Here is a 288,358-nt window from a genome sequence, read left to right as displayed (position 1 = left end):
AGTTGTCATTGAAGTGTTTTGTCAATAATGGAGTAGGGGAGTTTGGGGTGTTTGCTCCCCTGGGTAGTGTGATCCTTTTACTTAGAATTCTCCTATTTAAAGAGTTGATGTATGTGTCCAGGTTCTGGTGGTGCTGCTGTGTCTAGAGAAAATAAAAAGGAGGATGGGAGAGAGAGAGACTCAGCTTGTTGAAGTCTTTGGTAATGAGGGAATGTGCTGATTATCCTTGTATAGATAGGTTTTAGATGTATAGTTCTTTTGCATGCTGACTATAGCTAGTAGCCTACAATGTTTAAAGTTCTATTTAAGGCTGTCTATAGCCCTTGATGTTATAGCTTTTATAAATAACTGTGTTGGTCAGCTTTGTTTTGTGCAGTGTTTAAAGCTGATAATGTGTACTGTGAATGTTTATATTCACCTGTTTGTGGCTCTTTTGCAAATAATATTTATAACTTTAAATGTTTATATATGATAAAGTATGTAGCGGTTAATGTTAATGCTGATGGTGAAGTTGAAATTGAGTTTGTTGTGGTTGATGCAGTTGGTGAAGGTGATGATGTATTTGTGGTCGTCATATATGTATGTCACTCACCGGACTGTGAGTGCTTCTTCCCGTATATTTAGGAACCGTGGTCGTCCTCCATCCTGAGGGTCTGCGCATGCGCAGCCCTTTCAAACCCTTCAGTACCTGTTCCTTTAACTTAATTGGCAGATCAGGCAACACTCCCTATATTAAGCACCTGTGGTCAATACCACGTTGCCTGATCTTGGAGTCTCATTCCCCATGAGCCTCTGAAGGTGTTCCTGTGTTTCCTCGTGTATTCAGCGCTGCTGATTCCTGTGGTTTCCAAACCACTTCTACCCCTGTGGTTTCCAGACCACTTCTACTTCTGTGGTTTCCTAACCACTTCAACCCTCCTGTGTATCATCGTGACTGTTAGCTGATTCCTATCCGCTGCCTCCGTGCACTACAGTCTTCAAGCCACTTCAACTCTGCTATGTATCATCGTGACTGTTAGCTGATTCCTATCCGCTGCCTCCGTGCACTACAGTCTTCAATCTACTTCAACTCACCTGTGTGCCATCATGACTGTTAGCTGATTCCTATCCGCTGCCTCCGTGCACTACAGTCTTCAATCTACTTCAACTCGCCTGTGTTTCATCGTGACTGTTTGGCTGATTCCTATCCGCTGCCTCCGTGCGCTTCAGTCTTCAGCTCATCTCATCTCTCCCGTGTTTCCGCGAGACTGCTACAGCTGATTCCTATCCACTACTCTCCGTGCTCAACAGTTCCAGCTCAGCTCTACTCTCCCGTGTTTCATCGTTGCTGCACCTGCTGGTTGCTATCCGCTACCTCCGTGTATCTGCAGAGTCCTGCTGCTGCTACTTCTCAGTTCTACTCGTCCTACAACAGCTGACCCGCTCTCCGTGCTTCTTCGTGTTCCCGCTGGTCTCTACTCGCCAGTCTGCATCGGATCTGCGCCTCACTGTTTTCATCTCATCTAGATCATCGCTACTCTTCAGGGTCCTCCAGGAGTCCAGTCCTACATACTACTGCTTCCTGAGTATTTGTTCCCCTGCTGGTCTACCTACCTGTGCGCTGCACCTACTTGATTACCGCTTCACCCCTCCAGGGACTTCGCATCCTGCCGGCCTCCAGCCGTTCAGGTATCTCTGCACTCCTGTCTGACAGCCTGCTTCTGAACCACGGTATGCATACTTCTCATTGACTGTGCTGGTGTATTGCATATCTTGCTGGACTGAGTTTGTTCTCCTCTGGAGTTTACTATCCGCTGAGACTATTGCCATCATTGACTGTGTTATCTTGTGCCGGATTACCTCAAGTGACTTTCTATTATTGCAGTGCTGTTCAGTCATTAATATATTGTGCATGTTATTGTGGATCAAGTTTAAGGTGCCCGTGTATCCCCTGTATTGCAGTCTCTCCCCATGCTCCTCCTCACATATATATTCAGTGGTACAACTTGCTAGAGGCAGACCACTGATCCCTGTTTCCTGTGTCACCTGTTCCAGTATCCTCTCACATAGCAGTGGTACAACTTGCTAACGCAGACCACTGACTCCCCGGATACCTCCACTTGGATTTCATTCCTTCACTCAGACAGCGGTGCAACTTGCTATCCGCAGACCGCTGACTCTCATCACCTCCTCGTTTCTGTTGGACATTCCTCCTCACTATAGCAGTGGTACAACTTGCTACCGCAGACCACTGACTACCCTCACGTGTCCTTTGTCCATACAGTTCCTCGTGTATTACTACATCCATATTACCAGTGCTGCTAGTCATAGACTTTCCTGAGCATCTCTATCATCTACTATTTCCTGTTCCGTGATCACCCTGCTACCAGAGTACCATATTACCATCTATACTGCTCTGGTAAGCCTATCACCTGGTGATCCCTGGGTAAAGACTCCTAGTGCCCGTGACAATGTATCTGTGCCAAAAATGAGGTTGGTGAGGTGGGGGTTGTTGTTCCATAGTTTGGTGCATATTTTAATCCCATTGCTGTTCCTTTTTCCTCTTTTTAGTATGCACCATTGAATCAGAAGTAGTTGTGATTGAGGATAATGATCATACCTTCTATGAGAAATTCTGTTTGGGTTGTGGGTATGGTGGAATCTTGAATGAGAAAATGTTTGTTGTGTGTGCAACCTTTCTCATGGTCGATAACCATGTATAGGGAGGTGACATCACAGGTGATGAGTAAGTATTCCTCTATTCCTCCTCCCACTTTAGATTGTGTAGAATATTGAAGTTACAGGAAATGGTTTATATATTCTTAGAGGTTTGCAGGTTAGGGAGCTTATTCCTGAGGCAGGTGGTCTTCCTGGTGGTTTGTTGAGGTCCTTGTGTATCTTTGGTATTCTTAGGAGGTAGGCGTGTTGTTTCTTTTGTTTAGGATTCCTTTTTGTATTCTTTCATTAAGTAGTCTGTTGAGGCCTACATGGTAACTGAAAGTCGGGTCACTTTTGAGTTTTTTGTAGGAAGTATTACCTTTAAGGAGTTTGTCTGCTTCTTCTTTTCTAGGTAGCCTTTTCTGTCCAGAATAATGATGTTTCCTTCTTTGTCTGCTGGTTTGAGAACAATCTCTGGGTTCTTCTTTAATTTATTGAGTGTCTGTCTTTCCTTTTTCTTACCTTTTTTTGTATGTGTTTTTGAATTTTTCTAGATCCTTTTCTACCAGAGTCCTTGAACGCTTTATGTATGATCCTTTGAAATGTTGTGGGAAGAAGCTAGATCTAGTTGTTATGTCTGTATGGATGTATTTTCTTCTGGGGTTCCTGTTTTTGTTGTGTGTTTTTTTGTTTTTCATGAAGTATTTCTTTAGATAGAGTTTTTCGGGTAAACTTGTGTAGGTCAATGTAGTTGTTGACTTTGTCAAGGTGGTTGGAAGCAAATTTTAGTTCCTTGTTGACCAGAGATATCATGGGTTTGGTGAGATGAAGAGTGTTGAGATTGAAGATACCTTCTCATTTTATTTCTTCTTTTGGGATGATCGTTTTGTCTTCTTCTTTTTCCTCCTCTTGTCCTTTGTTGGAGTCTAAGGGTGTCATTTTCCTTTTGATTCTTAGTGGGCTCTTTTTGTGTCTGGGGTGCATGTTTGGTTCTGGAGGTTCTGGTTGTTGTTGGAGAAATTCTAAAAAATATTTCAGGCATTGTTCTGTGTCATCCTGCCTGGTTGTGGTGTCATGTATGAAGATGGTGCTGGGGTCTAGTATTTACTTTTTTTTTGGTTCAAGGAGTTTTCTGTGATTTTTTTTCCTTTTCTGTGAATTTAGCTAGTTGTTGAGCCATGTGGTATTTTCATAGATTAAATTTCTTGAGTTTAGTGCTTTGTAAACTTTGTTTTGGTTGTAGAATTTGGGTCTGGTTGCAATATACAGTGGTCTCCTCTTTTTGTCTGTCTCTGCAAGTTTAGTAATGTTCGGGTTATGTTGGGAATGTTTCTGTTGAGTTATGTGTTCATATATCAGAGACTGGCAATATTGTACAATAGACATGGTATAACCTGCAAGTAACAGCACATGTCTTCCAAGAATTTGATTCTATGACATATGTATCTAGTAGGTAAAAGATCTGTACTACAAGAAAATGTCCATGCTCACAGATAATTATTTACAGGATGCGCTACAATAAAATATCCACCACTTTCCTATACTGTGAACACATGTGGGAGCAGTATTTTTTAATCTTATGGTCACATGCTCTGTGAGAAAACTTCTGCTTGCAGATCATGTGACCAGCATCAAAGAAAGCAGGGAGAAGAAATGGCATTGTATAGCACATACACCTGCTCTTAAATGCAAATATTTAATTGGCTAACCATATGGCAGCAACTAATTGCATCAAAGCAGGCAGACATGGTCAAGGGCTTCTGTTGTTGTTCAGACCAAACACCAGAATAGGGAAAAAATGTGATCTAAGTGACTTTGACTGTGGAATGATTGTAGATGCCAGACAGGGTAAATTGAGTATCTCATAAACTGCCGATCTCCTGGGATTTCCATACACAGAAGTCTCTAGAGTTCACAGAGAATGGTGCACAAAACAAAAACATCCAGTTTTATGGCAATTCTGTGGGAAAAAATGTCTAGTTAATTAGAGAGGTCAGAGGAGGATGACAGGAAGGCAGCAGTAACTCATATAACCATGTTTTACAACAGCAGTATACAGAAGAGCATCTCTTAATGCACACAATGTCAAACCTTGAAGTGGATGGGCTAGCATAGCAGAAGACTACACTAGGTTCCATTCCAGTCTGCAAACAGCAAGAAACTGAGGCTACAGTGGTCACAGGCTCACCAAAACTGGATACTTGAAGATCAAAAAACATAGCCTTGTCTGACATATCTTGATTTGCGCAGTAACATGCAGATGGTAGGGTAAAAATTTGGTGTAAACAACATGAATCCATGGATCCATCCTTCCTTTTTTCAGTTGCGCCGGCTGGTGGTGGTGTGGGAAATGTTTTCTTGGCACATATTAGAGCCTCTTAATACTAATTGAGCATAATTTAAAATCCAAACCTACCTGAGTATCGTTGCTGACCATGTGCATCCCTTTAGGGCCAGAGTCTACCCTACTTTTAATGGCTACTTCCAGAAGAATAACGCACCATATTGCAAAACACACGTCATCTCAAGGTGGTTCCATGAACGTGGCAATGGGTTCTGTATACTCCAGTGACCTCCACAGTCACCAGATATAGAGCACCTTTGGGATGTGGTGGAACAGGACATTTGCAGAATGAAATTGCAGATGACAAATCTGCAACTGTGTGATGCTATTATGTCAACTGGGACCAGAATATCTAAAGAATGTTTCTAACACCTTGTTGAATCCATGCCACAAAGAATTCAGGCTGTTCTGGGGAAAAAGGATGTCCTATCCAGTACTAGAAATGTGTACCTAATTAAGTGGCCTCTGAGTATATATATTTTTAAATAATATTTTTAGTTGGTGAAAATGGGGCAGCATAGTGGTGCAATAGTTAGCACCGCTGTCTCACAACACTATGATCATGGGGGAGGGATTGATGTAAATTCATAACCACTCTTTGTAAAGTGCTGCATAATAAGCAGACATTATATAAATAAATGCAACTAAAGAGAAGTAAACAAAAATAATATGTTTGCAAATAACAAAATAAATAACTGCTAAAACTACAAAAATTCTCTAAATCATACATATAACTATAAAAATATGAATATAATATATATTGCACATTTGTAATTGTCATCTTGAGTATTATACGATTTAAAGTTGACTGAATATAATTAAAATTGCATGAGTTTGAGTACAATATCAGAATGTATTAGCACAGGCAATGCATAATCCATATAGGCCAAATGTTGGGTCTTCACTATCTTTCACTATAATGAAACATAATATAAAATAACACTTTGAAATTCATTGGTTTTAAAATTAATTGTATTTATTACAATATTAATGTCAGTGGAATACACTACTTAGTAGCATCAAACAAGGCATGAGAGTGTTTAATGTGTTATAGGGCTGTCAAATTATACCTCACAGTCCTGCAACTGGCTTAATTGCCTGGAGTCTTGCTTGCAAAGTCATTAAAATTATTAAACAGCTCCCAGCACTTTAGTGGATAGCTCACAGCATGCTTAAAAGAAGGCTGCCCCTATTCCCCAGTAAAAGTGTCAGGAGCCTTTGTGCAGTGTCCATAGAGAAGAGAGCAAAGAGGGAGCTGAGCAGGGCCACAAAAAAGGAGGGGAGGGGTGTCGCCACCAGAGATCTGGGGTCTATCTTGTATTGCCACCAGAGATGTGGGGTTCTGCATTGTGTTGCTACCTGAGATTTGGAGGTCTGCATTGTGTTGCTACCTGAGATTTGGAGGTCTGCATTGCACTTGCACAGACACCAGAGATTTGAGGGGTATGCTTTGAATAACCACCTACCATCTAGGGGTTTACAATGCATAGTAACCAAGGATTTGGGGGCCTGCAATTCATAGCTACCAGAGTTTTGGAAGTCTGCAAAACATAGCCACCAGATATTTGGGATTGATCTATTGTATATTGTAAAGCATACTTGCGTACTTCTCATTCCTGTTTGAGTTATTGCAGAGCGGAGATATGAAATGAAGAGGTTGACACAAAATGTTGACGCCATATATATCATCAAGTGGGCAAGGCAAGAAATACGATGATACTAATTTCGTTATTAAGCTCCTGCTTGTGAAGAAGACAAAATTTGTGTGATCATGGCACATCCCTGCCCAACCTTCAGACAGGTAAGTGTCCTTACAGGAGAATTCCCTGTTCTCTTGGGAGTCCAGGAAGTTTCATCCTAATTTGGGATTTTCATAGTCATTTAGGCAGATTATCCATCTATTTTGTTCAGTGGTTACTAAAATGTTATCTGTATTGTATTTTGCTCCTATAATGTTTTTTTTAATGCATATTGGTCATTGGAATGCTCCCATTTATTGTACATTCACTAGAATGTTCTCTGGATTGGATCACTAGAACACTCTGTGTATTATAGATCTGTCAGGCGTCGTCCCCGCATTCATAGTAGGTGCCAGGGACAGCTGCCTTCCTTTCTCCCACGTCCCGTTGCAATGCTCCTTCCTGTTTTAAGCCCGGCAGTGCGAGCACATGTGCAGAACCATCGCATCTCCGTTGCCAAGCAATGGAGATGCCTGTTGCTCCTTCCTGTTGGCGGTCAGATGCTTCTGGCCGCCGATTCTACAGCACCCAATGAGGTTTCGCCTTTACCTATTTAAAGCTGGCTCTGACACTATAGTATTATATAAAGCTTGCTAAAATGGTCTGAATTAAAAAATTATCAGATGGTGGTATGTTATATTACATTGCAACTGTTTGAAATATACGTTTTTACATATTTCATTAGTTGTGTAAACATGCACTTTGTCTATGGTGAAAGAAACTTCATACACATAAAAGTGCTATATATACAAAAGGCAGTCATTATATCATCATCATCATCATCATCATATATATAGCGCCATTAATTAAGCAGCGCTGCACAGTTTAAGTGGCCCAGACCATATTTCAGGAGCCCACTAGTACCCATGCCTAGTATAAAACGTTTATAGAAAGGAACGTATGACAGGATAGCCATAGACTTTGCTGGGCCCTTGTTAAAGTCTGCTTAGGGCCATCAGTATTTTCTAGAAGTAATGGAGTATGCTACCTGCTATCCAGAAACAATTCCCTTGCTCAATATATCAACCACCATGATACCTAAAGAATTGGTGCATGTTTTCAGCCGGGTAGGAATACCTAAAAAAATTCTGACTGACCAAGGCACCCACTTCATTTCTAGGGGTAAATGTATCAAGTTGAGAGTTATCCAGCAGGTTTGAAAAACCAATCAGATTCTAGCTATCATTTATTTAGTTAGCATGTGGTTAGCATTGCTGTCTCACAGTACTGGGGACACATTTTTTATTCCAACCAGGCAATATCTTTGTGGAGTTTGTATGTTCTCCCAGTAATCTTGTGGGTTTCCTCTGGGTGTGCCAGTTTCCTCCCACACTCCAAAGTCATACTGGTATGTTATGGAACCACAAACTGGGTGTTTGTGGGTCTATGCGGTAGGGAATATGAAGTGCAAATAGCTAACAGGTGTAATTCCAGATAATGTTTGAATGGCAAATGTAATTCCACTATAGAAAAAAAGCAATAGAGATGAATGTGATAACCATAGACCTCTGCATCTCAAATTAATAGTACGGGTATTAGTGAATCACTTAAAAAAATAATTGTTGACTCTTTAGAGAAAATATATTACAAGATCCAAGGCAGCATGGTTATTCTTCTGTCAAATAAATCAGGCTGGATCAGTATAAATAGCTTATTTATATTTTAGTAAGACCTTTTATGCAACAGTAAATTAATTCAAAAATTGAAAATCCTTGGAATTGAATCTTTGATTCGACAATTTATAAAGACTACCTAAAGATACAATTCTTGAGGCCAAGCACTATATAGATTTGTTCATTAGTTATGACTTTCAAAATGATTTCACTCCTGTGGCTACAGCAACATTTCTGATTCAGTAATTTCTTATTTGCCCAAACCAAACCAAACCAAATCACAAACCAAAAGTACACTAACCAAAATGCATAACAATAGCAAAAAAAAAAAACATCCAGGTCAATCCAATTGTTTCGGCCATAGGGTCACTCTTACACCCAATTACTACATTTTTGGACTCCTATTTACAACTAATCACACAATGTGAATCTACCTACCTTAAGGACACCCTTTTGCATATTGGCCGCTATCAAAGTTACACTTGTCAAGAGCTTGAACACTTGTATGCCATATGAGATTTAGTGGTGAGACAGTCCGTATTAGCTGACCCATTATAAGAGGGACCAAATTTTTATGCTTTAAGAGCATTTAATTTGAATGTTAAAATTGATTTTATCTCCAATTAACCTGTACAGTTAAGGGGTCGAATGTGGCACTAATGTAGCTTAGCACCAGTATTCATATGTGTACTACTACCACAAGAGCTGCAACATGATTGTATACCTAGAAATTTAATTGAGGTTTAAATGTGTTTGTGAGATTGATACTGAATATATATTGTTTTTAGTGCTTTGTTTTGTGCTCTACATTTCTGCACTACTAGTTACTGTTTTTGTAACCATGCCCGAACTCAGAACTTGCTGCTGTAAGGGCAGTCTAGTCCACCATTACAACATGAATTATTAAGTGATGTCACGGATGAATAGAGCACCGGTTCAAAAACATAGTCGTAGCATATATCCGCCTCCTATTGTGATCCCATCCCAAACTGATCCTGATGGAAGCTCCGAAGACACCGACTGTGAGTGGATCTATTGTTACCCTATCATCATATAGGCCCAAGGACTACAAATATACCAGAAAAATGTGTGTAATGAGAACAAACAAGTTTTTTAATAATGCAAACTAGTATTTAATACCATACTGTAACAATATGTAGTAATAGCTTCTTCTATCTTTTCTCTTGCTGCAAGGTTTCAGTGTTTGAGCTCTGTGCTTGAGAACACTTGAATTAATCTTTTCACACTGAAAAATTTTCAAAACGTAAGATATATTAACTACTATACAAAAAATTAGTCACATTTTTAATTGATCATTGCAATTAAATTGCATTTTTAAATAGCAAAAATGTATATAGTGGTATATAGTTGCCTTTAGATTGCAATCAAGAATGAATATAATATAAGCCTACTTGAATAAAACACCATGAGGGTGGACACAGAGAACAGCTATAGCTATGCATATATACCTTTTTGCAAACCAACAGTACCCCCTGGTGGTTTAAAGAACTAGTGCTGGGTATATTTAAATGTTTGAATACTGATTTTACAATCACTGAAAATCTTTTTAACAGAAGCTAAAAATGACCAAACCTGAAAGTAATTCCATGTTTTTCTTAAATGATTTTGGGGTTTACATCTTCTTTAACTATATGATTGCATAACGCCATAATAATTTTCAACGTTCTTACCATATACAGCACAGTATATACCTGCCCCATTGGGAGAATCAAATTCTCTTCTGCCTTTAGTGAACTAAGCAGCAAGGTAGAGGTGAAAGAAGAAATAGCGCACACCATTATAGTTAAGAGAGCAACACAAGTTACTAACAGTCACTATGACTGGACTGGAGGTGGCGAGGACAGGCTTTTTCGAAGCATGCACTTAATGGTGATTTTTGGCAGACTAAAGAGTAGTACATGGCAATAATATAAGTAAAATAATGCAATACACCATATATTCATGGGTAACGACTAGAGATGCTCAGGCATGGTTCCCCGAGAACCGTACACATCCAAACTTATCAGATCCAAGTACCGAGCCGTGCCGCCTCGGCATTTTTGCTCGCCCTTGTAATTGAAAATGAGGTAAAACGTTGTTGTTACCAGGGGCGCACGCAGGGGGGGTTTCTTGTTCTCCAGAAACCCCTCCCCTCCGCGAAGATCGAGGGCTAAACAGTGCCCCTACATAGCGGCACTGTGCTGCACAGCAGCCGCGGACACTTCTTTGATAGCGCCGCGGCTGCTGTACAATACAGTGCCGCTGATATGGAGCTGCTGCTCTCACTCTCTTTTTTTAAAAAAAATCCTGCGTGCGCCCCTGGTTACATCGTCAGGTCTCGGATCTCGCGAGCTTTGGATTCTATAAGTATCACCCTCAATGGCGATCCAGCGCCATTTCACAGAGGGACACAAAAGTCTCTAGTGCAGTTGGGCAGCGTCATCGGTAGAAAAGAAAGAGGAGGGGTAGCAGTGTTCTCCAAAGTCTCCAGTGACATCCAGGAGAGCTCCATTGCTCCATTGCTTATTGTCATTGCTAAAATAAAAATAATAGGTTTGGCAGGCTTGGTCTTCTAAATCTGCAGTCACATTGTACTGCGTTATATAGTTAACATACAAAGAGGCGAGCTTCATTGTTCCATTGCTAATTGCACCACTTTTCTTTACTGACACTGCTTTGTGGCAATGTTTCCAAGATGTGCTAGGAACTGCCGTTTGTTTGAGTCATTGCTTTGTCGCTTAGCATCTAGCAAGGTGTCTGCAGTCTGTCACGGTAGCTGGGATACAGACCCCTGACCTGCCAATACTAACACTCACCAGAGGCGCGGAGTCTAACGCAGCGGCTGGCCTTCACCGAGAACCCCCGCAAGGTGGTATGGACTTCGCGGCAACCGCCACACAGGTCGCGGTCCTCTGGGAGTAGAGCAGGATCCATGGAGTTGATGAGTTAGATATCTGTGGGTTCCAGGAATGAACGCAGGAATAGCGGCACAGCGTGGATTAGTGAAGCCTGGAATGATCGGCGGATTGCAGGAGGACCGCAGGGATAACCGCAGGGATAACGGAGCAGCTGTGAAGCCTGGAGATCTGCTGATTGCAGGATAACCGCAGGGATTACCGCTGGGATAGCTGAGCAGCTGTGAAGCTTGGAGATCTGCGGATTGCAGGATGACCGCAGGGATGACCGCTGGGATAGCGGAGCAGCTGTGAAGCCTGGAGATCTGCAGATTGCAGGAAAGCTCAGACTGAAGGAGACATCCACAAACTGAACCTAAGAACAGGCTCAGAGGAGAGGAAGAGGCAGGTTTAAATAGTGGAGGGAGATCCTTCAACCAATAGGAGGCTGAGAAAGCCTTTAAAACAGAAATCGGGTCTGCGCATACGCAGACCCGTCCAAGATGGCGGCCGCCAGAGGTAATCGGTCGGAGCGCCGGAGAGGTAAGTGAGCGGGTCCCCGGTGTATGACAGTATCCCCCCCTTTAAGGGTGGACACCGGACACTTGGGGCCAGGTTTACTGGGAAACTTAGAATGGAATTTCTTTAGAAGGCCCGGAGTGATGATATCGGTCTCGCGGATCCAGGAGTGTTCTTCGGGTCCAAATACTTTCCAATGGACCAAATACCGAATGCCACCTTTGAAAGTTTTTGAGTCCAGAATGTGAGTTATCTCAAAATCCTAATCCTGTTGAAGTTGGACAGTTGAAGACGTAGAAGAAGGAGTGGAGAAACGGTTGATGATAAGAGGTTTCAACAGGATAGGCATGAAAGGAGTTGGAGATACGAAGACTCTGGGGTAACTGTAATTTAAAGCAGACTAGAATTAGGATTCGCAAGATCTTATAAGGACCTATATAACGGGGTGCAAACTACATGCACGGAATCGTGAGGCGTGTGTTCTTTGTAGAAAGCCAGACTCGAACCCCGACCTTGAAAGCCGGAATGGCCCGCCTCTGCTTGTCAGTGAAAAACTTGTATCTGGAAGATGTTCTCCTGAGAGCGGACCGAATTTGAGTCCAGATGGAAGAGAATCTTTGACGTATGGAATCCACAGCAGGAACCTGGGTGGGAGGGAGGAACGAAAGTTCAGGGAGGAGTGGATGAATTCCAAATACAGTGGAAAAAGGAGTAGAGGAAGTGGACTTATGGTATGCATTGTTATGCGCGAACTTTGCCCAAGGTAGAAGGTCCACCCAGTCATCCTGGTTAACTGAAGAAAAGATCCTCAAAAAGGTCTCGAGATCCTGGTTTACCCTCTCGGTCTGTCCATTAGATTGTGGATGGTAAGAAGAAGGACATCCATGAATCTGGAAAATCTCCTTGATAAAATGGTTGGCTAGAATAGGAGAGGATGGCAAGCCCACCAGAGGAACAAAATGGGCCATCTTGGAAAACCTATCTACGATGACCCAGATAGTGTTAAATCTCTTGCTGGGAGGGAGGTCCGTAATAAAGTCCATGCTAATGTGGGACCAAGGCCAGGAAGGAATAGGTATTGGCTGGAGAGGACCTGCCGGAGCCTGATGGGAGTGTTTGGATTGGGCGCATGTACCGCAGGCAGCTACAAAATCCTTTTTACATCGTTTCAAACAGTGGGCCACCAGTAGTGTCTGGATATGATCTCCAGGGTCTTCCAGGCTCCAACATGCCCAGAGAAGCGAGAAGCATGATACCAGGAGAGGATCCTCTTTCGGAGAGCAGGAGCAACAAAAGTCTTACCCACAGGTGGAGTACAGGGAGTTGAAGCAGACAACTGCACACTTATAGGGTCCAAGAGAGGGCGTTTAACAGGCTCTTCCGAGTCAGAGGTAGGAATGAAGGCCCGAGATAAGGCATCAGCTTTCTTGTTTTTAGTGGCAGGTTTGAAGGTGATAATGAACTCGAAGCAGCAGAAAGACAGTGACCAATGGGCCTGCCGAGAGTTCATACATTGAGCAGAGTCTAGATATGACAAATTCTTGTGGTCGGAGAAGATAGTTACTGGATACAAGGCTCCTTCCAGAAGGTATCGCCAATCCTCCAATGCCACCTTAATAGCCAATAGCTCCTTATCTCCGGTGGTATAATTTCTTTCGGCGGGCAGGAGGCTCCTAGATTAGAAGGCGCAGGGATGGAGTTTGTTTTGTACGGATTTCTGAGACAGGATGGCCCCTATACCGATGTTGGAAGCATCGACCTCGAGGAAGAAAGGGCGGGACGTGTCAGGTTGCTGGAGCACCAGAGCAGAGAAGAAAGAGTTCTTTAGAAACTGGAATGCCCGTAAGGCTTCGGGAGGCCAGGATTTGGTATTGGTCCCTTTGCAGGTGAGGGCAGTTATGGGAGCAACAATGGTGGAGAAACCTTGGATGAAGCGCAGATAATAATTGGCAAAGCCCAAAAAGCGCTGGATAGCTTTAAGGCTCGTGGGAAGTGGCCATTGTAAGACAGCTCGTACTTTCTCAGGGTCCATTTCGAGACCGGATCCAGAGACCAGGTAGCCTAAAAAGGGCATTTGTGAAAGTTCAAAGGAGCATTTCTCCAATTTACAGAATAGTTGATCCTGTCTGAATCTGAGAAGAACTTCGGCCACATGTCTCCGATGAGAATGGAGGTTTTGAGAAAATATCAAAATGTCGTCCAGATAGACGACCACACAAACATAGAGGAGGTCCCAGAAGATCTCGTTCACGAAGCTCTGGAAGATGGCCGGAGCGTTACACAATCGAAACGGCATAACGAGGTATTCGTAGTGACCATCCCGGGTGTTAAACGCCGACTTCCATTCATCTCCGGCTTTGATCCTGATGAGGTTGTAGGCCCCGCGGAGGTCAAACTTGGTAAAAATCTGTGCGCCCCTGAAGCGATCAAAGAATTCAGTGATAAGAGGTATAGGATAGCGGTTTTTGACTGTAATGGCGTTAAGACCTCCATAGTCGATTCACGGTCGTAAGGTACAGTCCTTCTTCTTGACGAAGAAGAAACCTGCTCCGGCCGGAGAGGTAGAGGGCCTGATGAATCCACGGTGGAGGTTCTCTTTGATGTAGACTGACATCACCTGGGTCTCGGGCAGAGAAAGTGGGTACACCCAACCCTTGGGTGGTATTCCCGGGTTGTAGAACCACCGGACAATCCGAAGGTCGATACGGAGGAAGGTGTTTAGAGCGAGCCTTATCAAAAACTTCAGCGTAGGCAGCATACTGAGGAGGTAGGCCTTGTGGGAGAGGGGTAACCACTTTGGCAGGAAGAATACGAGTAAGACATCTCTGATGGCATGTGGAACCCCAAGTGAGAATTTGTGGCGAGCACCAGTCTATTTGCGGGGAGTGAAGTTGAAGCCAGGGTAAGCCCAGGATGAATGGTTAGGACCAAGAAGGAGATTTGTTACCGATGTAGAACTCCTACTTGAACACTGAGCAGGGGAGTGTGTTCAGTAATAATCCCCCTAGGTATTCGTGAACCATCAATGGCCTTAACAACAATGGCCCTCTCCAGAGAAATAACGGGTAAGGTGCACCGAGTAACCAGGGACTGAGATATTAAGTTGCCTGCTGCCCCGGAATCCACTAATGCAGTAGTAGTGAATGAGTTCCCAGAGACCTGGATGGACACGGGAAAGGAACAGGTTTTAGAGCCAGAACAAATAGGAGAGGATTCGGAAGACCCCAGCCTGACCTCCCCAGAGCAGGTTAGGGTTTTGCGTTTCCCGGCCTCTTGGGGCATGAATTCAGCAGATCGCCCGGGTCAGCACAGTAGATGCAAAGCTCGTTTTTCAGTCTGCGCTCTCGTTCCTCCGGAGTTAGGTGAGAACGTCCCAATTCCATGGGCTCCACAGGAGATAACGGGCGTTGGAACCGAGGTGCCATTCTGGAGGAGGGACGGAAGGAAGATTCCTTTTCTGAAGATCTCTCCCGGAACCTCAGATCGACTCTGTTGCAAAGGGAAATTAGGGCGTCCAAGGTGGGAGGCAGCTCTTGGGAAGCCAGAAAGTCCTTGAATTTGTCAGAAAGACCTTGCCAGAAGGCGGCCACCAGGGCATCTTTATTCCACTGGAGTTCTGAGGATAAGGTCCGGAATTGGATTACATACTGTGCTACCGACTGAGTCCCCTGACGGAGCCGGAGGATACTGGAAGCCGCTGAGGAAACCCGACCGGGTTCATCAAATATTTTTCGAAAAGCTGCAAGGCAGCGCTATCGCTCAGAAGTGGGTCGTCTCTCTCCCACAGGGGGGAGGTCCAAGGAAAGACCTGTCCGGAGAGCAAGGATATGATATAAGCCACCTTGGAGCGATGAGTGGGAAAATTCTGAGGTTGAAGCTCGAAATGGATGGAGCATTGATTGAGGAAGCCCCGACAGGATTTCGGATCTCCCTCAAATTTAGTGGGAGTAGGCAAACGGAGGGTAGACGGGGCAGATACAGAAAGGCGCTCAGTAGGTTGAGCGGCAACAGGGGGAACCACAGCGGCAAGAGGAGCGGTGACTTGCAGAGAATCCACATGGGTGACCAAGGCTTGGAAGCACTGTAATAGCTGTTGCTGCATTGCATCCTGTTGTTCTACTCGGGAGAGCAAGTGCTGAAGCAGGTCCCTTGCTGAAGGTTCCGTGGAGGGATCCGTCATGGCCTGTTCTTACTGTCACGGTTAGCTGGGATACAGACCCCTGACCTGCCAATACTAACACTCACCAGAGGCGCGGAGTCTAACACAGCGGCTGGCCTTCAACAAGAACATCCGCAAGGTGGTATGGACTTCGCAGCAACCATCACGCAGGTTGCGGTTCTCTGGGAGTGGAGCAGGATCCACGGAGTTAATGAGTGAGAGATCTGTGGGTTCCAGGAATGACCGAAGGAATAGCAGGACAGAGTGGAGTAGTGAAGCCTGGAATGATCGGCGGATTGCAGAATGACCGCAGGGATGACCACTGGGATAACGGAGCAGCTGTGAAGCCTGGAGATCTGCGGATTGCAGAATGACCGCAGGAATGACCGCTGGGATAGCGGAGCAGTTGTGAAGCCTGGAGATCTGCGGATTGCAGGAAAGCTCAGACTGGAGGAGACATCCACTAGGAGAATCCAAACTAAATCTAAGAACAGGCTCAGAGGAGAGGAAGAGGCAGGTTTAAATAGTGGAGGGAAATCCTTCAACCAATAGGAGGCTGAGAAAGCCATTAAAACAGAAATCGGGTCTGCGCAAGATGGCGGCCGCCAGCGGTAATCGGTCGGATCGCTCATCTCTCTACCCAGATTTTAATGCATACCAATAAAGATTGATTACTTTTATTTATTCTTTTGGAGTGCCCCAATTACACACTTCTCTGTCTTGCCTGTCATAAGTGCAGATTATGTGTACATGGGCACCCACGTTTGCACTGAGGTGTAAAATCAAGATTTCATTTTACAGGATTTAATTCAGATAAAGGGGTGGAGAAGGCTCGCTTCCCCGGACGTTCCCTGCTTTGCTGTAGGTCACATAGCCTTTTTCCTTCCCACCAAAAGCCTTCCTCTCAGAGGTGCCAAAATTCATGTCTTGTCCCTAGCCACAATTTGAGCCATGTATTAAAATCATCAAATGCATAAGTGACATATATAATGATACATATAGGGTTTAATTCAAGTCCGAAAGCAACTTGCACATAAGTTGAATGTTTAAAAAGAGCACATAATGTCCACCCATATTCAAATACACATTTTATGAGATACGTTATAATGGGAAAATGTTAGTAAATAACTTATGTCACGTAATTAATCGTAGTTGCTCATATGAGCTTTTTTGTTTTTTTGTGTATTAAAACTAAATCAGAATGCATCTAGGTATAGTTCTTTAGTCATAAAGCACTGCTGTATCTTGACAACTAATTAATACTAACCCCATCACTGCATTTCCTAATTAACATTCACCATTCCACGCTAACAATTACACCTTTACCAGAGCCTTTACTATTAAATATGTGTCATTATTACACATTTACTTTTCATGAATAAAAACACACACTCAATTTTTAATTAGAACGTAGAAATTTTATATAATAAAACATCAAACAGTGAACACATGTGAAAACATACATAAAAAAAAATAAATATGGGCTTGATTCATTAAGGAAAGTAAAAAAAATTTTTTGTAAATTTGAACCTTGGAAAAACCATGTTGTACTGGAGAGGGAGGTAATTTAAAATGGGAGGACAAATTTATAATTGGGGTAGATCATGTCCTAAATCAACTTTTAATACAAGTGTAAGCTATCAAGTATTTGCGTCCTGCATGAAAAAACAGCCAGTATTTTCCTTATGTGATAGATAATAAACTAATTTGCACCCCTTGCATAAGTATGATGAAGTAGTTATTACCGTACTTGGTCTAAAATTATACTTTTACCACTGCCCTGAACTCTGCTGCCCCGGCCATCACTCTTATCCTTCGACAGTCGACACCATAACAGTGGAATTCCAAACTGACTTATTACCCACAAAAAAGATCAACAAATGCTGAGTACCACTGGAGGAGATCATGCATTCACACTGACTTCCTCCACTTTAAATTAATTTTCTCTTCTTGCAGTTCTTAGAGAACTTCTCTCTAAACAGCCCTACTTTAAATCTCCCATCTCTTCCTGTCCTCCATCCCCCATTACCTCATTGCCACATTCAACTCCCTCCTCTGTCCTCCTTCACTACTCTTCTACTTTTTACCTTTGAAATCACACCCACTTCACCTCCAAAATTAATTCCATAAAACAATAAATCACCTCCAATTAGGCCCCTCAGCCCCATCCTATCCCTCCAGCTCACCCGCCATGTGTTCTTTCCCCCCATCTCTGGGGACAAATTCCACACCCTCCTCTCATATTTTGCGTCTTCCACTTGCCCCCTTGATTCTATCCCATCATACCTTCTCAACTTCTTATCTCCCAGCGTCTGCTCTCATCTTGCACCTTTCCTCAACTTGTTCCTCTTTTCGGGTATCTTCCCCTTAAGCTTTAAACATGTCCGTGCCTTATCCATCCTACAAAAATCCTCCCTCTGTCTCACTCTCTCTCTCTCCCCTGATCTCTCTCCTGGTCTCTCTCTTTCTCTCTCTCTTCTGATCTCTCTCCTCCCATTCATTTCCAGGCTCCTCAATAAGCTTGTCTACAGCCACTTCACATGCTTCCTCTCTTCCCACTCCCTCCTCAACCAACTACAATCTGGCTTTAGTTCCCTCCACTCCACTGAAACTGCTTTTACCAAGGTCACAAATGATCTTCCCTCTACCAAATCTAGTGTTCATTTCCCCTTGCTCACTCTTTTTCTGGACCTCTTAGCTGCTTTCGACACCATAGACCACCCACTAATTCTGCAGCGCTAACAGAGAACTCACTCACATCAGTCCTTGCCCCATGGAAGCTTACAGTCTAAATTTCCTAACACACACAAACATTAGGGTCATTTTCTTTTATAGCAGTCAATTAACCTAATAGCCTGTTTTTGGAGTTTGGGAAGACACCCGAGCACCCATAGCAAACACGAGGAGAACATACAAACTCCACACAGATAAGGCCATGGTCAGGAATTGAACTTATGACCCCAATGTTGTGAGGCAGAAGTGCTAGCAACTAAGCCAAAGTGTGCGCTGTGGCTCCCAGGGGTGCCGCGGCGCTTCCACAGGGGTGCCGCGCCCAGGAAGAGAAAACAAAACAGAAAAACTTACCAGTCTGGCGGCTCCCAGGACCCAGCATCCTCCCTCCTCGCTTCTTACTGAATGTCAGGCGTGACATTATCACACCCGAAATTCAGTGACAAGCGGCAGGAGAGAGGAGGATGCTGGGTCCCGGGCACCGCCGTATTGGTAAGTTGTTTTTTCTTGTTTCTTTTTTCTTTTCCTGGCCCCCAGGATGCAGAGGGGGCAGAGTGAGGGGATGCAGAGGGGGCAATGTTAGGGGATGCAGAGGGGGCAGATTGAGGGGCTGCAGAGGCACAGAGTGTGTGGATTCAGGGGCGCAGAGTGTGTGGATGCAGGGGCACAGAGTGTGTGGATGCAGGGGCACAGAGTGTGTGGATGCAGGGGCACAGAGTGTGTGGATGCAGGGGCACAGAGTGTGTGGATGCAGGGGCACAGAGTGAGTGGATGCAGAGGGGGTAGAGTGAGGGGATGCAGAGGGGGCAGAGTGAGGGGATGAAGAGGGGGCAGAATGCTGAGATCTAGCTGAGAGAAGGGAGCTAGCTGATGCTGGTATGCTTGGTAAGATTTTGGGTAGAATGGCATGTTGGCAATTTTATGTTTTTCTACAGTAAACTTTCACCTTTATTAGAGATGTGTTTTTTTCCTGAAAAAGGTACAAGCTTTTTTTTACATTTTTGTTTCTCTGACTTAAAACCACTATGCACTTGAACCTAGGCTTTAGCACATGAGGTAGAGGGATTAGTGTCATCATGACTGAGAATGGAGAGTGACAAGAACAATGTGACTGAAGACTGGAGAGTGACAAGGACACTGCCACCCCTCCTGTTTCTGTATGAGCTATAGCACAGTAAAATGTGACTGGATACTTTTAATAACACTGCCAGCCATATAATTTGAATTTCTGTTTCAGCACTAAACACTGCCCACCTCTCCTATTTCTGGGTGAGCTATGACAGAGAACAATGTAACTGCAGATTTTGAAGAACACTGCCAACCCTATTATTTCTATTTCAGCAATGATAATTAGCAATGGAGCTGTCCTGTTGGAGTGTGAGCTATATAACACCGTACAATGTGACTGCAGATTTAGAACAAGACTGCAAGCCCTATTATATCTATTTCAGCAATGACAATTAGCAATGGAGCAATGGAGCTGTCCTGTTGGTGTGTTAGCTAGATAACACAGTACAATGTGATTGCACTGTTAGAACAAGACTGCCAGCCCTATTATTTCTATTTCAGCAATGACAATTAGCAATGTAGCAATGGAGCTCTTCTGAATGTCACTGGAGACTTTGAAGAACACTGTTACCCCTCCTCATTCTTTTCTAGCTCTGACGCTGCCCAACTGCACTAGAGACTGCAAAGAACTGTGCTACCCCTTCTGTGTCCCTCTGTGAAATGGCGCTGGATCACCATGGAGGGCGGTACTTATAGAATCCAAAACTTACGAGATCCGACGGTGTTACAATGACATTTTGCCTAGTTTTCAATTCCGAGGGCGCACAAAAGTATCGAGCCGGCTCGGCACTCGGATCTGCTAAGTTCGGGTGTGTTTGGTTCTCGGGCCTGAGCATCTCTAGTGATAAGGCAACAAGCAAAGGGTGATAAGGTAGCAAATAATTAGAAGAAAATGAACAGGAACAGTTTGGCAGGTTTGAGGACTGTAGTTAAGAAACACTGATTTAGAGGAACTGAGACAATGGGGCCAGGGGGTTAAAAAAGGACTCAGAGAGGAAATATTAGGACACACTGGGAAAAGTTCAGAACAAAAAGGGTGAATGCGTGCACAACATGTGCATGTATATATGGACTTATGTATGTTAATAGTGTGACTGTGTTTGTGTGTATAAATGTGTGGCAGTGCGTATTACCAGTCTATTTCCCTGAAATCATATTTTTCTTATTTTTTCACCTAAAATGTGGAAGCATATTGTAATCTGCAAAATACAGTATGTATATTAAACAATTACCATCAACAATTAAACTCAGACTTTACAGTACCAATGATCTCATATTGCACATTCTTAAGATTTTGAACAATACTTTCACCCCCCCAGCTGTTTGCCAAATTTGACACCATAAAAATTAGGTCCACTATAATTTTTTGTTATGGTTCCTCAAACCTGTTTGAATAAAGATAACCATTTATGATTATAATTTATGACAGGTTTACACACAGGGACATAACTAGAAACTTGGGGCAAAATTGTAATGGGGTCCCCAAGGCTCTTCAATCTCCTCACTTAGCAGGCCATCCAGCCATGTCTGTTCCACACTCCAGGCTTCACATTCCACACTCTCTCACATGACTCATTTACATGGCATTTTGGGTCTTCAAATGCATTGCTCATTAAGCTCCCTGCTGAACGTGCACACTGCGCTATTGTCTTCTGAACGAATGTTGTGGATTGATAGGACCCTATGATATGCACTGATTTACCTGCCCAGCAGCAAAGTATTGTCTTGCAGACATGACATAATTAAAAATTTCTTCTAAATTTGTTGTCGTCTATCACTGTACAATTACAAGGAAAAACGATGCACTTTTCTGTCGCCCACTGCAAAAAATGACCCTTTCCTTAATTGTTACAGTTAAATGGCATTGATCTATTTTGTACATGAAATACTGGAGCACTTTGTGGTGTTTTATATCACATTATTCAGCAGGATGACATAAAAAGATTCTTTGCAGCTTAGTTACTACAGACAGGAGTTTTCTGTCAGTCTCACCGAAGACGGATTATCACAGCTAAACACTCTGTTTGAAGATAAATTCAGGGCTGTGTGTGTTTATGGGTATATGTGATTTTCTCAACAGCCTCAGAAACTCAGTCATGGATGATACTCTGAGATAGTTAAAGATACGTTTTCAGCCTGACTTAATATTGACTTAATAACTACAGTGCTGCTTAGACTTATAACATAGAATTAGTGAAAGATTCAAAAAGGAAAGTTTAACACAATTCTTGCTAACTATTGAAAATTAAATGTTTACTATGCCTGTTCCTTAACCCGCTACTGCTACATCTATATTGTTGATAAATTCAAAGACAAAGTAGATATAATGCTTACGTAAATTGTATTACAGAATTCCATGATAACCTGCAGTCTCTGCAATTAAAGATTAAGTTGTCATATGTTATGTTACTCCGAGCAAAGTGGTGAACAAGGGCTTTGGGGTGTCTACTATTATTATTTATTATTTTAAAATGATGTGTGTGGGAATCCTTGTTTTTTCTGGGTTGTTTCAGTCTTTTCGTTTATTAGGCACTCTTGTCCATTATACTGTGACCTCTGGGGTCATATTCTTTCCACCACAGGGGTTCCAAACATGTTTATTACTCCAGCACCATTGGGTAGGGAGGTCAGGAAGAGCCCCTGTGCTTTTCAGTGCCTCTCTGAGTGGCACACTGTTCCCTGAGCCCCCATAGAGATATCAGCCCTGTGCAAACCAGCCTATAGCAGGTTTTCACTGTAGCAGGGTGTCCTATTTTATAGTGGAAACTAGCCCAGGCAGTCTAGTGCTGGGTTTGAGGATTTGGTGAGGGGTAAGCAGCCTTTGTTAATTATTTAATGTTTAGTGCAATTTAGTGCATTGTGCATGAGGGCTGTTTTATGTTATTTAAAGTATAGAATGAGACCCAACTCAACCAGCTCTGACAATTGAAGTCCTTTTGCAGAGTGGGAAGGGCAACTCACTGTAAATATGACCTTAACAATGTGCTCCCGTCACCTCTGGATCTCAATACAATAGTCTCGCCCTGCACTGCTTCATAACAGATCATTTGCTAGAAAGATCTTTGCTCTGCTCAGCTCCTCCCATCTGTCTGTGCAAACTTCTGCTCTTATGCAAATGTGATCATTTTGCTTTGTAAAGATATGCTCTAGGCAGTAATCTAGGGGCATTGGGGCCAAAGATGTATTGTGCTTTCTGTAAATTGCCACCAATATTTTCAATCAGAAACTATAGGTTGATTTTATTTCAACCAGATCTGAGAAGCATAATGGGTCAATAGTATATACAATTTGAAAACATATGCAATTAATAAAATTTGACAGTATGAAATAATACATTTAGATATCACGTTTTCCATTAGAGTTTGGTATTTTAAGGGCCATTTTGAAAAACTAACTCCTCTACTTGCTGTGCAAGATTATAACAGGAGGGCCCTTAGAATCAGCAAACAGTAATGTTTATGGACAAGTGTTGATGGTAATTTATGACATACTGAGACTAATTTTGTCTGCTTGGTGAAAAGCAGTTGTAGTACCAGAGGAGTAAATGTTAATCCTCCCAAACTTAATGAATGGTATAAAACTGCAGAACTTTGGAACAGAAATGTCTTCAAATTTACTTGTAGTCTTTTGACACTCTTCTATTAAGTCAGTAACCAATAGCAGTTGGAAGTGGCTAGTACAAATGCTGGATAAGCATCATAATCCTTGAATATACCTCTAAAAAGTTCCTTATACTGACTGACGGTTTGAGCTATCATCAGCATCATTATCTATATAGCGCCACTAATTCACATCAGTTCCTGCCCAATTGGAGCTTATAGTCTAAATTCCCTAATATACACACATAAACAGAGAGACTAGGGTCAATTTGGTAGCTGCCAACTAACCTACCAGTATGTATTTGGAGTGTGGGAGGAAGCCAGAGCACCCAGAGAAACCCACGCAAACACAAGGAGAACATACAAACTCCACACAGATAAGGCCATAGTTGGGAATCAAACTCTTGACCGCAGTGCTGTGAGGCAGAAATAAGCAAAATGTATGCAGCAAATAATGTTTCCATTTGTTGCATCATTTTGCACAACTATCTCTGGTTTCATTCTCAATATATCTTCGTGTTATATGATATGGGTTTTAACATGCTTACCTTATATTTAGTGCTATATAAATATATGATGATAATAATTACTATAAAAATAGAATTACTAAAATGCAGAGATCAATTTGAATAAAAGCAAAATAGAAAAATAGAAGTGGTTTGTCCACCTTTTAGGTACTATAGAATAACTTCTTAGTTAGTTTACTATCTAGAATTATTACTAATGCTCGAAATATACTGTTTGTCACATCCAGAATTTCATCCCCTTGCCTGTCATCAGAAGTCTTAGTTTTGTACGAATTCTGTAGAAAAGGCTTGTGTATATGAAAACACTTTAATAAGCTAACTCACGTTCATCTCCTTAATTGTCAAAAATGTTTCGTAAAAGCAGTAGATTAAAGCAAAAAGTGTAATACTCACAATATAGTCACATTACAGAGGCAAGTGATTCAATAACCATATTGTCACATTTGTATTTCTGTGCATCATAGGACACTTCTAGCCAGGTTATTCTCACACAAATGAGACAGAGCATGTTCAAGTAAATTATGTAATCAATGCTGCAGCTTTATATGAGCATGTACACTGTATTTCAGTTCCCACAATACAGGGGTACATGTTGTGAACGCAGAGTACTATGTTTTCTGAAATCACTAAACAAAACCCTTAGATTATATGTTCCATGTATAGGAGAAATTAAAATACAGTCAATTTGTAGTCAAAGATTACGAATACCATAATCTTCCGGCTAATTTTAAGGTCCAACATGTGTTTTTCCTTTACTGCTATCTCACATGTGTTTTTTCAATTGTTTCTTTAGCCCGTTGGGAGAGAACAGTGAAATGCCTGTTATCAAGCTGCTAAAATATTTAATCAGGACCCTGAGCAAGAATTGATATTCTGACTGCATCATACAGCAGTACAAGAAAGAATCAATACACATGCATTGATTAGCCTTCCATGTGAAGAGCTAAATATTTATTAATGCACATTGACTTTTCCTTAAATATTCTATTTGACGTTTCCTGCGCTGAAATGTTCTCACTGAGTGACCACTGTGTTCATTTCTAGTTTGGTAACTAATGCACCTGACAGTAAGTTAAGAAAACAATAAAGTAGTTGTTTAGGTAGTTTAGCCAGCTTCAGATGCTATTGTTGCAGCTTCAATCATCATCATCATCATCATCAACATTTATTTATATAGCGCCAGGAAATTCAGTAGCACTTTACAATTGGGAACAAACATTAATAAAACAATACTAGGTAATACATACAGACAGAGAAGTAAGAGAACCCTGCTCACAAGCTTACAATCTATGGGACAATGGGAGTTTGAAACACAAGGACATGTGCTACATCATATTGCACATTGGACCAGCTAGAATGCAAGGTAAAAGTATTGAGTGGGCTGTGTGTGTAGCAATGTTGGTCAGAGGGTTGTTGTCTTGTGTAAACTGTGTAAAGGGTGGTAATAGGGTAACCTAGGGAGATTGAGATGTGGTTGAGGAATATCATAAGCTTGTCTGAAGAGGTGGGTTTTCAGAGAACACTTGAAGGTTTGAAGACTAGAGGAAAGTTTTACTGTGCGAGGGAGGGAATTCCATAGAGTGGGTGCAACCCTAAAGAAGTCATGTAACCGAGAATGGGAGGATGTGATGAGAGTGGAAGAGAGACGCAGATCTTGTGCAGAACGGAGGTGTCAAGTTGGGAGATATTTTGAGACAAGTGAGGAAATGTATGTCGGTGCAATTTTGTTGATGGCCTTGTATGTTAGTAGAAGAATTTTATATTGGATTTGTTGAAATACAGGCAACCAATGTAGAGACTGACAGAGTGGCTCAGCAGAGGTAGAACGGTTTGCAAGGAAAATCAATCTAGCAGCTGCATGCAAAATATATTGTAGGGGTTCAAGTCTGACTTTGGGAAGACCAGTAAGGAGGGAATTGCAATAGTCGATGCGGGAGATGATGAGTGCATGACTTAAGGTTTTTGCAGTGTCTTATGTGAGATATGTGCGCATTCTGGTAATGTTATTTAGTAATTTATTTAAATTACTTAAATTAAATTTAAAATTATTTAATGTAACATGATTTAGATATAGAGTCGATGTGGGGAATAAATGACAGTTGTGAGTCAAGGATTACACCTAGGCAGCGAGCTTGCTGGGTGGGATTTATGGTCATGTTATCAACAGAAATAGAAATGCCAGACAGGAAGCTCCTGTTTTTGGGTGGGAATATTATTAATTCAGTTTTTGAAAGATTGAGTTTGAGTTGGCGAGAAGACATCCAAGATGAAATGACAGAAAGACAGTCAGTAACGCCAGACAACACAGATTGTGAAAGATCAGGACAGGATAGATGGATTTGGGTATCATCCGCATAGAGATGATACTGAAATCCAAAGGAGCTTATTAGTTTTCCAAGAGAAGTGGTGTAGATAGAGAATAGCAGAAGACCTAGGACTGAGCCTTGTGGTACTCCAACTGATAAAGGAAGCAGAGCAGAGCTGGATTCAGAGAAATTAACACTGAAAGAGCGATTAGATAGGTAGGATGAGAACCAGGATAGGACAGTGCCTTCAAGACCTAGGGATTGCAGCGTTTGTATGAGGAGAAAGTGGTCAACAGTGTCAAATGCAGCAGTGAGATCCAAGAGAATTAGAAAAGAGTAATGGTTTTTACTTTTTGCTGTGATCAAATCATTGACAACCTTGGTCAGCGCAGTCTCTGTGGAGTGTTGAGAGCGAAAGCCTGACTGAAGAGAATCCAATAGGTTGTTTGCTGTAAGAAAGTGTGTGAGGCGTGTGTAGGCAATTCTCTCGAGAAGCTTGAAGGGGCATAGGAGCTGAGAGATGGGGCGGTAATTTACGAGAGTTTGGGTCAGAAATTTGTTTTTTTAAAATAGGAGTAATCACTGCATGCTTGAATAGTGATGGAAAAATACCAGTAGAAAGAGATAGATTACAGATTTTAGTTAGAGGGGGGATGAGCACAAAAGACAGGGACTTACTAATTTGTGAGGGAATGGGATCAAGAGGACAGGAGGTAGAGTAGGAAGATGAGAAAAGAGTAGAAAATTCCTCTTCATTTGTGGGATCAAATGAAGAGAGACTGTCAGAGGGTAGACAACGATTATCCCCTAAGGGATCCCCCCTCCGCAACCTGGAATATCACCGAGATACGAGTACATTATTCTGTCCCCTCCTAGGTAGTTTCCATTATTGGAGCGAGACGGAGCTTGCCCAAGCTGGATCTGTGATCAGAGGAGTGCATATGACGCAAACACGTTCTTCCGTCAACACGTGTATAGGGATACACCCCTTGGTTGCCCAGAATCCGAAGTTTTGTTGAAAATGAACCAATTAGTTGCAGCGGAAGCTATAGTATGGAATAAATCACTCTCCTTTACCTCTCACTTCTTCACACAGCGCTGTGTTTAACGAGAATATGGAGAGGAATCTTGCTGACGCGTTTCGTCCTATATCCTAGGACTTTTTCAAAGCTATTGATCCCAAACCTTTGGTTCCTATTTAAGGGATAAGTGGGCGTAATCACCCTCACACATGTTAATGTCTTAAAGTGAACTATTCCATTATTTCTAAAAGGGAGCCAGGTGACATCAGCTAATAATTGTTTCAAATTGCAATGATGTATAGTTCCATATAAACGTTACTCAATCAGATGACTTTGGTTGTTTTCACGTATCAATCCATTCCTTTTTCAATGCGTATTTAATCCATCTATTACAATGATCAAATTTACTACTACACGCAACTACATGTAATATATTCACCTATAATAGATCCCGAAGCATAAAACAATATACATTGAAGGAAGGGGAAATGGACCCCAAATTAAATCTACCTCACAAGGGCTTAGCCCATAACTCCACTATTCTTGTGGTTCATATAACATTTACAGTACTATACATCACCCTTATCCGAATGCTACAATAGTATGTATAATACAATATATTTTCCTCTGGTAAGTATTTATTTATTTGTGCAGCTTTAGCTACTTTTATAACTCAATCTGATCCTTCTTATTTTGTATGTATAGAATTAGTCGAACACCACATACTAATTATTTCCATGAACCCATAGGCCTGGTGTTATTACAATTCTTATAACGCACCGGTCACAAGGTTGAACCTCATTATATTTCAAAAAATACAATATCAAATAGTCCCCTCTTATAGAGGGTGACCATTTTATTCGCAAAAGTCCAATGCTTCATTTAAACCTCTCGGAGATAGGGTCCCTAATTTAAAAATCCAAGAAGATTCGCATAGGCATAGTCTCCGGAATCTGTTCCCTTTTCTCACAGTAGGCAATATCTGTTCCAAACCCGTAATCCTAAAACACCCTGGATTTTTTCTATGTACTTCCAAATAATGTCTCGACACGCTGTGTGTCAAGAGACCATTAAGGATATTACACCTGTGTTCGTGGAATCTTACTTTAAGGGATCTCGTGGTTCGGCCCACATATTGAAGATGACACTCACATTCCAACATGTAAACAATATATGGAGTGTCGCAATTAATAAAATGTTCAATGGAAAATTCCTCCCCATAGGTATTTGACCGTACCTTCATAGTTCTATTCATAATGTGGTCACAAGTCAAACATCTTGATTTGCCACACTTATAGCATCCCTTAGGTTTATCGGGGAGCCATGTGACACTATTTGTACACTTCTCTTGTTTTAACATACTGGGAGCTAGTATTCTTTTTAGATCCATGTTTTTTCTAAAAATCACTTTCGATGTACTATCCAAAACATTTTTTAGTATATTGTCTTCCTTAAGAATATTAAAATTCCTCCTCACAGCATTGCCAATTTGTCTAGACTTGGCATTATATACAGAAATAAAAGCTGGATTACTGTTATTAAATTTATTCTTTTTTATTATTATTTTATCTTCATCTGAAGGTTCTAATAAAAGACTCCTATCTAAGGTAGAGGCATGGGTAGAGGCTTCCTTGAGTACATTCTCAGGATATCCCCTCTTGTTAAAGTTGTCCACCATTTTATCAGATTGGGTCTTAAAATCATAATCTTCTGAACAGTTTCTCCTTAGCCTACCTAATTGGCCTGAATGTCAGAGGGTGCTACAAAGAAATTGAGCTGATTGCTTGTCGAGGGAGATTATACCATTTCAAGTCTGATCTTATCTATTTTGTCCTTGAAATAGGAAGCAACATCCTGGGCACTGATGGTAGTTGGAGGATTTGGGGCGGGAGGATTCAGAAGAGATTTAAATGTGTTAAAAAAGCACTTGGGGTTAGAAGCCTGAGCATATATGAGAGAAGTATGTTTGTTTTGCAGTGTCCAGAGCATTTCTGTTAGATAACAGTATATGTGATGAAATCATTAGAGGTACAAGATTTACGCTAGTGACGTTCTGCTTTACAAGAAAGTTTTTGTAGGGTTAGTGTTACTTTATTGTGCCACGGTTGGCAACAAACTCTACGCTGAGTATGTAGTGTCGCTGGAGCCACTTGATCAAGGGCAGTTGCTAGGGTTTGCTGAAAATGGGGTACTGCCTGATCAATCCCCTGTAAAAATGTGATAAGTTTCTCTAACATTATTCACACTAGTTTTCTATAATGAAGGAAATCCTCTGCTGTCACATGGCCATGAAGCAGAGTCTTCACTGACTGGCTGTCACTGAGAGCTTCAGATTATTGAAGTGACAGCCATATCAACTATATTAAACTCTCCCCCAGAGATCAATTTTGCAAGAGAAGTCCGTTATAAAGAGGACCTACTGGAAAAATAATAACAGCTTCAGCTTCAAGCTAAAGAGATACAAATGTTATTGTTAAAAAATAAAGTTTGAGTGTAACACTTTCAACTCTTTAAATACCAGCAACACTTGTTAATGGTTATGCATATCCACGTGCAGCCCCAGGGGTCATGATAAGCTTATTTTTGATTGGCTGTTGGAATAAATAATTTCCCGGCTGTCTCATTTGCAAAGACTTTTGAGAGAAAATACAGTCAAGGAACTGCCATTTTGCTCCTCTGGATGGGCCCAACAACAGGGAAGGAGGTGGAGTGAGTGCCTTGTTGGAGAAGAGACTAGGCCAGTCACGGACAGCAGTATCATTCAGCACTAACATGAACCAAGAGCCAAGCGAGCCAAGTGTCAACAGAACAGATACCTCTGATGAAATCACAATCATGAAAAAACGTGTTTGACTCGAAACTCTTCATTGATCAAGACTTTGATTTTTGCTCTTAGTGGATTTTGTGGATATCCATTTGGAGCAATAAGAAATATGTGATATTTCAGTTACTGCATGAGTCTTTAATCACTCTGGTGAGGACTAGTGAGCTACTTGTAGCACACATTTATTCACTACCTTCGCTATTTATCTGGATAATGTGTAGGATATTTATGCTCACCAACCGTGGAATTAAACTTCTCTAACTGCTCCTGCTTATCTCTCCATAACTAGGATTCTGGTTCCTAAAGAGATTATCTTTTGAATAATATATTGTGAAGTCAAAACTATACTTACAATGATCTGAGCTAATAGTTCCAAAATCTGAACTAATACTTTGTCTTATTGGTTTCGAATGTTTAAGATTGTTATAATTTACTTTATTTTTTATTGATAATACCTGATTTAAATAATACCTAATATGTAAAGCTTGACTTATGTTTTATATATTTAAGTTAGTAATAGGGGAATCACAGCCAGTGCTGCTCTTTTCTTTTCTTCTTTTGTATGATGTATTGAAGATTGCAGAACTTACTTCTCATGCATTTTTTTCTCTAAACTATTACAGCTTATTTGCTTCTTTTATCAGTCGACTACTACTCAGTGATGCAACAAAATTGCAGCCTTATGTGTGTATTTTGAGTTGTATATATCTAAGATAGAACCAGAACATCCAAATGGTATTAAACACGTTGCTTATATATGGCTAGAGACAATAAAAAATAAATAAATGTAAATAATAAATATATAAATAAATGTATGTAAAATAAATGTATGTAAATATGGATAAAAACAAATTAAATGAAAAATAAATAATAAAAGAACTAAGAACAAAAAATGAATATATTATTTTTATTTTAATCTAGATAAAATTCCAATAATCAAGGAAATTATGGGCTTTTATCATGTAGCTGTTGACTGCCTCAAGCCACATATATAATATACAGCTAGGTCCGGAAATATTTGGACAGTGACACAATTTTCATAATTTTTGCTCTGTACGCTACTATAATGGATATGCAATTAAATAATGGAGATGCAATTGAAGTGCAGACTTTCAGCTTTTAAATCAGGGGATTGAACTAAATTACTGTATGAAACATTTAGGAATTGCAACCATTTTCAGAGACTCAAATGTAATTGGACAAATGAACATAATCTAAACTACCTGTGCACTAGTTCAGATTAATTCAAAGATACTTAGTGCTAGCTTGGCCAAGTAAGAAAGCACCTCCACCAGCGACAAGGTGATCTCTGGTACGAGTAGATCTAATACTGACCTATACTCAGTGGTCGAAGTGGAAACTTGTAAGTAGCAGTATGGAAAATGTTACTGAATGGAATCTGATGGTTTTACAATCGAGGCAGTAGGAGAAGTGGCGGTATGGCATACCATCGTAGTCCACTTCGACCACTGCTTATACCCCAAGTCTGTGCAATAAGACGTTTACAAGCATAATAATGGGCTCAGTTGCAAACCTTTAGGGAGTGGCTAAAGTTTTTCAGTGAAATAGAATCGTGAACATTTAAATATAAGTGTTCACTTGTGCTTATTTAGAGTAGTGGAATTCTGTTAAAAGAATCAATAGTGTGAAAAAGAATAAACGCAGAAAGACAGCACACAGCAGGATCAAGCAAAGTACTATCTGTGCTGAGGACATGGGAAATTATAAATACTAACTATCTTATCACAAACTGCAATGACAATCAAATTTGATAAGATATACTGAAAACCAAAACGATCCCCTGCATAAATGTAGTGTTATAAAAACCAAACCTGTCTGATAAGTGAATTATTTAACAACATGATTAAATGTGAATTAATGACAAGTCACAATACTTATGGAATAAAAATGGTGACAACTAATTTCAGAAATATAAAAGCAAACCAGTGCATCTAAAGTAAAACACAGAAGCAGAAAAACCTCACTCACGTACTTTTTCGTGTCATTTGCCATCTGGGGGAAGAATAGAACGTGACCAATTCTCCATGATCCCCAAATCCTGTAATTTTTCAAAACCATTATCTTACTTTTTAAACTTTGCCCCAACCCACCCTCCTCCTGCTTAGTTCTGGAATATAGAACAGATATGTTACTAGTTCCACAAATATGGTATTTAAAACCTAAACATATAAAGCATAATTATGTCATATTGATTCACTGGGTATCTGTACATGTAACAACAAATACTGAACAATCTTCAATCAAGTACAGCACCAAACTGGAAAAAGAGGAATCAGCGGGGGAAGACTTGATATCTGTAAGGAGCAGGTAAGAATGTTTTACATATATCTTTTATTATTGTACTCTGCCACCACTGCCGGGTAGAGGGCCCGTGGCCATGGGCACAGTTTTGGATACTATATGGTCGGTCCAATTATATATTTTTTTGGGCACAGTTTTTATCCTGCTTAAAAGCCTGGTGTCAAAGTAATTCCAGGCTAAAAGTGTGCCTGGCATTTAATTGGGCTCATAACCTAACTGTGGGCACACTTAATACAGACTTAGAGCCTGTGCAGCAGTTTTACTAGGCTCAGAGTCTAGGAAAAGAGGACACTAAATCAGGCCTGTTGCCAGATTATAATTCAGGCACAAGCCCTGTGTGGACAATTTAGGTGCTAGACCTGCCAGCAGTAGGAGACCAGCAACAATTAGAGAGACTGTGTTCAGTCTGGTGCCTCCATCATGGTCCCCATTTTCCTGCCCAAATTTCCAGCTGCCATTTTGTGTAGTGGTCACTTAGAACCTGTAATTCTCCCTGTGTCCTGTGTTTCTGCACCCTGTGGTCAGGGCCCTATATTAGGTAGGCCATGGGTGGCCCCTTTTGTATATGTGTACTGTACTGTTGAAGTGTTTGCATTGTCTTGTTGTTATTGTTTTCTGTGTACTGTTGCTCTCCCCAATCCACTATATTGTGAATTACAGTAAGTAGGGTCTGGGAAGGGATAGTGCAGTACACCTAGTTGGCTGCAGGGTTATACATGGACTCAGTGCAGTTGTTAGAGCTTTGTTACAACTAGACTAGAGTGGGTGGGATACACTAGACATAGATTAGGACCGGTCAGCTGTATGAGGAGGGGCTTGTACTGTTTGCCCCCACAGCCACTGAGAGAGAGTACACAGCAGTCAAGAAAATGGACGTTCTGGTGAGTGGTCCCTGTCTATGTTTTTCTGTCCTTGTGTGTCTTGTGTTTCTTTTCCTTGCAGGGCATTGCTGATCGTATTTATGGAAAGGAGGATCCAAATGCAGCAAGACGTTAAGGAGTCACTGCAAGGACAATTGATTCAAGACTTCAGGACAATTGATATACCCCTAAGTGGAGACCTGTTGTGGATCCCCCAGTGGTTGCATCGTGATCAGATCAGAGGGATGATGGCGCACAAGATGTGAAGGCTTAATCCACTGTAGCTGGATATCCCCGTATTTGCTGACAAATGAAACATGAACACAAGCAAGTTTAGGTGATTGATGTAGACTGTTATATAGTTTGAACACATAAAAGGTCGTATCAGCTGCGCTAAATCAGTTCTTTTACTAGATATCACATAGACAGTAGGGATGTAATATCTCATCTCAATTAAGGGTATAACTAGAACTTTGTGGGTACCATAGCAACATGGGGCGGCCACTGATGTTTCTAGAGAGCAACACCTCTGGCTGCAGAGCCACACCTGACTGGGCATGTCTGTTGCTACCTATAAACTTCATGTCCCATGGCTAATTTTAAACCAAATATTTTGCAAGAATAGTTATTGTGTTTTTTCAACATCATCATAATCATCATCATCATCATGTTCTTTCACCATAAGCTTTCCCCCCATATCATCATGTCTAACAACTACTTTTTATGATATTAACCAAATCATTAACAAAAATTGATTTTATTTGAAAAATCCATTATATCTTTTAACTTCAAGAAATTGCTAGAAGCTACAGATTCCAAAAATAGAATTTAAAACAGAAATAAATCTGCCAAACATAAATAAGATGATGGTTAAAAAAGTAATTGAATAGTTAGGGAATATTTTCATTTTTTAAAACTGTATATATCTATTAAATAGACAACATCTTTGACATTTGAAAGCATTTTATCTGGTTCTGGGTTTTGATGCTGTCCATTCAGACACTGACTTTTCTTTTCAGTCCCCTTGTCATGAATAAACTACCTAAACGTGTCTTTAAAAATTTTTTTACCTCACTTGAAACTTTAATGAGTAGATCAGGACATTTTCATCACCTCAAAATAAGTGAATTTCAACTCTTGAAACCAGAGGTGGAACTAGCCAGGGAGGCGGGGAGGAGGGAACCAGGGCCCCTGATCCTCTGCATCTACATTGCAGCAGACCCCATTATCTCCAGGGGACTTGGTGCACCGCACCTGCTGCACCAATGGTAGTTCCGCTTGAAATTTTCATCAAAGATGAAAATGAGGTACTCTATAGAAGTAGAAACACATGTCTTTTCTTATCTATTCCTCTATCATTTCTACTATGTTTAGCATTATAACATTACAATCTCCATCTTTGGCAACGTTCAACAAGCAGGAAGAAAAAATGAACAACCTAAAAAAGTAGAACAGTAAATCAATCAGAAATGCATTTCTTGTATTATCTCCTGCTTTATCAGTTCCCTTATGTTGAACATGACTCATACATTAAAAGTACAAGTTGTTGGTTAGAACAATCCCTTTAAAACATATGTAAAACTAAATGGAGGTGGAACACTACTGCTTTCAAGTTCCAAACTTCCATTGTAACAAAACAGAAGATGGTGAGAACTAAAGAAAATAAGTGATAATTAGAAATGCAGCTGTTTTTTTTAATCCTCTTCCCCTGTTTCTGTATGTAGCTTATTCAATTACATCGTTTTTCAGTCTGTGTTGTGTGCTTCTACTTGGAAAACCACACCTAAAAACTGGGTTAGTTCAACTTAAAACAATGAGTATAAGTTCAATGGAAACTGTTCCCAAGTACCAATCAACAAAGGAGTCCATAATGCTGTCTATGCCAAGTTTCCTAGCTCTTTCCTTTTAAATGCTAAGTACTGCAAGTCCAGAAAGTCTTTGGGCTAGATTTACTAAGCTGCGGGTTTGAAAAAGTGGGGATGTTGCCAATAGCAACCAATCAGATTCTAGCTGTTGTGAAAGAATTTCTGGGTCCTCAACGATAATGATAATAATGATATGTGAAGGAGTTCAAAATCTTGGTATTTGCCTTAAAAATACATTCAGCGTAATCACCAGCTCCAGCCTTGGATTTACTCAGGAAAATATCAATCATGTGTTTCTGTCCTATAACCAGATCAAACGCTTTTTCATGTATAAATGTAACCCACTGATAAACGAGTTCAATTCAGTATACATCTTGACATTGTCATGTCTGTGTCTTGATTACTGATCTCCTGGTTAACCAGCATCTTATTTCACTGATATCTGAAGGGACTTGATAAAGGAGATGTAAAATTACCCTAACATTATGTGGGGGCTCGTATGGGATCTCGGACAACCTGTACAGATGACAAACAACGCTTGCAGCACCAGCTAGAATCACGGACAGCTCAAACCCGTACGGTGAGTAAATTCAGCTGTGATTTTTTCCACTGATTTACTCTCTGTCCAGCATTCTTGTTGTGTGTCTAAAAGCTGTTTATCTGTATATGGTAAGAGAGATTTCCTGAACCCAGATATCTGTTTGAGAGCATAAAAAACGTTACCCATATGGTTGAATTTAATACATGTCAAAAGTACTCACAATTGCATTTTAATAATTCATTTGGTTATTGCTCAGACTGTTCATGTGCTGCTATACTTAGAAAGCATTCCGCTGATACTCTTCCTTCACTGGAAGCTGTAATTGATAGAACTGTTTTCGGATGTGTTGTGGATGCAAAGCAATATTATTGTATGGTAAATGTGCATTTAAATAAGGATATATATTGCAGCAAAATATAGGGTATTTTTTGTCTCAAGTGTTACTATATTGGCAAGTTAATCACATACCCCTTGAAGGGAAGCCTATCTGTCTATACAGTATAAAGAAATTACCACCTGGGTTACGTAATGAAATTGTAAAAGGATATTCTGGTGATTATGAAATAAGAAAGCAAAAATGGTTACAGCTGCAACAGAGATTTGCATGGTCGTTCTTATTGTTTGTTTTTTTATTATATTTCTTTGTATAGTATGCAAATATTTTTCAGCCGGAATAGAAGGAATTAAGAGGTTTTTGAACGGTGGTATTGAGGTATAATTCTCTGTAAAATACAGTTAACTGCTATAAGAGTGCAAGCGGTAAAGCAACCCGACAGTACAGTATATTCAGGGATTGATCAACTTTGAATAAAATGGGGGCACATACTAGAAAAGTTGGTGGGTCTATAAAACCCACAGAGATATTAGAATGCAGAGAAGGAAAGAAATCTCTAAAAAATATAAAACTAATATTTGACAGAGCAGGTTTCCCACTAGAGGGCACACTAGATCCAGAAAAGTGGAAAAGGTTTCAAAACACTAATAAAGCATGAATAAGCAGAAAAGGACATGCAGATGTGGTTAACATGTGGTATACAGTATCATTAGAAATTGAAGATGAGAAAAGGAAAAGAAGAGAGGATGCCCACATAGGTACAGGTCTATTAGACATACCACCACCTTATGTGGACCCTACAGCTCCACTGCAGCAACCAGACAATAGACCAGATACACCAACAGTATCTCAACAGGCAGGTCACATAGCACAGTTAGCAGCACAAGAGGGGCATTCACAATTAGAAACTCATTCAGTGACCCCAGTGGACGCAGGTAACACTCCATCAATCACATTTCAAACCCCAAGTCAAATCCATTCTCAGTCTGCTAATAATGAAATAAAGGATTATCCTGAGAGACAGTGTTTGCAATGTGAAAGATGTGTTCCAGAAGACTATGAGGAATGTCCATTTTGTGATAATCCGGTAGAATCTAATGCGCCTCCTTGTACAGATAATTCTTGCAGGAAAAAAGAAAATGTTACCAAGATACCAATGATGGTATGCCGGTTGAAAAATCACAATATCAGTCCATTAAGAGAAACAACAAATCCAGGGGTGAGAAGGAGAATAACATCGGAAAAGCAGGTATTGCATGCGCACACTCCTATGTATCCAGTCAGAATACAAAGGGTGCCTAACCCAAATTTTGATGCTAATGTTGCTGAAGGTGCTAATAATAGGAGACACTTACCTAACCCACAAGAAACCTATTCACCCTGGTATAAATCTGATATGCATACAATTATACAGGAAGCACCAGATCCTAGGAAAAGTCCTGCTGCATTTTCTGCCTATTTAACCAGAATACAGACAGTGTGGAATCCCTGTTGGATAGACTTGCAACAAGTATGCACACCGTTATTTGGGGTAGGAGTGATGACACAAATAATGGGGTTAACAGCAAGAGCACCAGAAGGTGAAAGGGAGTTATTACTCATCCTGCACCCCCTGTAGAAGAAAGAAATATGTATAACAGTGGTCTTGAATTTCTAGCCAGAGTACAATGGTGGTGTCATGAACAAAAATTAAAAGCACCAGCAATGATTCAGTAATGATGTATTTGGATAAATTAACAACCAGACAAAATTATGATGTTTTTTTCTACAGAAACCCCAGATGGTCAAAGAATGTTGAAAACAAAGTTCTTGAATGGTTTAAAGAATGAGGTAAGAAGCCAACTCTTTACAGTTAGAACTGAGGCATTGTCTATGAATATGTCATCCTCGCTACAGGTACTTGAAGGACTGGAGGACCAGGAAGCAGAAAAAAGGGAAAAGAAGGCCCAAAAGACTCCTCAGGTAACTGTACATCTGGTACAGGGAAAAGGAACATGGCAAGTAAGGCAGCAGCCAAAAGGAACAGAAACTGTAAGTGCAAGACAAAGGAATCAAGGTGAGGACATGACTGGCAGATGTTTTTGGTGTAAATTACCAGGTCACATGAAGAAGGACTGCAGGAAATACAAGAAATGGCAGCAGCAGCAAAGAGAAACCGGCGGTCCCCAGGGCACCATAAGCAGCAATCAATGAAGATATGGCTCCCCGTTGTCAACACCTTGTCCAGTTCTTGTAAACACCTCTGAAGAAGGTAAGCTGCCTGGTACTACTGTGCAAATTACACTGCCCACTGGTCAGCAATTGGACTGCCTAATTGACACGGGAGCAAGCCAAACAGTATTGAGACACGATCAAGTACCACAAGAATTAGTGACCTCAGATTATGTAAAAGCATCAGGGTTGACAAGACAGCCTATACACCTTAGGAAAAGTAAAAAAGTGAAGATAAAAGTAAGCAAAGACTGTACTCCTGTCCCTATAGAGTTTCTCACTTCAAACACTTGTCCTGTAAATCTACTAGGAGCTGACATATTACAGTTAATGAGAGCATGCATTAAATACACCCCAGAAGGGATGGAATACACCAGTCAACTTCCAGACAACATATCTAATCAGATAGAAGCAGCAGTACAGGTGTTTTTGATACAACCAAGTGAAAACACATCTCAAGATGAGGCACCACTACCACAGTGGCTGAAGGATGTACCTGAGAAAGTATGGTCAAAGGGAAAAACTGATGTGGGACTGTTAAAAGTTGCCCCGGTACAACTTATACTAAAACCTAACACACCACCAATATGTTTTAAACAATATGCTTTGACTTTGTTACAGAGTAAAGCAATCACAAAACAAGTACAAGACTACCAAGGCAAAGGTATAGTAAAGAAATGCCGATCACCTTTTAACACACCTTTATTCCCAGTTAGGAAAAGAGGACAGGGGGAGTGAGGAGCTCCCGAATTCAGGTTAATTCACGATCTCAGAGAGATAAATAAACAACTGGTTGTAAACACACCCATTGTCCCAAACCCACATACCTTGCTGAACCAAATTCCTGCTACATCAATGTGGTTTATAGTTATAGATCTAGCAAATGCTTTCTTTTCTGTACCAATAACTAACGATTCACAGAAAATGCTGGCTTTTACGCATGAAGGAACACAATACTGCTGGACCAGATTTCCCCAGGGAGGGGCCACCAGTCCTTCAGAATTCTCTGAAGCAATGTCAACTGTCTTACAAGGTTGGTTACCACAATATCCTGAAACTATCCGACTATTGCTGTATGTTGATGACTTGTTGATAGCTGCTGATAGTGAACAACAGTGTAAAGAAAAAACTGTTTCTCTACTAACCTTTTTGGCCCAGCAGGACTGCAGAGTGTCCAAATCCAAGCTCCAAGCAGCTCAGAAGAAGGTAATTTTCTTAGGACACTGCATTTCACATGGCACTAAACATATGACGCCACAAAGAGTACAAGCGATACAACAGGTAAAAACACCTCAAACTGTAAAACAAAAAAGGGCCTTCTTGGGCCTATTTGGCTACTGTAGAGACTGGATTCCATTAGCCTCAATATACATGCAGACACTATATAATAGTACAAAAAAGGAGGGCCCGTACCCAACCACACAAGAAATTGAAAACGCAGTAAAATATCTTAAACAGGCCATTATGAATTCTCCAGCCCTGGGACTGCCGAACTATGACAAATCATTTAATCTTTTTTGTCATGAACATCTGGGACATGCAGCAGGGGTCCTTACACAAGAACATGGACACAAGCAAAGACCTCTGGCATACTATTCAGCAAATTTTGATCCTATAATTAAAGGCGCACCAACATGCATAAGGTCAGTAGCAGCTGCTGCAATCCTTAAAGACAAAAGCACAGATATTGTCCTTGATCACTCATTAACAATCCAAGTCCCACATGCTGTGGTAGAGATATTACAACAAGCAAAAACAAAACACCTTTCAGCAGCCAGAATTACTAAGTACGAGGTAGCATTGTTAAGTGCTTCACATGTCACAATCAAACGGTGCACAGTATTAAATCCAGCAACATTGTTACCCCTAATGTATGAATCTCAAGATTCAAAAGGAGGGAATAATAGTGAAGAACAAGAGCCGTCAGAAGAAAGACATTGTGATAATAATGACGATGAATTGGGTGAAAATATTAACCACAATTTTTCTTTTTCACATGATTGCCTCGCTTTTATGGATATGGAAACACAGACTCTTCCAAATGTTACGGACTATTCCTTGTCTAATGCTGTGTATGAACTTTTTGTAGATGGTTCCAGGTATTATGAAAATGGATCACCATTTACAGGATACGCAGTGACTAGAGAAAATGAAGTAGTTGACTCAGGACCACTATCATCGATACTGTCAGCACAAGCTGCTGAACTGATAGCACTCACCAAAGCATTGGAATATGCAGAAGGAACCACTGCCAATATCTACACGGATTCCAGGTATGCTTGGGGAGTGACGCAGGACTTTGGTCCAATATGGAAGAGCAGAGATTTCAAGACTTCTAGTGGTAAGAACATACAGCATGCCAGTCTAATAAGAGACTTGTTCAGAGCATTGCAATTACCACACAAGGTTGCCGTAATTAAAATACAAGCACATACAAGGAATGAGACTTTTGAAACAAAAGGGAACACATTTGCAGATGCAGAAGCAAAAAAGTCAGCTAAAAGAAAGCCTGTAAGAGAAGTATACACAGTACAAAAAGAAATGCCTGACTACACTGATCTAAAAAAGTTACAACAACAAACAGGACCATTGGAGAAAGAAAGATGGAAACGATTAGGAGCACAAGAAGATTGTGCTGGTATGTGGAAACTGAATGATAAACTTTGTCTTCCACAGGTTTTGTGCCCTCTCATGTTGCAGATAGCTCATGGACAGCCGCACCTGGGGAAAGAACAGATGACTAGCGTGGTCCATCAGCATTAGATAGCTCCAGGATTCAATTAAACTGCTACAGACTATGTTCAGGCCTGCTGGATCTGTGGAACTTCAAATCCAGGAAAAAGGGTAAAAACGTCACAAGGTACAACTCCAAAAGCCTTTTATCCTTTTCAAAGACTACAGATAGACTATATAAAATTGCCTAAATCTGGAATATATGAATATGTTCTAGTCTGTACAGATATTTTCAGTAAATGACCAGAGGCTTGGCCAGTAGCCAAGGCAACAGCAAAAGCAACTGCGAAAAAACTGATTGGTGAGATTGTGTGCAGGTATGGTGTCCCTGAGGTAATTGAATCAGACAGAGGTACACACTTCACAGGGGAAATAATGCAACACATAATGACAGATCTAGGCATACAGCAAGCTTTTCATGTGCCGTACAGACCATAGGCTAGTGGGTGAGTAGAAAGGTTAAATGGGACATTGAAACTGAAAATTCAAAAAATCATGGCTGAAATAAAAAAAACATGGCCAGAATGTCTTCCCATAACCTTGTTCAGTGTAAGAACTGTGCCAAATAGGAATAGCAAGTTGTCTCCTTATGAAATACTTTTTTGAACACTACCAAAAACAGGGTGTTATTATCCACAGCAATTACAACATAAACATGGAGATTTGACTAGCTATATGAGAAGTCTAACTGATCATTTGAACTATTTGCATGTTCTAGCATTTTCTTCACTTCCAGAGCCTGATTCAGACCTACAGCCGCATAAGCTGAAACCTGGCGATTGGGTGTACTTAAAGAAACACGTGAGGAGAACATTTGAACCAAGATTCGAGGGTCCATATCAGGTCTTGTTGACCACGCCCACATCAGTGAAACTCCAGAACCGAGATTTGTGGGTGCACGCATCACACTGCAAGAAGGCACTGGTCACACTGGACACAGCATCATGACCAGATACATCCTTTTCATGGTTTATGTAGCTACAGCTACTGCAGCTACTCCAGGATTATTGCAGGCTGACATAGCAAAATGCACAGGGACTGGATATGTACACGAGGAGTTAAGAAAGGCAAACTTAACCATATGTAGGTGGGATATTAAAGATCTCTCAGATATAGGAAGAAATGTAACAACGGGGGAGTGTTTTAAAAGTTACTTAGAAAATGGAAGTTGGGAAATGGAAGATACGGTAGAAAATAAAACAGCGACACAACAGTTTGTTTAGCCATGTGACAAATTAAGTATAAAAATAAAAGGTGGGAAAGTGTACAAAATTCTAGGAAAAACACACACTCACGTAATTTGGGCAGCAGAAGTAAATAGTACATTTGAATTGATAGGCACAAGCGAGACACAATGTTGTGAAGAACCTTTTTTGAAATGGTTGGAAAGTACAGAGGCAAAGAATCAAATAGATCAATGCGGGAATAAAACCAACACAATAGGATACAATCAAATCCATAATGCCACTAGCTACCAGGATAGAACAATAGTCTGTACCAATAAGACATGATTGGGGAGTTCTACACTTAAATTGAGCACTAAATTCTATATTCTACAATAACAGCCAAAAGTGGTAACTAATACCATTGTAAGGATACCTTCCACCTGCGTAACAATGGGGGTTAGGCAGCAAAGAACAGTGATTAAATGGAATATCACTTTCCCAGTAAGCAACCAAAAGAAATGTAAGAAAGAATGTGCCTCAGTTAACCTTAAATATAGAGGAAATAGTAAAAATTATAAATGAAACAATAATGCTGAGTGAACATTTAAAGCAGGCAAACTATACTAACAATCACGCAAAAATGGTCACGGTTATAGAAGGTAATGAATTAGAAGCTTTAGCCACCAAACTGAAGGATGATTTAGAGAAACATTGGTGGGATGTATTAACCGGATCATCTCCATCTATGACTGGTATATTTAACTTACTAGTACACCCACTACTCATTATCACTGTGGTATTGATCATATTGATAGGATGAAACTGGTATATGTCATGTACATTCAGAAAAGTTATTCAGAGATTACAGCAGAGGCATGAAGAAAAGATACTTTTTGAATAAACAGGGGCAGAAGTGCTGATATCTCTACTCGGTCCCAGGTGAATGGTGAAAGACCCTTGCTTTCTCACAGGAGACTGTACAAAAGTAGTCTGGGCTGCGTTAGGTGTCACCATTTCAGGCCTTAACATTTTTAACCTTTTTTTATATATTATTAGAAGGAGGGAGATTGATAAAGAATTTCTGGGTCCTCAACGATAATGGTAATAAATATATGTGAAGGAGTTAAAAATCTTGGTATTTGCCTTAAAAAAACATTCAGCGTAATCACCAGCTCCAGCCTTGACCTATCTCAAAGACCCCGGATGGAGGCCTAGGACATGGGATAATGAATGATCGCATTGAGAGTACTAGGACATGGGATCACGAATGATGGCATTGGGAGTATTGGCGCCAGCAAAGATGATAAGAAGAACCCATGATAAGAACCCATAAAAGTGACATGAAGAGAACTAACTAGCTTTGTCAGAAGATTTATATTTACTCAGGAAAATATCAATCATGTGTTTCTGTCCTATAACCAGATCAAACGCTTTTTCATGTATAAATGTAACCCACTAATAAACGAGTTCAGTTCAGTATACATCTTGACATTGGCATGACTGTGTCTTGATTACTGATCTCCTGGTTAACCAGCATCTTATCTCACTGATATCTGAAGGGACTTGATAAAGGAGAGGTAAAATTACCCTAACACTGTCATTTTGTAGAAAGTACTAAATAAATAAATTAAAGCTAGAATCTGATTGGTTGCCATAGGCAACATCCCCACTTTTTCAAACCCGCAGCTTAGTAAATCTAGCCCTTTGTTCTTATATGGTACTCAAGATATTTCTTAATTAAGTTTTGCTTTGAAAGGGATTGTTCTGCACTTGCTATTGTCCCAGGAAGAGTTAAACAGAGTAGCTAGGTTATGTACACATCCAGTAGTGTAGATCTGATGCAGCTTTACATAACACATAATTAGAAGCCAAAGTTAGTAATGCAGGTTGAATTATTTCACACATTTGACTAACCTGGTTCAGTCCACTTAAACTGCTTGTTATAATGTCTAAGCACTGTGACAAAGAGAGTGGTTTGCCTCTAAGAGAGGAATTAGGTGTTCAGCTGCTAGTCTGCAGGGCAAAGTTGCAGACATTACAAATTTGTGCAGCAGTGCACCTAGTTCAAAGATACACCGATGGAGGACAAATGTGGGACAAAAAAATAGTATAGCGTGTGATTTAACTTACATATTTTAAAGTGGTTTAGAGTCATCTTTTTCCAGAGCTAGTATCAGCTGAGAATAATGAAGCAGAACACCTGCAGAGAACTCATTTTTAAAGGCCAGTTGGGAGTGTCACCTGCCATCAAACTACCGGTGTGGGAGGACTGTAAAATATTTAAGCCGGAGTTGTTCATTATTCAGTGTGACCAATGCAGAACAAGTTGTCCAGTGTCTAGGGAGCTGGTTAGCATTAGGGTTAGCATTATGGTCACAATAAAGTATGTAGAACATTGTGTTATGGTTGTCTTTAAAAAGTCATCCCTTCTGTTTGGATGATTTAATAGATTTGTCAGAGCTTGAATGTGTGAATTTTGCTACATTAACAGATATATTTTATTAAACTGTAGGAAGCACAAAATGGGTTCAGACTAAAACAAAAAAATAACAAAGTATTGTTAAATATATTACATATTGTAAGTGGCAAGTTTTTAAATTTAGCCCCAAATTAAGTTTATAGAATTGTCTTAAATTACTCTTAGGGGCATATTCAATGAAGACGGCAGATGGCAGCTGCGCACATAAAGTAGCAATATGGTACCGCACCATCATGGATTTCCCTTCGCAATGCTAAGGTTCAAAATGAAAGACAAAGGGCTAGATTTACTAATCTGCGGGTTTGAAAAAGTGGAGATGTTGCCTATAGCAACCAATCAGATTATAGCTGTCATTTATTTAGTACATTCTACAAAATCACAGCTAAAATCTGATTGGTTGCTATAGGCAACATCTCCACTTTTTCAAACCCGCAGTTTAGTAAATATACCCCAAAGATTCTAAAGTGTGTCAGCAAACATTATACATGACTATTATTTGAACTTCAAAACATTTAAACCACCTTTTCCTTAATGACTTTTTCAAATATGTTAAAAAAACAAGAACTTTTTAACAATTTTTTAATTAAGAACATTTTAACATTGCTTTTTTAAAATAAGGTCTAATTTACCAACAATTCTTAAAGCTTTTATTCATGCTTTTAAATTTAACAAGAAGGACAGATAAACATTAACATATATATAAGCTATAGACAACCATTAATTCCAATCAGTTACAGCAACTATGCTTTAGTGAAGAACATTAACCCAGTTAGATCCCATAGTGGGGACAGAAACATCATTTATTGCTAGACAGCTATAGATGAGCAGAGTCATGGGTGGAGCCACAGGCGGACTTCTGTGCCACAATTCAACTGTATCCTTATGGGTGTGTGGGGTTGTGGGCAAAGCCACAGGCAGACCTCTGTACCACAACTCAACTGCAATGTTATGGGTGGATGGGTTCTCTATAGTTTTGCCCCTGCAACTTTACTGGGTGGATGGGTAATCACTATAGTTGCCCCTGACCTCAATCACAGTTATAAGAGTTAGATAAATTTAAACAGGAGTAGTGGTACACCAAGTTAATGTTTAAGTATGTCCCCTTAAATATTTTCACTGTAATGGAAAACAAAACAATGTACTACCTTGTCCTTTTCAATAGTAGGTAGAGTAAAAATCTCACAACTGATATTTTTATCCAAAATGCTATACTTGGTATCCCCAATCCAAATTTCCACGTTACAGTTTAAACACAGTGAGGGTATGGTCTCTTTTTCCTTACATACACCCAATATATAGTGGGGATTTGTGTGAGTGTTTAAACAGGTATCATTCATTCCATATAACAGTTTTGACATTGAGGTATAATTAGATTTTGAATTATTACAGTTTACTGAATAATTCGCTGATCTGATTGTCCTCTAACGCTCATTTTATTTATTTTATTTCGTTTCTATTTTATGACATAATTTATTGAACTAAAAGTTACGTTTTATCCAGCCCATTTATCTGATTTAGGTTTGAATTCATTCAATAGCTCGGGTCCTTTGTGCCTTCAATTTTTAACCTAGGAGTGCCTCTTACAAAGAGTAGTACTTTATTCTTCTTCTTCTTTGATACATGTATTAACTGCTACTCAGAGAGCTCCCAATACCAAGGTTCAAGGGCAGTCTCTTCCATTGGGCACGATGGGCAGGTGCCCGGGGGCCCTGCAGGCAAGGGGGACCCATCCGAATCCTAAAAAAAAAATAAAAAAAAAATATATATATTTTTTTTTTAAATACTTCACATCAGCGGTGATCCGGCTCCCTCCCTGGTCCCCTCTTCCATGGTGTGCTCGCAGTGAATGCAACCACAGCACGGAAGAGGGCAGAAGAGACTCAGCGGCGCGGAAAAAAGAAGAGGATCGGACTTAAGGTAAGTTAAGGGGGCCCCTATATATATATATATATATATGTATATGTAAAAAAAAAGTGATTATATATATAATCACATTTTTTTTTACATACATACATACACACACACTATTTATATATATATATATATATATATATATATATATTATTATTTTTAGGGGCCCGGTACACTGCATTGCCGGGGGCCCATAAAGTTGTTAAGGTGGCCATGCAAGGTTCATATCTAAAAGTTAATTAGAAGTTATTGGGTTTTCAAGGGTTTTAGCTTAGAGCAATATTGGTCTAGGGAGGAGCGTTTCCTCATTAGTTTAATCTCAATTTGGTATCGAGAATAGCTGAAATCAAAGTATTTCAAAAAAAATTTGAGGGTGTTATGGATTTGTGTACCTTTTTTTTGGAGTATGTATACAATGATAAATAATTCAGTCCTCATTTACTAGCAAATCCTCCCTCGCACTGAAAAGATTGTGTCCTCCACAACGATTATTCCTGTCCTTGTTTGCTTTGCGTTTTTTTCATTTTGCTGCTGTTATGGAAGCATTGTCTAAAATTCTTCTTTTATATAAATAAAATGAAAAAGAAGATGAAATTAGTCCTTAAAATTGCAGTCATTCTAGTATGTATTTCTGTTTCTGCTTGACATGGCAAATTATAATTTAAAAATAATTCAAACACAAAAAACGTGGATTTGTCCAAAGCAGCACATATAATACGGAATGTTGGTAAAATCTTTTCCATTGCTGAAATCATTTTTACATTGCAAAACAAACCTCAGCTTCACTTGCACAAAAGTGGGGCATTGCAACACAGTTTGAAAACAAAATAATTTGCAGAGTTAAACATTTTGAAGAGTTATGTGTTGATAAAATATTGGTGAACCCTGAACATTATTAATACATTTTTTTCAGGTGTTGTGGCATGGGCACCCTTCTAGTGATGCACACACAAACATCTTCTTCCTTTGCATTTTGCTTTTATTGTCCAAATGACAAAGTAATACATAGAAACTTCTCTTTGTAGATTTTCAATAAAATGTTCTCTCTCTTTTGCCTTCTGAAAAAAAAACAATTTTCCAGATTATGGTTTTGCTTCTCTTTCTGTACAATTTGGAGAAAGAATATTTTAATATGAATGAACTCTTTACAAAACACAGTCAGTGGTAATTACATACAGCCCTCACTATCAAACAAATCTGTTTTTTTTATAGCATTGATATATTTGTTTTATTCCATTTCTAAAATTCTAACCGCCATTTCCAACCCAAAATCTGACACTTGCGCCTATGGAGGTTAAAGGCCTTATACACTGTGACAGCAAAGCATAACCTTTCTTTTTCATCCCATGTTTCCTGGCCCAGAAGTGGACCTAGAAGAGTGGTGTAAGGTTTGCAGAGAACAGGAGGACACAGAAGATTTGGAGCTTTTAAGTTACCCAGTGGTAAGAAACAAGGACAAGGTCACCTCTTGGTTTTTATACTCTGTTTTATTCCAACTTTATGCACAAGTTGGATGATTTAAATATATAATTATGGATGTACATTCTATAATACCTCTTAAAATGCAAAGCCACATAGGCATAAAAATGACACAACACATTTTACACAGACAACATGTTGATTGCTACTAAATGTAACAAACTTATGGACATATGGAGGTAAATGTATCATACCCCGGTTTTGTCAACTCCCGCGAGTTCTGCGAAGACGCCGAACTCGCGGGAGTTGACAAAACCGGCGTATGATACATTTACCCCATGGACTTAACATTTGGTTAAATGTTTGGAACATGTGAAGAATTTATTAACAGGTAATACTAACAAGAAAAAAAAGTGATTTGCAGAATGAGCAAAATACCACCCATTAACTCTGTCACCCTAGGCCCAGGCTTATGTGGCCTTTGCACAAAATAGGCCCGGCTTAGGGAGATTATTACTGATTATTTATATAGCACCAATCACATTACACAGCACTGTATTGTCACAACTATACTGCGTACCTGCTATTGTTGGCGCAACTCAAAGGAAGGTGCGGAGTCTAACGTGCCCCTGGTATTCACCAGGGACCCCTGCAAGGAGGTATGGACTCCGCTGCAGGGACACGCAGGTCGCGGTCCTCCCATGAGTCAAATAGCGAGATACAAGAGGTGTCAGACAGGCTGGGTCGGTAACGTTCTGGTAGAAAGAAGTACACGAGGATATCCAGAAGGATGGTGAGACGAGCCGGGTCGGTATCATTCAGGAAGCGCAGTACAAGGGGAGATCCAAATAGAAGTGGTCAAACGGTCCGGGTCAGAAAGGTCACAGGCAAAGCAGGGAAGGTCAGGAACAATGCAGGAAATTGCTAATACACTGGAAAATGCTGGATGCAGGAAGACCTGATACTCTGGCACTGGTAGGAGGGCAAGGAGGAGTTTAAATAGAAAAGGGAGCCAATGAGAACCAGCGCTGCAGCGCTGTCATAAGAGCGCTAGGATAATCAGCGCATAGCGTCCCGTTGCCTAGCACTGGCAAACGCCGGGTGGCCGGGACCGGAAGTGACGCGTCTGGCCTAGCAACCAGATGCGCTGGGGGAATCACAGGCGGCCATCCCGGTAGAGATCGCGGGACGGCGCCTGACATGTATAGATAATATGTAGTCATTCTTACCAGTTCCCTGCCCCTTTCTATCTTACAGTCTAAATCCCCTGTCACACACACTTTCGAGGGTGATTTTGTCAGAGGCCAACTAACCTGTTAGTATGTTTTTTGACTGTAGAAGCACCCATAGGAAATTCATGCAAACACGGGGATAATATACATAGATAGGGCGTTGGTCAGAATCCAACTTGTGAACCCAGCACAAAAGATAAAGGTTAAACATTGTTTGACCAGGGGCACAACAGGATTTTTAAGGGGGTTTCCCCCCCTAAGAAAAAAAAAATTATAGAAAGAGCTGCTGCGCGTAGCTCCATTTCGGCAGCACTGTACTATACAGCAGCCACGGCGCTGTCAAAGAGGCATCCGCGGACGCATCTTTGACAGCGCCGCGGCTGCTGTATCATCATCATCATCATCATCATTTATTTATATAGCGCCACTAATTCCGCAGCGCTGTACAGAGAACTCATTCACATCAGTCCCTGCCCCATTGGAGCTTACAGTCTAAATTCCCTACTATAGACACACATTCACACACAGAGACAGACAGACAGAGAGGGAGAGACTAGGGTCAATTTTTTTAATTGCAGCCAATTACCCTACCAGTATGTTTTTGGAGTGTGGGAGGAAACCGGAGCACCCGGAGGAAACCCACGCAAACACAGGGAGAACATACAAACTCCACACAGATAAAGCCATGGTCGGGAATCGAACTCATGACCCCAGTGCTGTGAGACAGACGTGCTAACCACTAGGCCACTGTGCTGCCCCACATATAGTACAGTGCCGCTATGTAGAGGCACTTCTTTAGCAGAGGGGAGGGGTTTCTGGAGACCCAGAAACCCCCCCTGCATACACCCCTGTTTGACATTTCACCATTTCCAAATACTCAGGGTGAAGTTTTACTGAGTAAATCAATGGAATGACCAAATGGGAGAAGGGACCACAACGTTGCATTAAGTTGAATTGAATAAGTGGTAGAACAGCGTTTACCAATAATTAGGGCAGGTCATCTTGTAAACATTTTTTTTATCAACTTCATAATATTTATAGACCCATATGACAATATTACAGGTTTTTGATCATTACTGCGATGTTCCAAAATAATACAAAGATTTTGGAAGAATTTATACTGCTACCTGAGCAGTTTAGAAGATTGAGTGAAACCTAAAAGTGGATATTATAATAGTCTAGGGATTAAGAATGTAATGCCTAAGTAAGTATGTAATGTTTCTATGCCTAAAGCTTCATAAAGGTAACACTGGGCCTGGCTGGAGGTCCACTGCAAGGAGATTTGTCACCAACAAACAACTGCACTTCAACCATTTGTCTGCCAATTATGTACAATCTACTTTGTGGCCTGTATCACACATAGGTAGTAGATACTATGTCACTTGCACCTACCCCCACCATATTATAAGCATGACTGTTCTGGAACAAAACAGTAAATTTATCAAAAGTGGAGATGTTGCCTATAGCAACCAAACAGATTCTAGCTGTCATTTTGGAGAATGTACTAAATAAATGATAACTAGAATCTGATTGGTTGCTATAGGAAACATCTCCACTTTTTCAAACCCGCAACTTGATAAATTTACCCTCAAAACTACAATAAAGTCGACATATTTGGTTTGCTCATAAACAGTTGTCGCAGATAATTTTCAGGGGGTATAGCATATCGATAGAATTAATTTTGTGATAGAACCTAAAGAAAGAGTCACAAAAAGGCGTAATTAAAAATGTCTCTTCTTCATATGTTCAAAGAATGAAGAAGATATTTACTTGACCATGTGATTATGTCGCCAAAAGAGAGCTCTGACTGTCCTGAATAAAAATAATATTTGCTTGTGAACACTACTAATTAAGAATATATTCCTGCCTACAGGGCCGCCGAGAGGGGGGGGGTGGTGGGTACATTTTACCCGGGCCCGGGCTTGCCAGGGGGCCCGGGCCAGGCCCCCGCTTCTAATTTTTTAATTTTTCCTTTTTTTTTTATTTATTTTTTATCATGCAGGTTTTTTTTGTTTAGTGGGGGGAGCTGGAACAAAAAAAAAATTTTAAAAAAATCATACTCACGTGACCGCGGCGCCGCGTCCCTCCTCTCCTCCATTCACACTGACTGTCGGGCGTGACATCATCAAGTCACGCCCGACAGTCAGTCAGTGAGGAGGGCCAGACAAGACCAAGCCAGAAGAAAGAAGAGAAGACAGAAGAGAAAAAGAAAGAAGCTAACAAAAGGTAAGTAAAGAAATGGAGAGGCAAGGGGAGGAAAGGGACAGTGCTATAAAGAAGGGGAAGTAAAAAAAACGGGGGAGAGATGCTGAGAATAAATAAAAAAGGGGAGAGAAGCACAGAATAAATAAAAAAAGGGAGAGAAGCATACACAATGTACAACGGGCATACACAATGTACAACGTTAAGCAAAGTACATTATGTATGCCTGCATACTTACATTTCCACCTTAACAGCAAGGAAAAGAGCGTTGCAGTCGACAGTGACGTCATGAAGACTGTTTGGATTCTTCATAGGTCGCGATCCCTTGCAGTCGCCAGTCACGGCAGTCGTCCTGGAGCCAGGTCGGGAAGGAGCTGTTCAGGGTCACCACATTGGGGTAAGTATTGTCAGAATAATGGCAACCATTATTCCGTACCCCTCCCGTTTACATTTACTGTTTGTTACAGCTTTATAGTTTCTTCTACATTCACCTTCTACATTAAAACTCATTGATAAGAATTTATAGGAATGAAGAGTAAACATATTATACTTGGAATGAACATGTTCCTTTTGCTGCAAGAAATATCCTGTGTCATCAGTAGCCAGATTTCAATACATTTGCTCTGAATGATCATATGTCGTGAAAATTATCACAAACTTCTGCCAACATCAACACCTAATTTAAAAAATGCATTTATGACAGCGGGAGAAGCACAGTTTTATGCCTATCTCAACAATAGTATGTGTAATAACTGTACTTTGAAATTAGAAAAATTCGCAAATAGGTCAATAATTCTGCACTGTGGTAACCCTATAACTGAAGGTAGAGTAAAATAAAACAAAAGATTATACTTATATTCATTTGGGTAGATCCATATAACTTTTTCTTGTTTTACCTCCAAATAAAAGAAAAGTAATAATAGTGTAATTCTGTATAATTAAAATGCTTTCTATACACTCAAATAGGATAAAAACATCCACTAGGGTGAGGAAACAGAGTATTTCAGAATAAAACCTTCACCCGCCTGGTGCATAGTCAGGATAAGTATAAAAAGAGCATGTTATGACGGCACTCCACCAGGTGTAGCAATCATGTCTTCATACGATAATGGAAACTCCCCGCAGGGGATCCTACTTACAAGCTGTTTTCTTTGATTTTGGCACATCAAAATATACTCGTTTCCTGAATATCACAACCAATGATCATATAATGGAGATAAGAAGAAAATATCTCTAAGGTAGTAGGTAAAAACTTTTTATTACATAAAACACATAACATGGGTACTCCTCACCCTAGTGGATGTTTTTATCCTATTTGAGTGTATAGAAAGCATTTTAATTATACAGAATTACACTATTATTACTTTTCTTTTATTTGGAGATAAAACAAGAAGAAGTTATATGGATCTACCCAAATGAATATAAGTATAATCTTTTATTTTACTCTACCTTCATATGTACAGATATTTGCGAGTTTTTCTGTGTTAATTTTGACTTGGGTGTTTGGTCTATGGTTCACTATATCTAGTATCTGGTAGCCAGCCACCAAGCACCATATATGCACCATTCTTTCTAATGGTAGCGCCAGGCCTGGCTAGAGGTCCAGTGTATGAGATGCATTGATCAGGGCCATCTTAACAACATTATGGGCCCCCGGGCAAAGCAGTGCACCGGGGATCCTAGATATAGATATAAATATAGATAAAGATATATAGATGTATACAGATATAGATACAGATATATAGAGATAGAGATAGATAGATGTACTTGCCCAGTGACCCTTGAAGGTTTTTTTTGCAGGTTTTTTTCTTCTGCAGGATTATTTATTCTCACTAAGAGCCCTGCCTATGGGGCCCCCTTGCCTGTGGGGCCCCCGGGCAGCTGCCCATCGTGCCCAATGGAAAAGATAGCCCTGGCAATGATGCTGATGACTATCATCAGCACTTGCTAGCTTTTTCTGATTTGATGTTCGCAGATTCACCTCTCCATCTGAAAGTACTTAATTAATTAGTGTAGCTCTATATTAATATGAAGTTGTAGCTGTCTATTCACTTTATTTAATTGATATTTCCCCTTGGACTGCTGCAGGAAAGGATTTTTAAAGGGGAAAATAACAGATGTATGTATATAATTTAATTTCACTTAATTTAATTGATTTTAATTTGTGCTTGTATTTAATTCGATTTTACATGGTAAATGTGACTTTCACATATATTAATAACAGTGTTAGTACACCATTATATTTTGACTACATGACATTGCATTACATTATTATACTGCATTTTCATGCGTTTGTCTTTTGCTCGCAACGTTTCAGGTGCACATGTGACCACACTAAATGAGCCCCTGAGTATTTTAAGTGTTTTATTATTGGTTAAAGACCTTTCTGTTGGAGGCAGTTAGATTGTTTGTAGAAAGCAGGCAGCCACAAATTGTGATGCTCACCAATAGAAAACCTCTTTCCCATAGAACTATACACAGGTTCTCCGCTGCCCAAAAGACTTAAGAACAATGTAGAAGTATCTTTTCTAATACGCAACCCGATGCACAACAGAAGTATAACACAGAGACACAAAAACTTGGCAATAAAGAGGCACCCACAATTAGTTATCCAGATGTCCAGAGAGTGAAGGTCTTGGCAAGGGTTGAATTCAGTGATCCAGGTCCAAGTACCATATTAGCAGTTAAGCTGCAAACATATAAAGTGATCAGGTCCAAACATCATATTCAGTAAAATGACATAATCAACTTGGTCTTTCTCCAAACTCAGTGTTAAGTAAAGCAGCAGGCATATAGCAAGTTTAAGTCCAAACACAGTGACAAGTAAAGCAGCAGGAATATAGCGAGTTTAAGTCCAAACACAGTGTTAAGTAAATGGCAATTATATAGCATTATCCAATCCAGAACCGAATGTTAGGTAAAGTTGCCATCATCCAAACCAGAATACAAATTCAATAACAAGTGAACAAACTTATCTTAGCATGAGCCAGCTCTCTGTAACAAAACCTATATCCAGCACAGATGGTTGTAAGAAACAGGCTGATAAGTTAAAGAGCCAGGTGCACTTGTTACTGCTGGAGAATGCTGAAACTGTTGTACTGATGGAATAGCAACAATTCTAAACATAGTAGCACGTCTGGTGGGAATATGTACAACACCAAGAGGCCATGGTTCCTAATGTAACACACATAGAGGTGGGTGTTGTTAGAGTGTAGTGCGGATCATACCTTGTCTCTGGATGCTCTTCTCTTGGTCACGGCACGGCAGTGGGACAGAGAACCCCCGAGCCCTCAATACAAAAAGGACACCAAATGAATGAAGTGACGTCAGATTTATTATGCAGGAACAATACGTCACTAAAATATTTCTGAACAAAGAAAAATTAGCAACAGGTACAATCTAAATACAATAATACAGTTGTAGTCCCTAATTTCAAACAATACATCACAAGCAAATAATCATTATCAGCAGCTATTTATATAACGCCACTGTTCTCTGTCCTCTACTTTTACAGACCATTTCATAGCATCATCCTTAGACAAATACATCATTTCTTATAGACACCAGTATTACTTCTCATTACACTTACGTAAATCCCTTTAACTCATAAGGTCTGGATCTTATTACTTATTTTCACATTCCCATTTTATGAGCCTTTCCTGGCTCAACGTCATAATTACTAATAATACTTATGAGGCCAGCTACAAATTTTTCACTTATGTACCTGTTCTTTAAATCATAGTTTGATCTTTCTTTGTATAAAATTAAGTGGTACAGCATCTTAATTTAGTACACATATCAGTAAGACACCATTTGATAAACATGACAAGCAAATATATGATTAAATAAAGCACACATATCAAAACACTAAAACATAACCAACTGTCACAAGCCACAGAGCCTTGGCACCGCCGCGACTCACTCCGACTCCCTAGCTGTGTCCTAGCCGTTGTCATGATAACCAACACTATGGCAACGGCTGGAACGCTCTTCATTTCACCGGTCACGAGCAGCTCAGCTGGGTAGCCGGCTAATTCCCCATCCTATGCCTCCCTGTTTCTGATTGGCCCTTCCATGTCGGTTATAGCATCCGATGCCTGTGTGTTGCTGACCTGCTTGTTTCCTGACAATCCAGATTGATCCTCATTATGACCTTGCTTGAACTCTTGGACTTTGCCTGTTTGGCTGTTGCCCTGACCTTAGGAGAAGGAGACATCCGAACCAAGAGAAGGCCACCAGTAGTATCTGGAGTGGAAAGTCACGGTCTTCTTGTAACCTGAGTGACCTGCAAATTTGGAATCGTGAGCCCAACTTAACAATTTGGAGCGGAGATGAGGGCACACGAAAGAGCGTCCAAGAGGAGGAGACTTCACAAAAGAGTTAGTTAGGGCCACTACTTGGATGAGACTGAGGGTGGGCTTACAATCCAGATGCAGAGAGGAACCCACACGGTTCAAAGGGTCCAGAAGAGGATTTTTGAGATAAGACAGCCCCTATCTCAACAGATGAGGCGTCTACTTCCAGAAAAAAGGTCTCCCTTGGTCAGGTTGCTTGAGTACCGGGGCAGAAATAAAGGTCTCCTTAAGGGACTTGAAAGCAGCGACAGTGTCCTGAGGCCAAACTTTGCAACAGGCTCTCTTAAATGTCAAGGCTGTAATAGTGTCACACTAGCCGTGAGAAACAGACCCACCTACTGGTATTAGCACAGCTAATCTTGGAGGTGCGGAGTCCAATGTGCCCCAGGTCTTCGCCAGGGACCTCCGCAGGAGGTTTGGGCTTCACAACAGAGACACGAATGTCGCGGTTCAGAACCTAGTGTCCGGAATTGGACGGCATACTGTCCGGAATTGGACGGCATACTGTCCAACTGAGAGCAACCCCTGCCGGAGAGCAAGAAGACTTGAGGCGGCAGAAGAAAAACAACCAGGCTCATCAAAAACTCAGCGAGCATTTTCAATGAAAACTGAAGAATTACGGAAATAAGCATCATCGCGTTCCCGTAGAGGAGAGGCCCAGGCCAGAGCCTGCCCAGTAAGAAGGGAAATGATGTAAGCCACTTTAGCTCTCTCAGAGGAAAAATTCTCTGGGGCAAGTTCAAACTGGATAGAGCATTGGTTTAGAAAGCCTTGACAACCCTTGGGGTTGCCATCATATTTCTCGGGAGCGAGTATCCGCAAATTCCTGGAGGAGGGGGAGCTGGTGATGGCAGGAGGTGTGTCAGTAAGTGCTGGTTGTGAAAGATTCAGGGATCCCTGAAGAGAATCTAATCGAGATACTACTCCTTGGATACATTAGAGTAGTTGTGCCTGATTAGTCTCCTGTTGTTCCACACATTGAGCCAGGTGGAGAAGGAGGTCACAAGCAGAGGGGTCCCCAGTACCATCTGACATGGCCAGGCAGGGGCAAATGCAGCATTCGCAGAGGGGGGTTTCCACAGCACGCCACCAGTGGGCGTGACCAGCATGCATGGGAGCGTGGATATAATTTTAGACAGTGCTTGGCTGCTCTCCAACTCTCTCTATTCCTGTAATATACATGGGCAACGCTGCGTGCACTACTGTTAGGTGCATGCAGCTCTCCCTTTTCAAGCAGAGCTATGTGAAGTGGGAGCAGGATCCAGCCACCTCAATTATACAGTGCCTCAGGCTTAGAGGGGGGTTTCCAGGCACTAGGAAATCCCCCTCGGTTTGCCTATGCCAGGGTATACTGTCAGGCTTTGAGGAGAGCTGTACTGTCAAACTTTGGGGAGTGCTGTGGACTACAGATACTCAGAAAGAACTAACTGGTATTAGCACCACTGAACCAGCAGGTGCAGAGTCTAATGTACCCCTGGTGCTCACCAGGGACTCCCGCAAGGATGTTTGGACTTCGCTGCACAAGGTACGCAGGTTGCGGTCCTCCTGGACAGTTACCAGAGTAGTGATTGAGAGTGGTCAGAACGGTCTGGGTCAGAAACCAAACAGGAACAGGCTGTACCGAAGGGAGATCCACAGAGAAGTCAGACAGGCCGAGGTCACAAGGATAGGACTAGTAGCGGAATCCAGAAGTATGGTCGACAAGCCGAGGTCACAACAGAGACAAACAGGCACAATCCAGAAGAAAAGTCAGGAGAGCCGGGTCAAAACCAAAACATGAGCAGGAACATACAATAAATTCTCCTGGATCTCTCGGCTGCATTTGACACTGTTGACCACTCTCTTCTCATACAAACGCTGCAATCCCTAGGGCTTCAAGACACTGTTCCATCCTGGTTCTCATCCTACCTTTCTAATTGCTCTTTCACTGTAAATTTCTCTGGGGCCACCCCTGCTCCTCTTCCTTTATAAGTTGAAGTACAGCAAGGCTCAATGCTAGGTCCTCTGCTGTTCTCTATCTATACCGCTTCTCTTGGAAATCTAATAAGTTCCTTTGGATTTCAGTATCATCTCTATGCGGATGATACCCAAATTTATCTATCCTCTCCTGATCTCTCGACATCTGTGTTGTCCCCTGTAACTGACTGTCTTTCTGCCATTTCATCTTGGATGTCCTCTCGCCAACTCAGACTTAATCTTTCTAAAACAGAGTTAATAATATTCCCACCCACAAACAAGAGCATACCTGACATTTCTATCTCTGTTGATAACATGATCATAAATCCCACCCCACAAGCTCGCTGCCTAGGTGTAATCCTTGACTCACACCTATCCTTTGTTCCCCACATTGACTCTATATCTAAATCATGTAACATACATCCAGAATTCGCACATATCTCACACAAGACACTACAAAAACCTTAATTCATGCACTTATCATCTCCCGCATTGACTATTGCAATTCCCTCCTTACTGGCCTTCCCAAAAACAGACTCAAACCCCTACAATCTATTTTGCACGCTGCGGCAAGATTGATTTTCCTTGCAAATCGTTATTCCTCTGTTGAATCACTCTGTATGTCTCTACACTGGTTGCCTGTTTTCTACCAAATCCAATATAAAATACTCTTACTAACCTACAAGGCCATCAACAAAGCTGCACCAACATACATCTCCTCTCTTGTCACAAAATATCTCCCAACTCGGCAACTCCATTCTGCACAAGATCTGTGTCTCTCATCCACACTCATTACATCCTCACATTCCCGGTTACAGGACTTTTTCCGGGCTGTACCCACTCTATGGAATTCTCTCCCTCGCACAATAAGACTTTCCTCTAGTCTACAAGCTTTCAAGCGTTCTCTGAAAACCCACCTCTTCAGACAAGCTTATAATATTCCTCAACCACCCTCTTAACCTCACTACACTACCCTATTATCACCTGTTACACAACTACCCCTTGACCAACATTGTTGTGTGACAGGATCATTTAGCTTATGAGTCACTTTTACCTTTGCAGTCTGGCTGGGCCGACTGCAAATGTAGACTTAACCTCATGTGTCAAACTCCCATTGTCCAATAGATTGTAATCTTGTGAGCAGGGCCTTCTCACCTCTTTGTCTGTTTTACCCAGTTTGTTTATTAGTTTGCTATGTTTGTCCCCAATTGTAAAGCGCTACAGAATATGTTGGCGCTATATAAATAAATGATGATGATGATGATGATGATGATGATGGAGAACAGCAGACTTGATACTCTGGCACCCTAATGGTGTCAGAGCCAGGTTTAAATAGAGGCAGCCAAGCTGTGATAGGTGGAGAAGAGGGGCAGTCAGATATGCAGACCGCTGAGACAAGGAAGCGTCCCGTTGCCTAGCAATGGGACGTGTCAGTGCATATGTGCCCGACGGCGTGAGAATGGCCGGGAACTATAAGTCGACCATCCCCGCATCACTGGGGAACAACGGGGACGGCTTCTGACAGTTAGGTGACATTGTACACACGCCCGGCTACCCAGCTGGCTGGGTCGCGCAGGTGAAATGAAGAGCAGCTGGCCATTGCCATGGTGACGGCCGGGACGAGAACCAAAAATTATGTCCCAGTCATTATGACGCCAGCCGGGACGCAGCCACCGAGCTGAAGCGACACCAACTAGACTAACTTAATTATTGTTTTTGATGCAAATTGAGTACTTCCGTTGCAATGTGTTCAGTATGATCTAATACCTCTTGTGAATTTCAGCAATATAGACTTTCCTTTACAATTGAAGCACATACTCCCCTTTACTGACCCTCATTTATATTGGTACATGATATTACTATTTTCCACTGGATGAGTTCTTTTCCTTACTAAGTAAATTAAGCTAGAAGCAGAAGTGGCTATTTGTGTATACAGTTTTAAAATCTTTGGCTCTAGTCAATTATTACTCTGTTTGCCTGGTTCAACTCAAATTTTAACAATCTATTTTTTTAAGATATCAATATGTCTTTCTACCTGACCTTGTGGATTTTATCATAGTAAGATAATATTTTTGGGGGTATATGGTTTATAAAGCACAAAACTCAAATCGATATAAAAAATTTATTACAAATACACGTGTATCACCAATAAAATTGAGCAGATTGCTTCAAGATACACTCTGCTTAAATGAATCAAATAATTGGCATTACCCGTTTACCTTCACTGATTACTGCATGCTGATAACTGGATATTTGATGCATTCATATGAAGAATAACCTTATATGTATAGCGTCTATTACAATAATAATCTTTATGGAAGCCAATTCCTATGATGCTGATGATATTTATTAGCTTTTGAGGTCTTTCTGAACCAGGTTATATGCCTGTGTGATACACCTTACAAGTATTAAGTGATATTGTTTCAGTGATATATTTTTCACAATGATATCTGTAACGACACTATGCCACTGACTTAGTCTCATAATTGTCAAGTCTCCCTCGATATTTGATTAATTTAACCAGAGTGTATCTTGAAGCAATCTGCTCAATTTTATTGGCGATACACGTGTATTTGTAATAAATTTTTTATATCGATTTGAGTTTTGCGCTATCTTATCTCATTATATTAGCTTTTATATTTTCAACGGGTCAAGATCCCGTTCAGATAGCTGCATCTTGATCGATTGACATAGGGTAACTAGCGCCCCGTATATGTGTGTTTGTTTTGGTTTATAAAGCAGACTCCTCAGTCTCAGTTGATGACCAAAATCCCTAAAACTTGGAAGAAAATCTTTAAGCAACTTTTTTCTGATCATCTGCTTTTGCACATGGCATAGTTTCAACCCAACTAGATTACATGCAAAAAAATGATAAGTACATGTTCAAAATTGCTACACTTCTACATTTGAAAAAAATCAACTTGATTAATTACAAAATGAAATTATGCTGCTTTCTGTGTCTTCTCAATTGTGTCTACATAATATGCCAGACAAATAGAGCACACAGAGCAGCAGATCAAGATTTGAAGCAAACTATTTCTTTTTATTTGTAGACCATCTGAAGCGAGGAACCCACATAGTTAAATAGTTGCCTGTTATCATGTAATACACCAAATGCATACCAAAATTAATGTAAATGGTTCCAGATTTTTCCTTAGCAAATGCACATATTTTTGTGAGAACAAATAACTCATCAACTTGGGGTGAGTAAACAGACAGCAAATTACCATTTTCAATTTCATACTTTGAATAGCCAGCATATCCTGCAACTAGTTTCCCTTTGTAAATTCTAAGACCTATCTACATAGAATATGAGATCATAATTGTTTAAAGATGCATATCTATGTGTGTCATAGAAAGTGGTATTGTGTTTTCATGCAGTCATGTGTCTCTCCCTAGTTAAGAATTGGTAAAGGGGAATACCTTCAATACCTTGGATACCTGGGAACATTATGTTTTCAGTAAACAGTAAAAGAATTTCATACTGGGCCAGGCTTGAGTTATTATTTTGTACTTAGGCTGGGTATATACTTTTGCATTTTCCGACCAATGTGTTATCTACAATGATTGTACCAATGACTGAAAAAAAGTCACTATTAGCATGTCGATTCATATGTACACACTATACATGTTTTACAAGATTTACTCTCCGATCTGTGCTCTTCAACTGTCATTAAATTACCGTCGGCTGAAAAGACCATGACTCTGTAAACTCAATGGAGATCCTGATCATGAGGCGGAACTAGCGAGTTGTGGGCCCCGATGCACGGAGACAAGGAGGAGGGAACCGACCCTCTGCATCTGCCATGCAATGGGCCCAATTATCTCCATGGGCCCCGGTGCAAAGTTCCTGGCATACACACAGCAGGATTGGAACGACATTGGAATAAGATTTATAGTTCTGCTGAGCAATCAAATGAAATGATGATCAGTACTTTCAAACTACTATCATTCAAATATACACACTAATTCCATATTGTCCGAAAGGTCGTCTATCAGTCAATTGACCCAATAGTCGGCTGAAAAACCTGTAGTGTTTTCCCAGCCTTATTGATTGATTCCAGCAGAAGTTCTTCCAAAACTTTGTATTTGTCATTGATTGCAAGTCTCAAGTTCTCTCTAATGATCTATAGTTATATCGCACTTATTTTTTGTGTCGATGTTACAGTACATTGCAGCTAGTGTCAGATCTTAAATGAAAAGGTATCTTATTTCAGTCTCCTGGACAAAACCATGTTACATTGCAAGGGGTGCAAACTAGTTTTCTGTTTTGCACATAAGTTAAATACTGACTTTTTTTCATGTAGCACACATATATCAACTTTAAATTTCAGTGCACAAATAAGCTATCAAGTATTTGTGTGCTACATGAAAAAACAGTCAGTATTTAACTTATCTGCAAAACAGAAAACCAGTTTGCACCCCTTGCATTGTAACATGGTTTTGTCCAGGAGACTGAAATAAGATACTTCTTCATTTAAGATCCTTAATGAATCAGGCCCCTGATGATTTCAACTTTAGACAACTTTAACTATAACATATACACTGTAACTCATTTTTCATCGCCACCCTCCCCTGTAATAAATTTCACCTCCATAGCCCTCTCCTGTAATTCATTGCGCTAGTAATTCATTTTTCCCTACCACCCCATGGAAATCATTCATCCTCCCCCCTGTAATCAATTCTTCCTCACGTCCCCTGTAAATCATCCACTCCATAATTAATTATATTATTATTCTTGTAACCCCCAGACAAAGTGCTTATAAGAGAGGGAGGGGCAGGCCCAAGGTTTTGATTGACATGGTGCGTGGACTTCCAGGCAGTAGGGGCAGTGTGCCACAGCCATAGAGACTGAAAACTACAACTCTCAGCAACTTCAAGTTGTGACTAGATCACACTTGCCAACTCTCCCTGAATGTCAGGGAGACTCCCTGAAATAGGGGTGATCTCCCTCACTTCCTGAAGAGTCTGGCATTCTCCCTGATGCTGAGCCAGTACAAGATGTGGTTGGCTTCGCCATCTGTGGCAGAATGACACAGTTCAGAAATTGTGTCCTATGTTTATGTATTGATGCCTATGGAGGTGGCCATTTTCATGGAGACCAATATTTAATCAAAGACTGACAGGTAAGGCAACATGACTTCAGTAATGGAGACAGAAATGTAAAAGACACTTCAGTCTCTAGAGATTCATTAGCTGCTTTTCTTTAACGCATAGTTGCCTACCCTCCTAGAATATCCGGGAGACTCCCGCATTTCTGGGAGACCTCCTGGGGTCCAGGGAGAGCAGGGCAACCTCCCGGTTCTCACCACAGCAATAGATAAGTGGCGGGGGACAGGGCTTAATGGCGCAAATATCGCGTCATCTTAGCCCCGCCCCCTGATGTAATTGGCCAAAAGTGTGACAATTGTTTAGAGGCGGGGCCAAAATGGGCTATTCATCAAGCCCCGCCCCTGCACGCCCACCTCCACCTGGATCTCCCTGAAGCCAACAAGGAAAAGTTGGCAAGTATGGACTAGATAGGAAATGGCATCAGAGCACACCAAAAATCAGGTCTTTGGAGTCAAAATTACAGGACGAGAAGGAGTCAGAGAAGATAGTGGCAGAGAAGGTGTGGCTATAGCATGGTCTGCAGCTACAGTCAGGTCCATAAATATTGGGACACCGACACAATTCTCATATTTTGGGCTCTATACACCACCACAATGGATTTCAAATGAAACTAACAAGATGTGCTTTAACTGCAGACTTTCAGCTTTAATTTGAGGGTATTTACATCCAAATCAGGTGAACGATGTAGGAATTACAACGGTTTCTATATGTGCCTCACACTTTTTAAGGGACCAAAAGTAATGGGACAATCAACGCAAAAGCTATTTCATGGACATGTGTGGTCTATTCCCTCATTATTTCATCATCAATTAAGCAGTTAAAAGGTCTGGAGTTGATCCTAGGTGTGACATTTGCATTTGGAATCTGTTGTTGTCGACTCTCAATATGAGATCCAAAGAGCTGTCACTATCAGTGAAGCAAGCCATCATTAGGCTGAAAAATCAAAACAAACCCATCAGAGAGATAGCAAAACATTAGGGGGTAAATGTATCAAACTGCGAGTTTGCCAGCGTGTTGAAATCGCGGCAAATCGCGGGTGTTTACCCTCGATTTTTTTTTAAAAAAAACTGGAAATGTATCAAGCTGCGATTTTGACACTCATGTTCAAAATCGCTGGTCATCTCTGGCGATTTTGAGCGATGTAAACACTCCCGAGCAGGCCCGGCACTCCCATTAGGCAACGTTAGGCAGTTGCCTAGGGCGCCGGGCTCTGGAGGGCGGCACTGAAGCGGGGGACCCAGTAATAAATGCTCCCGCTCGCTCGCCCGCCCCGCTCGCTCGCCCACTCACCCACTCGCTCACCCACTCGCTATAATGCGGTGCTGCACTGTAGCAGCACCGCATTTTAAAATTTACCCGGCGCCTGGCAGCGTCGTGCGTCGTGACGTGTAGAGGAGACCGAGAAAGAAGACAGAAGCGAGGAAGAAGAGAAAGGAAGGAAAATGAAGAAGTTAAGGTGAGTACAGGAAAGAGGAGGCTACATATAACAGGAGGGGACGGGGGACGGATGCTATACATAGGGGGGAGAGCGGAGGCTACAGAAAGAGGGGGGAATGGAAGCTACAGTAAGGGGGGAGAATGGAGGCTATACAAAGGGGGGAGAATGGAGGCTATACAAAGGGGAAGAATGGAGGCTACAGAAAGAGGGGGGAATGGAAGCTACAGTAAGGGGGGAGAATGGAGGCTATACAAAGGGGGGAGAATGGAGGCTATACAAAGGGGGGAGAATGGAGGCTATACAAAGGGGGGAGAATGGAGGCTACAGAAAGAGGGGGGAATGGAAGCTACAGTAAGTGGGGAGAATGGAGGCTATACAAAGGGGGGAGAATGGAGGCTATACAAAGGGGGGAGAATGGAGGCTATACAAAGGGGGGAGAATGGAGGCTATACAAAGGGGAAGAATGGAGGCTACAGAAAGAGGGGGGAATGGAAGCTACAGTAAGGGGGGAGAATGGAGGCTATACAAAGGGGGGAGAATGGAGGCTATACAAAGGGGGGAGAATGGAGGCTATACAAAGGGGGGAGAATGGAGGCTATACAAAGGGGGGAGAATGGAGGCTACAGAAAGAGGGGGGAATGGAAGCTACAGTAAGGGGGGAGAATGGAGGCTATACAAAGGGGGGAGAATGGAGGCTATACAAAGGGGGGAGAATGGAGGCCACAGAAAGAGGGGGGAATAGAAGCTACAGTAAGGAGGGAGAATGGAGGCTATACAAAGGGGGAAGAATGGAGGCTATACAAAGGGGGAGAGAGAATGGAGGCTATACAAAGGGGGTGAGAATGGAGGCTATACAAAGGGGGTGAGAATGGAGGCTATACAAAGGGGGGGGGAAATGGAAGCTACAGAAAGGGGGGGAGAATGGATGCTACAGAAAATTGGGGGGGAGGAGGAGGCTGGAGAAAATAGGGAGACGGGGGATTACACTTAGAAATGTCCTTAAGTTAGAGACTATGGTGTCTTTGTACTAAAATAATGCCGTGACAAAATGCAGCGATGCATAATGAAGCACAGCTTTAATTCACCTTGCTGGGGCTACTGTAGGATAGTTAAGGAACCATTTATGTGTTTTAGTATTTGCCCTCTATTTGGCTCTCCTTTGTTGCCCTCTATTAGTATAATTAATTTTACATCTGCAGAATACATTAACAAATGCAAATAAAATAGAACGGTCTAGATTATCTGTCATTTAGATTACCTTTCTCTATTTATTTGCATGTGTTAGTATATTTAATATATCATCTACAGAATACATTAATAGACAGCAACAGAGGAGAGCCAAGTAGTGGGCAGGGGGGGCATGTGAGTAAAGCTGGTGTTATGTGGCTGGCATATGTGACACAAGCTGATGGGCAAGGGGTGACATATGTGAGAACAGCTAGTGGGCAGATGGGCATGTGTGAGAGGAGTTGGTGGGCAGCGTGATACATGTCAGTGTGTAACAGGTGAGTGATGTCATGTTTTCTTTTCTTTCGTTGTTTTGTTCTGAAGTCTAGCATTTGGAGCCTCCCCTCTAGATATCCTGTGTTTGCTCCTGGGCAGCAGTGAAACCTGGACAGCATTCTGCATCAGACATCAGTGCTGCGTCAGACATCTGGGGGTAAATGTATCAATATGCGGGTTCTTCAACACCTGCATGTTCAGCCTCTTCCGCGATTAAATTTCAAGCGGCGCTGCATTGTAAAGGGAAGTTAACCCTTTACAATGCAGCGCCGCTTGAAATTTAATCGCGGAAGAGGCTGAACACGCGGGTGTTAAAGAACCCGCATATTGATACATTTACCCCCTGGACTGCATTGTAGCCAGCCAAGAGGAGGTAAGAGTTATTATTTTTAAGTGTGTTAGTGGCTGGGAAATTAGATTAGCTTAAGCTTTGCCTATGGTGCCGGGCAACCTTGCACCGGCCCTGCTCCCGAGTTTAGCTAACTCTCCTGTGTTTGGCAAACTCTCCTGTATTGTAACAGTGAGTTGTAAACACATCACTGCCCTGTCAAAAACTGTAAAGAACAGATCAAAGTTCAAAAAAAAAAAAAAGCGTGGGGTCCCCCCGCTATTTATGCTTAACCCTAGTGCTGCCTGACTAGTGCTGGTCCCGTGAAAATCGGGGAAAAATTTGCGTGGGGTTCCCCCAATTTTCACTTTACCAGCACTAGGCAAACCAGCCAGGGTTGGCGGCACTATAGCAGGGGGACACACGGCAGGGGTCCCCCTGCCATAATGACTAACCAATCCTAGACTGTTCAGCGCTGGGCTGGATTCCCTAGGGAGTGGGGTCCACTGAAAAAAACGAGCGGGCCCCCCACTAGAAAGAACCAGCCCAGTGCTGATAGCACTAGGGCTCTTCCTACTACCCCTGGGCTGTGGGTAGTAGGGTAATACGGCGGTAAATAGTAGAAAAAAATAAACTGACACCAATTTTGTTTGTGGGACTACAAGTCCCAGCCAGCCAGGTTGCCCTAAAAACTGTGGCCATGCTGGTGCTTGTATAACTACAAGCACCAGCATACCCACGGCAGCCAGGACATGTTGGCACTTGGAGAACCACAAGTGCCAATATGCCCTGACATTCCTGGCTTGTTGGGCCCTGTAGTTCCACAAAGAAAAAAGTTTACAAAACAACAACACCCCTCATACAAACCACACATATTTATTAAAAATAAAAACCCCACAATAAAGACACTAACCACCCTCTTTTTAACCACAACTATTTAATAAAAATAATAAAACCCAAATACTTACCAATGATGTCTTCTTTCTTGATCCAATGTCCCTTATTATTTGTACATCCATCTTGCTGGCTTGCCCCAGTCCCAGCCATTTGTACCTCCATAAACGAATCTTTGCCAACTGGAACACTTCACCCAGAAGGGGCACATATTTGTAATATTCCGATTCTTTAGTCTTGATTGAAGTTAAAAAAAAAAAAGCCAGGAGCCGCCGCAAACACCTCCTACCTAGTAGGAGGTCCGTTCCGCAATGCTCTTACGCTGTTTGCGTAAGAGCTAAGTACTGTATTATGGCATTTTCCCATGCTAGTGGGGAAATCACATATTACTGTATTTAGCGCTTACGCATTTAACGTAGCGCATTGCGCATGCGCTACGCTACTTGCGTAAGCTGTAATACAGTAAATACAGCTTACAAATATTACAAATATGTGCCCCTTCTGGGTGAAGTGTTCCAGTTGGCAAAGATTCGTTTATGGAGGTACAAATGGCTGGGGCTGGGGCAAGCCCAAGGGGCGGGCTGGCTCGGGGCGGCAACCGCCCCCTGGGCCGCTGGGTCAGACGGCTATTAGGGCCGGGGGGTAGGCCGGCCGGCAGCCCCCCGGATGCAAAAAACATAGTTTTCCCCCCGCGGCCGCATCATATGATGCGACCGCCTGTGTGCCCCCCGGCCATCCCTCTCCCAGCTCGCGCCTGGGCAAGCCGGCAAGATTGATGTACAAATAATAAGGGACCCAGGCAAGCCAGGAACATTGGATCAAGAAAGAAGACATCATTGGTAAGTATTTGGGTTTTAATATTTTTATTAAATAGTTGTGGTTAAAAAGAGGGTGGTTAGTGTCTTTATTGTGAGGTTTTTATTTTTAATAAATATGTGTGGTTTGTATGAGGGTGTTGTTGTTTTGTAAACTTTTTTTCTTTGTGGAACTACAGGGCCCAGCAAGCCAGGAATGTCAGGGCATGTTGGCACTTGTGGTTCTCCAAGTGCCAACATGCCCTGGCTGCCGTGGGTATGCTGGTGCTTGTAGTTATACAAGCACCAGCATGGCCACAGTTTTTAGGGCAACCTGGCTGGCTGGGACTTGTAGTTCCACAAACAAAATTGGTGTCAGTTTATTTTTTTCTACTATTTACCGCCGTATTACCCTACTACCCACAGCCCAGGGGTAGTAGGAAGAGCCCTAGTGCTATCAGCACTGGGCTGGTTCTTTCTAGGGGGGGGGGGGGCGCTCGTTTTTTCAGCGGACCCCACTCCCTAGGGAATCCAGCCCAGCGCTGAACAGTCTAGGGTTGGTTAGTCATTATGGCAGGGGGACCCCTGCCGCGCGTCCCCCTGCTATAGTGCCGCCAACCCTGGCTGGTTTGCCTAGTGCTGGTAAAGTGAAAATCGGGGGAACCCCACGCAAAATTTTTCCCCGATTTTCACGGGACCAGCACTAGTCAGGCAGCACTAGGGTTAAGCATAAATAGCAAGGGGACCCCACGCTTTTTTTTTTTTTACTTTTATCTGTTCTTTCACTTTTTAACACTGCCAGGGCAGTGTAACAGTGATGTGTTGATGCAACACGCTGCTATCAAGCAGCGTGTTGTATCTGGCGTGTTTAGAAGCAAACTCTCCTGAGTTTGCTAACTCGCAGCTTCATACATTGGAGACTTGTATAGCTGCAGTGGCAAACAGTGGTGAGTTTGATCTCTGGTGATTTTGCAAGTAGCGATTTTTACAGAAGCAGAACTCTGGCGATTTTGTATGAAAACTCAGCTTCATACATCGGCGAGTTTCAACTCTCCCGAGAAAATCGCTGGAGTTGCAAAATCGCACTTTGATACATTTACCCCTAGGTGTGGCCAAATAAACTGTTTGGAACATTCTTAAAAAGAAAGAACGCACCGGAGAGCTCAGCAACACCAAAAGACCCGGAAGACCACGGAAAACAACTGTGGTGGATAACAGAAGGATTTCTTCCCTGGTGAAGAAAAACCTCTTCACAACAGTTGGCGAAATCAAGAACACTCTCCAGGAGGTAGGTGTATATGTGTCAAAGTCAACAATCAAGAGAAGACTTCACAAGAGTTAATATAGAAGGTTCACCACAAGATGTAAACCATTGGTGAGCCACAAAAACAGGAAAACCAGACTAGAGTTTGGCAAATAACATCTAAAAAAGCCATTACAGTTCTGGAACAACATCCTATGGACAGATGAGACAAAGATCAACTTGTACCAGAGTGATGGGAAGAGAAGAGTATGGAGAAGGAAAGAACTGCTCATGATACAAAACATGCCACCTCATCAGTGAAGCATGATGGTGCTGGTGTCATGGGCTGGGCATGTATGGCTGCCAATGGAACTGGTTCCCTTGTATTTATTGATGATGTGACTGCTGACAAAAGCAGCAGGGTGAATTCTGAAGTGTTATTATCTGCAATATTATCTGCTCATATTCAGTCAAATGATTCAGAACTCATTGGACGGCACTTCACAGTGCAGATGGACAATGACCCGAAGCATACTGCAAAAGCAACCAAAGAGTTTTTTAAGGCTAAAAAGTGGAATGTTATGCAATGGCCAAGTCAATCACCTGACCTGAATCCGATTGAGCATGCATTTTACTTGATGAAGACAAAACTGAAGGGAAAATGCCCCATGAACAAGCAGGAACTGAAGACATTTGCAGTAGAGGCCTGGCAGAGCATCACCAGGGATGAAACCCAACGTCTGGTGATGTCTATGCGTTCCAGACTTCAGGCTGTAATTGACTGCAAAGGATTTGCAACAAAGTATTAAAAAGTGAAAGTTTGATGGATTGTTTAGTTTGTCCCATTACTTTTGGTCCCTTAAAGAGTGGGAGGCACATATAGAAACCGTTGTAATTCCTACAATGTTCACCTGATTTGGATGTAAATACCCTCAAATTAAAGCTGAAAGTCTGCAGTTAAAGCACATCTTGTTAGTTTCATTTGAAATCCATTGTGGTGGTGTATAGAGCCCAAAATATGAGAATTGTGTCGATGTCCCAATATTTATGGACCTGACTGTATACCCAGAGAAGCCATCTGCAACCATAAACACATGTCTGCTGAGGCTGCAAGAGGGAGGGAAACACACAGGACAACAGACAGTCTGTATCAGTATTGCGAATGTGAGAGTAGTCACAAGAATGCATTTGAGAGAGACTTTACCACTCTTAGGGACATAGTCAATTGGCCGCGTTATCGTTACTACGGTAGCAGGGAGTAGCGAGCAGAAATCCAGCTTAAAATTACAGTTTTAACAGTAATGGTTTTGACAGTAACGCTGCCAATTGAATATGCCCCTTAGAGACAGTGAGAGATGAGAAGGGCATTACCCACTGCATACAGCCAATAGTCAAATAGAGCAAACAACTACTTGGAGAGTCTTCAGGAAATTTAGCATCAGATCAGCCAGTTATGCCTCTTGATTCCTGTATAATTTGGCTGTGCTTGTTCAACTGCTCTGCCCACTCAGCTATAGGCATATTTGTAAACAGGGCCAGTTGAACACAATAAGACCAGAAAGTGCAGCAGGTGTTTGTCCATCTTACTGGGGTGCACGTTGGCCACATGCATCAGAAAAAAATACATTAAGAGCTTCACTGCATATACGCAAATAAACGTATGGGGGGCATGGAAATGTCACTGCCGGACATGTTTTTACTGTTGAATTTCTCTATACCCTCAAGTCTTGCTCACCCAGCAAATAAGGCCATAGGGACTACTGGGACAGCTGCTATGGATTCACCTTATCTTGTGTCCATCCTGCGAATTTATACCATAGTGTAAGCTTCACACCAACTTAGCTTTGAAACTCTATTTAGTTACAATTTAATATATCGCAGATGTAAGGAAGACTACCGAAACAATTTAGCACAGTGATTGAGGTACGGTAACTTCAAACAGAAAAATACTTGCATATAACTTAGCGCAGTATTACCAATAAGCATTTATGTGTAGTCTTTATAATACAGTTAAGCACAATGTCAGGCAGTCTCTGATGTAGATAATACTTGATTCTGGTCCATTTACAGTAGCGCACTTCGGGAGGTTTCTAGTTGCATGTACCGTGACACATGCGCACCATCCCACATGTGTAGCCACCATGCGAGGCAGACAGAAAAGTCTGTCTCCCCAACGCAGCAGTCAGATAGAGAAGGTAAGTGTGCGTGTTGTATGTATGGGCTCTTAACATAATTTGGTTGGGAACTATTAATATTTTGGTGGTGTGATGTTAGACTTTTTATTGTATATAATATAATAGTGTTTCCTTCTTTGTTATTTATTTAGATCACTACTATAAACAATGTTTTAATTCCAGTCTATGTTATTCATATGATATAATTTCCAGGTGTTATATGTAATGAATTTAAATCTATGCACCAATATGCTTACATGACCAATATTTTTTAATTGCTTTCATGACATTGTTTGATTTTATTTAATGTATGATAGAAATGTATTAAAAACATATATGTTTTATTGGATTTATCTCTGCCATGTTTGATCAGTTTCTGTGATACCTCCTTTATACTTTAGTCATTTTTAATTTATCAACAATAATATAGCACGCCTTTTTTCCTCCCCTTTTATTGGTTGAAGTATTTATTTAAGAGTCGCAGAGACTCTTTCTAACAGCAGACGACTATTCTTCTTAGTAATTTTCAGTACCCGTAAGGTATATTCTTTTTATTTTTGTTGTGGTATCAAGGTGGTGCCTATTAATTTAAGGTGGGTGATGGGATATTTAATTTAACATACATTTTTCATGGATGAACTCTGTTATGAGCGTCTAGTTGCTGTCCAATAACGATTGTCCACTTCAGTGATGTGGTTCCAAAGCAAAATTCGATTTATCAGCAAAAAGTAGCAGAGTAACGAGTGATAATAAAATAAGTACAGTTGTTACTTATCGCAAGTGCTCTGGATCCAGTGTACAGTCATTCAGGTCTGAAGGCTGTGGTCAAGTAGAGTGACTACTGGTCCCAGAGCCCCTGCTTATATACAGTTAGCGAATAGAGTGAAACAATACAGATGATGTGGCTTGCTTTCATAGGTTCAGGCTTCAGGAGGGTCCTGTGAGTAAGTTATAGATAGTGTATCTGTATCCTACCTGTTTGCGCATAGCTTGAGATACTTCCCAATGAAACCAAGTAGTTTAAAGTCATAAATTATTTCAAAACTACTGAGGAATGGAAGACTGGTTTATAAGATCCTTGGTGTCCATAGTGTTGAAATAATTTATGATGATAAAATGTTTAACACTATTCCCAATATATATTAAGCACTTGCTTCTCAACCACTGCCGAAATGCACGGGAACTCAGTTCTCACACTTCTTTTGGCTCCAATGACTTTAATATTGAAAGCTAATTTGATATTTTTCAATTGCTTTTTTTGAGCTTCACTTCTTTTTTAATCTACAAAAGCAGCACTTAAGATCATTAGACTTAAGTGGAACCTGCGCCCACTTTTTAATGGAACAGGTCCAAGTTGTCAGCAAACTGGTTTAGTTTTTAGTTTTATTCCAACTGAACGTGACCTAAACCAAGCAATCACTCCATTGTCTTATCTGCCAACACCCACTCTATATCCCCCATCTGCAATTAATTTCACAATGAATTGTGCACAATCAACTGTACCTGAGCCCCATAACTGCCAAATAGAGTACACCTTATTAAGAAAACCTAGTCAATCACATTTTTTTTAAAAAAATTAAAGTATCGTGGAAATGTATATTTTTAATGTAATTGACAAAGCAATGAACAAAATGGGGGGGGGGGGGGGGCTAGCAGATACTAGCGGAATCGTGCCTAAACAAGTTGTATTTGTATTGATAAACATATAACACGTGTCTACTCTCTTTAAATCGCAGAATAATTCAGTGTAAATCAATGTTCAACTCTACGAACTGTTCATCCTGTATTAACCCAGCTGTGCATCCACAGCTGACCAATGAAAACACTCCGTCCGCAAGTTTCAAAACAACAACTGGGATTTAAATTCAAATACGGAAAAGACTTCCTTGAAATAGAGCATGTCGGGTAATGTAGTTTAACTGCTGCTTTGTCGACCTGAAACGGGCGGCGGGCGGACTACATTTCCCAGAAGGCAGTTGGCGCTAGCAGTGCATGTCGGTGTGAGAATGAATCAGTGGCGTTGTTGTTAACGCCATATTGAGAGCAGAGTCATACAGACAGCGCTTAGTAACGTACGGTATCTCAGTGACTGTGTGCTCCATCCCTCGCCATCCTCTACGGCACACAGTGCCAGCGGTCTGGCTACAGTTGATAACTGTGTGGCTCGTTCTCAGGAACCAGGCAGGCGAAGCATTGACCCGGAAAGGTGACTGGAGGCTGAGGAGGCAGCGCCTAACAAGAGGCCGGGGTACTTGGGGAAAGAGCCGCAGTGTGAAGCCTTCTTGCCCGGCTTGAGGAAGAGCATTGTTCCTGTTCTTCGGTCTGGGTGTGTGCTCGTCCGTGTGCGGACATGGCCTGCGGAGCCACCCTTAAAAGGACTATCGACTTCGACCCTCTCCTGAGCCCGGCGGCCTCTCCGAAGAGAAGAAGATGCGCCCCCCTCTCTCCCTCCGGACCCTCCCCACAGAAATACCTCCGTATGGAGCCCTCACCCTTCGGGGAGGTGTCCTCCCGGCTAACCGCAGGTGGGCTCCTCTGATGATGTGACTGGGGGCCTGAGAGCTTGTCCTTGGGGTGTGAAAGGGGTTGGAGGATGGGCAGGGGGCGATGAGCAAGGTGTGAATGCCAGGAGATGGGGGAGGGAGACTGGCTGGAAACCATGGGTTACCATTTGCTGGGAAGGGGACATTTTGGGCAAGGAGAACTCTTATCTGTACTGTGGTTCTAATGGCGGTGATATGCTCTGCTATAAAAGTCAGCAACTACATAATTATCTAGTCTGTTGTAGGAGTTACGATGCAGGGATGGACAGATTGATTTAACACTTCCCCATTAACCCATTGAGGGATCTTGGTAGCAGTATATTTATTATATTATACTACTCAAGATTGGTGTGGTGTTAAATGTGTTCAGTTGTGACATCATGAATAACTTAATATTCTGTAACTGCCATGTTTCTTCTACTTTATTTGGTTTGCAGGGTTTAACTACTGCTCTGTGTCTGGCCAACAGGGTCACTTGTTTTGTTTTTTTTATCTTTGCATTAGTAATTAACACAGGTCATCATATGTATAATTGGCTGAGCTCACTGGGGGATGGTCTCCTACATGAATGTAATGAACTATTCATTGAATGGCAAATGTAATGTCTCTTCTACAGTGCACAAAGTTAGCACTACCATATGAGTGTCCAGAATATATTTGTTGTTTTTTAAATCTATGCTCAGACAGCCTTTTGAGTTAACTTTATGGCTGCATATAGTTAGTGTTGCTGATATTTCATGTAGAATTCAGATGGTAATTAGTATTGCACATTTGTTTTTTCAGTTTAAGTTTGGGTAATGCACCCTGTAAATGTGAAGGAAGCATGTGGATGACTTGATGCATGCTTATAACTTCAGATTTGTCAAACTTGTTTTTATGTTAACAATTTAGCCATGAAATTTTCCATTCCTTTGTATATGCAAGTTATTTTCACAAATAGGATGGTCAGTTGTATTTTAGCAGAGTAGATTCTTTCACTGATCTGCTCTTATCTATAATTCAATCACCTACAAAACTGCACATTAAACAAACCACATTAAGCATGTTTACATTTACTATGTTACAACTTTGTTTCCTCTTCATGTTATTACATGTTTGCATGTGGATGGCCATTTTCTGGACAGCTGTGAATATTCATAAGCCTAAACAGCCCACTGAGAGGAGCATGCTCACTGTTCCTGAGAAACATTGTGACATCATCAAACTGCCAGTGTTTATTTCATTAGCTCTAAATGATCACATGAGATCCGTGCAACAGGAACTTCTGTCCATAAAACAGCTAATCTTGATGCCAAGGCATTTCATGGCGTAGATTTATCATTTTATTTTGTATTTTTTTCTATTGGTCATGTGACCGGTAACTACACTGCAATTAGGCTTTTGCAGGGTGTTGGTATGGCTTTATTTATTTTTTTTAACTGCGTGACTGATATAGACTAGGGTAATTGCCTATCTTATTTAAAAAATAAAAAAAACAGGCAGAAGAATTAATGCAGATGTGGTAGTCCTTGTCCTATTAAACCACTTGTAAAGTGATACTTGCATTTGGTAACAAAAGTTTACTGGACTCAGTTCTGTGTTTCTATACCTTCCAGTTAATGCAAATGCAGGACTACCAGGAGCGTAAAATGATTGATGACAAAGGACAAAATGCTGTCAGTGATTTATGATGTAGCTTTAGTAAACTGCACCCATCATTTCTAATATACAAAGATCAAGTTGTATTACAGTACTTTATTTTGAATTGCTGTTTTGTGGTGCTACTAGGCACCCTTAATTGTTCTGGACTAAATGTGCTTTATATGGATTATATAAAGTGAAGTCTGGATCCACAGAATTAGCTGGATGTTGGAAATATCTGTAGTAGTAGAATGAGTATTAACCATTGATATGCGTTTCCGGATCATGGTTAACATCTTTAGTTGTTTTTGCACTACATGAAATGTAATGGAACTAGTTACTATGAAAAGGCACTCCAGTGATTAGACTGAACTTTGCTGCTTTTAAGATACATATATTTAAAATGTGTTTCTTCATTGCAAAGAAATGACAACTGCCTAAACATGTTATATTTGCTAGCTGAGGAATGCTATAACTTTCCTAGCAACCATGTTGGTCCTTCCTCCTGCTAGAGCCGAGTGCCATTCCTTGTTTGTGTAAATAATGATGCAACTGCTTGCATGGTTTTACAAAATCAGTTGGCAGTATGCCTTAATGTGGTTATTGATAAATGGTTATTAGAGTTGGATAACAGAAGTTAACCCTGGTCCTCAAAGGTAATTTCCCTGTTGTTCAGCCTCTCATGGGGACAGGCTTCCCCTAGGGCAGTGTTGGCTAACCTGTGACACTCCAGGTGTTGTGAAACTACAAGTCCCAGCATGCTTTGCCAATATATAGTAGCTTATTGCTGGAAGAGTATGCTGGGACTTGTAGTTTCACAAACACCTGGGGTGTCACAGGTTGACCAATACTGCCCTAGGGCCATGTTTTTGCTGCTCCCCTTGCTCCTTCACATTTCTATGTAGTATACATTGATAGATTGCCCCTTGCTGCTGTGACCCACCCCCATCAACCTCTGACAGCTTGTTGGTGTGGTAACATGCAGGTGTAAGTGATCTATGGGGACCAGTGTTTTCTTCGGATTTTCTACCCACAACTGAAAAGTAGTCTCTGTTATCTATATTGCAATAACATTACAGACTAACATTGTATTGACTTGGAATTGCTTTCCAGTCTTTGTACAAGAGTAGCTAAATCTCTTTCCCATTAACTCATGTAGCTGGCTTCAGGCTGTCTAAATTATAGATAACATAATTTGGTATAGGTGTGGTCATATGCTTTCATCTAATCCATAGGAGCTTTATTGGGCATCATACTGTTACACCCTTAAAACAGGGAATCTTTACTTTTTTTTTGCACAACTTTTACTAAATGACTCATCTGTACTCATATAGGTTTTGAAACATCAATTCTTTGTACAGTTTTGGTGAGTGTCCCGTTAAACCTATTGAGTTTTTTTTTTTTTTTTTTTTATAGCAATAACCATGCTCAAAATGATTCTCGCTTCTGTTTTTCTTTCTGTGGTCTCTTGCTTTTTGCACACAATGTACATGTGGTTTGTTTTTCTTTCCTACCATCCTCCAACATACTAAAGATCTACAAGTGTAATATAAAATAACTGGTAAATCCCTAGTATGTTGTCTACGATAGATGTAATCACCCACTCCTCAAATTAGAACTACATGTGTCCCGTGACCCATTCCACTAGCCCATAGTAGCTACTTACTAGAAGTTTGAATGCTGATGTAATGAAAACTGTTGAACTGCCTGGTTACAGAGCATTGGACTTCTGCAGCTGTACTAGGAGGGGTTGTTAATTACTGTGCACATTTTTCTTCTCTCTCTTAAAAGGTTTATGGAAAAATATTATTGAACTGATTTCATGGATTTTTTTTTTTTTATTATTATTTTTGCCACCTTATTCCCCAACACTTATGAGCTAAATTCACTATTACATTGGTATTGCTTGCTGTGGTGAACAGGAATGGTTCTCCTGTAATTCCACACATTACAAATGAGAAGATACTTCTGTATGACACAAGTTACAATAAGTGTTCCAATGCAGCGCTACAATCTTATTATAGTCCAAGTGCCTGCAGCTTTGTGGGCATCTACATTTTGTTTTGCTGCCACTGTCTTTTTAATCTTTATTTTGGAGCCTGTAAGACTTTTAAATTCTTTCACTAGATGTGAAAGAAGCACTTTATGGTTTGATGTGAGTTTACCTGTGGGAAAAGGGCTCTTATTGTTCCACCAATGGCTTCAGCAGCATCTCTAGCACAATGGTCTGATTTATTAGCCTTTTGTGTTTTTAAATGAACCACTTTTATGAACGGTACAGCTTATAAAATGTTAAATTAACCTAAGGGCCTTTTTCTTTAGTCTTACTTGAGTACATGTAGTTTTCACACTTAAATATTTCAACACTATTGCTTCCCCACAACCTCTGGGTTTAGACTCCCAGTGGGAAATTCAATGTCCCCTGGAATAGTGCAGCATTAAACCTATTACCGTTAATACGGTAAATTTAACCAAGATTTCTGCTTGTGGCTCCCTGAGCTGCGAGCAAAAAGCAGCTTTAAAGATTACCATGCTAGCGGTAATTATGCGCACTATTACCGTAGTAACGGCATACTTCCTTGCAATCGCATGCCATTGTTTATATCTCAGTCCCCTTCTGTCATTCAAGACTTCATTACTTTTAATAATGTTGGCTAAGTGTCTCTTAATACAAGACCATGGGAATTGGCCTAGCGGGTATGAAGTTATTGGGGATGTGATCCAGTTGTAAGAAACAGAAAAGATAAGCAGCAAAAGGGAGGCAGACACATCTCCATAAGTTTACCTATAGCCTGTACAGAGAGAGACACTAAAACTGTTGGTCATGAGACTAGAATGCCTTGCAGCTTTTTTTGGTTGCAGAATTGTGTGTGTCTTCTTTAAGACATTTTTCCAATACTCTACTCAAATATTGTATTTGCCTGGGAAGGACAAATAAAAAGTCTCTAGCAGTAAATGACCTGTGGATCCCCAGCTGACTAAATGGTTTGCATCCTAATCCAACTAGAAACACAACCGCTACAGAGCCACACTTTCCCCAGTCATAAATATGTAACGTGAAGTTGTGACAGCGTTTATTGTTCCTGGAACACTGCTTGACAAATTTGTTTGCCTCAAAATAGTTCTGTGAGTTTTTAGTTTGATTTTAAAATCATTATTCTTAATTCTAATTGTCAAATTTCTGAAATGACCGCAGAACCTAAAGTACGCTGGAGTATCTAACACATGCTTCAACACTTTGAACTGGAGAGATTTAGGGTACTTTGTAATTTGTGGGAGTATGTGTAGGTTTTTTGTCTGCGTTTTTGTGCAGTGATGGGCATGTATTAACACGTAATAAATGTCACCCTGCATTCTAAAATGTAAATGTTAGTTTTAGGTCACAATGGAGGAGTCGAGCCCATAAGCTACCATTCATCCTATTTTTTTTTTTTAATTTATTTTTTAATGCAGTTTTAGATTCTACTGGCTATAAAAGCCTATTAACAGTGGATATGTGTGAAGAAGTCCTAAAGATTAAGTAAAGGCACAATATGTTATAGCAGAAAAGCGCATTGTGGATTGGTTGATATATATGCATGGGCAATAGCCAGCAATGTCTTTTGATTTCTGTATTAGAAACCATAAGGGCGCCTTCTTAAAGATGGGGTAGAAGTTCTAGTTGTGGGGATGTAATCCTTTTTTTTGTTAACAGAGCTAAAAATGTCTGGTTTACTCTGAACAATGTATTTTTTACCTTCATAGTTGATGATATATGGGAAATATCAATTTTGGGTGTTTAGTGATCCTTTTATATTGTTTTATATTGTGGAAGAACACAGTGGGATTCTTACTTTGAAATTATGACTTTGTGTTTGGTTGCATAGAAATGCCATAATAAAGTTTAGTGTTCCTTTAAGTCTTCTACCCTAAGAGTATAGATGTTAATATGCTGTAGGCTTGTGGGGAGCCTGATGTCTTCTAAAGCATGTATGTATCTTGCAGATGGTTAATCGTATGCTGTGTGTGTTTTAGTGTTTAGGCATCTGTCAAGAATAGTTTCCTTGCAAAATTCTTTTATCTTTCCAAACTTTCCATCTCTCTTGGTACCCCTACCTCCTTTAAAGCTATGTTAATACCTAAGGTGGACAATATAGGATTGTGTGTGTGTATATTAGAGTTCTAATTTATCACTACCAAGTTTTCATCTACATGCAACTGCACATTAAACAGATACCTGAACATTTAACTAAACATGTTGGGCCTTATACATTAAGGCAGGGTTGTCCAACCCGCGGGCCACATGCGGCCCAGCACGCCTGTAAATGTGGCCCAGAAGGAGTTTTGGTTGTGGCAAGGGGGCAGCACTCTTAATGGAAAAAAAATCCTGCAAAAAAAAAAAGGAAATAATTACCTTGCGGTCACGTCAGCTGGTTCTCCGGCTCCCTCCCTTGTCTCCTCCTCCGTGCGGTGCTCGCAGTGAATGTTGGGTGTGACACCCAACATCCACTACGGTGGGCATTCTCTTTTGCTCCCCCTCCCATGAGGGCTGCATGGAGCACTTGTTATAGCTTGTAACACTTGATTATTTTACATTAAATATCTGCTGATATGTTGTTTCAGATGGGTGTCATTCCTTGATTAAATGTTAAGAGTCAGGTGGTCCCTTGTGTGTATCAGATTGTCCATCAACACATCAGACCATGAGAAAAGTACAGATTTTAGAGATCATTTAGCACAGGCCTGTCCAACCTGCGGCCCTCCAGATGTTGTGAAACTACAAGTCCCAGCATGCCCTTCCAGCTATCAACTGGTTGTCTACTGGCAAAGCATGCTGGGACTTGTAGTTTCACAACACCTGGAGGGCCGCAGGTTGGACAAGCCTGATTTAGCAGTTGCACCTTTACAGGATTCTAAGTTGAAAGCTTTCATAATGTTAAATAATGGCGTTTTATGCACAATGAACTTATTGGGGGGAATTCAATTGACCGCGTTTGTGAGAACACAGGCCGTGCACTATTACGGTTAGTACATTATTTTTAACGTGGATTTTTGCTTGCCGCTCACTGAGTTGCAAGCAAGTATCAGCATTGAAATTACCATACTAACGCTAATAATGTGCACTATTACCGTAGTAACGGTAATAGTGCGTAGGCCATGGTCTTCGAGAGAAGAATGCGCTCAATTGAATTCCCCCCAATGTATCTAGTGTATAGTTGATCATAATACTTATTATCATTATTGTACCTTGGTGTAAGTGTATTGGTTTTTTTTTCTGTGCTTGGGACTGTTACCGAGCACCCAATTTACATTGGATGCGGCATCAAATGGAAATATCTGGGCAAATGGATCTACCAGATTAGTATGTGCCATAAATATATTGTGTGCATTTTTTTTTTTTTTTTTTTGGCGCCTCCAATCAATTATGGGCTCAATTAAAATGTTTTAATGTGAGTGAATGTAGTAAGGAGTTGAGCTTTAATTGGTTTCATTTTTTGTTTACAGAACAAATCCTTTACAACATAAAACAGGAGTATAAACGCATGCAAAAGAGAAGACATTTAGAAAGCAGCTTTCAGCAGACAGAACCCTGTTCCAGTGAAGGACCGCCACACAGTTTTTTGCCTGCTGGGCCAACTCTACCTGGTGAGTGAATTTGTTATATGACTTTTTGTTATTGAAGACAGACACATAAGCGTGAGATTGCTATCGTTACCACAAACCTTGTGTTGAAGATGGATTAGGTTGACAACGCTGCTTCTTTATGTTTTCAGTCACTGCTTGTCTGCTGTTATGGCACTGACAAAAATATTAGTTGTGTGAGATAATGTTAACTCGACACTTCCATGCCATTTATTTTGTTAAATGTATTATGTTATTGACTGGAATATTGTGGCTATTAACATCATTGGTATATGAAAATTCAATGTTTTTCCCCCATTTGTAATATTGATATTTTTTTGATACTTCCAATGAGCAAGTAGCTAAAAGTACAGTTTGAAATAAATTAGATCACATACCTTATAACTGTTTATATATGTACTATAATGTACTTTTTTACAGAAAAGTTTAGTCAAAATTGGGAAAAGCCCTATTGGTCTTAAGTGTCTTTTTAATAAAAGTTTAACTTTATTATTATTTAAATTATATGTGAATACAATGTTTACTGAGGTTTCAAGCAAATATTTTATTTGCAGTGAACCATTTTAAAAGCTGATTTTTTTTTTTTCTTCTAAAAGGGTCCACTTACAGAGGTATCTCGATTTTCACCCAATCAGTTTATTTTTTCTTTGTAGCTCTTAGTTTGATGCAGTTTAAAAAAAAATAAAAAAAAATCTTCTGTTCCGTCTACACTGTGATCTATATGTTTACCTTCATATAATAAACTAGAAGAAATATATATTCTATCCTTTTTAAGGCCAGTTAATGTATTAATTAACTAGCTGTAAAGTCTTTTCTTTTTTTTTTTTTTTTTTTTTTTCTTCCCCCAATATGATTTTTGTGAATTGAGCCAATTACCCTTTATCCATCACTGTTTTGTATAATATATTTGGAGTGTTGGTTTGCCCATCTATAAATGTAATGGCTATGACAAGTCATTCATTCCTTTTGGCTTTTTTTTTCTTTTATTTTCTTACGCCATGAAATCAAAGTTTATCTAACAATTTTTGCCACTGATCAACACACAAACTGATGTCGTATATAAAAAGAAAAAAAAACCTTAAGCTGCAAATAGTCTTTGAGTATCTCCTACCCCTGGACACGAAGATGAAACAAACACAAAATAAGCTATATTGCATTTAGTGGCAATATAGCGGTTAAGCTTCTGTAACGAGTCAACACTTACCCCAGTAAATAAAGGCTTAATATAAAATAAAAGTAACAGTGCTTTATAAACAGGGCAAAATATAAAAAATGCATTTGCAAATACCTGTGAATAACTGCAAAAAAAACACCAACAATTTATTATATACTTAGTCTAAATTTGTATATGCACTTTTTGAGGTATATATTTTCTAATATGTACCTATATACTGTATCTAAACTGCTAAATGCTGTACAGTTTCCAAAACCCAGTCCTCAGGTACTCCTAACAGTGCTTGTTTTCCATATCACTTTGCTGGAGCATAGGTGTACTCATTACTGACTGACACATTATAATGATCCGCAGGTGGTATAATTATTTCCCTTGTCACCCAGAAAACCTGCACTGCTAGGGGTTCACAGGGACTAGATATAGAAACCCTGCCGTAGGCGATTCCTCAGACATTCACTACAAAACAGCACAGTAATGGTGCCAATGCGAATTGGTATATACAAAAATTGTTTCCAAGTATGTTTGTACTTTTTGGCCCAAAGCTACAGAAACTTTTTCCACTTTGTATATGGGTCTCCCACATACTTCCTAGCAAAATCGAAGTGTGGCACAGGTTGTAGAGTGTTGGGGCTATTACATGTAGACTATTCTTCCTATGTCTGTCGAGAAAGGCGCTAAATCTGTCAGTTTCCCTTTGGTCACCTCCCAAACAAGTATAGATGGTTTCCTGTAGATAAATTGAGTTGTTCCATATGACTGCTCCAAGAACATTTAAGGATTTGATATTTTCTTATCTTCCAAATTGGTGCTTTTTTAATAATTGATTTTTTTTTTTCCCCTCGTGCTTTTGAATGCTCTGTGACAAAGCTCTTGTTTCTACATACATTAACCAAAAGTGGGACTTCTCACAACAGGTATATATATATATTTTGAAGCTCATGAGAACACATTCGTTTTACACAAGTGGACACTGTTCAATTAATTATGTCCTCTGAAGACAACTAATTACATCAGTGTTTGCCTTGACAAAATATAGATCAAGCTTTAGAATTGTGGATGGGTTAGTTAGTATGTCTGTTTTGTTTTAATTTGCCATTACAGTATTTTGTGTTTAGCATTAAGAAGAATTTCCTGTTACATTTATTTTAGTATCATGATGTACTGTAAAACTAAAATGTGAAATGCCAAATGGGGTTACTTTATATACACTGTAAGTAACACTTTCGGCAAGAATTGCTTATTCAAAATCCCTAGTCAAAGTTCAGTGGTGAATTCACCTGTGTTTTGGCACTTAATGTAAAGCTTTCAATACATTAATCCAATCCATCCCTGTTAAAGGAACGTCATCTGCATCTCCATTGCGGAAGGAGCAGCCACTGTTTACTCTGAGACAAGTTGGAATGATATGTGAACGTCTTCTAAAAGAACGAGAAGATAAAGTTCGTGAAGAATATGAAGAAATTTTGACCACAAAACTGGCAGGTATGCTGTGTTATGTCATGTATGATGTTTTTGATGCAAAAGAGTTTATGGCTCCACGCAGTTTGATTACCGCTGCCTGCACCTGTAGGTAGTATATATGTATCCTTTATTTCTGTAGTTATGTATTTGTGGTAATTTATGATATTAGTACATGATTTAATAGATGCAACTTAATGGGTTCTTAACCCATGTCTTGGAAAAATCTGTTGCTATGCCATTTGGGATGGGTCCCCATAGACCTCTTTGAAAGCCATCAGTGTACAGTAGTACCAACTAATTTACATATATATATATATATATATATATATATATATATATATATAACATTTTTTATTATTTTTTTAATCCTTTATTAGCACAAACATTCCTGATTTGTTGACACAGTAATTTTAAAGGAAGTTCATTGTTAATTTTAAACACAGATGGCAAACCTGACTTATGGGCATAACTTGGGTCTTAGCTGAGAAAAAGGTTAAGCCCTGTGCTAGTAAATTGGCGGTATAAATGACCTCCAAAGCCAGTATGACTAAAATGTACAAAAATAGTGGCTGGATAGATCCTCTACTGCTGATCTCAGGGCCCAGAGCACTGTGAATACAGCCTTCATGGTTGAAAGACCAGGCATAGAGGATGCAGTCAGTTCATTCCCAACACTTGCCTGTAAATATGTGCCTATAAATAAAAACGTACTACAGTCGAGGACATTCCCCTGTCCCAAGTACCTTCAGCAGGATACAATAAACTGAATTCTGTGCTGTGGGGATGACTGTTTATGGAGAGAGGTGGACCAATTATTTTGTCCTGCCTCCACGAGTTACATCTCCAGTTTAACCCACACATTGCACTGACAGGGCTGGTAGAGAACTGAGCAACAACCAGTGAAGACTCAATGAACGGAGTGCTCCTTACAGTGATACTCCAGTAAAGTTGTGTGCATTGACTATAACTTTAGTAGCCAACCAGTTACTTGGAAAATGTTGTATTTCTAATCATAACTGGATCATAATACAGAGTGTATTTCATGAAACAGTTATGTTCTCCAGATGCCCTCTTTCATAGCTATGCTAACACCTGAGAACACATGCTTCTTAATAGTCAAAATAACGTGATCTAACATTTTACAGCAGTGGGATAGTTAACATGAAATAGAGGCAATCATTTTGTGCACTGAACCAATTTTGACGAGAATAAAGCCATCACATCATTAGAAACCAGTGCAGCCACTAAGGCATGTCATGGTTAAATCGCTGGTTCCTAGTGATAGGCTACAAAATGGCTGACTCAATAGCTGTAGTTAAGAGGTTCACTTTAAACTAATCTCTTTACAATAAGTTGCCTTACTTTTAACATTTAAGCTGTGTATTTAGGGTGTGTATTTAATTCCACACACTTTATAGATCTTCTACCACCTGAACATTAATAAACGTTTTTTGCTTTTTTTTTTTTTTTTTTTTTGTCTTAAGAACAATATGATGCTTTTGTGAAGTTCACGCATGATCAGATTATGCGACGATATGGAGAACAGCCTGCTAGCTGTAAGTATATTTACTTAAAACAGTTTCTTGATACAGTGATATTCAGGAATCATTTGTATACTGGGATATTTACTGCTACAATAGCCCTTTCAAAATAAGAAAGTGCTTGTTCTTGCTTTTTGTATGAACTGCATGCAGAATACTGTCCACATTCTGCATTCCATTATGTGTAATTGGTTCAAAAATCAGTGCCCATTTATTATGAAGTCCTTGTAAAAAAAAAAAAAAGAGTAGTGTAGCTCTTATTTCAGTTTAAAATTTGTTTACGGTAGAACCTTTCAATAAAAATACGATTTTGAATACAGAAGTTAGCCATTGCTATTTAAGGTTTTTCTGCTTCAAATGAATCTACAGACATAAAATATATAAATATATATATATATATATATATATATATATATATATATATATATATATATATACACATATACACATATACACATATACACATATACACATATACACACACACACATATACACACACACACACACACACACACACACACTTCCAATTCTGTCTACTATTGCTTTCATTCTGCTGTGTTCTATTGGGAATAAAGCTGCTTCTGTGTTTACACATTTTGGTTTTTAAAGACATTAGTTGACCTTTTATGATATGAGTTTGTAAACACTTGTCTTTTCCAGTCATCCTCCCTTCTACAAGTTAACCCATTCCTTACACTTTGATGTTTACTGGCTGGCACTGCTAAAAGTTACCGCTAAGAGCGCGTACTCACCAGGTTTCTACTTGGCTGACCTCAGAATAGTGATCACTATGAGAAGTCTTTCCAGAACCTGGATGGATTTTGACACCTGTTTGGTGTGTTTATAGTCTGTCTAGGGGGGAATTTACAGTGGGAATAGACAATGATTTTCTTGTAGCAATCACTTGATGAATATAAATAGCAACATGCCATTAAACTGCTCTAATACTTAATTTTTCATAATTGATGAGCAGAACATAAGTAATGTGCAATAATAAATTGATGATGGAAATTGGGTGGAGATCTTTTCAGTGACTTCATAGAAACAGAATAGAGAAAGAAATACTAACTGGGGAATACGCACCTCAAATGTGTAGTCAGATAGTAATTTTAATGAGGGTTAGTGTATTCCCAAATTCTTATCTAATATTTATATTGCTCATGGACATGAGATGAATGAAAGAAACACACACAAAAACAAAATTGTATTTGTACAAGTTAAAATTGTATATATTAAAAGCAAAATATCAAAACTTAGTGGTGTAAATGAGTAGCTACAGATATATAAGTATGTATTTCAGATAATCCTCTTTATAAGGCTCTTATTAGGAGTAAATTCATATAAATGGTATGGTGCAAAATTTATAGAACCAAATATAATAATGAATAATAGAATCATACAAAGTATACACTATATTTGGTTTAAAATATCATTTAGAAAACTGAATTTCAGTTATGATACTATAAACTGATACTGCTCTCATAATTATTAATAACAGACTGTAACTGTTGCAAATGTTATGTGGCAGTATTTGAGACTAGTGTAGGCTCCACTGAAGTATGTTAAAAATTATTGTTAGTCACTATGTCCAAAAAAGATCTTTCTAAGTTATAATATACTAGTTACTATATAGGCTCTTAAGCCATATCTGAGGCTGAGTTTCAAAATTCTAATAGTCATGCAGCCAATTACTCCTATCTGTGTGTAAGTTGTAAACTAAAATAAAAGTAATATGGCTAGAGTATTTTATACTATTTATTTGACTTTAATAGTTTCAATATTTATAATACCAAGCACATTACTGAGTATGACTTATTAAAAGAATCTGCACGGACAAATGATTTGTGCTGTTCAGTAGGGCTATAGATAATTATCTGAATCAGATCTTTTCAGTGACTGTATGCTACCAAAAACAATGCTATACATTAGCACATACTAAACATGTCTTGTGGGTAAATACGTGGCATTAATTTAATTAAATCCTTATTTAAATGGTTTTCCCTGTTGAGTTGAGAAGAACTACAAATCTAATCCTGCGTATTGACTGGTTTAAATGGTATTGAGATGTGTATAATTTTTTTTTTTGTATTTCAACTAACTCTTCCTTGTTCTTTGTCACCCACAGATGTCTCATGAATTGTCCCTTGCCTTCCTTTGGCTGTTCTCCCCCTATTGCTGCAAGATGTCCTAGTTAAAAATTGTGGCAATGCCATATTCCCCCTCCTTGTGAACACAGCTTATTTCAAGCTTTTGTCAGTGGCAACCACTCTTATGCAGCAACTGGTTTTGGAGTGCTCCCTGATGTCCGTGCCACCGGATGTGGATCTATGCTACCTGTATTAATATACCAGTGGCCTCATTTGCTGTATCATTGAAATCTGGCTGCTTTTGTTAATGTTTTAAAATGGATTAAAGCTGGTGTTTAAGAACATGCCCTGTACTAGTTGTGTCATTAAGTCAAGTAAGTCAACTTTTTGACAGATTTCCAGTGAGGTTTTAACCGTGCACTACAAAACAGTACCTGCCATCAATATGGTGGAAAACTCCATGGGACAATTTTAAAGTGACACTCAACAGATCTGAGGAAAAACATATAGGGCATGTGTATTTTAAAGGACTTTTGTGGGGAAGGTAAAAACAGATTTATGATTACTTGTTTTGTAGTTTTTATTTATTCTATCAGTCTTTAACAAATGTTTAATGCAATTTTTTTCCGTCTATCATTGTTTAACTGCCTTGTAGTACTGGAATTTAGTTGGAAAATAAAAATGTACAAAATCTTCATTGTGTTTTTTATTCTGCAGTATTTTTTTTTTTTAGGGTTGTGGCATTTTCATATATTTTGTTACCCAAAAGCAAACCAATTTTTGTTTTAGAATCGGCTGCTTGTGGTTTTAATAAACTGTAAGAACACACAATGACTGGTTGCTGTACTCTGCACAGTGTCTTATTCTTTTAGGATTCCTTATGCTACTACTTGGAGTGATGTGTAGCAATCATGGAGCAAAAGTATACCGTTGAGAAAATGTCAGAGGAAAGAAGTGACATTCACTATGGCACCATGGATTATGGGGTCTAGTCACTGAACACACAAATTAGCGGAGAGGGCATCTTCCTGTTTTAGCGACTCTTTTTTTTTTTTTAAATTGGAACTTGCTCCGCAACTAGACAATGTTATGACTCTACTCCCTTTTTTTATTTCTTTTAAGCCTATAGATGATTCAACATCCTAATTGTTGCTCCACGAGTCATAAACTTTAAAGTCAGGACATTTTTTTCTCCATAAGCTTTACATACACCAGTCTTATTCCTTTAGCTTTGTTTAAAAGCAGCATTGTCATTTTTTTTTTTTTTTGTGCTTTACAACTTCCTTTAGTGTAATTTTATTTACTTTGTCTGAAACTGATATGTATTTCATTGGAAACACTAATCGGATGTGTCCAAGTAAAAATAATAACTTTATATTATTTGAATGTTAGCCTGGTTACCAATATTGTAGGCGTAAAGAAGAGCAAGCTGCATGTGAAAATGGAAAATAAGAACTGTTTGACATGTGGCTCGCTGGCAGTATACTGTCTGATATTTTGCTTGACTCCATTTGTGTATGTTGTCATATGTAAGCGGAACACATCTTGTCTCATTTATTTTAGTAGCTCATTTTATGAAGCTTCCAGCATGTGGCATATTGCAATAAATTGGAGGAAAAAATAATGTAAGTACCCCCGTCTCCTGCTCAATTCATAACCAAAACTATACTGCCTGAGTTTGTCCCTAAATTTGGGGGACAACAAAGGTTTAAAACACCAGCAGTAGGGTGGGCCTGTCACACTATAAAGTGAAAACCCACAGTGTGGGGTTCCTCTGTTGGTGTCGAGCAGCATTGGCCTTCTAACCCTCAATAAGGCTGCACATTACCCTTCATCTAGGTCAGGGGTAGGCAACCTTTCCTGGTGTTGTGAAACTACAAGTCTCAGCATGCTTTGCCAGTAGATAGGTGGCAAGGCATGCTGGGATTTGTAGTTTCACAACACCTGGAGAGCCGCAGGTTGCCTACCCCTGATCTAGGTAATAAAGTTAAAACAATACATTTTATTAAAGGGACATTTATTTGTAATATTGTGCCTGCATGTTAAGCAAATGTTACAAGCTATGACAAATAAATATAAATTAAGCTAGGGGCTGCAGGTGAAGAATAAATATAAATTAAGCTAGGGGCTGCAGGTGAAGACTCTGATGGCTGCTATTGCTCATCACTGCTCAACAGCATGGTAAGGGCCTGCAAAGACTACCAGGGAGCACTGAAAAGTGCTGGACTGCAAGTATTGGGGATAATGGAATAACTCTGGTACCATTGGTGTTGGGTGTTTTGCTACCCCAGTGATTACTGTAAAATGGGGGACAAAGTTCAAAGATATGCTTCAAAATGCACTGAAATGGAAAACCTTGTGCATATATGGACATGTAAAATGGAATGGGTTTTATTTTGGGATGCGTTTGCGTGCATTGTACTTACATTAAAGAAAGTTATGCAGTATTTCAACAGCAGTGTGTAACAATCCTAAGTTATTGCAGCAACTGCACTATAAGAAATCTGCTGCTATGATGGCAGCAGAAGCAGTGAAGTCTAATAATTAGAGCTAGACCTTCAATAGATGCTAGCAAATACTAGAAATAAAAAAAACCCTGGCTCTATGCTTTCCAGTTTTTATTTATTTAATGCTTTGTATTCTCTATCATCTATTCTTTGGGACAGTGTTCACCATGGGGATATAGAAGCATTTAGGAGTTAACAAAGGGAAAAGGCTCCTCCTCTCACTGAATGATATTCCAGTTGTAACTTTGTGCCCTGAAGTTTGGATGTTTTTTGTTTTTTTTGAGAGATGGATATGGCAGACAAGCATTTCTGTTTAATCTTTGAATTTATATGGAGTTCTCAGAGTTCAGCCACCTTATGTTCCTTCCATACCACCATGGGATCTCAACTTAGTCCTATCTGCAGCTTAACCATTTGAACCAGTCAAGCTCATGTTTCTTACTTGAAAGATGTTTTTTTTTTATCCTTCCTATTCCTTCATCCAGGAGTGTCTCCAAGTTGGGGGCTCTTTCTTGTAAGTCTCTTGTCCTGATCTTTTATAAGGATGGGCAGTTCTACACATTAAATGGTCATTCCAGCCTAAAGTGGTGTCAGGTCTCCACCTCAACCAGAAGATGGTCATTCTTTACTACAAGCAGGATCTTCAGCTGCCGTGTGTGTGCGCTGAACTGCGTGCTTAGTAACGCTTAAGTGCGCAGATCCAGCGTTACCTCTATATTCCCATGGTGAGCAGTGTCTCATAGATGGAATCTGAAAAATGGATTTAACGTAAGTGCAAAAATCACTTTTTATAAACACTGCAAAAGTCTGCTAATCTAGGCATCAGCCCTAAGGCACCTTCAACAGATACACCTTCTGACAGGCATATTTGCGTGTCCCTGCAGGCTTGCATCTGAGTGCATTTGTTTGAACATGTTCTAACTGCGTGGGCATGCTCCCAATATGACATTTTACCAGCTAATAATAATTTAACTATATAAGCAAGTGGATTATTCCATTTTGAAAATCCATTTAAAATTGTATCAGCAGGCACATTGATCATTTATTAATGCTAGGAAGACAAATAGATCAGGAAACGGGTGTTAAACAGACTAAGAGAATGTAACTTACATTTTCATATGCTTGTATGCATACATAACGCACCCTCATTACTCTGTTCCCTTCAATCTTTTTTCAAATGGATCTGTGCACATCCCTAACAATATGAACCTCCCATCCCTCATAGCAAACACTGGAACTGAACAAAGGTCTACATGGAGATGGGACAGGTCTGAAACAATCTCCAAAAGAACAGGTTTACATACCTCCCAATTGTCCCAGTTTCAATGGGACTCCTGAATTTAGGGCACTGTCCACCACCTGAGGACATGTTTGTCTCACTAGTGAGAATGTTGGGGGAGGGAAGATAACTAATGGGCAGCCCATCACTTTACAAGGCAACACAGCCCTATGGGGGTCTCTGACCACGTCCCCCATCCCACTGCCAGGGAATTGGATGTTGGGATGTATGGGTGGTACAATGTTATCAGAAGAATCCACCTGACACACTCTGCAACCAATACCACAATAAAGAGTGGTTATATATTGAATGGTGTTGTATAGTATTTAGGTATGGATCACAAATAGTACTATTTTGGTTAGCATGCCATGTGCTGGCTTTTGGACTAGGAATACTAGGTTGATAGAAGCCGGATCTTAATCTATTTTACCAGACACAAAAGATTGACTCTGACCCACACTGCATATTGGAAGTCTACATGTAATCGGTTATACATATTTCAGAGGTATAAGCTATATTGCGAATTTGTAAGAAAATTGAACCATGCAATTTTCTCTCTAAGAGTCTCCATTAGTGTGAATTTGTCACCGGGAAAGTGTCCAACATATAGCTCTAGTGTTTAGATTTTTCTCACCTGTAATATAAGGTGGCAGTGGATGAGGTTAGATTGTATACAATGCTGAATAAACTTCTTGGCCCAACGTATTTAATATGTATCACAAAACTATTAGATCTTCACAACAGCACATTTCGCATTAGTCCACTTGTAATGTATTATTTTTCTAAATGCACTGTTTACCATAGTTCATTGCACCAGGTAGTGAAATCTGCAAGAACAGGTAGGAGAGTGCAGCACAGTGTTGGAGAATGGCATTGTGATGGGCTTGGTATATCCCCTCTGGGGGAGGGGGTGGGTTGGCCCATCTGACCTCCCGTACATGCTTCTCACAACTCCCCCACTTTCTCTTCTCTCCCCTACCAGATCTGTATTGAATGGCACCATACAGATTATGACACTATGCACCAACAAGAATGTAGGGTGGTGAAATATAGAAATGATTGTGACTGGCAACCTTGCTCTTGTGACGAAATCTACTTTGATTTTGGTGATAAACAGTAGCAAAAAGATTGCTTGCTATTGCTGTTATATGCTTTTATGTTTGCTCATTCCTAGTAAATAGTGGAGTATAATAATTGATTATCAACCACGTCTGACTTTAGTTATTGCCAGGTTTGTTTTTATTTGTACAGTTTACTTCACAGTATTTCAAATGTCATAAAAATTACAAAACTAGATTTTTTTTATTTACTTTCATCGCAATTTTGAAGAATATTTCTCTTCCGCTAACAGCCACCCCATGTCAGTCTTGCCACGTGATCAGTCTTCTGCTTCGTGGGCTTTACGAAGCCTAGGAGCTCCAACTCAGAAACTGCCCTGATGAAACGTGCACTGATAAACAGAGTTAAGGATTTCAGTTGATCTGTGATCAAACTCTTAAAAAAAGACTCTGTAAAACATATTAATTTAGCTACTGTCAGTACTTTTCCTTGAAGAGAGGGAAAGATAGTACAAGTTCTGTTATGCTTATGTTTCTTGAACTGATATTATTAAAAGGTAAAATCCACACTGCAGTGGAGGTCTGTGGTTTCCAGGAGAACCTTCTCCATAGTGTAGCACTACCCTTTTCTTACTTAATTTTTGCTGTGGAAACCAGTAATGATGGAGCAAATGTTTTCAACTTCACAATAGGGACATGTGACAACACAGCGTTGTTGGAAATCAGAAATCTTGTAAGTCACAACGGGGTTTGGCAAAACGTTGTACAACCTTCTAAAGGAGCCACCAGTTAGGACCTTTGAATATCCAAACAAAAGTTGGGCACCAGCAGTACATTTTGGCCACCTTGTCCTGGAGATTGTTCCAGCTCTTTTAGTTTCCTCCATATAAATTAAAGTTTGAAAACAGATATATGTTGCTCACTCAGCCAAGATTATTCTTGATCTATTATAGAAGCGAAAGCCGATCTGGGAGAAAGAGGATTTAAAGATTGAGCCTGTTCATGTTATTAATGAGCTGACACAGAATCGCATCCAAGTTTGGGGTAGGGAACAAGCCTTTGCATGTGCAGCATTTCTAAATGTTCAGCTGCTGCTTCCACATTCTACCTACTTCAAACAGACAAATAAAAGGATACTGAGTCATTTCATCCACTTGCTTCAGGGAATCCGAGTCACTCTCTTCACCAGCATTGACAACTGTTGCAAATGCCTGCAGATATATACATGAAAAATAAAAAAGGACATGTTATTAGTTAGTAACATTTTTTTTTTATTAATTTCTTTAAAGCTCCATTGCTTTTTATAGTAGCTTTGCAATCAAGTGTATTATGATTATGACAGGTGATTAAATCAGGTTTTATGTCAACTTTCTATATATTATCTTAGAGCAGGGATATTTGATCCAAGGTATTGCTGCATGTATGAACTTAAACAACGGTATTAATGAAAATAATGTTGAGTCTTGCTTAGCGTACATTTCATTACATATTTTAATATATTAAGTGAAACTAGGTTGCTTATTAATATATTTTAAGAAATATTTAATTATAAATAAAACAGCTGTCTTTGCTTGTATGACAAACTTTGCCAGAGAAAGTGAGATTGCTTTCTATGGACCCCACTGACCACAGGGCAGCCCTAAGCTACTTTTCATAAGCAACCTCCACTGCCTGGTCAAAACAAACAGCAAACTGCCTATGTGCTAATTGTGTGGTCATGTCACTCACTTACCTCTAACCAGTCATAGAGGTTAATCAGTCTTCCACATTCAAGATGTAGTTTGTATGTGATGCAAATATCAGGTGCTGCACTAGACAATGTGCCTTCATTTTCCAAGGACTGAGCAATAAGAAGAGAGCAATGGAAAATTGTCAAATCAAATGTTGCTCTAGCGGACACAGAACAATTGTTTTAATTTATAAATAGGTTCAAATCAACCTTGTCTTATAAACACAGCCTTACAAATAATATAAATAAATGATGGTTTTAAAATGAAACAGTCTTGCTACCTTTAAATAAGATGAAGGGTTGTTCAGAGCGGTGTGCAGTGCCATACGAGGCACAGCATTCAGATGCCTGCGGAGGATGTTGGCTGCACCAAAATATACAACTTCATATAACAGCTGCACTTCTGGAGGTGCCAAGTAGTCTCTGAAATAAAAGTAAATCAATGCTGTTTTACCTCTTCCTGAAGAAGGCAAATATTTCCCCAGTAAGAGGTAACTGTTGCTTTAAACAAAAGTTTTTTTTCCTGGCTCCCTGCCTAAAAAATGGAGCAAATGATCCATGGATTATTGGTCCTAGTCCTTTTTGTTTGGGTCTGGGAGGTTGAACAACTGTTTCGCCCACTAGGATAATAAATGGTTTAGGGTAATATGTCTGACTGCTGCTCTGCTAAACCCATGCCCCATCAGCCTTGTCCAACCTTGTGTGTGTTAAGTAGGGACACTGCATTGCTTAGACACCTCCTGAACTGAACAAACACTTGTACTAATAAATTAGTTCAGTAATGATGAGCACTATTGTGAATGAACTGTTATCTGTGCATCTTTCCCTTCCAAAGCAAGACTCATAACCATTTAAACGCCCCTAAGGGCTCAAATATAGACCCGCATATAAATCCAGCCTTTAGTTTTTAGGCTCAATCTATAAAGGATATACAGGTATTGAATGACGATAGCACAAGTAGCTTTTAAAAATTCTAAGTGTAATCACATTTTAGTAGCCATTTAAATATAGATTAAGTGTAATGGATTCTAGCATATGAATGTGTCTTTTTTTTTTTTTTTTTCTTTTTTTACAGGCAGTGGTGCATATTTTTGCTAATTAATAAAGCATTATTAGGAGATAATAAGGTAGCTCACCATTAGCTTGCCAGCTTCGTAGTTGTGTGTACATGAATACAAGCTTTTTATTTCCATAAAGTTTGCTAGCATTTCATTGTACGTATTTAGGAGGGTTTCAAACAGGTTTGTAATATGTAATTTCTAGTACAATGTACAAAGGTCAGCAGTATTGTTGGTGTAATTATATCCAATTACCAGTGATACTGATGTTTCAAACTTACTGAAGGTCATTTAAAATATATACTAGAAGCCCAGCATTTACACCTTTTCTCGCACCTATAGTTTGCCCAGTGCACATGAATGTACATAGCCATGTGATTACTGTGACAGCCGGGGTCAAAGTAAAAAGGTTAAAGTTTTGTGGCCAGTACCCCTCTCTTCTCAGAGCCAAGTTGTCCTTGAGAGAAAGAGTTGCTACAATGTTGCTTTATGTAAAAAAAAAACCCAAAAAATGCACACACACACAAAAAAAACCCCAAAAAATAAGAAAAAAAGTTTATTTAGCCTTTAAAGTCTCCTCGTTAGACCTATTATAACAGACAGGTCAGACCCTCTTATTTTTGTCTAGTTTTTCATATTTTTAGGGTGTTATTATAGTGGAAGGGTAGACATTAATTTAGCTGTTAGGCATACATTATAGGATGTTTTATAAATTTTAAACCTAATAAAGGTTAAGTATTAGCTTAAAACCCACTAAACAATTATTATCTAGTTAGATGCATGTCAAAAATACACTATTAGATAGCTTGGCAGTAGTCTACATATCGAAGCAGAGAAACCAGACACCGCATATCCAGACAGGATCACACCGATGGTGTGTTCCCAGGCAGATTCTTGACAGCGACTGCTTGTAATACACATTTCAAAGGATTCCGATGAATGAACATGCTGGGCGCCTAGAATTACGTCTATTTCATGGGCGACTGAATTAATCTTGCTGTTAAGGTGTTAATTTAAGGAGGCATGAGCTGTACAATGTGCTTTACAAAGGCTTGTAAATTGTAGATCTGGCGCCGCCTTAAATTAACACCTTAACAGCAAGATTAATACAATAGCTCATCAAAGAGAGGTCATTCTAGGCTCCCCACATGTTCAACATTCGGAATCCTTTGAAGTGTGTATTACCAGCAGTCACTCTCAAGAATCTGTCAGGGAACACACCATCGGTGTGCTCGTGTTGGGGTATGAGGTTTTGGGTTTCTCTGCATCGGATTATGGTACCCAACCCAGATAGCTTTATATTTAAAACTAAACTAAAAATACAATGTTAGATTTTCAACAGGGACACACTTAATCTCCATAATAATAGATCAGCTGGCATATTAAATAAATGTCAAAAGCTTTAAAAAAAACAACAATCTGACAATACAGTAGGAAGGAGCTGCTGGTGAAGGCTCTTTTGCCAGTCACTGCAGTATAGGATACACATTAAAAGCCACCTTTGACAATAAGGAACCCCAGTAAATGGAGCCTGGAACAGAGTGCCAGTGATAGGAGTGTATTGTTAAGAACTAGCAGTAGGGGGACACAGGGAGGAGAACCAGGGAGTGCAAAAAAACAAAAAAAAACCCAAAAAAACACACTGGTATGCAGCAGTATTGTGGAAAACCTTTTTTTCACAGAAACTTTCAGAAGATAGGAGATCCCAAAAAATACAGAAGTGTACAAAATATTCACAAATTCTGCTCCAGTTATTTGGGGTATTTCTGCGTTTCTGTCAAAGTAGGACATTTGTAGTTGTGTCTGGTTGTTAAAAAATAATTATTCATTAAAACCCAAAATATACTCCTTTGTTTCTTGACCATATAACCGTCATATCTTGAATAAGGTACACATACTGGGGCCTCTAATCATATTATATTTATGCAGTATATATATGTAGTAGCTCTGGTAATATAAATATTTTTTGGGTGAAATCCAGGGGAAAACTATACTTTCATATTTACATATATAATAAAAAAAATTGAAAAGTCTATTTTTTAAGACATGCTACCAAAACAAAGTTATCTGTGTGGTAAATCTAAAGAAAATATGTTGAACATAAATATTAATACCTTAAACAGTGTGCAAAAATGAAAGGAATTTTTAAAACATATGACCTACAAAAAATGTCATTTCTCTAAGTAGCAGCTCCAGGATGATGCTAAATTGACGGACAGCCACAAGCGGATGACTTGATCAAGCTTTGTAACACAAGATCACATGACAGCCTGCATATAAAACCACGCAGTCAACACACACCTGACACAGCTATCAAGAAAGTCCACAACTTCAAGGCGAAGGGATTCAAACTTATTCAGTTTCTTTGTTCTTCTTGTTTCTTTCATTTCTAATAGCGTCTATAAATGGGCAAAAGCAATGTATTAAATATGAGATACAGGCTGTCTTAAACAATATTTGACATTTTAGCATCAGGTTCTAATCAAATGTTCTTCTGACCCACTGGCGCCCTCAAATATAAATCTGCAATGTTTTCAAAGTGATCATGTAGCAGAGTATGAAAGAAAAAACATTCAGTCCACATATGTGAATGAGAGATGGCTTATCTAGTTTCAGACACTTTATGTGTCCCTTGTTGCTATCTGTGAGAATGCACAAAGTATATTACAGAGCTTTCTCATCTTATGAAGTCTGAGACAGAGTGGGGAAGAGGCAGATGTCTTTTCCAGTTGTTTACTTAAGGGAATGCATGTCTGATATACACAAGAGTGTTTGAGGGGCGTTTGCAGACGTTTCCTTGGAAACTAACGTTAAGGTCATAAATACCTCAGTACATTTATATCCAACCAAATAAGTCTAACTTCTTGTTCATACAATACAATGCAGACCATTAAACGCAACTACTTGTAATTAGATTTTCCAAAAAGGATGATGAATGTTCAGTAAAACATACTGCTTGATAAGTCCACTCAACATGAACATTTAGAGACTCAGAGTTTGAGCGTAAGATTTTGCTTTTCCATACTGCACGAGCACTAAAAAAAGCGTACATATATATTTCCGTAAATAGCTGATTGCATATGACTGACTTGTGTCTCCTTATGCCTGGAGAGGCAGAAGGTTGACATTAGCAGGCAAGTGTAGGCTCAGTACAGTTGGGCCATGTTCACTTAACTGGAACAGAGAGGTGGTCGTATCCACAGATATGCTTAATAGGAGGTGTATGTGTACAGTAGCAGCAGTGCCCACAAATGTGATGAGGACTATTAGCAGTAATTTCTAGCTGCTTCTGATTTGCTACGTGCTGATGGTACTTAATTTAGTAGCAATGCGGCTATAATATATGAAGTGGCTGCCGTCTATTCAGGTTACTTCACTGACATTTCCATTTGGACTACTGCAGGAAAAGAAATTCCAAAAGATTGATTTTTAAAAGGGAAAAGAACAGATTTAATTTAAATTAGCATTTTGTATTTGTTTTTAACACCGTCAAGACATTATTCACTCTTGCGTATATGCCACTTTATTACATGGTCATATTAAATATTATTAATGCTACTGTTTTTGAGCATCTGACTGAACATATGCAAGTAAATATGCTTTTTTTCTTTTCTTTTTAACATTCGTTTTTTTTCTTACATATGCGTCCACATCTAATTGAGCCCCTTAGTCTCCAGTGGAAAAGTGCCCCCAGCAGCCACATTGACATAACGATGTCGGAGAACACAACAGATTTACACACTTTTTCATTTCAGTTTCTCATGTACAGAGCTATCTATCTATCCATCCTCATCTGCCCTTGGGCTTTCAAGCCTGTAATTACAGGGCTAAACAGTCAGAACATGAACTTATTTCTTTAAAAAAAGAACTTTAGAACTATCTGCTTCTCGGATCTTGTCCATGGAGTAACACAAATTAACTGTGCAGAACAGCAGTATAGAGGACATTCTGGCACAGCCAAGTCTCCTTATTCCTAGGGGTTTTCTATAATGGACCACATAACTCTTGGCTTTCAGTCATACCAGATAAGAAGATACAAGGATCCAAGTTTTCGTGAAAATCCTCTAGGCAGGTCCATGGGAGATTGACGAATAATACTGAATCTATGTCGCTTATAGAATTCAGGAAGTATACATTTTAAGAAGTATAATTCTGCCCATGGATAGTCTGACCTCGTTATACATTCTATAACATACTGTGAGATCCTGAGTTCCTTAGAGCAGTTATTGTGCAATCCATAGATCATACTGGACCATTCATGAATTTCTTCCTTTATAAGAGCTAAAATAACTCCCATTAAAACATGCAGATATTTCTATGAATACAAACATGCAAAGGGAAAAACCACATAGTGGATTTCCTCAAAATTGTACTTATGTATTTATCTGACAGTTTATAACAAGACTGCACAAATAATGTCTTACTAAAATACCATTAATTTCTAAATCTTAATCAAATGCTATCACTTCATTGATGCTAACTACCTTTACCTTAATGGGACCTCTGAAATACTGCACTGTATTTTCTAAATCCTTACTATAATTAAGCAAAGTAAATTGATATCTAACCTTGTGAACATGATAATATATACGGTTTATATTATATTCCATGTACTAATACCGACCCTCTGAAGTTGGTAAAGGTCTGTCTTTTTCTGCAGTCCTTTCTGTGGTAAACTTTCGTCATCATCCACATTTTCCAAATTATCTCCTGAAAGAAATGATTTGGAGTTAACAAAATAAGTATTTTGTTTGTTTGCATTTTGTTGTAATTTGAGCTTTGTTACAAGACCAGCATGTTATTATATGTGCTGGCTTTGTAAGCAAAGTTTATTTATATCTTTTTAACCAATCGTTTATGTTTTGGGATATAGTCCAAAGTAAATAAATAGAAGCAATGCATTCGGGCCAGCTGTTCATAACCTGTTGGTTGCGACTCAAAAATGGTTCCAGTGTCAGTTTGTGTAGATTCATTTCCCTAATCCAGTGTTGTGGAACAGGGAATGCAATTGGTCCTTAGTGCAGAGATGTAGCTACAGAATGAAAAGGCATGTCAGACTGTGTAGTCTATCTACAAGGCTAAGTTCATTTGATCACTTCATACTCATCACTCCATATAGAAAATACAAAATGTATATTTTGCTTAAGTAGACCATGTGACTTCTACAAATGTATGGGTATCCCCCTTTAATCTGGGTACTGATCCAACAGCCTCTCTCTTCCAACTAGGAAAACCATTGAGTCCCATTGAATGGGATCTCTACAGATTCGGAGATTGACATTCCTGGCCCAACCCCACACTGGAAGGAAGGATTTTGCCCTACATAATTAAGTAGATTGGAGCCTATCTTTCAGAAACATGGCTTGACTTTAAAGAAACAGTTAGGCTACTTACACATTAAATGGGACAGTAAAGCTAATTTACAAACTGCAAAAGAGACCCAAACTGCCTTTTAATTTGCAAAATGCCTCTCCGTTCACCGATGCATTTTAAGGTTGACAACCACTTCCTGGTCCTTGCAACTGCCTCAAAGCAGAGATGCATCTACGTTTGCTGGTTTGCAGATCCAATGCAAATGGTGGGTGGCGGTCACTACACTCTATTTTCACTTTAGGGCGATGCCTAAAATTTCTCCATTTTATTTTTTCTCCTAAAATACTGCTTGGTTTATCCTAATTTATACAACACACACACACACACACACACACACACACACACACAGCTTCCAAAACTATCCCTCAGTGCAGACCATAAAGTTGAGAAAATAAATGCTGGGTCAGCAGTGACAGGTATATCATTACAATGTTGCATGTAATCAATGTTTTCATATTTAAATTATTTAGTTCTGCACCAGCCCCATCCTGCAATGCAGGAGGCACAATGCCACAGAGCCTGCCCTGCTTCTGAACCAGAGCTGAACCGGGAAGCTGCTATGCAGGCATGTGCAGTCAACACTAGTTCAGTAAACATGGCAAGTCAAGCTTGGTGAGCCAATCAGCGAAACAGAAGGCGGGAGCTATAACATCATGCAAGCATATAACCACCCGTCCAAACCATCTTCCTACACCACACAATGCACTACAGACTAAGCCTTGCCAAGTAGCGACACACTTGCCATTTGCTACAGGAGCTAATAAAATTCTGCCATGCATAAAAATAGGATTAGGTGCACAAGACGCAAAGTTTGTTTCACCTTTTGTGGTAGAGTTTCTCCCTATACGAATTGAATGCTTGCATTTTTAACGGCCTAACTGTCCACACAAACTAGCTGAGCAAAAATAATGCTGGTAGTTCCTAGAGATCTGTCACTTGTAATTGTGGAATGGAAATGGTGTCCACAGGATGCATAAATGGTTACATTTATAGTGTATTAAAAATGTTGACAACAACTACAATAACAAAGATATATACTGAAATTTCCAACTATCCAAACAGTTGTCTAGCAACGGCACATTGACCATAGAAGAAATACATTTTTATTCATTAACAGAGTGGGACGATCTACCCTTAAATGTTGCTACAAGGTGAAGCTATATCCTTGAAGAAATTCAGGACGCAAGCTTATTAAGACACTGTGGGACATACAGAGGTTTTATATGGGACTTCATACATAGAAACAGAAAACATTTAAAGATCTAGATGTGCCGCCCCCCCAAAAATACAAATAAAATAAATAATAAAAAAAATGTAATCCGCAATTGGGGAAAGGATCAAAAACATATGAAAATTATTAAACATCTGCCAAAGATATGCTTTGAACTGCGTCTTCCATGTTGATGCACAGAATTGAAATTGCTTTGTGATCTGCTGTTAATAAATGGTTAAGGTGAGCTCTGGAGATTTCTCCAAAAACTCTTCAAATACAGCTGTGTCAACACAGTTCATTCAGAAGTTACTGCTAAAAAACATTTGAAATAACTGCCTTCTAGGCATCAGCATTAACTGATGGCAAAGGCCAAAGAGCTTGTTAGCAAAACAAGAAGTAAATGTAGGAATAAAGGCAGTGTCTGTGCACAACTCTTGGGGCAGGACACCTCTCCACAATCAGCACTCTAGCTTCTACTTACATACATGTCTATCTATCTTTTTTGCAGTTTTTAACTAAGTTGTATTTATACTGTCAGAGTCCCACCTCAAATTTAATGGGAGAATATTTCAAGTATCTGTCACCCTTTCTGTAACCAAAAAAGGCCAGTATGTTACTTCATAGTCTTGTGTTATGTACTCATGTTCTAAAGATATTTCTATGATAATGTGCCATTGCACAGATACCTTCAAGTATTCCATTTACTAGCCTTGCTACACATTAATGTTGTAGTGCTTCATGACTAGCCCAAATGTAACCTTTTGGGGTTCATTAGTTTTTACCAGAAACTTACCAGAATTTAGCTTTGTTCACTTCACTCTGGAATGTGGCTTAAATGGAAAAAAAGGACTTTTACTCATGAACATCTTAAATTCTCCTTGAAACAAATGAAGCCGCATTTTAAGCTGGTCAAAAAAAACTTATTTGAAGTGCTAGGGTTATGTATTTTCCTAGCTAGTCTAAATTATAAGTGCATTGCATGTATATTGGTGCAATATTTTCAACCTTTTTTTCCCTGTGACGTGCAATGCAAAAATAATATTAAGCTATAATGTCAGAATACGTTTGTAATGGTTTCCGACAAGTAACGTGGGGTGGTGAAGGAGCAGGGAAGTTTCCCGAGTGGACTGGTATGTGTGTAATGGCGACACAATCATCTGTGATTCTGAGGCTAGTTGTGTCTTCGGTACAGGCTAATTTAGTGTGTGATATGATGTGTTAAGCACAGGTTGTGTATTGTAAGCTGACAATGTATAACTGATGATGATGATGAATGTGGGCAATCATTTGGTGGTCCCTATTAGGTTTGATGCAAATACCAGCCAATGCGCATAGTCCCACCCCTAGAAATATTTGCGTGCCTTTCAAATTTTTAATTAAATAGTTGCTGGCTCCTATATATTTTTTTTTTCTAAAAAGCAATTTACATAACTTTAGTAGACATCCCTTAGTAAAGCGGTATATATAATCCAGATGGCTAGGAGGAGAAAGCACTAATAGTGTATATACAGGTGGGTGGACACTGGCTAAACCTTCCCTATTTGCCATGTGTTTGTCTCTATCTCCTGCCAGCAGTGTGGGAAGCATTTCTACACAATTACCTTCAAGACACTGGAAATGAACCAGGAACTCCTTCAGTTTTTTCAATGTATTGCCAAGCTGCCTTCCAGAATACGGTTTTAAAACTTCCACACATTTCTCAAGTGTGGCAACAAGCTCGTCCTTTGCCAACATCCTGCAAACACAAAAAAAGTAATCAATAATTTACAATTTTAACAATGTGTGATCTGCTTTAAACCAAAACATATTAAAATACCTGCACTGCAAACTAGAAAGTTAATTGTGGGAAATATGTGTTTTCAGTAGTGCTGTGGAGACTGGAGGGTAGACTGTAAACCGTGTTAATATAGTAGAATCATACAGAGATCAGCCACAACATTAAAACCACTGACGAGTGAAGTGAATAGCATTGATATCTCGTTACAATGGCACCTGTCAAGGGGTGGGATATATTAGCAAGCAAGAGGACAGTCAGTAAGGATCTGAGTGACTTTGACAAGGACCAAATTGTGATGACTAGACGACTGGGTCAGAGCATCTACAAAATGGCAGGTCTTGTTTGGTGTTCCCGGTATGCAGTGGTTAGTACCTACCAAAAGAGGCTCAAGGAAGGATAAACAGTGAATCAGTGACAGGGTTGCGAACACCCAAGGCTCACATATGCGCGTGGGGAGCAGACTAGCCCATCTGGTCCAATCCCACAGAAAAGCTACTGTAGCACAAATTGCTGGCTATAGAAAGGTATCAGAACACACGGTGCAATGCAGCTTGTGTATGAGGCTGCATAGCCAAAGGCAGGTCAGAGTGCCCATGCTGACCTCTCTCCACCGCCAAAAGCTTCTACAATGTGCACGGAAGCGCCAGACCTGGACCGTGAAGCAATGGATGAAGGGGGCCTGGTGTGATGAATCACTTTTTCTTTTACATCATGTGGACAGCTAGGTGCGTGTGCATCGTTTACCTGGGGAACAAATCGCACCAGGATGTAACTACGGGAAGAAGGCAGGCTGAGAGAGGCAGTGTGATGCTCTGGGCAATGTTCTGCTGGGTCCTGGCATTCATGTGGATGTTAATTTCACACCTAAACATTGTTGCAGACCAAGTACACTCCATCATGACAACAGTATGCCCTGATGACAGTTGTCTCTTTCAGCAGGATAATGCACCCTGCCACACTGCAAAAATTGTTTAAGAATGATTTGAGGAACATGACAAAGAATTCAAGGTGTTGACTTGGCCTCCAAATTCCACAGATCTCAATCCGATCAAGCATCTGTGGGATGTGCTGAAAAAACAAGTATGAGCCATGGAGGCCCCACCTCGCAACTTACAGGACTTAAAGGATCTGCTGCCAACGTCCTGGGACCAGGTACCACAGGACACCTTTCACAGGTCTTGTGGAGACCATGCCTCAATAGGTCAGAGCTGTTTTGGCAGCATGAGAGGGATCTAGACTATATTAGGCATTTGGTTTTAATGTTCTGGCTGATCAATGTATGTGGTCAGTCATGGACTATGGCACATAAAGGCATGGAGGGCACGCTCTACCCTCTATCTCATGTCTGAGCCTCCTGTATCACCCTTGTATGTTCTGTTTCTGTGGTACATTGGAATTCCTCCCATTTTCTCTTGCTTTCCCAGATTATGAAAGTGTTCAATATGTTGTCTTTATACACACTGTAGATGAAACCAAGCACATAAGGGGCAGTGGAGCTCCAACAGACCCACTGGCAATCATCTGACATGCAGGTAACTTTATTTGGGCTAAATGGAGGAAACATGGCCTAGAAAGAAAACACACCAAAAAAAAGTTCTGTGTCATTTATATTGGGAAGAAAAGGAAACAGAAAGTGCATGGTATAAAAAACTGAAAAAAGGGACATAAAGGTGCTGCTAGCAATAAACAGTACACTGTACTGTGTATTCACACACATCCTCATAATAATAAACCATGTAACCAAAGTAGTAACTACACTGAACAAGCATTTAAGTGTTCATGATTCATTAAGCTGTTAAATAAAACATAATCAATCTGGTGTCTTTAAACAGAATTATGAGTTTGTCCATTTGACCCCATATTTAACTAAAGGGAGGAACGTTTTTAAAATTACCTTTTCATTCCTCTCCTAGAAGGTCCATCTTTCTTTTCATACTACTGGAATGAATGGTGAACTAGTCAGGCAATGCCAGTGGCAAATAGAAAAATAAGCTAAATTAGTTTTTTTTCAAGCTGACTGGTCGACTTTAATGTTTAGCAGTATGCTATTTGGTTTGGAGGATGTAATTTTCACTTTAGTATGCACACTATGACACATTATTATATAAGTTTTGGTTAAATATATTTAAATTATGGAAAGTCACATAACAAATAATCACCAGACACATTAAATGTTTTCTTTTTACACAGTGCAATATTGCAAACATAACCCTACTGCAAACATTAATATTTAAAGAAGATTGCAGAATTTAGAGATGGTGTATTTTTTTTTTTCAACCTCAGAAACAGCGTAACTACTTCCTGGCTGGTGTCAGGATGTTTACAAAAACATTATGGTGAACAAGATAAAGGGTTACCACAGATAGGAGTAGCAACGACTAAAATACAAATCAACAAAAATCAGTTACAACATACCAGGGGTAACTCAGGACAGATTCTGACATCAATACAACAGATATGACATGCGGCAATATGACAGAAGAGGAAATTTCACAAAAGTCTAAGACATAACGTAGTTACTTCCCTAAAAGATTGGACCAGCTTCAGTGAGTGATCCGTTTTAGTGAAACAAACAATTGAGCACTGCCTCCGATTGCTTTTTAATTAACAGAACAATCCTCCAATTAAGCATATTCTGCCAGGTAATATTGTAGCTATGCATATACTGTGTTACTATTAAGGTTTAAATTATCCTTGGAAAAAAAATAAGCCTACAATTCCAAAAAACCTTTGTTTCTTTTTTTTAATTAAGTTAACATGTAAATGTCCTTGTATTTTTTCCTGATTATAATTAAAGAGTCTTCAAATTGTAACTAAAGAAAATATATTTTTGTCGCAGTTTAATATTTGCTGGTATATCATCATCAGCTATTTATATATAATTATTTTTATGCTGGGCTGCGATAGTGTAAACATGAAGCTGTCAGGTTGTTTCATTGTCCACACTGCAGCTTGGCTCTGTTCAACATACTAAAGCGGTTTATGTTTGGTGGTAGCTATGTGTACAAGTATCTGCTTGCTTGTGTCTCACAGTGCACACTGGTAACATAATCTGCATCGCCTCTAAAGTCCCAGTCGGACACCTTTGCACTGCTTGATATAAGTATATTGAGTACTTGGGAGCTGCGGCTCCTGGCATTGCTGTGATTTCTGTATACCCAGCGATTACCTGTTATTGATCATTCTCTTCATTTGTCAGTTCTGTTTCAAATCAGAACTGACCCAAATTGATTAACTTTGTGCATTCTTCAGTTTCCTATCCTGGCTCATTTGCATGCTCTCTCTAAGGAACATTTGGAGATGTGTGTTGAAAGAGAACTGATGGACCAGTCTACCCTAAAAAAACTGACCTCTAAAAAGAGTAAAGATCATGATAAGCTAAAGTTCCCGATGTTGTTAGCCTTATGTGACAGAAGCTCTTAGCAAGGTTTAGACGGACACTTTTCTTTAATATTCATTAGTAACAAGAAAATTAATCAATGATAACTGGATACATTTTGGTTACTTGTGTACTTAAAGAGCAAGAAAACTCACTGTGGGCTGTGAGAATACATAAGAGCATGAGTACATTCAAACTAAATATACCTGACTATATACCCGTTATGCCGCATAGCTGACAGTCGCCATTTGAAGAGCTAAGATACCAATATAGGATATACAATGAATTCATTTACCGAAGAAGCTGTAATGCTGAATTGTACTCTTCGGTATCCCACACATTCCTCTCCAAACAAGCACAGTAAAGTTCTCTAATCTGCAAACAAAATAGAACATTTAGCAATAAAGAACCTCCTTCTCCTAAAGTATTATGACATTCAGAGTTAACATTGCAACACTGTAACGATTGCAAAACAATTGTATATTTTATGGTACACACACACACACACACACACACACTGTGTTTGTGCTACAGATGAACAGAGCATCACCACATGGTATTTTAGCAGGTAATTAGTGATTTTGTCGGAGGTAGTGACATCATAATAGTAATGCATATGACACGTACAACATGATACTGATTAGCATGATGATGAGAGGGCTGTGGAAGCAATCAGCCACAGAATGAAAATAAGTCAGAAGTTCGGACATTCATCTCGTACTCATCCATGTTTCATCAGAATATTCAGCAGATGTGTGCTGATCTTGTATGAGGCAATGATCTGTCCACTCGAATGTGATTAAGTGTCGTGATGTGGAACTAAGAATGGAGGCAAGGAGGAAGCTACAGACCAGGACTGAAGGAACCAGGTCCACCAACAGCACAGAGTAGTAATGCGAGGTTCCTGTCAAACTATTACATATGCTCTTATACCTCACACATCAAACTTGGTTCAAATATGCTGACATTTCCTGCACAGTGGCTGCAGTAAGCAATGAGAATTAGCCATCGCATACAAAAAAGACAATATTAACAGGAATTCCACCCAAAATTGAAACAGCATTCTAAGTATTATGAGCATAATACAGCAGAGAAAGTAAATATGAACGGTGTGTCCTTGGTTAAAAAATTTTTCATGCAATACAACTTATCTACACATATATCTACCTTATGGATATGCAATACTATCATATCTCATTGCAACCCAAAGATGGTCCTACTAGTAGAGAACAGACTGATAATCTTGTCTCAACTCCAGCTAAGAAACATAAGATCATGTGTGTCTTGTTATCTATATATGTCATATATATGCCTGTTCAAGGTAGTGAATGCATTACACAGTAAGTTAAAACTGAAGGGCAATGTTATATATAAGACATACATATGATTTTACGATATCTTAGTCGAGAAAATATTCTTACAGCATGTTCACTACTTGTAGTGCCATCTTATGGTTACAATGAGATTTACAGTATTTGATCAATTAGTCTAGAAAATTCTTAAGGTAAATGCAATAGACTTTAACCGAAGGCAAACAGTTTGTATTTTCTTTCACTACGAGCTTTTGCTCAGGAGAATGTTATGTTTGTATGATATATTCCTATATAATATTATACTATCAAGAACCTTGCACATGAGTTTTTGTTCTGTCAGAATGCAGCCTTTACTTACCCTAATAATTTACTAGTTACCATTACTAACCACTAAACAAGTCAGCAGAATATTCCTTTTTCAAACTTTTCTATGAAGTTTTAGTTTTTTTAATCTGTTTATTTATGAAAGGAAAAGATTTAGACAATCACAATAAAAAATGTTAAACATATAACTGGGTATTTCTTCGATTTCCCCCCCAAAAAAATGATTGGGACGTGGGGGGGATTTTTTGGGGAAAAAAAATGGAGGCAGGGGAAGGAGGGGACAGGTACATGACTGACAATCAATAGACAAACAATACACATAAAAAGGAACAAATTAGTGCAAATTAAAATATGAACAGAGATTACAAGAAAAAAAAAAAAGATCCTCGGTTAGCGATGGTATACCTAATCTCATAGACGCCCTTAGTACAGTTACCTTTTGCTTGAGAACCAAGATACCATTCCAAGCATGCTCAGCAAGAGGCCTGAATAGTTAAAGTAGGTAGGGCGTCCTAAATGAGGACGAACAAAGGCGGCTTTCCCTCATATACCAGGGGCCCACATATCAAATATGTGTTGGTCGTCATGTAGGCAATAAGTTATACTCTCCATGCTTGCAATGTGCCAAATAAGGTGTTTGAAATGTCTAGTGGTAGGATGGGCAGGGTGTTTTCAGTGCTCAGCTATTAAGGATTTAGCAGCTGCGAGAATGTGGAAGATGAATTTATTAGTCTGGACGCTCACATCTGGTGATGGACACAAGAGGAGGAAGGTCCATGGCTCTTTGTTGTTATCAACCCCCCCCCCTCCCCTGACGCCCCACCGGGTTATCCCAGAGTGGGGCTAAGGGGGATATATTGGAGAACAATTTAAATTGGGACTGACAATAATCCCGTATATTCAAGCCGTGTTTGAGAATACCTTGTTTCTCACTTATGTACAGTTTTTAGATTACATTGTTCCTTAAACTAAATTTGTTTCATGAATTCATTTGCTTTCCATGAAGCATTGATAAAGGTACACTACTAACAGCATTGCTGGATGAGGAGAACTGGGACAAATTGGGCAATCCCAATCAAACGGTTTTCAAATGTACTTGCACTGGAATCAAGAAATAAGGTGTTGTATCACTGTTACCTAGTACATCCTAGAATTGCACACTTTATCCTAAGCTACTTTAAAGTGTGCTTCCCTGGTTGTGGAGAAGAAACAACAGTAATGGAGCTGTCCAAAAAGGTGGAGACTGTGGGCCAAAGTTTATGAAATAATGTATTCAGTGTGTAATCTCAATATTAGGTAAAATCCATGCTAGATCTTCTTGAACAAATTGAATCTAGGTTTGAGCATAAACTTATCTTAATTTGTCTTTGTAACATTGAGAAAGGAAATTTTTAGGCCTCTACAGCTTGATTTTCGGTCATCAAAAAAAACAACAAATAAATTGATGAATGGTAAGATCTTGAAAACCAAACTTTTACAAAGCTTGTGCACAAGTCTTCAAAACCCATGCCAGTTTGCAGTCCCTTCTCTGTCTTTTACAACAACAGGTGTGGAGCTTCGCTGAGCTCTCCCTGTGCTTTCCTTTCCCTCCTTGTTACTGAATGCATATTTAGAAAACAATAAAAACACTGTAAAAAAACAACAACAGCGAACTTGACTACAAAATGCAGCAACTCTATATGACATGTAAACAAAACAGGTCTCATGAAAAAATTAGCCTTTACGCTCACCTGTTTTCCTAGAGGATACTTAGGAAGAATGCAAGTGAAATGATGCAGACACCTCAAGACTGGAATAAAATTCTCATGGTAGGAGTCCAAGTCTTCCAGAAACTTTTGGGTCATTTCCTAAAACACAAAACACAGTTGGGGTCATTTCTGAAAACTGTAGAAAAAAAGTTTCTAGAATCCAATGGGACAATTTAATTTTGTCAACTGTACTAGGAAAGTGTCAGAATCTGATCGGTTGCTTAGGGTAAGTGCAACTTTTCAGCAGTTACATGTGCAGCAGATTTCATAAATGTACCAGTGTTTTTTTTTAATACACATTGTTACAGTCTGCTATCTGATAGAGGCAGGATTGATCAATGAATTTTAGTTGTGTGCCTGTTATTATTTATTAAATCTGTGATCTTTCTTTCACCACCAATTTATCATGTTTTAATACATGTCCTTAGAGCAATGACACTAGGGCATATTAATAAGATAGTGAGTAAAAAGTAATTACTTTTGCAAAAAACACAGTAACAAAAGTACATTACTTGTTAAAAAATGGTGGTGACTCAGTCTCATTCCATAGCCGATTACTGAATCACTGTTTCATACAATAATCCATGAAGAAGAATATAGCTATTTGCTAGGGTCCACAAATACAGTGCAATTAACCAACATACATAGAAAATGTACAGAGGAATGAATAATTGATATTTTCAATATGGAGTGAAAGATAAAATGCTTATAAATCCAATAGTATTATATAATCATGTCTCATATGCCTGTATCTGGCAACTCTGACTTATCTAGAAGTGTTCTGTGTTATGCAAGAAACATGAAATGAGTATGAAGAAATGAAGCAAGATGCCTACTTAATGTGAGCAAGATGAAAAGACAGAAATGTATAAAGATCTACCTTTTTCATTCTGTTTGATCATATATTTTTAGGCCCAATTTTCAGAGAATTTATAAAGTAAAGAAATCAGGTTAATCCAAGACCACATGGTGTTTCCAGAGAAGGATATACCAACAGTCAAAGAAGATTACCATACTGGCTTTGAACAGTGCTCATTAGGTAGAGCTTCAAAAGAGAGGGGCAGAAAATCAGTTCTCAAATAAAAACACCCCAAGGGAACATCTTGGTTACCATACGTAGCCCACTGCTAAATTCTTACTACCAGAAATACACATCCAGCCAATCACCAGTAGCCACATATATACACTTCCGATTCCAAGAATCTAGTATGTTAAAAATACTTTATCTGTCTTAATTTTAAGGGATACACTTCCATATGTTCTTAGAAAGTGAATGTTGTATGATCCTAGGACAAACTTTTTCGTAAAATGCACATGCCACCACAATCCATAACAAACAGAAAACTTACAAAATGCTACACACCTAAGAAGAATGAAATGGGATTTTTGTACTTATGTAAAATGCGTTTTTCTTAGTCCATTGGGAGACACTGGGAACATTGGGGTATAGAGTAGGGATAGGACGAACTGGCACTTTAAACTTCTGTTTACTAAGCCCTAGCTCCTCCCCCTCTATACCCCACTTCCTGTTAGCCTCAGTTTATGTTTTACCAAGCCCACAGAAAGCGGAGATAGAGAGAAAACAGGAAAAGAGAATAAAATTAACAAACAACAACATTCTCTTAACAACTAGACAACATCACGGGGGGGGGGGGGGGGGGGGGGAACGCTCAGAAGAAACGGCACAAAGCACCTTCCTTCCAAAACTTGCATCCTTGGATACAAACGCATTAAACTTGCAAAACTTAGTGAATGTGTGTATAGAAAATCATCCTTTACAAAGCTGTTCACTGGAGGCACCATGATGGGCCACCCAGGAAGCACTTACAGACCTTGTAGAGTTCGCCCTCAAATTATCTGGGACAGGCTCCCCAGCCCCACTATAAACTTGACGGATAACAGCTGTAATCCACCTAGCAATAGTCACTTTAGAAGCTGGCCAGCCCTCTCTTGTGAGCATCATAGAGAATCAAAAGATCCTCAGTCTTGCGCAGCATCTGTGACCTTTTCACATAAATGCACAAGGCTCGGACAACATTGAGATAACGAATAGAATCATCGTTATCCGAAGACCTAGAATTAGTCAGGGCAAGAATGACAATGTCCTGATTTAAATGAAAACTAGACACGACTTTAGGAAGGAAAGAGAGCTTGGTTCGAAGAACTGCCCTGTCTTCATGAAAAACAAGAAGAGGAGACTTGCAAGATAAAGCAGCAAGCTCTGAAACTCTTCTTGCATAGATATGGCCAAAAGGAAAACCGTCTTCCAAGTCAGAAATTTGAATTCCACTGAATTCAAGGGTTCAAAAGGCGGATGTTGTAAAGCAGGCCTGTCCAACCTGCGGCCCTCCAGGTGTTGTGAAACTACAAGTCACAGCATGCTACTGACAAAGCATGCTGGGGCTTGTAGTTTCACAACACCTGGAGGGCCGCAGGTTGGACAGGCCTGTTGTAAAGCATTCAACGCCAAATTCAAATCCCATAGTGCTACTGGAGGAACATATGGAGGTTGTACATGAAGCACGCCCTGAATGAAAGTTGCACATCAGGAATGACAGCAAGTCGTCTTTGAGAGAAGACTGAAAGGACTGATACCTGACCCTTAAGAGAAATGAGGTGCAAATTTGCATCCAACCCGTCCTGCAAGAACCTAAGAAACCTGGCCAAGCGAAAAGAAGAAGTAGGAAATTCCATCTCTTCACATCAGACAATATAGGTCTTCCAGACTTGATGATAGATCTTTGCAGAACGCGGTTTACGAGCCCGAAGCATGGTTTGCACCATACGTTCGGAAAAACCCTTAGCTCGCAGGATCGTGGCTTTAACAGCCATGCCGTTAAAGCCAGACGTTGTAAACCTAGATGACAAAAAGGGACCTTGAGTTAATAGGTCTGGTCGTAGCAACCGCCACGACCGAGCTCCTGCCATGGAGAGCATGTCGGTGTACCAGGCCCTCCGCAACCAATCCGGCGTTACTAGAAGGACTGGAGCACCCTCTCTCTTTACATTTTTTAACACTCTTGGGAGCATGGCTACCGGTAGGAAAAGATACACTAAGCGGTACCTCCAAGGGACAGACATGGCGTCTACCGCGACAGCCATAGGATCTCTTGCATGGGAGCAGAAGAGGGGGACTTTGTGGTTCAACCGAGATGCCATCATGTTGAAATCCAGCTGACCCCACCATTCCTTCAACTGACGAAACACCTCCGGATGGAGGGATCATTCGCCCGGATGCAGAGTCTGCCTGCTTAGGAAATCTGCTTCCCAATTTTCTATTACAGGAATAAAGATGGCCATGAGCGCCGGAACGTGAGCCTCGGCCCAGTGAAAAATTTTGTGTGTCTCACGCATGGCCAAAGGACTCTTGGTGCCAACCTGATGATTGAGGTATGCCACCGCCGTGACATTGTTTGATTGAATCTTCATGGGCCTTCCCTGCAGCAAGCGTTGCACGCTCATAAGAGCATGAAACCCTGCTCGCAGGTCCAAGACATTGATTGGAAACTTGGATTCCTACAGAGTCCAAAGACCCTGAAAATGAGCGTGAAGACAGATGGCCCCCAAACCTCGAAGGCTGGCATCCGTTGTGATCAAGGTCCAATTCCAAATTGAGAATTGGCGTCCCCTGCAGATATTTTATTTGTTCAACCACTAATGAAGCGACTGACGCGCTTGCATACACAGGTCGGAATACCTGGGCCGCCAGATTCAGATGAGATTTGTTCCATTGAAACAGAAGTTCCAACTGGAACTGCCGTGCATGAAACTGAGCAAACTGGACCACCTCAAAAGTCGAAAACCATCTTGCCCAGAACTCTCATGCCGCCAACAGAGATTTCACCATCTTTTGCAAGGCTAGAATCTTGTCCTGAGGTAAGAACACTCGTCGCTGTTGGGTGACGAATACAAGACCCAAAAAGATCATCCGCTGGGATGGGATCAACTTGGACTTTTTGAAGTTGAGAATCCAACCTTGAGAATCTAGAGTCTGAATGACTACTTGGATATGCGACTGAAGCACCTCTGGAGAATCTGTCTTTAAAAGAAGATCGTCCAGGTAAGGGATGATTGTAATCCCCTTGGACCTTAGCAGAGCAGCCGTGACCACCGTGATCTTGGTGAAGACACGCGGGGCCGTGGCCAGACCAAAGAGAAGAGCCTGAAGTTGGAAGTGCTCTGATTGGACCGCAAACCTCAAGAGGGACGGATGACCCTTCCAGATAGGCATCCTTGATTTCTAGAGCCACCATGAATTCTCCCTCTTCCATGCCGTGAATAACCGAGCGCAAAGACTCCATCTTGAACCTGGGCACTCTGACCTGGGTGTTCAATGATTTCAGATTCAGAATAGGTCTGAAAGAGCCATCTGGTTTTGGCACAAGAAAAAGGTTGGAATAAAAACACAAACCTCTTTGAGAATCTGTCACTGGAATATTCACTCCGCAAGAGAGGAGAGATTGAATCACTTCTCGTAAAGCCAATTGTTTTCGTGGACAAGTGGGGAGCCCTGTGGCAAAGAACCGCCTGGGAGGAAGACAGAGCAGATCAATCTTGAATCCCCGGTCCACCACACCCTGAGCCCAGACATCGTTGGTAGACTGAAACCACCGATCCCTAAACAAGAGAAGACGGGCTCCCATCACTGACAACAGCAGAAGAGCAAAATGCTGGACATCAAGAAGACCAGGCCTGGCACCCACGTTGCAAACCACCCCTGGGGGCGGATGACTGGCCCGAGAAGATTGGCCTGAGGAATATTGACCCCGAAACCTGCCTGAGGACCGAAAGGACTAAAATCTGGACATTCTTTGTTTGGGAGCATTAACAGGGAGAAAAGTGCTTTTTCCTCCTGTTGAGTGACTGATAATGGAGTCAAGCTGAAGTTCAACACAAAACACCCCCAGAAAAAGATATGGGGGTAAATGTATCAAGCTGAGAGCTTTCTGGCGGGTTCGACAAACCAATCAGATTCTAGCTATCATTTATTTAGTACATACTGCACAATGATAGCTAGAATCTGATTGGCTGCTATAGGCAACATCTCCACTTTTCAAACCCGGCGGAAAACTCTCAGCTTGATACATTTACCCCATGGTCTCAAGAGCCTTTTAGACTCAATATCAATCTCTCAGGACTTAAGCCAGGGAGTCCGACGAGCCGAAACTGCAGAGTTCCGCGTCATTAGCCTCTCCTAAATAATCTGTCGCCCTCTGAATTTGTCCAACTAATGGAAGTAGTTCAGAGGACGGCCGGCCTGCCAACAAACGTTCAAACAGCTGTTCTGAACAACGTTCTACAGCCTTGTTCACCCACGCAGATGCCAAGGCAGGTCTCAAAGAGGCACCTGCTGCCACAAAAATGGACTTAAGGACGGCCTCAACCTCACAGTCTGTACCATCCTTAAAAGTGGCTGTGTTAGGAAGAGGCATAGTAGTTACTTTGGCTAACCTTGCAACAGCAGTATCCACACGTGGAGGCGTCTCCCATTTAGCAAATACTTCAGGAGGAAAAGGATAACACGACTTCAGTCGCCGAGATACTTGAAACTTCCTATTTGGGGAAGCCCAAGGCTCAGACAACAAATCTTTCAATCGGGAAGAACCAGGGAAAGAGAAAGATCTCTTTTTCCGGCACGCAAAAAGAAAAACCACTGTAGCGTCAGGAACCTCTTCCTCAAGAAAATCAAGTACCTGACACAGCATGTATTAACTCCTCAACACTCTGACGATCAGAATGAACCTCCTCCACCACCGAAGGAGTAGCCATGTCAGAATCCACCACTAATTCAACCTCCTCCTGGGAACAACAGTCAGAATCTGACTCATTTCCCTGAAGGGGTGCCACCACCCTCTTACCCAAGCTGGTTCTACAGACTCTGGTGGGGTAGAAACAGGCAAACCCTGACTTAGCAAACCAGAACCAATGTCATCCGCTACAGTAGAAGCGAAATTAAAAAATGGAGTGGCCACAGCCTGTGGCCGCACCAACTGAGCAAGTTCAGCCACTGTATTAGAAAGAGACCGAGCCCAGGCAGGTTCTGCCATATCTGAACCAGCAGCTGCTGTTTCACACGGTGTGCTCTCTGAAGACTGACAGGCTGTGCACAGAGCCTGTACGCCTGACTGTCCAGATGGTAAACTTAACATTACAGGTAGCACAGGTGAAGCTCAACATAGAAGTAACACCAGCCTGAACATGCATAGATTTTACCTTATCTGACATGTTAACAGATGGGAGAAAACACACAGAAAACAGTGTAATAAACAGTGAACAAAACACAGTATAGATGACAAGCTTCACACAAATCTAAAACAGAAAGTGATCCTACAATACAGCCAAATAGCCCCACAGAGTAAAAGTCAAAACTCTGGAAAACAACAACAACCCCCCTTTACCTTACAGGACGCTTGACAGAAAAGGGGAGAAGCTAGAGCTATAAAATGGCTGTCTATTCTGGTGTCTGCACACAAAGGAGTGAGAGACCACCAAACAGGAAGTGCAATAGAGGAACAAACCTCTCCCCCAGGGCCCAGCACTGGATTGACAAGCATCCAACAGGACAACCCCCTCAACCAATCCAGTCCCCTAAGCTAAAAATAGTTTTTTTCTTTTTCTTTTAATAACTGCCCCTTGTAAGAGGCAGCCTGACTTAGGGGACATACTACGTTTTACTACCCCCCCTCCCAGCACTATCACTGTGCTTGGAGAGGGTTCACTTACCTGCTGCCATCCCTCCTCTCGCAGTGTCTGCAGTCTTTTGGTTGTCAGATCAGTAGGACGGACAGAGCCTGCAGGGACTGTGCCCGGCTCCCTAGGAGGGCATCAGAATGTTGGGAGAGAGGACTAGCAAAAGAGACACCTCCAGGGCACCTCCGACTACCCCCCCTCCAGACAGCGCACAGACGTCCTTGCTGCGCACTGCACACAGCAACCTCTTGTGCCCTGTGACTCCCGGCCAGAAAGCATAAGAGCCGCAGGAGTACTTATACTTAAACCTGCAGGCCAGGGGGAGGGGGGAACGCTGTACTTGTTCGCCGATGCAGACTCATCCCCTCGGATCAACAGCCGGCATGTGCGGGCGAGTGGTGATTGACAGCTGCATCTTAGCGCATTGAGCTAGCGGCTGTCAGGCACAGAGGGGAAGAAAAATATATATATATATATGTATACAGAACAAATGTAACTGAAGTGGGCTGCTAATCAGCCCAGACGCAGCCCGTTCGCCGGGCACTTTAACTAAACTGAGGCTTACAGGAAGTGAGGTATATAGAGGGAGGAGCTAGGGCTTGGTAAACAGAAGTTTAAAGTGCAAGTTCGCCCTGTCCCTACTCTATACCCCAATGTCCCCGGTGTACCACAAAGGAGGATAGAGAAAACAATGTCTCCATTCCACTAAAAGCATTTGGTATGCTAGTCTCATCTAAACCATGTAAATAATGATTCACAATCACTAATAAAATAAAAATCAAAGATAAAATAAAGATCAATCATTTCACCGTTAAACTCATTCACAGTACACACTGAGGCACAATTGTCTAGCATGTTGCCGCTTTATAGTGTTACTCATGAACAGCATGACTCTTATGCCTGTATTAAGTGACCAAAAACAGATTAAAACAAAAACATCTGTCTGCTTCCTGTTGTGAATAAGCAAAAAAACACCTACTGCATTGCATGGTTGCTTGCCCAGAGCCACATGCATGACATCACTCGTTTAATACTAGAATCCCATTACTTTAATCAATGAATATATACAGTTCTTAAATATGATGATCACCTAATATCGCAACCACAATTTATGACTTACTTATCTGTGGTCAAAAGTTATCATATTGTCAGCCTCACTGACATTGCAGGTACAATCTGCACACAGCAGTTCATTGCCAAACTTGGTGTTGGAAGAGTTAAAGCGTAATGCGTGTATAAAAAAAAAAATGTCAAAAAAAAATCAATACACTGTCAATTACTTCCAAAGAACAAGACAAATAGGGCTGAGTGAAGCTCCCCCATGGGAGTCCAGAAAAGCAATTGTAAAATGATAAAACCTAGCAGCAGCTGAAAGGCAAAAAAACCAGCATCAATTGAAAATGATAGAAGAAAAGAAATCCATACTTTGTGATATGCCATGAGAGACTATGAAACATGTAATTAGTCATTTTCTCTTTTGTGAGCACAGCCGAAGTGTTCAGAAAAAACGAAATATGTCTATTAATAAGCAGTGGTTTGCCTTTCATCAGCTGTATTATCTGCTCTATCTGGATCTCATCCTGCAAAACATAGAACAGTGCTCACCTGCGTTTTACATTACTCATCTGTTAACTACTCATGATATTAAGGAAACATGCTCTAGTTTGCAAGGCAAGTAAGTGATACTTACAGTACCTGAGCAACAGATTCAGGAGTCATCAGATAATAATAGGTGGAGAGGTTATTAACAGTTTAAAGGATATTTGCTCATTATTATGTTTAACCCTAACCCTCCTTCACATTCAGCTGTATGCTGAACGTGACTTGCCATCAGTGAGGACCTCTGCTGGTCAGCTTTAGTAAAACAACAATAAAAACGCATGGGTGGGAGAAAGGGATCAAATGCGCTGGTAAAAAATTACAGTTGGCTCCTGAATGGAGGATCACATGCATATCCAATTAGCAGCTGTCATTTGCAGTCATAGTGTACGTTACGTCCTCCTGAATACACAGATGTCTACAGAAGCCGATCAGCAGAGGTCCTGCTGACTGCAGGTATTGGGACTCTGTTGAATTGAGAAAAAAAATCACAGACGTACAAGTGCAAGATCATAGATTGCACAGTTCATAGGCCAACCAACCAGTCAGTGTTGAGTTAGACCGAAAACAATATTTTACTGATTAATTCATTGTCATCTATGTGTGGATATATTTCTGTTTTTACACGGAAAGTGTGTTGGAGAATCAGATGACTATTTATATTGTTTAATTATCCCAAACCCAGAAGTTCTGGTTGAAAACCCTTCTAGTGAAACTGCAGATTTTTCTCATAATATATATATATATCTTATATAATAAACTACACCTTTATAAATACACACACACAATTTGTAAAGTAGCACTTGACTATTCCTACTGACTAGATTTTCCTCATTCCTTGGGCTTTTTTTTGTGTTGCATATTAAGTTTTTTTGGGTGCCAGCTACCATTTATAACGACCTTTGCTATTCCAAATTGACTTGATTTTCTATCCATTCGCTTTGTTTGCACTTACTGTTAAATTATTAGTAATATAGTAATCGTTTTAAGCAACAAAGTGTAACTGTGTTGCCACCTAAAAGGCAAATGTCTGCTGGGAGAGTAACTGCACAGCAAGATGCAGCAAAACGACAAAATATGACTGATGACAAAAGAGAGCGAGAACGCGATAGTCATCGCCATGCAAATATGACTCCTCAGCAAATTGCCTGTCACAAAGAAAAGATTCAGAGAGCGAACAGGACAGAGGTAATATCACGTCAATGCCTACAAAGTCAGCGAACAAGATACCGTGCCACTCTTGATGTTGGTAACTATGATGAAACAAATATTAATGCTCATGACTATTGTCCTATGAACAGTATTTGTGAATTTTTCCATGTAAAGCATTTTGTGTCTGAGCAGCCATCTGCCAAACTATTCAATCAATGCTGCAACAAGGGTAAAGTCAAATTGGGTGCAATAAGGTCTGCCCCTGTTATTGAGCAGTTAATGAAAGGACAGCTTGAACATTCAAAAACACTCCTATTTTTTCCATCATTTTGACGGGCTTCTTACTAGTATTAAAATAATAAACGTAATATAGACCTATACAGGAAAGTACATTTAAACACAACAAGATAAAGAGAATAAAACACAGAAATAAAAACTGATTAATTGAACTTATGCTAAATGTACCTTTACATAATTGTCATTGGTTAAAAGCTTCACTTGTGCATCGGGTGTCTGGCTTTCAACGTAACTGAAATGAGACACACACATACAATGATAAAAACAAACAAATGTACATACAGAATGCTGATATTTGATATTGTTGTAATCCCACTGCTTTCAGGGAGAATTAAAGCACAATAAATTAAACAAAATCAGACATTAACTGAGAGTCACAATTTAAAATTATCATTCACAGAGATACCACATGAATTGGAGCAATATTTCTTGAGTGTTTGAAGATTATTGTGCAAATTAAGAAGTTATTTTATTAAGGATGGGATCAAGTAGCTTCTGCGGTACAGGAGTCTAGGGGGTACAGGCTTGAAATTGTGAAAACTGTATTCACTGTATAATCTGTATCGTTTTCCCAGGACTGCAACATTCATCAATGCTCGAAAGAATTAAATTCCCAACGCACTAGGAAATCAAACACTCAGTCTATTTTCACACATATAATATGATTATCTGGTGACTGAGTTGGTGCACCCTACACATGTATTGTTAGTTCAGAAATTGACAAGCACAGAGAAGATAGTCATGTAACGTAGGGGCACTCAGTGATTATTAAATAATTTAAAATTACATTTTATTAATTTTATTTAAAATAGTTTATTTTAAATAATTTATTTTAAATTTATTTAATTTAAAATCCCAATGAGTCCCAATATAGTGCCTGTGACATCAGTTGCGAAATAAAAACAAAAAAATTGGGGATAAACAAAAAAATATAAATTTTAAAATGGCAGAAAACACCGCCAAGCCTCGCAGTGTGATGAGACAGCTTTGAGATTCTCCAATATATAATCTATGATAAATTACAAAATATTATAGTAGCTGTCTGTACGTCTATAAAGGTAGGGGACCATATAAATTCTTAGGTCCTAAACGGGAGATATCCTAGATACATATTAGGTTATCACTAACGGAGTTATGGTAGTATATTCAAGATTGTTCCCTTATCATTATGGAATAGATATTATAGGGATATATATCAAATTGTTCAGCCCTTCATATTCCACAATAAAAATAACCTCCGTTTAATAGGACGTAATCTCTGGCAGTAACGGTTTTGTCACTATGTACCAAGCTCAGAAGTGCTATATTGGATATATATATTCTCCTCCATATAAACAGAGTCGCTAGGCTAAAAGTATCTCTGATTGTGAGACCTATTTAGCCCAAAACTGTCCTAATCTTGATAACCTGAGGTAGATATTTCCAACACTAAAAATATTAGCCACGATATACCGCACTACTAATGTTATGTTTAACATCTAAAATCTCATCCACATAAGTAAGGTCATTTAATTCGTTATGACTTATAATGAAGCATCAGTAAGGCTAGATCCTGCCCTAACTGATTGCTGTAGGTATGGTTATCGTGGAGATTGATCTACTTGTCCCTCTGTTGTTAATAATAAAGCTCTTGTCTAAGCGTTAGTATACACGTAGGCTATCTGCATATTATAATTGCCCCTACAATAAGCCAGAGACTATTCCCCTCCCAAATTGAGCATGATAATGATTGTTATTTTACATAACACTGCGAGGCGAACACCGAACGCGCGTTTCGCTCACTCGCTTTAACCAGGCAAAAAAAAGCTGTTTATATGGAGGAGAATATATATATATCCAATATAGCACTTCTGAGCTTGGTACATAGTGACAAAACCGTTACTGCCAGAGATTACGTCCTATTAAACGGAGGTTATTTTTATTGTGGAATATGAAGGGCTGAACAATTTGATAAATATCCCTATAATATCTATTCCATAATGATAAGGGAACAATCTTGAATATACTACCATAACTCCGTTAGTGATAACCTAATATCTAGGATATCTAGGATATCTCCCGTTTAGGACCTAAGAATTTATATGGTCCCCTACCTTTATGGACGTACAGACAGCTACTATAACATTTTGTCATTTATCATAGACTATATATTGGAGAATCTCAAAGCTGTCTCATCACACTGCGAGGCTTGGCGGTGTTTTCTGTCATTTTAAAATTTTAATTTTTTGTTTATCCCCAATTTTTTGGTTTTTATTTCGCAACTGGTGTCACAGGCACTATATTGGGACTCATTACTATTTTAAATAAAATTAATAAAATGTAAGTTTTAAATTATTTAATAATCACTGAGTGCCCCTACGTTACATGACTTTCTTCTCTGTGCTTGTCAATTTATGAACATTCATCAATGGCCCTTTAAATCCATAAGAATTTATTTTCTTCAAGATCAGCTGAATCAGAATCGAATTAAAGAGCACACATTAGCATGGAGACACATGAAAGATGCTTTATGTGTTGGTTATAGTTTCATTTATATTTTAAATACAACATTAAATCCAAGTGGCAAGTTTATCAAGCTGTGGGTTTGAAAAAGTGGAGATGTTGCCTATAGCAACCAATCAAATTCTAGCTGACATTTTGTAGAGTGTACCAAATAAATGATAACTAGAACAACATCTCCACTTTTTGAAAACCGCAACTTAATAAATTTACCCCCATGTCTCTCTAAAATCCCTATGAGGATAGCCTATTGTAGTGTAAATAGTGATTTGCGATCCAGAGGCGCCCATCCAAAATGAGATCCATCCCTTATGCATGAAAAACTTGGTACCACTAGTGCATTATTCTTGGAGTTTTTCTATTTTCTCAAATATATAGCTAAATGGTGTTGTGACTAGCACACTAACCTCATAAAAGATGACAAATGACGAATGTTTTCACATTGATTATGTGATAATCTCTTTACTCGGTTCCTCATCTCTGGTAGACCACAACACAAAACACTAAGGGGCTGAGAATAAAAATGTTCTACCACAGAAAGCTGAAAGAAAGTGCAAAATGTATAAACATGGCATCACAACATTATCACCACCACCAACATATACAGTAATGTACTGCACATAATACACATTAAAAAGAGGCATACAATGTTAATCACCTTCAACAAATAGACAATGTAATGTCTCAGCTTCAGGAACACTGTCTGTTTTATGGAAAACTAGCAGAATACCCGGCGTTGCCTGGGATTTAAAGAATGTTTATTTACAAAAATCAATCTAAATATTAAACATACATGTAAATATCATGTTAAAATTGGACCAGTAGAAGGTGAAAAGTGAAAATGTCAAACTGTATTTGAACTGTATATGATGGAACGAACCGATAAACAATTACTTCAAAACAGCTTGATAAACTATATTTCTCGTTTCTTCATTTGGGGCAAATACATACAAATTTCTTGGTGATCCAACTCTTGAGCACACAACGTAAAATTGTCCATGAGAAAAGCAAGGTGATTCCAAGTTGACTCCAGCTACATGTAAAGATTGTCCTTGGGCCTTATTGATAGACATGGCAAAAGCTATACGAACTGGAAATTGTAGACGCTTAAATTGAAATGGCATATTAGATGGAATGAGAGGTATGCGTGGAATGAAAGCATTGTCACCTTTTGCACAGCCTGTCAAAATAGTTGCTTCAATGACATGAGAATGGAGCTTGGAGCTTTTGGACTACTAATCTTGTACCGTTACAAAGTCTTGGAGGATTTAAATTTCTGAGAAGCATAATGGGTGATCCAATGTTCAGTACCAGGTTATGCGGTGGCATTCCGGGAGGTTTTAAAGAGTAAAAATTCAGTAGGATAGTGCACAGCCTCATTTTCTTCAACAACGGTATCTATTGATTTGTATAATATGGCTTCTCCAGGCAACTCTTTTTGAATCTTTAAGTTGATGTTGTTTACACAATTATTTTTTGGTGCAAGAATCGCACGTTCGCAAAGCCACTTATGCTCTGTAAAATGTTGTTGAATATTTGGAAATACTTTTGCCTTGAGTTCTTCAACAGAGACAACTGTGTTACAAAGTGTTTCTCTGAGTTTGAAGAGACCAGTTACTGGATGAAGCGGCATTAAACCATTCCCAATATTTAACAAATGATCAACAAACTGACCGGCCATTCTGTTGCCATGCAGAGAAACTCTCATATTTGTGGTTAGTCGCAAAGTGCGAACATGCCTCCAAAGATGTGATGATTTAAGGCATGCATTAATTTCACCCGCCATTGTTCCTTTTGGAATGACCGGCAATGTTTGTCGAAAATCTCTAGCCAATACAACAGTGACTCCACCCATTAGTAAATCATTGCCTCTTAAAAATTGAAGTGTTTGATTGAGGGCCTGTAAAGCATTTTTGTGTGACATGGTGCATTCATCCCATACAATGACCTGACATTCCTGCAGAATCTGAGCTTTTTCTGTTCGTTTAGTGATATTGCAGACGGGAGTTTCACTTCGGGCCAGATTAAGCGGTAACTTGAAAGCTGAATGTGTTGTTCTTCCACCAGGGAGCAAAGTTGCAGCAATTCCAGAAGAGGCCACAGCAATAGGTATCTTGGAATGTACTCGAATTTTAGCAAGTAACAACTTGATGAGAAACGTCTTATCTGTTCTTCCGGGTGCATCCAGAAAAAATATATTTCCCCTTTTTTTGGAACTTCTTCCAAGACATTGTTCCAGACATTCCAGAGTTATGGTCGTTTTCGATGATTTTTAGGTGTTACCCCCCTCGCCACCCCCAACCTTAGGAGTGCTAGGGTTGTCTTGCCCCCACAATATTTGTTGTCAGACTGTAAGTCATATGTGTACCAGGTTTGGTGTAAATTGTTCCAGACATTCCAGAGTTATGGTCGTTTTCGATGATTTTTAGGTGTTACCCCCCTCGCCACCCCCACCCCGTAATGAATTTCAATTTCAAATTTTTTTTTAGTTGCCTCCGTCATGTTTTAATACACTCGTATGCAAAATTTCATGATTTTCGCTTGAAAAATGTGGATTTGTATAGAAAGACAGACAGAAGGACAAATTTTCTCCTTTATATATTAGATATTCCAGACATAATCTGTACTTTTGTGGTGATTTGCTATAAGTAGCTCTGTAGTCATTATATCAGGTAAACAAGCAAGGGCAGAGATGAGATAAGGAGGCATGAGCAGGAGAGCACTGGGAGAAGTGCAATGGAGGGGATAATTAGGGTAGAAATTAGACATGCATACATGTTATTGGGGAAACAGGAGGACGATAAAGAAAAGGCAAAGAGGCAGCAAGCAGACAAGAGATGGGAAGACAGAATTGAGGTAAGGGGACAGGCAATAATGTTTACAGACACAAGGCAAGGTGACATCGGAATCCTGCATTGTAAGCAATACAAATTTGAGGAAACATGGGGCAAGGGAGGAAAAACAAGAAGGTATGAAGGGAAACACAATGAAGACTATTCACACTAGGAAAGGATGCACAGCACTTCTTATCATACAGAAGGCTGGGTAGAGGCCCTTCCACACTGGAAAAAGCATACATCGTAGGAGAAGCAGCTAATGACATGGTAGCTGTTATATGCATTTTTGGCATGTGGAGTTAGTAACGGTGGAACTTTTAGGGACAGATGGGTGTCTGTTAGCTATGGCAACCGTCTAACTCAACATGCAGAGCACATCCTCACACCGCCTGGGACACTCACTTCAAAAGTGTGGTCCAAGCAGTCACAATATGGGCAGACAGATGGAATGCATTTGAGAAGGGGTCACAATGATACCACCCAGCACTGCTACGTCAACTCAGCACTGTAGCAGGTACTATTTGCTTGTGCTATTGTTGCACAATAATACCATACTTTAATGCTAATCTTTCAGTGAGCGGCTTCTTCATGAAAAGCAGCTATAAGGTGATTAAAAAGACACAAGAGCTTAGTACCTGCTTCTTTACCTAGTTTGATCCACGAGGTAAAAAGTGACAGCATCATGGTGGTGAAGGAATCATTCGTAGTGGAGTAATTTGTGTGTGTGTGTCTGCATTCATATGCTTGTGAGGACATTGACCTGTTTACACACCAACACTGTGAGAACCTGGGTCATAGTGGGGACAAAAATTAAGTTCTCAACACAAAGCTTCTCAAGGCTAATCAATGCAGGGGACCTTGCTGAAATGCTCAGCATAAAAATAAGGTATGTCTCCGTGAGTCACATTTGTCAAAAGAAAAGTGTGCGTGTGTCCAACGTGTCACCGCTAGAGGCCAGTATTCCGTCCAAATGTATAGCAGGAGAAGGAAATAACTGCATCCTGCCGGCGCTTTGTACACCAAGCGGGTAAAGACACAGTCGAATCCGTCTGCTGCTGAAGGTAAAGCGGAGGCAGTGAAGCATGACAGAGCCGACCAGTAGCTTCGACTATAGCCCAGAGAGCAGTGGAGAGGAGCATGCCCCTGACATTTTGGAGGAGAGCGGTTTAGAAACCAGCTGTGATGCCCCGTTGCCCACCAGTGCAGCAGAGTGCAGGTACCCAGAGAGGAGTTGTATGTACGACAATTCTCGACCTTCTGCTAGCCGTGTTTTAAACACAGAGGGCCACAGAGACAACGCGGTGAAGTCTTACAGTAAAAAATTATTGATGCATCATGCAGATGGGACAGCATCTGTTCAACCGGGTCGGATCAGATGATGGCAGCCACGAGTATATACGTCAGGAGCTTAGAGAAATGGGCAACATGGTGGCTAAGTGGTTAGCGCTTCTGCCTCACAGCACTGGGGTCATGAGTTCAATTCCCAACCATGGCCTTATCTGTGTGGAGTTTCTATGTTCTCCCTGTGTTTGTGTGGGTTTCCTCTGGGTTCTCCGATTTCCTCCCACAATCCAAAAACATGCTAGTAGGTTAATTGGCTTGTATCAAAATTGACCCTAGTCTCTGTCTGTCTGTCTGTCTGTATGTATGTATGTATGTATGTTAGGGAATTTATACTGTAAGCTCCAATGGGGCAGGGACTGATGTGAATGAGTTCTCTGTACAGCGCTGTGGAATTAGTGGCGCTATATAAATAAATGATGAGGATGATGATGAATGGGCAGGCTACTGCTACAGGCCAGAAGAGCTACCCCTTTGGAGAGGATGACAGACTTTACCGCCCCATCGAACTTTCTGCATGTAGTAGACGTTGTGAAGCTGGTAGCTGGCTATGACGAGGAGACAGGTACATTTAAGACACCATCGCTAGCACTCAAAATCGGGCACGGCCTGCAAAAGATAGCGAGCATTGTGTAGTGCTGAGCCATGATGGAGGGCTGCACTGCTGTGGTTGAAAACACATCAAATTTCAGAAAGCTATATGAGGCGACATGGAATGAGTTGATCTCATGGGCTGCCTTGAAAACTCTTAAGGAGTCCAAGTGGAACATGCCTCAGCTCTTACCTTTCACGGAAGATATGAAAAGATGCACTCAAGAAAGATGCACTCAATGAGAAGCAGCAAGTCTACCGAAGTGGGCTATCCACCGAACCTACCGTTAACCACTGGGCTCTACTTGCAAAAGTCACTCTGGCACAGGTGATCTTGTTCAATCGAAGAAGGGAAGGGGGCGTTTCAAAAATGTTGCTGACTACCTTCTCCTCAAGTGATACCTCGGATCTCCACGAAGATGTGTCCCTAGCGCTTTCGAAGGTTGAGAGGAAGCTCTGCCGGCACTTCACTCGCATTGAAATCAGAGGAAAACCAGGGAGAAAAGTCCCAATCCTGCTGACACCAGCCATGCAAGCGGCAATGGTACTTTTCGCAGAAAAGCGTGACAAATGAGGAGTGGATAGCCAAAATGTCTACATGTTCACCAGACCAGTTGCCTTGTCACACTTCAGAGGCTCCAATTGCATACGACTGTTTGCCCGAGAGTCTGGGACCAAGCATCCCCACACGCTGTCTTCCACGAAGCTTCGAAAGCACATTGCCACTCTCTCGAAGGTCCTCAACCTAAACGACACAGAACTGGATCAGTTGGCAAACTTCTTTTTGGCATGACATCTGGGTGCACCGGCAGTATTACCGCCTCCCAGAAGGTACCCTCCAACTCGCCAGACGAGCAAACTCTTAATGGCTCTCGAAAGTGGCAGACTGGCCGAATTCAAAGGCGAGAATTTGAACGAGATGCACAGTGATTTGGATGGTAAGTGGAAAATCTGGTGTCTGATGTATGCTTTTGACTCTTAACTCGGTCATTTACATATCGGTTTATTTTCAGAACCGGTCCAGCTACAGAGCGACATGTCAGATGATGAGCAATCCCCCATAACAGAGGGATAAGTGGCCAAGCGTTTAGTCGACACTTCCACGTCAAAAGAGTGGCGGTGTATGGACCTGGCAACATGGGACCAGTGCCAAGCCATGGTTTCCACAGGTAGGTATAGCACACAGTTTTGCTAGGCAGAAGAACTTTGCCTTCACTGTATTTTGCAGAGCCATAATGGACCACTCTACTTCCTTTTAGGACACAAAGAAGTGCAGAGGAAATCCTGGGACAGAGAAGAGGTCCAGGCTGTGGAGAAACACCTGATGAGGCTTATACAGACATGCCTGATGAAAGCGAGACTGTGTTGTGTGCCTCATGGCTGAACCATCCATACTGAAAGATCGGAACTGGTCGGGGGTGAAATTCTACATAAACCGCATAACAGCTTTAAAGAGAGATCAAACTTGTTGAAATGACGCAAAGTGGTTGAACAGGGTTGTAGCCTCCATGGCTAGGTGTCTGTGTAAGTGGGCATGTGGATGTCCTCAAGACAGTCAAAATACATGACACTTTCCCCATCTTGCAGTCCGTGTCAGTCTCATGTGGTAACTCTGGTGTCCAACCGCTCCTACACATACCCCTATGCTTGATGACAGGGCATTAGGAAAGGAATGTCCCTATACGTCATGTTCCAGACATGGGTCCTCACAATGCAATAAAAACAAGTGTGTGTGTTGAGGGGGGGGGGGGTATATTACATGCTGGTTAATGAAGAGGCTTTATACTATGCTGTTCAATGACGATGTATCATATGTTGTAGGTGGTATTGTATGCTTCTCAACACGCCTATATTACAAACAGATCATTTGGGATGAGTGACATTATTATTTGTAGTTCATTAGAGCTATATTATATTTCAGTCAACTGGGGGCTATATAAAATGCTAAGCTATAAGGCTGTAGTACTGTGGACAATCCTATTTATTACATACATTATTTGTATTGCTGTGCCAGATAAGAAGTGTATATACACTGTAGTAACTGCTTAGAGAAAAGGTGAGCCTAGTGTCTGATTGTGTTTTGAGTTACAATTGTCTCTTCAATGTTTATACTGATAGAGGATCAGCACTTTTTCAAATTCGCTCTGGGAGACAGTTTGTCTATAAACTACTCTCTATACTACAATCAAAGAATAAACTGATGTCTGGTTATAACAATCTTGGAAATTTGTGCATAAAGAAGGAATATATAAAAATTTATTATCCAAACTTAACAATTTAGCTTCTAATATCCCTAGCAAATTCATAAAATATGGATCACCACTTTACCGTATGACATTATACGCTAAATGCTTAACCTCTTTCACCACTCCTATTACCCACCATACCCTTTCCCAACAAATAAGCTATAAACCATGCTAAGAGGGAGAGACATTTCTAAAAGTATAACTTCTATAACATTAGTCTTACCTGAAGACCTTTGATGAAGTTCTGCACAGAGAAATCATGGTACAAGAATATAGTGATGAGGACCTGCAGCACTTTGCCACTGAGCTTGAATGGAAATTGGTTAGAGAGAAGCAGCTGGGAAAGAAATAGGATGATAGAGATTAATTGCATATTTGAATACACACAACAAGTGCTATCTCAACATGCTTTGTTGCTCTCTGTTCAGAACATGGATTTGTAATGGGTACAAACCCATGTTAGGTAGGTAAAATAGACTACGTACTAGGCGCTATTTACAACTGGAAGGCAACATTGCATCATTAGTGCTTTTTATCTGCTTTTCTGTGCACACCTGGATGTCAGCATTGAGGAATATATTGGAGTATAATTTAAATACACACTGTACCATGCAATGCCATTGTCAATCTATGCAGATTCTTTTGCGGCTGCACTCCTACATGTTTATGGTCACAGGGTTTGAGAAAGTCCTGGAACATGTGATGATCTGTTTTTAAAAATTATTGAATTTTACATTCGAAACTGCTGCACTCCTACTTTGCATACTGCCACGTTCGGACTCCCCCCTTCATTAAACTGATCATTCTCTGCACTTCCAGGCCTTGTCTGCAGTGAAAAGGTTCTGCATTATTGTGTACATTATTACCAACTCATTTAAAATATCTTGCATACATAACATTATTTTTGCTGTTGTCATGTTTAACAAAGTGCTGCATTATTTTACAATGTACAAATTCAAAATCTCTCTTGAAGAAAATGTTGAATGGCCTCCTCTCCAATCCTATTTTTTGTACCACATCCCAAATATTCAATCTGCACTTCTTGTGCATAAATATGACAACTCTATCGTCCAACTTTCTACCCAATGTTTATGTCCTCCTGAATGGTCATCATCATTAATAGTGGCAGTAGCCTTTCAAACTGCAGAGTGAAAAGCGGCTAGGGGTGTTGCCAACAAACCTCCTCTTGTTCAACACCTCTGCTCCAAGTAAAAGTTGGGAGGAGACGTGTTGAAAAAGATCTGCAAACTGGTTTTATGGGCATCTATTCAGCCATACTGATTTTGATGGACATTGCTTATCTAAATACAGTATTTTAAATTTTGAGATAATACAGCCTTTTAAGCCAGAGCACACTATAACATCTCAATCTGCAAATTAACTAGAGCAAGGAGTTCACTCCTGTAAATAACGCAGATCAACTTGTTTTGGAAATACAGGAAAGTGCAACCAAACAAAGGTGGATGACTGAGCAACAGCGAACGGTATACCACTAAATGACTAGCATTAATATACTGTAGAATTGCAATTTTTTTTTATTCAATGGGGAGGATAAGCAAATACAGTATTCTCAATATCGAAATTAAAATATAAGTAGTCAATTCAAGTGAAACAAATATTTTGTAAATATACAATGAAAATATTAGTCTAAAATTAAGTAAAAATACAGTAGTTGAATTAAAAATAGCGAAATCACATTCAAAATAGTGAACTTCAGAAACTATGTTTTAAAAAGCAACATATCTAAGGATCTTTCACCTTTGTATGGATTTAATTTAGAGGCTTGTGTATGTTATCCTGGAAGTTTTACTATAAACATTGTTTTCCCTTTCTAATTTCTGTCTTTACTCAAAGAGGTAGACTTGTTTACGGATGCTTTACGTTGGAATACAACACAAAACTGCTCTCTGGATACATGTTTGTCAAATACAGAGACTACAGAGCTGTGATCCAGGGGCAAGGGAAATATACAACTCTGCATAAAGATGTAAAATATTTACTAAACACTGCAGTAGGGCATATACATAAATAATCTCTGGTGGAAAAAGCCCTTTACGCATGAATACTGAAATAAAAAAAAGCTATATATTATGAATTGTAAGAACCAATATTTAACTACTAAACATATAGGAACAAAGAAACAGACAAAAATATTGCCATATTAGACTTACTGAAGTTCCATATAAATATCAGATTGCAATATTCAGTAGAAATGTAGTAATAAGGGGATTTTTACTCACCGTAAAATCCGTTTCTCTGACTCCATTGGGGGACACTGCGACATTGGGGTATAGTAGGTGGTCAGGAGTTTTTGTCACTTAAACTGTTAATCTTTGGACTCCTCCCCTGCTATGCCCCTCCTCTCCAGAGAAATCCTCAGTTTTGACTAACCAACAGTGAACATAAGGAGGTAACATAACCTAGACAGGTCTTAAAAATAAGAACCATTATCAAAAATTTTCACACACAGAACTATATACAGAGCAAGGGAGGGTGCGCAGTGTCCCCCAATGGAGTCAGAGAAACGGATTTTACGGTGAGTAAAAATCCCCTTTTCTCTTTCCTACCAATTGGGGGACACTGCGACATTGGGGATATACCAAAGCTTCCTCAAGGGTGGGAATGCTCTGGACCAGCTGCACGCATAATCCTGCGACCAAAGCTTGCATCAGCCAATGCAAAGCCCTGAAGTCTATAGAATTTGGTGAAAGTGTGGACGGAAGACCAAGTCGTCGCTCTACACAACTGTTCTGCCAACGCGCCATGCCTAGCCGCCCAGGAGGCACCCACTGCCCTAGTAGAATGTGCCCTTAAAGACAGCGGAACGGTTAGAGAAGCTGAAACGTAAGCCTCACGAATCGTGGACGTAATCCACCGGGCAATTGACTGCTTAGAAGCAGGCCAGCCTCTTTTATTTGCGTCATATAATATAAAAAGATCTCTGGTCTTTCTAACCTGCGCTGTACGATCTACATAAATTTGTAGAGCTCGCACCACATCCAAGTATTGCATAGACCCTGCTGAAGAGTCCCTCTTTGCCTTAAAAGCAGGGACAACAATTTCCTGATTTAGGTGGAATCTGGAAACCACCTTAGGAACAAAAGACGGTTTGGTCTGAAGGACTGCCCTGTCAGCGTGAAAGATAAGAAAAGGAGGGTCACAGCGAAGTGCCCCAAGCTCAGACACTCTTCGTGCTGAAGCTATGGCCAACAAAAACACTGTTTTCCACGTAAGATACCTTAAGTCAACAGACTGTAATGGCTCAAACGGATGCTTGGAAAGAGCCGAAGAACCACATTGAGGTCCCAAGGCTCCACAGGATGACAAAAAGGAGGTTGCAAACGCAACACCCCTTGCAGGAAAGTCTTGATATCTACATATTCAGCAATCTTTTTCTGAAAATAGACCGAAAGGGCGGATACCTGCCCCTTGAGGGAACTAAGCCGCAACCCCTTCTGAACGCCGTCCTGAAGGAATTCCAGGACCCGGCAATCTTAAATCTAGAGGAATGAAGCCCCCTAGACTCACACCATACAATGTATGTCTTCCACACTCTATAATAAATGGAAGATGACGCAGGCTTCCTAGCCCTAATCATTGTGTTAATGACCTCTTGTGAGAAACCCTTAGCCTTAAGTATTAGGGTTTCAACAGCCAGGCCGTCGAAGCCAGCTGATCCAAACTTTGGAAAAGAAATGGACCTTGAACCAGAAGATCTGCTTGTATGGGAAGCCGAAATGCAGGAGCTCCTGCTAACGACAGCAGATCCGAGAACCACGCTCTGCGTGGCCAGAATGGAGCTATGAAGATTGCGGGAACTTGCTCTCTCTTCACCTTCTTTAGTACCCGCGCAATCATAGGGATGGGCGGGAAAATGTACACCATCTGATACTGCCAAGGAGCTGACATGGCATCGACTATTTCTGCTGCTGGATCTCGTGCTCTTGCGCCGTAGCGCGGTACCTGATGGTTCAGACTGGACGACATCAGGTCTATCTCCGGGCAACCCCACCGCTCCACCAGTAGGGAGAATACCTGACTGTTTAGGGCCCATTCCCCGGAATGCAGGGTGTGTCTGCTGAGGAAGTCCGCTTCCCAGTTCTTTACCCCCGGAATGTGGATGGCAGAGATTCTGGGGACCTGCTGTTCCGCCCACGCTAGTATGCATGTGACCTCTCGCATAGCTGCTACGCTGCGAGTGCCCCCCTGATGATTTATGTACGCTACCGTGGTGGCGTTGTCGGACTGAATTTGAAGAGGTTTTCCCTTTAGAAATTCTTGAGCCCTTATCAGAGTGTTGTACACTGCTCTTAGTTCCAGGATGTTTATTGGAAGACGTGATTCCTGAGGGGACCAGAGACCCTGAAGCCTCAGGGTTCCTGTTACTCCCCTCCAACCCAACAGACTGGTGTCTGTTGTGACTAGAGTCCAGGACCAAATCTGTAAGGATTGGCCTCTGTTCAAGTTGGATCTGGACGTCCACCAGACCAAAGATAGTCTTGTGGCTGTGGACAGACAAACCCTCTGTTTGTCCAAATTCATCTGCGACCCTGACCACTACCGCAGGATCTCTCCCTGAAGTGGACGGGAGTGGAATTGAGCAAACGGCACTGCCTCGAATACCGAGACCATCGTCCCCAGAAGCCTCATGCAACAGAGAATGGAGACACTCCTCTTCCTCAGCAAGGCTTTTGTCTTTGACTGTAAAGCTAAGACCTTTTCTGCTGGGAGATAAATTCTTAGAGACTGAGTATCGAACAACAGGCCCAAGAAACGCATCTGCTGAGATGGCACCAGAGATGACTTGGGTAAATTCAACACCCAACCGTGACTCTGCAGAAACTGTATGACAGTCTGAATCTGCTGGGATAGAAGGAGCGCAGACGGTGCCTTCAACAGAAGGTCGTCTAGATAAGGGACGATTGTTATGCCCTTTTGGCGTAATAGGCCTGCCATGACTGCCATGATCTTGGTAAAGACCCTGGGGGCAGTAGCCAGTCCGAAGGGGAGTGCCCTGAACTGAAAGTGCGCCCTTCCTACAGCGAAACGAAGGAGACTCTGATGTCCTTCCCAGATCGGTATATGCAGGTAGGTATCCTTGATGTCTAACGATGCCAGAAACTCCCCTTTTTCTATCCCTGCTATAACCGAGCGAAGGGATTCCATGCGAAATTTTTAAATCTACAGCTGCTTGTTTAGAGACCGAAGATTCAGGATGGGCCGGAATGATGCATCTGGTTTTGGCACCAGAAAGAGGTTCGAGTAAAATCCTCGACCCCTTTCTAGAGAAGGAACCTGAACTATTACTTGAGCAGCCAGAAGCTTTTGCATGGCTACCTGAAGTGCTACACGTCTGCGGGGGCAAGAGGGGAGAGGAGTGATGAAGAACCTGTGAGGGGGGGAGTGGGCTAGATCTATGACATAGCCCTGGGACACAACTCCTCGAACCCAGAGATCCGTCATGGATTTCCACCACTGATTCCGGGAATTGAAGAAGTCGTGCCCCCACCAGATGTGCCCCCTGGGGGACTAAGTCACGCGGAGGGCTTGTCCGCTGGACGAACAGAGCCTCTCCCAGTCGTGCTTCTACCTCCTCTGCCTCTACTGGCCGAGGGTCTAGATGCTGAGGAATGCCCTCTACTAAGGGCACCTCCCCCCCGGGAAAAACTTCGAAAGGATCGAAATCTACCCTGACGGGGTCTGCTTGAAACCGTAGGTAGAGCCGTACTCTTACTTCCCGTGGTTTCCTGAATAACCCTTTCGAACTCCGCCCCGAATAGAGTTAGGTCATCAAAAAGGTAAATTTTCTAAAGCTCTTTTAGAGTCTGCATCTACCGACCACGTCCGTAACCATAGGTTACAACGAGCTGCTATGATCAGAGCCGAAGCCTTAGCATTAACTGAGACTGCATCAACGGCAGCGCTCGCTACATACTCCGAAGTCTCAAGAACATGTTCTGCTAGATTAAGTAGCTGTAAACGCGGAGTGTTATCGCTAAGGCCCCTAATCAAAGACTCCATCCATAACTGAACGGCTTTGTTGGCCCACGCTACAGCCAAATTTGGCCTAAACATACTTCCCACAGCGGTGTAAGCTGAATGAAGAGCCAGATCACACTTCTTATCTGTGTAATCCTTAAGGGTTATCCTCTCCTGGACAAGGATAGCTGCAGATGAAGCTAACCGGGCTACTGGAGCGTCAACCTTCGGCAGCGTTTCCCATTTTACCGTATCCTCAGGAGGCAGTGGATAGAGGGACTTAAATTTCCCCGGCATCATGAACAGTCTATTTGGTCTGTGCCAAGCTTCATAAATAATTTTCAACATTTCTGGGGAATGCGGGAAAAGAGCTAACTGTGCCTTGGGTCTTTTTAACAAGGATATACCTTTATGTGCTACGGGTTCCGGGTCAGCTAACCCTAAGGCATGTCTGATACCCCAAATAAGACTATCCACACTTGTGGATCCAGAGTCAGCATCATAAAGAGACTCCCCATCAGGGTCAATATCCACCTCACCTTCCTCGGCTGATGAGTGATCAGAAAGCTGATCTAATTCTAGCTCTGTCTCAGTAACGGCCCTCTTACCCCTCTGGGGAATAGATACAGGCCTATAGTCTCCGTGAGTGGACCCTGCCTGTGATGTGGAAGCATTTCCTACAGACTGGCTGCCTGTAAGTGTAAGTGTGGTAGTGTTGTCACGTACCTCAATTGCTCGCAGCATCACGGCCATCATTTTCTCCATAGCCGAAGAAAAGGAACGCATCCAGGGAGGTTCCGTCATGCCTCTGAGCGTCAGCAACACAAGCTGCGCAAAGGGCGTCTCGGTCTGTGTGGGCAACGGAAAGTTTATTGTTACATTTTGAACAGGCAAAATACAATGCAGCAGGCACAGAAGCCCCTTTGCCTTTTGCTATCCCCTTCTCCGCCATAATTCTGCTTCTTAAAATAATTCTTAAAAGTAATGCAAACAACTTAAGGCGACTAAATAGAAAAGGACTGTGCTAGGCAGTTTCTGACAAAGCACCTCTCCAATACAAGCAGATTCAAAATAGTAGTGTCTGTGAAAATCTCCTAATCAGAAATGACTCACAAGAACATAAAAGCCCACATATACAGTCTCCCCCAATGCTCACTAATGCACAGTGTAGCCAATTAGGGACTGTAGAAACTTTCCAGGAGAAGAGAGGCAGAGCAGGGGTTAAAGAAAATGCAGAGCTGCACGCTGTAATGGCGATCAGACTCCTCTGTCTGCACGGGAAGGAAGCGCTCCTCCCCTTCCTGCTGTGTCACCTCTGCCTCCCGAGAACTCCCTGACGCCATCCACCAATGGCCGCCAGGAGTGAAAAACCGCGGCCAATTTACGTGTGCCCTAGCGCTATAGCGCTTATGTGCGGTGGTGCCCAGCGATTCCTTTTGGCAGAGCAGCCGCTCACCTCCGCTAGTGTGAGCGCTGCTTCTGCCCCTTACTGTGCTCTCCCTGTGCTCGTTGCCTAGGGGACCAGTGCTGCCGGCCGGAGGAATCTATAGGAAGGCTGCTGCCGATATCCTCAGTGTGACTTAGCTGCTTGTGCACCAAACAGTATTCTGTGGCATCTCCTAATAAATATGGCCCCTATGAACCACTGCCGGCAGAGGTGCTGGTAACATGAGCGCTGGGCTTCACTTACCTGCGTTGGGATTCAGAGTGTGTAGAGCTAAGTCCTGCTCACTCTGCTGGGCTCAGGGATCCCGCGCTGCACCTATAAAGAATAAAATAAAAATGTGTAAACTATAACTAAACTGAGTATAGGCAGGAGCCTATACTCCAGTGACCGAACTCTAGGTCACCTAAAAAAAAACCTGAGGATCTCTCTGGAGAGGAGGGGCATAGCAGGGGAGGAGTCCAAAGATTAACAGTTTAAGTGACAAGAACTCCTGACCACCTACTATATCCCAATGTCGCAGTGTCCCCCAATTGGTAGGAAAGAGAAATAAAATATTCAGCACAAATAATGGAATATTAATACACCACTTAAATATTGGACGATAAAGATGCATTCTAAATATTCTAAATAGACAATAACAATAGTAGCAATAATAACAAGTAACAATAAAAATAACAATAATAATAATACAGTGATTGATGCAACATGAAGACTAGAGAAAAGAAATACCTTATCCACAACAGTCGCCAAATGCTCTGTGCATGACAAGGATTGGAACAGTTCTATGCACAGCAGGGATGAGACAGAGTGAGACAGAAGTCTGTGGATTATCATTGGAGATGTGGCAATACCAAATACCAGGACCAGTGGTAAGACATTGGTGTACTGACTGAAAGACAAAGACAAAAAAAGCACAACAATAACCAAAATATAAAACTAAATTTTTTTTAATAACTTGTTTACCAAATAATATAGTGCGTGATCAAACCTTGGAAGGGTAAGTGTTTGTATTACATGGACAGAAAAACAACCATTTTTCAGGGGGAAAAAATGTGGTTCCGATTTAAACTCTGCAGTTCCCTGCTTATTATAATCATTATTAATGTACTTTAATAAGAACACTATTTCACGCACACATTTGCATCTCTTTAATGTTAAAACTAAACATTCTTTAGCTATACATTTACTACACCATGCATAACACACAATTCTGATGAAAAGGAAGAAAGTGCAATTAAAATATTTTATAAAATATAAAAAAAAATCACCATACAAGTAGAAATATTCATACCAGATTAAAACCAATAACAGCAGGTAAAAGTCCTTGGAGATAAAATGAGTTGGAGAGTGGCCTGCCATTCAAACCGCACACAGAATGGTCCATAGGACATATGGATGGAATACGAGTATTCTAATTTGTCTTTTACCTGGTGGTAACCTGTATATTATAATCTTACAATCTAAATCAAGACTGGACACATCGCAGCAACCAAGTAGCCAATGTGCATAAAAATTATTGCTCACACATAATATATTCAGCCTGCACTCTTTGAGTGGGAGTCAATTGGTCGCATTATTGCCGAAAATAACGCAGCCTGCGCGCGATAACCGATATTACGGTAATAGCGTGCATTATTACCGTTGATATGGTAATCTTTAATGCTGGTTTTTGTTCGCAGCTCAGGGAGCCGTGAGCAGAAATCAGGGCTAAAATCACTTCTATTTGTTTAGAATTAATTAATTTATGGTTCACATATGAAAATGTAAATTTAGGGGTTTAGTGGTCTTTTAACATACCTGCATATGACAATGAATTCCTGCAGGACGTTAGCGGAGAAACTTTCCAGATCTTTGAAGGCCACAACTACTGGTGGTGCTTGCCAATGTGTGGATGATGCCGATCTCTTTTTCTTTGGAGAACTAGATTTCTTCATTTAAATATAAAGAGAAACCAGGAAAATAATTCACTATTATATAGACAAACATGAATCCATTTTAAATTATATACGAAGCATGGCAGACAATGAAACAGAACTGGCTTTATTTGTTGTTGATTATAAACTTTATATGCTCTCCCCCCCCTCATTTTACAATCTTTGAGACTCTCTACTTCCCTTACTCTCTTTTTGCTCCTTCTGTTCGCCTCTCCCCTTTTTTACTATCATCTTGGCATGTTGGGTTCCCAGACAGAGACATATACCCAACTTGGACTGTCCCTCCCTCCTCCCTCCAGTTTCCTCCCCCCTTTATTCCCAACAAAAATAAAAAAATTCCGGCAGTTTGTTCTATATGCTTTATATCTATAACATTACATGATCTACCTCTGGAAATGGGAAAATTCCTTACTCCTATAATCACCCAGTAGATCTTTAACTCCCAGTTTCCACCTGGAATGTGAAAACTAGATTTATATATTTTTTATTGTCTTTGAGTTTTTAATTTTTTTCTACCCGAGTCTCTATATTTTGTATTCTTGGTACTTGTTTACTGTCATTGACATGTACTGTTGTGCTTTATATCTATCTGCTGTTATAAATAAAAAGTAAAAAAAATAAATAAATAATAATAAAATATTTAAACTAAATAACAAAAATGATTCAGTTGTATAAATCAGGTGGATTTTCCCTTCAAAAACAAAAAATGTAAAATAAATAAATGTTTTATAAAGTTGAGGATTATGCATGGTTTGTACATATATTGGGGTGAGGGTCTCGGTGCCTAAGTCAAGAAATACTGCCGAAATCTACGAACTAAACACAAACTGATATTTGGAACTGCTCCAGAAAATCAATCTGCGCCTATGCTTTCAAGATTTATATTCTCACTGGAAATACCCATGGTAGAATCAGTAAAAATGTCACTTTAGAGTCTTGACAAATACCATTTTATTACCACCCAACTTAATGTATCTATTTTACCTTTGTGGTCTTTTGATACCAGGCAGACAGTGAGGCCATGGAGCAGTTCATTTTCCTCTGAGAGATGGCAGGATGGTCATCCTCTTCATCAATGTCCAGATCTGCACTGCATCCCATGAGCTGTGAGAGGAGCTTCTGAAGCAGCTGCTTTATCCCTGGCAGGATGAGGGTAATGACAGACTGGCTCTACTATATGGTGCAAGTGTATAATCCAATACAATTTTATTGAAAATGCAATATTATTCTTCATGAATTTGTAGCGGTCTTAAAACCAATGTGATTATTAAAAATAGCTGGTTGGTTTCATTTTAAATACATTCATCAGGACTTATTATATATAGAAAATGTGCCTTGTTTGTATGTTTACATTCATATATTCAATAAACAACTGTCTCCAAAAACTATAGCACACATACATTGCAGGTTTATCTAGCAGCATCCATAGGACACGCACTTAGAAAATAAAAGTGGCTCATGCCCGTTTGACCCCTGTTCGGAAAATCTTCAGCTTTAAAAGAGCAACTATACACAAGTTCAGAAACCCTGCCAATAAGCAATGTCATGGTAACAAAGATGACAAATCCTGTGACAAAACAGTCTGTGTATCACAATTGGTTTAAAGAAAACTAGTTAAAAGTATAAAATCCCATTTTTCACTTTGCACCGGGACAATGGTAAGTATTTATGGAGAAAGTATACTTCTCATTTGTAAATCTAGTTTGACTATCTAATATTTGCCTGTGATGGGAGGTAAAATCCACACATTATAGGAATATAGGCAGTTCTGCAATCAATTTGAGTCTTTATGCAACAGCTAATTTGTGTGGTCTGAAATGTTTAGCTACATGGATACATCTATCTAGTTCATGTAATTAGATATTAATGGACCTATAAACGAAAGCAATGGGGATGTAAAAGATTGTATGTAATTTTCACATTGACTATTAAAAACAAGCAGCACAGTATCATTATGGAGGTACACATCTGCTACCTTTGAGCCGCAGTTACCAACAAGCACAATGCAGCTTGTGAAGGCTGCACCTCCACCATTGTGACCTTTGTTCATTTAACTATATATGGATACCTCCACTAGCATCCATCACTGGCAGTATAACACTTCAGATCACAGTCGTAGCTCCCCATAGAAGAGAAGAGTCTGGAGATACTCAGGTAGCCATATAGACATCCCTGCTTTATTGTATAAATGAAGGGATAAATTGTATTACCTGGACATTCCTTGGCTTGCAATAAAACTACAAATGGAGTTACATGATCATTAAGAACATCAGATAGGCTGTGAAATGTAAGCTCATGGTCAGTAACATTGACACCTAGGAAAGACAAAAATATACCATTATATCAGACATTAGGGCAATGCATTTTAGCCACACGTGTACATTGAACCATTTAAACCTAAAATGTTTACAGAAGGAAGTTTATACCATCATAACTTGGAATAGATTATCACCTCATATATTGGAGGAGGATTGCAATATTGGAGTGCATTTATAAGCATGTGTGAGTACCCCATAACATTATTTAAGGGAGCTAGTGATTGTGTTATATAGGTCAAATAGGAAAGTTATTTTCACTAGCTAGGAACAGCAATTTGTACAGCAATACTAAATTGTAGCAATAAAAAGGGAAATATTAAATGTTTTTATTCAATCAATCTGTAACTGCAAGAGAACGACAATATGCTTATCTTTACATTTTAAAAATTATCATCACTTTTGCAGTACTTTACAGACAACAGGTTGATTCATGGTATTACTTAATGATTAATTATAGAAATTAACTCTAAACTGTGTCTTAAAATTTACATTCATGTAAAATGTAAACAGGGCTGTAAAGTCGACAGTAAAAAAAGTTGCCATAAAGCACTATATTTAAAATGGCAATACTTACAAAAATCAAAACAACGCAAGAAATTAATGAAAATAACAAAACTGCATGCCCCCCAAACAGCTTTTCAAAGCACTCCAAAGTCCATCAGAACGCAGCCCAAAAATGCTATTAAATAAATTAACAACTCTTAATGCCTAATCATTAATAAAAATACATGTTAAAAAAAATATTTTTTTACATTAAATACATAGATCACGATGTTCCTAATATGTACTGTACTTACAATGCATTTTTATAGTTTCTCAAACTTGCATACACATGTTCTGGCATACATACATGTAGTTATCGCTATCAGTTGGCGCTTACACCTGTCCTGTCGTTTGTGCAAGTGATACGGCTAATAATCACGTACCTCAGAAATGCCCAGAGCTTGAATCGGACGAATGTGCCCACTTTCGACCTTGGTATGCCTTTACTGTACATTGCCTACGTGCACCCTTCCCATCCCCGTTTCGCCTTCAAGTTATAAGCAATCGGAAGTGTCATTTTGGACATAAATTGGATGCAATCGTGTTCACTGGTGTAAGGTCCGTTTCTCCGCATGTGAACAGCGATTTGAGATATGGCACGCTGATGAATCAGGCCCACAATGTACATACCATACTGCTGGAATTGTTTCATTTTTAGAGCGCCAAGTAAAGGACCCCCACCAGACTTTAAGCCAGAAGAGAAGCTTATTTAGGAAAACTATTCCATTTTGAGTTCTATTTTTAATAATGACTTACGGATTAACCAATGTAAAAAATGTGTTTAATTACCATAATGCTTAAAACTTATGCCAAATCCTGTGGGATACAGAATTTAAAAAATGAATATAAGAAAGCTGGAACTTACCAAGAAGAAGAGCTGCAGTAGGGATTTCACTAGACCTCACTCTGCAACTCCAATCATTCTTTTTCTCATGAAAATCTGAGTGAGACTTTTTTAAAAAGCACACTAGGTTGTCAAAAAGTTTTTTGTTCAGTTCTTCTTGAAGTTGCTGAAAGTAAAAAAAAAATAATAATTATGTAATGCAATTTAAAATATATAACTTAACCCACTCACCACAAGTTAGATTGACATATGTTGTGTGGATATTACAGCAGTAATAACCACATCTACTGTGCCAGGATGACAGAACCGCTAATTCTCCTGTAAGGTCCTCTGTTAGCTTCTGGATGTCTTACTATCACTATCATCATCATAATCACCATTTATTTATATAGTGCTACTAATTCCGCAGCGCTGTACAGAGAACTCATTCACATCAGTTCCTTCCCCATTGGGGCTTACAGTCTAAATTCCCTAACACACACACACACACAAACACACAATCTAGGGTCAATTTTGTTAGCAGCCAATTAACCTACCAGTATGTCTTTGGAGTGTGGGAGGAAACCAGAGCACTCAGAGGAAACCCACGCAAACACAGGGAGAACATACAAACTCCATACAGACACGGCCATTGTCGGGAATTGAACTCATGACCCCAGTGCTGTAAGGCAGAAGTGCTAGCCACTGTTCTACCCACTATGCTCACTATGAACATAAATTGCTTCTGACTAATTAAATGGATATCACAACTACTAAAAAGATCCTTCCTTGCAACATAAATGGGATGTTTCATATTGTAAGACGTTAGAGAAAACACCTTGAATATGCTGAAATCAGTCAGTTCTGCCAGCAGTAATTTTTTAGGTGTATTTATCCTGTCCTGGGTGAAAGAACTATTAAAGTTACACTGAAGCAAAAAAATAAAGACATTTGAAATGTGCAAAAAGTCTAATAAGCATCACTCACAATGATTATCTGATTGCATCATCCATCAAATGGCATAATTAACATCCACGATGACATCACATAGAACAAGCCAAACATTATTGCCTGTGTTTTTCTGTAGGCACAAGCAATGCCTTATCAAATCCACAGTATTTGAAGCAAAAATGTGCCGACAAGAGGATATGGTCAAAATAGTTAATTATTCCTTAGTTTAGACATGAAAACAGTAATCTAATATTTCTTCACTGAGACTGATAGGTTCTGACAGTGTTGTTAAAGTGGATGAAGTTGTTGTTGAAGGAGCTTCCTTAATATGGTTTTATTATATAAATTATATAGTTACTAAAACTGTCCTATAGGGTTAGGTTAACGATGACAGTAAGTATGTTGCTTGTCAAACTCTCACTAGAAGCAGCTGCTACATTGCAGTTTAACAAGTTGACAGAAAAATCAAAGGTTTACCAAGCACACTCTTAATACACTTTAAATTCTAATTTAACTCACTGACCTCTGTCTGCGTTTTCATCTGCTGCCATAGCAACTGGCAGCTCTCAAAACGCTTTTTGCCATCTTCAGAATCCTTAAGACCTTCATTAAAATAGTCAGCTGGAAGTAAAAAGTGCCAATTATATTTCTTACATAAATTACAAGTTAACTTTGAGACAGTAGCAATGTTTGCCATGTGTAGTTAAAGAACACAATCTGGTATTTTAGAACCAAATGTATCCCTTTCCCCATGTGAACAGTAGTCAAAACTTAAAAATCTTTGGATAGTTATACATATGTATGAGTATGTGAACATCCCACGTACTGGCGGGAGCATGCTCAGATGCGCAGAGTGCCGCTGAGAACTTTCTGTGATATCATCAGACTGCAGGAAGTATTCCACCTTGGAATACAGTTTGATTGGATCTAAATAATCACATGATGTTAATGTCACAGTATACCAAGCTCACACAAACACCTAGGGGTAAATGTATGAACCTCCGGATTCTTCAACTCCGGCGAGTTCAGCGTCTTCAGCGCTTAAATTTAAAGCGGCGCTGCCTTGTAAAGGGAAGTCTCCCTTTACAAGGCAGCGCTGCTTTAAATTTAAGCGCTGAAGACGCTGAACTCGCCAGAGTTGAAGAATCTGGAGGTCCATACATTTACCCCCTAGTTTGTTTTATTGCAGCAAATATAAAAAAAAGCTATACATCTGTGTCACTCGTTGTCTATCTAGAACTAGGTGCATGCAAATAAATTTATACTATAATTTTGTTTTTATTCAGGTTTGGTTATTGATGGTAGATGTTTCAAAACTGCATGACAGATCCACTTAAACTTATATTGTCATTTAAGTTTTTCTATTTATATATGTTTTGCTTACTACTTTATATAATATTTCAGGTACATACTTATGCTGTGCTAGACAAGGCTAAAGAAAACCCTATGGTCAATTTGGTTGCTTTCACTGAATGTTTATAGACAAATAAAGTCAATTTAAAACCTTGATATAACTAGGGTTTTTTTTTTCTTTTCAGATTTATTGGATTAAATGATAAATTCATGTGAACATGAATCCAGAATATCAAAGTTAAACACTCACCTGTTGTACGTGAAATCTTTTTCTTCTTTGCACTGGGCTTGAACACAAAGCAGCCCTTAAATTACGGAAAAAAAAATTGTACAACTCTTAAAAACACTATATAGTTATATAAAACACTGGGTGACACGAAACAGTGTTACAAACTTTAACAAATCTGTTAAATTAATACGATTTTGGATGAACAGATTTTCCACCAGCTTTTGGAGGAGAAATGTAAGTCTGATACACACATACAATGCAGGATTTACACACATACAATCTGTGAGAGATTTCCATCCATCAACCTGTTGCACTTGTATACGTGTAAGTGGAAACAAAACTAGACAATTCTGACGTACACTGCTACATTATAATTATCCTTTATTTATAAAGCACTGACATATTATGAAGCGCTATGCAATGAGGTAATCTGGACACGAACAAATTGCAGACAATGACAGGAAATAGACAGCAAAGATGACACTGACACTTGATACATAATATAGAGGAATAACACTTGAGGCTGCTGGTGGAAAAAGTGTGTATGGTTACTGTAAGGTAGCAGCATAATCTGCTACTAATAATAAAGCAACCATTGGTGACTGGCATTCCTATGCAATGACCAGTGGTGTAGTACAGCTGGAATGAGGAAAGACAGGGTGAGGTGGGGACATAAAACATGAACTAGTCATTGGAGAAATCTTAAAACAGTTAACTGCTATCAATTGTTGCTGTCCTTCCTAATTTATCCTCTACTTGAACTAGAGAAGTTTGTCGCTTTTGTGTTGCATGGACACTCTTTTGGTTATCTGCCAGCTTGGAGTAGCTGTGTAGACCGATGTTTTTCTTTAGCGTTAGACTCACTGCTGAGTCAGGACACCTGTTCCCCATGTTCGGCAGCAGCTGTTGCCACCATGAAGATCATCAAAGGAGGAACTGAGATGGCAACAGCAATTACCTTTGAACTGAGAAGATATTCAGTAAATCTTCTAAACAAACCTGCCCTTGGTGTAACGACGACACTACCATATAATTTCCCACTGCCTTCACACATTTTTAACGGTTTTATATTTATGAGAAGATTATTATGTGGGAGGTACAGCACAGAGCTGATCTAAAGTGCAGTCATCACAAACTGCCATTCCCATTGGATACATAACAAGGCATCCCTGATCCGGATGACAAAAACAAGGATCACAAAACTGGATATAAATAATTATATCCAATGCTTAGAATAAAGCAATAAATAATGTTGACAATAATAAAAACAGTTAAAATGCAAGTAAACAGAATACCAGTTTAAGAACCTAACAGCTCAAATACATTTGTATGAAAAATAATTAATATATTTCCTTAAATAATCATAAAAACAGTACATGAACATTTGCTGTGTTATTTAAGTGTGCTAGATCTATTATAAATATGTTGTCCATTTTTAAGTGTATATTTTGTCTTCGGTGCATATTATTCCTGGGTTTTTTCACATGCAAAAAACTTGCTATTTCTCAGTTAATTAAATAAATATACAATATAGACTGTGTTGAACACCCATTATGCCATCACTCCTGAATCTAATAGAGTAAAGTTCAGAAACATGATGCATGAAGGAGACTCAATGCACACAGAGATTGCAAGGAATCAGAGGAGAAATTGCAGTCAATGGTTGGCAGGACAGCAAGTGTATACATTCTCCCAAATAACTGACATCATTATAATGGAGCAGTTGCAGCGTTAGCATATGAAATCCTGGCTAACTGTGCATAGTGGAGAGGGCCCGTGAGGCCGGAGGCATCCACGACACGGAGGATTCAAACCAGTCAAGTGTCTCAAATTCCACACTAATCCAACTTCTGCCATGATCCTGAGCATCACTACCTAGTTCACCAAGACAGAAGAGATCTGCTGATCAGGAGACCCGGCGCTATTACAACTGTCATCAGCAAGGACAACTGCAATTTAACTGTCCGAGAGGCCATGGACAGCTAGCAGAATCAGGAGCTCCGTTTCCCCGTGTAGCCGTTTGCTATGATAGATGTGACTCGGTCCAGGCAGGAAATCACAATGTCATGGGAATACATAGTGAGGGGGGTGTTGTCTACCAGGTCAAAACTATTGCAGCAGTGGGTAGGCAAGCCCCTAAAAACATGCATAGACAGATACAGTAAAGTTAAATGGAGGAGCCCAGCATGGATTATGGGATACTGAGGCATCCATATCCCTAGTTCATCCTGAGTTTGTGAGACCACAACAAGTTATTTATAATAGAAGAGTACATGTATCTATTGCAGGAGGTGTCACCAGATGAATTCCCCTAGCCAGGCTGCATTTTGGGGAAAAGAGGTGGCAGGAGTTGAGATAGGGGTTCTGGCAGGCTTACCCACTGCTGTTGCATTTGATTTAGGACAGGGACTAGAAAGTGGTTGTTTGTTAGGGTTACCACACGTAGTGGAGCTAGACAGCAAAGTAGCAAGTTGGTAGCTCAGCTGTCTCACCCCTCAACCACCATTCCAGAATCTCTGTGAGAAACAGGGTCTATGACCACCTCTGGTAAGTGTTACTTACCAACAGTCGACGTTACCAAACATTGACTTAGATGAATCAGACAGAGCAGCTTTCAAGGAAGCCCAACAAACGGACCCATCACTAGAGGAGGCAAGACGTGTTGCTAAGGAGACTGAAAACCACACCGCGGGGAATAGCTTTTTGTTGGAGGAGAGTGAACTTTTAATTCTGTACCAGATGACAGTCTGCAAAGAACCAGTCTTTACTAATAGGCAATTATCGGCAGTATTGGGTTCGATTACTAGACATAGCTCACCCCAGTAGCAGGGCACTTAAGAGAGCTTAAGACTCATGCCAGGCTGCTACTTCAAAATTTCTACTGTCAACCAGAATGTTAGGCATTACCTAGCATTGTGCGAGGTGTGCCAACATCTTGGAGTCAACCTCGCTGTGTACCCCTTCAGCCTATCCTCATTATCGGTGAGGTATTCCACGTGGTGAACTATGTTACTAGGTATTCGGAGGCTATGGCATGAACATCCTTAGATGCTAAACATGTTACTCAAGCACTCGGGGATATCTTTAGTCGTGTAGGCTTCTCACAGGAGGTGGTAACCAATCAAGGGATCCAGGTTCAGAGGGAGGTACTTCAAACTATGTGGGACAGGTTTGGAGTACATGCCATCCGCACTATTCCGTACCATCCTCAGAATAACAGCCTTTATGAGCAGTTCAACGGAACTCTCAAGCGATTGCTACAGGTGTACATTGAATCGGAAGGGGGAGACGAGGAGAATTCCTGGCAGCAGCTGTTGTTCGCATATCGCAAAGTACTGCAGGTCTACACTGTTTTCTCTTCCTTTCAGTTACTGTATGGCTAGAGAGTCAGGGGACCACTAGACTTAAGTCTGGAATAGCTAGTAAGGGATATTTCAGTAACTTGAAGTTCATGTCTTGGCGAATGCAGAGAAGTTGTGAGAAAGACTGCAACGATTGATGTGGTGGGCCCATAACAACATGAAGGAAACACAGGGCAGGCAGAGCATTATATCATGACAGAAACACACACATACGGGGGCTGGCCATTGGTCAAAAGGGTGATGGTATTAGTCCCAGCACCAAAGTACAAGCTCCAACCTTTCTGGGTGGCCCCATACAAAAGTGACGAGGAAAAATGAACTATGCAGTTGCCTTGAATAACTCTGGTAGAAGGTTGAGTATGTACCATATAAATCAACTAAAGGTTTATGCTAGGGAGATAAGTTCGGTAGCCATCTGCTGCCCACTTAGAGACTGATCCTATCACAGACACACTGGCCACAACCAAACAGAGAGTAGGTGTAGAGGCAGTTCCCTTTGGACCTCAGTTGTCTACCACGCAGTAACAACTGAAGCGGAGGCTGTTGGAGATCCAAAGACCCCACTTTACCACCAGACTTAGACGGACCAATGTGGTTGCCCATCATGTTAACACTGGAAAGACCCGGCCAATTAAGCTACCGCCGTATAGGGCTGTTCCTGAAGTGTTAGTCATGATCAAGGAGGTTGACGAGATGCTGGAAATGAGAGTCATTGTGCCTTCCAATAGCTCATGGGCAGCTGGGGTCATGTTAGTGCCCAAGAAGTACAGTAGCACACACTTCTGTGTGGACTAAAAGAAGCTGAATGAAGTTACATTGACAGATGCTTATCCTATGCCTCACATAGAGGAGTTTTGGGACCAGCTCATTATGTGTCTGTTACGCACCAGGCTCTCAGGTCCTGTTACTTAAGCATTCAATGTCTTTCTAAGCTGTCCCTGCGGTCCGCAGGCTCTGTTGGTCTCGGAGCTCTTGGCAGGATGCTGCCCAGTCTGTCTCCACTTCAGAGATCCATCCAAAATCATTACATGAGCGCTGCCATTTTGGATTCAGTCACCTGCTCTCTCTCAGCCAATCAGAGTACTTCTTCAGCTCAGCTGACTGCAGCTTCTAATCAAGGGATAGCAGTCTCCATTCCAGGGTTACATGGACACTGCCACATTGGATTCAGTCACCTTATCCCTCTCAGCGAGTCAGAGTGTTGCTTTAGCTCAGCTGACTGCAGCCTCCAATCAGGTGATAACAGTTAGTATAAAAGGACTTCCTGGAGCCCTCACCTGTTACCAGTGCAATGTTAATTCTTCAGACGCCAACCTGGTTACTGCCAGTCTGTAGTTTTCTCAGTTATTCCTGCTCAGACAGTGTAGTCTGCAATCCAGTTTCAGACTGGTCTCCTAAATCTGACCACTATCTTGCTATTCTTCACTACTTGCAAGTCTCCAGTACCATTCATATTCTCTAGTCTCCTGAACTCACATAAACCACCATCTGTACCAGTCCTTTCTCTTCCATGCAAAGGAACCTAATCAAATCACCCACCTTTTTGCACAGTCACCAGTTCTGCTCCAGAACCAAGCCAAGGTACAGACAGATCCTCAAGTGTGACAGTATCCACCTTTGGACCTTGGTAAGGGATACGGACAGATACCTCTTGCTAAGGAAGCCCAGGAGTGATCTACATTCACCACTCCATTTGGGATGCAAGAATTTACTGCTACGCCCTTCGGAATGAAGAATGCCACAGTCACATTCCAAAAAGTAGTGGATAATTTGCTGCAGGGATGTCAGGACTTCACCCAGGCCTATCTCAATGACAAAGCAATTTTCAGTGAGATATGGGGTGACAATCTGGTACATATAGCTGAGATTCTTCGTAGGATTGCAAGGGCTGGGGTGACCATCAGACCGAAAAAATGTCAGATGGGTATGGCAGAGATGTTGTATTTAGGACACAGCACTGGAGAATGGAAAATTTGGCCAGAACCAGCAAAAATTGAGTCTATAGTGAAATGGCCTAGACCCACCAACCAAAAGCAGGTGTGAGTTTTTCTGGCAACTACCCAGAATTACAAAAAGTTCATCTTTCACTACAGCATCCTTGCCAAACCCTTGACTGATTTAACATCCAAAAAGTACAGTAGACACCTGGACTGGACTGATGACTGTGAGAGGGCATTTAGGTGACTTTCTGGTCCATTATTGCTAGCAGCCCAAGACTTCCAGAGAGTGTTCATCGTGCATCTGCTCAAGGACTGGAAGCTGTTCTGAGCCAGGTGGGGAATGATCAGAAACACCCTATGCCATACCTCTCATGTAAACTGCTGTCCCAGGATATGGCTTATGCCACAATTGAGAAGAAGTGCCTGGCCATAGTGTGGGCTGTTAAGAAATTGCAGCTCTATCTTTATGGCCAGGAGTTCTCCATTGAGACCATGAGCCTCTCCACTGGTTACAGCGGACTACAGGGGAAAATGGGAGGTTGCTGAGGTGGAGCTTAAAGTTGCAACTATTTAAATTTGTTATTTGTCATCGAAAAGTTGTGAGCATGGAATTGTACACAGTTTGTCAAGAACGTAATATCAAGGTGGCGTTGCGCGAGTCCGATTTGTAATGTGTAGCAGTTTTTATATATTAGCAAATTATTTGGTAAATAGACCAAAAATGCTAATTAGAAAATAGGATTTGTTGCATTGTTGTTTTGTGGCCAGGTTTCCTTTCAGCTGTCAAACAATTGTTTACAACCAAAAAATGAGATTTTCAGTATTTGTTGCTATGTCACATTTTCGATGTGTGGTCTACTAGGCTACGTTTTCAATACTAAATAACTATGTAAGCTTTGGCAACTTTACTTTGAGAGCTGTGGAATATATTTGCCAACAAACAAATATATTTAATTAAATGTCCTAAACACCTACACATTACCTGAGGCAAGGATGGGTTATTTCAAGAATTACTTATTTTATAAAGATAGAATGCACTGGGTGTTAGCAACGTGATGAGTGAGAGCACTTTTGAGGTGAAATATGGAATAACACTGAAAAACTAATCTGGGGCAAAACTAAATAAAACTGAGCCTATAATCTCCACTGCTGACCACAGGGGGATATCGCCTCTAGTGTGAGGCTTCTTTCTGGAGGCCAATAAAAACAGGTCTTTGACAATTTGTCCCAGCGGGGCTGCATCAGATTCTAGATAAAAATAGTCAGAAACAGGCGACTGCTGAGGCAGTTTTTTTTTGTTTTTTTTTTTAATTTGTAATGCACGAAAGTGACCACTCAGGAGAAAATGTGAGGCATGGAATTACATTGTAGCTATAAACCCTGGGGTTTTCTTACATAAAAGGTGTGTAAGAAAAATTACATTGATACTTGCCTGACTGGAATGGTACTACACAAGCAAGTCCTCAAATATTCATTAAATTTGCCCAATCTTGCATATACCACTTTTTCTTAATAATAAACAAGTAAATGCAAACACAAACATTTCTGTATTCAATTTAAATGGAGTACCTTGGAAACTGATGATGTGGTCATGTTTTTAGACACCTGCAAATAAAATACATAAAGAGGTCAACAGTTATATATGGTCTCCCTACACGCAAAGATGATACCCAACCATTTCTTCTAAATAACTAGTGTGAATATTGGTTTGTTCACCAAGTAATAAAAAGGGATAATAAAGTCATAAAGGAGTTCTGGAACCAGGCCAAGGAACGCTGTGAAGATTGTGAACATCCATAATAATTTATATTAGGGGGTACATTACTCCTTTTAATATACAACTTTTTCTAGTGAGGGACGGCATATATTATTTTACAGAAGCTTATACTTATATTAACATCACTTGTATATTATACCAAGTGTATTGTTGATTAGACTTACTTACATTCAGCCACTTTTCTTCATATTAATGCCATAGAACAAGTCACTTACATCACATATAATCCGCGAAAAATGTAAAATAAGGTGGTGGAAGATTTGGGATACATCTCCAAGTGATATTTAAAACTTGAATCTACTAACTGAATTTAAAGGTCAATACAAATTGGGAGGTGATTTTGTATTATTGAATATTTTGGAATATTGACTAATTCTGTCTTTGAGCTAAAAAGTGGCACAGTTCAGCAGGTAAAAAGAAAATAAATCACATAAATGTTTCAATTTATATAATGTTTAATATTAATATATTCACAAGAGAGGACTTGGTTATTGAACATGATTTTACATATAAGATTGCATTGGGTACAGTTTTTGCATTGGAACTTTTAAACTTGTCTTTTGACTTCTGCATGTCACATGTACTAAACATCTCTTATAAGTAAGCAATGGGCCGATTTATAGTTGTAAACTGATATATGCTATTTTGGCACACTTAGTTTGAGGTATATGTTTATATTTATATATCTACCTTAATACCAAAAACATTTTTCTGTCTCTTGTCCCTGGTTAAATTTTCATAACTTTACTGACCAACAGTACTAATCTTCTTAATGTGTTTAGGATGACAGGAGTGGTAGTGAAGAAAGTTAGAGCAAGTATTAGATTTTCTATAAAGGCCATCAATGTCTCACTGTTCCATAAATTGTGGGCCTGAATCATTAAGAAGTGTAAATTCCGATATGAGCGTAAAATCGCACTACACATGCCCAGAACTGTGGCATAGGCCAGAGAACGCAGCAATGGTCAATTCATACAAGAGCGAAAAGGACAGTTACCACAGCTTACGATTTCAGGGGCGGAATGGGGAGTGGCAGTTGAACGCAGCCGAAGTAAAGTAAAGGCATTGATACAGGTAATTCATGTTCAGGTTCACACAGAAGTAGGCTCTTTTTCAGACATAAAGTTTGCATCCATAAGGGACAGATGAAAGGGATGATTAAGCACAGCACGCACACATACACATTTTTGCTATTATTGTCAATTTAACTACACACCTGACACCATTCATCTCATCCAATAACATGATGATAATATCAAGGCAGGTGGGCACTATTGTGTCATTTAGATACTAAACAGGAAACACACACTGCTTACTGAAAAGAAGTATGTGAAACTTTCATATGAGGTTCTCAGCAAGAACACATGACATATGTGTTATATATGAACATGTCACATATATGTTAGTATGTGCAAATGATTTGAACTGTCTGCCCATTATTGTAAAATTCACTATGGCACAAATACAAAATACACCCAATGAACCCCATCTTGCATTCTCTTCAATGTTTAAACATACTAGCATAAATTGTGCAATGCAGGTTTATGTTTTACATTGTTTGTAGTGTGGGCTGTCATGCAGTTTGCATATCGTTGCATTTTTTGCAAACACAAAAAGTGAAAGGTTTGCATATTGTTATGGACCAAGCTTTGTTAGCTGTATGTATGTATTGTCTCTTATGTCCGTCCCCCCCAAAATGCAATTTTTCAAAATTAATGCCACCCATGGGTGGCAGAGGTTGCTAACCAGGTGGAAAATTACATTGATCCTGGTCCTCCATATTCTTTGGCATTCAACATTCCCCCCCAAAAAAAGTGCAAAACATAACATTCAATGACTTTTTGCCTTTGCTTGCCCCCTGGCCCTGTGCAACTTGATCTTAGCTGCCTTCAGATCATCTGAGGAGCAGGTGGCACAGGGGCAGTAGGGGCAACAGAGGTTGGAGGGGATAACAGAGCCAACTGTGGCAGGAGAACAAAGGATGGTAGTGGGACAGAAGGGTAAACTGATGGCTAGCAATATTGAGTCTAAAGATGATCGGGCTGGTAATGAGGGTAAACAGGTTGGGAAAGGTAAAGTGGTTGCATATGGGCAGAAGGGGGAAAAGGTAGCACAGGGGCAGGATGTGAAAAACATGGCATATGGGAAGTAGGTGGCACCAGGGATGTATCTTTCCTTATATTTGGGAGGTGCTATGTAACTATGTTATGAACTACTCGTTCTTATCAAAGTTCATTGGTGTTAAATAGTCCTGAAAATGTCCACTGAATATTTAAATCCCCGGTTGTTTGGCTAACAGCAACACTATACACTAATAATACCTATAACACATGCATTAGAAAAATGTAAGCACACACATGAAGCAATCAATAGGTTATCCAAATACCAAGTACCAGATCCCTCATATCCAATAGGCACCTTATCCACCTATGAAATAGAATGGCCTCACATATTACCCTATTATTCACGTTATCGCATATGTGCCCTGCATGCCATCACCAGTGAAGGTGTAAACACTTTCTGTCCTCATCATAAGCAGCTGCACGGAAACCATAACACCACCTCGTCGCGTATAATGGACGCATACAGTAAATAAAGCGCACCTATCAGCCCTGTGCAGGGATCCTCTTCATACACTGCAGCCGCTATTCCCTCCAGTGTCAGACACTATCCGTCCTTCCCTCCACAGAGGTCAGACCAGCGGTACAGACCGGGATTGGTGGAGAGCGTGTTCCGGGGGCAGGCTGTACCGGGTCACTACACACACATGTGTATCACATGCCGCTTCCTGTGTCTTTGTGGATATGACCCAGCACAGTGTACAGTAGTGTAATATAATTATAATAATACGTCCCTTTCTATAGAGAGAACAGCTCACATGTAGAGCGGTGTTACCTGCAGAGACGTCATGGCCTGTCACTTCAGGAGAGCAATAGCAGAGCAGGTACTGTGTAGGATGTTCTGTGTCCTTGTAACTGCTCACAACTCAGAGAAGCAGAAACATAAAGGAAACAAACGTCAGATACATTTTTCAGTGTATTGCTCGAAAATAACCTTCTATACTTTAGTTTTTAACTTGAATGAGAAGGCTGTTTTTTTAAGCTCTAGAAGCTGATGAAATAGAATAACCCATTTCAAAAAGAGGTTTTTGAACTGTTTTTAAAGGTTGTTTTTTGTCGTGTATAAACAAAAAAGAAACAAAGTAAAAGAGAAATACAGTAAGTAAACAATTGGAGAGCACTGAGTTGAGCTTTATACGGCAAACTTACAAAATATAGTTGTTCCTGATAATACTGATAAAGTATGCTGACAGTTTTTATAATGAGGATTAATCGCATTGTCATATAATGTAGCAACATGGGCTGAAAACTGTTTATGAGCAACAGACTAATCCGCTTTCTTGGTATTTAGGTTTCGCGAGTTGTTGGGGTGCCATCAGAAAAAATACTCCACCATATTCATGCAATTCCAGTACACAGAAAACAGTAAGATGACTTATCTTATTCTTTCATGTTGTCCCTGATTTACTTGCTTGATACACAGTTTATGACGTTATTTGAAAATCTAAATGCTATTGTAGACCTATAGATTTACAACTATTCATATGACTTAACTCAGTGATGGGCAACAGGCAGCCCTCTGAGCCTTCACATACCCAGCTCAGTCTTGGTCTATTTTCTTTTTGTTTTTATTGCTTGTACCTCTTTTTTTAAATGTCTGCTGATATGTTCTTACATATGTATCTATTATTTGATTAAATGTATTGCTTCAGCTTTTTAAGAGTAATATCTAGCAAACCACAAAAATGTGACCACTTCTCTAGGATTGTGCTAGTGATCTTAGGCTGGATACACACTACAGAAAATTTCTCCCAATGCAATATGGTTAATGACTTTAATAACGACTGGGGGGGGGGGGGGATTCATGTGTACACACTATACACGTTTTACGTGATTCAGATCTGTGCTCTTCTTCTGTCATAGCAGTTGGCTGAAAAGATCATGACTGCACACTCCATTGAGATCTACAGACATTCCTGATCCTGAATGCATACACACTGCAGAAATGGAACAATATTCCATAGTGGAAATAGCTTTTTTGTTTTAAAAATCAAATCAGCCGATACAATGTGCTTTGGAACAATAATCGTTCATCGTTGGAACGTACACACTAGTGCAATATCGGACCGAACGATTATTTATCCTGTGATTGGCCTGATGGCTGGAACAACCTGTAGTGTGTACCGAGCCTTATTTGATAACCAGCCATTGAAATCTTTGTATTATTTAGCATATCACAGATTTGTTATGCATAATAGGTTTGTTTGTTTTCCCACTTAGTGCATCACCTGATTTTCAGCTTTATGTGAATTCTGTGTTGGCTGGTTCTGTTGATTCAGCATGTGACAAGAAGAAAGCACAAGCAGTTGCAGAAAAGGTATTAAATGAAGCACAACATGTGTATTTGTTTTTACATTGTGTCAATAGTGTGATTGCCTCTTTAATGGAATAGCTAGAGATGTGTAAGTATTAGAAGGATATAGGGTGCTTATGGTTTAAATGGGACAATTCTTTTTCAATAAAACTTAGTTAAGCATGTTTCAAATATACTAAAAAAAATGCTTACAATTTAAATCTCTGAGCGTTTCTGTAGCCTTGAAGTCTCTGACTTGCTGGCCCACCTCAGGGTTAGCTCGGACAGTCATGTTCAATACAGTTTCGAAGTGGAGCAATGGGATAAAACTACAAAAGAGATGAATGTGACAATTTGTCACATTTTCACCAGATCAAAAATATGTGTAGTCTGGTCTTACATAGGGTATCTCTCTGTTTTTTAGTAATAGAGCTGAACGTAGAGAGCTGGAAGATCTGTTTCTCCGTATCTGCCAACTAGGCTTTCTGGCTTGAAGCTTACCAATTCAGATCAGTATAGGAACGCCAAGTGTTTGGTTGCCTTTGCACTTACGTGCTCAAAAACGTGGGATTAAGTTCTCACAGGTTTTTGGACCACAGTGCTGCAGAACCAATGACGTGATGCACAGGAGGAATGCGCAACCTGCATGAGACTGCATAAAAAGTGTCTGTTCCCCACTGCACCACCGTTAACATGTACAGCAAAGTAGCAGCATATCTCCCTACTAGAAACTAGTACAGAGGTACCATGTTCTATTGTATTTTTAGGGCTAATAGTTTTGAATGGAAGACACATTTTGGAGCATGGTAATTTTAGGATTGTTCAGTAATTACCCATACTCAGTCCTGTTTCTCTTTCAACCAATCTGAGGGGACACTGCTACCGTGGGGAGCATGGGAGTTGGCCCTTAAATAGTTAATTTGGTAATCTAAACATGCTGACAGACCCCTCCCCTCTGCAACCCCCCTTGTAGCTCCTCAGTGTAGATTAAGGAGTTGGGCTTACTTCTTAAGGCTAGTGAAAATAAGTAAGGTTTTTTCTTTTATTTCATTATTTTTATTATTTATTTATTTTATTTACTTTGTTTTTATTTAGAAATAGATTCACAGCCTCCTTCAGTGTGCGATTATAATCAGCACACTATACACAAAATGCAGGCTGTGTAGGAGTTGTCTTCTCACTGATGGCATGGATTTTAGAAGTGTGACAAGTGGCTTCATAAGCCCTTGTCACACTAGGTGGTCCCTGATGACCAGCGCTACCTCTGAGTATAGAGTGCCGCTGTTCAACGCGATGGTGGTTGCCATCTTATGGCCACTACCAAGTTCCCCCCTCAGAGAGGAGGGGGGAATGAAGGTATGTATCAATTGTATCTGCAATTGAGGACCCGATGGTACACTTATGTAATAGAAGCTGCATTAATTCGGGGGCTAAGAGAAACATCGGCAGAGAACAATGGCTGGAAAGAGGGGAGCAGCTGGTTAAAAGAGCTCCCCCGATAGAAGATTGAAGAATGGTATCTCCCAGGGTGCCAAATCTACCCGGGTAGAGAACACAGAATACTCCCCAGCCATCTGCACTTCACTGCAGACCGAGACGCCTCTCCTGCTGCAGATCTGTGCTAGTCTGGAGGGCTAAGTGTGTGTGTGTATGTATGTATGTATGTATGTGTGTGTGTGTATGTGTGTGTGTATGTATATATATATATATATATATATATATATATATATATATATATCTATATATATATATATATATCTCTTTACAAATAAACATTCTGTCATACAGCATAGGTATATTGTATTGTTACGGTTTTGATAGCAGCATATACAAGGGAGTCGCTGCATCACACATTTCTGCTGGGGCTTAATACATGACATTGTATACATATATATCATTGCGTAAAGATACATCTTTTGATTGATAGAGATTAGATAGTATCTTGTACAGACTTTTCTTGTGTTGTATAATTGCTTTGTCTCTATATTATGCTATTCTGTAATAGCTTTTCCTCTCAAAATGTCTGACAAAAGAAAAGCACCCAAAACAAAATACTTTGCTTGCTCCTAATGCAAGGTAAAATTGGCAAATGTACAGCGGGACCCAGGTGCGCTCTGCGTAGACTGCGAGGCGGGGCCCCAGGCTGCGCAGAGCCAGGGTAGTACTCTGTTGTTAGCGAAAGAATGGGAGTGGGCAATATGGCTGGCACAGTCGGTAGGCACTCTGACGCAGCTACTCGGCCGTCAGGCAGAGTTTGCAGCACTGTCTGCAGGTTCTTCTAGCGCAGTAGCGGGGGCACACCTTACAGCGGTACTTCCACAACCAGTCTGTGACAATACAGATTTAGGACAAGCTGGCCCTTCAACTTCTCTTGCTCCCCAAGGGGGCCCTGTAGCTGAACCTGCATGGTCCACAGCCTTGGTTAGGATTTTTGGACTCCCCGAGACCACCTCAGTCCAGAAACAAACGTCAAAGGGCAGGTCATCCTCTTCTTGCGAAACAGACTCCCCATTAGTCACAGATCTTGATGAATCTCAGATAAATCAGGGCATTGAGGATCTGGTCCTGGCAGTTAGATGGACCTTGGATCTCTTAGACAAGGCCTGTCCAACCTGCGGCCCTCCAGGTGTTGTGAAACTACAAGTCCCAGCATGCCCTTCCAGCTATCAACTGGTTGTCTACCGGCAAAGCATGCTGGGGCTTGTAGTTTCACAACACCTGGAGGGCCTGTCTTAGACATAGATGAGCCCACAGCAGCTTATCAGGATCTTTTTTTTAAAAAAGGAGATGCATAGTCAGCTTTCCTCCTTCTACAGAGTTGAGGGAAATTGCAGAAGCAGGTTGGTCACAGCTGGACCACAAGGTAGTAGTTCCTAGGAGGTTTGTGGCCCTGTACCCATTACAGTCAGATGACAGGTTCCAAGGGTAGACACTCCGGTGGCACTGCTTGCACACCACACCACACTGCCAGTTTCGGGCACAGCCTCCCTTCAGGACGCTACTGACCATACAGAGGAAGGGTTTTTGAAATCCACCTATGTGGCAGCGGCAGCCTCCTTTTAGACCCATGTTGTCTTCGGCATGGGTTGCCCAACTCGCTGCAGAACTACAGGATACAGACCTCCTTCCTCTTGCTCTGCACCTCAAAGAGGCATCGTGCTACTTGTATGAGGCTGCTCAGAATGCAGCCTCATTGTCATCCTCAGTGTCTGCTTTAGTGGTGACAGCCAGACTGACTCTCTGGCTTAGATCCTGGGAAGCCGATGCAGTGTCAAAATGATCCCTAGAGGCCCTTCCATATTCGGGCTCTGTACTTTTCGGGCCAGAACTTGATAACATAATTTCTCCAGAGAACATTCCCATAATGACAAGGGGCTACATGATCGATCCATCTGGTCAAGCCCCCCGTCTGTTCTTTCCCACCTCCTTACCCCTCGACCCCACAAGAAGACAAGCTGTTACACTGCGTCTATTCGCTTATATCTGTAGGGGTCATTTGTCTAGTTATGTTAATCCAGAAACGCAGGTATTCTACTCAAACCTGTTCTTGGTCACAAAACTGGATGATTCCTTCCGCCCTATTCTAAATCTAAGGTCCCTAAATTTACACCTACGAGTGGACAGATTTTGCATGGAATCTCTTCAGTCAGTGATAAATGGACTGGAACTGGAAGAATTCCTGCCGTCCATATATATTCGGGATGTCATCAGTCTCTACTGTGCTTCACAGTGGGAACCTCCCACTATCTATTCAGGGCGCTCCCATTTAGTCTTTCGTCAGCGCCCAGAGTGTTCAGAATAGTTATCAGTGATGGCCGGTAGTCTTTGTTAAAGTGGGGTCAAAATAGTGCCTTACCTGGACGACCGTCTTATCAAGGCCGCATCCGAACACCTGTTACGTTGGCATCTAGATCTCGTCATCAGGGTGTTGGAGTCTCACGGCTGGATCATAAATCTAAACAAGTCTCAGTTAATCCCTTGCAGAGGATAACATTCTTGGGTCTCATCATGGACACCAGAGAACAAAAAATTTTCCTTCCAGAGAACTTTGTGGCCCGGGTCCTAGCAGGCCGCAGTCCCTCCATGGTCTTGACTTTTGAGACTGCTCCATACAGTTTTAGTGGGTCCTTCTGACAAAGTGGTCAGGGTCTCGCCTTAGATTGGACTCCCAGATAGATATCCATCTATCTAAGGAGGCTCGGTCGTTCTTTCAGTGGTGGAGGGTCCAGAATCACTTTGTAGGCAGATCCTTTGCGCCACGGTTATGGACCATTGCCACAATGGACGCCAGCCTTCAGGGCTGGGGGCAGTAGCCCTTCATCTTCGTCTCCAGGGCCTGTGGACGAAAAGGGAGGCTTCCCTTCCAATAAACAGCCTGGAACTGAAGGCCATGTTGATGGCGCTGTGGGGGGCTCAGGCCTTTCTTCAGGGCTTCCCAGTACGTCTTCAATCCGACAATGACACGGCAGTGGCATATGACAACAAGCAGGGGGGGACAAAGAGTACCAAGGCAATGCAGGTGGTAACTCATATCCTGGAATGGGCAGTACTATATGTTCAGTTCGCTTATTGCAGTATTCATCCCAGGTGTGCTAAACTGGGGAGGCAAACTATCTAAGTCACCATGCAGTAATGCCAGGGAAGTGGTCTCTCCATCCGGAAGTTTTCTAGATGCTAGTTCGCAGGTGGGGTCTTCCGGATCTGGACCTCATGACATCGAGGCACAACCGTTCTGCTCAAGGGTCAGGGATCCCTTGGCAGTAGACATCGATGTCATTACAATGTGCTGTGAATTCTGGTTGGGTTACCTATTTCCCCTTATCCTAGTTCTTCCATGTGTTCTCTGGCTGGTCAGGCAAGGAGGGCTGCCAGTGATACTAGTGGCTCCCGATTGGCCGCACCGGGTCTGGTATGCAGACATTCTATCCATGGCAGTCGGCCAAAGGTTTCGTCTACCACTTTGCGATGACCTCCTCCTTCAAGGCCATTTTCAACCAGGGTGTACCAATTTTAAATCAATTTTGATTTTAATAACTATTTAAATCACATGATTTTTTTTTAAAAAATCATTGATTTAAATCACCATTAAAAAAAGCCAGGTTTTTAACAAGCTTTTAATTGTAATTGGCGTACTGTGCAATATGGATCATAGTCCTTTGACCTTTAGTTAGCTGCGCTACTAATAAAATGTCTATCTATGGCTGTTGCTTGCTGACCTAATTTAATTATGACTTATGTAATACAAGGAGGTACAAGCAGCAGACAAGTCCAGACAAGAAATGGTGGCAGAGAGGCTCACAGCTCACTCCAGGCATTCGGTGGGGGCGTCCTGGGCTGCTCGTCACGGTGCCTCGGCAGATCAGCTGTGCAAGGCTGCTACTTGGTCATCTGTTCACACCTTTACCAAATTTTAATGTTTTCGCTGCTTCGGACGCTTCTTTTGGCCGCAGTGTTTTGCGTGCAGGGGCTCCAGAGCAATCCTTCCCTTAGGGACTACTTAAGAAGGTCCCCATGGTAGCAGTGTCCCCCCAGATTGGATGACTGAAAAAAGAAGACTTTGCTACTTGCGTCAAATCTTTCTCTGAATCCATCTGGGGAACACTGCGTTCCCTCCCTTTTGCTCTTCTGCTGAATGTTGTTGTTTTGTTGCTTCCTTGGGGCTTTTGTATTATACTGAGGCGGGGAGGAGTAAGCAGCAGTTAGTTAACTATTTAAGTGTCATCTCCGAGTGTCCCTCCTACAACCCCATGGTAGCAAAGTCCCCCAGATGGAATCGGAAAAAGGATTTATCGTGTTTATGAAAATCTTTTTTATATCTGTAATAACTTAAACAGCAAAGGATGATTGCAGAGTAAGGTTTGGGGTGAGTAAGGGCATTGAAACCACTGAAAATATGGATTAAAATCAAAATTATATTCTGTAGATGTGTTTCATGAAATATCACCACTAGACTACTTACACATGTGTTCTTTAAGGCATCTCAAAACTGGGCTGCTGAATAGTGTACTTTACATATTGCATTGACAGACATTTTCATAGAACTCCAATATACACAAATCAACCACAGCATTCAAACCACCTGTCTAATATTGTGTAGATTTCTCCTGTGCTGTCAAAAAGCTTTGACCCGTTGATGCATGGGCTCCACAAGACCACTGAAGGTGTCCTGTGGTATCTTGACACAAAGAAGTTGGCAACAAATCCTTTAAATCCTATAAGTTGCGAGATGGGTCCTCTATGGCTCTGGCTTGTTTTTTCCATTAGCACATCCCACAGATGCTCGATCAGATTAAGATTTGGAAATTTAAAATCAACACTTTGCCGTGTTTCTCAAACCTTTTCAGAACAATTTTCGCTTTATAATGCTGAAAGAGGCCACTGCCATCAGGGAATACCGTTGCCATAAATGGGTGTACTTGGTTTGCAACAATGTTTTGGTAGGTCATAAATGTCAATGTAGCATCCACATGAATGTCAGGACTCAAGGTTTCCAAGCAGAACATTGCCCAGAGCATCACATTGCCTCCACTGGCTTGCCTTCTTCACATGTTGCATCCTAGTGCCATCTCTTTCCCAGGTAGACAACTTGCACACCTGGCCGTCCACAAGATGTCAAAGAAATCGTGATTCTTCAGAGCAGACCACCTTCTTCCATTGTTCAATAGTCCAGTTCTGATGTTCCCATGCCCATTGTAGGTTCTTTCTGTTGTGGACCCTCTGGTCTGCATCTATACAGCAAGCTGTAAAGCACTGTGTGTTCTGACACCTTTCTATCATAGCCAGAATTCATTTTCTTCAGCAATTTGTGCTACAGTAGCTCTTTTGCGGGATTGGACCAGGCTGGCTAGCCTTCACTCCCCACATGCATCAATGTCCTTGGGTACCCATGACCCTGTCGCCGGTTCACTAGTTGTCCTACCATGATTACTTTTGGTAGTCACTTGACAACTGCATATCAGAAACACCCCACAAGACCTACAGTTTTGGAGATGCTCTGACCCAATCATCTAGCCCTCACAATTTAGCCCTTGTCAAAGTTGCTCAGATCCTTGCTCTTGCCCATTTTTCCTGCTTCCAAAACATCAACTTCAAGAGCTGAATGTTCACTTGCTGCCTAGTATATCCCCACCTTTTGACAGGTGTCATTGAAACAAGATATTCACTGTTGCACACTTAACTTGTCGGTGGCTGTAATGTTGTGGGGTGATCGCTGTCTTGTGTGGAGATATATATAGATATATATATATATATATATATATATATATATATATATATATATATATATATATATATATATATATATATATATATATATATATATGCACCACAAGAGATATAGCTGGAAAACTCCAGTGATATAAGGAACTAATTAAGCAGATGAACCAGAGACACTGTGTTGATAATAAACACCACCACCACCACCTAGTGTGTGTTTAGTCGTACTAGATATATAAATAATGCCAGCTTATCTGAGGTATCCCCTCAATTCAACGTTTACAAAAATAGAGGGTCAAAGTTATTGAAAATTTCTTAGAAATGCCACTCCTGATACTCCGTTTTTAGTGTGATGTGTAAAAAAAAATTCACATCTCAGTGCCTAATCCACATATCACTTTGAAATTGTTATGCTTTGTCCATCACAATATGGGGATTACAGAAAAAAATGTATTATCAATCTTGTCTGTCTGAGTCATTTAAAAAATAATTTGGTTAAACAATCAATTTTTTGAGACAACAATATTTTTGTGTTTAATAAGCATTATCAACCTGAGGCAGAGCAGTTAACGTCCCTTTTTTTTAAAAAAAAAATATCCATTCGTAAAGTATACTTTAAAAGGCTATGAAAGAAAAAGAAAAATAATAGGATTTTGATAGCCTGTATGAGTTTTTAATGTTTAATTAAAATTTTCTCTTTAAAAACAAAAAGTAATTGGTTATAATTTTGCACACCAGGGGGTAAATGTATCAAGCTGAGAGTTTTCCGGCGGGTTTGAAAAGTGGAGAAGTTGCCTATAGCAACCAATCGGATTCTGTCTTGTCATTTTGTAGAATGTACTAAATAAATGATAGCTAAAATCTGATTGGTTTTTCAAACCCGCCGGAAAACTCTCAGCTTGATACATTTACCACCAGGTGTTTCCCTTTTGAAATGTTAAACACCACCATTAAATTCCTCATAAAAATTACACTTATAAGGCCCACTTGCCCCGCTTAAATTAGAATACCCTATCATTAAAATAGGCTTCTCCAAATTCTGTATGCTGCGTGTTGGCAGGGTCCTCTGGAACACATTCTGTATGTGTTTTTACAATTCATCAGAATGTAAGTCTTCTGCTTTATGCCTGTCATACAGAAGATACCTAATTACCTATTTAGTCTGTTCAAGACATCACAAAGGTGTTCCTCAAACACCTTTGGGATAAACTGAAACGGAGATTGCGAGCCAGGTCTTCTCATCCAACATCAGTGCCTGACCTCATAACTGCCCTACAGAATGATTTGGCACAAATTCACACCGAAACACTTCAACATCTTATGGATAGCCTTCCAAGAAGAGTGGGAGCTGTTATCGCTGTAAAAGGGGTACCAACTCCATATTACAGTATATGTATTTGAACATTGTCATTACAGTCCCTTTTAGTGTAATGGTCAAACATCCAAATACTTTTGTCCATATAGTGTATGTGCTTCTGCTGCATTCTTTCTTATGTTATCGTATCCTTGCCCAACTTTATTATAAATGATAAGTAAATTACTGGTAGCTTTTTCATTTAAACATATGGATTTATTTATAGCTGAATCTTCAGGCTTGCTGCTTTTTCATACAGTGAAAAATGTGCTCCTGCTGTGTTCTCTTATGCAGTCAGGAGAACGTGCCCAATTCGAACACCGTATGTGTGTATATATAATCTGTTATTAACAATATAATTGATGTAACACAAATCCTTGTTAAGGGTGAGTGTATGGGTTAATTTTCTTAAATTTACATTAAATAGCTGATTTTTTTAAGATAATTGCTAGGAAAAAAAATATTATTCTGAGTTTCTATGAGCTCTGTTAGGTGAATATAAGGTTCTCGCTGACATGTTCTAATAACCGTTTCATGGAAGTATAGTACATATGTACAATTTCCTAATTTGAATGTTTTAGAAAAAATATTTTCAGTTTTCATGGAATTTTTGCCACTGCCGTTGAGGAGCATGTGTAATTTTTTTTTTTAGTTTAAATTCTTTTTGTGAGTGAACATGTTTATGGCAGTCTGTTCCAGCCCCTCTTCCTGAAATGCACAACCTCTATGTATTTGATTGTATTTCAGCTAAACTGCAACTCAATTGTAAGTGAAATAGGCACTGGTCGGGGATCCGTGACCTTCAAGATCAACAGAGATTTATTAGTTAAGGTGAGTTTTCTAAATAGTTAAAAAATGGAGTTGGTTGTGTAGTGCCATCTTAATGTATGTATTTGTTCATATTTCAGACTGTTTTGCGCAAAATAAGCCAAGATGGCCCTAGGTATGGATTTAACTCTGAGCTTTTGTCAGACATACCTAAAGGTCTGACACTGGTCGAATACAGGTATGTGCTCTATTCAGTTATTTCACATGCATTTTATCCGAGTTTTCTGGTGACTGGAAATGTTTTACCTGAACTTTCAAATCAAGATAAAATGTTTTATATGTTAAATAGTACAGTGAACTATATGTTCCTGCCTTTACTGAAATGTTCAAGAAATTGTTTTAAAGAGTAACACAATTAGACAATGTTTTATGCTGAGGGCCATATTTCTGTAAAAGTCTATACTGACTTCAATTGATACACAGCATGTTCTATTAGCAGAAATATATGGAAACGAATTATCTAGAAAATTCAGAAGGGGAAAAAAACATAAAATATTGCTACCGTTTTGTCATAGACTCAGACATGAGTGCCAAGCATTTCTTTCTGCAGTTACTGTAAGGTGCTCTGCTATACAAATTCATTTGAAAGGGTATAATAGTGGCAGTGTGAGGAAAAACAGGGTGCTTGGGGCTCAGAAATACAGAAATTTCTTTGATATGGAATACCCTAAGTCACAAGCTTTCTGGGTAAGAGGTCCCATATTTATATAGTGTACATTCTTTTTATGCTCTTTACTCGTTTTATAGATCACAGATTTTAAATTATGTAAAAAGGCAAAGTTTTTCATTATTATGTGTTCTGACCTGCATTTTTATCACCAAACTCTCGCTTTAGGGCAAAGCATTATGGTAGCACCGAGTCCGAAAAATGCTAAAATTGTAGAATTTATGCAAATTTGTGTCAAATGTTAATTTCTCCTACAAGCTATCTGGGATACACTGCTATCTTGGGGTTGAGATGAGGGCATGCAAGCTGGGCACTTAATAATCAAAACTATGAGAGCTTGAAGCTCCTCCACTCTCCAAACCCCATTGCTCATCGGTTACGCTTAAGTGCCAACTAGTTGGGCAGTTTTTTCTGTGTGCTGCTGATGACAGCCCGGTTAGGTTATTGAGGTTGCGGTACAGGACTATTGCTTTCTGTTCAGGGCTCTTACATTCGGTCTCCCCAAGTTCTCACAAAGGCCATGGCAGTCATGGCTTCCCTGTTGAAATCTCAGGGAATGACCATTTTGCCTGACCTGGAAGTTTGGTGTTTAAATGCAGACAATTTGAACCAATACCGCCTGTGATAGGATGGACCGCCTATGCCACCCTGTCTGTTGTAGCTGTGAACCGGCTGGACTTACTTTGCCACCGTTCCCTTTCGTTATCCAAAAAGCGCCCTCTTGCCGCAGTAGGAGGGGATTACATGAGCTGCTACCACTGGACTCCAAACCTCAGAACAGCCGGCGAACGGATTAGATTTAGGGTCTAATCTGTAGATCACAGGAATACAGCAATATTGAAGATGTTTTCCAGAAGGTCTTGAAGCAAGATGTTTAATTACTCACACTGGTTTGAGGTACAATACACACAAGACCTCCATCCACAAAGGCCTATTGTATCAGATATATGCATCAGAAATAAGGCATATCCTTTAGTAAGGTGAAAACAGGAAAAAACTGTTGCTACCCTGGTCTCAGAAATAACGATTTCCTATCTCAGTATATATACAATACAAAAAATAAGTGCCTATGCAATTTATATAAATCAGCGTGCCTGCGCTATTTCCCTTAAATAAATTTATACCATAAGTTATTTATGAGTGATCCAGTCACACCATCCACTTTCCATCTTCAACTGATGCAAGTTTTCAACAATGAAGAGCAGTAATGTTGCATCTTCGCTTGCAGGGTGTTTGGTCTCAGACTGAAGCAACGCTTCCTATGAATGTCCTGGAGCAATGTTGAATGCTCGCTGTCTCAGGGACTCAGTGTGTACTACAGGACAGGCCTGTCCACATTCAGTCAAATCATCAAAGAGGAACTAGGATTTCCCTAGCGATCAGGGATTCTCTCTGAATCTTAACTTGGTCGGAACAATTTGTTCCAGCGTTCTCGGCAGTGTACATTCCGGGTGTGGAAAAATTGGAGGCAGATTTTCTCAGCAGGGTCTCCATTCTCCTGGGAGAGGGGGATCTTCATCCGGAGGGATTTGGTCTGCTGCTGTAAGGAAGGGGTACAGCCAGAGGTCAATATGGTGGTCTCACAGCACAATAACAAGGTGCCCACGTCCTGCTCTAGAACCAGAGATCCATTGGCATTTATAGTAACTGCCATGATGGTCCCTTGAAACTTCAGGTTAGTCTCTCTTCCCCTCATTTACAATGCTTTCATGTGTCCTCAAGAAGGTCAAGAGTAAAGGGTTCTAGTGATCCTTGTGGTTTCAGTTTGAACAACAACATTCTAAAGATGGAGACAGGTCCTCATAGGTCCGGAATGGTGACTTCCTCTGTAGGAAGATCTTCTGTCGCAAGGTTCATTCCTGCACCATGACCTTTATTGTCTTTTTTTTTTTTTTTTTTTGATGGTGTGGCTGTTGAAGCAAGGATATTGAGAGCCAAGTGTTTCTCTGAATGTGTTATACCGATCATGTTAAAAGATAGAATGCCTGTTTCTGCATAAAATTTATTATACAATGTTGAAGACTTGTGTGGTTTGGTGTGAACACAGAGGATTCCACACTTGTTCTTTTGAGTCTTATTTACCTTTCTCTAGGATAGACTGGGCAGTGAATTTGAGCTCCCTTAGGGTTTAGGTTTCTGCCTTGCCTTGTACTTTCTGAAGAAGTTGGCACTGATTCTGGATGTTCAGACATTTTTACATATCTGACCTCTATATGTCCCTCCAACGGCACCGTGGGATCTTAACTGTTTGGTATTTTTTTTGGGGGGGGGGGGGGGGGTTGTTTTGTTTTTTTGGCTCTTCAGCTTCACCTTTGAAACCTTGGAGACAATTAAATTGACGTTCTTGACTTCTAAAATTACTTTCCTTCTTGCCATTTCTTTGGTTAGACGGTTTTCCGAATTTGGGGCAGAGTTGGCAAAGATGTAGGAGAAAAGAGTATTTGTTTGTACTCTGCATTAAATCTATTTCTCCAAATCTGGGGGGCACACTGTAGCCCCCATTTCTGCCCAGTTCTGTTTTATTTGGACTGAGTAGCTTGTATTCTTGTGTTTACCCTATACTTTGGGACTTTGCAAGTATTAGCTAAGAAGCTTTAGACTTGGAAGTTTTAATTATTGAATGCCCAGCTTCTGCACTCTTGCCTCAACCCCAAATTAGCAGTGTTCCCCAGTTGGATTTGGAGAAATGGACAATGAGTACAAAAATCCTATTTTATCACACTTAAATAAATTTTTGTGTTTGATCCCACTTTAAACCAAACATATCACAATGATATTTTTCCAAACCACAACATTTTTTTATGATTAACTTCTGCAATATAAAATGTATCTTGGTGACAGTTTAGGAGTGGCACTGCAAATTCTTTAACTTCTGTTTTTAATGTCATTGTATGCAGGGCCGGACTGGCCATCTGGCAGTTCTGGCAAATGCCAGAAGTGCCGCTAACGCTGCCTTCCAGGACCTGACTGCCATATCAGGTCCCAGCAAGGCAGTGTGTACAGCAGAGCTAAAGGGGCCGGCCCTAGCCTATTAGTGACCGGCCCCGACATTCACCTACTGCTGGGTGGCTGGCTCCTCCCCAGGAACCAGCCACCTGACTAACAGTGCCGCGCGCGCGGATCAGTCCAGGGCTGCTCCGTCCCCCCCTCCCTTCCCAGATACTCAGAGCCTTTTCTGTCTCTTGCTCTCCGGCGGGTGCTCCCATTACACAGAAGCTGACAGCTGCAGGTCCCTCTTTGCTCAGCGCCCAAAACAGCACCATAATCAGGTATGTATACATTTTGTTATGTGCAATGTGTTTTTTATTACTACTACGTTGGCACTATTTTGAACCTGGGGGCACTACTGTGGGGCATATTTTGATCCTGGAGGGCACTACAGTGGGGCATATTTTGATCCTGGAGGGCACTACAGTGGGGCATATTTTGATCCTGGAGGGCACTACAGTGGGGCATATTTTGATCCTGGAGGGCACTACTGTGGGGCATATTTTGAACCTGGAGGGCAATACTGTGGGGCATAATTTGAACCTGGGGGGGCAATACTGTGGGGCATAATTTGAACCTGCGGGCACTACTGTGGGGCAAAATTTGAACCTGGAGGCACTACTGTGGGGCAAAATTTTAACCTGGGGTCACTACTGTGGGGCATAAATTGAAGCTGGGAGCACTACTGTGTGGCATAAATTGAAAATATTGGCACTTTTGTGGCATAATTTGAACATAAGGGCACTATTGTGGCATAATTTGAACCTGGGGAACTAATGTGTGGCATAATTTGAACCTGGGGGCACTACTATGTGGCATATCAATTGGGGGCACTACGGTGTGGCATAATATGAACTGGGAGCACTACGGTGTAGCATAATATGAACTTCTGCCAAAGGGGGGTGGCCTAGTGCTTTTTCACGCACAAGTCTTTGTCATTGTCGACTATTGAGGGGGCTCCAAGAAGTTGCTGTATCGAAATTCTTCTTGGACGTCCTGCCTGGGAATCAAGGGGGCAGATGTCTCCAGGTAAATAATCTAAATGTTTCCTATCTAATCAAACTAATGTCTCACATCCAATTATCTCTCACCCACCTCCTCTATCATCCTTAATTTATATACTGTGTTATTTAAAATGAATAGAAAAGACTCTTATCCAATTACTGTAGTAAAAAGATTATTTTCCTCTGACATTTAGCTGTAGATGGAAATACTTTTAATGTAGCTGTGTAGGTTCAGGTGATCATTCAACAGTTATGTTATTTTTCTGATGTATTTGTTAGCGTTTTATTTCGTGTGTAATGGTTCATGAAAATCCTACCATTCCAGCTTATTTGAGAGAAAAGGGTACCTGTTAATTATATGTGTGCAACTACTCTGCTGCTATTTTGTGGGAGATTTGAAAAAAGCAGAACATTGGTTCCCTGCAGTGGCGACCGTATAATTGGTGGTATTGCTGTAGTATGGGGTGGCGATAATGTTGTAGTGTTTGGGGATTAGTATTGCTAATAAGTAGAAGAGGGTATTGCTGTAATGTGGGGGTGATGCTGGTTGCTGTAATGTGGGGGTGATGCTGGTTGCTGTAATGTGGGGGTGATGCTGGTTGCTGTAATGTGGGGGTGATGCTGGTTGCTGTAATGTGGGGGTGATGCTGGTTGCTGTAATGTGGAGGTGATGCTGGTTGCTGTAATGTGGAGGTGATGCTGGTTGCTGTAATGTGGAGGTGATGCTGGTTGCTGTAATGTGGAGGTGATGCTGGTTGCTGTAATGTGGGGGGTTATTGATGCATTATAAGAATGTGTTTTATGCATTTCCCTTGTGCTCCAGGTGCTTTGCAGAACAAGGGAAATGATCATGTGGGCAGTAGACCATACATATGTTTGTGCTGGTGCTTCATGTTGCACTGCACCAGCGATGTCACATCACGTGCAACAATGTCGTGCATGGAGCCCAAAGCAGGTGGGCCTGTGTGCTGTAAATGCCAGGGCTGATTTTTAGTCCCAGTCCGGCCCTGATTGTATGTAAATGTTTTTGTATCATGATCTCTTCAGTACATCACTGTGTAATATGACAGTGTTTTACAAATACAGGGTTATAATAGTACAAAAAAAAAATATATGCATTATCTAAGCAATATGAAAATATATAAATCAATTTAATCTGTCAGCTATTTTATTTTTTTATTGTATTGCTATTTAAATATTTATCCTCAGCAATACAAGTACGGTAATTATCCATTTTTATTAAATTTAGTGCATGGCATGACATATATATATATATATATATATATGTTTTATGACCATTTATATGCAATATTATTTATAGGGACAAATGTGAGTTGAAGGAACTAAATGTAGTGAAATAGGCACAAAACCAATTCATATTTACATTTACTTAAGTTTATTGCGTAAACTAGTAGTTAGTATTTATTACAGGATGTTGACCGTTATTTCTGCTTCCTTTTGCAGTTCACCCAATATTGCAAAAAAGTTTCATGTTGGACATTTGCGTTCCACAATAATTGGTAAGATATTATAAGTGTTTATTTTGCAAGCAAAATATAAGGATTAGTAATTGATTTATTATTTATGTTTGTCTATTAAATCACCATCGCTTAACCCAGTACGTCCCCTACAGGGGCCTAGCTTTCCCACCACTGGGCAGGTCACTACACCTCTGGTTGGTTAGTTGTGCCTTTACTGCTATACCATTTTCAGACCTCCTCCCTACGCTTACTGCATAGATTTTCAAACAAATGTCCTTAATTTTGACCTTCATATGATCTAAAATGAAGAAATGCTGATAACAGAATATTAAGTAAATGCATCTTTATTACCAGAGGAAATAGAGCTTATGAAATGGCACATAGTAATATTATAATTGTTTTGTGATTTTTAAATATAGGGAATGCACTCTAAGCATCTGAAAACTTTTTCTAAAGGGAACTTTCACTTGCTCAGCAACAGCATTTTGTAGGTCTTTTGGATGCTGGATTCAGCAAGTTTGGCTGTGAAGAGGTGGGTGTGGGCGAGAGATTATTTATAGCAATGATAAGGCAATTCTGGTGATTTACGAGTGAATATTGGATTACATACAATGGTAATCTGGAAACCAACTTTAAAGGATACCACTAAAAGTACACCAATGTTTCAAGGACCATTTCTATTGTACAATATTTTCTACAAAAATTCTTTGTCTTGTTCTTTTCTTTTCTTATTACTAATAGGGAAGTAATGCTAAAAGATAGTACCTAATGACGTCGCAATAACCCTTGAAGTTGAATTTAAGTGACTTTTTTGAGGCCTATGGTAAAGGGGATAGGTGTTCAAAATGATGGGACTGGGTTTGAGATAAAACAAAAATTGTTTTGTACAGTTGCACAATGTAATATAGCCGATTTGTTAATATAAACTTGTTTTTTACTAGGAAATTTTATTGCTAATATGAAGGAGGCATTTGGTAATAAAGTTATAAGAGTAAACTACCTGGGTGACTGGGGCCTGCAATTTGGTGAGTATTCTTGTGCAGATTAAAGGCAAGTAATCTAAAGATGTATGCTTTCTAAATTAAGCAATTTGTTTTAGGATAAAATGGTCCTCTTTATTTTATTGCTGCTTTATTTTCCTATTGTCTCTCTTTACGTATACATCTGCCCTGTGCAAGAAATTTTTGAAGTGGGCTTCATATATATTCCTAAATAGTGAAGGGCCAATGTTCTTGAGTATGTCGTAATTTCATAAGTTCTTTTGACTGTATGCAAAACTTCCATATAAAATGATAAAACATAAACACTGCAATAATCAATTTGGTGTGTAAGAGTTTGGGAATATAGAAAAGAATACTTATAACCAATAATTGTTCACTGGGTGAAAAAAGCATTAATGTTTATACATTGTTGGCCTGTGCTATAGGGTACTGATCATTAAAAAAAACCCAAATGTTATTTGTTTGTACAACATTATCCTGCATTTATTTGAAAGCTTTAATTTTAAAACCATAATTTTGTAGGTCTTTTGGGTGCTGGATTCAGCAAGTTTGGCTGTGAAGAGAAACTCAACACTAATCCACTACAACACCTTTTTGAGGTGAGTCACAATTATTAAATGGCTAATCTTGAACACGTTTGCAGATAGCTATCCTAAAGGAACAATTTTTAAAATATGTTGGGTAAATATCAATGTATTTTTTTTTTTTTTATTTTTTTTTTTAACACTATACGCAAAATCAAAAAATGAGGCATCGGTTCAAAGTTGCTCCGCACTGTGCAAAGTCCATACTCAAAAAAACAAATCCATAATTGTTCTATTAAAGTAATTATATCGTTTAAAATAAGCATTGCTCAATCAATTGTATGTGTGTCCAAAGCACATGGTGGTTTATTTTAGCAGATGTAAATAGTCAACAATTCAATACGTTAACATATTATAATACAGTACAGTACAGCACAGCCAATACCAAAAGTTACATACATACATACCGCTGCAATCGCTGCGCTTCCATGGGTCCCAATGGAACAGTGTATCTGTTAGATAACTGTGGTCAGAGTAGCCTGACCCTGGTGGGGGATGCAGCTAATATATACAGTCAGTGTTTCATTGTGAACAATAGAGATGACGTAGCTTGCTTCCATAGGTCCAGGCACAGGGTGGCTTCAGGGTAAACAGTTCATAGGCTGATTCAATCTAAGGAATCCAAAGGAGGGGGTCGTCTCTCCAGGGGGTCTGCTCCTTTCATAGCCAGCATCATACAAAGGATTATTCCCTAATACCAATAACTAAAGTATGCAATGTGCGATCTCTTCGCCGACTGCACCGGACAGCTGATGATGATTAGGGCTTCAATATGATATCAGGCATGACACCTTTCCTATAACCTAAACCTTTAATAACACTAAAATGTACATATAATCATATTATATAAACTAATAATAAACCAAATGCTATCTGCTCATAAATTACAGTGTAACGGAACCAATATGAATTGTATAAATAACTAAATGTTGTAATGCTAGTGTGTGCGTGCGTATTTTATCGTGCGATCGCATCACGCCACGTGTTACCTGGCGTACGCTTCGCAATACGCGCGGCAAACCAATATTAAACCAATATACTTTCGTTCATCCAATTATACGACTTCAACAGTTCTAGAAATTAGAATAGAACAGCACCAGTCATTAATCTTTAGGATGAAAAATAGTAGAAAATACATTTCAAATTCATTCCCTGCCCAACAGTCGTTTCAGTGCATCATGCTTTTATTATAACATTTTATATAATTTATTTTTTTCTGTTTTATATTTATAGAGAACTCTGAACAAAAATTGTTTCTTGCATAGTATATACAATAGAAATGTCATTAACAATAATCACAAAATTGAATCAAACAAATATAATATGTATTAATAAATGCCTATTATGTCTAACAAAACATAATATAATATTCAAACACTCTTCATTTAAAAATTACAATGTTGAATTAAATGTTTGTCAGTATTTAAGTAAAAAGTAGGGAAAGGAAGAAGGGGGCAGGGTTGTGGTATATTGCACTGTACATTAAAAAAACTTAAAACTGGGAAGCGGACATTTAGCATTTAAATAAATTAGTAAATTCAAGTAAGGACATGGTTAACAATAAAGGCTTCCAAAAATCAGCTTAATTTAAAGTAACCCAAATAACATTTTTATTGTATAATACATGCAATCAAATGCAGCTAGAATGGTATATAATGAAAAAATTCCTTTAGAATAAAAGAAGTCCTTGTCCAAAGTGCCCCTTGAAACTTATGGCCCAGGTGAAGTGCCTTCATTGGCCAGCCCATACTCTTACCTTAAGTACAATTATTGAATATTGAATCTGGCACATTGACACTAAATACGTATAATAATACACTAAGCCCTTGTACACATAGATGAGTAGGGACACTCATGTGAAGATGAGATCTGAGTGCTATTTACTCAAACTGATTTGATACAAGTCAGCTGAAATGTCCAGCTCATTAGAAGGTATGTTAGATAAATTGCTGCTTTGTTTGTTTCAAAATGCAGCGGAAAAGTTAATATATTGTAAATCACTGTACTGTATTGTTTAGTGGGGGGATATGAATTAAACATTTATATAGAATTGTTAAACAATAGCCAACCACCCCAAAAAAAAAAACAAAATTGAAGCATGTAGGTAAGCTCCAGTGCTCTACATTAACCACAAGTTTCCACTCCTTTGATAAACATATGATTGGTATTCCCCTCTCTGCCAGAAATTGAAAAAAGCCACAGTACAGACAGTGGTTAATGTACTGATGCAGGGTAGAAAACAGAAATGGAAAGCAACGCTTTGACATTACTATGTTGTGTAATTCACCAATCATTTCAGTTACTTAGGAGACCACAAGCCTATCATTAAGGCTTGGCCTTCTGCACTCCTACAGAAGGCAAGATATGCACCACCTTACTCTGTAGATGTTTAAAAATACTTGCTTACCGCAGTGCATGAAATGAATAGCGTACTGGATATATTTGGTTTAGCATAGTCGCAGGCATTTCAGGTATATTGTGCTCAGCAATTTATAGTCCTTGATGTAGATGTGAAATAATGTCTTTGCTTACTCTTTATGTATGTAGTCGGTGGTCAAAGTGGAAATTTTAGAAGTGACAGTATGGAAAATGTAATGGCAATGTAAGTGGATTGAATTTGATGGTTTTACAATCAAATCAGTAGGAGAAGTGGCGGTATAGCATACCACCAGGTACACCCTCGCTTCCACCACTGTATGTGGTGACTTCCTCACTGTAGCTATTGTTTACTGTGATAGGCCGTTTAGTTTTTTTTTGGGGGTGACACCTTACAGATTTCTGTGCATAGATAAAAAATATCAAGAGTCTATGTTCAAACCCTTATGTTTTATATTAGAGTCTGAGTTATTTCTACGTATAATTAACATATATATTTTTATAATGCTGTTCTACTAGATTGTTTGAAAGAAAAATGACCTTTTCGTTAAATGCATTTGATACCTAGATGTGTACTTACATCTCAAATGTTTTTTTTATATTGCATATGTAATGTTCAGGTATATGTGAAAGCCAATGCAGCAGCAGAACAAGATGAAGACATGAAGCTGTCTGTCAAGGATTTTATGGAAAAACTTGAGAGTGAAAATCCACAAGCTCTGTCACTGTGGACACACTTCAGAGGCCTGAGCATTCAGGAATATGCAAAAATCTATAAGGTATATTTCATTTCACAACTAGTTAAAGGGGATGCCCACCTACATTTTTTTTATCTCTCCTTTTATCCATGCATATGAAATACCCATTTCTCTCTCTGTTTGTCCCCTTGCCATCATTGCTTGGAGAACAAAGTCCCCATAAGTCACCGCTACCTACTTTGTGACATCCAAAACAGATGCCCACCCCACAGACTGTGTTCCTGGAACAGCACCGTTTTTCTAGTAATGTTGTGGGGAAAGAGTTTGTGTGTGGACTTTCCCATTGTTTGAATTGAAAAGTTGCCCCTATAGCATAATTTCATATCATGTCATTGCAAGTAAAAAAATATACATGTAAATATCTCTTTACATTCAAAAAGAAATCCACATGAGAATGTGCAAATGATGATTTTCTTAAATATAAACCTGTCCACTGTAATGTTTAGGGGCTTGCAATCCAACATACAGTGCAGTCAAAAATGTATAAGTACAGTATAAAAGCAACAAGGTGAAAATACTTGTTTACTTAAATTAACAGCAAATAGATGTAAATGTGCATTCTTGCAGAAATGACTGATGCAACAGGTATTTGTCCATTTCAGCGTCTCGGTGTGCATTTTGATGACTATTCTGGAGAGTCATTTTATAGAAAAACCTCACACGATGTTCTGAACCTCTTGAGAAGCAAAGACATTCTAAAGACAACAGAGTAAGATTTGCTTTTGTTTACCTTTTTTAAGTTTTAGACATATAAATAATTTGAGTGTTGTACATGCTTCGATTTATGTAATATTTGAAAGGAAAGATGCAAAGATGTGCACATGCATGAAATTAATGATGCAGTGAGATTAATCATTGCCATGCGATGTGTGGCTCTCCCTGCCTTACTTCGTGTTCCAACCTCCTCCACTCCATGGGCAGAGCTGTATTGTATGTGATAATTAAATATTACAAATGGCGAAGCTGTGCTCCCCAAAAAAAACAGGCCACTGTGGTTTTATGTACATTAGTACATAGAGCTCTAAATTGGAAGCTCACCATATTGATCAAGAATAGCTTTTACCAGACTCAAATACCCACTGATTAAATGATAGCTGAAAAAAAAAGTTACACACTATTATTTGGATCTATTGTGGTAATCACTAGCTGGAAAAGGAATATCTACAGTATCTTTTAGGGGGGGGGCACCAATAATTAAGTCTTACTGTAATTAGAACACAGTGTATATACAGTCACTGCATAGCATGTTCCACAATGAATTTTAAGCAGCATCTGACAGCTTATTTAATGGCTGCGGGGGTCACCTTGAGGTGACCATCAATGCATGTATATAACCACATGCAACGCTGATTAACGCCTGCCCAGTTATTTCCAAAGTAAATGTTAACCTCTTATTCTAACAACGTAAAAAAACAAGGTCTTTTTTTCAAAAAATGTCCAGTGTTTCATAAATTGCAATCGGGGGAAAACAGACTAAGTAAAGTCTAAACCTATTTAAATACATGTTCAAAAAGCTTAATCATAGTTAATGTACATTATTGTTATGAAAATAAATATACATTATAAATAATACTTACAAAATTGATAAACTTTTAAATAGTTTGTATACATTAATGTGCGAGAAGACATTATGGGGCATATTCAATTGTCGGCGAGTAGTGTATTTCGGCCGCGGTAAGTCCTTTTTTTTTTTTTTTTTTTTCCCTCATTTTCGAGCGCGGAAACTTTACCCGCAATTCAAATCTTTTTTTTTTTTTTTTTTTTTTTTTTTTTTTTCACGAAACGGTCTTCTCGCGCTCCAGGCATTTGTCTATGCAAAAGTATGAGGTGGATGCGAACCCTCAGCGTTAAAAGCAATTCAATTATTTTTTAACGTTGTGGGTGAAACAGGCAAATCTGCTGTTTCATCTCGCACCTCCTTGGTCTGCTCTAAAAAATAAAAAGCAGTTTAAAGTACCAGCAAAAAGCTAATAAAGATAAAAAAAAAGTAATCTAAGTTCATTACAATCACATTAAATGAGAAAGGATGAATATGTCTTTAATAAATCCAGTCAAAATAAAAAAAGCGTGGGGTCCCCCCTCTATTCATGCCTAGCCCTAGCGCTGCCTGACTAATGCTGATTTAGTGAAAATCTAGGGAAATGTTTGCGTGGGGTCCCCCCTATTTTCACTGAACTAGCACTAGGCAAACCAGCCGGAGTGGTAGGCACTATAGCAGTGGGGACACGCAGCAGGGGTCCCACTGCCATAATGACTAACCAACCCCAGACTGTTTAGCGCTGGGCTGGATTCCCTAGGGAGTGGGGTCCGCTGAAAAAAATCAGCGGGCCCCCCCCTAGGGACACCCAGCCCAGTACTGACAGCACTAGGGCTCTTCCTACCCCAGTGGGCTGTGGGTAGTAGGGTAAAAAACGGTGATTTAGTTTGAAAAAAACCAAACGGACATCATTTTGTTTTGTGGAACTACAGGTCCCAGCCAGCCATGTTGCCCTAAATAGTGTGGGCATGCTGCTACTTGTATAACTACAAGCACCAGCATACCCACGGCAGCCAGGGCATGTTGGCACTTGGAGAACCACAAGTGTCAACATGCCCTGACACCCACAGCTGGCTGGGACCTGTAGTTCCACAAATCAAAATGTTTAATAAAATCACAACACCCTCATTCTAACCACAATTCTTTATTAAAAATAATAAACCCACCAAAAAAAACAGTAAACACCCTCATGTATACCATAGATTTTTATTAAAAAATTCCCAAAATACTCACATTGAAGAAATCCTCTGTTGTTTGAAGCTTTACCTCCCCAAATGGATGTAAACAAAGTCCCCAAAATATTTATACCTTACAAAATGTTCGGCTTGCCCACTGTCCCAGAAATATTTGTACCATCCAATGTCCAGGCTTGCCCACTGTCCACAAAATATTTGTAATTCCAAAATGTTCCTGCTTGAAAGATCTTCACTTCCTCTGGCCAGGAGGGCCCATTATTCCTTACAGTCCATATTTCCTCTGCCCTGGGTGGTCCATATTTGTAAGATCCACGATTAGCTTGCTTGTAGTTTAAAAAAAACAGAACCGCCGCTAAAACTCGCTAAGACCAATAGTTAGAGCGTGAGGGGGTGGTTGCAAGATTTTGAATGGAATTGCGCAAGTTTTTTTTTTTAAACGGCCGCTCGAACATGTAAAAACGAGCGCAGGATTTTTATTTTTTTTTCCGCGGGGGGGGACATTTGCACCTAGCCAACAATTGAATATGCCCCTATAAGCGCACAAAAAAAACAGATGGCAGGATTTGCAATTTGTTTTTGCCAATAATCCAAACTATTTAAAAATAACATTAAACATTATAAACAATCATAATAAATCAAACTACTGAGTTTAATTTAAAGAATAATTCTGAATTTTGACGTTTGTTGAAAAGTAAATCTCTTAACAAAATCAAGACACTGATGTCTCCAGTCCACTTATGAGCTCTAAATAAATAATGTTTAACTAAATTTGGGCATCCAGCTAATTTAAACTATGCTTCATCACCCCTAACTGGTCACATAGTATGAATATGTGATTGACATAATAAACAATAAAGCACATTTTACCGAAGCTTCACATCCAAAAGATCAAAATACTACATTTTAATTTTGTCAGTAAAAAAACAAGGCAAAATAAAAAAACATTTTAACAAACATTGAACATAGTGACTATCTATGCATTTTAACTAACATTTGGTCTTTTGTTTGCGGGGTACATCTACATGTCCTAGGAGCTCCGCCATATGGATTCTCTCTTGGTTCTTTTCAGTGAACATATAAATAGTTTGATCACCTGTTCTCAGTCTACCACCAGGTAGATCTGAACAGTGATCTTGGCTGGTTAGTCAGCAATGTCAAAATCCTAGACCTTTACAACTCATTCAATCAAGGCAACTGCCCCTTCCTGAACCATGTGTCATGGAGCTTTGGCAAGGCGGGTTGTTTCACTTTAGACTTTTCCTCCCTAATATTAATGTGTGGCGTTATGCCACCCCAAAGACAGTGACCTCTCCTGCTACAGAAGGAGAAAATATTTTTGTTTTGTTTTTTTGTCCTTGCCATTAAATCTGTTTTCTCTTTCATCCAGTCTGGGGGACACTGCTTACCATGGGTTGTGGAGGGGAGCACGGGAGTTGGCACCTAGCTAGTTAATCTTTAGCACTGCTGACAGACCCCTCCCCTCTACAATCCCCCTGCCTCTTCCTGTTCTTTTTTTTTTAGGTGCCCATGGAGTTGGGCAGTGTTTTAGTACTGTTAGTGTTTTTTCGCTTTATTTTATTTTATTTGATTCCTTTTTGATAGGAACTCCTTTTTTGGTGGCAGACCTGGGAGTATGTTCTATTATAGAGAACACACTCCACAGAACAGCAGCGCAGGTACTGCTCTGTCAGATGAGAGCCAGAGGCTCTCACTGGCAGAGTAAATAGGGTGCCTGAATACAGTGACAGGCGGTCTCTCCGGACCGCTGTCACTCTTGGGGCCTCCCCGATAACCGGCACTGCCACTGCGGGCATGGAGTGCCGGTTATCGGAAGAAACAAAATGCCGGCGGCCATCTTGGATTCCACGGAGGAGAGAAATCAGAAAGGGGCCATACCAAGATCCCCCCTCATACATAGGAGGGGGCATCGGGGTAACCGCTGCGGAGACCTCAATTCTTGAGGTCTCCACTACTCTGCCACACAACATTTTTTTTCAATTTTTATTAAAAAAACGGATCCCAGCGGCAGAAAAGCTGTAAGAAACAGCATTATCAGAGTGGGGGGGGGGGAGCTAAGACATAGAGCTCCCCTGCCCTCCAGAGAGAAGTGGACTAGCCCGGCCTTCTGGCGCCAAGGAGAAGCCCGGGAAAAGGACACAGATCAGAGGGAGCAGGCACCAGCACACTGCTGTTGGACTTCTCCCCTGTTTGGCCAATGGGCTAAGTATCTGATCTTATTTAAACACATATTACTGTATTTGCTGTGTACAAAGTGGGCTAGTAGGGATTATATTGTAGATCTCCTACTTGCCAAAAATAGTATATTGTGTTTTAAAATTACAAGGAGAACTTTTATATCAGATTAGTTGTTTACTTGTTTGTTTCCCACTATTCTCTCTCTACACTCTCTCTTTACTCAGCTAAATTTACAACTTAAGCCTGTGTGTTTGATGTGCCTTCCTTTATAAAAATGGCAGATAAGGGAAAGGGATAGGAAGGATAAGTGTAAGCGGGATTTCGTTACATCTTTGAACTGACATCGTGGAGGAAACTTTCATGCGAATATCCTGAATACATCTGGTATGAGTATACACATTACCATTTTGGGATATCCTTGATGTCATGTTTTATATGTACAGGTCTCTTTGTTGGAGATAATGCATTTTTATTAAATGGTGTTTTTATGATAATGCACCAGATTGGTGTTTATTTTTTCCTTTTGGCACATCATGTTAATACTCTGTGGAGGAACTTGAAAGCGGCACACAGAAAGGATTACTAGAGATGCTTTATTAAAGCTAACATCTTATAAGCATATACCTTTGGGGGAGATGGTGTAAAAAGTCTCAAGAATTACGGTGGTATCCCTTCATTTTTCATCACGAGGTTGAAGAATATACTTCTTTTCCGGGAACTCTGTGGACTTTTATATGTATATTGTAGTCAATCTGCACTATTATCTCTCCATTTGTTTTATTTCCATGAGTCTGATTTTCAGACTATAGGAATTCCATTTGAGGAGAGAGATAAGGGTCATCTATCCAGTAAAGGGAGTACAGAAGTCCCTATCTCCTGTGAGATGTGAGAAGGTGCGCGCTAAGTGTATGTTAACTGTATTTTATGTTTAGATAAGGGAAAGGGCCCTATGGCAAAATATTTCACATGTTCAAGATGTAATGTAAAATTACCTTGTGGGCAGAAAGACCCGTTGGCGCTCTGCTCTGTCTGCGAAGCAGGGGTCCCCCCTGTGCAAACACAGCTTATTTCAGCCCCACTGACGGAGGAACCGGCCTGGGTGGCCTCCCTGACACAGTCGGTTTCCTCTTTAACATAGATGGTTTTACAATCCAATCAATTGCTATCTGATGTGGCAGCCTCGGTGGCTAATAATGCTAGTACACCTTTGGCCCTCCCCGCTACCTCAGGTTCTATTGGAACGTCTATACCAGGACCTTCATCATTAATTACGGACCAGGCCCCTATTCCCACAGAACCGGCATGGTCCGCAGCTTTTATAAAGGGTTTGGATAAACTGAACCAGTTACTTGAATCCCCAAACATCCCGCCTGCTAAAAGAAAGCGGCCTAGATCCGATAATACCCTTATGGTCCTTTCAGACTCTGAGGGGTTCTCAGAGGAGGAGGTGGAAATTAATTCTGATTCTGACCAGGTTCAACCTTTGGGACAGGAAGAAAGCACTAAAAGCCAATTTATTGATGATTTGGTTTTAGCGGTGAGACAAGCGTTGGACCTCCCAGAACCAGAGGATCCTACTCCTAGAGACAGAAGTCTATTTAAGAAGGCCAAAAGAAAGGCTTCCCGTTTTCCCCCTTTGGTAGAACTCAGAGATATTGCAGAGGGAGCCTGGAAACAGCCTGATAGAAGGTTCTCTGTTCCCTGTATCCATTGCAGGAGGAAGACGTGGCTCGCTGGGAGAGTATTCCTAAGGTGGATATTCCAGTAGCCTGTTTGGCCAGACACACTTTACTACCAGTCCCAGGTTCAGCAACTCTGCAGGATGCCAATGATCGCAGAGTGGAATCCCAGCTGAAATCTATATTTGTGGCTGCGGGTTCTTCTTTTAGACCCACATTTGCTTCAGCTTGGGTTGCTAGAGCCATGGAAGCATGGGCAGACCAACTGGCAGAGGCCTTACAGGACTCTGATTTACTTCCCCTGGCTTTGCACTTGAAAGAAGCATCGGGGTACCTTTATGAGGCGGCCCAGAACACAGCGTCTGTGTCCGCCTCTATTCAGGCTGCGTCTATTTCAGCAAGGAGAACGTTATGGCTGAAATCCTGGGAAGGAGATGCGGAATCAAAAAAGTCAGTTGAAGCCATTCCTTTTTCAGCAGCAGGTTTCTTCGGCCCGGAGCTGGATACTATGATTTCCCAGGCAACAGAGGGTAAAAGCACTTCTTTGCCGGTATTTTCAAGTAGGGGCCGAACTCCTCGTGTCAGCTCCTTTCGTCAGCCCTTTAGGGGGACCTCCTTGCCTAGAGGACAGTCCTTTAGAGGTAGACAACCAAATGCTCAAGGCTCCTCTGTCAGGGGCAGATCCTCGTTTGCAGCTAGGCGCCAGGCCATCCAAGACCCAGGAGAAGCCTGCGTCCTTGCGACCACACTACTCTGCCGGAGGTAGCGCCAGTGGGGGGACGTCTGTCTCTGTTTCGGGAACAATGATCAGCGTCTTCCCAAGACCCTTGGATTCGGGGCATTATATCAAGAGGGTACATGATAGACCTACTGGGTCCTGTACCACATCGTTTCTTTGTAACCCCTCTACCCCGAGATCCAACAAGAAGACAGGCAATTCAGGCTTGTGTCGCCTCTCTTCTTTCGCAAAGAGTCATCTGCAGGGTCCCAGACAACCAGAAGGGACAAATCTGTTTCTGGTCAAGAAGCCGGACGGGTCCTTTCGGCCCATTTTAAACCTAAAGAGCCTCAATGTGCATTTATGAGTAGACAGATTTCAGATGGAATCCCTGAGGTCGGTAATAAACGGCTTAGTGAAGAATCAGATTATGGCCTCCATAGACATAAAGGACGCATACCTCCACGTTCCCATTTGGAGCGACCATCAGTCTCTCCTAAGATTCACAGTGGGGTCCTCCCACTATCAGTTTCGGGCCCTTCCCTTTGGCCTCTCCACAGCTCCGAGGGTCTTCACGAAGATCATGTCGGTCATGGCGGCGTATCTTCACTTAAAGGGAGTTCAGGTCGTGCCTTGTTTGGACGATCTGCTCATCAAATCCTCCTCAGAGATTTGCTTACGGCAGCACTTATCCCTCACCTTGGCAGTCCTCAAGAGCCATGGATGGCTGATAAATTTCAAGAAATCCCAGATGGTTCCGTGTCAACGCATGGTCTTCCTGAGGCTTATCATGGATACCAGTCGGCAGAAGGTGTTCCTGCCTACAGAGAAGATCAGTTTAATCCGGGCTATAACAACTCGGGTCTTGTCCTCTCCCAATCCCTCAATTCATTTGTGCATGCGGCTGCTTGGGAAGATGGTGGCCTCCTTTGAAACGATCCCCTTCGGCCGGGCTCATTCTCGATGCTTCCAGTGGGATCTGTTACGGAAATGGTCAGGATCCCACATACACCTGGATCTCCAGAAGATTTCGCTGTCACCGGGGGTGAGAGAATCGCTCCAGTGGTGGCTGAATCAGGATCACCTGTCTGTGGGCAGGTCTTTCGTTCCGTGGTCATGGATCATAGCCACGACAGATGCCAGCCTGAGAGGTTGGGGGGCGGTAATCCTGCTCCTCCGGCTCCAGGGACTTTGGTCGGTTCAGGAATCAGCCTTATCAATAAACGTGTTGGAGTTGAAGGCAATTCTTTTGGCCCTTCGGGGGGCCCAGTCCCTCCTCCAGGGCCACCCTGTCAGAGTTCAGTCCGACAATACCATGGCTGTGGCATATGTCAACAGGCAGGGAGGAACCAGGAGTGTAGCTGCAATGGAAATTGCAGCTCAGATTATGGTTTGGGCAGAACAATATGTTCCAGTAATATCGGCAGTATTTATTCCAGGAATAAAGAATTGGGAGGCCGACTACCTAAGTCGAAATCAAATGATGCCGGGGGAGTGGTCACTCCATCCGGAAGTATTTCAGTCTCTAGTTCAGAGGTGGGGTCTTCCAGATATAGATCTCATGGCCTCCAGACACAACAAGAAAGTTCACAGGTTTTGCGCAAGGGCAAGAGACCCCTTAGCGGTGGCAGTGGACGTAATGACGATGTCATGAGAGTTCAGGTTGGGATACCTGTTTCCTCCGATTCCCATGCTTCCTCGCGTGCTCAGGCGAGTAAGGCAAGGCGGTCAGAATTTACCTCAGCTCAGTTTAACGGCATGGCTGTTGAAGCCAGCCTCTGGAGAGCTAGGGGTTTTCCCCCCAGTGTAGTGAACACTGATGCGAGCTAGAAAGTCAGTTTCAGCTCGCATCTATCACCGGATTTGGCGAGCCTATATCAGATGGTGTGAAAATAGGACATGTCACACGTCTTCCTTTCGTCTCCCTCGCTTATTGGCTTTCCTTCAGGATGGGCTGGAAGCAGGGCTCCGTTTAGGTTCCCTAAAAGTTCAGGTATCGGCACTTTGTCTTTTTTCACCTGACACTAGCGGATTTGCCAGATATCAGGACTTTCCTTCAGGGAGTCTTACATATTCAGCCTCCCTATGTTCCGCCTACAGCACCATGGGATCTTAACCTGGTACTGGATATGCTTAAAGGGCCTCCCTTTGAGCCTTTACTTGTGGCAGATTTTAGGTATTTGACCTGGAAGGTCGTCTTTCTTTTGGCAATTGCATCTGCACGTAGGGTGTCTGAATTGGGAGCTCTGTCTTGCAGGGAACCATATTTGGTTTTTCACGAGGACAGAGCGGTTTTGAGAACACTTCCATCTTTTGTTCCAAAAGTGGTGTCCTCCTTCCATTTGAACCAGGAAATTGTAGTTCCGGTTTTTTCATCTTCTTCTCAGTCTGATCTGCAGTCTATGGAAAAGTTAGATGTGGTTAGGGCTCTCCGTATTTATGTCAAAAGAACATCTCAAATTAGACGAACCGATTCCCTTTTTGTCCTATATGATTCTAACAAAAGGGGCTGGCCAGCCTCTAAACAGTCCATTGCAAGATGGATTACGGCAACTTTTAAGCAGGCTTACATAAGAGCTAACCTTCCTGTGCCAGAGAGACTTACAGCCCATTCCACCAGATCGGTAGAGGCATCATGGGCAGCAATAAATGGGGCTTCTGCTGACCAGCTTTGCAGGGCAGCCACCTGGTCTTCTGTCCACACATTTACCAAATTCTATCAATTTAATATATTCGCATCCGCGGATGCAAATTTCGCTTGTAGTGCTCTACGAGCGGGGCTTTCAGAGCGGTCCCACCCTTAGGGGGCTGCTTTAGAACGTCCCCATGGTAAGCAGTGTCCCCCAGACTGGATGAAAGAGAAAAGAGGATTTATATACTTATGTTAAATCCGTTTCTCTGATTCCGTCTGGGGGACACTGCGATCCCTCCCTTCTGCCTTTCCTCTGTATGCTCTTGGTTGATTGACCTATCTCCTTGGGGCTTTTTGAATTAACTGAGAAGGAAGAGGCGGGGGGATTGGGGAGGGGTCTGTCAGCAGTGCTAAAGATTAAATAGCTAGGTGCCAACTCGAGTGCTCCCCTCCACAACCCATGGTAAGCAGTGTCCCCCAGACGGAATCAGAGAAACGGATTTAACGTAAGTATATAAATCATCTTGTTTGTTTGTTTGTTTTTTCTGCTGCTTTAAAGGGAAGACAAACCAGTCCACCAAAGAATGCTTTCACTCTGCTCTCTAACTGCTTGTTTTCTCCTAGAGGCTGGAGCTTACCTGCTATCTGTGTTCTCTGAAAGCATCGGAGTAAAGAATTGAAATGTAATAAGAAAAAAAACAAAAAACGTCACATTAAAATTATATATAATGAGATGTCCTCAAAGCAGCTGATGCTTATCACAAGATACAAATATAGGACTAGTTACTGAAATGTAATGTTTTGCAACTGCTGTATCGCCATTATCTCATTGATTAATAGCAAGTCAATATGATAGATAATATTATGTGAATAATATGAGCGCACAACTGGTGAATGGCTTTGTTCCAAAGACCCAACCAGTGTGTATCTAGCAGAATTTTATTGATATTATCCCTTCTGTAAGAGCTTTCATTAATTGTTTAGTATCATTGTACATTGTAAATGTACTCTTCCCTCTCGATCTGTCTTTATTACCCTGTATTGCTTTATTACAATGTTTGTTCCCAATTGTAAAGCACTTTGGAATATTTTGGCTCTATATAAATGTTGATGGGATGATATTCGGTTCTTGGTCTTTGATTTGCAGTGAGGGTACTGGAGTGGTAGACCTCTCGGAAGGAGGAGACTTATCAACTTACTCAACAGTAATGCGTAGTGATGGCTCAACTCTGTACATTACCAGGTGTGCATATTTATTCAAAAACATTTCAGCTTCTGCATGTATTTTATATGCATGAATTAACATAAACTTGTGTATATCATGAACAAATATAATATCTAAGGAGGAAAGCTTAACTCCATTGTTGGTCTGTGTTCTCCAGTGTGCTTTGGAGACTGATTTACCAATACGTTTTTACACCCATTTACAACAGTATATATGACAGTAATTTAGGTTAATCATTTTCTTGTAAAATATGTGAAATACCACTGTCATGTTAAGTTAAATTACAGCATTGCAATGCGTGGATCGGAAAAGAAATGGGGACAATGTTATTTTAACACAATGAATAAAACATAATATTCTTTGCAGTTAACCTATGTGTATTTTAAAAAGAGAGTACACTTGAAAATTTTATAAATCACAATTCTATACTCTCCTATACCGTTTTTGTAGTACATATTTAAAAACATCCTTTTTTTTACTACATTTTTAATTGCTTTTGTAAATGGATTTATTTTCTTCCTGTGATTTCCAGGGACATAGCTGCTGCAATTGATCGAATGGAGAAATACAACTTTGATGAAATGGTCTATGTGGTATGCAATTTGATTATGAAGCTGCTGTGTTAATCTAAGCTTCTGTCTGCAAAATGATTTTACTGTAATCTGTTAAGTATACAATTGTTAGCTATTAATTTATAATGGCTGTATTATCTCCTTTAAGTCATGTTGGTAGTATAAACTCTAAGACTGAGAGAACATGAATGAACCATTGTACAATAATCTAAGTAATATGAAGCAGTGTTTTGCATGCTATATCTCTTATGTTAGGATATTTTCTCTTAAATAACTTAATATGTACTAATAAAAGTAAATTTTTCTCGGAAGAAGTGACTAAGTTAAATATCTCTCAGAAGAACACTTGCTGTAGACTTTAAATAAAAATGCTAAATTGTCAAAGGGCTTCCTTTCCCACTGTTTGAGGCTGACCTTTTTAGCACAACAGATGGCACAGCTACCCGATTGACACTTTTTTAGTTTGACTGTATAACTAAGATATATCTTTCAAGGGCTCCATTTTTCTTCATGACTAACTAGTATGTGCTATTCTGTGAAGACACATTATGGAGCTGTATCTTATACTATTACAGTACAGGTAATAATGGTAAGCTAAGAGGTGCCCGGGATTAATCAATGAAGCCAGTGTCTGCCAGGCAGTCCTGTGTCACAAACATCAGGGTCAACGTTACAACTTCCAAAAAATGGTAGTGTTAATATTAAACATTAGAGCGTGTGCAAAATGACTCCTGGGTTTGACACCATCGTAGAGCGAGACAGAATACTTACTAAAATGGAAATGAATATGTTGTGGTTTTTTTTCTGAAGACAGACAAAAGTCAGGAGAAGCATTTTCAGCATCTGTTCAAAATTTTGAAGATGATTGGGAAAGAAAAAGTAGACTGGTAAGAGCTGTTATATTTCCCTAGCTACTTGTAGACCTAATGTATTCAAAATATGTCATTGCAAAACAGAAACAGGCGTATGTTTAGGTCTCCCATGTGTCAGTTTTTCTTTAACTTAAACATGTGTCTAAATAATAATATTTAGAACCCAAAAGGTAACAATGTATTTTTTTTTTAACCAAATCAGAAGGATGGGCTAGTGTTCTTTTAAGGGGAAAAAATAAGTGCTCAATATTTGATAAATTGAAAGTTTATCCTATGCAAACACCCTTTTTTTTTTTTTTTTTTTTTTTTATACAAATAACTTCTATTCATGTGAAACTTACAATATTGTCTATTGAAAATTAATATATTACAATATGTTAAGATAGTATTAGTAATATATATTCTATACAATTAGTGGTTCTAAATTATATATTCAAGCTTCAAAATACATCGGATGATGGAATGAAAAGCAAAAAGAAAAAAACAACAAAATCCATTAAAATCACAATTCATAATAAATCGATTAGTTGTCTCCATCCACTCAGTCGTAGATATTTGAGATATGTTTATAAAGTGTTCTCTTGAAATATAAATTTCACAAATATGAGTTCAGACTAGTAACACAAGAGAAATTGGCACCAGAATTTGCTTTGAGACTGATCATTTTATATATGCTCCCTGCTTTGCAGTGCCAGAAAAAAACATTTACATAGATGTAGGTTTGAATGCTTTGAATACATTCAGCAGCAAGGCTGCTGAGACAACCTTTTGCTAGGTCATAATTGTATTTTACAGCTGTTTGGTACCTGACAGGTTTATTTACCCTTCTTGACAGCACCACCACAGAGAGATGAATCTGCCCCTTTACCTGTACAGAAATTAGTAATGGATAATGTGTTTCATGGCTGACCTTCAGGTTGGACAGAGCAGGGAACTATCTTTGTTTTTGTTTATTTTGTAAGAAGTCCTGTTTAGATACCTTAATCAGGGGTGGCCAACAGTCAGAGACCAAGAGCCAAAAAATATAGGCTCTGCAAAGGGCCAACTTTATATGTGTGTGTGTGTGTGTGTGTGCTGCGGAACTGGTGGTGCTATATAAATGATGATGATGCATATACATATACACAGTATAAACATGCAAAAAAGAAAATGTTCAACATCGCCAAAATGTTCAAAATAATTGTTAAATCAGTATAGCTCTGCACTGAACAGCTCTTACTTTACTGCTGTGTCCAGCGGAGGAGGGTTCAAAGGGTTACTTATAGTGTCTCCATAGTAGCTCATACTGCTACTGTATCTACAATCCCTCAGATCTCTTAATGTGATACTCTGACCCCTTTACATACCCCCCAACCACCACACATGCAATCAGATCTCCCCATATACTCCATACATGCCAATCAAACCTCCCCACATTCCACTACACACACACTCATCCTCCTTCCCTGATTGAATTGTCTGTGACACTGACCTCCCTGCATTGTTCTGCTATCGTCTGCTGACCCATTCTGTCAGTCTCTACATTGGTTGTCTGTTTTTCAAAGAATCCAATATAAAATTCTTCTACTAACATACAAGGCCATCAGCAAAATTGCACCAACATACATCTCCTCACTTGTCTCAAAATATTTCCCAACTCGACACTTCCGTTCTACACAAGATCTGCGTCTCTTCCACTCTCTTCCCTTCCTCCCATTCTCGGTTACAGGACTTTTTTGGACTGCGCCCACTTTATGGAATTCACTCCGTCGCACCACAAGACTTTCCTCTAGTCTTCAAATTTTCACCAACCCTATGACCAACATAGTTGTGTGACTGAGCATTCAGCCCACTAAATACTTTGTAACCTTTGCATTCTAGCTGGACAAATATTCAATATGATGTAGCACTTACCCTTGTGTATCAAACTCCCATTGTCCCATAGATTGTAAGCTTGCAAGCAGGCCCCTCTTACGTCTCTGCATGTATGTATTTCCCAGTATTGTTTTATTACTGTTTGTTCCCAATTGTAAAGCGCTACGGAATCTGCTGGCGCTATATAAATAAAGATGATGATTGTTCAGAGGTGGTCACAAGATGTAGATGCTCTCGGTCAGTCGAGCAGCCCCTGCCGGCGCATGGACAACTATGCTTTGATGTTCCCAGCCAGGAACCACATTTCAAAGCTCAAAAAGCCACATGTGACTCTAGAGCCACAGGTTGGCCACTGCTGTTGTAGACTCTGCAGGATATTGTTTGAACAAGATGACATCTCTGGTGTTGAAATGGATAGTATGCTAGAGAAAATTGTAGATAAGAGATTTTCCTTGAGATGGGATAATCCAGAAAGTTCCTTTTTGTGGCCAAACCCCTCTCTCTGCTCTTCCTAGGAGTTTTAGAAAGAGCAGAGAGAGGGGTTTCAAACATCTTGTAAAAGATTTTTATTTGCCCCATACAATCGTTACATGGCTTTCAAGTCTTGATGCCAAGATTAGAATTTTTGTATTTTGTAGAGACATCCTTGAAGTAGAGAGATCAGAAGAATCTAAGAAAGAAATCCAGATCCTCAGGATCTATTGGAAATAACAGCAGATGTTGGTTGCTTTGGGTAGAGAGTGCATCGAGAGGAGTTTTTCACCCCAGGGAATTGGAAAACACACCAGAAAGTGTTGTGAAACCAAAGGGAATTGTTGGTAGTTTGGAAAATAGTGAAAACATTGAGATTAAAGATCTTTGAAAGCCATATGAGCATCCAGTCTGACAATATTACTACATTTACTTACCTGAACAAGAAAGAAGGTACACAAAGCAGGAGAGGCACATTCATTTTTCAGTGGCCAGAAATAGATGTTATCCATGACTGTTCATCTGCAGGGATGTCAGGATGGTGTAGCAGATTTACTGAGCAGCATACAGCTCATCTAGTCTGAACAGGATATTTTTCAAACAGTGTTTCAAAATTGGTGGCAACCAGAATTAATTTGTTTGCCTCAAAAATATGAAAACTCAAAATGAACCCGTGACTTCATCAGGAGTAGATAATCTTCTCCCTGGGTTATAGATTTTCCGACTCTAGCCCTAAATACAAAATTATTAAAACATGTCTTGGACAATTACTCTAATAATACCAATGTGACCAAACAGTAGATTGCAATGAACATTGCTTTTTCAGTAAGACAAGGTTTCATTAATCAGGGCCTTGTTTGACGCCCACATCTATGAACTCTGAATCTTGCACCATGGATCCTGAATGGTGCAGGCTGAAAAGTAAGGGTCTGAAAAACATATATAACCAAAAGCTCTGACATTTGTATTAAGATTTTGAAGATTTGTTTGGGTTTTTTTTTTTTTTTGCATAGAATTCCACACTGGAATCTTGTATTAGCAGGCTTAACTTTGACACTTTTTGAGCCATGAAAATACAATTATATATATAATATATATTTAGTGTAGTGATCAATGTTGATGTTGTTCTTCAATGATTATTTTTCATTCTCTCTTTTCTGGCACTTCACTATGCAATATGTGAAGTGTTTTTTTTCTTGGCCTGTAAAACCTTTTCATGTCACTTAGTTTCTTTGTCATCATTTCGTTTTAGCTGTCTGCATGTTCCATTTGGGCGAGTACAGGGAATGCACACAAGGAGAGGAGATGTGATTTTTCTGGAAGATGCTTTAGATGAAGCCCGCAAAAGGATGCTGAAAAATATGGCAACTGCTGAATGTAAGGCTGCACCAGTTACTGAACTTGCTAAAGAGTATGAAAACATAAGATTTCACCTTTATTGGCCAAGAAATGAACGTGATTTTGCTGAATTTTTTTTGCTTATTGCTGCTATTTTTTTTTTTTTTCATATACAAGTTTGTGTTCTTAATATTCAAACCTGGAACTTTGCCCCCATATTTAGGCTGGTTTTGTTGACAATCCCCGACCATCACTGTTAAACTCCATGACCACATTCTCCACCGCATTATTACTGTGTAAATAAATATATATATTGCATTACATCCTGCACCTCTAGCAATTCTCAGGCAAAAATTGCATTTAGCAATTTACACGTGATTTCCGATATGGATAGGCATGCTTTAGTAAATCTGTTTTGTGGTCGGGATGTCTGAGAGTAATCCTGTCCCATAATTTGTAATTATTGTGTGAATTGATAGTAGTAGTAGTAGTAGTAGTAGTAGTAGTAGTAGTAGTAGTAGTAGTAGTAGTAGTAGTAGTAGTAGTAGTAGTAGTAGTAGTCTTTGCAATTTCTGTTTTGTTTTTTGAGGTGGGGGGTTGTTTAAGTGACTCTACAGGCTTTGCCATTTGTAGCTGCTACCTTCGTAAATATGTGCTTGTTCCCAGCTATGGTCCTATCTTGTCATCACCATTGACTTTCTGGTTCCTTGTGCATCTACCAAGTGTCCAGGTGAAGGACACGATCTGCCTGCATTGCAATAGCTAATCCCTTCCAAGCATGTTCATATAATATTAATTACGTATAATGTTCTAATCAATGAGGCTGTGGCACAAATGGACTCAAATATGCTTAATTTTTCCTATCAAGATGGTCATCATCAACTTGACAGTTTATGTGCTGCTGTGAAAATAATACAAAATTGAACTTCAACTTGGCAGAGAAAAACATACTTTCATTTGTGTATCGTAATTAACAGTTGTGCAGACACACTATACAACACATCATTCTTGTGTATCAAGAGATAGTGATCCAGTGTATTAAATAAAATATACGGTAGTACTGGGAGTTAGTTTGTATATATATTTTGATTTAAATGTTTGTCTTTTTGCAGCAAGCAAAACCACTGAGGACCCTGATGATACTGCTGAAAAAATTGGGGTTGCAGCTCTTATTGTACAGGTAAACCACACCATTGTTTTAAAGGAAAATTACAATTTTATTATTTTTTTATTGAAAAAACATAATTCTTAGCGACTGTACTATGGACTGTACACTCAAGTGCAATATTAAGAACATGTTATATGGACTTGGAGACCAAAATGCTGTGGAAGAAGCAGGGTACCAGTGAACAGTAGTTCACCCTTGAATACTGTGGTCAGAGAGGACTGAAGCTAGTGGGAGCGCAGCTATGATATATATACATTCAGTGTTACAGAGTGAACAATGCAGATGACGTGGCTTGCTTCTATAGGTCCAGACTTCGGGTGGGTCCAGGGTAAACAGGTCATAGGCTAGTTCAAACTAAAGAATCCAAAGGTGGGGGTCATCTCTCCAGGGGATGTGCTCCTTTCTTCCTGCCAAGTCTCCAGTTACAACTAGTCTATTAGCATTTTATAGTCAGCATCATATTAAAGGTTTATTCCCTAACATCAATAACTAGAGTATGCAATGTGCGATCTCTTCGCCGAATGCACCGGACAGCTGCTGATGTATAGGGGATTAGAATGATATCCGACATGACACATTTCCTATAACCTAAACCTTAAATAACCCTGAGGTGTACATATAATCATAACATATAAACTAATAGTAAACTAAATACTATCTGCTCATAAATCACTGTAGAATGGATTCAATATGAATTATATAAATAACGAAATGTTGTAATGCGAGTGTGTACATGCGTATTTTACCGTGCGATCGCAGTATGCCACGACCAATACAACAATATTAACCAATATACTTTCGTTCATCCAATTATACGACTTCGACAGCATGTCTAAGTCATTTGATGTATTGAGCCTATGTGTGTGTTCACTTTATATAGTAGCCTGTTTTTTTCAGTTTTAGTGTTGCCCGTTAATATTATTTTTCAGAATCCATGTTTTATTTTGTACTGCTGGTTATTATTATTTTTTGTGTTTCTCTTGTGTGTTTTTTGTTTTGGTTTTTTGTTTGTTTTTGTCTTTTAAAACTTTTTTTTATATTGTATTAGCATTTCTCTTTCATCCAGTCTGGGGGACACTGCTTACCATGGGTTGTGGAGGGGAGCACGGGAGTTGGCACCTAGATAGTTAATCTTTAGCACTGCTGACAGACCCCTCCCCTCTACAATCCCCCTGCCTCTTCCTGTTCAGTTTTTTTTAGGTGCCGATGGAGTTGGGCAGTGTTTTAGTACAGTTAGTGTTTTTTCACTTTATTTTACTTTATTTTATTTTATTTGATTCCTTTTTGATAGGAACTCCTTTTTTGGTGGCAGACCTGGGAGTGTGTTCTATTATAGAGAACACACTGAACAGAACAGCAGCGCAGGCACTGCTCTGTCAGATGAGAGCCAGAGGCTCTCACTGGCAGAGTAAATAGGGTGCCTGAATACAGAGTGACAGGCGGTCTCTCCGGACCGCTGTCACTCTTGGGGCCTCCCCGATAACCGGCGCTGCCACTGCGGGCATGGAGTGCCGGTTATCGGAAGAAACAAAATGCCGGCGGCCATCTTGGATTCCGCGGAGGAGAGAAATCAGAAAGGGGCCATACCAAGATCCCCCCCTCATACATAGGAGGGGGCATCGGGGTGCTAATCCGCTGCGGAGACCTCAATTGAGGTCTCCACTACTCTGCCATATACCACCTTTTTATTTTTATAATGGTGGCCTCTAAAGATCTACAGAGAGACAGCATTATCAGAGGCGGGGGAGCTAAGACATAGAGCTCCCCTGCCTTCCAGAGAAAAAAGGACACAGATCAGAGGGAGTAGGCACCAGGACACTGCTGTTGGACTTCTCCCCTGTTTGGCCTGTGGGCTAAGTATCTGATTTATTTAAACACATATTACTGTATTTGCTGACTGCAAAGTGGGCTAGTAGGGGTTATATTATAGTTCTCCTACTTGCCAATATATTATTTTGTTGTTTTAACAAATTACAAGTACAACTTTTATGTCAGATTAGTTGATTACTTGTTTTTTTTCCACTGTTCTCTCTCAGTTCTCTCTGTCTCTCTCAGCTAAATTAACTATTTAAGGCTGTGTGTTGGTGTGCCTTCCTTTATATAAAAAATGACAGATAAAGGAAAGGGCCCTATAGCAAAGTATTTTACATGTTCAAGACGTAATGTAAAATTACCATGTGGGCAGAAGGACCCGTTGGCGCTCTGCTCTGTCTGCGAAGCAGGGGATCCCCCTGCGCAAACCCAGCATATTCCAGCCCCACTAATGGAGGAACCAGCCTTGGTGGCCTCCCTGACACGGTCAGTTTCCTCTTTAGCAAAGATGGTTTCACAATCCAATCAATTGCTATTTAGTGTGGCAGTCTCGGTGGCTAATAATGCTAGTTCATTAGACCTCCCTGCTTCCACAGGTTCTATTGGAACGTCTTTACCAGGACCTTCCTCATTGCTTACAGACCAGGCCCCTGTTCCTACAGAACCGGCATGGTCCACAGCATTTATAAAGGGTTTGGACAAGCTAAACCAGTTACTTGAATCCCCAAACATCCCGCCTGCTAAAAGAAAGCGGCTTAGTTCTGCTAATCCCCTTTTGGTCCTTTCAGACTTGGAGGGGTTTTCAGAGGAGGAGGGGGAAATAAATTCTGATCCTGACCAGGTTCAACCTTTGGAACAGGAAGAGAACATTAAAAGCGAATTAATAGATGATTTGGTTTTAGCGGTTAGACAGGCGTTGGACCTCCCAAAACCAAAGGATCCTACTCCTAGGGACAGAAGTCTGTTTAAGAAGGCCAAGAGGAAGGCTATCCGTTTTCCCGCTTCTGTAGAACTCAGAGAGATTGCAGAGGGAGCCTGGAAACAGCCTGATAGAAGGTTCTCTGTATCCATTGCAGGAGGAAGACGTGGCTCGCTGGGAGAGTATTCCTAAGGTGGATATTCCAGTAGCCCGTTTGGCCAGACACACTTTACTACCAGTCCCAGGTTCAGCAACTCTGCAGGATGCCACTGATCGCAGAGTGGAATCCCAGCTGAAATCTATATTTGTGGCAGCGGGTTCTTCCTTTAGGCCCACATTTGCTTCAGCTTGGGTTGCTAGAGCCATGGAAGCAGGTGCAAACCAACTGGCAAAGGCCTTACAGGACTCTGATTTACTTCCCCTGGCTTTACATTTGAAAGAGGCATCGGGGTACCTTTATCAGGCAGCCCAGAACTCAGCGTCTGTGTCCTCCTCTATTCAGGCTGCATCTATTTCAGCAAGAAGAACGTTATGGCTAAAATCCTGGGAAGGAGATTCGGAATAAAAAAAAAGTCAGTTGAAACCATTCCTTTTTCAGCAGCAGGTTTGTTCGGCCCGGAATTGGATACTATGATCTCCCAGGCAACAGGGGGCAAAAGCACTTCCTTGCCGGTATTCTCTAATAGGGGCCGGACCCCTCGGGTCAGCTCCTTTCGTCAGCTCTTTAGGGGGAACTCCTTGCCCAGGGGACAGTCATTTAGAGGTAGACAACCAAATGCTCGAGGCTCCTCTGTCAGGGGTAGATCCTCGTTTGCAGCTAGGCACCAGGCCTCCAAGACCCAGGAGAAGCCGGCGTCCTGACGACCACTCTATTCTGCCGGAGGTGGCGCCAGTGGGGGGACGTCTGTCTTTGTTTCAGGAACAGTGGGCAGCGTCCTCCCAAGACCCTTGGATTCGGGGCATTATATCAAGGGGGTACATGATGGACCTGCTGGGCCCGGTACCACATCGTTTCTTCATAACCCCGCTACCCCGAGATCCAACAAGAAGACGGGCAATACAGGCCTGTGTCGCCTCTCTTCTTTCGCAAAGAGTCATCTGCAGGGTCCCAGACGACCAGAAGGGACAGGGGTTTTATTCAAATCTGTTTCTGGTCAGGAAGCCGGACGGGTCCTTTCGACCCATCTTAAACCTAAAGAACCTCAATGTGCACTTGCGGGTGGACATATTTCGGATGGAATCCCTGAGGTCGGTAATAAACGGCTTAGAGAACGATCAGTTTATGGCTTCCATAGACATAAAAGACGCATACCTCCACATTCCCATTTGGAGCGACAGTCAGTCCCTCCTAAGATTCACAGTGGGGTCCTCCCACTATCAGTTTCGGACCCTTCCCTTTGGCCTCTCCACAGCTCCGAGGGTCTTCACGAAGATCATGTCAGTAATGGCAGCGTGTCTTCACTTAAGGGGAGTTCAGGTCATGCCTTATTTGGACGATCTGCTCATCAAATCCTCCCCAGAGATTTGCTTACGTCAGCACTTATCCCTCACCTTGGCGGTTCTCGAGAGCCATGGGTGGCTGATAAACTTCAAGAAATCCCAGGTGGTTCCGTGTCAACGCATGGTTTTCCTAGGGCTCATCATGGACACCAGTGAGCAAAAGGTGTTCCTGCCTGCCGAGAAGATCAGTTCAATTCGGAGTATAACATCTCAGGTCTTATCTTCTCCCAGCCCCTCAATTCACTTGTGCATGCGGCTGCTGGGAAAGATGGTGGCCTCCTTCGAGACCATCCTCCTTCGATTGGGCTCATTCTTGGTGCTTCCAGTGGGTTCTGTTGACAAAATGGTCAGGATCCCACCTACGCTTGGATCTCCAGAGGATCTCGCAGTCTCCGAGGGCGAGAGAATCGCTTCAGTGGTGGCTGAATCAGGATCACATGGCAGTGGGCAGGTCCTTTGCTCCATTGTCATGGATCATAGCCACAACAGACGCCAGCCTGAGAGGTTGGGGGGCAGTAGTCCTGCACCTCAGGCTCCAGGGGCTCTGGTCAGTTCAGGAATCGGCCTTATCAATCAACACGTTAGAATTGAAGGCAATTCTTTTAGCTCTCCGGGGGGCCCAAACTCTTCTTCAGGGCCACCCAGTCAGAGTTCAGTCCAACAATGCCACGGCTGTGGCATATGTCAACAGACAGGGAGGAACCAGGAGTGCAGCTGCAATGCGAGTGGCAGCTCAGATATTCCTTTGGGCAGAACAGTATGTTCCAGCAATCTCGGCGGTGTTCATTCCAGGAATAAAAAATCGGGAGGCCGATTACCTCAGTCGCAATGCAATGATGCCTGGGGAGTGGTCCCTCCACCCGGAAGTATTTCAGTCTCTAGTTCAGAGGTGGGGTCTTCTGGATATAGATCTCATGGCCTCCAGACACAACAAAAAAGTTCACAGGTATTGCGCAAGGGCAAGAGACCCCTTAGCGGTAGTGGTGGACGTGATGTCCATGTCATGGGAATTCAGGTTGGAATATCTGTTTCCCCCGATTCCCATGCTTCCTCGAGTACTCAGACGAGTGAGACAAGGCGGCCAGCCGGTGATTCTAATAGCTCCCTCATGGCCGCGTCGAGTGTGGTACGCAGACATAATATCCATGGCGGTAGGACAAGGATATCGTCTTCCGTCACGAGACAACCTTCTTCTACAAGGCCCCTTTCGTCACCAGAATTTACCTCAGCTCAGTTTAACGGCATGGCTGTTGAAGCCAGCCTCTGGAGAGCTAGGGGTTTTTCCCCCAGTGTAGTGAACACTATGATGCGAGCTCGAAAACCGGTTTCGGCTCGCAAATATCATCGTATTTGGCGAGCATATATTAGATGGTACAAAAATAAGTCCTGTCACACATCTTCTTTTCATCTACCTCGCTTATTGGCCTTTCTTCAGGATGGGCATTAAGCAGGGCTCCGTTTAGGTTCATTAAGAGTTCAGGTTTCAGCGCTTTCAGTTTTCTTTCACCTGAAGTTAGCGGACGTCAGGACTTTTTTTCAGGGAGTCTTACATATTCAGCCTCCTTACGTTCCGCCTACAGCACCATGGGATCTTAACCTGGTACTGGATATGCTTAAAGGGCCTCCTTTTGAGCCATTACCTACGGCAGATTTTAGGTGTCTTACCTGGAAGGTCGTCTTTCTTTTAGCTATTGCATCTGCACGTAGGGTTTCAGAATTAGGAGCTCTGTCTTGCCGGGAACCATATCTGGTTTTCCACGAGGACAGAGCGGTGTTAAGAACCTTCCCTTCCTTCGTTCCAAAAGTAGTTTCGGCTTTCCATCTGAACCAGGAAATTGTAGTTCCGGTCTTTTCATCTTCTTCCCATTCTGATCAACAGTCTATGGAAAAGTTAGATGTGGTTAGGGCTCTCCGCATTTATGTAAAAAAAAACTTCTCAGATTAGACGTACAGATTCTCTGTTTGTTCTTTATGATTCTAATAAAAGAGGCTGGCCAGCCTCTAAACAGTCCATTGCAAGATGGATTACGGCAACCATTAAGCAAGCTTACATAAAGGCTAACCGTTCTGTGCCAGAGACTTACGGCCTATTCCACCAGATCGGTAGGGGCGTCATGGGCAGCGAGAAATGGGGCTTCTGCAGACCAGCTTTGCAGGGCAGCCACCTGGTCCTCTGTCCACACCTTTACAAAATTTTATCTTTACAAAATTTTATCAGTTTAATGTATTTGCATCTGCGGATGCAAATTTCGCTCGAAGTGCTCTACGAGCGGGGCTTTCAGAGTGGTCCCACCCTTAGGGGGCTGCTTTAGAACGTCCCCATGGTAAGCAGTGTCCCCCAGACTGGAGAAAAGAGGATTTATGTACTTACGTTAAATCAGTTTCTCTGATTCCGTCTGGGGGACACTGCGATCCCTCCCTTCTGCTTTTCCTCTGTGTGCTCTTGTTTGATTGGCCTTTTCTCCTTGGGCTTTTTAATTAACTGAACAGGAAGAGGCAGGGGGATTGTAGAGGGGAGGGGTCTGTCAGCAGTGCTAAACTTAACTAGCTAGGTGCCAACTCGAGTGCTCCCCTCCACAACCCATGGTAAGCAGTGTCCCCCAGACGGAATCAGAGAAACGGCTTTAACGTAAGTACATAAATCCTCTTTTTCCTTCTTGTTAAGGTATAAAACATTAGACTAATACAATTCGCTTGTGACCATGCATATGCTTGTATACCACAACGTGTTAAGCCTTTTCTAGTGTTGGTAATAGATTTTGACAATACAGTTTGACTGGGCCATAAAGAACCTCTCGCGCTTTTATTTTTGTAAAGCTGCCTCCAAACATTCCATTCTGGAGTTCTTGGTCAACCAATGCAAGATGATCTTCTGTGTGACCGAAAGTAGTATGAAAAAGCATACTTTTGTCTCCAACAAAATGTTAAATAGCCAATTTAGCTGTCAATTGGGCAGTCATTTTCAAGTCTATCTCTAGCATATAATGTTTTTTTCCCAAAGTCCTTTAATTAAATAATATTGCTATAAATTACTGTATATGTCTGCCCTGGGGCATTTATTATTATTTAATTCACCCACATATTGTGTAGCGCTGTACATTGAGGAGATAATGATGCAAACATTATGTGCAATGACATGAAACAAGGTAAATATGGCCCTGCCCAGATGAGTTTACAATCTAAAAGGTGTGGGGAACACTTGATACATTAGGTAGTAAAATAACAAATTTAGTTGTTGGTGTGTGTGGCGTCTATTACCAGCTACTGATATTAAAGCAGCCATTTGCGCCATTTTTGCACAGCTACTGGTGGCGTGGTAAGTGGGAGTCAGTAGAGGTAGGGAAAGTGGACACATGAAAGATGAACTAGTCATTGTAGAAATGTATCATTAATTTATCCAAAACTAAACTTGGTAAAACAATTTTATATATAATAACATTCCGGAGACTGGTATAACTTGAACTGTCTTTTGGTTTTATTCAAGATATTATTGAAGGCGTTTGGGTATAAGGATTTATACACTTTGATAACGCCTTCCTTGTAAATAACGAAATAATGTTAATTTTAAGGGCATTTAACTTGCCGGTTCCAGAATAGATTATGTTCTTTATTTTCATGGAAGGGAACTAGCAAAATTTACCCCACCCTGCAAGGTCATGGATACATACATACTGGTCTATCATGCACTATGTAGGCTCTTTTTTCCAGGGGACATAAACAATATCATGCAGCCTCATAGTCCTTTACTAGTGCATCATGTCACTTTTTAGTCTAATTGTGTAACACATAGATTTAGCATGCTCATGTATAGCCACAATAATTTATGAAAGAATAAGTATAGTGAATTAAAGATTTTGGGTGGAAAAAATGGGTACTCTCCTAGGAAAACTGGGAGACATGGGAGTCCTACTTAAAGCCCAATCCATGCCGCTATATAATCATACCACCTTAAAGCCACATTCACTGCAGCAGGGAGGGTTGTTTATTGATATTCTAGTGTCCCTCTCCTCTGATCAGTCTTGGTGCTTGCAAAACCCTTCTCGCATCCACGCTCAGAGATTCCGGACAGCAACTCAGTCTTGACATCTGCAATGTATTGTGTGGCCATATTTTCATTATAAGAGCCACAGTGTTGTGTGAAAATTTTGTGACAAAGCACTAGAAGGAGCAAGAGGGAGCACCTGTCATTGGCCCTTGCTCTGCTATATGCAGGGAGGGTATTTTTTATTTTTTTTTTCTTCCATAATGCATAGCGTAATATAAATTTACATATCAAGTTTCAGACCATCACAATTGTTATCCCTTCGTAAACCTGTTACATAATGTAACTATTTTAGTCAAAGTAGTTAATATGTAATAATTATGTAGCCTAAAATCCTTGCATCGATGACTGCCTTGTAAAGACTGGCCTGTAGGAAGTAATTAATCATCCTGTTTAACAGTCAGTATATAGTAGCACAGAAGTGGGCAACTTATTGAACAGATCAACTGTTGTACATGTGTTCATGGTGTGGCATAAGTAAGTGCATTGATAGAATTATGGGAACCATGATCCTACTAATATGTTATCTGAAGAATGATGTCTGAAATCTGCATTACTTTTATTCATGTGACCCTGGTTCACAGATTGTCCTATCCAGGCATATGTGTTGCTATGGTTGGATATGGTCTTTAGTTGTCATCTGTTATATTGAAAGCACTCTTCAAATTTTTTTTTTTCATTTTAGGATTTTAAGGGTCCTCTTGTGTCGGATTACCATTTTAATTGGGATCAAGCACTCCAGAGTTGCGGAGACACTGGTGTCTTTTTGCAGTATACACATGCACGACTGCACAGGTGATTTGGTGATATATATTTGGAGTTTTAATAACTGCATCTGTGTTCTAGTTTAAAAATAGTCTACAAAGTTATTTTGTGCTTATGTTCATTTTACTTTATGGCTAATAAAATAGAATGGATACTCCAAATGTATCTTTCTCGTTCATCCAATTTGGGCGACGCTGCTAACCATGGGCTATAGAGCTTCAAACTGAACCTCATTTGTATCCTGTCTCCCCCCTCTCTAAACCACTCCATGCATATCTCCTGAGTTTTTTTTAAAGTGCCTCGTGGAGTAGGGCACACTGTTCTCAGTGCAGGACCTCCGATGGCCGGGGTATTGGTCAGGTGGAGGCTACTACAGAGGTAAGCCCTGCACTGGGGATTTACATGGTTGAGGGGATCCGTCCTGTAGACAGCGTGCTCTGTCCTTACACAGAAAAGCTTGTCTGATTTTGACAGGCTTAGCCATTTCTATACTTACAGAGAAAATTCTCTGAATGGGAAAAATGCATATATGTATATATTTTTATGTATATTGCTTCTCTGTAGATTGTTTGACTGTATTGCCAGTGTTACAGCACTATAATCTATGCCTCAGACAACAGTCTACACCAAGCCCAATCTGTCATCATATTACTGTTCTCTACATTTTGTATTGTGCTATGCTACAGTTCCAGTTATCTTACAGTTTATTCATAATGTCTGTAATGACATTTTTTTCAGGCCACTTTATTAATTGCATTCTGTTTTGGTCATGGTACTCTATGGTATTGTATAGTGTCCTATCGCGGTACTCTCTCCTACTCATATAATTGAGTAATAGGTTATTTGTCCTATTATTAAGTCACTGTACTCTCTCTCATTTTGATTTAATACTGATTTTATTTGGCTACTGTGTTCTGTCACCGTATTGTCCCCCTGACAAGGTTTTGAGTACTGACTTATTTAACCACTGTGTCCTGTCACGGTACTTTCTCCTGCTCTGGTTATTGAGCACTGATTTACTTGTCCTTTTGGCTCTTTAACTGTACTCTCTATATTAATATTGAGTACTGTCTTTATTTGGCCAGTGTCATGTCTCTGTACTCTCCTGAGATGTCACTGTACACTTGTTATTGATATTGAATACGGACATCATTTTCCCTTTGTGTTTGGTCGCCATACTCTCTCCTTTTATAATTATTAAGCACCTAATTATTTATCTTCTATGTCCTGTCACAGTACTTGATTCTGTTTATGATATTGAGTACTAATTTTATTGGGCTACTGTGTCCTGTCATTTTACTCTCTCCTAATAAGTAGTATATTGATTACTGACCTTACTTGGCTAGTGAGTTCAGCCACTATACTCTCTATACACTTTTTGAGTACTAATGTTATCTAACCATTGTGCTCTGTCACGGTACTTTCCCAGGTAAGGTTAGTGAGTACTAAGTTGTTAGCCATCGTAGTTGCTGCATGTTTAGTGCTAATTCAACATATAGGTACTACCTTCATTACACACTGTGGAGTCAGATTCCGCACTAGCGCCTTAAACTTATATTGTGCTATTGTGCAGTATATGCAGATGTTCATAAATATAAATTATATTCTTTGCTTGTCTGTTCACCTCCTTTCCTAGGTGGTGTTTCTACGGTTTAACTTGTTCTCTCTTGAGCAGGTCAGAAAACGGGACTACTTTCAGATCCAAGGCTTCTGGAAGAAACATAATTATTTTTTCCATGCCTTCCAAATGCCAGACTAGGTTTCCAAATGTATGTTTCGTAAACAGTGTTTGAAGTGTGGTTTGTGAAAGAGAGGGACATATCATAGGAAGAGCTCCTTCACGGACCCTCCTTCTCTGGTAGTCATACTACACTGGTTATACCACTCTATAGCAGTGACCCAGGAGTCCCCTGGGATCCAACACCTTGAAGAGCTGGTCTGGACTTTGGCTCAAGATTCTTCCTCACTGGTACAATTGGGGGACTTGTTCATCCAACAAGTCCTGAAAGCCTCAGGGATCCGCCCAGGCTTCCTGGGCGATTTAAAACTGGTACCATCCTCTCACGAGATTCTAAAAAGGGAGACTCTGTTAGGAGGATGGGAGGACAACTCTTCTAATAGTCTGTCTGTCTAGAGCTGGTGGTAGTGCTTCACCAAAACCTCAATATTCAGGATTCAGAGGAGCCTGTGGTGCAGTATGTTGTAATTTACAGAAACACAGTCCTTCCGTCCGCTGTGCAGTTGCTGGAGCTCTGGCGCGTTGCCTGGTAGAATCCAGGCATCGTATAGGATGTCTCAAGGTCCTTAATGTTTCAGTCCACTCCCCTAGCGGTAGACAATATGGACAAATGGTAGAGTTCACCTGAGTGGATGCTTCCATTGCCATTTGGAAAATTTTAACATTTTCCTTTCGATTTCTGTTGCATCCACTTTAGTGTTGCCAACCAGATGCATGACCTAGCTTAGTCTGGCAGGTACAAGGGAACTGGAAACCTTCCATTGAGGGTCTGTCCTCTTCAGCCAGCTCGGGACAGAATCTTCTCATTCTCCCTCTCTCTCCCTCTATCCCAGTCTAGGTTCAGATCAAATGCGTGAACAGATCAGGGTGTGTTTCCTCTCTAGGAACAGAGAGGTGATCCTAACCTGGTGAGGGTAGGATGCTCCCTTGTCGTTCACTTAGAATTCCAGTGTGGGTTCTTCCCCCTCCCAGGAAAGTCTGAGATGGGGACCTTTCCGTATTCTCTATATCCCAGACTGGGTGACCTCCAACCTTGATGTGTTGCAGGGGCAAAACTCCACATTTATTCCAGCTCTGGGACAAGAAGTGATGATCTTCACACACTAGGCGGTATAGTTACTAAACTGCGGGTTTGAAAAAGTAGAGCTGCTACCTATAGCAACTAATCAGATTCTAGTTATTTATTTAGTACATTCAACAGAATGACACCTAGAATTGATTGGTGTCTATAGGCAACATCTCCACTTTTTCAAACCCGCAGTTTAGTAAAAATACCCCCAGATGTGGTTACAGTTGAGGATGCAGTGGACATTACCATCCTCACGTAGAACAGCTAGCTTCTTGTTCGTATCTCATGCCAGAGAGGATGTCCGTCAACAGAATCAGCAGTAGCTTAACACTATAATTCACCAGGCTTGTCTGTAAGTGAGACTCTGGTTCTGGATAATAATCCAGCCTCTCTACAAGACCAGTGAGCTCCTCTCTTGCCTGCATGGCATAAAACATTGATTAATCTTTGTGTCTGCAACCTGGTGCTCCGCCCATACCTTTTCTATATTGTAATGGCTCCTTGCCTTGGTTTTCAAGGACGTCAACTTCGAGCAGTTGTCTAAGCGTGCCCTTCCCTAGAGGCATCTTTGGAACATCACCATATTTAGTAGTGTCCCCCAAATTGGATGAATGTCAAAAGGGGATTTTTGCGCTCACCGTAAAATCCATTTCTCTGAATCCATTTGGGGGGCTTTGCAATCTCGCCTCCTTACTCAGTTTGAGTAATGTTCTTCTTTAAGTGGTTCTTTAAGTCCTATCCTATGGGCTTTGTTAGTGTAAAAAAACAAAAAAAAAACAACTGAGGAGATATGCATAGAGGGGTAGGAGACAGAATACAAATGAGTTTCAGTGTGAAGAGTGCCGACTATGCCAGCACAGTGCCCTCTTTACCCCATGATTAGTAGTGTCCCCCCCAAATGGATTCAGAGAAATGGATCGTTCGGTGACTACAAAAATTCCCTCTTATTAGCGTTTGGATTAGGTTTTGACGAGCATTGTACCGAATCTGAAACCTGCTTTCCATAGTAAAGCAGTAGCTTAAATTATTATAACTGTTATTGTATTTCCTGGAAGGCATAATGCTGTGTTCATCGCCTTACAAATTGTAGCAAAATAAAATCTCTGGTTTGGTTTGTGTAAACCGTTTATGTCTGAATCCCGAGCATCTCTATAAATCAGTTTATTTCTCTATCTATGGAGTCATGCTTAAATCTTGTGTTGTCTTCGTATATTAACTGTACTTGGTGACATTGTTGTGAAAATACTTTGGTGTAGGCTGCATAGGACAACATTTTGTAGGGTTTGCAGTTGTTCTCCCTCTATCCATGTGGATTAAAGTGAGTGGAAACTAGCAGCTGCTACCACTATTTGTGGTAAACTTCTGTGTATGCAGGAGAGCATCTGGGATTAATAAAGGACACCTGTTTTGTTGACAGCTTACTTGCTTTATGGAATACAAGAGATGAAGAAGAGTTCAATGTGGCCTGTTTGCAGGATCCTTCTGTTATCTCCACTTTGCAGCATCTTCTCAGGTAAATTCTCTCATTCCGCTTTTATTATGCTTAACCATGGGAGACCTTTATTATTTTTATTATCACCATTTATTTATATAGCGCCACTAATTCTGCAGCACTGTACAGAGAACTCACTCACATCAGTCCCTGCCCCATTGGAGCTTACAGTCTAATTCCCTAACACACACACACAGACTATGGTCAATTTGTTAGCAGCCAATTAACCTACCAGTATATTTTTGGAGTGTGGGAGGAAACCGGAGCACCTTTAGGAAACCCACGCAAACACGGGGAGAACATACAAACTCCACACAGATAAGGCCATGGTTGGGAATTGAACTCATGACCCCAGTGCTGTAAGGCAGAAGTGCTAACCACTTAGCCACCGTGCTGCAAACTAATCGAAAGGGGCATTGTCTATAGCACCCACTCAGACTTTTGGGGAAATCAAGTTACATTGATAAGCTGTCCATCTTCTTAGCCAATTCCCCTTGGCCAGAATGCAATTCATGTAAGTGCAAATCTGAATGTAATCTTTTTTTATTTTAAACTGTTTTTGCTTGTTATGTCAAATTTATTAATTGTTTATTCATTATTTTTCTTTATATCTGAATGCCCTGTACTTTTTGTATATTAAATCTATAATTTAATAAGTAGCGTCATTGATACTCTAAAGAATCCATTGCCTGCTTAGAAGAGAGATTGCTCGACCAGGTTAACCCTTGGAATGCCAGTGTGTGATTTGTTGATACATTTGATTAACAACCTGTGTGTGCTTGTATTTGCATTTGTGTAACAGTCTGGAGGTGTGAAGAGTTAACCCTGTGTGTGTTGGTGTGAGTCTTGTTAGTTTGTGGATAACTAGAAGCCTGTGTGCCAGTGTGGGACAGTATATTGAGGTCCTATTGCCCGTACCCAATAGGTGGTGGCTGAACCTTGAAGTGTCTGGGGGTGTGAGAGCGCTGTGTTTGGGCGCGATTCCGTAGGTCTAGAACCTGTGTGATAGGTGAGAGAGACTGCGGGCTGAAATCGTGTGTGACCTCATACAGCAAACACCCCAAAGTCACGGCAGCTGGGAGCGTCCACTCAGAGCTGTAATTTTTCTATATCCATTAAAAAGAAAATGGCAACAAATGTCTGATTCGTTGCTGTGGATAATGCCAACATATATATTTTTTTAACCAGTTTTTTTTATAGATGTCAGGAGGTTTATTTTATCACCTGAAACCAATAATGTGATTTTGTTCCTAAATGTCATCTGTTTTGAACAGTTTTATTTGCTACACAAGTATAGGTATTACTATAGAAAATAGCTGTATGACCACTTTTTTAAATAGGATATTGGGACAATAAGTTGCAATTATTGAAAAAAAAAAAATCATGCTGGCAAAATAAAAATGTTCATTTGCTTTTAAACTACATAGAATTCTACTTCATAATTGTTCATAATAAATATTTAATATAGAAATATGTAATAAGAACTGAAGCAGTGGATGCAGTTTTTGTTTACTTTGTTTATGATATATTTTACCGTATGGCACAAATTTCTTACCAGGGCTTAAGGAAAGTCTACATATCCCATGGATGTTTACCAGTTTATGTTTATATCTCCCCCTGACGGGAAGAATGAAGAAAGGATTGTCCCTGGTACCCATTTCTTACAAAGTTACAGCTTGCCAAAATGTCTGTTTTAATTTATTGTATAAAACTTGGTCCATTAAATGTTTGTTAATTTCCAATCCAAAATAATGTTGCATTTCAGCCATTTCATTATCATTGGTCTTTTCTATCGTGTATTCCTGCTGTTACAGAAACGTTTCTTTTTTTATTTCTTTTTGAGTTTTAAATTCGGAATATAATGTGCTGTATATTTACACAGATGCATCATATGTGATGCCTTATTTGCATTCTTGGCTGAATTTTACGTTTTCATTTTTTACAGATATGATGAAGTAATATTCAAGACATTAAAAGAATTTCAGCCGAGATATTTGGTTTCTTACCTTCTGGGACTTGGGTAAAAATGTCTTCTAATCCACCTTAAATCATCTCATCGTTGAATTAAACAAACTAATTGTACATGTATTTCTGCCTGTGCATTCTAGTATGCCTTGTTATTAGTAATCATAAAAAACAAATGTAGAGTATTCATGTGAACAGTAGAAGGTTTTTGGTTTTTTTTGGTTTTTTTTAACCATGCCCCATAATGCATCTACATTTACCTATATGAAGCCAAGAATAAGGTCATTATTAAAGTTCATGAGTTCTGTATGGAAGTATAGGTATTCTGAAATAACTTCTAGGAGGTTATTTATTAAACCTGTCATACAGATAACCACAGTAAATGTGGTGAAAGCCATAACTGTCAGATTTGGTATCTTTCAAAAGTTCAGGAAATTAAATCAAATATCTGGGGCTGTAGATTATAGTAACTTGTAGCCATTTTTATAAATGTCCACCAGAATGTTAATGTTGCAACATGATTGACTATTCTGGACATTTACCTTAATAGTATGTATAGTAGTATGGTATATTTTAATACAAGTGTGACAGGATGGACCGCCTATGTCACCCTGTGTGTTGTTGCTGGGAAACGGCTGGGCTTACTTTTCAACCGTTCCCTTTCGTTATCCCAAATGTGCCCTCTCAATGCAGTAGGAGGGGCTTATAAATGCTGCCACCACTGGACTGCTTAACCGGCATCCAGAACCAGGTTTCTTCTGGTTAAATGACGCTGCTAATGTACCCCGTTACTGGTGTACCTGGGCTGGTACTCCTGACCTCTTCCTATAGGGCAGGCCATCCACAGCAACCCTATCACACTGGCCAGGGCTGCTGGGTAGCGGGCAGAGTGGTGGTACTGGATGCTGGGTCCAAACCTCAGAAACAGCTGGGAACAGATTAGATTTTGGGTCTAATCTGTAGGTCACTGGATTTTCAGCATGGAAGACGTTTTCAAGCAGGTCTTTGAAGCAAGTGATGTTTATTTGCAGTCACACTGATTGAAGGTACCAGTGATCAAGTCAGATGAAACCAGAAGAACAATTTTCAATACAAGACAGTGCTTTTTATACAGATTTAAACACGGCCTCACTGGGTAAGCCAGTCCACTGAGGTCTGAGCTATTTTTAGAATCGGGATGCAATTCGTTTACCCAAACATGGATTTTCATGCAATGCAAAGCGAACAATATTTACTCTTATCTGTGATATTCTAAAACTTTGCTGTGATTTCCTGCATCTCGTTTTTAGATGCAGGAAATCTAACAGCAGTCTAATTAAACCTTCCTGTGCCTTCAGGTGCTAGACCCTCACACATCAAAAGGTCTAATTAACATGAAATTTACATTTGTTCTTTCTTCAGACAGTCGCAAAATACACATTCGTAAACAAAGGTACAAACCCCCAAACAAGTAATTTCCCCACATCACAATACACAAGACTTCCTCCACAAAGGTTTATTGTATCAGATATATACCTCAGAAATCATGCATTTCCTCTAGCAAAGATAAAACAAACTAATTTCTTCCCCTGGTCTCAGAAATAAAGATATCTCTTTTACCAACATACCCACAATATCAAAAATAAGTACATTTGCAATTATATAAATAAGTGCCCTGCACTATTTCCTTTAATAAAAAAAAATTATACCAAAAGTTATTTATAAGTGATCCAGTCACAACAAGTAAGTGGTCTGGTCCCTAGCACAGAGTCTCATAAACAGAGCTGAAATCTATGCTCTATTTTCTGGAATGTATGGGGCTAAGGATTTTCCAAATAGGTTTGTTTTGACTATTGTAAGCTTGCGAGCAGGGTCTTCTCACCTCTTTGTCTGTTTTACCCAGTTTGTTTATTGGTTTACTATGTTTATCCCCAATTGTAAAGCGCTACGGAATATGTTGGTGCTATATAAATAAATGATGATGGTGATGGTAATACAAAATTAAGATTAAAAAAAAGTCTTTCCCCAAGCTGCTCTGACATTCTGCTCCTCATTAAAGTGTTAGTGACTCTAGAATGAGGCACTCTGTGATCATGTCAGTATGTATGAATGCTATGCAGCAGCACTATTTTATTCATATTTATTTTTTAAACTTTGTTTTTTGGAACTTTCTGGAAATCAGATTTTCAGGAAAAACATCACATTCTGTAGTTTCTCATCATCCAGAATCTTGCCAGCAAAGTATAAGACACAATCATCAGTGACATATGTTAGGCAGATATGTCTCTCCTTATAGAACCAACATTTTCCATGTTATTTTGTAATATTGTTTACTTAATATGTACATCTAGTATACATAAAAGCAGATTAACCACTCTCTTTTTACTGTTTAAGGCTTGTTCATACTTTGGAGGTTTAAGCATTTTATTAAAGGAAATGTAAGGACTATAATGTTGTCATTTTAATTTCTGTTTCAGAGTAAACTATTATCCAGAGTTTGACTTATAGGTCTATAAATCAAGATTATTCCCAGTGACAAACACTGATCAGAATGAATTCTATTACTTACACTGGATTGTTACCTACAAAGTATGTCATGTATAGCTGTGCTCTGCAGAAGTATTTCAATCCTGCAGGGATGTATTGCATGTTTTATTTTCACCCAAATTAAATGCTGGTTGGTTTGTTTTGATGAGTGGCTTTTTCTTATTTTTCAGCCATTTAGCGAATGTGGCCCATCACTCGCTCTATGTTAAAGGAAGCACCCCAGAAGTCACACATGTAAGTCATTCAAGACCCCCATCAGTGTTTAAATATATATTCAAATATATTGCTTTTACCAGTAATATTATTGGAGGAGATGATGCTGTTTGGGTGCTCTGTATAAAGGGTCTCTTTAATTCTGTATCAGAATATTTTAGAGGGGACATTACAAATGCAATGAAACGTTTCCCTGTATGAGCAGTAATAGCATTTGGGTTATTTGTAGTAGCACACACAATTGTTTACATTCGCTTCAACTCATGATTGTTTTAACACCACAAACTATGGCATGAGTAATATAACATTTGTCATTATTTCCACAGGCTCGACTTCACTTTTTCAACAGCTTGCGAATAGTTTTAGCCAATGGAATGAAACTGCTTGGGATTACACCTGTTGATAAGATGTAACTAGAATGCCCAAAATTGCTCGGAAAATTTCAATAAAACTTTTTGTAAGAAAGGTGATGTCTTGTTTCATTACTATATGGTATACCATTAAAGAATTATCTAAAATATTTGACCTATTAATCTAATTTCCTGTTTCCCATCTCAGAACTAAATGCCAGCAATATTTATTTTTTATCCTGGTAAATATTGTAAAAGGCAAGAAGAAAAGCCTAAGTGTTTAGGGGATTAAATTAGAGGTCATCTGTCACATCTGCACAACAGTGTGCATTGTAATAGTCCTATGACAATGAGAACCATGAGTAAGGGAGTAACAGAGCTTCAAAGGTAGCTCAATGTATAGAGAGTGAGCAATAACAACCACAGAAGGGTATCTGGATCTGGATAAAAATACCATTGATATACTGCATGTAAATAGGTAATGATGAAGAATCCTCCACTTTGCCACTGATTGAGTGACTGATGCTTGTGTCTCTGTTTTGGGCCTCTGAGATAGTGACCAGAATTTAAAAACTTGCAGAAAATTTTTTTTGCCTAAAAATATATGTTTTGTATACAGGAATACTACAGGTTTTGGACGAGTGGCCCTTTGCCAAGTGTAGCTTGTACTTTGTAATTTAACGTTCATAAAACCATTCCACACCTGTATTGAGTGTCAAATAAACTTTAAAGGTAAACAAGTGAGTCAGGCCCATCCAAGGAGAATGTATAATTAACACTCCTAATTAATCTAAAGCTGGAAACTGGCGATAGGCCTACCCTAAAATGTGACACATCCTACAGCACTATAGGTTTAACAACATAATAGTACGGTTAACAAACTCAAATTTAGTTACAACAGCTACATTTACCAATATACACTTTAAAACACAGAATGTGTGATAAACAAGAAGCATTAACTTAGCAACATGCAACCCAAAGAATGGAAGTATAAAAATGAGTAAAAATAAGCAACATACATTGCAACTTTTAGATAATATGCAACATTTATCAGGAAGATGTGTCTGGAAGCAAAACAAGTTAGGCAAGTAGCCAGATTGGCTTTGAGAGGTGCCATCTTGGCCCTGTGCCTAATGCTCTTCTCCAGAAATGTAGTATTTGTTTAATAAACTGAGCAGAAAAGGTGTGCATTTATGTCAATATGCAGCTGGTGCTGTGAATGCCATCTATTGGGTCCATGGCGGTGGGTCACATCGCTGTCTGTACTTTTGTGATGGACTAAAGGTGTTAAACGGCTTAATGTTTTCCATTCTACATTAATCAGGCACTGGTACTATATCCTTTTTATTTATTTTTATTTCCCTCTCCCCAATCTTATGATTTATCTAAATAGGACCAAGTCACTAGCAGAATAATAGATATATATTTTTTTAGCAGAAATAACAAGATAGCTTAAGGATTGTATTGTTAATGCATGTAAATTGCCTTGCAGCACTGGGGCCGTTAGTTTGCTTCTGACCAGGGCATAGTGTATGATCTCTCAATGTTTGAGTAGGTTAATTAACTGCTGACAAAATTACAGTGTGTGAGATTTTGGTAGAGCATTTACAGTGTACACTCTGGTGGAGCAGAGACTGATGGTGGCGCTTTATGGATAACCAATAAGAATAAATGAGATACAGCCCCCAGGAATTCTAAAAGGCACTCTACTCGGGCCGTAGTTCCTTCATGGGCAGAAAAAGCGTCAGACACATCAGAAGAGTTGCGTGGAGCAGAAAGACTTCATTCCTTTAATAACTTTGGTAAACCTTTATATGTTTTTGACGTACCAAGCGTACAGCTGAGGTAGATTTCAACAAAAAGTATTGTATTATGTATTTTCCCTAAGTGAAATGAACTGCTTAGGTACAATTGTTTTTCCTTAAGTCCATCCATTGCAGCTTGATTGCCACCCTGTTTTTGTATGATTATTATATTTTATTATTTATACAGGGTTTGGGATTTTCTCACTTAATATGGTATAGAAAGTTGAGGAAGGAAGCCATAGGGAAGGTGAAGATAATGTTCTATATTTTCGGTGCAAACGTCTTTCCTGTCTGGCTTTCAGCAACTACTCTATAGTAGCAGGTGCCATGGAGGGGCTCCATAAAACACAATTCACAAGTAAGTTGTTGCATTGACAAAATCAACCAAATATTGGTAATTCTATTGCTTTGTTTTGTCATGGGAGTTTTAGAAAAGGGGCATATTTAACAAATAGTGATTTACTGCACTTACTGTAAAATACACGTCCCTCTGTATGTCCCGCATATTTAACAACGGTGCATCGCAGCAGATATCATGGATATCTGCTGCTTTGCATTCTTTGCATACAACATTATGGTGACTGTTCCCTACCGCAATCTAACAAGTTACGAAAACTTTTTCGGTAACTTGTCATGATAAGCTGAAGCTGGCGTACATTATCATAAATGAAAAATGTCAGTGCTGTCAGCTCTGCTCCGAAGAGCAGAGCTTGTCAGTGCATGTGTGGAGGGATCATGTGATCCCTCGCTATCACTCACCGCTATGTCTCTGCAACTATAGTTGCAGAGACAGAGCGGAGATGTTTGTGTGCATGTGCATTTCTTCGAACTGCACATGCGCAGTTGCTGCAAGAAAAGAAACAAAGAGGACCAGGAGGAGATCCGGAGACAGCGCATTCCGAAGAGGGGGGGGTAAGTATGATTTCTGTTTCTGTGTTGTGTTCTTCATAAATTTGAGAAATAGTTCAATGCAATAAAGTGAAAAATAGTTTTCAATCCTTATGAGAAAAATTGATAAATGTGGCCTTAAGTATCTAATTCCATTTGTTTGTCCAACCTACACAATTTACCTTCAGATCTGTGCTCTTCATCTCTCATAACCATTTGCTGAAAAGATTGTGATTGTACACACTCCACAGCTATCTGCCTCTGCTGCTGGGCGAGAGTGTGTACACACTTCCACATTTGCCTGACGTTGAACAAGATTTTTGGGAAGTTTATATAACCAAGTCAACATGCAATGTGTTTTTGTATTGTAGCACCCGTTTCCCTTTTGTATCGCTGGGATGGAGATATTTCTCTTAACAGAATAACAGTTCTCAACATAAATTCTGCTGTGCCGTACCTTCACGTTAGTCAGGATTCAGTAGTATCTTTGGTGCTGCAGATTCATTGACCAATACCCAACAGAGGGAAACCTTCTGCCTACCTGTTCATGACCTCAGACATACAAATAAAGCATCTAAATTACAGTCTGGTTTTTAGAAGTCACAAAGCCCATTTATTGCTGAGGTGTGTACCACTAAAGTTTTAATTGCTTTTCCTTATCAAAAATATAATTCACAATGGAAGAGGTTAACTAAGCAGTATATACAGAATAAATACAATTTAAGCATTGGGCAAGAATTAGAGCAATAAACTAAGGGGGCAGCCATATATCCACATATATAGACAATTTGTACATTTTCCACATTCTGCTCTTTATCACACTATGAGGTACCTCATATCCCTATAGTATTGTGCATGTTTTCAGCAAACTTAGTCACATACAGCGTTCTATGATAATAAACTATTATCACACTCGACCTTCGAGCAGAGCAACATAAATCATGCAATACAAATTATAAATGTTCAAATCCTTGATGTCAGATAGTGACAAAGATGTTGATCATTATTGCTTCCAGCTTAGATGTGCACACGTACAATATGAATGAATGACTAAATAGCACCGTCCCTCTGACTCGCTGAGCTTGACAAAGCAAAAAGAATCATCAGCAATAACACTGCTTCAATTTCACAAAATGGATGTAAAAACACGTGTAGTAAAGGATGGCTGTTCCCTCTGTCAAAGTTGAATAATTGGATGAAATAAACTATATTGATTGATATTGTTATGACGCAATCGCACGATAAATAACGCACACATTCACTTACACATTCACTTGTAAATAGTTCAACTTAAAATAGTTCCAACACACAGTTGTTGTTGAACAGTTAAAGTGGCCCTGTTTGCGTAGCATTGAAAAATAGGTTGATTTCACAATGGGTGCGAAGCAAACGCTAGAGATGGTCGATGTTGTGCTGCCTAAGGAAGGACCAATTGGTTCGGCGAGGTTCCGTATGTTTAAAAAGTATGGTGCATATGCAACAGCGAATTGTGACAAATGGGTCAAGATGACCCGGGAGTGTGTGAAACCTTTCCCAAACATAGGTAGTTTCGAGTCAGAGGTGTTAAATAATGTTAGAGATAAAGTGCGGTTGATTTAAATCAACAAAAACGAGAATTGAACATGATGATTGTTTGAAACTGGCAACTAGAGGGGAACACGTGGCATGGCAGCGTATGCCCTGCGAAAGTAGGCGTGGTGAAAAGTGTGTGCATAGCGGAAGTAAGCGTTGCCAAGCCGAAGAGAAACAAGCGCAAGGCAGGAAAGTATAAAACACTGAATACAATTTAAAAAAAAACTTATAAAAATAGCAAATGTAACTATCCGTGTAACTATTCAGATTTAAAAGCTGAGTAACTTAAATGTATATTTTTTTATTTTTTGTGTATGGTGGGTGTGATTGAATTTAGGAAAATAACCCTGCAATAGAAAGGGGAAAAAGAAGACCAGGTTTTTCAAACAGTCTGAAGAACTTTTTTTTTTTTTTTTTTCTTTTATTCTATTCCATGCATTAAGTACAGCCAGGGAAAAGAAGTGTAACAAAATAAATTTGGTGTGTCTATGCAAATGGATTAGATTCAGGAATCCTAAAAAAAATCAGGTTTCACATGTAGGTGACATATCTAGTGTCTCCAGACAAATGGTCTTAGTTAATTGACCCTGACTGTAATGAGGCTATATAGCCTTAGAACAATACACAAAAGACTAGATAGCGTTGCTAAGGAGTTCTTCTGGAATGAATGAAGAGACAAGAGAGTTTTGGTTTTTTTTGTTTGTTTGTTTGTTTTATGTTGTGTTGCGCTTAGGTTCCTGTCACAAGTTGATGATAAGGATTGAAAGCAAAAAGAACTATCATGTTTGTTTTGGGGTTTTTTTTGCTATTTGAAACTGACTTTATTTTGTTTCTCTTTTTGTAGGTAAGGACAAAGAAAGAAGTATATATACTTAGTTATTATGGGGCTTACAGAAGAAGTACAAAGCTTTCCCTTGAAAGACAAATTAACAATAATTTATTTGGTTGAGATTCATTATTTAAAATGAAGTGTGCACTTACTTTGCTCTAATGTTCTTTTATGTATTTCAGGAGGACACACATGAGAGACATAAAGTATGTGTCACAATGGGTAAACTTTGCACTTCTCCATTATAGTCATGAGATACTAAGTTCCATATGAGCTAACGACGGACGACACTGGTTTGCACAGTTGACGTAAGACCCCCTAGTTAAGTATGGGGAGGGGTCATAGTTTAGTGAATAGCTAAGGGGATTAGTGGAATAAATACAGCTATACTCCCATAGTGTCCAATCCAGCTGTCATGTTTGCTGTAAAATCTCCCTTTCTGCATGTCTATTTGTTTTCAAACCCTTGTATTCAAATCTTTGTATTCTTATTATTCGTTGCTCTCCTATTTTCACATTCTTTACATCTATGCTAGTATCTCTCTTCTCTTGTATAGAGATACAAAAAGACGTACACACGGTCTCCTTAAATGGGGCTAAGACATTTTTTTGACATAAGACGGACTCAGGGATATACACACTAGATTGACATAAGTCACAGAAACAGTTAGGGGTTTGGTGTTATGTGTATAGAAAATGCTGGTTTTTAAGCAGAAAGTTTTTGTTGTGGAAATATGATTCACGTTTTATAGATTGCATATCTGTTTTGTTTTTGGGTTTTTTTGTGTTTCGTGCCTCCTGTATAAAAATGTGCCTTTATATGTATGCACAAAGGGTGGTTAATAGATTGCTGGAGGTTAGACATACAGATATGCATCTCTGTGTAGAACATTGGAGTAGGATTTTTGCCACAAGATATGACATAATGTGAAACCCTAGAAAATGTAAAATGTTCATGTTTTATATTTTTTCACTGTTAGACATGTACTGGATACTGTTATATTTGAAGAAAGTGTTATAGAGATAGACCCCTTTGCCCTTCTCACTTAGCCAAGTAGCTGAATGTGAGGTACTGAAAATGGCATGTGAGTTGGCAGAGGGAAAATCGATTAATATACATTGGTCTTCAGCATTTTTCTAGTCTAGGGGGCGACATTGAGGTGACTGAAAAATCTTTTTATAGCAATACCAGCACATGAGTAGGACACTACATAGAGGACTTTATACAGTGACACAGTTACCAACTGAAGTAGCTGCTAGTAAAGTCCACACTTACACACACGACTATACATGGCTGTCACACCAGGGCGAACATAGCTGTCAAATAGACAGCAAGGTTTTATGTGACAGCTGACAAATTTATGTTTTGTTTTGTTTTTCGTTGTATTGTTTTAAAATGTGAACACACACACACATGCACACAGATACATAGACACATATTCGTTAATATATGAAGATTTGTGTTACCTGAAGAATAAACTGTCTGGAAGGTGAAGAGATGTGGCTAGGAGTCTGGCGGACCCTGGAGAGATGGACAAGGTAGACCAGTAGCTCCCAGAGTGTATCTTCCAGACCTAGCGGAGGCAGCACATGGTCTGGCTCAGCTGGGTACAGAAGGTATGTGCAAGCTGATAAGAGTATATTGGGGTGCACCAGACATTTTTTCTCAAGTTAGTAGGAAGGCAACATCTTGTCTTGATTGAGAGAATGTCAGGAAGATGATACCAATAGAGCCATCCCATATCCCTCCTGCAGATGGGTTTTCTCCAGGTAAAACAAATCCACGTCATCCAATTACCACCTTGCAGGATCCTCAAGTATGCACTGGTGTACCGATGAAATATGTCTGGGTAAAGGTTTATTGAAATGTGTCTAATGTATTACTATGTCATACTCAAAGCTTTTGTTATTCAATGTGATTGCCCTAGAGTTATAATAGGTGATAGGGGTATTCATGTCATTGATAATAAATGTATAATGTATGAGTAGTGGTAACAAATTACATACTTTTGATTAGCCACAAACCAGTGTGAACATAAAGTAACGGTACTAGTTAGAACTAATTGAATAGAATGAGGGTTGAAACGCGATTGAAGTGGCTGGTAGTTTTGGCCACTAGTCCTTCCCACTATCAAGATCACTCCTAAGCTGCCTCCTAACCTGTCGACTTTTGAAATGTTTTTGACTTCTCTTGGGATGAGTTTGTAACTGAGAGGCTAGTTTAGACCTTAAGAGGGAAGGTAAATAGTGAGACAGCAACCGAGAACGTTCAAAACACTGTTTCCTGAAAAGTTACACTAACTGTCAGAATGTTGGACCGGGAGAGTAAGTTGTGGAACAGAAATTTCTTAGGCTCAGGTTATTTGACAGACAGGTACCAGGTGTTAGGCTACCAGCATCACGGCTTCAAGGGTAGCAGAGACACACTGGTACCCATTTCACCCACTGCAGAGAAGCCAACACCCAGAGAAGGGTCCAAGTGCACTCATGAATCTGTTCTGGGAGGCCTCGAATGCAGTTAGTAGCACCTGAGCCAAAGGCTAAGACAGTTGTCCAGCATGAAGTTTGTAGTTTATTTCCTGTTCTGTGTTTCTCTCATCTCATTCTCTTTTCTGGACAGTCAATTATTTTGATTATTGATAGGTGACAGAGGCTGGTTCAGGTAATGATATTGGGGATGAAGGAGAAGTTAGTAGCACAATCTGTCCAGCCAATTACTCTGTTCAATTCAGAGGTAAAGGAAAATTTGGAGCTTGGAGAAAGTGTGAGGGGCTATTGTCTTGAGTAGCATTACGTCCGTAAGTACCTTGACCCCATAGTTGAAGAGAGTTACATCCAGCGATGCCAGTCCAGTAATATTTGGACTTGAGCAGGCATCCTTGAGAATGATTATAATTCTTGGGTGGGTAAGGTTTTAGACCAAACTAAGTGCTGGATGTGCTCTCACGTGCCTCAGAGATTATATAGAGTAGGACTAGTTATGTTTCCACTAAATATTCCTGAGGTACCCGAATTATGGGTGGGAGGTCACTAGGGGAAAAGTACGACTGCTAGGTCCTTTAGTCTGGAGTCTCCCAACATTTGGCAAGCCGACCACTGTTTCATGTACAAAGAAACCTGAGTATTGGGAGACTGGGAAGAACGAACAGACAATAGCCCGCCCCACAAGTGTTGATGAAAAGAACTGATGACATTATTAGAGTATATACTAACGCAAGCTGAAGGAGATTGTATATGACATTATTGATAGGCATAAGATGATGTTATTGATGAACATGTACTATCTAAATGTTGTCTGAGTTAAGACATGCTTTGGACAAATGAACCTGTTAGACATGAAGAACTGTAGTAGAGTATTCTGTATAACTGATACATGTTCTATTGTACTCTGTACCCTTCCAAATAATGTATTAACCTTTTTGTGTACCCTTGAAGGGTAAATTAAAACATGCATCTCCAAGCTCCAGAGGTATAAGGTCTATAGCAAAAGAAAAAAATTGTTTTGAGGATTAAGACTCTCTATTGTGATAACTTGTTTAGATCTACAGACAGCGTGGTCATACACCAAGGGGGACTTACATTACAGAGCAATGAAACGTGGTACTGAGATCCTGCATATAAAATCTTTAAGGTGATAGTTTATTATACTATCAAAGGGTCGAACTGTCAAAGTTGAATAATTGGATGAAATAAACTATATTGATTGATATTGTTATGATGCAATCGCACGATAAATAATGCACACATACACTTACACATTCACTTGGAACTATTTTAAGATGAACTATTTACAACACACAGTTGTTTATAATCAAATGTAATAGAGTTTACAGTTAAATATAATAATGTTAAAAGCACTTTTAAAAGTATCTAAGGCTCAGGATTTAGCAAATGTATCATTTTTATTGTCATTTTGATCTGCACATTACCATCTCTCATCCTATAATTTCAGCTTTGCGATCGCTTCCTGCAATCAATAGTTATTGAAGATAAAAGATTGAATGATCAAAATGGCATTGTGTTTTAAGTTGTTTAGAACTGATTTGGGTCAGTTTCCTTGAGAAGCACATGTTTTCAGCTGTTGGGGGAAGGTGATCCCCTCTTCCCAGAGAAATCCTTTGAGCTGACCTATGATCTGCATTACATTGGGCTGTCCTGTAACCCTGAACCAATGGAAACATGCCATGACATCCTCAGTAGTTTTTCTATACTGAAACTGAATACGATCAAGCTTTTTTATCAGCCAAAGCGCGTGCTCTCCCTCTCTCTCTCCTCTCTCTCCTCTCTCTCCTCTCTCTCCTCTCTCTCCTCTCTCTCAGGAAAATGTAATGTATTCGGTGTTTTCATACTTTCCTGCTTTAATGTAACATCTTTAATAGGTATCATGTATCGGCTATACTTTATTGTACTTATTTATTGAACTGCTAAATAATTTGCTTGTGCTTCGGAAACACAATACAATCGCTTGGGCAATGCTTATTTCAAAACGATAAAATTACTTTAATACCGTTTTTTTTGTTTGTTTTTTTTACTATGATGAGCAGCTTGCTGTTTCCTTTCTGTAAACTGTGTCACAATTCACACTTGCAATACTCTCCACTGAAAATGCTTCTCTTTTCTGTTATAATACACTTTCTCTTTCATCCAGTCTGGGGGACACTGCTTACCATGGGTTGTGGAGGGAAGCTTGGGAGTTGGCACCTAACTAGTTAACTTTAGTACTGCCTACAGACCCCTCCCCTCTACAATCCCCCCGCCTCGATCTCCTCAGTTTTTTTTAGGTGCCCGTGGAGTTGGGCAGTGTTTTTTAGTGCTTAGTTTAAATTTACAATTTTATTTTATTCTTTTGAATTTTTTTTCACAGATGGCAGCGCTGGAGTGTGTTCTACTATAGAGAACACACTCACAGCAGAGCAGCGCAGGCATTCCCCTGTCAGATGAGAGCTAGCGGCTCTCACTGACAGGGACAGAAGAAATGAGTGCCTGAATTGGGAGTGACAAGCGGTCTCACGGACCGCTGTCACTCCTGGAGCCTCCCCGATAACCGGTGCTGCAACTGCAGGCATAGAGCGCCGGTTATCGGACATTTCACATAGCGGTGGCCATCTTGGATTTCGGCACAGGAGTGCTGCGGTGGCTGAAAAAGAAGGGGGCTATACCTGGATCCCCCCTCATGCATAGGAGGGGGCATCAGGTATTATTTGCTGCGGAGACCTCCCCTGGAGGTCTCCACTACTCTGCCTTCAAATGCCTCTTATTTTTTTATATGGAAATCGCTAACAGAGGCAGCATTACTGAAGGGGGGAGCTAGGAAATAGAGTTCCCCCTCCTTCCAGAGAGAGAGATGGTCTAACCCGGTCTTCTGGCGCCAAGGAGAAGCCCGGGAAGAGAGAACTGATCTGAGGGAGCAGGCACCAGGATACTGCTGTTGGACTTCTCCCCTGTTTGGCCTATGGGCTAAGTATCAGATTTATTTAAACACATATTCTGTATTGATGTATACAAGTGAGCTAGTAGGGGTTATGTTATAGTTCTCCTACTTGCTTAGGTATTATTTTGTGTTTAAAATATTACATAAGTACAACTTTTATATGTAGATTAGTTGATTACTTGTAGTTACACTTTTCTCTCCAGACATTTATCTCTCTCTCTACTCAGCTAAATTTATCAATTGAAGTCTGTATTTGGTGTGCCTTCCTTTATTAAAAAATGTCAGATAAGGGAAAGGGCCCTATTGCAAAATATTTTACATGTTCTAAATGTAATGTGAAATTACCTTGTGGGCAGAAGGACCCGTTGGCGCTCTGCTCTGTCTGCGAGGCAGGGGTTCCCCCTGCACAAACCCAGCATGTTTCAGCCCCACTGACGGAGGAACCGGCCTGGGTGGCCTCCCTGACACGGTCCGTTTCCTCTTTAGCACAGATGGTTTTTCAATCTAATCAATTGCTATCTACTGTGGCTACTTCGGTGGCTAATAATTCTAGTACTCAGTTGGGCCTCCCTGTTACCACAGGTTCTATTGGAACATCTATACCAGGACCTTCCTCTTCTCATACAGACCTAGCCCCTGTTCCCACAGAACCGGCATGGTCTACAGCATTTATAAAGGGTTTGGATAAACTAAACCAGTTACTTTAATCCCCAAACATTCCGCCTGCTAAAAGAAGGAGGCCTAAATCTGATAATACCCTTATGGTCCTTTCAGACTCTGAGGAATTTTTCAGAGGAGGAGGGGGAAATTAATTCTGATCCTGACCAGGTTCAACCTTTGGGACAGGAGGAAAGCTCTAAAAGCCAATTTATTAATGATTTGGTTTTAGCAGTGAAACAAGCGTTGGACCTCCCAGAACCGGAGGATACTACTCCTAGAGAGACAGAAGTCTCTTTAAGAAGGCCAAAAGAAAGGCTATCCGTTTTCCCCCTTCCTTAGAACTTAAGGATATTGCAGAAGGAGCCTGGAAACAGCCTGATAAGAGGTTCTCTGTTCCCAAAAGGTTCTCTTCCCTGTACCCATTGCAGGAGGAAGATGTCGTTCGCTGGCAGAGTATTCCAAAAGTGGATATTCCAATAACCCGATTGGCCAAGCACACTTTACTCCCAGCTCCAGGTTCTGCATCTCTGCAGGATGTCAATGACCGCAGAGTGGAATCACAGCTGAAATCTATATTTACGGCTACGGGTTCTTCCTTTAGGCCCACATTTGCTTCGGCTTGGGTGGCTAGAGCCATGGAAGCATGGGCAGACCAGCTGGCAGAGGCCTTGCAGGACTCTGATTTACTTCCCCTGGATTTGCATTTGAAGGAGGCATCGGGGTACCTTTTATGAGGCGGCCCAGAACACAGCGGCTGTATTCTCTTCTATTCAGGCTGCCTCTTTCAGCAAGAAGAACGTTATGGCCGAAATACTGGGAAGGAGATGCGGAATCAAAAAAGTCCATGGAAACCCTCGGGTCAGCTCCTTTCGTCAGCCTTTTCGGGGGACCTTCTTGCCTAGAGGACAGTCCTTTAGAGGCAGACAGCCCAATTCTCGAGGCTCCTCTGCCAGAGGGAGATCCTCGTTTGCAGCTAGACGCCAGGCCTCCAAGACCCAGGAAAAGCCTGCGTCCTGACGACCACTCTGTTCTTCTGGAAGGGGCGCCAGTGGGGGGACGTCTGTCTTTGTTTCAGGAACAGTGGGCAGCGTCCTCCCAAGATTCTTGGATTCGGGGCATTATATCAGAGGGTTACAGGATAGACATCGCTTCTTCATGACCCCGCTCCCCCGAGATCCATCAAGAAGGCAGGCGATACAGGATTGTGTCGCCTCTCTTCTTTCTCAAAGAGTTATCTGCAGGGTCCTAGATTACCAAAAGGGACAGGGGTTTTATTCAAACCTGTTTCTGGTCAAGAAGCCGGACGGCTCTTTTCGCCCCATCCTAAACTTAAAGGGCCTCAATGTGCACTTACGGGTGGACAAATTTCGGATGGAATCCCTAAAGTCAGTGATAAACGGATTACAGAAGAATCCGTTTATGGCGTCCATAGACATAAAAGATGCATACCTCCATATTCCCATTTGGATCCAACATCAGTCTCTTCTAAGATTCTCGGTGGGATCCTTCCACTATCCATTTTGGGCCCTTCCCTTCGGCCTCTCAACGGCACTGAGGGCTTTCACGAAGATCATGTCAGTTATGACAGCATGTCTTCACCTTCAAGGAGTTCAGGTCGTGCCCTATTCAGACGACATGCTCATCAAATCCTCCACAAAGAATTGCTTACGTCATCACTTATCCCTCACCTTGGCGGTTCTCGAGGGCCATGGATGGCTAATAAACTTAAGGAAATCCCAGATGGTTTCGTGTCAACGCATGGTTTTCCTAGGGCTCATTATGGACACCAGCCAGCAAAGGATGTTCCTGCCTGTCGAGAAGATCAGTTTTATTCAGAGTATTACTACTCAGGTCTTGTCTTCTCCCAGCCCCTCAATGCACTTGTGCATGCGGCTGCTGGAAAAGATGGTGGCCTCCTTCGAGACCATCCCCTTCGGTCGAGCCCATTCTCGATGTCTTCAGTGGGATCTGTGGACGAAAAGGTCAGGATCCCACCTACGTTTGGATCTCCAGAGAATCTCTCTATCTCCAGGGTGAGAGATTCACTTCAGTGGTGGCTGATTCAGGATCACAAGACAGTTGGCAGGTGTTTCGCTCCATGGTCTTGGATCATAGCCACGACGGACACCAGCCTAAGGTTGGGGGGGGCGGTAATCCTGCACCTCAGGCTCCAGGGACTTTGGTCGGTTCAGGAATCGGCCCTATCCATAAACGTGCTGGAGTTGAAGGCAATTCTACTGGCCCTCCAGGGGGCCCAGTCCCTCCTCCAGGACCACCCTGTCAGAGTTCAGTCAGACAATGCCACGGCCGTGGCATATGTCAACAGGCAGGGAGGAACCTGGAGTGCAGCTGCAATGAATATTGCAGCTCAAATTTTGGTTTGGGCACACCCGGGGGAGTGGTCACTCCATCCGGAAATTTTCCAGTCCCTGGTTCAGAATGGGGTCTTCCGGACATAAATCTCAGGGCCTCCAGACACAACAGAAAGGTTCACAGGTTCTGCGCAAGGCCAAGTGACCCCTTAGCGGTGGCAGTGGACGTCATGACGATGTCATGGGAGTTCAGGTTGGGATACCTGTTTCCTCCGATCCCCATGCTTCCTCGCGTACTCAGACGAGTAAGGCAGGGAGGTCTGCCAGTAATTCTAATAGCTCCCTCATGGCCGCGCCGAGTCTTTTATGCGGACATAATCTCTATGGCGGAAGGACAGGGTTTCCGTAGCGATTAGGAAAGTCCAACAAACAGCAGTTTGGACTGCCCTGTCCAAACCCCCTAGTCCTGCCCTGACCAATGGTTAAAAAGAACAGTCCCAGGGGTTTGCCCAGGGAGGGGAAAGACTGTGGAAATTAGACCTGAGATGTAAGGAACGACTCCAGGGGGGACGGGTGTTCATTCTGGGATTTCATTCATGAAGGTGCAAGATCTAGTTTTGAGTTGTCGTTCTCTAACTGGAGTCTATATATGCAGCTGAGAGAGATCCATCCATGGGTCATGAAGTCTGGACAGCCAGGTGACTATAACTCCTTAAAAGTATAAAACATACAAATAAAATACATATCCCAAATAGGGTATTAAACCACAGCATGTTCTGGGTATATGCTGAGCACAGAATACAGCTGGGTTACTGCTGAAGGTGGAATGGATTTTGATATTAAAATATTCCATTCCTAAGTAGATAGCATGAATGATACAATTTAGAGGATCTCAATCTTGCTAGGACCAAGTAAAACCCATAATATACCATATTAAAAAAAATTAATCATAGTATTAATATAGTGTACAAAAAGCTTATAGTCACAATAGAAGTTAGTATGTCCTTGTGGATCATTGGAGAGTTATTTTATAACTGTGAACAATATTAGGCACAGTAAAATATCTAATTAAGAGACTAATATTGCATAATACGGATATAGAACTCAAATATTGGTCAAACGTATAAGGATAACAGGTGAAAGGATAAAAAAGGGGGGGGGAGAGGTGACAGAGTACAGGACACTTATAAAAACGGGGCTATCTCATAGCCTTCATTCAGCCCTTGAGGGGTGAGTGTATTGAGTTGGTAAATCCAAAACATTTCTCTTTTTGATAGCTTTGTTTGGATATCACCCCCCCTGGGACCTAGAACCACATGTTCAATCCCTCTAAATATAACGTTACTGGGATCTGCATTATGTGTGGTCAGAAAATCTTTTGAAACTGAATGACTCTCTATTTTATTCTTAATGTTACGAACATGCTCCTGTATTCATAACTTGAGTGACCTTTTAGTTTTACCTATATATTTGAGTCCACATGGACACTCCAGAAGATAGATCACAGACGAGGTTTGGCAATTCATACAGTGTTTGATGTTATATTGAACACTGTTGTCAAAATTGTAAAAAACTTTCTTATCAGGGCTTGTGTATTTGCAAATATTGCAATGGTTGCATTTAATAAATCCATGAAAATCCAAAAAGGTCTTATTGGTGTCATTGCCTATTTCAGGTAACATGCTTGGGGCTAGAATGTCTTTTAAATTTCTATTTTTCCTGAATATAATATCCGGTTTATTAGGTAGGATGTTTTTTAAAACAGGATCCATTTTCAGGATCTGCCAGTGTTTGGTAAGTGTGGACCTAATCCTATCTTCACAGTTATGGTAATTGGTGATGAAGGGAATGCTATCTTTCTTTTTATCCTTTGTCTTATATTTAAAAAGGTCAACTCTATTAACCCCCTCAATTTTAGATAAAGCATCTGATATTATATGGTCTGGATAACTCCTATCACAAAATCTTTGTGCATATACAGATAATTGTTCCTTGCACTGTTGTTCAGTGGTATAGTTCCTTTTAATCCTGTAGAACTGTGAATATGGGATATTATTCTTCCATTTTTAATGTGTCCACTTTTATAATAGAGGCAGCTGTCGGTATCAACCGTTTTGATGAAATTCTTAGTTGTAACCTTACCATCCATTCCAGACAAAACCAAGTCCAGGTATTCTATATTCTCGGAACTAAAATTAGCTGTAAATTTTTTAAATTAAATTAATTGTTCCCAATGTATGACATAAAGTTTTGAATGGAATCTATATCTCTGTCCCATATAATCAGTATATCATCTATATATCTTTTATATATTTTTATGTGTTTAGAAAACGGTTTCGGTTTATGAACATATTCTTGCTCCCATCTCCCCATTACCAAATTTCCGAAGCTTGGCGCAAAAATCGTCCCCATAACTGTGCCACAGCACTGGAGATAGAAGGTATCGAGATATTTAAAGTAATTGTGAGTCAGAATGAAAAGAATGAGGTCACATATAAAGTTTTTATGTGTAGATGAGATGAGGGGATCTGGATCTAAGAACTGTTGGCAAGATGTGATCCCTTTCTTATGTTCTATTGCGGTGTACAATGATTGTACATCAATCGTTAGCCATATATAGAGTTCTACTCGAAATCTTGTAGTAAATTAAGTACACTCATTGTATCTTTAAGGTAAGAATCTAAGTTGATCACATATTTTCTTCATGTCCACATATTCCGAAAATATGGGATGTTAAAGAATCTATGCCTGCTATGATAGGCCTACCTGGTGGCTTAGATAAACTTTTGTGTATCTTGGGTAGATAATAGAAGATTGGGATAACTGGGTTGGAATGAAATAAATATTGGTATTCATATTTTGTGATGATGTGTTCAGGTAGGCCTTTGGTCAGGATTTCCCTGAGTAAATTTACAAATTCAATAGTGGGATCTCTCTGGAGTGACTTATATGAGGTTGTATCCTGTAATAGTCTGTGTGCCTCTTCTATATAATCGAGTCTGTCTAGCAAGACTATACCACAAAATCCATTTCAGCTGCCGGAATGGAGCGCTGACTGCATTCCCTATCCATTCCGGCTGCCGATTTGGAGCGCTGAGTGCATTCCCCATACATTCCGGCTGCCGGAATTGTGCTGAGTACCCTAACCATCCATTCCGGCAGCAGGAATGGATGGGGAATGCACTCAGCGCTCCATTCCGACATACATTAAGGCAGGAAGAACGGATAACTAGAATATATAGCTGGAATATACAATATATATGTAATATAATATGTTTAATAGTTGTTCTACATATTACAGAGAACATATCTGTGTAGCAGAACAAAAAGCACTATACAGGCATAGAAAACACAGCAACCTTTATTCAAGACATCAAGCAGCAGAGGACGCTATAGTAAGCTGACTCTTTTTGGCGTTTCACACAAACTAAGATTTTAGAAAAAACGCAGAAGGGACACATAGGAAATCCACACAAATATGGGGAGGATATATAAACTCCAGAGAGAGAGAGAGAAGAGCGTTGGTGAGAACGTTCAAGTGGAAACAATATGTGCATGAAATAAACTAGAAGGAAAAGCTGAATTAAATCCATGGTACATGCACATTTTAAATATTTGTATATAGAAATTCAGTCATGTATAATAATAATAATAATAATTGGACTTAAAATTGATTGTTTTTTGCCTTCTTTCCTTTTTTTTGGCACTTAGGTTTTTTTAGCTTTCATCTGTGGATATTTCCTATGTCTTTGCAATGAAGTTCTTTTGAACAGCTGTTTTCCTGTGTTGTAGCTGCACCCAATTTTCAACATTCATTTTATCCATATTCCACAAAATGTAGCCACAATCAAACTCATGAACCCCTGCGGATTGTCTAACTACTACGCTAACATGAAAGTGGAAACAGTATGTGCATGAAATAGACTAGAAGGAAAAGCTGAGCATCAATATCTCTCATAACAACAGTTTTACTTTAATCATTTTAATTAATGTAACAATTAGAAATGCTCAGGCTCGGTTCCTCGGTAACCAAACACACCCGAACTTAGGGGATCCGAGTACCAAGTTGAGTCGGCTCGGTACTTTCACGCTTTTTCAGATTAGAAAGCGAGGCAAAACATCATCGTGACGTCGTTGGATCTCGGATTTCGTGATTTTTGGAATATATAAATATCACCCTCATGGCGATCTAGCGCCATCTGAGCGAGGGACACAGAAGAGGGAGCATAGAGTGGAGAGCAGTTGGGCGGGCAAAGTTAGAGAATTGAAAGAGGAGGGTGGTAGCAGTGTTAAAGAAAGTAATCAGTGACATTCAGGAGAGCTCCATAGCTCCAGTGTTAAATCTCATTGCAGAAAAATACAAATAATAGTGCTTACACGGTTGATTTAATGCTGCAGTCCAATTCTACAGTGTTATATAGGTAACACATAGAAAGGAGAGCTCCATTGGTAATTCTCATTGCAGAAATACAACTACTAGGCCTTACAGACTTTTCTTCTAAATTTGCACAAAAAAAGTGTATGGTGTTATATATACCCAAAGAGAAGAGCTCCATTGCTCCATTGCTAATTGTCATTGCTGAAATACAAATACTAGGCCTTGCAGGCTTTTCTTCGGACTTTTCTTTTCTGCCACTGCTGAGTGCCAATGTGTCCTAGATGTGCTAGGAACTGCCGTGTGTTTGAGTCATTGCTCTGTCACTTAGCATCCAGCCAGGTCGCTACAGTATTTGTCCGAAAATGTATGAAAATAATAATGTGACCTGTGAGGTGGTCAAAATTGACTGCAAATGACTTGAAATTAGTGTTATTGAGGTTAATAATAATAAGGGATCATAAAAAGAGCAACATTATGTGATTTTAGCATATTTTAGAAATTTTTGTAAAAAATATACAAAACCAAAACCAAAACACACAAGGGTGGTTTTGCCAAAACCAAAACACGAGGCTAATCCAGATCCAAAACCAAAACCAAAACCACTTCACGGGGATCAGTGAGCATCTCTACTGTAAACCCTGATGGTCAAATAGAATATTGAAAGCTCAAGATAAAGTGTTAGAAATTTCAATTCCTATGCAAGAGACTGTGACAGCCTTGCCTACAATGGCCGCCTGAATAAGGTTCATAACCTGCGCCCTTTGAAGATATTTGTGACCTGGACAATGTAAGTAGTGGACATGGATAAGTATTGTTTGGGCTGCGTTCCAACTTACACAGTATCTTCCCAGCTAAGCAGAGTGCCTGAAAATTAGAGATGATCACTGACCCCCGTGTTTTGGTTTTGGTTTTGGATCTGGATTACCTTCGTGTTTTGGTTTTGGTTTTGGCAAAACCGGCCTTGCGTGTTTTGGTTTTGTTTTGCAAATTTTTTAAAAATACCATTTTTTTGGTCTAAAATAACCTAATTTAGTGCTCCACTTGTTTCTTGGATAAGTGAGTCAATAGAAATGAACAAAGTATCTTTTCTGTTTGGCTCTAGTGTACACCCAAACCTTCTTAGTGCAAAATAAGAAAAATACAGTTTAATCCCTGGTAGGCCATCCTTAATTCTAACACTTGCCTGCAAATTATATAGACAAGCCTGCTTGTCTTCCTCTCCATCTTTGACTATTGGCATCATCTTTGGGTGTATATTACACCCTACACTTATAGTTAAATACAAAAAAAGCCAGCCTGCATAGACTGTACGATTAAAATAGAAATGGACAAAGGCAGTTTGGTTTCTGTCTGTATAGGACCCCCTCCACTTGTAGTTCAATAGAAAAAAAGCCAGCTGGCATAGACTGTATAATAAAAATAGAAATGGACAAAGGCAGTTTGGTGTCTGTCTGTATAGGCCCCCCTCCACTTGTAGTTAAATAGAAAAAAACCAGCCTGCATAGACTGTACGTGAAATGGACAAAGGCAGTTTGGTGTCTGACACCTACCCTTATAATGAAATTGACAAAACAGCAGCATTTAAAGACTGTACGTTAAATAGAAATGCCCCAAGTCCCTTTCCTGTTTGGGGGTAGATTACACCCTACACTTACAGTGACAATTTTAAAAAGATGTGATCGTCATTATCTTCGGCATCATCCTCACCCTCATCAGTGTGTACATCATCATCACAGACTATTAATTCATCTCCACTGGAATCCACCATTAGAGAACTGTCAGTGATTGGATGTCTTTGATGGTAAAGGCCTTCCTCATGGAAGATGTAGTTCATTTTGATGAACATCATCTCTTCCACATTTTTCGGAAGTAACCTCCTACGTCGATCACTGACAAGGTTCCCGGCTGTGCTGAATACTCTTTCAGAGTACACACTGGAGGGTGGGCAGCTTAGGTATTGCAAAGCAAGTTTGTACATGGGTTTCCAAATGGCTTGCTTGTCTTCCCAGTAAGGAAAGGGACTGTCTGACATTTCCATATCAATTACCTCATGAAAATAATCCTCCACCATCCTTTGCATGTTAATAGTCGGATTGGATGGAGTTATGGGCAAGTTCACACATTTTTTGGTAAAATCTTTCAAACCAGCCTAGTGGGTAAATGTATGAACATGCGGCTTCTTCAACACCCGCGTGTTCAGCGTGTTCGGCGATTAAATTTCAAGCGGTGCTGCATTGTAAAGGGAAACTTTTCTTTACAATGCAGCGCCGCTTGAAATTTAATCGCCGAACACGCTGAACACGCGGGTGTTGAAGAACCCGCATGTTCATACATTTACCCCCAGATGTCAAACTGTTGTGGTCTGCCCCCTGCGTCATCCCTGCTTCGCTTTGGAAAATTTAATTTTTTATGAGCAACAGCTGCCTGACAAACTGAAAGAGGAGACGTCGTCAAGCCAAGGCCCAGTTCAGCGGACAACTGAAGCATGTACAGGGTGGAATTCCACCTTGTTAACACCTCTTGCTTAAGTTGGTGGCAGGGCAAGTTAAATTGTTCTTGGAGCTGCTGCAATCTTCTACATGCTGTGGCAGAATGGCGTAAATGTCCCGAAATTTTACGGGCCACTGAAAGCATCTCCTGCACCTCACGGTTTTTTCTTAGGAAGCATTGCACCACCAAGTTGATGGTGTGAGCAAAACAGGGAATGTGATGGAATTCACCCAGCTGTAATGCTCGCACAATATTGTTGGCGTTAACAGAAATGACATATCCTGGGGAGAGTCCAAGTGATAAAAGCCATGTATCAATCACATCTCTTAGTTTTTGTAACATTATCAGCTGTAAGCCTGTTAGTAAAGCCGGTGATACAAAGAGTAGCCTGCCTGTGACAAATGTTACATAGTGGTATACATGCTGCTGCTGTTCCTGCTGGTGAAGGCGAATGACCAACCCAGTGGCCTGTCACAGTCATATAGTCTTTGGTTTGCCCACTTCCACTTGTCCACATATCTGTGGTTAAGTGTACAGTGGGCAGAATGGCATTTTTGAGCGCAATTACTACATTTTTACAAACTTTTTGGTATAGTTGCGGAATAGCTTTATGGGAAAAATGGTGTCGCAATGGAATTTTGTAATGGGGACACAACACATCAATTAACTGTGAAAAACCAGCTGCGTTTATTGTGGATATTGAACGCAGATCTAACACTAACATAGTAGCCATGGCGTCTGTGATCCGCTTGGCGACTGAGTGACTGCTGTCATATTTGCTTCCCCTAGCAAAAGATTGTTTCACAGTTAATTGTTGTAATCTAGTACTGCTCTTTTTCTTGGCCTTCCTATGGGAGGAAGATTCACCCCCAACAGCAGCAGCAGTGGGACTATCGCTTAAACATTCTTCAGAGGGATCAATCACTACTGAGGATATTGATGAGGATGGTATCGTGGGTGTAGATTGCAGCCATCGGGATGTAGGTGACAGAAGGGTCCTAGCTGATGATGGAGTGCTTGTTATTTTTTTGCCAGAACTTTCAGCTTTTCCTAAAACCTTGCCATGAACTCTCGTCAAATGGCATAACATGGATGAGGTTCCAAGATGGTTAAGGTCCCTCCCTCGACTGACTGTGGCTTGACATACACTACAAATGGTTATACAACTGTTGTCAGGATTTGGGTAGAAATAATTCCACACATAAGAAGTAGATTTTTTTTGTATTATGTCCAGGCATGACAATGGCCTTTTTCTTGTCACATGCCAGAACTGCTGCCACTGGGGCAGGACTTATACAAACAACCTCATCCTCATCAACATCCTCATTAGCGCCCTCATCGCCTACACAAATCTCCACCTCCTCCTCTTCTAATTCCAAAGTGGCATCCTCAATTGGTGTATCACCGGCTACACTGGGCTTGTTCAGGCACACATCAGCTGAACTGCTGAAAGGGCCCTTCTTTATGGGTACACTATCAGAATGGTCACGATTACACATACCACTGGTGGATGGACTCTCCACAGGGATTGGTTTCATTTCTGATTCTGAGCATATATTTTCCTCTAATGCCTTACTGTTTTCTTGCAGAAGGCTCAGTAACATTTTTCAATCTGGCACTAATAGAGAAAGGCGAAGGCTTTATTCTTTCTTTGCCACTGCGTATGTAGAATGGCACGTTGGCAATTTTTTTTTCTCGGCAGTTAACTTTTCATCAGTTACAGCTCTTTTTCTCTTCAACACGGTAAAAGGGTTTTTTTTTGTGTGTTTTTTTCCCTGACTTAAAAAGACTATGTACTTTTACATAGGCTTTACCAGATGACGTACAGGGAAGACTACCATCAGGACTGGTGGCTGATCCTGCTCATATGTGGACTGCTGTGAATCCATTTTAATGAGACCCTAGGCACTTGTAGTGCAAATTCAGAAATATCTACTGCTGGTATCTACTAATTTCAGCACCAGAAAAAAAAAAAATTTCAAACAGGGGAATATCTGACACCCCCAAACACTTGTAGTGCAAAATCTGAAATATATAGTGCTGCTAGATAATACTTTCAGCACCAGAAAAATTGTTTTTTTCTAAGAGGGTAAATCTGAAACCCCAAACACTTGTAGTGCAAATTCAGAAATATATAGTGCTGCTAGATAATACTTTCAGCACCAGAATATAGATTTATTGGAACTGGGCAATATGTCACACCCCGAGCACTTGTAGTGCAAATTCAGAAATATATACTGCTGGTATATTACTATTTCTGCAGGGAGAAAATAGTTTCTGAAGGAGGGAATATGACACCCCAAACAGTTGGTATGGTTTGCAAAAATGCCTCCTCTATCCTCCTCTCTTCCTGCTGTAAGAAGTGCTATAAGAAGTGCAGTAAGAAGTGCTAAAAGAAGTGCTCTCTCCCTGCTCTAATGCTGCCTGCGACATAACCCTTCTCTCTCCCTCTGTCAAATGGCGCTGGATTGCTGTGGAGGCGGCTATTTATGCACTTCAACCATCACGAGAACCGAGCTCCGAGATCCGACAATGTCACGATGACGTTTTGCTTTGATTTCGAATCCGAATTAGCGCCAGAGTACCGAGCCATTCGGATACCTCAAGTTTTCACCTCTGACCTCGACTAGATCATCAGCAGCAGTAGCTATTTATATAGCTCCACTAATTCCGCAGCATTGTACAGAGAACTCGCTCACATCAGTCCCTACCTTAATGGAGCTTACAGTCTAAACATACACACAGACAGAGAAAGGCTAAGGTCAATTTGAAGCAGCCAATTAACCTACTAGTATGTTTTTGGAATGTCGATGGAAACCGGAGCACCCAGAGGAAACCCACGCAAACATGGGGAGAACATACAAACTCCTCCAGACCAAGAACTCTAATACTGGGGTAACTATTTTAGCCTCAACATTAAACTCTCCTAGTTGTTCTATGTCAATTATTGAACTTTGGGATCCTATGTTAACTTTTCTAGCATTATCTGGGTATATTATGTATCTAAATTTAAGCTAAGTACAAATTCTCCCCAGTCTGGGATAATCCTGATTTTCCACTAGGATCTCTATGTAGTTATACCTGGAGGAGAATGGATGGAGGACCCAACTTAATTCACAATTTTATTTATGATATGAGTTTGAGATTCTTTGACTCCCTCTTGGAAAATTATGGCATACCCGAATCCAACGTTTTTGATTTCTCACAAATATGCTCTTACATACAGTCTTTATTTAGATTGCTACTGTTTAGGAACATTACCCCATTCAAGAATATGTGTCACGGGCACTAGAAGTCTTTGCCCAGGATATCACCAGATGATGTTCTTACCAGAGTAATATAGCTGGTACTATGGTCCTCTGGTAGCAGGGTGACAACGGAACAGGAGAATCAGCAGATGGTGAGAGAATGCTCAAGGAAAGTCTACGACTAGCAGCAACTGGTAATGACTAGATGTATGTACACGAGGAACCATATGGACAAGTAAACGTGAGGAGAGTCAGTGGTCTGCGTACAGCAAGTTGTACCACTGCTATAGTGAGGAGGAATGTCCAGGAGTAGAGAGGAGGTAGTGAAAGTCAGTGGTCTGCGTATAGCAAGTTGTACCACTGCTTATGTGAGAGGATACTTGAAACTGGTGCCAATGGGAAACAGGAGTCCGTGGTCTGCGTTCAGCAAGTTGTACCACTGCTTTATATATATATGTGAGGAGGGGCACGAGGAGATGAATGGAATGCAGAGGATACATGAGGGCACACGTAACTTGATCACACGATGATAACCACAATACAATAATAACTGACAAGCGCTGCTGAAGTATACAAAGTCACTATAGAGATCCAGGTAATAGGAAACACAGTCAATATTAACAATAGCTTCAGTAGATGGAAGACTCCGGAGATGAACACAACACAGTCCAGACGGATATGCAATACAATAGCAAAGTCAATGGAAACTATGCATACCGCGGTTCAGGAGAGCAGGCTGTCAAGGAGACGTGCAGGGATACCTGAACGGCTGAACGCCGGCAGGAGGAGAGACCACTGGAGGATGGAAGCGGTAATCAGGTTGGTGCAGCGCACGGAAGGTAACCGATAATCAACGGAGCAATACTCAGGAAGCAGTAGTAAGTAAAACTGGAAACATGATGAACACGGGAGAGTTGAGGCTGTCTGGTATCCGGCAGTAGCAGCGGAGGCAGCAGAGGGAAGGCACGCTGAACACAGGAGAGTAGAGACAGTCTGGAATCCGGCAGCAGCAGCAGATAGGAATCAGTGGAGAGCTGACACGATGAACACAGGAGAGCTGAGACGGTCTGGAAACCGGCAGTAGTAACGGAGGCAGCGGGGAGCAGACACGCTGAACACAGGAGAGTTGAGGTGGATTGGAATCCGGCAGCAGTAGCAGATAGGAATCAGCTGAGTGCAGACACGAGGAACACAGGAGAGTTGAAGTGGTCTGGAAACCACAAACGAATTAGACAGGAATCAGCTGGAGCTGAATACACGAGGAAACACAGGAACACCTTCAGAGGCTCATGGGGAATGAGACTCCAAGATCAAGCAACCAGGTAATGATCACAGGTGGTTTAAATAGGGAGGGTTGCCTGATCATCCAATCAATTAAAAGCAACAGGTACTGAAGGTTTCATAAGGGCTGCACATGCGCAGACCCTCAGGATGGCGGACGGCCACGGTTCCTGAACACAGGAGAAATGGCACTTACAGTCCGGTGAGTGACAATATGTGTTATTATAATACTACCTGGACTGTCAGTGCAGATCCTTTATTGGGACATGAGCCTTAATGGGAGAGGGATTTGAGGCCTCTGACAGATAAGGACATGCGGTACAGAATCCAGTGCTTCCATCTCTAATCTGATCAAAGTAAATTTGTACAAATTACATACCAGATGGTACCTTGTAACCATAAAACAGAATAAGGTATTTTTAACTACTTCCCCCTTATTCTGCCAGGGCTTTTTGGAGGGATATTCATATAAGGATTGAACAGATGTTGCACACTAAGGACCTAGTCATTAAGGAAAATAAGGCAAAAAAAGGAGTAACTGTTCTCCAGGACATACCATGTTACAATGCAAGGGGTGCAAATTAGTTTTTTATTTTGCACATAGAGAAAATACTGGCTGTTTTTTCATGTAGCACACAAATATTTGATAGCTTTATTTTTATATTGAAATTTAAAGTTCGGACATGCCCTACCCAAATTATTAATCTGTCCCCACATTTTAAATTTGCCTTCCCTCCAATGCAACATGGTTTTGCCCATATGCAAAGTTACTCCTTTTTTATGCTTTGCTCTCCTTAATGACTCAGGCCCTAAATTTTTACTATCCCCCTGGTCTTCTCTCCTGTGCCTATCTGTTCCTGGTTTAGGAGCATAGTCCAGCAAACTTGTTTCTCATATTTTAAATGCAGCTAACTCTTCTATAGCTAAACACCCATGTCCGCCTCCCCTCCAGCATTTTAGGAATAAAACTTGCTTCATTGCTTCTATATATTAGGTTACCTTCCAATTGCAAGGAAAGGCAGATACATTTGACCCCATTTGTGAGCCATGGTGTATATTTACCTCCTCTAACACTGCCACCCCATAGCTGTTTCACATTCTAATAAACAATTCAATATTTCCCCATTGTAATAGTCTGGTGTGCACAGGGCCTGATTAAGGGTACAGGCCGCCTTAGACTAATATGGTCGTAGCGCCCCCTCACCTTTCACGACAGGATAAAGGTAAAAGGGAACATCTCTTTTATTTAAAGTTTAGCTTACTTCACCCTGCCAATTTATACATTTGCATTTTTTTCGAAACTCAGCTCCAATTGGCTTTTTAAATGGATTACAACAATCGTTGCCACTCATTTTGAGTTACCTAAACTGGCAGTCTAATTAAATACAAGAATATAATATGGAGTGTGTGAAAACACAACTAAAGTGAGAGTTGGCACAGAGATAGATAGACACACATAGTGGTCGAAGCGTTAATATAGAAGTGGAAGTTAGACGTGCCAGTATGGAAAATATAAGTGATTGGATTTTGATAGTTTTACAATGAAAGCAGTAGCAGAAATGGCGGTATGACATATTACCTTATACCAGCCCACTTCAACCACTAGCCACACACTAATCAACTTAGATCAGCCTCAGCTGCAGAGATTGGCCTGGCTTATTCTATTGTAATGATAGCTAATACACAGAAACACTACAGAGTTCAAACCTAAAATAAAAAATTGTTTATATGTTAGCAAGAAAACAGTCTCATTTTAGTCACCTGCTCGTTGATTATATTGTATATGGAAATATTCCACTAAGAGCATTCACCCAATATCTTTACATAATATAATTACTAATGATAATGCAGTGATCACTTGGAAACAGTCTTTCCATCAGTTATTTCTAGAATTAAAGATCTCTTCAAAAGTGGTCGCTTCTTCTATACAGACCACTTGCAGGACCTATTTCAGAATCCAGGAGCAGCCTTGGATGTATCAGCACCGTGTGTGCCAGACAGGCATCCCAGGGGAGAGGAAAAGTGTTTGCAGGCATATCCTCCTTATATGAGGTCTTTTCCTATATATAGTCTCTCTGTGTTCACTTACTCTGGTCCTGCTGAGGCAATTGTGAAAATATTATAATAGGGTATGTTCCTATTGACCGAGACAGTGTTTTCCATAAGATATACACATTATATATATATATATATATATATATATATATATATATATATATATATATATATATATAAAGAGAGAGAGATATGTATAGGTATAGATATATATATATTGGTCTGGTCATCTGGTCACTTCTATCCTTTGTATATTGAGCATTATAAGAGCTTCAATTCTAATTTAAGGCTTTGAAAACTAATGAGTGTAATACACTATTCATTTGACTATTTGAGTTCTTTGTGAAATAAACACATTATTATTCTTATCAGGACCTGATTAAGGGTTCAGGTCGCCCTAGGCTAATATACTTGTAGTGCCCCTTCATTCTCATGCCATGCTAATAAGGAGTAGATAAAAGCTAAATTGTCCATAATTTAAAATCTGGCTTCCTGCACTCCCCCCCATCCACCAATGTTTATGTTGCAGTGATTTTGAAACTCAGCTCCACTTGACTTTTTAAATGGATCACAGGCATCTTTGTCAGACATTTAGTTTTCATTGAAATCAGAACAGTATAGCAGAACGGAGGCATGAACGAGCACTACTGAGTGTGAAGATGTGAAAGTGGAAGGGGCTGCCATGCCCTTGTCTCTCCTTCTGCTTATCCTCAAGTGCCTGCCCAAGGATTACTTATTGTCTTCAGCCTTCACTACGTCAAGATTAAAACCTTTCTATCCTACATTTTTCTTTCATGTTTTATGTTTACTTTGGAGAATAACTATTTTCTAATCATTTAAAATTATTTTCAGTTTATACTTTTCTATGTCACAATTAAGCACCCCCAAACATTTTGCACCCCCACACACACACACAAAGCCTTGCTCTATAGCAGGGGTAGGGAACCTGTGGCTCTCCAGGTGTTGTGAAACTACAAGTCCCAGCATGCTTTGCCAGTAGATAACCAGCAGATAGGTGGCAAGGCATGCTGGGATTTGTAGTTTCACAACACCTGGAGAGCCACAGGTTCCCTACCCCTGCTCTATAGGCTGCAGCCTAGTCAGCCTATTGGATAATATAATACATTTTTTAGATTCTTCTATTTATGCTTGTAATGTTTCAATATTGTTAATAAATTCTGTATAAAGCTAGTCACGCACCGTACACATATTAAACATTTTGTTTATTATTTTTTGCTTATAGTCAATGCAGATTCCAGCACTCTAATTACCAGTTGTTTGTGCCTCTGGAAAATTGTATTGGGTTGCTTAGCAACCGGCCTCAACACAGTACAGCTGCTTGTGATGTCACAATTAGAGGCTGGGACTATCTGGCAGCCATAGAGCAAGCAGCATAAGCAGCATTAGCAGCAGTCTCTATAGATTATATTTTAATTTATAAATACAATATAATTTATGTGTTTGTTAAATACATTGTAACATCTAATGTAGATTTCCGGTAACATCGGAGACAGGACTATGGCATTGGGTATCAGTCTTTATGACTTGGCAAATTTGTCCATTGGTACCCCAGAAGTTGGGACTGTTAATTTCAGTGCCCTTCATACTCTGCTTCATGCCATACTTAAGCATCTGAACATCAAAGATGTCAAAACTGAATTCCAAGAAGGAGATAGAGGTATGTACAAGCCCCCCGGGGGGTTGGTTACTGTGGAAGAGGGGCAGAATAGCAGGGTGGTCAATGACTTCCACCAGCTAGAGCACAAGGTCCTAAAGATGGAAAGGCAGCTAGAGGCATTAAATAAATTGCCCGGTGCACCAGACTTTCTGTGGAGATCAAAAGCACAGGACGAGAGCCCCACTGCAGTGGAAGAAATGCAGCAGATGAAGAAACAACTTGAAGCCAATGAGGACGAAATGTCTAAGGTAAAGAAAAACAGTGGTGTTCTTCCAATATTATATCCCAGCCACCCTACAGTTCACATGAACATATTTTGTTGAAAGGGTGGCAGTTTTCTAGGTGAATCCTGGTAAGCACTAATCCAGGTGGCAGGATAAAATAACTTGGAACCAGAGAAAAACATCTGCCTCAAAGCCTTGTCCCCCTTAACCTAGCTACATACTTATGTATAGATACAAACAGTAATCTGGTTTAGCAATACTATATAGTGCATTTCCCTACATTGCCATGCATGTATAACCATTGAATCCTCAAAGAATCATCTGCTTTGCAAGCCCTGTCTGAAATGCTTTGCCCTCTGAATGTAATGCTGATCTGAGGAATGAGGTAATTCAGTGTTACCATCTGTATAATTATACCTTACATTCCTTAATGGCCTTTTGGGTCTGCTTTTGAACTTCTACTTGTGGGCGCTTATAAGCACAACTTACATTTAGGGTCTGTGAAGGATCCAATGAGTATAAATAGACAATGTGTTTCTTATAGCGATCCACAGATCACAATTTTGAGGTCCGCTTAAACTGCAGCCAGACCTATATTTACCTCTGACCCTTAGTACCCTCTAATAGTACCATATATCATTATTTTGAGGGACTCTATGGTGTATTACTAGACATACTAGAGGCAAATGACAAACTTTGCTAAGCAATAGAAAATTGCAAAGACGGCATTTTAAATGCTAGTGCGCATGCGCCGACCGAAAGTATTGGGCATGTGCACAGAAAGCCCCGTTCCTGTGTAATATCAAGGAACTATTATCATGTGTTATGTGCGTATTGTCGCTAACCAATAACGATTGTCGAACCTCGATTTGTGTTTCCAACGCACAAAGATTTATTTGCAATAAGTAGAATAATATGCTCAAGCGAAGTAATGATAAATACAGCCGTTACTTATCGCAGGCGCGCTGGGTCCAGTGCAGTCATACAATCCTGAAGTCTGGGGACAAGATGTCTGAACACTGGATCACAAGCTGCTGCTTATATACACATAGAAATACAGTAATACAATGAAGGTGGTGTAGCTTGCATCTATTGGTCCAGGTTTCAGGAAGGTCTCAGGGGTCGTCATCATTGGCTAGTTCATACAAAGGAATCCAAAGGAGGGGGTCATCTCTGCAGGGGGTATGCTCTGCTCTTCCTGCCAAGATTCCTTAGTCTTAAGTAGTTCATAATTCCCTATCATTCATAACTTGTGCATGCACTCTGCGATTCCCTCGCAGAGTGAACCAAACAGTAGGATATGTAACGAGGTTCATTATGATACCACTCATGATGTGATTCCTTCAACCTGTTCCGTGTATTTCATTAATATGCATGTAACTCTGATTTAACATATAAATACTACTATATTTCGACATGACTATGTGTTGCAACTACCATTAATGTGTACTATTTTATTAGTATGCGTGTTTGTGCGAATGTATGGTAAAAGACCAATAATTGTTGCTGCCACGTTTAGTGGATGCGTACGCCCTTTCACGCCGTAGCGTGCCCTTGTACGTCGTAGCGTACCGTACGCATCTATTCAGAAAAAGACAACCAAGTTTGCTCGACTTTAATTGAAATGACTTTATCCAATTTGCTGACTTCGATACATGTCACATGGAGGGATCACATGATCCCTCCACACATGTGCTGTCCAGCTCTGCTCTTCGGAGCAGAGCTGACAGCAATGAACGTTTTCAAGTACAAAACTGTACGCCAGCTTCAGCTGAAAAAAAGAGAAATAAATGGCTACGATATCTGCTGCGATGCAATGATCATAAATGTCAATTTAGCTTAATTTTGCAGTTAGTATACAAAAACTAATGATCTAACAGAGGGATACTGTTTGATAAATAGGCCCCAATATGAAAGACTTTGTGACAGACAAGAGAAAAATTAGGACAATCTTAAATATCACAATTACAGTCTGAACCTCTCAGTAAGCTGACAATCCATAACACAAACCTAACAAATGTATTGATTTCATTGCGTGATTCTGAGGAACCCAAGTAATTAATAAATAAATTGTGTTTAAGATACTTTAATTTGTTACATGTACCATTGTAGTAAAAATAATAAGTATTCCCTATATTGCCTCAATATACCTGTGTATGTCAACAGTTAGCCAACATGTCACAGAGCCCAGTTCCTGTAGGACATTGCATATCATCATGTAGTCTTTTAAGAGATGGTACATGTAACAAATTAAAGTATCACAAATACAATTTATTATTTATTATTTTAAGAAATTCTCCAGCTTATAAAGGGCATCATTACTCACATTTGCCTGGGGTGACATGCCTCATGTGCCCCCAAAATCATAGCCCAGGGTACCAATGTTACGGTGCCAGTTGTCGAGAGTTCAGTTGAAAATATGACTTTAGGATTGTGAAACCAATCATAGTGTTACAGTCTACCTTCCTCAGGTCAAACACGTTTTTTTTTATACCATTGACTGAAGCTCACTGTGTAATGACATCTGGGGGGAAATGTATCAAAGTGCGAGTTTGCCAGCGTGTTTAAATCACGGCAAATCGCGGGTGTTTACCCGCAATTTTTTTTTAAAAAAAATGGAAATGTATCAAGCTGCGATTTTGACACTCATGTTCAAAATCGCTGGTCATCTCTGGCGATTTTGAGCGATGTAAACACTGACGAGTTTAGCAAACTCTCCTGTGTTTGGAAAACTCGCCTGTGTTGTAACAGTGAGTTGTAAACACATCACTGTTACTCTGCCCCTGTCATACAGCTGCCGGAGCTTCGGCAGCTGTAAAAACTGTAAAGAACAGATAAACGTTAAAAAAAAAAAAAAAGCGTGGGGTCCCCCTGCTATTTATGCTTAATCCTAGTGCTGCCTGACTAGTGCTGGTCCCGTGAAAATCGGGGAAAAATTTTGCGTGGGGTTCCCCCGATTTTCACTTTACCAGCACTAGGCAAACCAGCCAGGGTTGGCGGCACTATAGCAGGGGGACGCGCGGCAGGGGTCCCCCTGCCATAATGACTAACCAACCCTAGACTGTTCAGCGCTGGGCTGGATTCCCTAGGGAGTGGGGTCCGCTGAAAAAACGAGCCCCCCCCCCCTAGAAAGAACCAGCCCAGTGCTGATAGCACTAGGGCTCTTCCTACTACCCCTGGGCTGTGGGTAGTAGGGTAATACGGCGGTAAAGTAGTAAAAAAAACAAACTGACACCAATTTTGTTTGTGGAACTACAAGTCCCAGCCAGCCAGGTTGCCAAAAACAGTGTGGCCATGCTGGTGCTTGTATAACTACAAGCACCAGCATACCAACAGCAGCCAGGGCATGTTGGCACTTGGAGAACCACAAGTGCCAACATGCCCTGACATCCCTGGCTTGCTGGGCCCTGTAGTTCCACAAAGAAAAAAGTTTACAAAGCCACAACACCCTGTTATAAACCATACATTTATTAAAAATAATAAAACCCACAATAAAGACGCTAACCACCCTCTTTTAAACCACAGCATAATACTGTATCTAGCGCTTACGCAATTAACGTAGCACATTGCGCATGCGCTACGCTACCTGCGTAACCTGTATTTACTGTATTACAGGTTACGCAAGTAGCGTAGCGCATGCGCAATGCGCTATGTTAATTGCGTAAGCGCTAGATACAGTATTATGTTATTTCCCCACTAGCGTGGGAAAATACCATAATACAGTAGTTAGCTCTTACGCAAACAGCGTAAGAGCATTGCGAAACGGACCTCCTACTAGGTAGGAGGTGTTTGCGGCGGCTCCTGTTTTTGTTTTTTTATCTTCAAGCAACACTAAAGAGTCGGGATGTACAAATATGGGCCCCTTCTGGGCGAAGAGTTCCTGTTGGCAAAGATTCCCTTATGGAGGTACAAATGGCTGGGACTGGGGCAAGCCGGCAAGATGGATTTACAAATAATAACTGACATTGGATCAAAAAAGAAGGCATCATTGGTAAGTATTTGGGTTTTATTATTTTTAATATATACTTGTGGTTTAAAAGAGGGTGGTTAGTGTCTTTATTGTGGGTTTTATTATTTTTAATAAATGTATGTGGTTTATAACAGGGTGTTGTGGCTTTGTAAACGTTTTTTTCTTTGTGGAACTACAGGGCCCAGCAAGCCAGGGATGTCAGGGCATGTTGGCACTTGTGGTTCTCCAAGTGCCAACATGCCCTGGCTGCCGTGGGTATGCTGGTGCTTGTAGTTATACAAGCACCAGCATGGCCACACTGTTTTTGGCAACCTGGCTGGCTGGGACTTGTAGTTCCACAAACAAAATTGGTGTCAGTTTGTTTGTTTTTTACTACTTTACCGCCGTATTACCCTACTACCCACAGCCCAGTGGTAGTAGGAAGAGCCCTAGTGCTATCAGCACTGGGCTGGTTCTTTCTAGGGGGGGGGCCTGCTCGTTTTTTTCAGCGGATCCCACTCCCTAGGGAATCCAGCCCAGCGCTGAACAGTCTAGGGTTGGTTAGTCATTATGGCAGGGGGACCCCTGCCGCGCGTCCCCCTGCTATAGTGCCGCCAACCCTGGCTGGTTTGCCTAGTGCTGGTAAAGTGAAAATCAGGGGAACCCCACGCAAAATTTTTCCCCGATTTTCACGGGACCAGCACTAGTCAGGCAGCCCTAGGGTTAAGCATAAATAGCAGGGGGACCCCACGCTTTTTTTTTTTTTTTTTAACTTTTATCTGTTCTTTACAGTTTTAACACGGCCAGGGCAGTGTAACAGTGATGTGTTTGTACAACACGCTGCTATCAAGCAGCGTGTTGTATCTGGCATGTTTTCAAGCAAACTCTCCTGAGTTTGCTAACTCGCAGCTTCATACATTTGAGAGCTGTATAGCTGCAGTGGCAAACAGTGGTGAGTTTGATCTCTGGCAATTTTGCAAGTAGCGATTTTGACAGAAGCAGAACTCTGGCGATTTTGCATGAAATCTCAGCTTCATACATCGGCTAGTTTCAACTCTCCTGAGAAAATCGCTGGAGTTGCAAACTCGCAGCTTGATACATTTACCCCCTGGTCACTGTGTAACATGGTTCCAAGCTGTCAGGCACACAGTGGGACTCTATGATTGGGAAGGTTACAACATTTTAAACAACCTAAATTATTTGTGCATTGACCAAGAAGTTTTATGTTTTTCCAGAAAAGTAAAAAAAATTAACCTGTAGACCTTAAATAATAAAATGTTCACCTGTGGTTGCTGCTGCTGTACATTTATACACAAGTGTCTACTAGCACTATCTGTGTATTCTCTCGGAAGTAAGGTGCGACTTCTTATCCCATCAATCTATAGACTGCATGCATTAATTATCCAAGCTGTCTATAGAGGGGCAGGATGATAATTTGTTGTTGAAAGTAAAACTTTCTTTTCTAGTATCACCTAATTGACATGCTTGGAGAATACATGTCCCAGGAGTACCATTAGAAACTGGAATATGAATACAAAGGGCAGTCATATGTGGATTCTATGATTAATCTATATACTGTCTTTGGCGACTACATAAGTGCTTTTTTATTTCTTTTGTGGAGAAGCCCTTTAAAATGAAGAAAACTTCTGTGATTCAGCATGTACTGTAGTACGATGACTAGCGTTCTCAGATCCATCAGAAAGATAAATAATCAGTCCATCACCACCAGTTATCAAGTCCACTGCATAATCAAACCTGAAAACCTTTCTGATTTAGGTGGGTCGGCGAGCATGGTCACGCATGTGTAGATTCACCAAGATAAGGCAACATTTTCTCTGTAAATCATGACAATAGAAAATCAGCCTTATAACCACATTTTAATAACTGGATCTGCTAATGTTAGAAGACTGCAAAACCGTAAGGTTGTGAAAGTTACAAGTCTATAGGGCAATATGTTCCTGTTCAACAATAGGAAAAATACTTGCACTTCTGGCTGTACACTGTATGGTTTTCAGTGGTGTGATCTAAGCTGAGCTTATTATGTTATCTGAACTCAGGGGAACCTGGAGAAGCTGGAGAAGCTGGAGCAGCTGGAGAAGCTGGAGCAGCGAATGAGTCACTTGGAGTTGAAAACAGCAGGAGAGAGAGATGTGGACACGTTTCAGATTGATTTGGAGTCTATTAAGAAGCGTGTGGTAAGTAGACAAGTGTTTCTCTGAGTGGCATAAAAGAGCACAGGAAATCCTGCAGCAGTTTCTGGATTTTATGATTTTTAAGTGCAGATGCAAGTGAGGTCCTGCTCTTCAAAATAGGATTTAAAGAAAAGGAGTGGAGGAAGGGGGAGGAGCAGGACAGGAGGGAAGGGGAGAAACAGAATGTGAGGGAAGGAACTAAAGGTTCCTACCATCTGCATTTAAAAGTAAGGGGGGCAAGACTCGGCTCAGCAGCCTATTAGGAACACTTTAAATGAAAAAAAATGCAGGTGGCCCAGTGACCCAGCCCATGGTTGCCCACTATGGGACCGGCCTGGGGGAAAGTTGTCCCCTTGCTCCCCAGCCCAGCCAGCCCCTGTGTGGGATGAACAACAAGCTGACTGTATACCATCAGCAGGGGCATCATGTTCTAGACTAAAAGACAGAAATAACAAATGATACAAACTAAAAAGTCTTATACTTTATTATTATTTAGCAACAATATACAATCAATCTTATGAATCCCCATTAAATATAATAGGGAAATATTTGAAAATTGAAACATGAAATATGTCAAAATGTATTCATTAAAAGCTTCTTCTTGAATATTTTTGAAGGAAAGGGACCCTCACCTTCTTTTAATTTATAAATATTAAGACATTATTTTCACTTTTCTCTTTTTTCACAAGCACATTTGCCATATGTGAAGCCATTGGGTTTCTAATATTTTATTAATATTTGTAATGGGGACTCAAAGGATTGATTGTGTATAATATATTTATATTTAATAAATATTAAAGTTTGGGACTTTGATTTTGTTATTGGTGTTCACAAAGAGTCTAATGGGTATATTTTCTAAACTGTGGGTTTTGAACAAGTGAAGATGGTGCCTATAGCAACCAATCAGATTATAGCTGTCATTTTGTAGTAAATGATAACTAGCATCTGATTGGTTGCTATAGGCAACATCTCCACTTTTTCAAACCCGCAGTTTAGTAAATATATCGCCCTAGTGCCTTCAATAGGAATACATGTGTTTTTTCTTCCTCTTTTGTGAATGTTAAATGTATTCAGCACAGCACCCCCACATTATAAATTAAATTAATTTATTGTGGGGTAAGGTTCTATTCTAGGGCGGGTATACTCCTGTTTTTCATGTGTAGACAGGGAAAACAATGAAAATAAATTAAAGTTTTGTTCATTGTATTGCTCCTCTACATTACTGTTAATTCACCAGTCAGATATCTTAAAGTACCTGACACACCTACTCACAATGTAGCCAGTGATTCAGGAGAATGCAGCAAATTAAATTATAGGAATCCCAGCATTCTGAATTAGAAAATCTGGGCAAATTAAGGTCACAGCTCCACCTGCAAAAACTGCTATCAGATATGCCCAAATTGTGACATGATCTACCCATGCCATGACCATTTTGGATGCCCTCGTATTGCCAGTCTCTGTCCCTCCCCAGCCACAAAGTGGTGTTTGTAATGTGCTTGTTACAATGAATGTATCACATATTTGTACATTGATTATATTGGTGGATCTTTACAGGTACATGGACGTTTGGTATCCACTGGTTATAGATCATATTCTCCATGTGTAACCCAATTACTTAGTGGAGAGAGTGTACTGGTGTAATTATTTATATTGTGCATTGTAACAGGATAGTTTACAAATGATAGGTTTCCTTTTGAAAGTGAAAAGGTGGAAGGTTGCATAGGCAAACCGAGGGGGGGGGGGTATCCTAGTGCCTGGAAACCCCCCTCCAAGCCTGGGGCACTGTATAATTGAGTTGGCTGGACCCTGCTCCCGCTTCACACGGCTCGAAAAGGGAGAGCTGCGTGCACCTAACAGTAGTGCACACAGCATTGCCCATGTATATCATGGGGATAGGAGGAGTTTGAGAGCAGCCAAGCACTGTCTAAAATTATAGCCACGCCCCCATGCATGCTGGTCATGCCCACTGGTGGCGTAGTGTGGAAACCCCCCCTCTACAAATCCTGCGTTTGCACCTGGGTTGAGGGAGAGTGCCAGCAAAAGGAGAAATATGGTGATTTATGGAGGATGAGAGAAATGCAGCATTCAGAAATAGTAGAACTCATAGATAGATAAATGTAATCACATTGGACATAGCTCATTTATAAATTATCTTCATTTCTGTGTTAATAACATGTAGTAAAAACTATTCTCTGCCCTGTGTGTGTTATTGTAGAAGGTCCTGGAGGACAGCTTCGCTAAGTTCCCCAGTCCAGATGAACTGAATAGTATGGTCCATTGGGAAATCCTGCGTGAGCTTGATGTGAAACGCCCGGTAAGGGAAAATAATTACAGTTATACCTTTAACTACATGTAGGAATGCAGAATGTCACCTTCATTTGCCCTAACCTTAACCAGATCTTAAATCTGAGAATCGGGGACATTTATAATAATCACAGTCCCATTAGTTGTAATTCACTGAACGACAATGAAGTAAAGTGTTATATTTAATGACATCAGCGCATATTAGTAGCTGCTATTACTAAACTGCATCCTGGATTCAGTTCAGAATTTGACCATATAATAAGGGAATAGTGTGCCTGCAGGCTCCAAAGATGGACATCTGGCCCTGATGCAGATAGAGAATATATTAAAATAGATACCTCTTTTATGTAATAAGTCTCCCAAATTACACAATATAAATAATTGTCAGTAATGGTGATCTCTCCTTCACACTGCCTGAAGAACTGTATACTTTAAACTTTCAGCTGCAACAGTTGCAGAAAACAATGGATACGGGAGTGAGCCCCATATCAGAAAGCGTTAGCCAGAGAGATGAGAACACCAGTGGTATCACTCTACAGCTAGGGTACATCAGGTGAGTGAGGAGACCGGGGGCACAGAGTCTTTATGAGAGAGTGGTGCTATGTAGTCAATTGGAAATGTGAAGTGAAAACAGGAGAAATGATAATAAAAATTGGACAATATAATAGTGAAACATAAAGTCAGATATAGAACAGTTAAGAAGTGCGCGAGAGAATGAAGAGAGCCGGGGAAGCCGTATTTGTACATTGGGAGTATCTCTAAATACAACTTTGTTTCTCCATCCTAGTGTCTGATACCCATTCTAGTCATTCACTGTGTTGCATGGTGCTTGTGAATCTAAGAAAATTAAAGAGATTGCAGAGAGTATATTTCCTTAGAATTGTTTAATTGGACAATATAGATTATTTTCTGTTCTGTCACCAAGTGCTAACATTCAAGACACTGAGAAGGAGCTGAGGGAGCTGCGTGACAAGAAGGAACATGAAAAAGCCAGCGTGGAGCAGTCTGCAGCTGATAAACCCCTACACCTACAACAACAGGTCAGAACAGTAATACAAACAATAGACAATAGGGGGTAAATGTACCAAGCTGCGAGTTTCTGGTGGGTTTGAAAACTGGAGATGGTGCCTATAACAACCAATCAGATTCTAGTTATCATTTATTTAGTACATTCTACAAAATAATAGCTAGAATCTAATTTTAAAACTCTGTTCTACATAATCTACAAATGTGTTTATAGGTTTTAAGATACACAGGTCCAGCACCACAACTAAGGGCACTACTGTCATACACAGGCACATGCTATAACATTAAAAGTACATCAGTTTTTGAGCCTTAAGGGTAAATATATCAAGCTGTGCATTTTTGGCGACCATTCAGATTCTAGTTATCATTTATTTAGTACATTCTACAAAATGATAACTAGAATCTGATTGGTTGCTATAGGCCACATCTCCACAAACCCGCTGAAAACTCGCAGCTTGATAAATTTACCCCTAAGACTTTTCAGGATAAGGTTTATTTTTCCCATTGTTTAGCGCGCTTTGCCTAAAATATAGTAAAATACACGGCATCCTCATATTGCTTCTGTATAAACCCAAGGACTTACTATACAATACATAAGTTATATACTGCATTAGCTTGATTGAGAAAGTAGTATGAAAGTACCACCTGGTTCCATGCAGTTATTCAACTTCTCCTTATTTCTCTATTTTCCCATTTCCTCTTTTAAATGTGTCTAATGTTTCCCACCATTTAATTTTGATGTTGCATTCCTCATTCTTCCCATCTTCTCTCTGGTTGGTCAGAAAGCCGACAAGTGTGCACTAGACAGTGATATGAGCCGGGAGGAGTTTGATGCCACCACAGTCCAACTGAATAACTTAATCAAGGATGTGATAAGCAGAGAGATTGGCCAGGAGCAGGACTGGCAGAAAGTTCTGCAAAAAATAAATTATGAAATGCAGAAGAAAGTGAGTACATCTATGTGTATGTATAGTATCTTGGGAATTGCTCATCCTGTTAGGAGTTGGACACTAAAGCAAATTGTAAGTTTTTTTTCTAAGATTATAGCACATTTAAAAGTGACTGGTTGTGATGACAGACAAGGATTATCCCAACAATGGGATTTGAATAATTGATTTAGTAGTGTAATAATGTATATATAATTTCCAAGGGTATATTAATTATGATCACTTAGCCTGTGTATGGGTAATGTTAATTCACAGTGGAATCTGTGCTGCTTTTCTAACACTGGGGCAAATTGGAAGTGGTTTGTTTTGCATATGTTAAAGCTGGACATATACTGGAGTAAATGACACCAATTTAATTGCAATAATTCCTTATTGGAAATTTATTCTTACAACATATTGAGAATTTCATCCAGTATAAATAACAAATAAAATGATCAGCTTTAAAAAAGTAAACCTTCCTTGCAACAAATGCAGACACAGTCTTTGGAAATTAAATGAGTATGTACCACTTAGCTTTCTAACATTTATTAAATACCATTAACAAAATGTTAGCAAATCGAATGTTTATTTAATTTGATTTAATCTCATTTTTTGTTATGATGGAATGACCCACTCTGTCCTCCTGAATATCCCCCATAGCTATTTCCACTTCAGTTTCCACACCTCTCAAGATGTCAGTTATCTAGTGGGAGTATTTGCTCCTGGTTGTTTGACTGTAGAACTTGTGATGAGTTGCTCATAGAGCTGGTAAAGTGTAACCGCACATTGGTGTTCTCTTGAAGTACTGACAGCAGCCATTGTGGTGTTTTCAGCGGGTTAAGAAGAGAAGGTCTGTCCTTGTTCTCATCTTTATTGTAGAACGTGCCTTGCTAAATTGTGGGATTGAGAGTAGTGACTGTTATATTTTAATGTCTCTGAACCAAACACCAAGGGAAGGTGTGATGTTATTGCATTAGATATGCTTAATGTTTGTAGACACTCCCTTATATGTTTAAGCTTGAATCTTTAGTGATGGTCCCTAAGACCATGGGGAATGCTGGGAAGTGGGTGTGGCCAGTTTGCAATGTACCCAGAGTCTGCAAATGGCTGAATAAAGAGCTCAGCAGTGCCCACCCATGCTTCAGTGTCCTGATGAACTGATTTACAAGTATATTAACAAAACATGGTGTCAGAAGAAGTTTTAACTGGACTGCTAGAGCTCAGAGTGTGAAAGGATCCTGCAGAAGTCGGTAAAGCTGTGACACGCAGTGTCTGAATATCTGTCTTGTGCTCTGGTCACATCAAACAGTGAGTAACTATGGATAGGCTGTCTCCTCCAGCAGGCATGCTCATGTCTGGCAACTTGTCTGAAAACTGGAAAAGATTTAAACAAAGGTTTAATATATATCTTGCTGCATGTGGAGCTGATGCAATGGAGGATAAAACAAAGTCATCCATCTTCCTCCATGTGATAGGAGAGGATGTGCTGGACATTTATAACAGTTTTCAGTTTGCTGAAGGGCAGAATATGGTGCTATCTTCTATAATGCAAAAGTTTGAAGATTACTTTGTGCCAAGGAAAAATGTGACATATGAAAGATATAAGTTTTTCACCTGTGATCAGAAGTCTGGAGAAGGATTTGATCAGTATGTTACAGAACTGCAATCACTCAGCAAAACCTGTGAGTTTGGTGATTTAAAGGACTCACTGATTAGAGATCGTATTGTCTGTGGAATACCTGATAATGGACTCAGAGAAAGATTGCTGAGAGAGCAAGACCTAGAACTTGACAAGGCAATGACTATGTGCAGATCTACAGAAATGACCAGACTGCAAGCCAAACAGTTACACAAGGAATCTGATACTACTGTACATGTGGTGAAGAAAACAGAGCCAAGCAAACCACCATTCTCTAAAATGAAGCAGTCTAAAATGCAATCTAATAGGAAAATCTGCAGTAGATGTGGAAATACTCACAATCCTAAAATGTGCCCTGCTTATGGTAAAATCTGCATGAAATGTGGTGGACTTAATCACTTTGCCAAATGCCATAGAACCAATAGTGAAACAAACAAAGTGCATGCCGTTGAACAAGCTACGTCTGAAGATTTTTTTGTGAATTGTATTGAACTTTGCAGTACAGACAAGAAAGAATGGATTGTTCCTTTAACAGTGAACGAGATTGTCATTCCCTTTAAGCTTGATACTGGTGCGCAGGTGAATTTGATATCGTTTCAAGACTATAAGACTTTTAGAGTAAAACCTAAAATTCATCCAGCCAATGTGAAAGTTACAGGCTACACTGGGGAGGAAATTCCTGTGAAAGGTACATGCCTAGTGACCCTGAGCTACAAAGGACAAAAGTTCAAAACATCGCTACTGATTGTGGATAAAGATGTACAACCGATTCTAGGATTAAGTTCATGTGAGAAGCTTAACTTGATAAAGAAAGTTTTCATGGTGACATCACAAGTAGAAGATGAATGCAAATCAGTGTTTACAGAATACAGAGACATGTTTGAAGGTTTAGGTTGTCTGCCTGGCGAGCATAAGATAAATCTAGACACGCAAGTTCCTCCAGTGATACACCCCTGTAGAAAAGTGCCATTTGCGCTGAGAGAAAAACTAAAACAGGAGTTAAACCGCATGGAAGCTTTGGGTGTGATACAGAAAGTTGATGAGCCTACTGAATGGGTGAGCTCCTTAGTAATTGTTGAAAAGAAAAATGGACAACTCAGAATATGTCTGGATCCAAGAGATTTAAATAAGGCTATTAAAAGAGAACATTTCAAACTACCAACCAGAGATGAAATCATGTCACAGTTTGCGGGAGCAAAATGGTTCAGTAAATTGGATGCATCTTCAGGATTCTGGCAAATGAAGCTAGATGAAGCCAGCTCAATGCTGTGTACATTTAATACCCCAGAAGGTCGATACAGATTCCTTCGACTACCATATGGGATATTGTCTGCTCCAGAAGTATATCACAAAAGGATACACATGATTTTTGAACACATTCCAGGTGTTGAAGCAATGATGGATGACATTATTGTCTGGGGATCTACAAAAGAAGAACATGATTCTAGACTGAGACAAGTAATGGAACTTATCAAGAAGGTGAATCTAAAGCTGAACAAGGACAAATGTGAATTTGGTGTGAAAACACTTACCTTTATGGGTGACGTGGTCTCGGAGGAAGGTGTGAAGCCTGACCCGAGGAAAATATCAGCCATAATAAACATGGAACGTCCTAACAACAAAGACGACGTGAGAAGATTCCTAGGAATGATTACTTACTTAGGAAAGTTTATTTCTCAACTCTCCGAACAAACAGCACCTCTAAGATGGTTGTTGGACAAAAATAATGAGTGGATGTGGTCACATGAACAAGAAGAAAGTTGGCAAAACTTGAAATGGACCATCACAGAGCAACCGGTACTAAGATTCTTTGATCCTACAAAAAGTATAAGAATTTCAGCAGATGCCTCGCAATTTGGCCTAGGCTCAGTGTTGTTACAAGAACATGAGGATACATGGCAACCGGTAATCTATGCATCAAGAGCATTGACAAGTGCTGAAACAAGATATGCTCAGATAGAAAAAGAACTTCTAGCAATCACATATGCATGTGAGCGATTTCATCAATTTGTGTATGGTCAAGCGTTTACAGTGGAAACTGACCACAAGCCATTGGTAGCTATCATGGCTAAATCGTTACATGACTGTCCCATGAGAATTCAAAGAATGCTTATAAGACTACAGAAATATGATGTCCAATTGCTGTACTGTCCTGGTAAATACATGTACATTGCTGACACACTTTCCCGTGCTGTGAACAAAAGTGAAGGTTCTGAAAGTCTGATGGATAAAGAGATAGACGCATATGTTAATTTGATTGTAGCTTCTCTACCTGTGTCTCTTGCAAGACAAGAACAGATAAGAAAAGAAACAGAGACAGACATCACAATGAAAGTGTTACAAGACATCATTCTGAAAGGATGGCCAGCAGAAAAAAATGCGTGCCCACTGTCTATTCATGATTATTGGATGTACCGCACTGACCTTACGGTTGTCAATGGTATTATTTACAAAGGCAATAGAATTATTATACCTGCACGACTAAGAAAAATTATGCTGTGCAAGATACATGAAGGCCACTTAGGAGAAGAGAAATGTAAACGGAGGGCGCGTGAAGTGATGTATTGGCCAAGAATGAACCAGGACATAGCACAGACAACAGCTACATGTGAACTGTGTCTTACGTACAGACCAAAGCAACAAGTCGAGCCGCTGAGTCCTCATGCAGTGCCAGAGAGACCATACCAGAAGGTAGGCGCAGATTTGTTTGATTGTATTGGAAAAACACACATTGTCGTGACTGATTATTATTCTAATTACCCTGAGGTGCAGACTCTACCTACAACTACTAGTAAAGCCGTAATCAGTTGCATGAAGTCAATCTTTGCAAGGCATGGTGTTCCTATGGAAGTGTTCACTGACAATGGACCTCAGTTTTCCAGCGCTGAATTTAGACAGTTTGCTGAAGAGTGGGAATTTGTCCATGCAACATCGAGTCCCCACTATCCACAGTCAAATGGGTTGGTGGAAAGTTCAGTAAAAACTGTAAAGAGTCTAATGAAAAAAGCACAAGACGGCAAAGAAGATTTCTACAAAAGTCTTTTAATCTACCGCAGTACACCTTTACAGAATGGACTCTCTCCTGCCCAAATGCTGATGGGAAGGAGGATTAGAGCAAATCTTCCGATAAGTGACGAACTGCTTAATACGCATAACTCAGCATTGGTGAGACTGAGTAAGGTACGTCAACAGGAGAAACAGAAACTGTACCATGATAGGCGAGCAAAAAGCTTATCTGATCTAAGATCAGGTGACCAAGTCCGTCTCCGAGATCATGAGAAAGGCATTTGGATGCAGAAAGGTATTGTGCAAGCACAAGTAGCACCAAGATCTTATATTGTACGTACAGATCGTGGAACACAAGTAAGAAGAAATCGGGTCGATTTAAGATCTCAACCCAACCATAGTGATGGCAACACGACTGAAGAATACCCTTCATCTGACATGTATGATGGACTTGATAATGGTGAACAAACCATGATGGAAGAAAGGTCCAACATGGTTGACGATACACAGACTTTGTGTGAAAGACCCATAAGAGAAATACGCAGACCTGAGAGACTCATTGAAACGTGTTAGATGATGTTCTTAATGTTATATTGTTAAATTGTTATACTGAAGGATACAGGGCTTATCTTTAAAGAAAAGAAGATGTGATGTTATTGCATTAGATATGCTTAATGTTTGTAGACACTCCCTTATATGTTTAAGCTTGAATCTTTAGTGATGGTCCCTAAGACCATGGGGAATGCTGGGAAGTGGGTGTGGCCAGTTTGCAATGTACCCAGAGTCTGCAAATGGCTGAATAAAGAGCTCAGCAGTGCCCACCCATGCTTCAGTGTCCTGATGAACTGATTTACAAGTATATTAACAAAACAGAAGGTAGAGAGGAAGGTCTAAGTTTATCAGTATAGAAGAGTGTATGTCAGTGTCTATCCTAGTGCTAATACTGTATGTGCTATGTAGACTGATACACTGAAAGGATTATGTTTGTGACTGACGTTTAGAGTTACATCCATTATAAAATATGGTTGGTAATTAGGACATTTGGGGCAGTCCCCTGTCATTTCTGTCTGGGAATAAAGATCTGATGAAATAGCAGAAAACAGGATTCCTGCAATTCATGTCATATTCATATCTGAAGCTTTATTTCATTTGTCTACTTGCATATTCAGGATGTTGTACATCCACCTGCCTATATAACATACACAAAGATACCTGGATACAGATATGTGCCTATTGACTATATTATTCTACTTTACAGTTGGACCGCATGGCATTTAACACTATGAAAAAAAATGTAGAAAAACAGTGGAAAAAAATCTTCCATCTGCTCAAGAAGCGCCCTCCACAATATGATAACGATGAGGCTGCCGGTATCCGCAAGTAAGTATTGCTGTGTGTAGACAGCTAAGGATAATCCTGAATTTGCAGGGGGTGCTGCGGCTATGAAGCCCGGCAATAACGCCCCCGCTCCTTGCAGAGGCCTTGTTTCATGATACGCCAGTCCAGTCTATGCGATCTGGGCATATGCACATGACCATGCATGCTCAGAAGAGGCCCCCACTTCAATGTAATGATGCTCAGTGGGGATCCTGTGGAAGGGGCACTTGCCGCAGCCCATTGCTCCCCTGCCTATAACACTGGGAAAGCAGGGCTAGACAGTCACTGAGCTAGTTATGTCACCTATTAATTAATTGTATTTACTTCTGTCCTCACTCTGCACCATAGGTTGGTGTATAAAAATGGCAGAAGAAATTAAAAGTAATTACTAACTAGATGACGTTCTACACTCAGCATTTACTTAACCCCCAGCCTGTGATATGACAGTCACACAATAAGCATCTGTATTGAATGCAGGGATCTGGCAGTCAGCGACTTATAATTACAGTTGTAGCAACATTCCGATCAGTATAAGGGAAGTTCTCCCTAAAATGCCCAGGTCCCATACAGAAGTGGCCTAATATATAGCATAGAATGTGTAATATATGATTCAGTAGGAATTAGGAAAGGAGGTTTAATAATATTACACGACCAGCAGAGGCTGTTATTGTACACTGTCTATGGATTAACTTGACACACAAGCACTTATTTACAGGCTTTCCAATTAGTTGCAATGTAATGTTCAGTTTGCACTGAACTACAGCAACCAATCAGACACATGCATTCATTGTCTAACGGGTGACAGGTAATTGCTGATTGGTTGCTGTTTCAGCACAAACCTTGGACCTAATTGCAGGTTTACTAGTAAATTTGTACAGTCTGTGGCTAGCACATGGTTATATCAAATATGCCTTCCACTTTAATTTTACTGGTTTATTTGGGTTTCTTTGAAAAGTTTAATTTGTAATAAACTGATCTTAGAACCTACAACTATAACCACCTGGTCCTCTACTCACAGCACTAACTTGCAGCTAGTATTGGGCAAATCTCCTGAGGTTCCATTTTTATTCATTTGTGATATGTGAACAATAATTAAGTTGTGGTAATTCTTGATAAACAGAATTAGTTATTTTTGAGATATTTTATTTATCTTTTTTTTCTACAATTTGATTTCAACAATTTTTCCACTGCAATGTTTATCGATTCCCCTCTGGATGCATTTTTTGCTATTTAGGTCTTAATTGGATCCAGGACCAATTATAATTGTATTTGTTAATATTAGAGCCACCATATTGCAGACATAGAATGGCAGCTCCACAGTCTGACACCTAGGGACAGATTTAGTTGATCGTGATGTTAAAAATTAGTGCTCATTTATGCTTGCACCTCTATGTGGTGCGAGTAAATATGAGCGTTATTCCTGTAAAAAAAAAATCTGTGCAAGGTGTCTCGTGGCTGTTCCGGAGGCACCTTGCGTGGATATTTCTACAATTGAAATCCCCCTTTAGTGTTCAAATTACCATGAAATATGGAAGACAACTTCCAACACCTTTTGAACTTTTCAAACATGGAAGAAATTAAAGTTTTCAACATGATATCACTTGATGTAGGGAAAAAGATTAGGTGTATATGTCTAAAAACAATGTAACGTGGATTGGCCTGTGGAGGATAATCATACAATCATACGCTATCATTTCATACTTAATTGAGAGCAATTGGGGTTGCACAATGTTTTAACCTCTACATCATTTACCCCCAGGCAGTTGATTGCAAGATTTAATTGTGACCACCCCGTGAAAATGGCGGTGCTAGGGCAGTAAGTGTTTTTTTGTAGAAATTTAAATTATTAAACATAACACGTGTTCTGCCTGTGACCTATGCTGATTAACATATGTATTCCCTTGTTCGACACATTTTTGTGAACAGGCAGATACTACCCATCCCAAGCCTTGCTCGGCTACAACCTCGTCGTTCCAGCCGGCCATACACATTATATGACCTCGAAGAAGTCCAGCAGCATGGCCGCAGGTTAGTAGAGGGAAGAGGCATATGTCACATGATCAGAGGCGGAACTAGCAAGCTGTGGGCCCCGGTGTGGGGTGAAGGGAACCGGGGCCCCCGAGCATCTGCATCTGCCATGCAGCAGGCCCCATTATCTCGATGGGGCTTGGTGCACAGCACCTATCCCACCAATGGTATTTCTACCACTGCACATGATCCATGACATTTTGCTGCTTGTAAGTAAACCCCGTCCCTTATTATTAGTTGTAAATGATTGGCTGATTAATTATCAGATTCTGATTTTTATGAAGATCAGAAGTGGATAAAGATATTCATATATTACTTTTTATAAATGACCTCAATACACAAAGCTATTGATTTATTCGGTGAATATTTCATGGTATAAACATATACCCTAAAAGCCACATTAGTTCCGTGCCCATATTAACGTAAAAAAGCTCTGGGCGCAGAACCCATAACCTCACAAATTACAATGATGTGGGCATCACTTAAATGGTCCTAAACTCACCAGTTATACAGAGTGATACAGGTGATATAGATAAACACACATGGGACATTATTATATGTATTATATATGCTCTATATGGATATATACATCATTTTTACAATAAACTATTTTTTTCAGCATTAGCAGTAACATGTTTTCTTTGCATCAGGTTCTGAGTTGGAGAACTCTTATCCTGCAGTAAATGTTCTGTCACTGAATTAAAGCCCCTCCTGTAGATTTCATCAATTTTTCAGAATGTTTTTTACCAAGATTTATTTAGATGATTAAACGTTTTTGGAATTTTATTGTGAATTGTATTGTCAGAACGGTATTTATTCCAGATTTTTAAGCATACCAGTTCTACCACTTATAATATTATATTGTACCCACGCATTAGATCCCTCCTTCTGTCCTGTGCCCATACATCATTCCTGAAGCAGATGTCCCCACCTATAGTAAATATGAGGGGAGAGGGGATTATATGTTGCAGTATGTTCTCACTGACTTTTTTTGTTTGTGTGTTCATGTTTAAGAAGTTACATAATTTTACATGATAAATAGCAACTTCAAATCATTGAAATTCCTTTAATAAGATGAAGCACAGTGGAGCATAAAGCAATTGTATAGAATCCATGACCGTATGCGCCAGGACATGGAGAAAGTTTAGCTACATTACGGGTGATCCATTAAGGCCAGCACTAGCAGCATTAGAAATCAATTGTGTGCCCATTGGGCAATACTTTTAGTGAAATGCTTTTCACACCATCCACATGAATTTTATAGTGGAAAATTTACTGCGGCTAAATGCCCCTTCCCAGCCCTGATCACCCCCCGAAATCATAGGCTGTAATAAGTGTCCTTTGGGTATGAAGACGGAGCAGACAGGGCTGTGCTTTCTGGTGTATGGGCCAGTTCTGGGCATGCGCAGACTGATTTTGAGTATGATACGCTCAAAATCGTCAGATACGTGCCTTTATGACTCGCGTCCAGAGTCTTATTTAATTAGAAGGGACAATTTGTACGTAAATGTACTGTGACCATAGTAAGTAAGTAGGCCAGTCCTGCTTGTAATAGACTGTCCCATCAGTCAGGTCTTTTGTCCTGACTACCGGAATTCTAGGAGGTATATGGGACTGGATCATGTATAAATAACTTATATTTATTTAAAGGAAATAGTGCAGGGTGCTTATTTATATAATTGCACATGCACTTATTTTTGATATTCTGTATATTTTGGTAAGGGAAATCGTTATTTCTGACACCAGGGTAGAAAATTAGTTTTTCCTGTTTTAACCTTTCTAAAGCAAATGCCTAATTCTGATGTATATATCTGATACAATGAGCCTTTGTGGATGGAAGCCTTTTGTGTATTGTAATGTGGGAAAATGGCTTGTTTTGGTTTGTGATGTTCTGTGGGAATGTGTATTCTGAAGAAAGACCCCATATGTTAATTGGGTCTTTTGATGTGTGAGGTTTCACTTGGAGACAGGAAGGTTTCATTTAAAATGTGCTGCTAGATTTCCTGCGTCTAAAACAAAGATGCAGGACATCACAGCGTTTCTAGAATTTCACAGATAAGTGTAAATATTAGTAGCTTTGCAATGCATGTAAATATATGTTTTGGTAAACAGGTTAAAACCTGATTCTAAAAATAACCTGTGTCCAAAGCTGTATAAAAAGCACTGTAGTACTGTACACTGAAATGTTTCATTCTGATGTTCCATCTGACCTAACCACTGATACCTATAATCAGTGGAACTGTCCTTGTCAGGGCACTTGAGGGCAATAAAACATCACTCTTTGCTTCAAGACCTTGCTTGACAACTTCTTCAATATTGCTGTAATCCTGTGACCTGCAGTTTAGACAATAAATCCAATCCGTTCACTGGCTGTTCCTGTGGAAGGACCCAGCTCTCCAGTACCACCGCTCTGCCGCTACCCTGCAGCTCTGGTCAGAGTGATAGGCCAGCGGGGATCCATCCACAGCAACCCTGATCCATAATAAGAGGTCTGGAGTTACCAACCCAAATGTACCAGCACAGGAGTACACTAGCAGTGAGAGTTACCCAGAAGGAACGTGGTTCTGAGCGCCATAAAGGAGCTCAGTGGTGGCAGTATTGTAATCCCCTCCTACTGCGGCAAGAGGGCGCATTTGGGATAACATAAGGAAATGGTGGCAAAGTAAGCCCAGCCGCTTCCCAGCAACAACAGACTGGATGGCATAGGCGGTTCATCCTGTCACAGTATATATTTTATCAAAATAGAGGACAGTTAGAAAAATACCTATTATTTTCAAACCACGTAATGCTCCAGCATACTGCCTCAAGCAATTTGTATGATCAACAGCACCAATTTGGATTTTTAATGGGGGCCACATGTTGTAATTTATAGATATCTGTGAACTGAGGGTCTCTGCTTATTTGATTTCAGGATGCGGCTTGTGGTAATGTATTGTGTATGGGGAGAAAGACTGGATCCTTACCCACATTTAACTAAACATATTCTGTACTCTATAAAATCTCATACCACAATCTAAGATGATACCATTGATTCTTCTATTCCTCTCATCCTTTGACATTTATTAAGTGGCTCTACTGAATATTTTCCCTCCTCTGCCTGAACTTTGCACCTCTCCACAATGGCTGCAAAGCTCTTGCACACATGTTGCTGCGATTTTGACCGTCACTAAGCATAGCTAAGTAATATACAACAGTATGAGTGTGCTGGAACTATGAAGAGGACTGTATGAAGTGGTGGGACTCATTTCATCCTCTCTGTCTTTTATCTATTACATAGTGGCGATTATGGATATACAACAAGCGCCCGCAGCTGTGGTGGAAAGCACACGCTAACCTTTTCGCGTTGTACCAGACTGCAGGGCATCAACACCCCACAGGGCCCTCAGGAGAAAGAAAGTGTGGTGGGTGGCCTGAAGGTAAGTGAAAGGAGAAATGAGTGAAATAATGATAATATAGACTTGCTACCATAAACTGAAACCCACGTAAAAACCTGTTACAATTTACTCGCTATACTCTTTTATCCCTTTTTTTTTACCATATTTCTCTAACTTATTATATGTCTTTTCTTGGCCTGCTTTTAAGGCATATTTTATCTACTGCATCATAAACTAGAGCTGCTACGATTTATTCCCCCACATCCTGCGTTATCCTACTCACTTCTCTCTGCTGCCCAAATTTTCTCACATATACTCTTTGCTCTTTATTATTTTTTTCTAATTCCATCTTTCCACCAGCATAGGGAGGCAAATATTCCCCGTTTGGATGGGCAGAAGTACCATGGCGGGAAGGATATGCATTTTCCAGACATTTGCACCAAGGATGGTAAGGAACAAACTAATTTTTACTCATCGTTAAGAGAGTTCAAAAGGAGGGAATGGTGTGCTAGGGGGAAACCTGGAGGGAGGAGAACATTTTTACCACTGATTCTGCAGACTCCCTCTGTGGTAGGAAGGAAGTTACATAGTAAGATTTAATTTCCGAAAATGTAGAGGCTGATATAAATTGTTGTCCTATGGCAGCAACTAAACAACAACTTCTATGTTAGTTTGACTGCATTTTGGCTGGTAAACTGCTTAGAGCTGCTACATTAGGAATAATTCCGTAATATGATCTCGAGGAGACAGAAGTGTGAGATGAATCAGGAATCCATGCTGTGGTGTTATTGGGTAAATGCAGATGAATATATTAGAGAAAATATGAAAAAATCATATAAAGTTATTATTGTGTTTTATTTATATATAGATCAGACATATTACGCAGCTCTGTACAATGAGGGGATATAAATGAGCTAGTTACAATACTATGAAACAGAAGGTAAAGATGGTTCTGCCAAAATGAGCTGGTGAAAGTTTGTATGGCTAATGTAAGGTAGAAGCATTACCAGACACCGGTATTGAAGCAGCCATTGGTGACTGGCATCTACCGGTGGTGTTGTATGGTATGGTTAGAATGAGCAGCGAGAGTGGAAGGTGGAGACATAGGGTTGTGAAATGGAAGAGTCAGAAGACCACAGACAAAATATTTGTGTAACCTAGATGTCTATCCTGGTTCTTCTTTTCGCTCAAATGCCAAACTGGAAATGATCATAAATACATGTAACCTCTTTACCTTAACCAGGGAGCTTAAGAGAGTGGTGGACCACATACGGGGCTGTTTCTGCTAATTCAGTTACGCATCTCAACATGGATCACAACTTTTAAGGGAATGGTTGAAACATAGAAATAACAGGGTGTTAACATGTAACAGGCAATCAATGTATTTATAATCCAAAATGTTATAGATATGAAGACCCCACAGAAGTATATAAGCAGCTCAACCTCAAGCCAGTCACTCATGCAGCAGAATCAAAATAGATCTGGAAACAATTTGAAAATAGAGGGGCTCTTTCATAGTGTAGTAATCTCTGGATCTTCTGTCATGTAGACTATGCAATATTAGTTATGTCAATGTGATCAGATATGATTTAGAGCAGAGATGTCCAAATTCAGTCCTCAAGGGCTACCAACAGTTCATGTTTTCAGGATTTCTGTCTGTAGAAACAGGTGGGATACTGACCCAGCCAAATACATTAACTCACCTGTGCATGATTAAAAAAATCCTGAAAACATAAACTGTTGGTAGCCCTTGAGGACTGAACTTGGACCTACCTATTAACACCTACCACTTAGTAAAACCTACCACCTACCTAGTAACACCTGCCCCATACCTACTAACACCTACCACATATCTGCTAGCTGAATGAGCTTGCATCTCAGATTAGGATACAGATGGTATGTCACACGGCTCTGTGCAGATGGATCTTTGGTAATGTGTGTGACATGAGTGACAGAACAGAAGCTGGTAATAATAAAATATTATTTGTTTTTCTTTAGGCAAAGAAGGAGTGACTTGAAATATTTTGAGATTATCTGGGGGGAATTCAATTATATTAGCACCCCAATAACTTTATTACCGTTATTACGGTAAATTCAACACGGCTTTCTGCTCGCGGCTCAGGGAGCTGCGAGCAAAAAGCCGGCGTTGAAATTACCGTAATAACGATAATAGTGTGCAGGCCACGTTGCTTTTTACAGTAACGCGGCCAGTTGAATTCAGTGTGGCTTACATATTACTTCTTCAAAATATACAAGTTGTTTAAATAGGCTTCTGACTATCAGACAACTGTTCTCCTAAAATAATCTTTGGTTGATTAAACAGATTGTCAATATTATTAATGTTACATTTTTTGATCATTATCTTGATTTAAATGTCATAGGAAATTCCAAATCCCGTCGCAAATGTTCTCAGGGATCCCAAATAACTCTGCCCGCATTGGGTGGCAGTACTTCTTCTGACAGCCTTCATCAGAGTGACAAGTCCAAGAGAAACAGCTCAGGTATCTTATTTATGTACAGATAATGTAATTAAAGAAACAAGTTTACTGCAATTGAAGAGAATGTAGCATAACAGTCATTTAGATTTCAACGTGCAACTGATTTGGTAGTGGAAACAGCTTAGAGCCAATATAGAAACAGTGTGTAATAAGCACCCTGGGGGGAGAGAGCACTGTTTAAATACAAAACAGAACCCAACTACAACTTCTGCAAGATCTAGTAAATGTTCTTGTCCAAACTCTGCACAAACCCCTAGACCATTTGGTGGCTCTTATTATCCTTCACACCTCTACTTTCTCCCACAAGAACACCACATGCTGTCTTCCTTTGGACCTACCTCATATTGTCCCTATTATGTTCACTCCCACTCACACTGCTCTTTTCTGTTGAGGAAGCAAGGTGGACATTCAGTCATCATTTTTAAAACCACATACCTTAATTAATGGTAGATGAACACAAACGGATGTTATATGGTATGTATAGACTAGATTGATACTATACCACACAGTGGTTGTGCATATGAGGACGAGCAGTAACCAGAGAGAGTTTATTTTGCTTAAAGTTGTGTGTATTAAGACTTCTAAGCAATAAGACAATCTGGACTTTACCCTAGAATAATCAAAATTTTGTAATGGGTTGAAGTAGTGTTATGGCTTACCAAACTTTTAGCCATTATTATATCTAGTGTTTTTAACCAATCCAAGGGAGACAATAACTGTACTTACATAATGCTGGGCTTGATGTGCATTAAATGTATGAGTGTGAGGTATTTTGATTTTTCTTTCAATAAATTTGATTGTCGGGGTTTATTTTTAAAGATAAGTCTACCAGGACTTAATATTAGTAATAGTCTTTCCCAACAATGTATTAAAAGGATATTAGGCTTAACCATTTTGGTGATCTGAATTCTTATAAACAGCCAATAAAGAGAATGTTGATTGTTAATGTTTTGTTTATTGTATATTCTATGCCAGGTTATCCAGGAAGATATCAGCAACCTCCTCAGGAATTTCTTGCTTATGCATCTGCAAGAAAGATATCAGGATAACATTTTGTGGAAAGGATTGATCCGCCCCAATATTAACTTAATCTTAATGCAGTCAATGTCTAATAAACCAAAGCATTACAAATTAGGCTGAAATAAATATATTAGGATATTAAGATGTTTCCAACTGTTCATTTCTTCTATTACAGATTAAAGTTTTCTCATATTAAGGGAAAAGGAAGATTCAATATTCTCTCATGCAATTAAAGCATGTGTGAAATCTTAATAAGCTGAGATGTTAGGAAATATATATTTCCAAACCCCACACTACAAGTTTGCCTCTAATAATTGCTGTTTTAAATCCCGTTGGCAAAATGGCCAAAAATCTGTGATTTTATAAATATGTGTGTGTGAAAAGTGGATTTTGGAAGCTGAGTGAAAGTCAAAATGGATTCCTGAAGTTAAGATGGTTGTTAAAATAGGTTCTTATAATAGCCTCATATTCGAATGTACTATAGACACGATTAACTTGTGTTTGATAGTGTCCCTTCTAGAGTTTAAATGTTGGAAATAGTAAAACATATCCTTTTCCTCTATATGACTATATGTATTGTGATTAACAAATGTATCCTGTTGATGTCATTCATGCAAAAAAAGGAAGAGCTCTGGTCATAAAAGGTTTTAACAAGGAACTGTTCTGTCGAAGTCAGCAAATTGGATAAAGTCATTTCAATTAAAATCAAGCAAACTTGGTTGTCTTTGTCTGAAAAGATGCGTACAGTACGCTACGGCGTAAAAGGGCGTACGCAACGGCAACACGTGGCAGCAATATTATTTAGACTTTTACATACATTCGCACAAACACGCATACTTGTAAAATAGTACACATTAACGGTAGTTGCATCACATAGTCATTTATGTCGAAATATAGTAGTATTTATATTATATATTATATGTTATATGCACATTAGTGAAATATATGGAACAGGTTGAAGGAATCATATCATGTGTGGTATGATAATAAACCTTTTTACATTTGCTACTGTTTGGTTCACTCTGTGAAGGAATCGCAGAGTGCATACACAAGTTATGAATGATAGGGAATTATGAACTACTTAAGACTAAGGAATCTTGGCGGGAAGAGCAGAGTATACCCCCTGGAGAGATGACCCCCTCCTTTGGATTCTTTAGGACGAACTAGCCAATGATTGACAACCCCTTGGACCTTCCTGAAACCTGGACCAATAGAAGCAAGCTATACCATCCCCATTGTATTACTGTAATTCTGTGTGCATATAAGCAGCAGTTTCTCATCTAGTGTGCAGACATCTTGTCCCCAGACTTCAGGATTGAATGACTGCACACTGGATCCAGAGCGCCTGCGATAGGTAACGGCTGTATTTATTATCACTTCGCTTGAACATATTATACTACTTTTTGCGAATAAATCTTTGTGCGTTGGAAACACAAATCGAGGTCCGACAATCGTTATTGGTTAGCGACAATACGCACTTAACAGTTCTTACTAACTCCAGATGCTCTATACATAAACTATGTCTTAATTTAATTAACTTTAGGATTATAGAAAGCTGTCATGTGTATGTATTGTAACAAAGGGAGGAATTTAGCTTGCAATCTGCAGGGAAAGGGTGCAAGCAGAGTAACACATTTGTGCAACAGTGCACCTAGTTTGAAAATAAGTAGGTGGAGGAGCTTGTGATTTCACTGCTTTTTTGATTTCAAGTGCTGTTTTTGTTTAAAGTGTGGAGTTGGTTCCATTAAGGATTGCTGTGCTGTGCTGAGAGAGTGATATAGTTTGGGGAATTATTCTGTGTGTTTATTGAACGGGATTCGTTTTTCTGTGTGTTTATTAAGTGTTTTTTGTTTTTTTTTCCTTCTCTGTTAGATCTAGTGGGTGTGGTTTAATTGCATAGTTGATACAGCTGGTTAGTGCAAGCTCTATTTAACAGGAGGTAGCAAGCGATTTCATTGAGCTTGTGATTTCACTGCTTTTTTGATTTCAAGTGCTGTTTTTGTTTAAAGTGTGGAGTTGGTTCCATTAAGGATTGCTGTGCTGTGCTGAGAGAGTGATATAGTTTGGGAAATTATTCTGTGTGTTTATTGAACGGTATTCGTTTTTCTGTGTGTTTATTAAGTGTTTTTTTTTTTTTTTCCTTCTCTCTGTTAGATCTAGTGGGTGTGGTTTAATTGCATAGTTGATACAGCTGGTTAGTGCAAGCTCTATTTAACAGGAGGTAGCAAGCGATTTCATTGAGCTTGTGATTTCACTGCTTTTTTTGATTTCAAGTGCTGTTTTTGTTTAAAGTGTGGAGTTGGTTCCATTAAGGAGTTGAATCCAGGAAGGGGTTTAAACTGGTAAGTGGCTAGGAAAGGATAGTACTAAAGTTCACTGTAGGCTATAAGAAGTTAGGTTAGCCATAATAAGATGAGTAGTAGCAGGCTTGATGATCTCACTCAATGCATATCTTGTCATATGTATGCACACTTGGAGCAAGTGTTCCAAGGTTTATACCTCTGTGAGAAATGTGAGCAATTGGTCTCTTTGGAAGCCCAGGTAACTGATCTAAAGCAGACCATTGCAACATTGAGAGACATTGCCAACCTGGAGCAGAGTTTACAGCTCACCGTTGATGCGTTAGCTGAGCAGGGTGGAGCAGAGACAGAGGAGGATGCACAGGTAGGCAGCTGGGTAACAGTTACTAGGGGTAGCAGAGGGAGAAAGAGGCAGGCCAGTTCTGAGCTAGGCAATCCCAGCAGATTTGCCAGATTGGATGAAGATACTGTGGAAGGCAGTTCAGAATTGGTAGAGTTGGATGACACTGCTTCCTCTAGCAACCAGGGGAATGGTCTCTCCAGCACAGAGGGGACCAAAGTTACTCAGGCACCCAGGCAGATTGTGGTGGTAGGGGATTCAATTATTAGGAAGGTAGATAGGGCAATCTGTTACCGGGACCGTGCATGCCGAACAGTGTGTTGTCTCCCGGGTGCTCGGGCTCGGCATATTGCGGATCGGGTGGACAGATTGTTGGGAGGGGCTGGGAATGACCCAGCGGTTTTGGTGCATGTTGGCACCAATGACCGAGTTAGAGGAAGAAGGGGTGTCCTAAAGAATGATTTCAGGGACATAGGTCGCAAACTTAAGGCAAGGACATCCAAGGTAGTATTTTCGGAAATACTACCTGTGCCACGCGCTAGTCCAGGGAGGCAGCGGGAGATTAGGGAGGTTAATGCGTGGCTAAAAGATTGGTGTAGGAAGGAGGGTTTTGGATTCTTAGAGCACTGGGCTGATTTCTCGGTCAGTTGCCATCTTTATTGTCGTGATGGATTGCACCTGAATGAGGAGGGGGCTGCAGTGCTAGGGGAGAGGATGGTTGGAAGGTTGGAGGAGATTTTAAACTAGGCTCCGGGGGGGAGGGGCAAGCAAGTATTTATGGGATAGACATTGAGAGTAGTAAGGAGGAATTTAACAAGAGTAAAGGGGGTGGAGAGGGGGGAAAGGGAAGCATAGCCGATAAGGAGCGGCCCTTTTTAAAGCAAAAAGAAATACCTAAGGGAGCCAATAGACTTAAGTGTATGCTTGCAAATGCAAGAAGCCTGACAGGTAAAATGGGGGAGTTAGAACTAGTAGCAATGAATGAGCAGTATGCTATTATAGGTATTACTGAGACCTGGTGGGATGATACACATGACTGGGCAGTCAACTTGGAAGGCTATTCTCTCTTCAGGAGGGATAGGGTAAATAAAAGGGGAGGAGGAGTATGTCTTTATATTAAGCCAGAATTAAAACCAAGTATTCAGGAAGTTATATATGAGAATATTGGTGATAATATAGAGGCATTGTGGGTGGAAATATCCAGCGGAGGAAAAAGTTCAGAGAAGTTTCTGATAGGGATATGCTATAAACCGCCAGATATTAGTACGATTGAGGAAGCCCAACTTCTACAGCAAATTGAAAAGGCTACACAACTAGGTCAAATTTTAATTATGGGGGATTTTAATTATCCGGACATTGATTGGAGTACTGAGACCTGCGGTACAGCTAGGGGAAATAGGTTTCTGAGCACGCTAAAAGACCATTACATGTCCCAATTAGTTGAGGAACCAACTAGGAACCGGACTATACTGGACCTAGTAATAACAAACAATGTAGACGTAATATCAAATATTCAAGTAAAGGAGCACTTGGGAAACAGTGATCATAATATGGTCTCATTTGAAATTAGTTTCCAGAAACAACAGTATAAGGGATCAACTAGGACTTTAAACTTTAAAAAGGCAAATTTTAATATGCTAAAGGAGTCTATAAAGAGCATAGACTGGGACAAAGCCTTTGAAGGAAAAAATACGGAAGAAATGTGGGCTGTCTTTAAAATGTTGTTGGAAACATACACGTATAAGTTCATTCCTATGGGAAATAAATGTAAAAGAATTAAGTCTAAACCAATGTGGCTAAATAAAAAGGTAAGAGAAGAAATGCAAAGGAAGAAGCATGCATTTAAATTGTTTAAGTCTGAAGGGTCAGAGGAGTCCTTCCATAGGTACAAGGAATGTAATAAAACATGCAAAAAGGAAATTAGATTGGCTAAATTAGAAAATGAAAGGCACGTTGCAAAAGAAAGTAAGACAAACCCCAAAAAGTTTTTTAAGTATATAAATGGCAAAAGGATTAAAAAAGATAATATAGGACCACTAAGAAGTGAGATGGGTGAATTGATAAATGATACTAAGGAAAAAGCAGAGATATTAAACACGTTCTTTTCTTCAGTATTTACCAGAGAGAAACAAATGGCAGGAGTAATACATAAAAATGGAAATTAAACCATGCCATTAATTAATACTTGGTTGTCAGAGGAAGAAGTCCAAAGGCGACTGAAGAATATTAAGATAAATAAAGCTCCAGGTCCAGATGGCATACACCCAAGGGTCCTTATGGAATTAAACTCGGAAATAGCTAGACCGCTATTCTTAATTTTCAGAGATTCAATCTCATCAGGCTCAGTACCAAGGGATTGGCGAATAGCAGATGTGGTGCCGTTGTTTAAAAAGGGGACGAGATCACAACCAGAGAATTATAGACCTGTAAGCCTGACATCAATAGTGGGGAAACTACTGGAAGGTATTTTAAGGGACAGTATTCAGGATTACTTGGTACGCAATAAAATTATTAGTGGGAATCAACATGGATTTGTGAGGGATAGATCATGTCAAACTAATCTAATTAGTTTCTACGAGGAAGTTAGTGGGAACTTAGACCAGGGCAGGACAGTAGATGTGGTCTACTTAGATTTTGCAAAGGCCTTTGATACAGTGCCACACAAGAGGTTGGTTTACAAAATAAGGGAACTGGGTCTAGAAATCAAAATTTGTACTTGGATCGAAAACTGGTTAGAGAATAGGGAACAGAGAGTTGTGATAAATGGAACATTTTCTAATTGGTCAAAGGTCTTAAGTGGAGTTCCTCAAGGTTCCGTGCTGGGACCACTCCTTTTTAATATATTTATTAATGACCTTAATAAAATCAGAGCAAGATGTAGCTTCTCTACAGAGGGACTTAAATAAACTGGAGGATTGGGCGGCTAAATGGAATATGAGGTTTAACACAGATAAATGTAAGGTTATGCATTCAGGGATCAAAAACAAGAACGCAATCTATAAATTAAATGGAATTAATTTGGGAGAATCTATAATGGAAAAGGATTTGGGAGTGCTCGTAGACAGTAGACTTAGCAATAGTGCTCAATGTCAAGCAGCAGCTGCAAGGGCAAACAAAGTATTGGCATGCATAAAAAGGGGCATAGATGCAAGGGAAGACAGTGTAATTTTGCCACTGTATAAATCATTGGTAAGACCTCATCTTGAATATGCAGTACAGTTCTGGGCACCACTCTATAAAAAAGATAATTTGGAACTAGAAAGGGTTCAGAGAAGGGCGACAAAATTGATAAAGGGTATGGAGTCATTAAGTTATGAGGAAAGGTTAGCCAGTTTAGGCATGTTTACTTTAGAAAAGAGGCGTCTAAGGGGAGATATGATTACTATGTACAAATACATTAGGGGTCAATACAGAGAGCTTTCATGGGAACTTTTTACCCCAAGGACCATACACAGGACACGTGGTCATCCCCTAAGGTTAGAGGAGAGGAAATTTCACAACCAGCAAAGGAAGGGGTTCTTTACAGTAAGGGCAGTCAAGATATGGAATTCATTGCCAGGGAAGGTTGTGATGGCAGATTTAATAGATATGTTTAAGAAAGGGTTAGACAAATTTTTAGCGGAAAGGTGTATCCAGGGATACGACCATTAATTTAAAATAAAGGATAGTAGTGGATATAGGGTAAAAATTGGATTGCAATATGGAGTCTGGGGGGATTTTCAAAATTGAAACAGATGGGCGGTTGCCTACTCCGGATTAATTTCAAATATAAGTGCAGGATCGCAGGAGATCCAAAATAGGTTGAACTTGATGGACTGGTGTCTTTTTTCAACCTCATCAACTATGTTACTATGTTACATGTGTGGAAAAATAATGGTATAGAGTCTGATTTAACTTACATGGTTTGGAAGTGCCTTTTCCCACAGCTACAGGGCCTGTCTGCAGTAAGAGTAATCAAACAGAAGCAGCTGATGAGATCTCCCTTTTAAAGGGAAGGTGGGAGTATCATCTTCCCATCAAGCTAAGGCTGAGGGATGAGTGTCAGGTATAAAAACCTGTTTGTTTAATTGTTCAGTGTGACCGATGCTAGGAAAGCTGGTCGGTGTCTAGAGAGCTAGTCTGTGTTTATATAATGTTTAGGGTCACAGGGATCTGTATGGAATATTTATGTTGTCAAGTACTTTATCATCCTGACATTAAAACAATGTAAAATGGCAAGAAGTTGATTGTGCGTGTTTCACCAGAAGTGTGCTCTTGCCACAGTATCTTTATGGAGTGAGGTCATGCTCATGATATGGTACTCAAAATAGTCAAAGGATTTCTGAATAGGCACTAAAAGTCAATTCTCTTGTAATGGTAGAAGTTATGTTTTCCTGGTTACATGTTCACTATCCTGCAGTAATGCATGCTTTGTTCGTTACAGAACTTGCTCCTGTTTCTTATTAAATTAGGATAAATGCCAGCTCATAATTGTATGTATACTCATGTTGGGATGTCTATTCTTGCTTGAACTAGACATCTGTGCAGCACTTAATAAAAAAGGTTTGTCTTTCATTTGACTCTGCATCCAGGAATATAAATTTTTAGAGATGTTCACTGCCCCCGTGTTCTGGTTTTGGTTTTAGTTTTGGATCTGGATTAACTTCGTGTTTTGGTTTTGGCAAAATCTCCCTTGTGCGTTTTGGTTTTGGATCTGTATTTTTTAGAAAAATTGCTAAAATATGCTAAAATCACATAATTTTGCTCTTTTTTTGTTCCTACATTATTATTAACCTCAATAACACTAATTTTCAACTCAATTGCATTCAATTTTGACCACCTCACAGGTCACATTATTATTTTCATAGACTTTCGGACAAATACTGCAGCGATCTGGCTGGATGCTAAGCGACAGAGCAATGACTCTAACACACGGCAGTTTCTAGCACATTTAGGACACATTGGCACACAGCAGTGTCAGTAAAGAAAAGTGGTGCAAGATGGAATTGTCCTTGGATCATGAAATCGGTTATGGTTCATTTGACCGCTCCACCAGTTCCTTGCATAACTGTGGTAATGCTACTGCTAATACATGGCTTTGAGCGCGAACCCCCCGGGATGTGTGCTTTTATCAGACCCACACCAATCCAGGGTGCCAGACAATGCACTAAAAAGAACCATTGTAATTCCCAGAAAAAAAGCAAGTTCATCACTGAGCTTCGAATCAGCCCCAATTCCCACAAAATTATAATATAGTTAGGTATTTTTCATGTAAAGTGCAGCTTACAAACACTTAATGAAACAGCAGCAAAGTGGAAGATAATACATTTACACGTCTATTTAGACATCCATGCTTGCATTACTTCTGCAAGCAACGTTGTTCTTTGTTAATAAAACTGTTGTCTTTATACTGTTTAAAATAATTCTCCACCATTCTTTGGATGTTAATAGTTCATAGTAGGATCAGGTGGAGTTACAGCAGAGGTGTCACTAATTCTGGTCAATTCTTCTACAGTAGACAAGACCAGATGTCAAAATGTTGTGCTGAGTCATTTGCATCATTAATGGGCATCTAAGATTTTTGCTAAGCACACAACAGTATATAGCACATGTAGGTGGCATTGGCATACAGTGGTAGCTAAAATTTAAAATGGTGCAAGATGGAATTGTCCTTGGGCCCTCCCACCCATCCTTATGTTGGATCTTAAAAAGGACATGCACACTTCAACAAACCAATCCCTTCAGCCACAAAAGTGCCACTTCTTGTGGCTGAAGTGCTTGGTTTGTTTGGGCCACCACAAAACAAGGTAACAATGGGCTTAAGGCACCTAAGGTAACAGTGGTGTTAATGAACTCTACTGTGGCAAGATGTTGTCATCAGCCTCATCCTCACCTTCAGGAGTGTGTACATCATCCTCACACATAATTAATTCATCACCGCTGGAATCCACCATTACAGAAGTCTCAGTATTATGATGTAATTGGCGGGAAAGGTCTTCCTCTTGGAACTTGAAGTTAATTTTTATGAACATCATCTTTTCCACATTTTGAGGAAGTCGCTTCCTACGCCGATCGCTGACCAGGTTCCTGGCTGTGCTGAAAACACTTTCCGAGTACACACTGGAGGGTGAGCAGCTTAGGCAGTGCAAAGTGAGTTGGTACATGGGTCTCCAAATTCCCTTTTTTTCCTCCCAGTATGTAAAGGGACTGTCTGATGTGTCTATTTCTATGCTGTCATGAAAATAATCCTCCACCATCCTTTGGATGTTTATAGTAGGATCAGGTGGAGTTACGGCAGAGGTCTCACGTTTTTTTGGTCAATTATTTTAGAACAGACCAGATGTCAAAATTTGGTGCAGAGTCATCTGCATCATCCCTGGTTGTCTTGGGAAAGCTCCGCACCACCAAGTTTATTGTGTGAGCAAAACAGGGAATGTGATGGAGTTCACCCAGCTGTAATGCTCTCACAATATTGGTGGCATTATCAGAAATTACATATCCTGAGGAAAGTCCAAGCGGGATACGCAATGTTGCAATGACATCCCTTAGTTTTTGTAACAGATTGTCGGCTGTATGCCTCTTAGTGAAGCCGGTGATACACAGAGTAGTCTGTGTCACAGTCACAAACAGGAGTACAGCTAGGAGTCACAAATATGGTGAAAACACTCTGTTTATTTGCAGAAAGGTATAAATAGCAGGTAATTGAGAGCAGTAGTAAATACCAGGTGCAAGCAGATGCAGGAAATTATACCAATATTCAGAAACCAGCAGCTAATGCAGGGAAGTATGAACAGTTTCCAAACAGGCATGAACCAGAGGAGCAAGGCAGGAGGAAGAATCCACAGGTTGCAACAAGGATATGACATCACAGGATGGGACAACAATAACCAGCCATGTGTGCTGGGGGAAACAGGTTTAAATGGACCACACCCAGGTGCATGGAATGATTAGTGAACAGGAAGGTTAACCCCTAATGCACAAAATAAAGCACAATAGCAGCTCCTCTTTTGAGTGGAGGAACTGCCAATACAATACAATAATAGGACAAAAGGGCAGGAGCTGCCATGCAAAGCAGTATGTACTGCGAGTGGTTTGCAGGCAGATCCTGACAGTCTGCCTTTGACAAATGTGACGTACTTGGGTACATGCTGCTGCTGTTACTGCTGGTGAAGGCGAATCACGAACCCAGTGGGCTGTCACAGTCATATAGTCTTTAGTTTGCCCAGTTCTGCTTGTTCACATATCTGTGGTTAAGTGTACAATGGGTAGAATGGCATTTTGTAGCCCAATAATTACATTTTTACGAACCTTTTGGTAGAGGTGAGGAATAGCTTTTCTAGTGAAATGGTGTCGTGATGGAATTTGGTAACGGGGACACAAGACCTCAAGTAACTGTCTAAAACCAGCTGCATTAATAGTGGATATTGGTCGCAGATCTAATACTAGCATAGTTGCCATGGCGTCCGTGATCCGTTTTGCAACTGGGTGACAGTTTTCATACTTGCTTCCTCTTGCAAAGGATTGTTTAAGAGTCAATTGTTGTAAACTACTAGTAGTCTTCTTCTTGGTCTGCTTCTGGGATGAAGATTAACTCCCAGCAGCAGCAGTGGGACTAACACTCAAGAGTTCTTCTGAGGAATCCAGGATAGAGGAGGAGTCATCTAGCCTTACCAACTTGGATGCAGGACTAACTCCGATCGCTACTGAGGATATTGATGAGGATGGTGTTGTGGGGGTAGATTGCAGCCGTCGGGATGGAGATGAGAGAAGGGACCTAGCTGATAATGGACTGCTTGTTGTTATTTTTTTAGCATAAGTATCTGATTTTCCCATTAGCTTGCCATGAACTCGCTTCAAATGGTGTAACATGGATGAGATTCCTAGATGATTTTGGTCCCTACCTCTATTGACTGTGGCTTTAGAAACACTACAAATGGCTAGACAATTGTTGTCAGGATTTGGGAAAAATAATTCCACATATAAGAGGTGGATTTTTTGGTCTTATGTCCAGGCATGACAATGGCCTTCTTCTTAACACGTACAAGAACTGCTTACACCAGTGCAGGACTTACAGAAACAACATCATCCTCATCAACATCCTCATTAGCGCCCTCGTCGGCTACACAAATATCCCCCTCATCCTGTTGCAATTCCAAAGTGGCATCCTCAATAGGTGTTTTACCGGCTACACTTGAGTTGATCAGGCACACATCTGCAGAAAATGCTGAAAGGGGCCTTCTTTATGGGTACACTATCAGAATGGTCAGGATTACACATAGCATTCGTGGATAGACTCTCCTCAGGGATTTGTGTAATTTACTGAATCTGAACATACATTTTCCTCTAATGCCTTACAGTTTTCAGCTTGGCATTCACACGTAAAAGTATTTGGACACCACTTTTGGAGTCCGAATGACAAGGTTTTGCTTGGTCACGAGTCACGACTGATTTTACAAGAAGAGGTCTCAGTGACAGTTGCAGAACTCACAATCATAGAGGAAGGTGAAGTCCTCATTCTTTCCTTGCCACTGCGTGTGTAGAATGGCATGTTGGCAAAAAAAAAATCTGCAGATAACTTTGCCTGGATTACAGGTCTTTTGTTGCTTGACCAAGGTGAAAGGTGTTTTTTTACATTTTGGTTTCCCTGACTTACAAACAATATGCACTTTAACATAGGCTTTAACAGATGATGTAGAGCAGTGGTGTCTAACCTTTTAGATTCCCTGGACCACATTGGAAGACGACGATTTGGTTTGGGCCGCACATAAGATTCACTAACAATAACGATAGCTGATCATCCAACTGATTGTTCTTCTTGCGCGGGTGACTCCTCTGTGCTGCGCTCCACAATGGATGTTGGGCGTGATGACATCACGCCCGACATTCACTGCGTGCACCGCAAGGAGGAGGAGACAAGGGAGGGAGCCAGAGTACCAGCTGACGTGACCGCATGGTAAGTATTTTCTTTTCTTTTTTTTTTTGCAGGATTTTTTTTTCTATTAACAGTGCTATCCCCTTGCCACAACCAAAACTCCTTCTGGGCCACATTTACAGGCGTGCTGGGCCGCATGCGGCCCACGGGCCGCGGGTTGGACAACCCTGATGTAGAGGGTTTACTATAATCATGACTGGTGCCAGCAGCTGCTTGGTGCTCCTGTTCTTCTGTGTACTGCTGTGAATCCATTTTGATAACACCGTACACTGCAAATTCAGAAGACCAAGCCTGCCAGCCCTAGTATTTGTATTTCAGCAATGACAATTAGCAATGGAGCTCTCCTCTTTTTGTGTGTAACGTATATAACACCGTACAATTTGACTGCGGATTTACACCAAGACTGCTAGCCCTAGTATTTGTATTTCAGCAATGACAATTAGCAATGTAGCTCTCCTCTTTTTGTGTGTAACGTATATAACACCGTACAATTTGACTGCAGACTTACACCAAGCCTGCCAGCCCTAGTATTTTTATTTCTGCAATGACAATTAGCAATGGAGCAATGGAACTCTCCTCTTTGTGTGTAACCTATATAACACCGTTGTCAGGTTAGCTCACAAAGTAATTGAGTGAGATCCTGCTGTCCAATGAGTATTGACTAAACTTTCCTGGAGGCGCGGAGTCTAACAAACTGCGAGGTATTCACCAGAGGTTCCCGCAAGGGAATATGGGCTTTTGCGGCTCCCAGCTTGCAGGTCGCGGCCCTCCAGGAAAGTTCCCACTGTGATAGCTGAGAACTAGTTACTTGGCAGAGGAATGATCCAATTCGGACATCAAAGATGGTTACAAAGATTACCGTATTTATTATAAAATATTAATACAAGAGACCAATGCAGACTTGAATGATTTTCCAGAGATGATTATAAAAGGCATGCAGGAATAATACCTTTCAGCAACATTCATGAATGCAAGCTGCAAATACAGTAATCAGATTCTTCAATAATAGAAATCTTGAAGCATGAGAAACAAAGCCCAACTCTATTCGGCCACGATAGGCACAGCTTGACACAATTTGTGAAACTGAGAACAGTAATCAAACAAGCAGGCCAAACCGATAATAGATGCGACTCCTCATGTTACCGCAAACCGTGGAATAGGTATACAGAATTCAAACAGTGCAGCTTCCAATAAAAGTAAACTCACGGGGGGCATGGCCTGGCAGCCATCTAGTGAGGACGTGTTCCATCAGAGCTCCTCAGTTTCCCCCCTAGAAAACACCAAAAAAGCAGATATTAACTTGCCACCACAGCAGATTCTGGGCTTAGAGAGAGCAGGGAACGGAGTGGTGTCTTTTAGATCCCCCGATACCTGGTGTAACACCCGGCCACAGACCCGAGATAGCGGAGCCTGTGCGCTGCGGCGAGCTGACCTTATGGACCGGCCGAGAGATTGAATAAAAGGCAGGGGAAATCGGGCCTGTGTCTATCCCCGCGGGATTGAGATTTGCTGGCTTAACCCTACCTCATCTGTGGGACGCAACAACCCAGACAGCAGGACAGGAGAGGGGAGACGCGTCTAGGACCTAAACCTGAGAACAACAGCGGGAGAAGTGGCACAGACATACAAAACCCGAGTACTCACCGGCTCAAAAGTGGGGAAGAGAAACCGCACGTGGGTATCACCTATGAGATCTGCGCTGGCTGGGACCGGAAGTCGCGGATGCCATTTCCAGCTTCATTTCCGTCTGGAGAGCCGGAGCAGTGCCTGCTGGGAGAGGTTAGGAGGTCGGGGGGGCGTGGCAAACAACAACATTGGAGGAAAAAAAAAAAAAAATTAGAGATCCCGTGTGTGCATCATAAATCACACAACACACAGCACGCAACAGGCAGCGGTCACCACTAAAGGCAGAAAACCAAACAGCACAGTGAAGACCCGAGAGGCTGCAGTATTGTGAGTACAGTCACGTTAAGGAAAACGACACTAACAAGTATCGAACTGCAGGTGGGAGAGAGAAAGGAGTGTGTGCAGAAAGTAGTGAGTGTACCCTGCAGCTCTAAATATATAGAAAGATCTCCTCTGGGCTCTGAGATTTGAGATTTGTACGGAGGTTCAGCAAGCAGAGATTAAAGTGTTATCCCCCTGCACATTCCATAGCACTAAATAAAGAATATATTGGTAAACAGCCCCATCTAGTGGCGACCCTATTAATACCATTACATCTGGGTTTACTAAATATATGACTGTCAGTTTCCTTCAGGGCATTCAGCTGGAAATTGGAATTAAAGTGTAATTAAAGTGTAATAAAGGAAAAGTCTGTATATTATGTAAGAGACTAGGAGGCACGGTCTCTGTCCATTTACCACAACGATAATTAGCGGTGCTATGGCAGTTTGAATAGTCAGTGACAACGATGGAAAAAATATGAATACCCCTTCGTCAACGGCTAAACAGCAGCGCTCTAAAGGTCGAGGAAAAAATGTAACCAACAGTGATGCTAATGATGACACAGTCATGCCGGCGGAAAACATACAACAAACAGAAGTAATGGCTTCAAATCCGGAGAGGCGCCAGTATTCTACACAGAGGTGGTGAGAGCTATACGCGAGACCATGGAACCTTTGTTGCAGTTGCAAGCGAATAAATTTGCAGAAGCTGTAAAAGAACTTTCAGAACAACTTGCTGCTACAAAAAAACAAGTGGTAGCAAATGAACAGCGCATAGGAGAAAACATGCAAGATGTCTCTACCTTAAAACAAGAGGTGACTATGCTACGTAAGACAGAGTCAAATGTTCAACAAGATCGATGATTTGGAAAATAGATTGCGCTGCAACAATCTCCGTTTGGTTGGATTACCAGAATCCGTTAGAGGCCAAGCCCTAACTCAATTTCTTATATCTGAACTGCCATCTCTGCTGGGAATTTCAGAGGATTTGAAAGGGATGGAAATCGAAAGAGCACACAGACTGGGCCCAACTAGAGACAACCTGGATAAAAGACCCCGGACAGTCATTTTTAAATGTTTGAATTTTATCCATAAGGTCAAAATCTGGGCGGCAGTAAAGCAAAAAGGGAAAATCCTGTGGCAAGACAAACAACTACTGCTATTCCAGGACTACTCTACGGAGGTGTCCAGGGCAAGAAAAGAAATGACGCCGGTGTGTACACGTCTTATTAAGGAAGGACGGAAGTTCGCTCTTCTATACCCAGCCAAACTTCGTCTGTTCCAGGGCACAGAGTTCCGGGACTTTAATAAAGTAGAAGATGCGCAAGCCTACCTAGACGAAGAGAACTCTGAGAGACTTGCCCAGATAGCGGATAAGTAAAACACATTTGGGTTTACAATTGTTACCTTAGAGATTCCTATATGCTATAGTCGGATGACTTCATTAGAATGGGGTGATAGATAGGATAGAGAATGGTATTGTTGAGGTATATCAAAGTTATAACAGTTAAATATTCTACATAGTTCGAAATTGAATTCTTCAATGATTAGAGTGTTATCACTCACTAGAGTACAAGACACACACAGTCCTTGACCACTCTTCTCTATAGACACAAGGAAGTTAGCATAGAGCTTACTGAAATGGCTGAGACAGATAAGCAACGCTACAGTAATCAGAGTATCATGATGCCTATGAACGCAAAATATGTGAATCTAAAGTTTGTCATTCAGAATATTAGAGTTTTAAATAACTGGCGGTGCCAGGAAAGTACAAGTTGTCTTTAAACTGTTAAGCACTGTTAGAATATGAAACGTATAAGCTAAGCATACGCCAAGATTGTTGGCAAAGAGTTACAAGTTGTGGGGTGGCAGAGACCACCACTTATTTTGATAACTAGTTTGGTGTTCTAAAAGATATGAGGATGAAGATATTCTCAAGTTGTGGTAAAATCCGGGGGTGTGGGTTACACTTCTTTCTCATGTGTATCCACCAACCGGAAATGTTTATTGTATTGTTTTTTTTTATATTTGTATGTTTTCTTCTTTCTTCTCTCCTTTTCTTTCTCCCTCCCCCCCCCCCCTCCCATTCCCAATTGCTGAGAAAAATGAAAAATCAACAAAGAGATCCAAGAGATGAAATATGCTGGTCAGTACATGCTTTTTACAAATGGTATGCATAGAGGTTCAGGATGTATGTATAATTATATGTTGAGATGCAGAGCATGATAAAAATATGTTTGTGGAATGTTCATGGGATTAACTCTCCAATCAAACAGAGAAAGATTCTAACTTATGTTAACAAACTGAGGTCAGATATCACCTTTCTGCAAGAAACACACCTTACAGACTCTGAACATGAGAAGTTAAATATGTTAGGCCAACAGGTGATAGCATATTCCTCTTATTCCTCTAAGTCAAGGGGAGTGGCAATCCTGATGCGTAAAAATTTACCTATCACAATTCACAGTAAGCAAGTAGATGAAGAAGGCCGATTTGTATGTGTAGAGGTGTCAATGGCAGGTAGTAAATATCTCCTTTGCAACATATATGCACCAACAGTGTATCACAAAAAGTTTTATCTAAAAATAACCAATTGTATGCCCATATTGATTCGCAAATAATATTAGGGGGAGATTTTAACATAGTATCACCAGACACATTGGACAGGCAAAGAGGGCCCCAGCACCGGACACCAAAATATAAAGTGGGAATCAAATATATAGAGCAGCAATTGCAACTCTCAGACGTCTGGCGTCAGCGCCACCCGAGTACCCAAGACTATACCTTCCATTCAGCAGTGTACAACACATTTTCAAGAATAGACTACTTCTTAATATCCAAATCTATCACCCAATGGGTAAGTGAAACAGAAATAGAACCAATAGGCTTATCAGATCATGCCCCTATCTGGTTTAGTATGGAGTTAAATAATAACACAGGTACACATAGACAATGGCGATTCCCATCAGGCATGATATCGTCACAACAGTTTAGAAATAGGTTGGATGCAGCCTGGGCTATGTACGAACAGCACAATATAGAGCACATCTCTAACCCTGCTCTTTATTGGCAGGCAGCGAAGGCTGTGATGAGAGGGGAAATAATATCTTATGTTAAGAAAGTTAAGAAAGAACAATCTGAGTTATATCTGCAATCTCAAAAAGATCTTGAAAAATCTTTTAAAAGATGGAAGCGTGTACCTAACCCAACTAATAGGGCGCAGTATCGAGAGAAACAAGTGCAGTTTGATAATGTGGTCACACAGATAGGGAACAAACATATCATGAGAGGCAGATACCAATTTTATAGGTACGGGAACAAAATGAGTCATCTACTTTCTAACTTGCTGCAAGGGACTAGATCCCCTACACATATTACTTCATTAAGTGACAGCTCTGCGGTAGTGAAGCATACAGGGAAAGACATAGCAGAGATACTACATAAATTTTATGAATCACTGTATGCGCAAGAGGATCCAAATATGGAGCATAAACAAGAATTTTGATCCCAAATTAAGTTATCCAAAATAACAGCCGCACATATCTCTGCCTTATCTGCCCCGATATCGGAAGAAGAGGTGATAGTAACCATCAAACATCTAAAGAATAATAAAGCGCCAGGGCCCGATGGGCTCTCTGGAGAGTTTTATAAATTACTCCTCCCTAGGATATCGAAAATTTTACAGAACTTCTATAACGCAATATTAGCAGATAAGCAATCCCCTGCTCACTTTAACATGGCTATAATAAAAGTGTTACCCAAGCCAGGTAGAGACCAGATGCTACCTAGCTCGTATAGACCTATATCGCTTCTGAATACGGATTATAAAATATTGACAAAGATCTATGCAGAACGGGTTAAGGGAATACTCCCCTCTATTATTCATCCAGATCAGACTGGCTTTATTTGGGGCCGGTACTCGGTCTCAAATATCAGAAAAGTTATTGCAGTACTTCAATCAGAATGGGGAGGCAGGGGAGAAAACCCGGCACTCTTGCTGTCCCTGGATGCCGAAAAAGCTTTCGACATGGTGGGGTGGGAGCACCTGTACAAGACCCTTTCCAGATTTGGTTTCCCGATACAATTCATAGAAACACTTAAGACACTACATACAGGATCTTTGTCACAGATAGTGGTGAATGGCCATGCATCTCCTCCAGTTCATATATGTAGAGGAACACGCCAGGGTTGCCCGCTGTCACCACTCTTATTTGCACTGGCGTTAGAGCCATTAGCCATAGCTCTAAGGCAAAATCAGGCATTTACAGGAATCACAGTAAGAGAAAAGGAAGTAAAATTGTCTTTGTTCGCAGATGACATGCTGCTCTTCATTTCCAGGCCCGAAGAGACCATTCCGATAATCCTAGACGTAATAAGAAGGTTCAGCTCTTTTACAGGCTACAAAATAAATTTTAACAAATAAGAGATATTATATTTGGGTAACTCCCAAACAATAGATAGAGAACAACTTGATTTTGGAGTATTTCGAGTAATGAAAGATGCAATAAAATACTTGGGAATACAGGTGACCCCCTCCCCCTTTAAATTATATCAATGCAACTATAACCCTATTATCAGCAAAATCCAGACCCAGCTTAATAACTGGAAACATCTACGAGTATCACTAATGGGAAGGATAGTAATCATCAAAAACATAGTTTTTCCCAAGCTTTCGTATCCTATATTAATGCTTCCAATAGCAGTAGGTAAGAGGGATATAGAGAAGTGTAATACTTTGTTTAGCCAGTTTATATGGCAAAATAAGAAGCCGAAGATGGCCAGGAAAAGGCTGATACTACAAAAAACCAAGGGGGGGCTGGGTCTCCCAGATATACAAGCATTTAACAGATCTGCCATGTTTCGTTACATCTCAGACTGGTTGTTGGGGATTGAGCATTTTACTAATAAATCACTAGAGGAAGAATGTTTCTATGCATATGCCCCAGCCGCCCTACTTCATTTACCCAGGGCAAAGATACCATCGGTAAAACTGCACATTCAGAGATACATACACAGCGTGAATAGCAATAATAAAAAGTTTAAAAGCAACCCGAGATTCACAAAATACCTACCACTTTGGGGAAACCCAGAATTCTCGCCCTCACTCGAAAATAAAATGTTCAGAGCTTGGAGAGAGAAAGGGATTATGGCGGTGAGAGATGTCTTTGACCCAGGGGGCACAATATATTCTTTTCAGCAGCTAAGAGAAAAGCTTGCCTTCCCACATAATCAGTTTTATATGTATCTACAGATCCGACACTATGCTCAGAGTAAGCAACGAGAATGGTTATTAAGCAATGGCGTTGAAGGCACAGGTGATTTAGAAGCAACCTTAGTCTTTGCTAAAATAAATAGGTTTAAAATCAAATATTTATATGCTGACTTAATTCATGTTGTACTTGATAAGGTGTGGGCCAAAACATGGGAGTCTTGGAAGCAAGATCTCCCGAATGTACGACCTCCAGGAGAGATGTTATGTTATATGAAACATACAATGAAAGCTCTCAGTTCTGCCAGACTCCTGGAGGTCCATATCAAAACAATTAATAGGGCATATATTTCACAATTGCAGAGGCGTTTTATGGTTGTAACAGAATCAGGTATATGCCCGAAATGTCAGAAAGCTCAGGCCTCTCTGATACACAACATGTGGTCGTGACCAAAGATTGCTAAGTTTTGGAATAAACTGGTAACATATATAAACTTTACCTTTAAAATACAAGTATCTGCTCATTATGAAGTACTGTTGTTCGCAGTCTTTGATTCTTGGAAGGAACAGATAGAAGGTTTGCGGATTATACCAATACTCACAATCATGGTCATCTTAGCTAAAAAAGCAATCTTGGGCAATTGTACATCCAAAAGGACCCCATCGATACTGGAGGTTACATCGGAGTTGATGGAAACACTATTTTTTGATAGACGAGCAACCTTCCATGATTTAGAAAAAGGAGTGGAGCGCTTCCATGCTAAATGGGGTGTGTATAAAGACACCTTGGAAGAATCATCTCGCCTCCATATCATGCGGGTCTTTGAGGATACTAGGTGGTCCTTACTGAGGAATCTGTGAGGAAGGTAGATGGAGGTTGAGTCGGATAAATATTAGCATGAAGGAGAGGGATTGGCAAATAGCCAATTAACTGGTGTTAATAGGATGCCGTAGAATATATCATAAGACACACTAGGAGACTACATTATCCAGTGACTTGGTCAGTCTCCTTTTCCCCTCCCCCCGTTTCCATTCTTGCTCTCTTTTATCTTTTTTCTTATTTATGTTACATGTATGTCTAAAATAAAGGAAAAATGTTAATAGTACATGGAGAAAATGTGTTGTAATTATCTGATGTGATGTAAACCTGTTTATTTCTTTGTACAATAAAAAAGAATTTAAAAAAAAAAAAGTAAACTCACGGCAGCAGTAACTGAAGTATACCACGCATACTGAAACAAGTAACAGGGTCGGGGATGTAGATCAAACAATGAGCAGATGAATTTCATAATATTTGCCACAAGCACGGATAGTAGAACAGGCAACAGTTGTAGATCATTGCATTTACCATGAGCAGTGGAACAGGTATGCATAGATTTAGGAACTCCAGCAGACAGCAGCGATGACCACACAGCAGCGATGAACACAGCAGCTTTACCACGGATGGTGGAACAGGTAAGAGGTGTAGATCATAGCAGTGGAACAGGTATGCAGAGATTAGGAAATCCAGCAGACAGCAGCGATGATGAAAGCAGCTTACCACTAACAGGTATAGATCATATCGTTTACCACGAGCAGTGAAACAGGTATGTAGAGATTAGGAAATCCATCAGACAGTAGCGATGACGACAGCAGCTTACCACGGATAGTGGAACAGGTAACAGGTGTAGATCATAGCGTTTACCACGAGCAGTGGAACAGGTACACAAATGGAGACATCAGAATAACGGATGTGACTTGAAGAACCAGCAATGCAGGAAAGAAAGGAAGGGCCTAATAAAGGAAGACTGACCAATAGTAACACTGGCCAGCAATCCGTAGATCCCCCTTCTAAATTGAAATAAAGTCTCAATTCGTATTTAGCTATTTAGAGGTATAAATTAAATGACTCTAAATCTAAAGCTCTTCTACTACATATCTCAGATAATGATAAACATCTGTTGTAATAAAATTATAATTTTAATTTGTGAACAAAAACAAAATACTTAGGTATTTACATCACCGCCTCCTATTCTTCGCGCTATAAAGAGAATTTTCTCAGGTATGAGGGAGGTACGTTATCTTTTGGTTGGTGCTGTTGTATTTCTGCTTTTAAAATGAACATCCTACCTCAAGTTCTATATGTATTCCAGAAAATCACTGCGTGTGTCCCACGCAATGCCCTTTAACAAGTATAGAAATCCATAAATAATTTATAGGGGCAAATAAACCATCCAGGCTGAAGTTCTTCACTCTTATTAGATCACCTAAAGACTCCTGGATATATCTAAGAATTATTACACTATTCACCTGTGTCAGCTATTGACCTGGTTTTCATATATATATATATATATATATATATATAATACACACACACACACACACACACACACATACAAATTTTGGAGGTGTGCTCCCTCACACATATTGAAAAACTTAGATTTTAAAGGCAGTAAATATATTTGGGGGGTGGGGTGCTGCTCACAGTCAAGCAGCACTCTGTTTTTTGTCCACTAAGTATTTCAGATGTCAGTGACACTGACCATCGCACAATTACCTTCCATTTCATTTTAAAAGCAAAAAATGATGGTTTTTGTCCACTGATAATTAGTTTACTAATATACTATTACTACCAGTAGTCACTGACTGTCTGCTCTTCACTCTCTCACACCCAATCAGCACACAAATCCAATCTGTAAATAAACTGTTATGATTTGTCCAGTAAAATCACAGCTATTCAATATACATTGTCTCTCTCACCTTGTCCAATTGCTCTGACCTCCCCACTTACTATCAATTCTAAAATGGCAGCTGAGGAGTGGAGGGAGGAATATGTAGAGAAGATATATAGAGAAGTGTGACCTCACATCAGAAACTATTAACATAATTACAAACCCTAATGTTATCCTATTTGAACTTATCTTGGATACTGAGTTTTACAGTAAATTGTATCAACTTCTGGATACTATTTACTTGAAATTGTTACAGCATTGAGGAGTATTTTAATACAGCAAGAAAATATCCATGATTCCATACAAATTAATTTATTAGAAATATATTAACAGGGACCGTAAGGTGTACTCAGTAAGTTTTAAACTCACTTGTTCACAATTTCACTAAGTATTATTAATAAAAGTTATTTATTAAATACAATAATTGGGATTTTCGGCCAATGAGTCACAGGACAGGAACTGAGAC

At 40.4% G+C, this 288,358-nt stretch overlaps 4 protein-coding genes and 1 long non-coding RNA gene across 9 annotated transcripts; 4 read left to right on the top strand and 1 right to left on the bottom strand.

Annotated features, from left to right (window-relative positions):
* Positions 1-73,042: 73,042 nt before the first annotated feature.
* AKIRIN2 (akirin 2) lies at positions 73,043-87,797 on the top strand. The gene is made up of 5 exons (XM_075202758.1): positions 73,043-73,578; positions 80,701-80,841; positions 83,351-83,494; positions 84,958-85,029; positions 87,141-87,797. Exons 1-5 carry the CDS (start codon positions 73,404-73,406, stop codon positions 87,149-87,151), a joined length of 543 nt encoding a protein of 180 aa, XP_075058859.1. The 5' UTR covers positions 73,043-73,403; the 3' UTR covers positions 87,152-87,797.
* A 4,307-nt stretch (positions 87,798-92,104) lies between these two features.
* Positions 92,105-154,475, bottom strand: ORC3 (origin recognition complex subunit 3). Of its 2 annotated transcripts, none has more exons than XM_075202751.1 (21): positions 154,372-154,475; positions 151,561-151,596; positions 144,711-144,765; positions 143,631-143,728; positions 142,199-142,343; positions 140,683-140,787; positions 139,457-139,611; positions 138,336-138,466; positions 137,268-137,427; positions 129,336-129,449; positions 122,505-122,638; positions 119,767-119,830; positions 109,843-109,959; positions 106,771-106,850; positions 102,921-103,054; positions 99,358-99,443; positions 97,035-97,132; positions 93,957-94,098; positions 93,679-93,786; positions 93,084-93,157; positions 92,105-92,338 (listed from the first exon to the last, which is right to left on the bottom strand). In XM_075202751.1, exons 2-21 carry the CDS (start codon positions 151,582-151,584, stop codon positions 92,233-92,235), a joined length of 2,130 nt encoding a protein of 709 aa, XP_075058852.1. In that variant the 5' UTR covers positions 151,585-151,596; positions 154,372-154,475; the 3' UTR covers positions 92,105-92,232. The 2 variants fall into 2 exon arrangements, with proteins under 2 accessions (XP_075058852.1, XP_075058853.1); XM_075202752.1 differs by lacking the exon at positions 154,372-154,475 and adding an exon at positions 154,225-154,281.
* RARS2 (arginyl-tRNA synthetase 2, mitochondrial) lies at positions 154,461-212,393 on the top strand. Of its 4 annotated transcripts, none has more exons than XM_075202755.1 (20): positions 154,461-154,712; positions 155,180-155,253; positions 156,087-156,205; positions 165,498-165,581; positions 165,659-165,756; positions 171,702-171,757; positions 172,660-172,743; positions 173,242-173,318; positions 176,300-176,458; positions 177,040-177,146; positions 187,543-187,638; positions 188,153-188,213; positions 189,003-189,079; positions 192,642-192,766; positions 193,840-193,907; positions 202,854-202,963; positions 207,158-207,253; positions 209,178-209,252; positions 211,894-211,957; positions 212,263-212,393. In XM_075202755.1, the coding sequence occupies exons 2-20, from the start codon at positions 155,229-155,231 to the stop codon at positions 212,347-212,349; spliced, it is 1,668 nt and encodes a 555-aa protein (XP_075058856.1). In that variant the 5' UTR covers positions 154,461-154,712; positions 155,180-155,228; the 3' UTR covers positions 212,350-212,393. The 4 variants fall into 4 exon arrangements, with proteins under 4 accessions (XP_075058856.1, XP_075058854.1, XP_075058857.1 ...); XM_075202753.1 differs by having other exon boundaries at positions 154,462-154,712; positions 156,109-156,205; XM_075202756.1 differs by lacking the exon at positions 154,461-154,712 and adding an exon at positions 154,963-154,986.
* A 1,679-nt stretch (positions 212,394-214,072) lies between these two features.
* Positions 214,073-221,557, top strand: LOC142142814 (uncharacterized). The gene is made up of 2 exons (XR_012689341.1): positions 214,073-214,449; positions 221,332-221,557. It is a non-coding gene; the product is annotated as an uncharacterized LOC142142814 (long non-coding RNA).
* Positions 221,558-240,752: 19,195 nt separating this feature from the next.
* Positions 240,753-266,585, top strand: LOC142143201 (uncharacterized). Its single transcript, XM_075200914.1, has 13 exons — positions 240,753-241,160; positions 247,143-247,280; positions 249,493-249,591; positions 250,025-250,134; positions 250,507-250,621; positions 251,390-251,554; positions 257,437-257,558; positions 259,315-259,371; positions 259,482-259,583; positions 262,861-262,999; positions 263,318-263,405; positions 265,339-265,458; positions 266,431-266,585. The coding sequence occupies exons 1-13, from the start codon at positions 240,753-240,755 to the stop codon at positions 266,502-266,504; spliced, it is 1,737 nt and encodes a 578-aa protein (XP_075057015.1). The 3' UTR covers positions 266,505-266,585.
* The last annotated feature ends 21,773 nt before the right edge of the window (positions 266,586-288,358 follow it).

This window comes from Mixophyes fleayi, chromosome 3 (genome assembly GCF_038048845.1).
Source record: "Mixophyes fleayi isolate aMixFle1 chromosome 3, aMixFle1.hap1, whole genome shotgun sequence".
NCBI lineage: Eukaryota > Metazoa > Chordata > Amphibia > Anura > Limnodynastidae > Mixophyes > Mixophyes fleayi.
Note: the sequence above shows the minus strand (reverse complement) of the source record. Positions and strands in the feature narration are given on the sequence as shown.

Excerpts from the sequence above, each read along its gene's own strand:
- ORC3 (XM_075202751.1), bottom strand. The coding sequence starts at position 151,584 with ATGACCACATCATCAGTTTCCAAG. Across the intron at positions 143,729-144,710 it reads AAAGATTTCACGTACAACAG|CTGACTATTTTAATGAAGGT; the intron begins GTGAGTGTTTAA and ends TTTTACTTCCAG. Across the intron at positions 142,344-143,630 it reads AGATGAAAACGCAGACAGAG|CAACTTCAAGAAGAACTGAA; the intron begins GTCAGTGAGTTA and ends TTTTACTTTCAG.
- LOC142143201 (XM_075200914.1), top strand. The coding sequence starts at position 240,753 with ATGGCATTGGGTATCAGTCTTTATGACTTGGCAAATTTGTCCATTGGT. Across the intron at positions 259,372-259,481 it reads AAAATGGCGGTGCTAGGGCA|GCAGATACTACCCATCCCAA; the intron begins GTAAGTGTTTTT and ends TTTTGTGAACAG. Across the intron at positions 259,584-262,860 it reads GTCCAGCAGCATGGCCGCAG|TGGCGATTATGGATATACAA; the intron begins GTTAGTAGAGGG and ends TCTATTACATAG.
- AKIRIN2 (XM_075202758.1), top strand. The coding sequence starts at position 73,404 with ATGGCCTGCGGAGCCACCCTTAAAAGGACTATCGACTTCGACCCTCTC. Across the intron at positions 73,579-80,700 it reads GTCCTCCCGGCTAACCGCAG|AACAAATCCTTTACAACATA; the intron begins GTGGGCTCCTCT and ends TTTTGTTTACAG. Across the intron at positions 80,842-83,350 it reads TGCTGGGCCAACTCTACCTG|GAACGTCATCTGCATCTCCA; the intron begins GTGAGTGAATTT and ends TCCCTGTTAAAG.
- RARS2 (XM_075202753.1), top strand. The coding sequence starts at position 154,677 with ATGGCCTGTCACTTCAGGAGAGCAATAGCAGAGCAG. Across the intron at positions 172,744-173,241 it reads TGACTGGGGCCTGCAATTTG|GTCTTTTGGGTGCTGGATTC; the intron begins GTGAGTATTCTT and ends ATAATTTTGTAG. Across the intron at positions 173,319-176,299 it reads CACTACAACACCTTTTTGAG|GTATATGTGAAAGCCAATGC; the intron begins GTGAGTCACAAT and ends TGTAATGTTCAG.